At 39.3% G+C, this 288358-nt stretch overlaps 1 protein-coding gene across 1 annotated transcript; it reads left to right on the top strand.

The window, feature by feature from the left end:
* Nucleotides 1–90703: 90703 nt before the first annotated feature.
* RUNX2 (RUNX family transcription factor 2) lies at nt 90704–247653 on the top strand. Its single transcript, XM_086623880.1, is given in 9 exon segments — nt 90704–90761; nt 156009–156197; nt 156200–156291; nt 163521–163677; nt 169299–169340; nt 169343–169402; nt 209263–209436; nt 218811–218972; nt 247175–247653. Coding segments are annotated over 9 exon segments (1413 nt in total).
* Nucleotides 247654–288358: the final 40705 nt, after the last annotated feature.

The raw sequence follows: 288358 nt of genomic DNA, 5'->3' as shown, positions 1-288358 counted from the left end.
TAATACAATACTTTGGATGCAAAGCAACTCAGCTTGGTGTCATAAGAGGCTGAATGAAGACAAAGATGAAAATATTGAGATCTGGTTCCCTAGGTGACAGAAAATCAGAAAACTACAAGTTTCTTTCTGATGAGCATGAGAATGAGCCTGTCATTGCAACAGATGCCCTGGAGAAAATAAGGTAACGATAGTACCTTTGCCAAAATCTCAAAAGCTAAAGCTTGCTCTTCTCTCTCCGTTTTGTTCACCAGAGCTGTTGCTGAACAAATTAGGCAGAAGTAGAGTCTGAAAGTAAAACACTGCAGTTTTACACTATTAAGTTCTCTAAGATATGTCTCAGAAGAATACATACAAAAGCCTAAATTTCCTACAGTTGACCTACAGGAGTGCCTATGTTTCAGGCACTAAATTCAGCGCCTTAATTCCAGTCAAAATCGTGCATTTTTAATACCTTTGCCAGTGACTGAAATTGGTTCCAACTGCTAACCCTGCATGTATTTAAATAAGCATCACTGACTCAAGACTAAAACTTGCTTGTAAATATACAGCTGCACAGACTAGGCAATTTGTATATCAAAGTAGATATACAGGTAGGTATATAGGTAGGTATATAGCTAACTGACTATATAGTAGTCAGCTAACTGTATAACAGGTCTTAACGTTATTTTGCATATGAAGTTGTGTTAATCAGTATTGACTTCAAAGTCTCTTCCAGTATTGTTTCTTCTTCCAGCTCTCTTCTGTCCTTCTGTTCCATCCCATCCCATCCCATCCCATCCCATCCCATCCCATCCCATCCCCCCCATGTAGTGTTCCTGTATCTCTATAATGCTTCAAAGTGTTATTGATACCTTCTCTAACTCCTGAAGGGAGACCATGTGTTTTCTCTACTTAGACCGATACTTTGTTAGACAATTAGTCACATTTTCTTGTCTAATAACTGAGGAATGTATCTCACTGCCCTGATGATGTGAACAACAGTAACTCCCCGCTCTCCTATTTCTATGAAGTCAAGAGAAGCTATAGGAAGTTATGAAAATTAATTACCATCTACTTATTCAGCAAGTGGAGATGTCCTATTGACTTGTTTGAATACTATCATATTAGCTCTACGAATTTGATTACTAAATTATTGAATCTTTACTAAAAGGAACTCAGCTTAAAGAAAATGCTATATCCAAAATGTGTATTGCAGTGAGAACAGTAATACAGGGAGAAATGGAAATGTCAGCTACAAAATGTTGGAGGTTTTTTTCAGTATAACATTAAGCATTGATGATGTCTGCAGATATTGGAAGCGCATAAACAACAATAAAAGAAACATTACATAATACCATTTAATTATTCCAAAGTACATGTAGTGACAAGTAAAGGGAAAAAATTTAGAAAAGGAACATTCAGAACAAATTAAAAGAAAAACATCTGAAAGCAAAAGCTAAAACCTTCTAATCATCACAGAAGACATAGATGTTTCACTGCTGGAAACACTGAAAACGACGATTAACCAAGAACTGGGGGATCTTATGATGTTAGACGAGTACACAAAAAGAAATCTTGATTATGTGACTTAAAATACCTAAAAATGAGATATGATCACATTCTAAAATGATATTTCACCTCCAACTAACATATGGTTGTTGAAATTCTGTATTTGGAGTCTAAATTAAGTTTCACTTATAATTATTAAAATTCTTAAACCAGGAAGAGACTTCTTAATTAATAATTATTTTGAACTTATTGAAAACATATTAATGCTTACTGAATGGTCTTCACTACAGATACTGCCCAATTACTACGGTGGAAAACAACACCCAAAGGCATCAGTCAAGTTCATTGCCTCAGTGAGGTAAGATGTAGACAAGGCAAGACCTTTGTAAGAGCAACTTTGTTTACCTGAAAATGGAAGTAGCTTGTTTACACTGTGAGTTTTTAAATGGTAAGGTCTGCCAGACAGCAGGACTAGCAATGTATAACATCTTGCCAAAGCAAAAGTCTGATACTTCTCACGTAAAGATAAATTCTTTCTTGGTGATGCCACCACAAATCAAGAATAACACAAAATCCTCAGGGAATGAATTTTAGAGATGCTAAAGCTCCATGGGAGGTCACTCTGTCTTGATTCGATACAGTGTTTTGTTTAAGTATGAACCTTCTGAATCATGTTCTTAAGATGAGATTGAATTTTTTTTAATAACTTGTGGAAACCAAACAATATCCTATTTTTTCCCCTTTAAAAAGGGCAACTATTGTTAATGTTTCCTGAAATATATGCAGTATATATGCAGTAAGAATTTGTACCCAATTTTTGCCTTAATAAAGTCATACTTATACCTGGAAAATGACTGTGTTGCAGGACAGAAGGGAAAAAAAAAAAAAAAGGAGAAAAAACAAGACAACCATGTCCTATCTCCCTGTCCAAGGAAGTTTGCTAAGGGCTATATCCAGCTGGGTTTCAGTATCTCCAATGATGGATACTCCACAACTTCTCTGCATGGCCTCTTCCCATGTTTGACCATCCTCACTGTGAAAAAGTGTTTTCCTTATGTTTAAGTAAATTTCCTATATTTCAATCTGTGCCCACTACCGTTTGTCCTACTGGGCACCACTGAAAAAATCTGGCTCTGTTTTCTTTACTCCCCACCATTAGTTATTTACACACATTGGTAAGATCTCTCTGAGCTTTCTCTTCTTCAGGATGAACTGTCCCACCTATCTAATGCAGCACAGGATGCTACCACAAAAGCACATTGCTGGGACATGTAAAACCTGGTGTCCACCAGGCCCCTCCTCCAAATTATCTTCTTATCCCTAACAGGCTCAGAAATAGTTTCTAGGATGATCTGCCCAGGGATCAAGGTGAGGATGACTCATCTGTCATTCCCCAGATCCTCCTTCTTGTCCTTTTTGGAGACAGAAATGGCATTTGCTTTCTTCCACTCCTGAGGAAGGAAATTCCCTCGGTTGCCATGACTTCTCCTTATTAGCAATATCATACATAAAGTCAAAGCAGAATACTGTATGTTATGTTACTGGAAGAATAAATATGTAAATTTAAGTCTGATTTCAAGCAGAAAGTGTTGTAATATTATCCATACTTAAACTTTTACGAATACTTTTAAGATATGAAAAACGAATTCATATATATAAAACCACAACATAAAAAATGCATTTGAGTAAGCTATTATTAAAATATTTTTCCTCCTCCATGGTCTATTACTTTATGAACTGCCAATATGCAAAATGTTGTCAATTTGGATGCAAGATGCTACACAGGTCTAGTTCCAACAAACTATAGGTACACATCTTTCAGGGTGAAAATGTCTAAATTTCATCAAAATCTAATTTTCTAAGTTTTGCTAAAAGCTCTGCAGAATAATATTTCTACACACTGAAGTAACTTGCTTGCTCTTTGCAAACTGTTGTAAGTACAATATCGATGAGCTGAGAATGAGTGTGAGTTTGTAAAATAATAAATGCTAGAATATGGGCAGCTATGTTATACAGGTGTTTTTAAAAGCCCTGCTTATTATGGAAAACAATAGACTTCACCTTAGTTTGTTTGTTGAGGGTTTTTTTTTCTTATACAATTGCAAACACTTTCTAACTGCTGAAAATCAGCAGATTTAGCCCAACAAAAAGCTGTGTCAAGAACACTTTTCAGTATCATTGTGTATTAATCAGAATACACCAAACTCTAACAGTTAAGTGTCTTAAACATAAATTAATTTTACAAATCCCTATGCTTGGCAAAGGAAAAAGATATAATTTATTCCAGTTGTATAACATAATATGTTCCATTCGCTCATTCACAAAGGCTCTCGTTTTTTCAGGAAACAAATGAGACAATTGTCTTTCTAGACTACGCAGACTGGACTATGATCAGTCATTTCTGCTGTAGGAAAAAAGCTCATCTCAACAATATACCCAAGCACAAATGGAATTTAACAAAGGCAAGAGAGATGAATTTTCAGTCTGCTCTCCTGAGGACAGGGCGAAAAAGCGATGAGGAGAGCAGGAAGTCAAAACATCATTTCACTGTATGTATACATTAGAAGTGTTAACCAAATGTGGAAATCCCTAGCTATTTTAAATCTAGATTAAAACCACAAGACAATTTAAACTAATCCACAAGATACAGAATATAAACGAAGATGAATGCTTTATGCTAATTTTTAGAGAAATAATATTATTCTTTTCACGTTCTCCAAAATGTCACGACCGTTTTTCATTGTTTGAAAAATCCACATCACAACTTTATGAATGAGATTGCAGAGTGTTAAACGATGATAACGATAACCAATTCTCTAATAACACACTTCCTTATCAGATAATAACACGTTTTGTAACATCAGGGGTTTTTTTCTTTACTACCCTTCCTGAAGTGAATGCTTGGAGAAAGGAAGCAACTTGTCCACAGGTGGTCTGTGGCAGAAAAAGCAACAGTTATTCCCCTATGCCTCTCATTGCCGGGTGGTAACAAGTGCTCTACTGACAAATCAGGCTTTGCAAATTAGATTTATTTTAATAGTAAATTAGCAAATTAGATTTTATTTTAATAATAAAACAAAATGAAAAGTCCACCCATGCATATAGAGAGTCTGTGTTCATATTACTCATCTTTGCAGTACTTGTCAGACAGATGTTACAGTACTTGCTGTAATAATGGGGAGAAATATAAAGAGGCGTTGAAAAACATGACCTATCTCAAAAATATGGAAATATTTGAGACCAAAAGAGTGCTACAAATCTTAGCCTTTCTCACCAACACTGTAAAACCTAACTATGAAATTTAAATTTGTAGTATTTCTAGATTTTTTTAAAAGCTATTTTATCTATTAACAAAAGTGCTGTAAAATATTTGACTTTTGGTCATCAGGGGTCCACAGATCACAGTTTGGAAATCTGTGCTTTAAAGTACAGTTAACAACTCAGGGGCATGGCAGTTCACGCCTTCTACAACTAATGAAGCACCACAACCCTCCCAATTACCAAAAATCAAACACGCTCTGAACGCACAGTTGTTACTCTGACTTTGCCAGTGAAAAATAGAACTAGAAATTATTTCCTCACTACACAGATAAAATATATTCATTAAGAAGAAAAGACGCACAGCAATTAAAATACAAAATAATTCTTTCTTGTAGCTGGTTTAAATTTAGGTTTAACTTCAGAATGCACTGAGCACACCAATACTCTCATTTTTTCTGAAAGTAAAATCCTGCCATAAGATACATCAATTTCACTTAAAAAACAATGCTTTAAAAATGTATTTTATTTCAGAAATCAAACTATGCAGCCTTCTAAGAAATTGGAAGTTTTGTGATAAAATCTTTTCTGGAAAGTCAGTGCAATTTCATATCAATAGTGCGCTCTTTTTCCTGCTTTCAAATGGATTACTTAAATGTTTTAAAATGTTATAACCCACAATAATCTGTTCCAGGCACCAATGAAAAGGAAGAAAAAAATTGTAGAAGTCAAGATGTCGCCTGGAAGCACTTTATGGCAAACATTATAAAGATAACACAGAGCAGAGAAGCTCTGGTTCAATCCATTATAAATACCCCATTCTTCTTAAAATCACAAAAATGTATTTATAGTAAAGAACTCTTACAGACTTTTTCCTCAGAAGACTTCATTTAAGTACAATTTGGCAGAATTTTTGGAACAAGAAAAGAAGAGTTTTGTAAAATATTGATGTTTTACAGTCACCGAGTCTTGATCTACTTGCTACAAAAACAAAAGCGAGGACTTTGGAAGATGACCACATCCGTGCCTACTAAATACACTTTAGTTTTTCATTTTGTCCAAACTCTAGAAGTTAAACTGAGCATCGACACTAAATCATCAATTAAACAATTAATGCCTCATTAAAAACATAAGTAATTGTCCTCATTTTACTGCTGACATAATACGTTGTTTAAGGAAATATATGGGATTAAAAAAACCAAACAACAAACCACAAACAAAACACCATCTCAAAAAAAAAGAGTGAAAACACTGGAAAAAGATATCCCTGTATCCACAATCTATAGATCAAATCTCTATTTTGCCATATGTTTAAATTACAATTATAGATAGTTGCTCTCTCTTCTTTCACCCCACGTCTCTCCCAAGACTTAGGGATGGGGATGTACATAGAAGCTATGTACAATAGCTACATCGACCTCCTTGTGGGCTAAAAGTATTAAATAATCACTTTGAGTGCAGAGATCATCAAAAGGAAATAACAAACAGCTTTCTTAGATTTCTCAAAATAAATTGGTTGGTTTTTGGTTTGTTGTTTGTTTTTGTTTTTTTCAATGGAAAGTAGGAAACAGAAGATGTGAATATCTGGACTTCAGAAAGATTTTCTCATAAGGAAATTAAGGTTGAAGCATGAGCGCTTAAAATCTTTACTCAAAAATTTAATTTTCAAAAATAAGGAAAATATTTAGTTTACAAAGGAAAGAAGGGAAATCACAAGTACCAAAGATTCAGTGTCTGTTTAATAATATAATATAACAAGAATCCTAGAAAGAAGGATCCAAAGTTATAATGCAGCACGTACAATCTGTGAGTCAAGAATAACAGACAAAAAAAGGAGGACAAAAAAAGGACACTTTCTTAGGGCTCAACAGAACATCCATGAAAGAAATGCACGGTTAATTATTTGACTTTACTGATGGTAGTTCAAAAGGGGTCAATGTAAAGGATAACTTGGCATTCACTCAAATTTGACTTTTTTTTTAAAAAAAAAGATTGTATTTTCTGATCATTCTCAACAAAATACAGACAAACATGAGCTGTGCTCATTCAGGCAAAATGTGCATGACTATTGCTACTTATTGACAAGCAATTTGGAGAGAATTTACTGTAAAATTATGGTTGGATTAAATTAATATCTTAATATGAAATTATAATTTCAGGCTCCTCAAGTAGGAGCAAAATCAGTAATCAAATACAAGCATTAAAAAAGATTTTTTTTTTTAATACACAGTGCACTCAGCATTATGACAAGTACATGAATTAATAAAGAAAATCATTATCATGGATACTGTACTTTGCTTTCCTATCTATATCTGCAGAACATAATGTGAAATGTTATCAGGTAAAATCTTAATTCTTTTACTTATCAAAACAGATAAGCTAGACAAAACAAAAAAGCATACCAGAGAGTCCAAAAGTCATTCCAATGAACACTTCCAATCACTTATAGCACATTTCTATGATTGCAGAAGAAAAAATTCTTGAAGAAATTAAGCACGCATGCAGCATCCTAACCAATACTGACAGATTCTCAGTGGTGAGTAGTTTTTAAAAAGAACTAAACTTCCAAAATAAGAATTAATCTCTATAGATGAAAGTCAGGGATTGCCATGGTTGAGGGAACAGTATTCAGCACCCCATTGTTCCCTTTCTCTTCTTCCTTAGGTGCCAAGGAAGAAACAGTCAGTAAGGGAAAGACCAAATTCTCCAAGAAAAGCTGCAGTTTCCCTGAATCACAAACTAAAGAGGCAAAGCAAATGTAATTTTTGGTATTGAAAATTAAATGCAAGTAATGTCTCCCTTCATGCTGCAGTTATTGAACACTTCTCATTTCCTTCCTTTCAGTTTCAGAGCCGAAGGGAGAGCAAGAGACATGCTTCGGAGTACCCCAGGTGCCACGGAGGGAGCAGCCACAAAACGCTGAGGTATTCTTTTTTTTTTTTTTTTAAAAAAAAAAAAACCCACACCACACAAAAAGACCCCACCACCACTCTGACTGTGCTTCTGTATCCAGACACAGTCGTCGCTTCTCAGAGCTCCAGCTTGGCATCACTCAACGCACAAGCAATGGTGCTCATGGCTGAGATTTGTGTGGTCTCCAGTTAAGCTCTGCTTCCTCGAAAATGTGTGGCACCATACAGAGTTTATTTAGAACCCAAGTCTCTCGGGCACTATGTAAGTTTATTGTTTATCATTTGCTGAGGAAGTCTTCTGAGGTCAAGGTAAAAAGCAGGAGGTGATATTTGATGTAAATGTTCCAAAGCACGTTATGTGGTTGCATGGTTGCAGTGGCCCCCAGAGCACTTTGCTGGTGGTCCGTGGAGATCTGGCTGGTGGAAGGTGCTGGCTTTCCCTGTTTCCAGCTGCTATATCATATTTAATGTATTTTTAGCTTCACTTAATATTTTCCTAATATTCCTTTTCCATGTAAGCAATTAGTGTGGTTACCAGGGATGGCAAGAGAAGTGATATTCAGCTGCCAGTGGGAGAAGAGGTGGTCTTTACAGTCGGGTACAGGAGAAGATCCACAAGACAATCTCCTTATTAAGAGGTGGAGAGGAACCCACCTAAGAGCCACGGTTTTAACACCCCTATTTCTCCATTCACTGAAATGAATAATTTTTAATTTTTTTTTGTCTCATAAAATTCTGCTGACACATTTATTATTATCACTGAAGACAAAGGAACAAACAAAAAAGTTGCAGTTTATGGCCTTTTGCTATGAAATAAAAGCAGCAAGGAAAAAATCCCACAAAGTCACATATGCTTTCCTGATCATGTTTACAAAAAAGGCATAGATAAGCTATAAATGGGATTAAATAAATATGTGAAATTGCTGGCCTTAATTTTTGCAGGTTTATACATTTTTTAAACATTTTAGCTTTATAACGTAAATGGAAATTACTAGGAATAGTAGAAATGTCTGCAGAGTTAACTCAACAATCTAAAAAGTAGAAAAAATTCTTTTGAAAAACATTTGGCCACGACCCACCAGAATTGTGCTATTTTAACATTTGTTTTTGAAAAAAAAGAAAAGTTTCTAGGATTCAAATAAGTTTCCCAGTTAGCTTCCACTGTCTTAATTCATATTTACTTACTTTGATCTTGCCTTTGACTAAGGAAAAGAGACTCATCAGTTGGAGACAAATCAATTGGAGACAACTTAAAAAATATTACACAGACAAACTATAAAATGGGGAACATTTGCTGAGCAAAGAAAAGTATCTTTTTATACTTTTTTATTTTCATTCTTACTTAATTATCCATGAAACTACATTGACTTCAACTTGCTTGTGAAGGTCCAGCTGAGAGAAGTCAGTCTCTAACCATGCAAGTATGCTTTATGTTATCTTTAAGGAAAAACATACTAAATATTATAGAAGTTACGAATTAAAAGTATTCAGCTTCTGAATCCTGCTACTCACTCTAACAATGATGCTTATGTACGAGTGAGACTTATTTAGGAAAACAGTCTCTGGAGATGGGGATTTTATGTATTAGAGGGAGTCCTTGCCTCCCTCTGAAATGCAGCAGAGTTCAGGCTCCTAACATCTCCCTCCTCCTCCTCCAGATAAGAGAGAGGTATTTTTTACAATTCTCAAGAGCTTTTGCCTGATGCCTAGAAAACACCAAATCCCTATTGGCTTTAGACATCTGTAAGATTTCAGTAGAGCGGTCTCACTGAATCACTTTCCAAGACTTTGCAACTCAGGGCCTTCCTAAACCTCAGCTTAAGAAGGATTTAAGGAGACTAAATTTGCTCATCAATAGCTGACAGAGTAAAACACAAAATTGCACAAAGCTGGATGGTAAAATCACTTCCATGTATGAGGGTTTTCCTCCCTTTTTTCCCCCAGAAGCTTAATCATCATCTAATGGTTACTGTTCTTCCATCACTTTGACAGAGCGCAACAGGTAATGCTTAAAAATTAAGGAAGAAAAATAATACTAATAAGATAGGGTGTTAGGGTTTTTTTAAATAAAATAAAAATAACCCCACTGACTCATATATCCTGAGTCTGGCATCTGTCCGGACAGTTACAGAAAAGTAGGGAGTATAAATATGTTTTTAGAACTGCATAAACATTTTCTCTCTTTTTTCCCCCTCTCCTTTCCCACAAAGGCATTATCTACAAAGGTAGCTATGGTAATAACACTAGCCTTGAAACCCCAGTCCATCGAGATAGAAGGAAAGACAAACTGCAGGGAAATTTGTTTTCAGTGACATACTGTGGAATCATGAGCCTGTTTTGTATGGTCAGGAAATTCTCACGAGTTTTCTTAATGATGAAAAAAAAGTCATCACTAAAAAAAGATTTGCTGTAAATATCTCACAAGCTATGACAAAGTACCTTATAAAATCTAACTATTCATAAACAGTCTAGCCTCTGGAATTAAAACACTGACACTTTCTATTAAAAGGTGCTTAGTCACAGTTCACTAAATATTTACAACGAATCATTTATTCTCTAATTTCATTGACTTTACTGTCGTTAGCAAAAGTCAAGAAAACTTCCTGCGTGTGTGTGAATGGCTTGTGCATATAAACCGCAGCTCGCAAAGTCAATTTTATAGAGGCAGAAAGATTTTCATATTATACAAGTAGGTCCTCTTCTTCTGTAGGAAACTTCGCTTCAACTTCAATTGGATGCAAGTATTCAAATGAATTGGAATCAGAAGGCGCAAGAGTAAACTGAAATCATACCTTACAGGATAAAAGGAAAAATAAAAAAGAAATACAGTTTCCCACATTCCCTAGCTCCTAATTTCTATCGTTAAGTTTTGCAGGCAAATCATAGCATCCTTTCTCTGTTGTTCTCTCTAAAGTCGGCCACGGGTATAGAAGCTCAAGCAAGGAGAGGATGAATGAAAAGGGCATTATACAACATTACAGAACCCATGTTATCAGAAAGCAGCGTCAAGATTTGAGCTATTGGTGTTGACAGGCGTTTCACCAAATGAAAACAGAAGTTTTTCTGCTGTTGTTCCAGTGGGGTAGGAATGCGAGGTTTGGGGTTTCTCTTTAAAGAGCCTGATTGAGACGCTGTCCAAGCAAGGGAAGCTCAAATGGCTTTGTAGGGAAATGAGGTGCTTATAAAAATAAACAGGTCTCTGCCAAAAAATGCAGGCTTTAATACTATCAGAAAACAGACAACCTCTCACTCTCAGCACTGACAATAACATAATTCTTCTATGGGCTTGTCAAAGACAGAATACTGTAAAATGCTGTGGTTTTATGACACGCATATCTTTCCAGTGAGGCTTACATTGAAATCACCTAATGGATTTATATGAATACCTGTATCTGAATGCAGCTTCCACATGGAGGAGTGTTTTCTCATAACTCTCAAACCTTTCCATGGTTTGATATCATTAATTTGTACGGTACTAGCAAGGTTATTGCTATCCTCTTGTTGACATAATTTCTGCCTGTTTTCCGTGTTCTAACACTTGGTTCCCACTATCGTCGCTTTAAATTCCCCGACGCACTTGAAGACAAAAATAGGTTTCGGGTACACATCAAGATGACCACAATTCCTCAGATAGAGAGCTTGGATCACGAGTTGACTGGCCTCAGACTCTAACAAGGAGTATCTGTCCAGAGTTCTTTTACCAGGACCTGACAGCACAGTTGCCAAAAAATTACTATTGAAGATCTTGTAAGATAACAGCAAATCAACCATTAATCTATACATACTGAAACAGAAAAATAGCTGAAAATCGATGACACTTCCTAAATTTTTCAGTGGTAGTTTTATTCTAGAGATACCAATTCAGAGGAAGGGCTCGATGTTTATTAATTTATCTTATTTTTCAGAAGGTGAAATAAGGTTCACATCTAACCTTTTTGAAGATTCTGAGAATACATGCTATATTAAATGTGCCCATGTTGATTAGAATAAAATCCTCAACTCAAAAAATCCCCACAAACAAAACCCAAAGAAATTGTTGAAGACAAGAATTCTCCAATCTGTTACCAATAATTTCAGGAGTGACGAATGCAAAAGGCACTATTTCCACCACAACTTTCACTGTTATCTAGCTTGTCTTGTAAATGCCCAAGAGATCTTGGCTGCGGGAACCCAACTGGAAATCTTTTGGTGACCATGGCACATGCAGACTTTCCACAAGAATCCTGGAAACACAGTGTCTGAGTAGTACTAAGACAAATGGGACTCTTCCAAAACCTTTCCTCTGAAACCAAAAAAAACCCCACACCATAGATTTGTGGCCTTTATACTTACCCTTCCCCATTTTGAGGTAACAGTGGTAAGACAGAAAGACCAGAAAGCTTTCCTGAAAAATCAGGTACACCTCGAGCTGATAAAGGGAAAAGTTTCACAGGCGAATGGAAGTGAGTCAACTCATAGTCCCAAGTGTCATGTTCTTGAGCTCTGCTTTTTAAAGACTTATTCATATTTGATGACAAAGATTAGGCAGATGAGGAACCTTTGTTGCTGCTGCTTCCCTTTGTTGAACTCTTCCATCAACTATCTCACTGTTAAAAAGGTATTTTGGTTTTAGTATTAGTTTGCCTTGTTTCATTTTCCCATCAGTATCTATCATGCATGGGATATTCAATGCTCTGAAAATCATCAAGTGATTCAGTTGATACAGACACTGGAATCCAGACAGCAAGTCATAGCATCATAAAATCACAGAATGGTTAGAGTTGGAAGGGACCTCAAAGATCATCTAGTTCCAACCCCCTGCCATGGGCAGGGAAACCCTCCACTACACCAGGTTGCCCAAAGCCTCATCCAACCTGGCCTTGAACACCTCCAGGGATGGGGCAGCCACAGCTTCTCTGGGAAACCTGTTCCAGTGCCTCACCACCCTCAGAGTGAAAAATTTCTTCCTTATATCTAATCTAAATCTCCCCTCTTTCAGTTTAAAGCCATTGCCCCTTGTCCCATCACTACACGCCCTTGTAAAAAGTTCCTCCCCAGCTTTCCTGTAGGCTCCCTTTAGGTACTGGAAAGCTGCAATAAGATCACCCCGGAGCCTTCTCTTCTCCAGGCTGAACAGCCCCAACTCTCTCAGCCTGTCTTCAGAGGAGATGACCAAATGCAGGGTCAATGCTATCGTGATATGACTAGATCTCTAGGTTACACAAACTACAACAGGATTTTAGACTTCTATAGTATGTGAATTGAACACTGACTTTGATCACATTTTCTGTGAGATTACAGACCTTAACTTTCCATGTTAATAGTGACCAATCAACTTTTAACATTTTATTTCATAAAGTACACAGTGAGAGAATAAAAGAAACTATGCACGATTTGGAATCATTCCTGCCACTGTTTTCACAACACACCCCCGCCTATACCAAAATCCCAGATAGGAATATTCACATTAGAAACCAGATGGTTCACATGAGTGTACCTACCAAACAATCAAGATCTTCTACTATCCCTATCATTACCTTTGATTCAAAATAAATCTCATGTAATTAGTCTGATAGTTACACTTTGAGCTACTACACTCGACCAAAAAAAAAAAAAAAGTAAAAAAATTATAGCATACTAAAACATTAAATAGTTCAAGGATATTTCAAACAACATGATCTAATTAGTGAGACAGATTTTTAAATATTTGCATTTTGACAGCCATTTTAATCAATATGAATGACAAATATCATATAATAAATACCTAAGAAGTCAATTACAGACAATGTCACTAATATTGATCTTTTCATGTACACTAACCAAAACCAATAGACTTAATACATCTCAGATGTCCATAACCAGTAAAAGCCTGATAGTATCATTTAGGTCTTTTACATTTTTTTAGATTTCAAATTGACTTTGGATATTACTTTTATTTACCAAAAGTACGACACATTACAAACTGCATAGGCAATTATCTTACAATACTTCTGAAAGTACAAAGCTGTTTCTTCTAAACCACTGATAAATAACTTATCTGGAAAAAGAATTAGGTAGCAATGAGTTACATTACATATATGTTGTCATTTTATCTTTAACATAAATTACCCAAGCTTTAAATAACACACCCTACCTTATCCACAGTTTTACGGAAATAATTTTTTCATCATTACTTTCAAAGTCATAAGCAGGGCAAGTTACACATTTAGCCTTTACTGTCCTTACATGTGATTTTATTTTATTTTACAAATAAATTCAGAATTAAAGAGAGGTACTTTGCTTGGGAAAACACTAGATAGGAAATATGGTTAAATGACTTCAGATGTCTTTTCACCAACTAAAAAACGACACAAGCACTGCAAGAGAGAATTATTAATGTGCAAGCACCATTAACATGAAATCGCAACCTTACACATCTATCACATTCTTATATTCCAATTAATGAAACAGCAACAAAGATAAGAACTGAACCTCCAAAGAAAAGACTGGCATGGATTATCCCATTGAATGTGGGGGACCCATGAAATTTCCATTTTAGATGGAGTAGAAAAATGTTTTGAATCACCAGTTAGAGCTTTCGCAAATAAGGTTAGAAAAAAAAATCATAACAGATTATGCTTCTGGTAAGTAATTAAGCTGATTACACTGTTCTTTAGCTGGCATAGTAATAATTCTAACAAATTCTTGTACTTCCTATTTCTTCCAAACACAATATTCTTACATTTTTGAGTTCCCTTTCCTAAACTGCACCAGCTATTCTAAACATTGGTAATATTCCTTAAGTAAGCCACTTAAGATACAACTAATCTTAATACTTGCAACCTAAGATGGATGACTTTCTACAACTAGAAAAATATACCATGTTTGAAAATACTCCAACTCATGTTTTAAAGAATATAACTACCACTACAACTTTAGTCCATACATATATAAGTCAAGAGACACTGAAAAATGCATTAACTTGCTTTGGTCATACCTAGATGCTAGATGTTTGTATACAGCTTGGGGATATTGGAAGAGCGGCATTAGTCAAGATTTGTTCAAACGCTTTTAAAATAGACAAAACGTAGAATCATAGAAATCATCACTAGACAGATTGTTAAACAATATACTTTACTAAACTGAATACAGAGGAGGAGAAAAAAAATTGTCTCAACTAAGAAACTTTTGTAATTACTGTTGTGGTTTCTTGTGCTTATGAGGAGCGAAGCATGCATGAACTCCAAATATCTCAAAGACCTTTACAATTAGCAAAAAGAAATCAGGTTAGATGAGGATACAGGGAACTGTTTAGTTCCTCTCTTGACTTGGTTTTCATCCAGCTTATACACTCCAAAGGTGTCTAATCTCTTAACTACTGTTTTGTTAGCATCTCTGCAGCGATTGAGGGTGTTTAGAATATCTGGGAGGCTTTCACGTGCTAGAGTTGAAAAGCTTCATATAAGAAACGAACAAGCCCTAGCAAAGTAAGCCTTGGCACAGAATACTATATCATTTTAAGTTTATAATATATAAGCACCTTGTTCCCATGCCTAGCACTACAAAAAGTTGTAAAAAACTATCCTAACTCATTGACCAAAGCCAAAAAGACCAGATATTCAATAAAGAGTGTAAATGCCTATAATCACTTCACCAGAGGAAACACACTGTCAACCCACAGGCCCTGGTGGAGTACCAGGGAGGAACGGGCACAACTACAAAGCTTTACAGCAAATAAGATTCAGGGGAGACGTTAAAGTTCTTGTGAAACCTCTCTTAAAGTCCCCAGTGAATAATCCATTAAGCAAATATGCCCTGAAGACCATTTGTGTGTGCTTGGTCCTTACTCTGCACAGGAAGCTCTCCCTGTCCCTTTCAGCTTTCTTAAGGCTCCTAAGATTATTCAAAAAGTTTATTTCACTTTACAACATAACATTTGCAAAGGAAAATCCATGTGGAGTGACATCTGTTTGTTTGCAAAATTCTTGTCGCTAAACTAAACGAGTTTTAACAAGATTTTCAAGTGACGATATAACTAGGTGTAAGACGACAGTAGTTGGTGACGCACTCTCAGGAAATGCAGCAGAAAATTTATAGTTTGGAAAAGGAAGTGGGAAATGTCACTGGAAAGCCCTTTGTGTCCCAGCCAGAGCTACAGGCTGCAATCTTGTCACCAAAATACCCCCTTGCAATGCTGGGACTCAGACAAAGTTCTCAGAAGGCAATCAGACAGCAGTCTTCACATTGCCTCACATTGAGATTTTTCAAATATCAACTTCCAGGTAAAGCAAAAACCATCTTTTTCTTTTTTCCCTTCTTCTTTTCATATTTCAATCCACTTTTCCCTTTGCATCTTAAACAAGACCCAGAAATTAGATCATTTTCATCAGCATCTAGTTCACAGAAACCAATTACATGGCATACAGTGAAAACAATATGAAAATGCCACTACAAATGCTTGAAAACTTTATGATCATTAAGGGGGTTATATCCAGGACAAAGAGCAGCCTTTTCTTTACTACATTGAAATTCTTTCACTTCAAAACACTTAAGTAAAGAGTAACCAGAATAAAACTGCCGTCACATATCAAACTGCTTAAATGGCAAGTGATCAGATACCTACCAAAAATTTTGCCCTACAATGTCTAATATTCTGGAAAAATTTCACTAAAAAATTCACTAAATTTTTAGGCAAAGCTAGTTGAAGATGTTTGATAAGCCCACTCTATTTGTAATACAACTGTTACTACTGATTAAATACTTAGTTGAGACACAACTACCTCACACACAAAGGAAAATAAAATGCACAGCAAACCATTAAACAGAAGTTCGTACCCATAAGACAAAACCTTATGAAAGGCCTTTTGAAATGCTTCAAAACCAAGACTTTACACTTTCTCTTATAACCTGGTCTAGAGAATTCATTTTTGGCCATTAATATCACTGATATAGAGCCTGAAAACATTGAGTTGTCACATCAGAAGAAGACAAGCCACGGAGGTCACAGGTCCAAAATGTATGCAAGATCGTAGTGCAACTGCGGGCAGCTCCAAACCGCTGCCCATTTTGCATACCCTGCCTGCTTCCCCTGCCTCTGGATGTAGCCAGTCCAAGGAAACCCACATCCTAAGCCGCAGGCTGGCCAGCACCTGGGCTAACTCTTCACACAGGATGACAAAGGGCTTTAAATTTACCAATGTCAGGTGGATATCCTCAAAATTTGTATAGCGTTTTTAAATAACAAAATTACTACCTCCTTCCTGACCTTTCCTGCAACAGAGGTAATGCAAAAAAATTAGTGGCTCTTTCTCTAATCCTTACCCTCACATTTAAAAGAAAGGGACCGTCGAGGTGGGTAAAGCATGAGTTTTGCCTGCTCTTCTTCTTCATAGATTTAATGAAGACAAATGACCACTTCCCGATGTAACTTCTCAATACACCACATGTTCTTAAGACTCAATGTCACTCATCTTTTTATTCTCTTCATGCAACCTTGCTCACACAGCTGGGGAACTAGATGGCTTTGATCATGCGTGCACGTGAAAAGCAAGAGGATAAAGGAGGAAACATCAAAAAAATCTCCTCCCATGCTTTCACCCATCAGCAAAATGTACAATCAGGAGCTCTACGAAGGATTATAAATCATTCTTCACATCTAGCTTGAAAATGACACAACATTATCTTTTCTGGAAAGTTAAAAATGTCTGCTACTAAAGTGGCTGGTTTTTAACCGTTCTTTAACTTCTAAATTTACTGACTTGCTGCTGACAAGATACAAAAATTTAAAATCACCGACGTGAACATGTCACGGAAGGTATAGCATTATACCCTCCTTCAGTCTATAATGCACAGCCAAATATGTAGCACAAAACCTGCTTTTAATTGGCTTGATGGAAGAACTTTCGCAAATAAAGTATGTTATTAGTTCTTACTTCAAAGGCTATGAACAGAAGTTGCCAAAAATAGTTTTCATGGTGGCAAATTCTGTCAGCCCTCACACATTTTACTGAAAAATATATAGTATTTTGTTAACTTTCTTGCAAAAACAAAACACAGTGAAGTGTTATGCTTTGTCGTGCAGTCAAAGAATCAGATTCAAAACCATCCAGGAAATCAAAGAGAGGTTGAACTTTATTTTACTTCAGATCCTTTGGGTCAGAGAGCAAATAATAATTTAACAATAACAATTAAATGTATTGATTTGCTTCATGTTATCAAGTAACTTTCTTTCTTGGCCTGGATAGGTCCCTCATTTTTATATTTGCCTTCAGAGAAGCTATAAAAACTTTCAAGAATAAGATGACTGCTTGACAGAAGTACACACTATAGATGATATCTCTCACTTCCTATCTAGCTTAAATTTTAAAATATAGGCTGGGACATCTCATCTCTAAAATGAAGGTTTTGGAGCACAATAATTTCAGCTTGAAAATCAGAACTTACTAGGAATTGCAAATATTTGTAGAAATAAATTTGAAAGTTACACTTCAAAAAAAAATCTATTTGATGCTAAAAATGTAGCTAAACCCAAATAAAGATGACGATTTGGGATTTTTTAAAATAATAACCTGTACAGTCCTGTTAGTGGGGAAATGAATAAAACTGATCAGAGAGGTGTTGTGTTGTCTGGGTTTTTTTTGACCTAATTCAGTTTTCCAAATTTCCTTTCAACAAAGCTAAATCTGTGTAGCTTCTTCCTGCATGCATTTGGTAACTGAATTGATGATTACATATAGTACTACATAAGCTTTATTTCACGTTTACAATAAATAGCAGCATTTGCTAAGTATCTATTAATCCTTCTTTACATGCTTCAGTCACAGAGAATTGGTTAAAATAGATATTTATACTCTAATCAGAAAAAGAAATACCACCTGGAAATACACAGATAAGTTTCATTGGTCCAAACTCAGAAATAAATCTCTCTGCAATCATAAATATTTCATATTTGGGGAGAGTTGTCAGAAATAAAACAGCTGGAGAAGATTTTTTTGGTTTTGTTCTTCATTTCTAGTCATTCTCTGCCTGTAGCTTCCCCTAAGTCCTGCTCTTGTTACCACACTTTGTGGTACAGAAGTGTCTGATCAATGTCTCATCTCTATTTTCATAGATGTAACCTCAGAGATGCTTATTTTGAACTTCGTCTGTTAGACATTCCTAAGCATTGAGAAGTGTTCAGGATCATAGGAAGGAATTAATCACAAGAGTTGATGTTTCTTCAAAAAAATGCTGATGGATAATTTTATCTGGATAAAGTAATTACAAGATTATAAACTCATTGAACTATTACTTTAATGAAACCACACAGAGCAGTAACACAAACATTCCTTACACCTCTAAAATACAACCTGCATCTCAGCCACATCCTGGATCTAGATGGTGCAACATCACCATACAACTGTGTTATTTCCGCACTTTCTTCTTTTTAATATAACCTGCTGCTACTTCTTCACTTGTCTTTTGGAAAAGTTGCAGAGGAATAAACAATAGGGAAATTTCTAGCCCATTAACACTCAACATTAATTCCTTTGGCCTTTCTGGGAAGAATGTCCTCACCAAAGAGTAGCATTGGCCAATTTGTGCATTGAGAATTTACATGTTAATCTACTTCTTTATGAACTTTTTGCACAGATAAATCCAAAAGGTGTAAAACTTCTCCCCACTCCCCAAACATAACTCTCTAAGAAGGGCCAGAATTTGTCTATTTTACACTGGCAAGCCAAAAACTCCATAAGATCTTACTTGTTCGTAACTGAACATAAGGTCTGCAATTGAAAAACAAAAATCAATCTTAATTACAGGCTTTTTCCTAAACAATGGTCATAAGGAGTCTGAGCTGGACTAATCTTACCTCTGTCATGTATAAATATATATATATATATATGCATTTCTTAATAGTTTTATGACAACATTCACAATCTTCTTCTACTTTATGCTTAGGAATGCAAAATAATGAAAAAGAATGGTTAAAAAAAAAAAAAATCCCAAATTCCTGGCTGAGGTTTCCTAGCTCATGCGCTACCTGAACTCCATTCGGACAGGGCTGCTACCACCTTCCCATAAGACTCCCTATGTGCTGCATTTGAAATGTAAGTAATTAGGCAGGAAAGTGATGGAAACCAACACATCTCTGTGAAACCAAACCCCAGGCTTCCAATAGAGATATACATTTTAAAGCAAGAACACCAAATCCAACTACTTAAGCCCCCTTCTTTTTGTGTTCAGTGCAGAATGAAGATTGAATCCAGAGATAAAAATCACAGTGTGGATCTATCTTTTACACACAGGTTATTTGGTATTCTCTGACACTTCTATTAGCATGTACAGCTTCTAAACATCCTACATCCGTAAAAGAAAACAAAAGTTTCCTTCAGTTCCTTCAGTTAGTACTTTTCTGAACGGATTTAACACTTAATTTTAATCAACTGACCATTTATTAATTTTTGCCGTAAAATCCACTTTTTCCTTGAAGTCCACGGGTTTTTTCTCAATATTATGATGAAATTTAAGTGCAAAGAAAAAATTGGTAACATCCATCTTAATCAATCCAGTTCTAAGCTTTGCTTACCTTACCAGGAATAACCTGGTTAGCATAAACTCAGTTCTTAGTATCCTTATGATTTAATTCATTTTATATTTGTAGCATAGACCTAATGTTCTAAGCCAAATAAAAAAAAAAAAGAAAAAAAAACTCACGTATCCAAGTATGCACTTTCAATTTACTCTAAAATCAGATTTCTATAAACAAAAGTCTTGATGCAAAGCATTTCTATAAAAATGGACGAGAACAAAATTGGTGGTTTTTGCAGAGCATAGCAGAACTGGAAACTAAAAATATTATTTTAGGTGGTGAAAACAAAACTTTTTGCATATGTAAGTGAACTATGGTGGGTTTTCCTGTTGCCTGTAATTTAGCTTCAGTAATGAACAGCATTTTGGGTCTTTATGTGTCGTTTTTTTTTTTTTTTTCCCTGGGGAAGAGGGGATTTTAGCATTTCTTAGAAGTCAACTGAGAGGAATAGCATCTGAAAAAGATAAAAACAACTACTGATAAAATAATTAACAGTTTCAGCACAGAGGCTATGGAAATGCTGTTAGTGAAACCAAAGGCAAACGTGTCTTAATTATAAATACTAATCATTTAATTGTTCAGTTTCCACAAACTTCCAAAGTTTAAAGTACACTGTATGGAACTTTAAAAATTAATATAACTAAAACAGCTTATGATTGATTTCTACATTTTCTAAATGATGTTACAATTCACATTTTTACACTGCATGTTTGTCAATATAGAGGAATTTTTTTTTTTTAATCGCAACTTAGCAACTTACACTTTTTCAGCAAAACTTCGAGGCAGAGGATTGAGAGTTTTGCTTTAAGCAAAGAACAGGGACTAGATCCACAGAAACCTCTCAGGTGGAGATAACAGTTTCAAGGGAGGCTTCAAGAAATTTAGATTCACAGCAAATACAAGTTTGGGATTGAATCAGAGTTTGTGATGGAAAATTTATCAAGAGAACAGAATAGCTCATGAGACCATCTCAATAGCTTGGCTGATAGCTAGCAATAAAACTGCACACATTTTATTACTGACTCATGAGAACCACACCAGCGGTGACACCGGAGAATTTACTCTGTTCAACACAGTCATATCATATAAAATCCTCAAGTGCAAAGCTCCTACTGGTGCTTAATGAAGACATAAGTATGACAGGCTCAACAAATCAAAGCGAGAAGTTCTACACAACTTGCAAGATTTGAGTACCCTCGGTGGAAAAGTTTGTATATGAAGAGCAACAAAAAGGTTGACTGAAAGTCAAAATTCAATTTCCTTTTCTGATGAAGATACTATTTTACAGTACACAGAGAGCCATTAAGGTCCTATAAAATAATCAATAATCAATGCACCTTTTTGTAGACAGAGGAAATAAAAATAAATCATAATGGCTAGCAATGATATTGCAGAGATATATCAAAGGTCTGATTCACCACAAAGACGATGTTTTGGCGTACCTCAAAAATGCTTTGCCTCTACTAGCTTAAAGAGTTGATTTTTTTTTAAATTACATTTCCAGTAATTGCCTCATTTTTAGATCCATCGGCCCTGTCCATTTTTATCTCACAGTATATTGTTGAGAGTTGCTCAAATGTATTTAAAGTTTTTGTTTAAAGTGACACTTTCCTGTGTAAGTAAGTCTAAGTAAATCGTTCCACAGTGAACATGTCAGCATCCAAACCTATAGAGAGCTTGTACTCCCGATGATAACAGGTTGCCTAAAAATGAATCTGTGTATCCACAGCAGATGAGTGACCGTTCCAAACTTCTAAGTTGTAATGTTTTTGTATTGAAGTTTACCTGAGCAGTGAAATCCTTACAAAGCTTAAACTGTTAACTGCCCACAGGTTAGAGCTAATCTCCCTTTTCTTCCTCTGCACTGATGCATTTTAAAGCGACAGTTATTAAGGCTGCTGATTTCAGTGCAGTGAAGCACTGGATTATTTCAGAAATCATTGCAAGACTTCCAAAGAGTCATGTTTTGAAGGGCATCTTCCTAAAATCTCACAGCTGCTAGGAAGCATTAGCTAAATAATTTCCATCATTTTAAGAAAAGTAGAGGTATTATCAGGGAAAAAAAAAAAAAAAAGATACTGCCTGAGAGTACTTATCCTGACTGAATAGCCCATATTCATCAAAACACAAAATTTCCCAGTTTGTCCATGACCATCCTTACTGATTTTGATCGCTACAAGGGTGGCAACAAATGTTACAGGTCTTACACACTAGGTCGTTCAGATCTATTTCTATATCTGCAGCAAGTCATTGCTGTAAAAGCAAAACTCATGCAGAGCAGTGAAAGTAGCACAAATTACAACAGTGGTAGGGTAGGAAGTAAATCTGTGGTCTTAGGGGAAGGTCATAAAGAAAGTGCTAGTGAGCTGTTACAGGCATGCAGCCACAGCCAGAGCAGCACATGAGAGTCCGCTCTGTAAACTGCTGACTATCCGAAAGAGTTCGTGAGATTCAGAAGTTCAGAGATACAGATTTGGAGAAATTTTTCATTAATTGTATATGGTAACACTCGATTTCTAGACGGTCATATTGTTGTTGCGCATCCGTAAAGCTTGCTGCAGCTAGGAAGAATGAAAAATATCAAAGCATCGAAATCTTTGGAGTGAGAAAGGGAGGAAAGAAGAATAGAAATCTCAGGCTTGCATGCCTGATCCCAGACTGATAACAACCCAGAACAGTTCTTCCAGATCTTTATCCTCAGCCCATAATCTGCATCGCTCATCACACATCATCACCCAGAGAACAGCATGAAGTCCTGAAAAAGAGCTTAAGCACTCAAAAGCTTCTCACTTGTAACCAGCTGTCTCAGTTTATGTAATAAATGACCTCTCCCTACAAATCCTGCTTCACTTAAATCAATCTCTGTAGGCACTCAATGATCACTAAAGTCACCTAATTTATTTCAATCAAAGTTTTGGAAATAGGCCACGATTGTGACTAATTATTAATGATGGCAGAAAAATCAAATTCAGTATAAAATCACAAACAGTCTTAAGACTCCTTTTACATTACTGCTACGGAATCATTCTTTTTCTTTTGGTTGTTTTTTTTTCCCATCTCCAATAACTGGTTTAAACCATCACTGCAACAAAGCAGAGGAAATGGCTTCCCAGCTGGTCAGCTCTGCTGCCTGCCTCTTGCAGATGCAGTATCTTTGGCCAGAGAGGAGATCTTGAAGGAGATCCTGAGCAAGACAAGCTTGTTGGACCCTGTCTCCTTAGCACGATTCCATGAGCCCTTAGAAGCGATACAACAAGCATGAGCCATCCCCAACACATCACACTCATCACAGAAACACGTTGTAACTTTCTACTTTATGGTTGATACCTTTGTGAAACCAGTCTTCTGGGACAATATTTTAGATTACAGAATGATTAACTCATTGTCTCTAATAAACAAACTGCTCCCTGTCCATACTTTGTGCCTATGAGAAGGGAATTTCATATCTCTGATATCTTCATTGCTCAGCCAAACGTGTTTCAAATCTGCCAAAGATTTTAGTTGACACAAGCAAGACAGTGTAACTGCATAAACTCATCTCAGCATACCACACTAGAATGGAAATTCTTAGTTACAATTGTGAACAAAAGAGAATGTCAACACTCAGTATTAAAAATAAAAAATGTTGTCCTTAAATCACACTTTGATGTTATCTATAAGTAATAACTACCATCAGTAATAAACACCTTTCTAATTTGTATGCAATGCATTCCACATAAATATAGAGTTACTTTAGAGATACAGGCAAACTGTGATGAGCACAGCTGAAAGACTTGCTCAGGATTACAAATAATACCACCAGCAACACTGAAAAGACCAGGTGTCCACCCTCTTGACACCCAAGCCACCTCTCCAACCATATGGCATCTTGTCTCCTATGTAACAGTTTCCATTACTGGACCTCAAGGAGACTTTTTATGAGAAGCTGGCTGGACTCTAGGTACTTGCTTTAAAAAAAAGCTTCTATCTTCCCTTCTATACAGTCTTGCCCTTTGTCACTACCTAATTATCTCAGTGCATGAATTACCAGTTCTTTTAAGTCTGAAGCCTAATCAACATGGGAAGCTGGGTGCAGGATTAGGACTCTGCAAAAGTGCACGATTTCTGCTCCAGTACTCTACTACCAAACCGTGTGTTGTGCTCGAGGGTTTTTGCCCATGAGAAGTTTGGAGGGAGAGCTGAGTGGGGACATTGATCCATTTGTTTTTTTTGAATTGAGAAAGATACGATCATACCTCACCTAATCTAATCACAAATCACATCCCAATTTGGTTTCAAATGTTAAAACGAGGCTCAGATAAAACTATAGAAAGAAGGCTGTATTTTAAGCCACCTCTCATTTTTGCTGTTATCATACCAGGTATAAATTTAAGCAAAGAATTGCCAAACTACTGAAAATGATCCTAAAACTCTGATCTATGATCAAGTATCTGGCTAAAATGTGCAAGTAACTAAAAAGATGGGAATGGAAAAGAGATGTCTGTAGTTGCTATTTCTATGAAAAAAGTAAGGGCGAGGTCTTTTTTTTTTTTTTTTCCAAACCCTCAGGCATCAGACCACACAAAGACATTTTAACTGGTCAAAGCTCAGAAATTTAAAGAGGAAGTCCTCTGGACCAAAGAAAACAGCACTCTTTCCAGAAGAAACTATGGTGGGTCTAACTGAGGTCCTTAAAGCTGAGATCCTTTCTAAGATGCAAGACTAAACTGATTCTTAAATACCTTTCTGAATTTAGAGATAAGAAATTTATTGACTTTACAGAATGCTTTACACTTAGTGAGTAGGGGCCAACGTAATGCCCTTAAAAAAAACTAAAAAAATGACCTACAGATTAGTATTCATCAGATTGTGTCATGGTTTAAGACATTTCTGAACCCTACCGGTTTGAATATGACAAAAATCTTACCATAAATCACAAAACAAATGCAGAAACAAGGTCTACTTTGAAACCACCAAGATGTATAAGGTGTGCTAGATTCGGATTTAAGATTCCCTAAAAACTAAGCAATTAACTAGATGTTTTAGGTCAGAGACCAAGACTTTGGATAAAGTTTGTCTCAATATTTAAAACCATTTGAACATCACTGGGAAGAACCTAATCAATTTGCAATCACTCCAAAAATTCTTATCTTTACAAAAAGGGTAGAGAAAAGTAGTGGTCCACTGGTGCTTAAACTCAAAAGAGACCCATACCAAGGAGATTAGCTGAACTATAGGATCATAGTATCTCAGTGGCAATCACAGGCAGTCAAGCATTTTAACATAGAGTCCTGGTAGAGGGTCACTGTCAGGATCAGACACCTAGTACACTGCTAAATCTCTGCCTTATCTGTAACAGTGGGATAAAATCCATTTATCGTAAGCAATACATTGAACGATAGCTGATATTCATACATTAATCTAAAATACACACATTCTATTATGATACAAATTCTCAGTATCAGAAATCTAAATACCAGAAAACAGAAGAGCATGTAACAGAAAAGTTATTTCCATTCTATTTATCTCCCAATGTGCATTTAATATTTTTAAACTTTCTAAAGAGGGGCACATACCAATTTACTGAAAAATCCTGTTAGATTTATTATCTGTTAGAATTATTATCTGTTTTTTAAATCAATTAACAGCTATTGTTTTTGCACTGGAGGAGCACTGTGATTTTTAAATGACATGCTTTTAACCCAACATCCAACTTTAGTTGTCAGTTCACAGAATTCAAGAATGTCTGGATTTTGGTATTCAAGTCTGAGTAGAAACTTACATGATTAAAACAGTAGCTAAATACAGCTGTTCTGAAATGAATCTCCCCAAAGCTTGTTTTTTGTATTATTTATATTCTTTTATTTGACCACCTGAAAGGTCATAAAAATCATATTGACGCAACTTCCTGAAAATGCAGCAAAAATGTTCTGTCAGAAAAACCCTTCTAAAGCTGGTACACCAAATATCTACTTGATACTAAATATGGTTTCCATTTTTATGGAACTTATTTACATTAATTAATCTCAAGATAGTTTTATAGAGTCTTTTTATTATTTAATTTCAATCAGTGAATATTATCTTTTAATGAAAAAATCCCCTATGCTTTATTTCTAATGTATTGTTACACCACCTTTCAATCTGAAGTTATTAACATCTCAATTGCATAGATATACATGTATTTGTATACATAGACACACTTATATGTATATATATACTTATCACCGAGTAGTTTTTAAAGCTTGTGAGAAGTAACACGTTCTTTAAATACGGAAGGCTTTTAATTTTTAATATTTTGGATAAGACTGATAAGAACTTAATGAACTGGAGTTAGGATGCTCATTGACAAAGTGAGTTCAACACAAAACTGTCAAGCTTATTTCTACAATATTATTTTTGACAGTAGAGCTCTTTGATAGGCAGAAGACACAATGAATTACAAGTGCTGCCTGAAGAAGGACGCGTAGAAAGAAATACTATTTTATCATGGCTTAGTAGTGATGTGGGAGACCCTGACAGTAGTATGAGGCTACCTAACCCTTCTCACAGCTTAACACAATAATCCCGTTGTAGTTAACACACTTTTGAACATACACTTACAATTGTGCTATAACTCACGTAAGAACATGCTGCATTTCCCTCTACTTCTTAAAAATAAAAAATTACAACTCATCCTTTCATCTTGTACTGATAGCAAATATATTGAACACACAGTGTATTTCTTGGAACTGAGATAAATTGCCATTCATTGTCAGTATTTAAAACTAATATTAAATTGATCTCAACTTTTAAAGACTAAAAGGGCACATATATTTTTTTTAAAATTACAGTATTTTGTTACAGTAAGGTAATTCACTACCTCAAAAAGCAACTATCAGTGGTATGCTTTATTTTTACGCTTTGCTGAGTGTAATCATACACACAACCATTTCAACAAAACTGCTACTCCATATTTGGGTAATTAAACTTGAATAAAAACTACTACAGATAACATTTACCAGCAGATCTCAGAACAAACAGATTGTGTGTTCACGTCAATTATTTGAAAAAAACTCGCAACCAAAAATGGAAGCATGGTCACCTGAAATCAAAGCTGGAAGGCTGAATTCACAAATCAACAATTCTGCACAACTCAGGACTTGCAACAGAAAAGTAAATAACCCACTAGGCTGCAGGATCAGGGCAGAACGAGCTCCACATAGCCAGTACAGTAAGGCAAGAACAGAACCCAACAGCACTGGAAGTATAACTGTATTTCTCCCGTACATCGAAAAAAAAAATTTCAAAATTTGGAATGTTTTGGAGAATGGTTATCTAGTTGAGTTCTAGGAAGAGTTAACATTTTAAAACTTGATAAAAGTCAGAACTAACTTGATTTAAATTTTATACTAAGTAATTACAGTTAACATCCAAAAAGTAACATCAGATACTTGATAACCTCTAATCAGAATAGTATTACAACTAAAATCAAATGTAGCACTCAATTAAATTTTTGAACCATGGTACACATTGACTTAGCAAATTCATCAGCTTCCACAAAGGAAGTGTCACATTACAAAGATGAACTTATAAAGAGGGTTAAAGTATACTATTGTTTTCAACTTTCTAGGCTAAACTAATTATGTAATGTATTAATTACTTGGGTGCTTTTTTTTAAAAAAAAAAAAAAAAAAAAAAAAAAAGGAAAACTGGAATTGTTACTTGTTTTCAGAGCAATACAGCCAGAACATAATATGGTATTATCTGTGGCAGGACTATATTAAGCACTGAAGTGGCAAAGAAACCAAATATACCTATTTTAGCCAAATTATCTACTAGCAAAGTATTGAATGCTGCTATATCCAGAGAAAGAATTTGCTGTACAGGACAACTTTTAAGGGAGACAAATGTCAAAGTAGGTCAGAATTATAACATTGGATTTGTAGCCCATATCAACTTTTTATCCTCTCTATAAATAAGATTAATATTAATTATCTCTCTCATATGACATTTATAACAAATAGCTAAGCTACAGAGAAATGGATATACAGAATTTGATGCGACAAGTGTTTAAAGTAATTCAAATATCCCTACAGATAGCATGAAAATATAGGAGTGAAGGTATTCCTCCAAGCAGCTCTATTTGTCCCAGAGTTTGATTACCCCAGATAATACAGACGAAGGTGTGAAGACAACACAATTCTGATTTCGAAAACCCCTCTGCAGTGTTCCTGTGCAGAGAGACACAGTTACGAGTCTGTCTTCAGAAGGACTCCTACCATTCTAAAAATACTGTCCCACAGCTGTTTAAAATTTATTTTTTTAGACCATAGCACCACTGTTTGGTTGTTTCCAATTTCTGAAACCACAAATAGTAAAAGTGTACTCAGTCTACTGCAAACATAAATAGCAAATGCACGCTTCAGCACTTTTAAAAGGATATGGAAATTGGCAACAAAAACGCAGTTCATGTTGAAAATTTACGAGGGCCCTGCCATATTTCTTCAGAAATACAATCAGGTAAAAATTAGGAAGATCTCTACCAGCTGGGTGGCATTTTTGTGTTTTCTTTACTTATTTTTTTTTTTTTTTTAACTGAAAGACTTTCATTATGCAACTTCTGGCACTTGATAAAATAGAGCATGGTACCTTTGCTAAAACCACAGTTTCTTTGGTTATGTTTAGCATTACACAAACATCTTTCACCTTAGATATCCTCTTGCGTTAGTGTGTTCAATTTCAAATACTCTAAGGCACTTGACTTTTTCACAAAATTATTTTAAAGATGATCAGTAAACGAGATGTACAAATTATTCTTTCCCTTCCCTTCCCCAATTTCACAGGTCATTTAAAAATAATGCAACCCTTCACAATCATACTTCGGTATATTTGGAGCTTTATGGACCTATTTCTATTAAAAGCTAAACTAGTCCAATAATATAATATTTTTACACGAATTTATTTCAGGAAACACAGCACATAATGGCAAAGTATCTTCTAGGTAAAGGTAACAGGAGACACGTTAACAAATGTGATTACATTCTTTTGATGAACATCAAAAGTCTGAAAAACTGAAGGAAATGTCAATATTTTTTCGCCTGAAGTACACTTCTTGAAAGAAGTCCGGATCCCAAGGAAGTTGATGTGAGTTTAAAGTCAACGGGGCTGAGATTTCAGCCCTGGCATGTGTGAATTCAGTGAGCTCACTAAGAAAAATATCCATTTAGAGTGCTATTTGTGAACTATTTTATCCTGATATAAATGCCACTAAATGTAGAAACAGGTAATATTCCTTTTGATGGTTTCTACACATGTTGGTGGTTTCTATAGCAATAGACTGTTTCTATCAATGGCATACCACTAGAAACACTAACCTTTAAGGTGCAATAGTCCTTAAAAAAAGAAAAATAAAAATACAGTAAGCCACGAGTTCACACCAACAAAATCTTTTAAACTATATATTTTTTAAAGGATGGAGGAAAAAAAATATTATTCTTTTTTCCTCCCAGATCACTTGCAGCTAAAAGGATAAGCTAAAAATAAATACAGTGTTTTATAATTTAGGAGGAATTTCTTTTGGTACAGATATTAATTACTACAACCTTTACTAACCATGCAGTTTGGAGACGGCATGGGCATATATTTACGTTCTTAAAAACAATTCCATATAGTTCTGAATTTTTGCCTGAGCAGACATTTTGTGTATTCACAGAAACCAATTTCCTAGTAACCTTGAGGAAATTGCAGACATATAGGCAGGATTTTGCTATGTACGTTATATTAAAAAACAAACTGGAGAGAAGATGATCACAGTCAAGACTATGAAATAAAAAATTGTCCAACAGGCCATAACACATTCGATAAAAGCCACATATGTTAAATACTCTATTAGATGTATTTTTGCTGTTGACTTGGTAATTTCTTTCTTTCTGATTTACTAAATCTGAAATACTACATGTTTCTGATGGTAGGATATTGAGATTAAAAAAATCCCAGGATAAATTATGGGGTTTTTTTTCACACAAAAAAAATGGAAATCAATAATGTCCTGTTGTACTGAACATCCCATTGGTAATTGACTCAAATAAAGATTCCCAAGCTTGGAGTTGAAGCCTCAAGAGGAGACATGAGTCTAGAAATAACAATGAAATTGGTATCATGAGCCTGCAAATGATCCCGTCTGCAGACATGGGAACAGGTCACGACCTCAGGCTGGCAATCAGTGCCTGAAGAAGTGGCAGTGGGAATGGAGCATGACTGAATTTCCTTCATGTTTCTATATGCATGTTAAGATTTATTTTAGGAATTCACCACAGCAATTTTGTGCTCTGAGATTAGTTTATAATATATGAAAGAAAAAAACTCAATTTAAAATGAAATCACAAATTAGCATTTATCTGTGTTATTTAGCCTAACTTGGAGATCTTTTATAGAGAGTGTGTCTTACATTTTTTATTTTATTTTTTAATGTTGATATATAGAGCCTGTCTTTTTTAAAAGAAAGATCATAGTATTTTGGAATGAAAATTACGACCTGCAGAAATAAGGATTAAGAGAAAACACAAAATCTACTCTTAATTAACTAAGAATAGACTGATGTGCACATCACACTGTATTACTACAGAATTATTCATAGGATTGGGAATTTTTTTGGTTTGGGGGAGCAGAAGAGGCACTTAGTAATTGTTTTGCTTCAGAAACTTTGTGTTACATAGGTATTTTTCACTGGATATTATGCTTTGTGATGGAAAACCTTTCCGAACTGCTCATTAGAAGAAAAATATTAGTTTAAAATTTAAAATTATACTTTGCAAACAGTTTAACTAGGAAAATTCCTGTTGTAAATATAGAACTGAAATACTGTGATGTGGTTAACTGCACCTGCCACCCAAAAGGGTTTTGCAATATTATGCATAGACTTTAAAGCAAAAATGATTTGAGAGAAGCAAATAATGGCAAGAGTACTAATAAACGTTTGATTAAATTTATTTAAAGAAATAATTTAATTCCTTAAAAAAATACTCTATCCAGTTTACTAATATCTACACATTCAGAATTTAAGTACCTACTTTTGCACTTACATTAAGAATAATATTTAAATACATGATTTTCTTGAAGGTCGTCTTCATGGCTAAGGCACACAAAAAAACAGATTTAACATTGAATCAATGCTGTTTGCCCATCTGTTAATGTAGGCTTAAAGGATAAACTACATTTGCAAACCACAACCTAATATGCTATGAAAAAAAATAATAAATCTTTAAGATAGTAATAGTAGAAGATACAACCTAAGCCCACTGAACCCAGAGGAAGAAAAATTTGACGCTTCTAGCAATGATGTACTGCACTTTCACGTAAGAAAATGTTCCATTCTACAGGCTGTAGTTAAATAAATTATACACTCAACATGCACAGTTCAAAAAGTTATATGCCTCACACAAAACATATAGAGAAAAGCATAAAAGAATACTTAGAGAAGCAAAATGTAGCAACTGTCAAAACTTTACCTTAACTACAAAATACTCTTTAGAAAAAAATAACATAGTAGAAGAATTAAGAAGTAGAATGCGACTGGGAATATCACACAAAAAAAAAAGTTTCAAGTATCTCATTTCTTACTGGGAAGTAGGGGAGGAGGTATGGTATAGAACCAGTACAGTAGGAGAATAAGTGTAGATGCAAGTACAAGACGGCACAGGCAGATGGGAGACAGAGCAAACAGGAACATCATTGGCTTTTCCAGTCCATTTTCCAGGGGGCTTTCTCGATGGAAAACAAATTTTTTTAACTTACTGAATCTTGTTTGTTTTTTTTTTCTTTAAATAAGAAAAATATTTAATGCAATTATTTCCATCAAATCATCCTAAAGAATTTTTTTTTTAAAAAAGAGAAATCTTCATTCCATTCTTGTAGGAAGAGTCAGACATTTGGCTTCTAGAAATCTGCCTGCTTAAACCAAACAGGCAGCAACAGAAATTGGTCCTTTCTCTGGATACAATAAGTATCTGTCAGCAATATTTACAACTTAAGAAAATAAGTTATACGGTTTCCCTTGAATGCTTTTCAAAATTTCCTGAGCAGATTCTTGAGATGCAGCAGGACAGTACTGCAGCTAAATCTGAAAAAGCTGAATAAATGAAATTAATACGTTGGATTGAAGAGCGCTTTGGTGCTGAACATCGGCATAGCTTCTACATAATATATTATTTCCTTAATTGATGCACTTGAACACGCAACCCAATATTAGCAATATTCTACCCTCTGAAATGAAAGGAAATAGCATTCTAAAAACAGGCAGCAGACAAATACTTCCAAATTTTAACAGGACGTTATCCTAAAAATGAAAAAGGTCGCCTTCACTAGAAAACTTGAATGCGGAAGAATTTGGGTTCCAGTCCTTCAAAGACATACGTAGGTCTGTAACAGCAAATAATGAGAAGCCCTTTAGAATTTACTGGCACAGCTCCAAGTGTTGAAGTCCAACTTGCTCCTAAGGATAAAACTGTGCTAAGATGTACGAGTTTGCTTAACTTGAACCACGTAAGCGCATCCGTCGTCTTAAAAAGAAACTACTCTTGCGTGTAACATTTGGCACATGCTGAACCTTACGATCCAAACCTTCTGGAACAGGGTCTGTCTTCCTATCTGCATAAAGAAGCCATAATCATGACTGGGCTTTTTGAGCACTCCCACAACACAAACAAATAAAATTACACAGAAAAACTCTGCATTAAATGGCATTTATAGTTGTAAATGTTTGCATTCATAAATTGGGAAATGTCAGTCTTAAGATGGACTGCTTGTCTTAAGACAAGTATTTTTCCCTCTTGCGATTGGAAGAATGCCTGCCTCTATCCCAGCCCTGGTGTCATGCCATTATCTGTCCAGTCTCCAGTTTCTCATGTCCATTTTGTTCCACTCATCCAGCAAGGTGTGGTCTCCTCGCATCGCCAATCCATGGCTCATCTCTTCCAGGCACTCTCCAGCTTTCACAAATAATCGCTTACAGCAAAGAAACAAACTGAAATCCAGGGTTAAGCCAAAAACCTGAGTTCTTCCCTCACATCATGGAGGGAAGTATATATTTGCTGCAATTAATTTATTTTGGTCCAGTATCTTTGCTTAAGTGTGGTCCCATTCCTCACACAGCAGATGCCTGCTCACACTTGCTTTTAATAATTTCTTCATTTTTATCAACCTGACCATTGTAATCTCCCTCCCTGGTCCTGGGGCACCAAAAGAAGGTGTCATAGCCTCTCTGAGTTGCCAGGAAAAGCTTCAGCAACATCCCCACAGCCCTGAGCTCAAGTGTGCTCTGTAGGGATGCAACAGTGAGAGCATTTCACTGTCCAATGGAAAACCTTCTATTGATTACGTGCAGCCACGTTCTTGTCGGGACATCTTTCCACATGGGAGATTTCAATTCAAATGGTTAAAGTATGACAAAGCTTCTGAAACAGAGGAACCACAGCAGGTCAAGGAACCTTAGTTCAGGCAACGGTGCTGATCTGAGCCATGCTGACACCGCGGCTGTGTTATTTATAAGAACACATGTATGTATTTCTGTTCTGAGAATTACCACTCTTTCAGATCATCTCACAATAACCACAACAAATTCCCTAAGGTTGAATCCTGTATTTCATAGTTCAGTAAGAACATGCTGGACTATCCAATGTGAATGACAAGAAATATTTCACAGGATGAAGCAAAACTTATGGTTGGCTAATTTCCTTATTTTTTTAATCATATGCATCTTTCTACCATGCAGAGAAGCCTCCTGAAAGGAGTGCCACAGAGACACAGAATAAATGAAAAAGCAGAAATGCACTCAAATAAGTATCTTGTTAAAATGCTGGTAAGATCAGAAAATTGGGGGGGGGGGGGGGGTGGTTTGCTTCCTTGAGGGTAGTAGAAATTAGAGAACATATTAAACGTCTAATACAATGTGAAAGTACGGATCAGTTTTAATCAAGTATAAGTCAGCATCAAAAAAAAGAGAAGAGTGGTAAAGGTATGTAACAATTCAACTATTTTATTTCTGGCTATTTTTAAGAAACATCTTAAAAGAGGAATGCCTAGTTAAGATATGCAAATATTTTATATTTTTTAAAAATTACAATTTATTGTAGTATATGTTAAGTAAAATCTACTTTGGCTAAATACTAGGAACAATGTTTTCTGTGTGAAAATCTATGCTCTTAACCAATTCCCTCATACATTTACTCTTTTTTTATTTCTTCTCATTTATGCTACAGTTGTTCTTTCAATAATGAAGAAAGTAAGTAACACATCTCCCATTTCCCTCTCCCTGTTAGTCTTTTAAAATTCCATAAATAAAATACTTTCACCTATTTGGCATATAAGGCATATATAAATTAGAAATTCTGCAGAATAGAGCTTTCGAACTCTTATTTTCAAAGATCATTTAAGAAACATGTTCCTCTAAGACTAAAGTCTTATTTATATGAGTTTGTGGCTTAACTGACACGTATTTTTCTGTGACAAGTAAGGGCAGACAGTTTGTATATTAAATACCATAATCCAGTTTTCAACCCATGTAGATGTCTGGAAGGGAACCAGTCAGTAAAGTAAATTATATTATAACCCACTGACAGTTGAAATACAATCCATGAGATTCATTACTTCTACCAAAAACAAAAGAAAAATATGGGAGAGGCGTGGGAGGGTCAAAAATATTTGCAGCTCACAAGATTGCTCAATCAAAGCAAACAGACTTCTAATTTTAAAAATACAAATAGCAGTTAGTTCTTGGTTTAAATGCAAAAGTGGAATATAAGCAACAGTTCACTACATTTTTATGTGAGGCCATCGGCTAACTGTTTCTATTTTACAAGCTGCCAGGAGTTTGACCTCTTTAATTTGCTGGGAGACATGGAAACAGCACCTCGAAAATTATATTTCTTAGCTAGTATGAATATTTTCTCTCTGCATTTCTTTTACATTAGCTTATGCAGTATTTATTCACAAGAGATTTTCCAATTCTTAGATAGTGGTCTCTCACACATGACAGACTTCATTGATCTAGAAGCCAAGATGTACAGATAATTGCAGTCAAAGCTGCAATTTAGCCTTTTTAATTCAAAAGTAACATCTGAGAAGGAACATTTCTGCATGAATTAGAATCTGAAGCTAAATAGTACTTTCTTTTCTTTCAGTAACCTCTTCAGCTAACAGCCTAAACTGGACATGTACAAACTGGATTTCACCTTTACCTTAAGAGGTTCCATATGACTGAACACAAATTCAGATTTATTTATTTTTTTTGCAACAAGACTTACAGATATATTATAACTCAATCATTAGGTTATTCATAATGTATATATATTTAAAATCAAACTAATCTAAACTTTACATATACAGAATATTACTTATACTGTACAAGATGCAGTCTCTTCCCTCAGTTCCAAATGAGAAACCGAGCAAATGTTATTTTTGATTATAAAATTAGATTGAATTTCCACATAAAGGTCACATTATATTCTACAGAACAAAAAAATGAAAACGAGGCAGTAAATATGTAGCATTAATTTTTATCTTAATTGTACTCTGATTCTAGTCTAACTAACAGTATTGTATTGAAAGTTATTTGTGTTGCATTTTACAGAAATTACTAATAGTTCAGAAATTTTAGAAATAAATAATTTTTACTGAGCTCTACTTTGCCCCTGAAAATGCCCACACAGTCATCATTTCAGTTTGGTAACATTCACATAACTGCATCAATGGGAAAAAATTCCTTTGTTTTGACTGAAACTGGAAAGTGAGGAACTGGGTATAACTTTGGAGCTAGTAACTCCTTAGCAAACACTGTATGCATCGCAGCACTTTCAGCAGTTAAATTGAGATTTATTTCCATAACACACAAAAATGTTCCGTTTTTGTGAAAATAGGAGAAACCTCTTTATAAACTTGGTAGCTACAACTGTAAAAATATTTTAAGTTGATGCATAAGAGAACATGTTTTTATTCCGTAGGCTTGTATTATGGGAAGCTTAAATACAGATTATCTCATTCAGTAACTCCCCATTTTACAGTAGTAGCAATTCATTCTAATTGCTTGGGCAGCACACTCAGGAAAAAGAGTATTTTTCCTTTTCACTGAATAATGTTTCATGTTCGGTTAAATGCAGGAAGTTACACCACCATTGGAATGCGATTGTCTGCAACTGCAGGGTTACTTCTTATTCATAGGTTTGTGTTTAGCTAAATATTAAAACATTAGCCATTCAGCATTACTTCTCAAAATATCTTTAACTTCGAACTAGCTAAACTAAAAAGGAATCTATCCACTACAATCAAAATAATTTTAAACCATGCATAATCATTTTTCACAGAATTTTTATCCTCCTGTATGGAGCAGATTATGGTAAATGTAATTCACACATGCTGTTTCTTATTCAGAGGAAAACACAGAATAAGGATGTGGATAATTCTAGCCAAATATTCCTTCAGATCCAAGATCCACGGACGCCACTGTAATTGAGAGACATTCACAACCAGATAGCAGAGACTTCATTTTCGTTTAAAATAATACCTCTGCTACAAGAGTTCCAACTAAAACATTAATGTTATTTAACTTCTAGCAAGCTGCCTTGAGCTGAACTTACACAGATTACAGTTTCTTGTTTTAATTTCGTTCAAAGAAGGACATTGCTTAGAATTGTATACGTATATTCACATGTAGATTATGTAAACGTGCTGCTTCTGTTCAGACTACTATAAAATTATTGTAACTAATAATATTCTTCTTTCGGAATTTGACTTGCCTGGCAGTTGACAATGGAAAATGAACTATCCCTCCCATACCTCAATATATACACTTTACTAGGCAAGTTATTTGAGTTCATCATGCACAGCCTAAAAATGCCTACTCATAATGCCTTGCCTCTCTGAAATCTGAAATGGGTAATTAACCGTCAAAGAAGCAGTTCTATTGCTTTCAGATTTCAAATAAGTTGTGATTTAGTTCCACTGTTCCAACATTCTGCTTTGTATCAAAAATAACTATTTCAAAAGAAAAAAAACCCCGAGAAATATTAAAAGATGCTTAGCTGCACAGTGTTTTTTACTAGTGCTCCTCACCTAAATGACAGGCTTATTTTAATTTTAAAAACATCGATTTCATATTGTTTACATTTCTAGCCTACAGAGAAGAAAACCTGAATAAAGCACCAAAATAAGTTGATTTCCAAGGTGATCTTATTTTAAAATTAACACAGAGCAGCTTCCCCAGCTATTCCTTACATACTTATGTGCTGCTTCTCAGCTTCACCGAAGGACACTCCCCCAAACATCCACAGCTGCCCAAAGTCCCTTCAGTCCTTTGATTTCTGATTTGAAAAATTTATACAAGTATTTAGTCAGTTCAGTAACCTTACAATTTTAACAAACTTTCATTACTAAGTTATGACTGGGAAAATGCCCATAAAGACAATCACATTTTAAAATTCTTTCATCGCATTATCTTGTTTCTGATTATCCATGCATGGAACCTTTATAAAATTTTATTTGTTAAATTTAATTTAGCATTTCAGTTAACCATGCACCTTTTATATCGTTTTAAAGCAACATAACACACTTGAAACCAATGTTCAGACGCCAAAAGAAAGGGGTATCCTTTATGCAGTGACTTCAGTCTAGTTTTATTTGGCATAATATAAGGGATCATGCCTCCAGAATCCATAACAAAACTAGCCTAATACTTCAATGCAGTGGTTTCATATATTCAGCTTCATATATTCCCAGTAAAATAATATTTAGAATAAATACATTCATTCATAGAGAGAATCAACAAACAGCTTTTGACACACAGTATGCATACAATAGCAGTTAATATTTGGAGGTTTGTAAGAATAAGCTAAGGTGGCATCTATTTCCATGAGCAGAAAGGGTGGGAACTGGTGAATGATGCAAGGATCAGTGTGCCTACATCTCTGCCTCATAACACTTTTATAAAATGAAAAACAGGCTGCTTAAGTTTTCTTTTTCCCAAAATTATTTTCCTATTTTAATAAAAATTATGTAAAATTTTGTTGCATGATTTTAGAAGTATACCTAAGGTAGCAGTATCTGTTACTACACTATAAACTTGGCAAATGTTCCAGCACGTTTGAATTTGATTATTTTTATTTTTTTTAAATATATTTCATGCGTACTTGCTGAGATAAGTTTAATGAAGTAAAGTTATTATTGCAAGTGTATTGGAATATTTTGAAAGGAACTGTAAGGATAGAAAATGTTACAGACATTGAAGTTCTGAATTCACTGGCAAGACTATACAAATTGATGTGTGGTTTCCTTATGCTGAGAAATTAGTCCAGTTCTTCAGTAACCCAAACAGCACTACTAGAAAATTGTACATCACTGAAACACTGAAATGCCAAAAAGTTTTTCCAAAGGACAAGCATTTTTTTCCATAATTTTAAACTTCAACCACTTCCCCAGAATTTTGTAAATTATTGCATTTTAAAAATATATAAATTCACAGCCAAATAACATCTTGGAAAGCCAAGCTAAATCTTAACATTGTTTTTCTGTCTTGTAATAATCACTAGATAATTTTTTTCTCATTAGTAAGCTACAAACATAAGATTGCAACTAATGTATTTTTTTTATTTGGATCAATATGGACTCCGTTTCTAATCCATGTTATGTTATGAGACTAAAAAAAAAATCTTATTGTGAAGTCTCATTTAAATATATTTAAAATAAAAATACATGAAACTCAGAAGTAGCATTTCTGAGCAAAATATTACTATTTAAATGAATAGCAAAATACAAAATAGTACTTGAAAGCAAAGAATAAAACAGTACTTGAAAAAATCAGTTTCTTCTTTTGCACCTCTTAAAAGAGTTAAGCTGTAAAAATACCTATAGATATAATAAAAGAGCTAAAAATGTATTTAAAGTTATTTTCCACTGTGATCAGCGATTTTAAAAGTGAAAATACATGACATTATCACGTGACAGGCCAGCATGAGACACGTAGCTTTAATATCGATTTGAAATAGCCATTTTCAAGGAACAGTTGAAATAACAGGGGCTAAACGTTCAATGTTTGAAGTAAGTACTGCTAGAAATGGCAAAAAAGTGTCAATGGAAATTCAGTCACCACACAGACTCTTCATTTTCCAACATCAATATACTGAAGAGAAGGTCTCAACTTCAATACTCACATTCAAAAATTATGTTAACAGCACAGAAACCTATGCATTTTAAATTTCTGTATTTGTTAAATTTGTTTTACTTTCTCTGCAGTATATTGCCCAGGCAGGAAAATAAAATTGGTAACCTCTCAGTACTTTAATTTATGATGCCACAATTCAAATCATAGCAAGTAAGATTTCCCATAGTCAGCACTGAAGTAAGATCTGTAGACATGAAATGAAACACGTATTTAAATAGAAAAGGAAAAAAAGAGATAGCATGCAGAAGGTAAACTTTAAAATTTAATGAGAAACACATGCCATTATAAATAAGACTAGAAGTATTAATTACAGTACGCTTGACTGTTAAACACACTACCCAATGATTTTAAAATCACAGCATCTCAGAAGAAATTTGAGTTAACAACACAGAGTAATTTTTACAAGGAGTCATTGCTCTATAGAGAATTAAACTACAAAAAACTCTTTATTCTTTGTAGTAGCCTCTTATATTCCAGTGTCACATCTGCTCATTAAATTTATTCTATCTTTTCCTCTAATAATTTTCTGACCTCTGATGATTCCACACCAATAAGATAATACTGTTCCAAATTCATGACACCATAGATATGTAGGATATTCAGTGGAGAAATGGCACAAGCTAGTTCCAAACCACCCCCATACCACATAAAGTATATTGACCTGAAACCACAGTTAGATAAAATCTGCTCTATAAACAGGTATCACAACTCCAGCTTCCATAATTTCTCCATAAACGTACACATCACAAAGTGTCAGGTTCTCAATTTGGTACCTATGACCCCTGTTCCTGGTGGCATCTTGGTCCAGCTCAGTAGGATCAAAGCACAGAGCAACTATTAAGACCCTCTGGGGCCTGATACCCATTCTGTGGATGCAAGGTAAACTCCTAGGATGCAAGACCCATCCACCAGGCTACAAGTCCTTGCTACAACTCCTCCCAGATGCCATGAGAGTACTCTGAAAAAATACGCATTATTAACAATATAGTCCATACTACATTTAACTGCTATCTGGAATACAGGGGCAGGAGTGAAGTATCTGTCATCCTAAACCTGTTGTAGGTAAGAGACAGATGTCCACTTCCCCAGAACAGGCATTTTTGAGCACATGTTGAGGAAGTAAAGCTAAGTATGCTGTAAACTATCATACTAAATACAATTATAGAATAATTTAGGTTGGAAGGGATCTCTGATCAACATGCCGTTTAAACTCCCACTGAAAACACAGGAGGTAGTAAACTATGTAATTATGTAAAAGACTAGGTAGTCGTCAAAAGCTTATAGGACTTAACCGCTATCTGAGTCTTAGGTGGATTTCAGCATCCAAATCTTAACTCAGACCAATTAAATGTTGCCTAATACTGAGGTTAATTTTTCATTAATGCAATCCATAAGTTCACATATATTGAACTATTCTTCTGCCTCAAGCATTCTTTATGAATGCCATTAATGGAAACCTTCTTACTTGCATAGTCCAGTGTCTTGCCATTACAAATAAACATCAGCTATAACACCAGCTGCAATTTGAAATTATCTCCCTTCATTTCCAACAGAGCATAGTAACAATTTGTATATTCCAAAATCCATCTGTCTTTATCCCTACTAGCAAACCTCATGCAATTCATTTTCTACCTAAGCTCCTTAAACTGTGCTTCTGGCTTGTTCTCTTACTCAAAGTTTTCCAAGTGCTGATGAAACCATTGTACATTGGTATCTCTTCAACGCATCATACGTATTTCAACCTTTCAGAAAAAGATTTTCCAGTGCTTTACCCACAACTTCAAATTCAAACTTTCTTTGTTTATCTCACACACTGTAACTGTGCTCCTGCAAAAACTTGCAATTCATTTCCTCTTGCTCAACACCTTCTTCCTGTCCTATTCTTTCTCCAGTAGTAAACTTTTTATCACTTCCTTCCCCCGGCCATTCTGGACTCATAATTTCCATGAAGACTCCTACACAATACCCTTAGATCCAAACTATTTGTTCAGCCTACAAATACTTGAGAAGGGATGGTGGGGAGGTGGGGGAAGGGCTCTTTACATTAGTGATGGGTGACAGAACAAGAGGAAATGGGTATAAGCTTAGTCAAGGGAGATTCAGGTTGGATGTTAGGAAGTATTTCTTCTCTGAAAGGGTTGTCAGCCACTGGAATAGGCTGCCCAGGGAGGTGGTTGAGTCCCCATCCCTGGATGTGTTTAAGAATAGGGTGGATGATCTACTTAGGGATATGGATTAATGGGGATTAGGGACGGTTGGACTCGATGATCTCTGAGGTCTTTTCCAACCTAGAAATCTATGAATCTATGAAAATACACTTTATTTATTTCTATTTTGGAAGGTCATATACAGATGATACAGTAAGACTAAGAAATCGCCATCTTCTACCTCTGGATTGTTACACTTTCCATGTGACCGCGGTTTTTGCCTATTAGGTCAGTTTGGACAGTAAAATTTCCAAAACAAGGTACACCTTATTTTTTCTTCAAATGCCATAGACCATAGAGATATTCAATGGACAGCATTATGGTGACAAACAGTGAACAGGAAGAGAACAGTAAAAATCACCTAACACTTAGCATCTTTGAAGTATATTGTTGCTTATAGAGAATAATATAAACTCAACTATCCTTTGGGAAGCATACTTTTATCATGCTGAAAATTCAAATACCAGGTTTATCACCTGGTTTGGACAATTTTTACTAATTAACTAGTTAAAATGACTACGTGAATAACAGTAATAAATAATACAACAGCTGTATGAACAACATGCTTCACTAAAATGATGATGGGATATAAAGACTCTTTACTTTGTTTCTTTTTCAAATCTTCTGTGGCTCAAAACTAGTAAGAAATTACCATCCTTATTTTACCAAAGAGGTGTATATATATAAAAAATCAATATATGTTAAAGAAAGTCCTACATCATATTTATAAAGAATATTCTATCATAAATTTGAAAGTGTTCATAAAAGCCAGTACATCCACTTTTCAAAGAACAGGTAAGTCAGATAATAGACAAACAAGATGCCCCAGATCATCCACATCCATCCTAGTAGAAAACAGAGCATGCAGACAAGTCCATGTCTTTTCAACTTGGTTTTCAGGCTACAGATATACAGGCAGAATAAAAAGGATTTAAAATTTCAGTCTGATCTACTGCTATACTAAGTAATAGTGCAATATTTTTATGAACCCTCCTAATCACTTGAAATGTATGGCTGATGAAAAGATGCTGCAGAAAGATGAATGAAAACATATTGCCATACATACTGCTTAACATAATTTAAGTCAAATTTTGCTGTACCATAATAAATTTAAGGAAGCCAAGAGCATACTGTCAAAAACTTTATAAACCTGAAAATTAAACCTTTATAAACCAGAAAAATGTCAATATAATGAGAGCAATTAACTGCAGGAAGAGAGATTTTAAACACTAAAGCTATGTATAAATGAGCAGCATGGCTCATAGCAACAGTATCCAGCCATTCAATGACCACCCAAGTACAGAGAAGTTTAGAAACAAGTAACGTACTTCCTACAATAATCTCAAAACTTTCTGACCACACACAGGCTGCATGGCAAAAAAAAAAAAAAAAAAATAAGGAAAACAGTCTAACAATTTAAACAAACAGAAGTTTATAAATGTGTTTTATTAAAAAAAAAAAATCCTAACTGATAACATTCAAGAGCCTGAAACATGAGTAGAAAAAGTCAGCCATGAAAAACTGACAGCAACATGAGGGGACATGAACCATTTCTCACTTTTTTAACAAAATCTTCACTGAAAGGTTGAAATGTTATTCTGAAATTTAATTAGAAGTGACGTACAAATCTGTAGTTATTATATGCATTCTAACCGTGTGTCAGATCAGCCTCAAAATACATTGAAATAACTCTACATAAACAGAAGTACTGTATATAGAATATACAAGTTTGAAAACATATTAATCAAGATGCAAAAATAGCATCTCTAAGTATGATTTTTTTTTCATATTACAGTAATAACCTAAGGACTTAAAGAAATCAGAGAATGGTTTGGGTTGGAACAGACCTTTAAGGATCACCTAGTCCAACTCCCTCTGCCATGGACATCTTTTACTAGATTAGGTTGCTCAAAGCCCTGTCCAACCTGACCTTGAACACTTCCAGTGATAGGGCATCACAACTTCTCTGGGCAACTGGTTCCAGTATCTCACCCTCATCATCACAAAAAAGAATTCCACCTTATGTCTAATCTAAACCTACCATCTTTCAGTTTAAAACTGTTGCCCTTTATCCTATCACTACATGCCTTGGTAAGAAGTCTCTCTACATCTTTTTTACAAGTCCCCTTTAATTATTGAATAGCTGCAATAAAGTCTCTCCAGAGTCTTCTGTTCTCCAGGCTGAACAACCCCAACTCTCTCAGCCTTTCCTCACAGAGAAGGTGTTCCATCTCTCTGACCATTTTTATGGATGCCTCTGGACCCACTCTAACAGGTCCATGTCTGTCTTGTGCTGGGGACCCCGGAGCTAGATGCAGTACTGCAGATGGGGTCTCATGAGAGTGGAGTAGACCTGGAGAATCACCTCCTTTGACCTGCTGGCCACGCCTCTTGTTATGCAGCCCAGGAGACAACTGGTTTTCTGGGCTGAGGGGCCACTGTTGTAAGCGCAAGCAAGCAGAGAGGTACACCGTATATGGATAGCCCAAATGGCTCACAAAAGTTTAAGAAAATCATAATACAGAAAAAAAATATAAAAGAGAAAAAAAAATGGGTAGATGGAATTAGCCGGAAAACAAGCAGATTTGTTAATATCAAGGAGTAATCACACCTTGTTGCTTGCCTAATTACTATGAACGTTGGCCCCAGGCATTACAGCAAAGGCAATGAAAGAAAGTTTATAAGCTTAGTTCTTACAGTTTTCTTACATGGTCCTCACCCTGACCTTTTGCTGCCTTCTAGCACTTTAAATGCCATCCTTGCTTTTTCACTGCAAATCTTGGAAGATTTCTCTGTTTCACAATACACTCTTGTTCCTCCACGTAAATTTCCTTCATTATGTAGAAAAATGTTCTTGGAGAACCACAATTTCACTGACTGTTCTAGTTACACTTTATCTTCCCTCATCTGCGTGGGATGTCAAGCTCTTAATGGCCAATACTGTATGTCAACCTTTTCTCCAGTGTTGTTAAAATCTACTTATCACCTTAAATATAAACAATATCTATATGACAGTAGCAAACAAAATTTACCAGTAGCATAAAAATACTGTAGATAAATTTATCTTATAGATACTGTGAATAAACGACCTTTTTAGTAAGCTACAGTTCACATACAGTATAAATCCCTATTAGAATTTATAATCATATTCGTCATCTCTTTTTAATGCAAAAATTAAATACTTACATTTTGCTATAGATCTACATGGCACCATGGAACAAATTACATCCCTATTATACACAGGATACTATTTGTTTCCAAAGTACGGTACTATGCCTGCACAAAAACTAATTATGAAGTTTACTAATACTTTAACTCTACATATACACGACATGTTCTTTTTTTAAAAACAACTCATAATTTGAAAGTTAGGACTATATTTATTTTCTTCTCTAGATACCTATTAGTTAGTGTAATGTTATAAAAAATGAATGTAAGCAAAACATTTTTATATGTTTTTTAAGAAGCACCTAAGATTGTTTTTCTAGTTTACCATTGTTTTTCTAATACATGAAAATGCTTTCTATTACCTGCAGTTCACATTAAAATACACCAGTAACACAGTTCTGCTACTATAGATCACACACCATTTTCTTCATTGGTCAAGTCCCTCAGAAAGTATGTAAAGATACCCCTTTTCTGTCAGCATTGTCTGTATACTTATAAGTGTTAAAATAATTAAGCTACAATGAAATAACCCTCAGTTTTCCTTAATAAGAGAATCATAGAATCATTTAGATTGGAAGAGACCTTGAAGATCATCAAGTCCAACCGTCACCCTAGCACTGCCAAGTCCACCATTAAACCATGTCCCTAAGCACCACATCTACACTGCTTTTAAATCCCTCCAGGGATGATGACTCAACCACTTCCCTGAGCAGCCTGTTCCAATGCTTGACAACCCTTTTCGGTGAAGAAATTTTTCTTAATATCCAATATAAACCTTCTCTGGTGCAACTTGAGGCCATTTCCTCTCATCCCATTGCTTGCTACTTGGGAGAAGAGACCAATGCAGACCTTGCTACAACCTCCTTTCAGGTAGTTGTAGAGAGCAATAAAGTCTCCCCTCAGACTCCTTTTCTCCAAACAACCCTAGTTACCTCAGTTGCTCCTTGTAAGACTTGTGCTCCAGATCCTTCACCAGCCTTGTTGGCCTTCTCTGGACACACTCCAGCACCTCAATGACCTTCTTGTAGCAAGGGGCCCAAAACTGAACACAGTATTCAAGGTTTGGCCTCACCCGTGCTGAGTACAGGGGGACAATCACTTCCCTAGTCCTGTCACACCATTTCTGATACAAGCCAGAATGCTACTGGCCTTCTTGGTCACCTGGGCACACCGCTGGCTCATATTCATGTGGCTATCGCCCGATACCCTCAGGTCCTTTTCCGTCAGGCAGCTTTCCAGCTACTTTTCCCCAAGCCTGTAACCCAATACTTAGCTTTGTTGAACTTCGTACCATTAGCCTCGACCCATCGATCCAGCCTGTCCAGATCACTCTGTATAGCATTTCTACCCTCAAGTAGATCAACACTCCTGCCCAACTTGGTGTCATCAGCAAACCTGCCCTCAGTCCCCTTATGCAGATCATTGATAAAGGTATTACACAGAATTGGCCCTAATACTGAGCCCTGGGGAACACCACTTGTGACCGGCCGCCAACTGGATTGAACTCCATTCACCACAACCCTTTGGGCCTGGCCATCCAGGCAGTTTGTTACTCACCAAAGAGTACACCCATCCAAGTCATGAGCAGACAGTTTCTCCAGGAGAATGCTGTGGGAAGCAGTGTCAAAGGCTTTACTAAAGTCTAGGCAGACAACATCTAGTCTTTCGCTCATCCACTAAGCGGGCCACCTTGTCATAGAAGGAGATCAGGTTACTCAAGCAGGACCTGCCTTTCATAAACCCATGCTGACTGGGTCTGATCATCTGGTAGTCCTGTATGTGCTGTGTGACGGCACTCCGGATGATCTGCTCCATAACCTTCCCTGGCACTGAGGTCAGACTGACAGTCTTGTAGTTCCTCGGATCCTCTTTCCAGCTCTTCTTGTAGATGGGCATCATGTTTGCTCACTTCCAGTCAACTGGGACCTCCCCAGTTAGCCAGGACTGCTGATAAACGATGGAAAGTGGTTTGGTGAGCACTTCCATCAGCTCCCTCAGTACTCTTGGGTGGATCCCAGCCATCCCCAGAGACTTGTGTATGTCTAAGTGGTGTAGCAGGTCGCTAACCATTTCCCCTTGGATTTCAGGGGCTTCATTCTGCTCTCTGTCCCTGTACTCCAGCTCAGGAGCCTTGGAACCCTGAGAACAACTGGTCTTACTATTAAAGACTAAGGCAAAGGTGGCATTAAGTATCTCAGCCTTTTCCTCATCCTTTGTTACTATGTTTCCCCCCACATGCGATACAGGATGGAGATTCTCCTTAGCCCTCCTTTTGTTGCTAATATGTTTATAGCAACATTTTTTATTGTCTTTTACGGCAGTAGCCAGATTAAGTTCTAGTTGGGCTTTGACCCTTCTAAATTTCTCCCTGCATAACCTCATGACATCTTTGTAGCTCTCCTGAGTTGTCTGTCCCTTCTTCCAGACATTGTAAACTCTCCTTTTCCTCAGTTCCAGCCAAAGCTCTCTGTTTAGCCAGGTCAGTCTTCCTCCCTGACAGTTCATCTTTTGGCACATGGAGACTGCCTGCTCCAGTGCCTTCGGGATTTCCTTCTTGAAGAATGTTCAGCCTTCCTGGACTTCTTTGCCCATCAGGACTGCTTCTCAAAGGACTCTGTCAACCAGGCTCCTAAAACAGGCCAAAGTCTGCCCTGAGGAAGTCGAACATGGCAGTTCTGCTGACCTCTCTCCTTACCTCTCCAAGAATCGAAAACTCTATCAGAGATTCTGTGATCGCTATGCCCAAGATGGCCTCCAACCATCTCATCACCCCCAAGTCCTTCTCTGCTCGCAAGCAACAGGTCCAGTGAGGCGCCTTCCCTAGTTGGCTCACTCACCATCTGTGTCAAAGGATTCTCTCAATGAAAACATTAGGAATGCAGGTGTTGCAAAATATCCTCAAATCTTGAAAAATAGTAAGAGTATTTAATTTTCAGCCATGAAAGTGCACAAATGTATTGAAAATGACCAGTATTTAGTTTCTAGTGTTTTACAGAAAATGAACTTCTATAATTCATCTCTTGTAATTTCCCTAAGTCTCCCAATGCTGACTCATTTCATTGGCTATAAAAAGCAACAGTTTGAGACTATTAAGTAATGATTTTCATTCAAAGCAGGTATTTACGCTAATCTATATTCTGCAGTAAAGTTGCTGAAAATGAAAACTATCATTTCAGATCACTGAAATGAAATGTTTACTTAATTAAATATTTAATAAAAACGATCTCCAGTCTTCTTGAGTTGGCCATAGAACTTTTAACTCCTATATAATACTCTTTGCTCCAAACCATTTCTGTCACAAAGAGCAACACATTCAAAAGCAAATATCAACAAATAATTCATTAGCAAGATTGATTTCATGTTAAGGAAGAGGGCCTTTTGGGAAGAAAAATCTCCTCCTTTGGGATATCTTCTCTGTATTAAAATTCACCATATACACAACTTGATCAAAGAGATATTTCCATCAGCAATTGACCAACACACTCAACTATTCAGCGTCATAAGGGGAAAAACTAACAACCTGTGGTGTACTATTATCCACTTAAAATGAATTCCAGCCTTGAAACATGCAACAGCACCATAAAAATAAAAGTAGCACTCTTTATTATCTCAAACTACAAAAATGAACAGAAAGCTTGAAAGTGCTTAGAGGGTGGTTTCCAAATATCCTGATGGAGACTATTTACAGGTTAGTTAAGACTTTATTGAACGCCAAAATTTAAGGAATAAGGAAAATGTAAATAACTGAAATTTAGCAATGGTTTTCCAGATAATGATCCAAGAATGGAAATTCTGAATAAGCCTTTAAATACCAACTTGCTGATATGTATAAAATATAATGGTCTCTAACAGCCAGTACAAAAAGAATGGAAAAACATAATCAAGCTATGCTAAATAAAGCCTCTTGAGTTAGCAAAACAGATTTTACATAGCCTTCAAAGGGAAGCATTGCAAGAAAGGATCTTTTATTCAGTTTTTTTCAAATAAACTATGTCTGGTTAGAAAACAAATTCAATCCAGCTTAAAATAAAGTTTTGCTTAAACTTGTAGCGACTCCTCTACAGAATAACTGCGTAATAGAAACATTTCTAGACAGTACTTGAGAAGTGATGATTGCAAACATGAATTTTCATTCAAGTATTAAGAACACTAATAATTTATGACAAGATGACACCACATCCCTAGAGGATATTATCATGTATTGAAAGTACCTAGTTTACACAAATTTCAATTCTGCATCTTTACTCGTGCTTTTCAACTGATATAGAACATCCCATTATTTCTTTCATGTTTTTCTCCATCAGAAAGAATTAGGATTACGGATTTCAGTTAGCAGATAATTTAGGACAGGCTTTCCTGAACCAGTCTGTCCTTGCAAAGCAAGGAGTCTGCTGTTTTAGAAGAAGTTGCTGTAGTTATGCTTGATGACTACCTGGAGTCCACTGACAAGAAGAAAAAAAAACAACTAAGCATTACCAAGACTGGAATAGGAACTTGGATAATCAGTACCTCTGACATTGAAGACTGAAAGAGTAAAATGGCCAGTGGCAGATGTATCTGCACAAGTAGACTTACCAGAATTAAAGGTAGTTTTCTGAAGTTGAAAAGTGGAAGAGATGAAAAATGCACCCATGGTCAGATACAAGAAGGGTAGCATTGTTTCTTAAAAAAAAATCCTATTGTCATCATTGTTCTTAGTATCCATTTCTTGAAAAGTTCCATTTGGAGAACTAGAATAAATCCTTACTGTTTGCATGCTGTGAGATAATAAGAACAAGCGGATTTCACTGTTTGGCACAATATTTTTATTTAAGGTGCTAGATTTGGCATACTATATAAAACAACTCTAGTATCTGACTGTTTAAAGATAATTCACAAAATCCTTTGAGAGAGGAAAGCCACATATCAAGGTTATCAACAGTGCAACTGATACCATAAAATGGCTTCAGCAAAGACCTGACATCTGGTTAAGTCAATTAGTGAAACGGTATTACTCTACTGCTATGGAACTGCTGCAGCTTCCCAGGGCAGTATCATCACAAAATAGCAGTAACTAGCATCAGTTCATTTTTCACTGCACAAGAAGATAAATCAAAGTTACAGAGGTTAACTTTATTTTAGTACTTCCTAATTTTTAATGCTTTATTTTGCAACACTGATGTTCTTCTAACATAGTGCACAAAAAGTAATTTGCCATACTTTTTTTTCAAAATAACAATGACAATAAACAGGCACGTTAATCTCATGGCATACATTTAGAATCATTTTTGGTGGAAAAGACCTTTAAGATCATAGAGTCCAAAAGTCCATTTTCTGCATACATAGATCATGAGCAATTTTGGAATCTTTAGATTCAATAAATTATCACCTATCACTTGATTTAACGCAGCACCAGGTAAAACTGAAAGGTTATTTATTACCCTGAAGATTCTCCATGCCGATACTTGACTGGAAGGATCAACTACTGTTTAAAACAAAGCAAATAAATACTGAGACTCAGTATTTATTTCTTTCTAGCATTTACCCACAACATTTACCCCAGAATCCAGTCTCCTCTCTCTCCCTGCAACCACACACATCTCATTGCACCATGTCCCATGCTGAGATCCATCTGCCTTTGACTCCAGTTGCTCCTTTTAGGCATCAAAGTCTCACCCAGCTGTCACTTCAATGGTTCAGCACCACGGTGCTGGGAAAAAACATGCAAAGAAAACACGCAGCGATTTACTGCGATGATCCATGTACTTTAAGTACCATGACTACTGTCCAAGAATGAAGACTAAAACCCAAGAAAGCTTATAATGGTACAAAGCTTAGAAACCCATTGCTCATAACAGTACAAAGGTCTGAAGCTTATGGAATTGGCAGTATGTTGTTCTTCTGTTGTGCCTTTTATGACCCCATTCCCACTAAAAGACAATGCATTTCAAATTCTGTTTTCTCGTAAGGTTTTCTGGCCTCTACATTAAATACTCTGCTGAAAACAAAAATCCTCTTATTTCATTGAAAAACTAGTGTCATCCAACAGAGGACAGGTGATGAATGAAGGAAATTACTTTCCAGAATCTTTAAAATAAAAATTAAAACTTACATGAATAGATGAAGTTCATATCATAAGAGACCCTATTTCACCTCCTTAAAAATAAAAGTTGGACAAAATTAGCTTACATCACTCATTACAAGCAGAAACTTCTGCGGAGAAAAATCAAACTTTTATCTAAAACCTTCTGCTTATTGCAAATACTAAGCCTTTAATCTGGTCGATTAGAAAATTGCTTGATTTCAGTGTCTTCTAAACTAAAGTAGAATTCTGTACCATAAAGGTGATTAACTTTAATTTATTCAAAATTCGACCAAATACCATAAAGTGTATTGGTGATAAGACAGCATCTTGAGTTACATTTGGGAGATAAGGTGGGCACTGAACAACTTTACAAGGCATTGGTCAAAGGTTTTACTTTGCGGTTGCAGGTGCACTTTTTTGTATGCATATGGGGTTTAAGGAAAATGTTACAAAAGGTAAAATTTCTTATGCTAATTGCATTTTAAGAATAAATATTATCTTTAGAGTATTACAGATCTTTTAAGAGAATTTATACAATAAGAAGGCAAGTAGAATATATTCTAAGTGTAAAATATTAGGTTTTTATTCTTGGCTTACTGGCAGTGTCTTCCAATTTTTAATAATCTGAGTCTTAAGAGCTGATGTGACTTGTATAATTAAAAATATCTACAAGAAGACCCACAGACCAAGTGTAACAGTCACACTGTACTTTCTTCACACGGTCTAAAAAGCCTAAGAAGCTCTCAGAGCACTTTCATCCATAGTTGTCAGAGTATATTACTAAAGATTTAGAATATTAAATGTGACGTTTATGACCATTTCATTTTATAAAAGGAGAAATAAAGTCATGTCTACATTAAGAAGTGTAGGAAGTTTTGCATTTACTCTGCTCAAAGCCAGCTGGACATGTCTCAGTCCTGGATCAGAAAACACTCTCCTGCATTAACACTACTATGAGTCACTACTAGGATATAATGCCTCATAGAAAAATGACAACTTGATCAGGATTGTACACCTAATCAGCCACTGACAGCGGATAAAAAAAAAACAATCCATTTTTTTGGTCCCACTCTGAAGTTCTAGTTGCTTTGTTTATCATTCACCAAATAGACCAACTGTTGTTACTAGACTATCTTACAGAAATAACAGGTAAAACTCATTAACTTTTCCAACCACTCCTCCTACCCAAAGATTAGGGAATTTTTATAACTATCAGGAGTCATGCTGTATAAGCAGGAAGAGGAGACTTACAGAAATAAAGGACTTGCTGCGAGCTACTACTAAAAGTTTAGATAGGTTCAAATAGCAGCTGAATAAACTCATGGAAGAAACATTAATTGAGAGCTACTAAAAACAAAGACACCTCTAGCTCAGGATGTCTGAACTACACATAGCTAGAGGTTAGGAAAGCATCCCGTGGAAGTATCCCTATATGCTTACCCTTTTCTCATATTCTTTCCCTAAAATCCACTGTTGGCCAACAGTGGAGATGATATAACAGGTTAAATGAACCTCTGGTCTGATCCCAGTACAAAGTTTCACAGCCTTAGTCTGGATGCCTTGAGAATAAAGCTTTAAATTTCTAAAACTACTTTTGAAGGTAGGATTAAAACCTATTATTAAGCTATAATTTTTCTCACAAGGTATTCTTAATATAAGCTAGTTGATAGCCTATCCCATTCTTTTGTAATTGGTCACTACTTTTTATGCTATTTAGAGGTATTTCTAAACAAGATTAATTCAGTGTTTGATTTAGTTTAGTGTACTTAAATTCATGTATCCTTATGTTTTGTCTTTTTATTTCATGTTTCCCTTGTATTTATCAAATTTTTTAAACAAAAAAATTTCTTCAGGAAGAACTGAAGCCAAGTTTTAAACCTGAATTATGTACATTTTCCAAGTTTGTGGACTATGTACTGTCATTAATAGAGGTAAAATTTGGTGTCAGATTTGGATTTTGTCTTCTTCAAAAATATTTGGGTCTCGCAGTTTACCGTGGTTCACTATCCAAATAAACCAAGGCAAGAAAACTGCAACTCTGGTTAAGGTTCTCCTCCTGAATGCCTTAAAATACTGCAAGTTTTAAACTATGGCATTACACATCATGGCCAAACAATGTGTTTAAATCACAGCACAGAAACAGAGGCTTCTTTTGCCCAAACAAAATTTTTAATTTACATTCATCACTTTACCTAAATGCTTTACTGAGCATTTGAATGAAGAATCTAGTACACTATAGAAAGAAGAAAAATTGTTAAAGGTGTTCTGGAAGTAGACACAAAACTAATCAAAATCATAAACCAGCATCAAAAAACCTTTTCTATTGTAATCCTATTTATTAAAACGCTTTCGAACTCTCTATTTGCAACACACGACAGAATCTTCCATTTATTAAATACATAAAGATTTTTAAACATCATTATCAAAGTATATTACCAGCTTTATCTGACAAATCAATTTGATAGCAACAGCAGATTCAGCCCAGTTTCAACCCTAGGTATCGCGACACACAGTATTACTCAACTGAGATACGAGTGTCTTACAGATTCGAGTCGAAGGAATTGCTCATTTCTTCAGTGTGTTGTAGTGTTGAAAACTAAAAGTCTGTAGATCTAAGAAAACAGCCTTTGAGGATTACGGGTGCATCTGGTGGCTCAAAACTCCAAACTTAGGATGCTTACAGACACAATCTTCTTTCCTATGTACATGGGGAGAAAAAAAAAAAAAAACAACAAACAAAACACAACACCTCTCCTTGAAGTCTATAAAACATGTGTCAGCACATCACAACAGAGTTAGGGCTAGGACACCCACTCACTGAAGTCACGTGTATCTGACCACCAGGAAAGAATTGTGGTGTGATACTGATGACTGGAAAAGGTACCGAACTGATACCTTTCCTTCCGTGCACAATCCTATGCATCAGCCTGGGAGAAAGGGAGAAGCAACAGCACTACTCTCTGCAAGTGTCCAAGATGTCCATGGCAGGGCGGTTGGAACTAGATGACCTTTGAGGTCCCTTCCAACCCAAACCATTCTATGATTCTATCGACCTGGTAGGGATGAGAGAGTTAAAGGTAGGCTGAATGAGCATCGCATGGAGAGCATGACGCTTTGCAGGTCTGAAAACTGTTACAGAATTAAACCAAGTGAACAAATTCCAATGCCGACAGCTCACAGTATTTGCAGTTCAGCTTTGGAAAAAAGAGCTTAAACAGACGACTTCATATTAAATACCAGAATCCTTCCAGATATTAGAAAAAACTGTTAATAAAGGATAGGTTAGCACAGCATTGTTTCAATATGGGTTTTAAAAGTGAGAAATTAAAAAATAAACTACAATGTACATTTAATCTAGCTTAAACTATTTCTCCTTACTCTCCATACTTGTGGAGCGGCTTATGCCAACTACAGCAGGAACTTGAGTCAATGTAACTGACCTCGTTTAGCCTTCCACTTGTGCTTACATGAACCTGCAAAACAGCAGTCTCTCCTCTCACATGGCATCAACGTGTCTACAATCTTAAAATACTTTTAAAACAAGAAAAAATAATTGAGTCATGAGAAAGTGGCTGTTTCTGAGAGCACTGTTCTCTCCAAATGTTAAATTGAATTAACTCCTAGCAAAAATAACTAACGATATATATAAAGCTGATGAGAAAACACCACTAAAGGCAAAGAAAAACATTTTAAGCTTCAACACGTACTTGTGATCCACCACTCTAGAATACTTTCTTTCAAAGTACAATTTTTGGAGACAAATCACAAACCAAAGTTTTAGAGCTCACATATCAGTTTGAATATTCATGTGTAACTGAGATTTTCACATTACTTTAAAAACATTGAATAGCATAACACCACAAAAATGAAGATTAAAAAGACGATTACTTGTTACTAAATTTATTTTCACAAGAACATCACTTTCAGTTTATTAGCTGCTGTCTTCCCTTCCTGCTTATCTGCAAATCACTATTTTCCATCTCAGTATCCCTTCCTCAAATTCTTTCCAGAAATAGAGGGGATTCCCTTACCAAGAAGAAATTCTGTAACAATAAAAGGAATAAACATGAAATGCTTTACAGGAATTCATAAATAAAAGTCCTTCTGTTGCTCTTGGTAGGACTATAGCTACATGATTCCTTAGAAAATGCAAATGCTTGAAAAATAATAAAGGACTGTTTTCCATGGGACTGAAACTATTCCAGAACTAAGCTGACTCTAAATTGTTGAAGCTGTATGTTCACTAATTTACCTGTGCTCTTCTCATTCTTAACCACATTTCTTACCCTTAAGTTATCGTACAATGATTTTCAGATCTGATTTTACATATAGTACCACATTTTCTGGTGGTCTTCTGGATTCAAGTATTCTCCCCACTACTCTGAATCTCTAAGGAAGCTTGCAAGGATAATCCTAGCCATTAGAAACTTTTCTCACGTGTATTTCTGCATTGCTAGTTTCAACACTAAATTCTGCAACGAAGTGGGAAAATATATTCTTTGAATATCTTACAGCAACATAAGCAAGATGTTGGGCACTGCTCAAGTACACCAGTATACATATCATCACGATCAAGGTACCTACAGGAATAAGATCCAGTGGTGTTTGCAATTTAGCCAGAAGGAACTAAATAAAGACAAGAAAGTTGAAAACTAAATAAATAGGAGAACCAAAATGAAAGGAAAGATAAGCATATAAATGCTACTTAGTTTTGCTCCGAAGGTTTCTCTCAAATTATATGGTCCAAGTGACAATTTATTAGCATCCTAAGATTTTGGGCTTGTATTTATACAGATTCCCTTCTCCTTCTGAATACCTTCTCTCCTTCTCTAACACAAATATTTAATAATCCTTGCTTCAGTCAGAGAGGTATTTTAAATTGCTTTTACCACTAGCACTCACACGCTGGGAATGCTATTTCTTTCTTGGCCACAACCGTCTGAGATTATCACCTGCTTAGCCAGTAAGCACAGTACTGTGATTTAAATCTACTACTTATATGGAAATAAATATTGTCTTCCAAAAGATAATTTACCCCATCATAGTAATTACTAAGCTGTAAATGTCACTAAAGAAGTACATAAAAATTAAAAGTTATCAATGAAAATTGATAGATTATACATTACATACTAAGACTCAACAGCTTTCCTAACTAGTACTAATCCTACTGTTAATTTTCTATATTTTCAACATTTGAGTGCAAACGAAACCTCAAAATTTACAGCTTTCCAGCCATGTTCTCATCATAGATCATTACACAGAGTCACACCTGGGGAGAAGGGGAATACAAAAGAGGAACAACATCCAGCTTTGAGCCCCTGAAGTCAAGTTCTGTTGGACGGATGCATAAAAAACTTGGGTCACTTCTTAAACATAAGCAAAAACATTAAGCAATATAAGGCAATGAAAGTGTTAATGTTCATATAATCACCAATTCTATTCCTGAGTAGTTTCTTAATCAGAACTAACTTCCAATGCAACATACGTTGCCCTTCATTTATATTTGTTTATATGAATTAGTATTTCTAGAAGGAGTGGGAAAGGACTGCTTTCACATTAACAATAAAATTGCATAACACTCTCTTTACATTGTCTTCTTTCCAGTAACTAGGAAAAAATCTGGGAGTTTTCACCTGGCGGGATTTATTGTCAATTAAATCTCATCATAACTGCACAACCATAGAAAACAAAACTGCCAGTCAGGAGCATTACTTATAAGCATTTCAGCAATTATCTGTTTAATTTTTTATTTTAACTGTTCCACATCTAGGTACTAGACAGTGCCTGACCACAAAGCAGCCAAGTGGTGCAATTATTCATACTATTGGTAATAATCGTGTCTGCACAGTTGAAGCATAAACCTGTAATTACACAGGCAGGATATCCCCAAGGCTTGGGAAACAGCATTAGTTTTACAATATGAATTTAACAAGCCGAAACTTATCCATGATTGAAAAATGTTTCAAGGAAAGCTTAAACCTTGCCAATTATAACTGAAAAACTAAAAATACATTGGGGACAAAAACGAGAATGTGAAGACAATGCTCACAATCTTTTTTTCAAGGACACAGGGCTACAGAGGGATCCAATGGGATACAGATCTGGCGCGAAAAGGGATCCAGGAGAGCTGGCTGATTTTTGCAGATAATCTCATCCAAGTTCAAGAATGGTCCATCACAACCATCACAACAAGAAGGAAATCAAGCAAAGGATTCAGGAAGCCTGTTTGGATGAACAAGGAGCTCCTAACTGAACTCAAACATTAAAAGGAAGCATAGAAGAGGTGGAAGTAGGGACAGGTAACCCAGCAGGAGTAGAGAGACATTGTGCAAGACACAGAGTTAGGAAAGCCAAAGCCCACCTGGAGCCATCTGGTAACACAATGGGTATGGACTGAAACACACGAAATTTCACTTAAACATAAGGAAAACAAAAAAAGACCCTTTAACTCTGAGGGTGGTCAAACACTGAAACAGGTTGCTAAGAGGGGTTTTTGTAGCCTCCATCCTTGGAGATATTAAAAAACACAACTGGACACAGTTCTGAGCAACTTGCTTTAGCTGACTCAGTTTCGAAAAGGCTAGTTGGACTAGATGACCACTGGAGGTTCCTTCCAACTTCAACTTTTCTGTGATCCCACTTATACATGCGATAGAAATTGTGGATCTTTTTCCCCCCAAATAATCATTCATTGCTCTGTATATATCCTATATACTGGGCCACAATGATTCATTTTTCACAGTTCTCACAAATTAAGTAAGTAGTAGTCAGGCTGATAAATATCTTAATTTGTATCAACAAGTTCAAAAGTAGAATATACCCTTTACTTACTATACCCTCCAAAGCATGGAAATTTTGTAGGAAAAAACACGACAATAGAAGAATACAGTCCATTCAGGCTCCTACTAGGTACAGAAAGTTACATTAAAGAAAGTTTAAGAAAACAGACCAGACACCCCAACAGACACGACTGTTTGTGTATGCACAAATTGCTGGAACACAGTTTTTGCTTCAGGGATATTTTGAAAAGAGAAAAGAAGGCTTCATACATCTAGTAATGAAAGAAGTTTCAAGAATAAGGAATAATGGCACAAAAAAAGTCTAAAATAGGTAAGAAATAAAAAAGGGGGACAGGTGAGGGTGACTAACAATTAGGAGCTAAAAGGCATTGATGCATATTCTCTAGATTCCTTAATAATTTATGAAACACTGCTAAATACATTATTAACCTGAAGTCTGCAAGGGAAGAAAGATCAGATGGGACAGGCAAAGCCAGAGGCAGCAGCACTCACAAACCCTAGCTGACCAAACAGGGCAACAATTTTCTGATCTTTGTATGTACAAGCAGAAGATTGTTGAAGTTGATGAAGTATGGGCTGGATGAGTAGTGAGCTGGGTTGAAAATCAACTGAATTATTGGGCCCAGAGAGCAGTGACCAGTGGAATAAGGTCTAGTTGGAGGCCAGTAACTAGCTGTGTACCCCAGGGATCAATACCAGGTTTGACTCTGTTCAGCGTCTTCCTTAATGATCTGACAACAAAGGCAAGTGCTTATTACTCTGGTCCTTGGGTTATCCAACAGTGAAGCCTCTGAGGAGGCAGTAGGAAGTTGTCAGGCATTATGTTGCCTGTGGTCAAGCCCATAGTCCTCTTCCAGTTACAGAATCAGTGGTGGTAGCAAGAGAAAATAAAACCTGAAGCTGTGTTTGAAAGCATACTTCATGACTAAGTTTTCTTTGACTGACAGCAGTTTTCATTTTGTTCAGCTCAAACACATTTTTGTCCTTGACCAGTTAATGATCATTGCTCTGACTCAATGTGGTAAAATATATAATTAGGTGGATTCGCGATGCATATGAACATCAAAACAGCATTTGTTCACCCTGGTGGAATAAGAACTGAATCCAAGCAGCCCGTTTCAACAAGATGGAGATAAACAGATCATCAGATGACAGCAAAAAATTGCCCAGCCAATTCAAAGACGAAAAAAATTCAGCATCTTATCAACAAGACTTTCAATACCACATTTGTCCCCAAGAAAGGCCTAATAAGCCAAGTACTTGTATATACCTACAGTAAAAGTAATGTAATAAGAAATATACCTTTTACATATTGAAAATGTGCTGATTTTGCCTGATTTTTTCTTAATGCTGTAATTTCATCAGTTAGCATTGATATTTATCAACTACCTATGACACGAAGGGAGGAAAAAAATACAGCATATTTGGTGTTAGCTCATGTGAGAGCCAAAAAATCTAATATAATTTTACATAGCATTTCTGTTTTAATAGTATCCTCAAAAGTCACAAAGCAGAGATGAAAATAAAAACATAGGAATGTATCATTACCACTCTAAATAACTATTACATCTGACAGTACATAAAAGCTGTCTTTTTATCTTCATTGGGTTCTCCTCCAAAATTTGCAATAATTAAGTAACATTTAAGTTGATAAAAAAAAACATAGTTAATAAATTCACCATAATAACTGAAGTTTATTACATGCCCTCCAATTCCTTAAGTTCAGCAGGATCCTTTAAGAATGCTGGCATGGCTACATTGTGTTATATGTAGAAAAATACTTTAATATTTCAGGAAAAATACATGATAAAATACATTCCATCTTATCTAAGTTGAAACAATAGTAACGATCAGAGGATTGTGAGTTTACAAACAACTCACAACCCTACAGACTACTTCAGCAAAAACATGTCTCAGGGTTAACTCTTAGTTAATATGTCCAATATCACTTCAAGAGGTAGAAAGACAAAATTAACCTATGCATGATAATGTGTCTTGGGAATAAACTTTCTTTGAAAAAAAAAGGTATTTGATATAAGCCTTTTTTAGAAAAACGGCCACACAGAGTTAAGAGATGAAAAATGAGTTTGTTTCTGTTGTTTCCCCAAAATTCTTCCAGCAAACAGCATATAAAAGATCCTGAAACTCTGACCCTTAAATAAAAAATAAATCATAAAATTCCATGGAAAAATATAATGAAGTTAGGAAAGTAAACTATTTTAAACAATATTTGGTTCCTGAAACATACACACTGTGCTCAATTTTGCAATTTCTGCTTAGAGCTCAGGTATCCAGCTTACTATAAAACAGATGGCAAGTAAATCAACACACTAGAATATGTCTAAGCTGTGCGTGATAATACGGAGACTCACATCCCAGTTCACAGCTCCTTCAAAACCAGCTCCTGCTCAAGTCTTAAAGCAAGATGTATGGTTTGATTAGTGGTGTAACAGGACCGAGATCAGTTAACTTTAATACAAGGATACAAACGAAACATTGACAAATCGTACATACAGCCACGCTGAATTTACAGGAATGCATGATGCTGTACTTCACTACGGATTCGCAGATAAATTCACATGGAGGATCTGGGACAGTAATCAAACAATGCTTCAAAAACTAAAATGTTTCTGAAACTTTCAGGAGTGTTTCAGTACCACACATGTTGCATTCATACTTAACACCATTTATAAAACCAGATCAAAAACATTTCTAAAGGAAACCAACTTCTATAAAACAGATTTTACAAGAATTTCATTCTTGCAAAATTACATGTGTAACATACAAAAATCCTGCAAAAGAACAAATTGGTCTTAATAGACTCATTTTTGCTATATTTTTAAAATCACTATATTGATACATAAGTAGTTTCTGTCCATAGCCTGATGCTCTTCTATGCACTATAAAATGAAAACTGCTGAAAAAGAAACATCACTTGTGTGATTTTTTTTTCATATTAACCCCTCTGCTTTCTATCAAGAAGTCCTAACCACCTCAGAAATCTTTAGAGAGTATTGAGAGAGAAATTACTAATTAATTATATGAATTTAAAATATCTCCGATGTTGCTGGAAGTTAAGCACACAGCAGTCTCTATAATATTAGAAATACTAGTAGTTGTCTATGCCATTGAGTTTAAATTTTTGAAGCACTGAGGAGTTTTGAGATGTGACAGGTGCCAAAGGGACTACTGAGCTACAAAATTCTACCTGACTACTACTTCCAGCATTGAAACAACATCACAAAAACCATCCTTTTTATCACTTAAATCAATATGGAAATATTCAGGATAAAAAGATTATAAACACAAGAAACCATTAAATGACAACTACAACCTATAGAAAAAACCAACAATATTAAGCCTACAAATACAAGCTTCAAGATGCTATACTAACCATAAAGTAACAGGTTACACTGAACACAAATACATTTCAAAGCATTGCAGTAGTGATTCAGAAAATATTAAAGTAATGCACAGTTCCAGCTAGGTGATCTTTTTTCCTTATCTTCTCATTTTGTGAGATGCCTGAGTGACTGTGAACATAAAAAATACTCCAGGTAAATCACATGAACAAACCTAACCAATTGCAGTTTTTCTCTACTTCTAAGAAAACCTATTTTTCCTGAAGTTTCTACATTCAATTTTTAACTTCTCTTACAAATAACTACAGACTGCTTCACGTAGCTGCTCTGCAGAATCGCTGCTGCTACAGCTATGGTACAATGGCTTTTTATGGAACTGGGCACTGCCCAATTCCATAAAAACGTAGAAATAGTGGTTTAGTAGACATAAAGCCCTTCTTATTAAGATGGAAATAGTCAAACACAGTAGGCGTCTTGAAAAACTCTGTCCTAAACTCTAGAATGTGAATATTTCTCCCTTGGGAATTTTCAAGATTTAGGCATAAGGACAAAGAAATACTTTTTGATTTAAAAAAAAATAATAAAATCCCACTATAATTAACGAAAAAAACTCAGAGTAGATTTGAGAACACCAAGGACATCAAATAACACTGCAAATAAGGTGCCGATCCGCACCTTTTAAATACTTGTGAATATGAACTTTGACCACTAAAAACTTGAAGAAAATAAAATCAAGATTTCAAAGCAGATTTTCAGAGGGCCTTAGGGTCAATATTGAGTTTTTATGGGGCCACCAAGCTCTGCCTTTGCATGTATGTGTGTGGCATGGAGGAGGGCAATAGAGAGGAATCTGTGGAACTGAATAGATTTAAGATATCTTTAAATACTTATTTATGATCTCCAACTTCTAAGAAGCTGGGATTGTTGATACAGACTGGAGAAAAATGCTGGCTTCTGAGATGAAGTGGGATGGAGCTATGATCAAAAGCTCTTCAGGATAAAAATAAATATTTAATGCTGCCTTCCTTAAATTAGCAGTGACTATCACCATAAACTTTCTGAAAGTCGTAGGGCAACAGTTAATCCAAAAAGTTTCACCTATGAACACAGAAAACCAAAAGGAAAATATTAACATCAACTAATAGTACCAGATCAGGAGAAAATGCAAAGATACACTTGCTTGAAGGCAAAAGCATATGCCTTTTTCTGAGCCTGGAGGTCTTAAAATATCAAAGGTTAAAAAGTATTTCTTGGTATGTACGTAACTGTCAAACATAAATCTTGATAGTTTATACTGTTCTTTACATAAATGATGATTTTTTTCTTGCCAAATTCTGCATTCGAAGTCCACCGCATGGGCCAATAGGTGTACCTATGCTAAAATTACCAATCCATCTGTTGCTATTGATCCAAAGGTACAGATATCATGTGTACAAACTTTGTCATTTTTACTATGGAATCAGTATAGTTAACATTTTAGCAACATCCTAACAGTAACGAAAAAATTTGCGCCTGTGACTGTTTCATTATGAAAAAATATATATGCATGAAGGAAACGTAACGATGGAAAGGCAATTAGACACTCTTTGCTTCAGCTTGTTGAAAACTACATTTCTTCTTTCCAGATTTTCCTCCTTCCCTCAAGCATGTATTTTTCTATAATCAGTGTGTTACAAAGTTAGCGGTCAACAACCAGCATCCAAGGATTTGGCTCTCAATTAATCTGCACTTCACACAATATTACAGAATGCAAATTGCGTATAAATCCAACCATGTACCATTTACACTTTTGTTTAGGATTAAATCACTTCAAATCATCGGAAAATTGCAAAAATATTCCAAAAAAGAACACCTCCAGCAAGCTTTCTTCTATTTTCAAAGATAAAAGACTGTGTAGAGACTTTGTTTCAGTCCTTCATGGAAAATAAAGACTGGCTAGTCCTCGGTAAATAACGGAGTGAAGACTCAGCCATTATCCAGATACGTGTTCCAAGGAAACCAGACTGTTCCCTAAGTCAATGAACTTTTGAATACATTCATCAGGAACACAGAAGTACAAAAGTGTACAAATTAGAAGAGATAAAATGGTATTTACTGTGTAGAAATCATAGAAGGATGAGTATCACTTTCTCCTGGTCTGACTCTTACTTCTAAAATATCATAGGTCTTCATTCTGAAAAGTTGCAGATGCCCTTTTTCCTTCTTCTCTTCCATTTCACTTCCTTAAAATATCAAAAAAGTTATTCCATTTATTCACCTGAGGTGTTACCTGATTTTAATTCAAATCAACTGTTAAGAGATGTTTTGAGTATTAAATGCTACTACCAAAAGATACCATCATTACTGTTCCCTTAGTACTATTTATGGGCCAGTTCCTTAACAAGCATAAGGTCATTCACTGGCAAAAAAACTGAGGGACAGATGGACAACTCTGAAACTTTAAATCACAAAAAAATAGCAAATTTCTATCCATACATCAATTTAATTTAATTTTCTTTCAATCTCTTTATAATTAGTTTTCACACACTGAAAGACTACCACAGCAGCAAAGAGACTCTACCATAAAACAGTCTTGGTGTCAGCTGATCTTCGCAATGCTACAACAGTAACAAGCAGCCAAAATCTGCAAGGTAAACCATGTAAGTTAAAAAGCAGTGTGATGCACCAAGCAGTATCTCAGAATAAAAACTCAAATGAAGATAAGAACTCATATAAGATTAACTGAAGGACTGTATTTTCAGTGCAACATCTGTGGATGAAATTACATTCTGCTAGCACTAGCTACCCACACTGTTCTTAAAAGGGGGTGAACATCAGCTTCACAGCAAAATAGATCTCAACAAATTTTTAGTTTGTCATCAGTGAGAAATTAAGCTGTAACTCAAAGGCTACTCCAAATTGATTCTACTTCACAATCAGTTCCATTTATAGTTTGATGGTACTTAATCAATGCAGGTATCCACAGAAAAGCGTGTTTCAGGGATCATGCTGCTGGTCCCTGCATCAGATGAAGATGATTCTCTGTCTCCTTCCCCAAACTCTTCTGAGAATTTCTGACTATTTCACTATTGTTTCCAAAACTGTAGCTCTTTCCAGATTGCTCTACAACTTGTTCCTACATTCAGACTCAAGATTAGCAATGATCTACACCTTTAACATCTAAAGCCTAGTTTTCTAAGAAAACAGAGAATAAACATGTTTATATTATCATATGGTCTATCTGCCAGCCTCTCCTAAATGACTTGTGAACTGCAAGCTCATCACCATCTTATTCAAGAGCAAAAAGACTTAAATAAAATTAAGTCCTTCTATAGTTTAGGTTAAAATAAAAAATCAGTGGCTAGACAGAAAAGAGAGATCCAATAATGGAACTCCCAACACTATGGGAGGGGCAGGCATTAATCCATTTATTTAAATGCTTTGGTTCACTTGCACAAACTTTGGTAGATAAAAGTTAGATATCTGTATTTACATTAACATTCTCAACTGGACCTCCGCAGATGCAGAGGTATGGATTGTTTGTATTTGAGTTCCTTTATCTAGATCCACCTCTTTTACCTCATCTTTTAGATAGTAACAGGATGCATTTTTTTTTCTTCACAGATCCAAATAACTGTTCTAGTGCATAATCACAAATCCAAGGTGCTAGAATAAAACAAGGCCAGTGGTGTTAATACACAGAATCTATTTTTTAAAGCCAAGAATTATCCACTCTAGAAAACAAATGACAGAGAATGATTTATTTGTGGCATTATAGAGGAGTTTCAAAATGAGGAAAAAAAAAAAGCTGGCACTCAGAAGATATTGGACAAGGTGATGCTTGAAGATGATGTTACTCAGGAAGCATCAGAAAAGAGTATACTTTCCAGTCGCAGAGAGAAGAAAGCCATGTTTACAGTTCTGTTTTACCCTTAATGGGGTTTTTCTCTACACCATCACTGGCTCACAGCAAGAAGCCACCCCAAAAGGTCTTCTCTCTATAAGCTTGGTTTACACATGGTTTTTGTTCTCACATTCCATTAATGTTACAGTCATTACATGCCTTTACACAAAAATGTGAGCACATGTAACTGGATGTGTCATTCCAAAATTAATTTCTATGCTGACACAAATTCTTCCTATAGACACAACCTCTCATCATGTTAACAAAATATTTCAAAGAGCTAGGAACAAGGGTAGTCACCCCTAGACAATTTACAGTGTCTCATCCAGTTCAAATCAGCATCGGAATGCATCCTCTCGCTTGCATAAAATACGAATAGAATAATTTAAATCATGCTGTACACTATCTGAAATCTACTTTCTGGTCATCAAGAAACGCATTTGTTCACATGAAGAAAGAAAAGAAAAAAAAGATCGACCTTCTCTGGCAATCAGAAATGTGAAAATGTTTTCTTTTCCATAAAGAAAGTTTGATCGAGGCAGGTGGCCAGACTAACTTATAGTATTAGTGAATGCAGCTGTGATCAAAACTGTAAGTTTTATGGAAATTTAGAAGAGTTGAGTACAGACTTAACAGTGAATTTCATAGATACTTTAGTCACACTCTCTTTTTTGTTGCATTCCATTGCTGGGCCCTGGTTTAAAGTATGTGAAGATCCCTATAAAAGAAACATTACTTAGATTTAACTACATAAAATGGATCCAGAGAATGTAAACAAAGTTCCCTTTATTGTAACCACAATTTGATTCCATTAAGCCCAGAAGCTGTATGTATGGGCATACATCAGAATAATTTATTTTGCCTTTAGAATTCCTGCACCACCTTGACCCCAAGAACCTCTCATCCAGTTCTACCTCTGAGATAACTTAAACAACCAAGATTTTTTTTTTTAAATATCTCTGTTCACACTAGAGTTTCGAGGAATGCTGCAACTGAGACCTCCTCATAGTACTCTGGTCTTTTTTTCCTGAGGAATAAGGCAACTTTGGCTGTTCTTAGAGCTCCCTTTTCCATCTCTTCTTTACTTTCTCCTTTTCCCTTCACATTTTAAACACCTCTCTTCCATTCCACCCAGCCTTCCTTTCCATTCTTCAATTCTTCCATCAACTTCTCCTGTCCTATGTCCTCTCTCATCCTGTTTCATCTACGTAAGCCTATGTACCTGCCTCAACCTCTGCCAAGGGTTATAAGTTGAGAGACTAGAAAATCTGAAGAAAGATGTGTTAGGATGACCCCAGCCAGCAGCGAAGCACCCACTCACCCCCTCACCATCCCCCACTCACCCCCTCACCATCCCCCCAGCCCACACTGCCCCCACAACAGATCGCCATCCCAGCACCTTCCAGGACAAGGGAGTAAAGTCATTTAACATGATGTTGATTATCTAGTAAATTGGAGTCCATTCAAATAAAACACAATGTGATATAGATCTCAAAGTAAAGCTACCTATTTCAGAGAAAAATATAAGTCTTGCCTGCAAAATGTACAAGACTCTAGAAGACAACACTGCAAAGTTGTTAAGATTTAGAGCAGATATTCAGTTTAATAGGATCGCCCATACAATAAGTCAAAAAATGTTTAATGAGATCACCAGATGTAAGAGTGGAAAGTTATTTCACCTCTCTATGCCTCATTTGTGATACTGATACTAAAATCTCGTGCCCAGTTTTAAAAGAAGATATGAGAAACAGATAATTGACTAGAAAATATATTTCTAGCAAAAGACAGAGAGAATAAAACTTGTCTAGCTTAACAAAAAAAAAAAATCAAGAGGCAATTCAATATCCTAACAAAAGTGTATTTCCTGCAAGAAGATGCATGAAAGAGTGGAGACAGCCAAAATGACTAGAAATCAGCACTCAAATTTTATTTAATACAACTACTTCCTAATTAAGTGATTGATTAATCATCAAATAGAATATCAAGATACATGGTAGATGCACTATCTTTTCATGTTTTAATTCCAATCTGGACTACATTTTGAAAGAAAAGTTTTAGTCAAACATTCACTAACATTTTTGGTGAAAGTGCTTTTTAACAGGGAGAACTGATATAATACGTGAGGCCAGATAAGCTAAAATACTCTTTTACCTTTAAATGCATAAACTGAAGACATGTCCAAGACATGGCTGAGTTAGTGCATAAGGAAGCCTGAGAGACCCACGGATTAATTAGAAGACATTCAGAATTAATGCAATACTAAAATTCAGCGAAGTGAAATACAGTATCACTTGGGGAAATCAAGTTGTACAGAGGAAATAAGTAGGAAGAAGTATGTACTGGGTCATCTAGAACATGCAAAGGAGACTGAGAGGAAGCACCTCATAAACATGACAACTAAATGAAAAAGCAGTGGTAAGATATGCTTTCTGTGGAGATATAAAAAAGATGACGCAGACTGACTACAGAAGTGACACGAACTGCTAATGGGTAAAGGTACGCCTTGACTGTGGTCACTGTACTGGAAACAGAGAGTATTTGCAAACTGGAAACAGATTGCTTAGAAATAATTAAAAATTAGTAACCAATTTATTAGTATCTCTATTATTACATTATATAATTGATAACTGGCATATGTAATAATGTCAAGGAATAGCAATTTTTATGAATTATTTTTTCTTTAAAGAGTAAGATTAAAGAGTGTTCTCATATAAATTGAAGGAAGCGATTGTTTACTTAGTTTCAGTGTCAAGCAAAACAGCAAGCAAATTTAGTCAGAAAACATGTTAGTGATAAACAAAAATAAAGATTTCAAAAGTTTCCACTTAATTTAGTAGGAACTGGATCAGGCCCAAACTGAATCTAGCAAGAATTAAATCTAACAAATTAAACTATCTAAACCCATCAGCAATTATTCTTAACAAAGTAGTTATTCTCATTTGCGTATCTCTTAGCATCTTCAAATGTTTCTCATTTTTCAAATATTAATGTCCATATTTAGAAACCTAAATGGATCTGGACTCATTTGCAAAAGTGCTGAGCATTTGCAATTTGTCATGAGAACAACACAAAGTGCTAGAGCTCCACACCGATGAAAGTCTTACCACATTTCTCTATGTGTCCAAATACGGATTTATCTATTGAACTTCAGGCACCCACAACCAAAAAATGTGGCTTTCGTTTATAATTCTATTATTACATATTAATTTTTATTGCTTTGATACTGTAATTAAGTTAGTACTTCAGCATCTCTCCTACACTACACTATCCTGGGATAATCACTGGTTTCAATGTCAGTGGACCAAACTGTTTTCATTCATTCCATTATTTCTTTCACATGTTAATACTTCTGGAATTAAATCATTCCCCTTAAACTGACATCATAGATTTAACAGTTACTTCCTGATTAGAGAGGAGATGAAGATGAATAACTCAGAATTTTCAGATATGTATGAGAAATTTTTCAAAGTATACCTCTTGAACCCCCAAATCCCAACAGTTAAATAATTACAAACTAGATAGGTCTTTACACAGAAGTTTTATCGTATAATTATGATGCTGATCATTTAGAACTATCCAAAATGTCTCCAGCATTTTTAAACAGCTAAGCAAAGTTATTTTTAAAATCAAACATATGTGCTTTTTTCTGTTTATGTCTTCGGAAAGAACATTCTGTATAATGAAAAACATGACCAAGTTTTTCACAGTACATCACTATAAAACCCTATAATTGACTTTTTGGGTTGGTTTACTCTATATCTATTTTTGTCCATGTAGAAAACAGCAATGATGTGGCGAAAAGACCAAAACGTAGGTCCTGTTGCAGGATAAGGCTCCATCCTGATTAGTGAAGAAGTATCATGTTTTCCCTGGGAAATATGCCCATTTTGCAAAAGGGAATTCAGTCCACATGAACCTTCTCTTTAGGAAAAAAAATATATATTAAAAAAAAAAAAAATCAGTCCTTTTAAGTAGCACACACTCTAGTGATTGCTCTCAGCTTTGGCTGAGAATGACTCAACAGAGCCTTTCCATTAAATAGAATGCAACTTTGCTGATTAAGTTTATTATACATTGTTTCAATATAAATATCCTGCTTTTCAACAAAATTCTTCAAAGCTTAGAGCTAAGATTTGCTTGTATTACTATTTTACTTTCTAAAAGTAAAATTATTATTACTTTCTAAAAACAACACAAATACAAGTAAGATGGTGAGAATATATTTACTACTTCAATTGCTACCGAGATGACTATGCACATAATTCAATGTAAACGAAAGTCAGCTTGAAATAGTAAGTCAGAAAAAACACATACTTGCACTAAAAGAATTTCTCATTTTGAGGATTATTTGTCCACAAAAACGAATTTAGATTAGGTATTTTATTTTACATACTATTCTCACTCCTCTTTGAATGGCCTTTCAGCTCTATTATCAGATATTACTTACGTGCCCCCATCTCAGAGTACAAACAAACTGTGTAGACGCATTTACAAAGGAGTTCACATGCCAAGGAAAAAAAAAGATCTTCTTTCAAAGTTAATTAAAATAAATCACATTGCTTTAAACATTGACTTAAAAGTTTGAAGAAAATACTGTTATCTTGCAACTTGCGTAACAGCAAGATATGGCATAATTGCTCTGAGGTATATCTTAGAGAAATTGAAGATGACATTTAAATCACAAGCTTGGGAAACAGGGAATATTCTATCCACAGTCAGAGAGGACAGGTTTAAGAGGAATGGCAAGTTATTTCCTTTACCTCACAGACTAAGTTAAACTGCTGCTGCAGTCATTAATATTATCACTAATATTAGATCATCTCAAGATTTTGGGTCTGATCCCGAAATCAGAAGTTCCAATAAACCAGTTAAAAGTGCTGGAAGTCCGGTGCAGGTTCCCTTATTGAGGCAAGAGTCTCTTTAATGGACTGCTCTTACAAATATAATAACTACAGGAGATCATCCTACCCCAGCCAAGCCTCACTGAATTGTTTCCACAAGCAAAGATGCCGATTTACAAAAGTGAATGCAGGATCTGTTTCAAAGATGAAACGTGATAAATGTCATATAAGACCTTAGGATTGACTGATGGATTGGTTTTGTTTCTTAGGTTTTTTAATTACTGAAGGAAAAAGAAAGATGAGAAAGCTTGCCCTAACAAAAGTAAAAAATTCTTATCTATATTTAGTTGAGAAGTTTTAATGATACCAACATCATACAGAAATGTAACAAAGCATGCATTCAAATTCAACTAAAATATAATTAAGTGGTTGTACTCCAAGAAAAACAATGAAGTCAGCATGTTTAAAAGGAAAATAAAAAAACCCAAACATATCTGAGATTTAGGTCCAGCTAAGAAGAGAAACACCACTGTTTTACACCATTCACACTAAACAATATAAAAGTACTTTAAAGACCTGCCCCAGTGACATACTGCCACAAGTAGAGCAGCACACATTTCTTGCAAAAATTCTGACAGTAACATCAAAGTAACAGACTGCACCTCGTGGCTCTGTTCTCCATCAGTTTGAGTAAGAAATACTTACACTATAGATGAAGCATGATGTTTGTGACGGGACCAAATATCTGCGTCTAAGTGAGTCAGCCTACGCTTCCTTCAAAGGCAGCGGAGAGAAATGTGTTAGGATTCATCCAACTGATTTTAGACTCTTATTTTCAAGTGAATCACTAACTAAAATAGCTTATTTCTCTCTGCTTGCTATATAAAGGTAGGTGACAATGCAGACACGTGAAGCTAATGCAATGAATCTCTCTTGCAACAAGTATTTAGCCATAAATGAACAGGAAGAGAAGTTTCATGCCTGGTTAACAACAGAAGTGAAACGAAAATCTACTTGAGTTACAACAGAATTTTCTGCTACCAATGAGAGGTTTCACACTGAGAAGGAACACACACTTCAACAAGATCCATCCTCTATCTGGGGGATGCTCTAATGAGAACCAGCAAGGTTCAGACATACAGTTTTCTGGAACTTGAAGGCATTCAAAGCAGTTCTCACCAACAGACCCAACAGGTCTCGAAACTAGAACAGCCACGGTATTTTTAAAACTCTATCCAGCTCTATGAGGTTAAAATATTCTGAGTAACAGAAGGATTCGGAGGAGAAACACATTAAATCTTTCACTTCATTCAATGGAAAGATTGCACTCAGTCCTGCTCTTACACAGAAGGCATTTCTGTTGGAATTCACAACAAAATCTATTGATCTGTGGATATTTTAAATCACTGAAAACAGTACAGGCCTTTAAAGCAAATCTCTTGCTTATCAATACCAATGTGAAACAACAGAGAACATTCACCTGTGCGGTGGGTAAAATACAAAATCTTTCAATCAATATGAGATGCAAGTGCCTTACATCAACAGAAGGGTTACAGAACTATTGGCTCTGTCAGTGCAGAATCTTTTGATGACACTATCAAAACCATGAGATACCATATTGTCACACATCACCTGTATGTCATAGCCCTGATGGAAAGAAGAATGCCTTCATGGAGCCTCCAGACTCTCTCCATTGTCTTCCAAAGAACAGAAATTATCTTCTTCTACAATGTAGCCCAACTCTCAGATTATCCACTAATTGAAAGAAATAACGTTCCCACAGAGTGTACCTACATTGTATAACTCATTTGCAGTTGATGATGTTGAGGATAAGTTAGCAAGACAGAAAGATAAGCAAAGGGCAGCCTTAGAAAAGTCTAAATGAGAGACTCAAAATTTCCACTTATCTGCTTTACAAGTGTTAACATCGACCAAGAGTAAGTACAGTTGCTATTTAAAAAGGGAAAATGAACTCACCAATCTCTCAGTATCCCTCTCCAGCACTGCTTGCACTGTTAAGAAACCAGGCTTATGCAGTTGCACTTACAAGCCATATACCACCCCCTTCCCTCTTAATTTTGTCAAATTTTGCTGAAATGGGTCAATGAGCAAAGGGATAATAGCGATGCACTTGTTTTGTAAAAATAAATTATTGAGTAAAGAGCGAGCTTCAAATCTGCTGTGATCCAGTTCCCTTGGCAAATTAAAGCAGTAAAGACCAGATCTGGAGCTTCTGGACAAAACAAGAGTAGGACTCAAATATCAAGAAAAATAAGTTCAATGAATAACTTGTTCACTGGTTTTATAACTGAATGTTTACATGGACAGTAATTATACTTTAATACTCAAACATGTCTTGGATCCTTCATAGCTAGCATTCAAACATGCTTTGAAAGAAACACAAACCTCATGATCCAATGTTTAAAATTTTATGTTGGTATTAAGGATTGCCATGAGACCTTCCTGGAAAGCTGATTATCTCACGTATCTACTGCAAAGTCTATTTCATTTTTCTCTAAAACAAGTGGTGACGGCTATAATACAACACAATACCTCAAATTAAAGTTGAATTAAAGAATTCTTAAATTGCTGTTATATGTAATTTAACTTTAATGTGTGTGTATTTCAGAAACTTAAATCATTAACTGATGGTTGGGTGTTGGTTTTTTTTCCCCATATAAGCAGGCTATTCCATAGCTGTCCTCTTTCACAACTCTTATACTTTCTTCTTATGTAACCAATTCTGGCTGCTGCTATGGACAAAATACTGAAACACATGAATAAGAGACTCGATATGGGTTTGTTATAACAAGCCATAAATTCCTTCTGATTAAACACTTTGTTTACATTTTAAAAAAGCTATTTTCTTGCTACTTCTGAAAAAAAAAACAAACAAAAAAACCCTCAACTAAACAAACCGTATTTATATTTGCGTGATACTTATTTGAAACTGCTAATGATGACACACATATCCACATATTATGCTACTTGTCCTGCTCAACTCATATTCCAGTCTTTTCCTGAGAGTAGCAAATACATCTGGTTAGTGTTTTCAGTTTTACATGCTTTCACAATATTCACACTGCTACAATAATTAAGCAAACAAAAATATGTAACAGTGTTTTGGCAAAATAAAAATGAATTTGCTATTTAAGAGAGGGTTGTGTTTGTTATTAGTGTTATACTATCACAGCAACATCAAAAACATACAAGGTCCATAAAGTCTATGCATTTAAATAAATGTTATTTTCCTTTTAAACAAGCAAAAGATAATAATTTCATCTCAAGTGTCCTCAGTCACATTGTACTGCCAGTCCACTTTCGCCGAATATACAAATAAGAATGCATATACACTGTGTAGTCTATCCTTCAAAAGGCTGTCACACAACAAAAATCTCATCCTACAATCCAGCCTTGCAATGTAATTTCTCAAACTACATAAAATAAATTTGACAATTGCTGGTCTAAATCTTCAGTATCACTTGAGCAGGAGGGGAGAAAAAAAAAATAAATCAATGAACCACCTTAAAATGTTTTGGGGGGATTGGGGGCATTCACAGGCAGAAGGGGGAGGAAGAGAAGTCTACAGTTAATCATGTCTTACTACAGATACTCCATTTAAACCCATTTAAACCTAAGGAATATAGATAGGAAAAGCAGCTCAATTACCTTGTTAGCACAGTGATAGAGACGTAGGCTTTTAAATACTCACATGGCGATGCAGAAATCAACAGTCAAGCCACAAAACTGCTACCTCACAAAACTCTTTTAACAGATGAAAAAGAGGAACGGGATGTTAGAAATTTTTACCTACTACCTCTGGAAATAATCAGGATTCAGGGAATACAAGACTGAGTTTTATGCAGCCATTAAAGAACCACTTACAATATGTGTGGTCCTTCCGTAATCCAAAAACACGTTATGAACGCTTTTGAATAGAGTTCTGAATATACTTCGGATGTGATTAGATACATTTGCACCAATCAATCTTTCAAAAGGAAGTTTTGATTTACTAGTCTACTGTGCTGAAATGTTTGAAAAAGAAAGCATTAAGTGTTTGAATATAATCATCATAAATCTGTGACGATATAATGATAAATCAGTCCAGATGGTAGTGTGATAACATTTTGTGTTTCTAATCTATAAAAAGATGTATAAAAGTTCACCCTCTGGCATATATAAAAGCATGGCTGAAATCTAAGATCATAAATGCTAGATTCAAAACTGAAAATAAAAAAAAAAATCTCAAATAAGTGTTTAGTAACAGATACACACATTATGGTTTCAGTATATTTTGCCTGTCTATCATGTTAAGAGTTATTATACATTGTCATCTACAATGTTATATTTTGAAACTCTACTGGACCTTTTTTATTAATAAGCACACTTTAAGGCTTAATTTTGTTCTTACCTAAGGATGAAATGGAACCAAATTTCTGCCCAAAGGGTTTCATCAAAGCATACTTTTAGGATATAAAGTAAGATAATAGTAAATATACAAGTGAATCTCTCCCAAAAGTCAGTCATTTTAGACTAATTAATGGAATTTTATTAGCCTTAATACCATAGGTATTCACATAGCTTTCAAAGGGGCTATTTGCTTCAGAAGATTAAGGTGCAGATTATTAAAACCAGTATTTTCCAGACTTTAAGTGGTAATCCCTTTCCCATTCGAAGCCTCACTTTTATGATACATACAGCTATCGACGGTAGTCATACAGCTTTCAATAGGACAATTCTTCCAGAAAGATCAGGCAAAATCACTAAGAAGATCAACAACTGGAGCACAACATATCACCATTCAAAGAACCAGGCTTAAAAGTATTAACAAAATAAAGAATATATCTAAAAAGGGGTTGGGGGAGGGGAAATTTGAAAAATCTCATCTACATTGCATAAATTTGGTTCCATTTCATCCTTGGGTATGAACAAAATTAAGCCTTAAGATGTGCTTATTAATAAAAAAGGTCCAGTAAAGATTCAAAATATAACATTGTAGATGACTGACTATCCTGATAAAAGAAAATTGGAAAATACCTTATTGTTTTAAAAATTCACAGTGAAATATTAATGTTTGGATGACCAATAAATTACAAATCAAATTAATACAAAAATACTTTCACAGAAGTAGAAGTATATACTTCCCTTCATAAGTATAAGCAATTAAAGTTCTTATGTTTCTGCACAGATTTTACACAGGTTATTCATTTATACACCAATATAAAATCTTTGAAGATTTGGTGACATTTTTCCCCATAGTAATACAGTGTCACACAGTACGTAGCACTATAATCTAGATACTATTACTATAATCTAGATACTATTATCAGTCTATCTATACACAAAACTTTCAGAATAGGGATCTGTACAGAGATCAAGTACTCTCTATGAAGGCCAGTACTGAACTCTTAGCGAAAGCCCCTACTTGGTTTTCACTCGAACAGACCTGAAGTTTAGCCTAAGGTCATGACCAGACAACTGTGTTTTATAGCTATAGATAAACTTCACCTTCATGATCTTCTCTTATTGCTTTTTCAGCTACTATAAGTTTTGGCTTCTACAGTACCTTGTGGCAATGAATTTATGAATTCAACAATTTAATTACACACTGTTAAAAAAATTACTTCATTGTGTTCACTTTAAGCCTGCCATCTCATAATTTGATTAGCTGTCCCTACTTTTTTGTTATGAAAACGGGAAATAATTGTTCCCATTCACTTTCTCCACACTGCTCATAATTCTAGATTTCTATCATATTCCCCTCCCAGTTGTCTCTTTCCAGGCTTTAGCACCTGCCAATTTAGTTTCTCCTTGTACAGAATTCATTCAATTCTTTTCTAAGTCTAGAACATTGTTTTCATAATAGGGTAAGTGCAACAGCAGAACTACTAGTAACACTGTTTTCCTCATATACTCTCAAATCCATTAAAATCTAAGCAATTTTTGACAACTACTAAGCCTCAACTACTAAGCTTTGACAGCTATCCATTGTGAATCTCAAATCTTTTTTTCTATGAAAATAAACAGCACAGAGTTCATGCACATGACTTCACGTTTATCAGCAATGGATTTCACCAGTTTTATCACTCACTCAATTCTGTGAAATCCTTGGATGGATCCACACAATCAGCATTTCATTTCAGTACTCTAAATAACTTTGCCATTAGCAAGGATCTTCTCCAAGATCCTTGGTGGATCTCGCAAGTAACTTTGCTCTACTGCAAAAATGAACTATTCCTGTCCTTAATTTCTCATCTTTTGTTTAGCTAATGGCTTGTAAAAGGATCTTTTCTTTATATCCCACAACATTTTGTAAAGCTACTGAGACACTCAAACTACTAAAAATCCAGTAAGCAATTTACTGAAAAGATTTGTACTACTGGGGTTCTACCAAATTTCACACCAATGTTGCAATTACGTACCTCTTAGCAATAGTACAGAACCTGAAAACACGCAGTTTTGCAGCTCCTTTTTAGACAGGATGTTCAACTGAAGTTATAAATAATTTTGTGTTGAAACAATGTGCAGTATCAACATTTAATTGATAATCACTGATTTTAGACATTCATTCATTCTTCCAAGAAACCTTATTTTCAATCAATAGCTATAGTCATGAAATAAATCCTTATTTTGTGCTAAATGTGGAACAAAAGATAATAATCTACATTGACTACTGTTTGAATAAATTAAGTAGCAATACTTGAAAATAATAAACATGTCTGCTCTTTGCATCTTTTTATTCAAAGCACACAAAAAGGAGCTACATATCATGAATACAGGATACAAAAAGAGGGTAATCAACTCTCGCATGACAACTGAATTTTGTGTTAAGCCATGAATGATCTAAATTGAAGTTACACAAACAGAAAACTAATGCCACTGGCAAACAGCCCTGTTCTGTAACGTTCTATTTGAGAATCACTGGTTAAAGGAAAAGAGACGCTGAGCTTTGACAAAGAACGATATGGGAGATGACATCAACTTCTTTCGGCAAATGAGCTCAGCGTGCCAGCTAGCTGACAAATTAGCTTCTAAAAACCACTAACAGTAGCTTACAAAGTCACAGCTGTTACCCTGTTTTGAACAACAAAATGTTGATCTCAGTTGAAATGTCTAGTTTTACAGAAGATTTGAAAGTGGCCTGATTTTTTTTATTAAAAAAAAAAAAAACACAAAGCAGTAAGTTATACTGAGAAAAGCACAAGGGACAGGCAATGACTGTACTCTGATGACTCCATGGTGATGTTTAATAGACAGGATTAAGTATAACACTTGCTTATGTTCTGCACCCCCCTCAAATTTGAAAAAATCCCTAGAGCTACAGGCTCAGTAGCAACATAAATGTGCAAATATGAAAGCATCATAGTCACTAGCAATTCCTTTAGCTAATTCAAGCAGTTCCCAGGATATTAACTTTGATAGTGGGAAGAAACGCATCAGAAAACCTGGCATCAGAAAAATTGTAGGAGATTGCATTAAGGGAGTTAAATCAGTTGAAAGATGCCCTAAACAAATATTCTACAAAACTGACTGGTGGACAAAGTCGAAAACAATAATATTACTTAGCACTTCAACTATTTTAGTGTAAATCTTCACTTTTATGGTAAAATATCAGGCAGTCTTCTCTTTCTCAGTTACAGAGGACCTAAAACTCTATTAAGCACAACAGAGAAACTCAGTCTTAATGTTGATACTCCCATGACCATTATTGATCATCCATCAAACATTGAACATCCCTCAAATGACATAAATTAAATTTATTAAAGTTAAAAAAAAAAAAAACTATCATTCCCATTTTACAGATGATACAGTGAACACCAGAACAACTTACATAATTTCCTGAAGGTTCAAAGAGAAGTCTGTGGTTCAGCCCCATAGCTAAACTCACCTCTCAAGAACCAGCCCTTTGCCAGTATAACATGCTCTCTGCTTTTTTACAGCTCTTTTACCTCCATAAAATTGCAATAACTTCAGAATAATTACTCCTGATTTATGGTAAACAAAAGGAATAATCAAGCCATGACAGATGCATGCCAAGTTCAAGTGACTAGCCCAAAGCCAACCAAAAAAACACTGGTCCAAGCTTGGATTGAAACTTCTACAATCCTATGTTTAGGTATCGAAATACCTTCATTTAATAATGCTACATAAGGACTGTTTCTATCAACACATTTTCAGATTTTTTTATGTTTAAATAAAGTAGAGATAGTATGATACTGAACTAAATAAGACTGTAGGCATGTTAAGAACTGAACACAACCACATATTTTCAACAGTGAGTATTGGAACAGGTACTACCAATTCCCAAATTCAGACCTAGAATCTGTTTGTCTCCCTTACATACTTGTAAATCAGAAATTAACTTGTTTACCTCCTAAACAAGCATGAAGGAGGATAAAAGCAGCTAATAATATCTGAAATCATAAAACACAGTAACTTCCATTAACAAATACTCTGTTTTTTAAAGCAAAAAGCAGCAATACAGAAGAAACATTTTTCTCCTTGTTTTCTTGGTTCTCTCTCTGTCCACAGAAGTACAAGAATTCTGGAAAAGAATTCTACTGTGCGGACCTCTATACAGCCATCAAAAGAAAGGCAAAAAAGAAAAAAGTTGTATACAATATTTTAATCATCTTTCCACAGACTCACAGAACGAATGGCTTTTCTCTTTATAGAATTCTTTATCTCAATACTTTAGCCCTTCCCCACCCCAAATTCACAGATCAGTAACTTGCAAATGAAAAAAAATTTACATCAGACTCACTAAGAGGTATTTTAAATACTTCTCACTAAACCCACACTTTTGAGTTTGTCAATCAAACAGCTCAAAGTAAGACTATGGTAAAATGAATCCATGTCTCTTGACAGTAAATCAGTGTCCTAAACAATGAAGCATATTTTTGGTTCTTGATCTGCATACAGCTTAGTTCAAACACAGCTCCTGTGCATGAAATATGTCAAATAATCATCAAAATAATCATCAAAAGGTCAGTGTTGGCATGAAAGCTGTTAAAATAATCAAATCCTTTTTTTTTTTTTTTTTTTTTTTTTTTAAGCAAGGTACAAACTGTTGGGATGGTAGCACCATCTCAGTACCCATCAGCACACTTACCTCACTTACCCTGTTTTACATTGAAGTGGACCACAGGGAACATCGTCATCTCCTACCTGTGAGCCACCTGCAAGCTACTCAACAACGTACATGGCCAGCATGTCAGTAGTTTAGGCCATATGAAGATTCTAGTATTCAGATGAAGGAGACTTGTAGCCTCAATCTATTACTCCTACTATTGTGATGAAACCGTTTGGTCTCTATGAAGCTACCCACTTGGAACCTATGAAAAGTTGCATGGGTTCTTGATCATAAAAGCGGATCTGTTGAGTTCCAAATTGTTAATTTTATGTTTGGAAAACACATATAATGAAGCTTTTCTATGTACAAGAATACAGAAATGTCATGCTAGATCAGAACAACACTCCATCTAACCATGACCTCTTTCTCTGAAAATGGTCCAGGGACTTCAGAGAATCAATATGCCAAAACTTAATTATACAGTAACTAGTCAGTTATTATTCTTACTTTTATCACAAAAAGTTGTCTTACACAATATGCATAAGGATTAAAGACACAAGCCTAAAAAGAATTACCCTTTAATGTGTAACCCTAGAATTTTATATCTATACATGTAGTAATACTACTGAGTGTAAATTATCACAGAATTCCTGTCTTCTTCACTACAGAGGTAAGATTTGTTAGGAAGAAGGATGAAGGTCAGACAGTAAAGAAGGCTGTCTTCCAACTCGAGACTAAAACCTCTCATCATTTTTCTGGGAAAATGGATTCTGTTCTGCCTCTGAAATACTGAAAACAATTATTTTAGAAAGTGATCAATACTTATCCACTCCCTGTTTAAACCATAGTATTTGGTTTGTAAAAGTTCATACATTCATCATTGAAAAAATAAACTGTTAAAACTTACAATGACCCGTAGAGAAAGCTAAGCATTTTCACAAAAAGTACACCCTAGTTGTGTGCTGTAGAGTGACCAAGAAGTTTGGGGTTTAATTTGTCTTTTTTCTTTTTCTAATTTTCTCTCTGTACCTCCACCAAATTATATATCTGATATAAAGAATATTTCTCTGAAGAGTACTGTGAAGAAAAAAAAAATAATATTTGTTAAGTATTCTCATAGTATGACATGTGCCACAAAAGAGCACATGAACGTTAGTAATACTTCTTCATAGCACGGTTTGAATACCATGCAGGAAAGATGGCAGTCAGCCATACAGTGAGCAACGAATGATAAAAAGAAAATCACTGAATAATTAACTCTGAAGTGAGCAGTATTCATTTCATGCAAAGAATGAGTCAGGAGTTCTAGAGAGGAAAAAAAAAAATGCAATCAATTAACACTGTATTATAATGTACCACATTCCATGGGGCTGTACTAAAGATTACTGGAAACTTGATTTCTGTGATAGTTTCATCCACTTATTCTCTCACTGTAGAGTTTAGCTAAACTTACTTTTCTAGCACAGTAACACAGATTTATGATTTAATTTTAATTTTTTTTTCAACAAACAAACAAACAAAAAACCCCACACAAACCCCAAAACTATCAGTTAGGAATAGATCTATTTGCAAGTTCTTCAGATTTCAACTCTAAATTATTAGGCAATCTTGTAGCAAATCTTTACTATTTCAGTTGCATATCTGTCAGATGTCCCATCTAAGAATAGTTACTAATGACAGTTGAAAGGAAAGCACTCAAAGAATTAGCGTATTGTAAAACTCATGAATTCCAAAAATGTGTCTGGGCATAATAATGTCATGTAATGAGTGTCTGACTCAGTTTATTTCAGTTATTCAAAGGAAAAATAAGCTGGCATTACTGAAGCTCCTATACACAGATAAAACCGATATTTTCTGCCCACATCAGAAAATGAGAAGATTGAATTACATTCAGTTATGAATTGGATTTGTTCTTCAATTAAAAGAGAAGAAAAATAAATCATACTGAAGCTAAGTGACAAACCAAATGCTATTCCATTGTAATTTTGTCAAAAGACAACTAAATTTGTTATTTCTTCAACTCTTTGATCATTATGTTTTGCTTGTAAAGATGCCACTTACTACTGCAAATACTCCATTTCAGAAGAGATTGGTATCATTTTTCCTGAAACTGAAATATAAACATTTTGCTGCAGAGCTGCTTCAAATCCACACTGGGCAAAACTGGACTTAAAAAGCAAGAAAACATTTAGATTTTCACTAAAAAAAAAAAAAAAAAAAAAGAAAAGAGAGAGACACTGAAGAAAGGACAGCAATGACAAATTGTGCAGAACAGCAGGATAAAGATGGCAAAATAAAACTGCATATTCTGCCTCATTCTCAAAGCACAAGTTACTTTTCAAAATAATAAACATACGCTCCACCTATACAGATATAAAAATGCAAAACGTGAAAGATTTTATAGATAATTTTGTACTTTAAAGAATATATAGTTATTTCTGAAGGCCCCAACCTTAAAGCCCATGCCATGAGAACGAATCCTGGCTCATGAGAAGTGACGCTCCCTTCAGCCTTGGGGTTTTTGGCAAACCAGAAAACTGCCCAGAGCACAGCTTGATCTTACAAAAAGATCTGGTAGAGTCCATCTGTACATTCCCATGGGTTACCTAAATGTATGAATAAGCCTGGCTACAAGGACCTGCTCTGGAAGCATCATTACAGAGTATGAAATCCAAAGCAGATAAATGTCACAGCGAATGTAACTGTTATAAATTACCTCGTTTAATAGATTTTTGTACCAATTAAGTGTTATAGGAATTAATCTATAATGTAGATCCCACATCTCTAAAATACAGCTTTCTTTAAAATGTCAAGCTTATAAAGTACAAAGAAATTTTATTATTCCACGTAAACATTAACCAATCAACATGCTCTTTAATATGCAAGTACATGAAACAGATTTGTTTGATTCTTGAACTAATTTACTGACAGAGTGACAACCTTGAGTCCAAAGTCTTTTCAGGCCTAGAATAACTTAAAAAAAAAAAAAAAGACGCACCAGAAGCTGAATGCTCTCAGGCAAAGAATTTAGAAAACAGTAGAGAACACTGTTTTTCAGCCTGGATTAATTTGTGACTACACAGTTGAATCTTCCAACAAAACTAGCGTTTAGTGCTCTTGTTCCAACATTCTCGTATTCCAATCACTAACAAGGAATTTTTGGCCGTACAGTTCCAAAGTGATTCAGGTACTAAGTGCCCACTCATTGCTATAGTCTGTCCTCATACATGCTGTCATCAGTAGGTGCTACCCAACAGTTTCTATGCTGTCCACTACTATCTTTTTATGTCAAAATGCAGAATTTCATCTTGCTTAGCTCCTTTCACCCCTCACAGTACATTCTGCCAAGCAGCAAACCCAGAACCTGCTTTTGGTCTTGAAGTGGAAATGTAACGATTCACTTGGATTACAGGCTGGGTCTCCAACTTAAAAGCACCCTGTTCACCCAACTGGCAACACTCCGCAGAGCTCATCGGTGTTGGTGCCTACCAGACACTTCCCTCACGGAGCTAATGCAGGGGTGTATCTTCTTAAAACAAAGGATTATTTTTTTTTCATCTAAATAGAACAGAAAAAAAAATGGTTAAAGTAATAAAATATCTAAGTATTAAAAAATAAATAATACATACTCTGTCTTATCCACACAGAACATTTCCTCAAAGCTTGCATTATTTATTTTAGAAGTAACAGGTCTGGATTCTGGCAACCAAACCGCAGGGTCTCTCTAAAAAAACAGCCCTGCTTCCTCACTTTTGGGGTGGGAAGGTCAGAGAAGGAGGAGGTATGAGTGAAAGGAATGACTGTAATTCATCTTTTTTTTCTTCATTACCACCATTCAATTATTAAGCAGTCTGCTAGTCAGAGCAAGATCAAAAAAAAAAAAAATCTTAAAAAGAATTGGCACCTACTTATCTGAGCATTGGTGAACGGACTGCCTAGAAGTACTGCCTGGTTTCTCCTAGAGATGCAAAAAATCAGCCAGCCAACTCTCCAGTACAGAACAAATCATGTGTTGGAAATTTAATACCAATATCTCCCATACTCTTCCCAACCTCACTTAAGCTCAATTCTCTTCTATTTTTCTTTAGGCATATCTATACGGGCCATTTTACGTGCTATGCAGAGACAGTCCAATTCAATCCAAATGAGCTCAGCACCACACTGAACACAGCTGGACTGCTCCCAGTACCTGAAATGGCCATTTCAGAACCAACTGGGTTTCACATCACCTGGGAGATTGGAGGGCAATTTTCTCCTATGTATGCTGTCACCATGAAAGGGGTGTATGTTTCTGTTCTTTATCTTGTTTCAGTGTCTTCATTTCTCCTCACTTTCAGTATTCCTTCTCTACAAAATGAGAGCCGTACTGTTAAAAAAGAAACTCATTAGAAACAAAAAGAATTTCTTTCTAACTCTCCTCCTTCCAATTTTATTTCTTCCATTCCCTTCTCATCCTCTTTTTAACTCTCTTTCTCATGAATGATCTTCAGATCTCTTCTCCAACAAAAAACCACAATACATTTTTAATTACAAGGGAAAGCTCAGACTGTTGACAAGCTGTGGAAAAGAAGTAGATCCAGGTACTAAATACTTTTTAAAAAAAAGAGGACGCAGAGAGATCAACGGGAGAAAGGATGAAACTACTTTTTTTTTTTTTATATAAAAAACACTATTTGCAGGACTGAGGATCTCAAATTTATGTAAACATCACAAGCAGCACAGAAATATTTCAACTTACATTTACTGAATAAGGAAATGTTACGAGGTGAGGTTTTTTTTTTTCAAAAATTATAGAGAAGCATTTGTGATGACCAGGCATCATGTTCAAGTTCAAGCAGATAAGAAGACCAGACAATTGCACACAAAGAACTAACACTCTTCATATTAGAATATGTGGAGAACGTTAATAATAAAATTAAAACAAACTAGTCTCCCTTCGCCATGAAGTTCTTAAATCACTCATTTTTATTACAGTTCATTATATGAGGTTTTTCCCCTCCATCTTTTTCATACTTTTCTTAAATGGCTACCTGCATATATTTAATTGTATACTCCTCAGGGCAGTGACTATTTCCTTAATTGTCTGTAAAGTCCGCTGCTATAAACAACGGTACTATACAATGTTAAGTAATAAAAAATGAGTAATGTTTTGTTGAGAAAAAGTCATACATTAATTATGCAAGATAACCTGGAAAATACAGAAATAGAGAAAAAAACATGTCATTATGAATCCATAAATTTAAAGCATCGCTATCCAATGAACGGTTTATGATATTCCATTTCAGTATTGTATTTAATTTCTCTTGGGGTATTTAAAAAACATCTGTTCTGAAAGTTACCAAATGGGTATTGTTTACGCAGAAATTCTACAGGGTGTAACTCCCTTCTATACTGTCAGTTAAACATACAATATTTTAAATACATGCTATGGAGCCAACTGTTGAAGCAGGCACTTAGAATGCAAAGAATATTCTACACATTAAAATATACATGAAAAATACTGTCCAAGAGTTATAATATAAATCAAATACAGATTCTAAATTCAGTATTTAATAACTACACAATTTTTTAAAAAAACATTTCGTTTTTATTACTTACTGAACTAATTTCATGTCTTAAATCTACATTGCTGCAGACTTATACAAGCACAGAAGCTACTGAAACTGGTATAATTTTAAAACCAGAAGCAAATTTTTATTGCTGAACTATGCCCCTGAAAATGGGGTTTAATATGAAAACACTGACATCAAATCTGAAAAGCGTGAATACTCAGCTTTAATATTTTTTAAAATCTGTTCTCTAATCTTGACTGAGGTTTGAAAGTAGCAAGTCTGTATTTTTCCAGTGTAAATGTTGTGCAAAAGCTTTACAAACATCGGTCTAAATCTGCAATTGCCATTACTAAAATAAATGAAAAATCTATAAGCAGCAGTGAAACTGGCATGCAAATAAAAGAACTGTCAAGACATATATTGCCTAAAAATAAGCCTACAATAACTATTTTAAAGACTGTGTGTGGTCTTACCCATATACTTTGGCAAGATGCACTTTCTCCGACCACAGCTAGATTCATCCAAAAGCAGTGGCACTGGAGAGTCTCTGTCTCACCTGTCAAACTTGAAGAACGTTGTTCAGCAGACCACCATGAGTCCATGGATAGGATCCACAGCACTACAGCAGCTGTTCTTGATAAGTGTTCTCTAACTATAGAGGCAAACGCTTCAAAAATGTTCTGTAAGAGGATCACCCTTAATATACGTGCACTTAAAAAACAAACAGAAACCAAAATGTAACTAGAACGAGACTTTCAGGACATTTATGGCAGAGCAGCATCAGTGACTTCATACATCTCTCTGATAGTTGGAAACAATCATAGAAGATTCAATTTACTTAGAATTTAACTAAATTTTTTTAACTCACACAAATTATTACAGTCTTCAAATCACAGGCAATCAAATAAAACAACTAGAACCCTTAAATCTTCATGTAATCTAGGAAGATAAACTTTCTTCTTCTCAGTCCTTTCCCACATATGACATGGAAAATATTTTCACACCAATCTACGAAAAGATTAAGTCGGAAGAAGAGGTAAAAAGATGCTTGGCTACAGTAAAGGTAAGATTCAGTGGAAATGGGATGAAGCAAGTAAAGATGCCAGTTTTAAAACTCCATAAGAGGATATTTTGATGACCAGAAAAATTTAAGGAGAGAGCTTATCTGAATTCTGTCTATATAAAATAACTTTGACTGTTATTAAAAAGCATATAATCCTTACTTTCCAGAGCAATGTGAATATTTTCTACAAATAGGTCACTGCTTTTAACTACTGAGATCTGCTCTGGTTTAACTGCTGGTAGCATTGTATCCTAGAAGCAAGAAAGGCTCTAGAGAGATTACTTTCACTTTTCCCTAGATATATTTAGTGTACTAACTAGCATAGTTAGGATATTATTTTTCTTTGGTTTTGTCAGTAGCATGTTTGAAATAAATTTTATTAAGTGGTAGTGTATGTAACATTGCATTGTGGGTAGCAGTTTCCTGCCTTAACCTAGCCACATCCTCAGCTGTTATATGAGACAAGTTTCCCATATTTTCTGCAAGTTGACTTTAAAAAAAAAAAAAGTAAAAAAAACCAGACAGTAGAAAATAGCTAGAAGGTTAGGATGATCTTAAACACCATACATTGACTGTTTATAGATTGCATGCATCTAATCAAAAGGGCTTTTCTCTAAATTACTTTACAGTCTATAAAGTAAGTATCTGAGGAACATGAGAAAAGTAACACTTGTTAGAAAAAAATTACTGAGCAGCAAGAATCAAGATGAGACACATTTGACCATTAAGATGTAGCCCCTTATTCCAAGTCTGATCAGGGGTCAGATTATTTCACTGGAGAGTATCTTTTCTATTCTATGAAGAAATGAGAGTTGGCAACTCAGGATGAATGAAAACAATTTATTACTACTTGCTATTTTATGATGTTCTTACTGTTTAACAGAAGATGACCATCCTTTTATTTTAAATAACAGTTTGGTTTAAAATTTAATTTGATCTTCAGTAGTCTGATTCCACTGTACAGAAAACAGATAACATTTGTTTACACTAGAAATGTAACAGCATTTTTCCCCCTCTATATGCTTAGTGGTCCCAGGCACTGTCTACTTCAAATCATATCGTTATTTAGACAAAAGCTATAAGGCAGAGAACAGAAAGTCATCACAAAAAAGCAGTAGAAAAACTAAGATGTTCAATGCTACTCCTTGCAGACACCAATAAGTAGCTTTTTGAAATGAAGGACTGCTAAAACAACCTTGCTGTTACAATTTTTTTTTTAATCAACAGGAAATTTTAGCTTTTGCTTTAACAGATTAGTATATATGCGATATCAGCATACTTGAAGCTGTTGCAGAGAAGTTGGAAAAATGAAGTCTATAAGATATCCAAGTCTAGTAACAAAAGTTCCATAAAATGTGGAAATATTTTCTATCAAACAGTGCATTAAACATATCAGCTAAGAACCATCAGAAAACACAGTACTGTCCCTCTCAAAATTATGATTACTTCTAAGTTATGAAAACAGATCCAAGCAGAGAGGTTTCACTCCTTAAAAAAAAAAAAAAAAGTGTTGCTCTAGTATAAACAGCTACATTAACAACACCTACAATTAATACCTGCATTTGACAAAATCGCATTAGGATTTTCTGCATTATAAAAATCAACATCTTGTTATAGTATATATTGTAAAACTTATAAGTGCAATTTAACAAGTTTGTCATCATATTGCTTTAAGCAGAATATTTCAATCTCTCCAGTTGTAGCACAGAAACAAACATTTAAGTACAAATAAAACTTTCAGCAGGGTATCATACTGTTTGTGTGCTATATGAACTTTGAGTGACATAAGGCAAAATGTTTGGAGATAAAGCATGGCTGAAAAGTTTCAAAACACATTTCAAAAGAAGTGAAAGATGCAATTAGCTTTCAGTGTTGCATTACAATTGGCTTTAAATACGATTGAATTTGTTGTCAAAGATCAAGCTCATCGTTTACCAGAGAAATTCCTTAACATAATACTTCTTTTGTAAGGCTAATTGTGACTTAAAGCATCCCCTATGGAACAGTAAGTTAACTTCAATTTTTGTAGATCTGCCTCTTAAACAAAAGACTGTCAAACATAAGTCTGCAATCAAGACACTGGTTTATACACTGGATTTTCAGGATTCATGCAACTGCTTCGTTAGAAGTGCAAATTATACTGAAAGAAACCGTCAGTTTCACAGCTATTAGGACTGCACAAAGTTTAGCTTTATAATGTCTCTATACTAAAACCCCAGCATTTTTTCAGTGACAGCTTCTGCAAACTACATGTGAATTACTGTTAAACTATTTGTTTCCCTGCTTTTAATGGATTTTGCCTTACTAAAGGAAGACCTCCCTACACTGGTCTTGATCTTAATAGCACAGGTGAAAAAGTATGTGCAGTAAAAAAAGTCTTATAAAAGTATCATATTAAAAAACAGTAACAAAGTTGTAGAATAACTTTGCGTACACGAACGAAAGTATTAAAAATTCATTCCATAGAAAGCCTTAGCACAGTATTTCAGTGCAGTAACTTTTAAAATTCGTACCTCTCTAGAAAGTTCAATATTCTAATATCAGACGTGACTAAGAATAAATTCTGGAGTTTTAAAAACCAAACAACTGGATTCATATGAAAAGAAGTATTTAAGATCAAGACACGAGTTATCTACTATACAAAAATACTGAATTTACCTACTATCAAATAGAAGTTGATAAATATCTTCAATGCATAACTGTAGTTGAAGAAATATTGTGCTTACAATTGAGAGATTCACAAACAACGGAGGCAGCAGCCTCCAAAAGCTTTTGCTGCATCAAAAGTTGATTAAAACTGTAATGCATACAAACATATTTTGTTCCTATAAAAAAGATTGCTATTCTTTCCATTGTTTTTATACCTTTAATTTTTTTCCATTGATGTTCTTAACCATACCATGAAAACATAAAGAAATAAATGCAATTCATCATTAGGAGAACTAAATAGCACTCATACTTTTTCCTTTTTCATTTTAAGGTAGAATTCTATAAATTTGGCAATACCTAATAACTTTCAAATATTGAATTAAGAACAATGCCATTTACCTTACAACAAATACTATGAAAATAGTTTTTATGAACAGGGTTGTATGTTGCTTTGATAAATGCATTATAAAAAATCAAAACACAATCTGCAATTTTTACTGAAATCTCCTTTCCTATTTTTAATCCATCCCCACAAAACAGAGAACCTGCTCTCCACCCACACCTCCAGCTATTCATCTCACATCATTCCTGGCCAATTTCTTACTGGCAAAGCTGAGTACAAAGAGGAAAATAAAAAAGGAGGGATGGCAGCTTCAAATAGATGTATTTTATTTTACAAATAAAAGCTGAACAATATCTAGAAAGCTTTTTACACGATTCTTCTGCTCTCAAAAATATAGATGACAAAAAAGAAAAAAATTAAAAATCACTCAGCTAAAACTAAAAAATTCAGTGCATCTGTGATACAATCAGGCTAATAAGAAAAGTTCTAGGCATAACGTCCAAAGAGGCAAAAAATAAGATACTTTCTCAAAGATGTTTCCAATTTTGTTCTGAATCCGAGTGAGCAAATCAAGACTACTAATACACACTGTCTGTGCACATTATTCCTTACTACACACAGCATTTTGCAATTTATTTCAAAGCCTCTATTATAAACAAAAAAATACTGCTTTTGTTAACCCACTCTGTACTGGTACAGTAAAGGCTTATATTACACAATCAAAGTCAAAGTTACAATATGTTAAGTATATAAAAAAATATTATACACACATGCACACATATGCTATTAAGAATTTAAATCTTACATATGCATCAGATTTATGTTTCATTTTTAAACCAAGTGTTAACATTAACTGGTGAATAAAGTTATTTACAGTCTTCCAAAAAGTCTAAGACAGTTCTATTTCTCTTAAACACTGAAACTATAATAAGCAATTAATATAAGTGCAATCAAAACCTCCCAGCTCTCACAGTTTGTTCTGTTATGCAACGTCTACATTAAATCCTACCAATACTGGCATTCAAAAGCATCACTTAGGCTGCAGTACACAACTAGTTATGATATCCAAATGACATATTTTGCCCCAAATATAAAAGAAACATAATTGCCCTTAATTTGCATTACATAAAACTGCCAAGTAGTTTTGAAGACATGTAAAGCAAGGCAGACATGATTTAAGACTTGCAAAGGAATCCCCAGACTAACACTTCTGTGACAGCCAATTACAGTAAAAAACACAACCCCAACAAGCAGTCTGCTACTAGACCTTAGGAAAGGTAAAGTTTCTTACAATGAGTTACAGATTCACAAGTATAGAAAGACAAGGAGAAAAAGTAAAACAGAAGGAATCCAGCCACCCAGCAAATATGAAGCAGACCCAAGATCGTGATACAATCCAAAGAAGTAAATTATTGTAAATCATCACTGTTGTTCAGAATTTCACACAGCCACTTGTGCCAATTTTGCTCACTTTTCCACAGACACAATAATGAAGGAGGGAGAGGGAAGGGGAGGAAAAAGAAAGGAAAAAAAAAAAGGAGAGGGGAAGAAGAGTGGGGGGAACCTGAACTGACAGTACAAATAAAGTTCTGCTGTCCATATGCTTTAACTGTACAGAAGTTTGGGCTCTTACAGCATTTTGTACTCTCTCCAAATCCTCATGAGTCACAAAAAATTAAAAAGCTATATCCTTCTGGATGCCAGGAAGGGCCTTACCACGGGTCTTTTGTCAAAATATAAAAAAAAAAAAAAGAAAAAAAAAAGAAAAAAAAAAAGAAAAGGGTAAAAAAAAAAAGGGGAGAGAGAAAGAAAAAGCCACAGTGTAGGCAGTCCTACTTGGAGTCCTCTGATGTCACAGCCACATGACTCGCTCGCTCCAGTAACAGTGCTTGCAAAAAAAAGGAGTTTTAAAGCTTTTGCTTTTTTGGATTGTGTGAATGCTTCATTCGCCTCACAAACAACCACAGAACCACAAGTGCGGTGCAAACTTTCTCCAGGAGGACAGCACGGAAGGCTCTGGTTTTTAAATGGTTAATCTCCGCAGGTCACTACCAGCCACTGAGACCAACAGAGTCAGTAAGTGCTCTCTAACCACAGTCTATGCAGTAATAGTAGGTCCTTCAAATATTTGCTCATTCTCTTTTTTTTTGTTTTGTTTCCTTGCTTTTCACATGTTACCAGTGCTACACAATTTTTTGACAGGGAAAAAACCAACTATAGAGTCTATGCAATCCAGGAACACTGTAAAACTAAAACAAGGTCTGGCTATGGTTTGTGTTTTCAGTTTGAGGATCCAAGAAGTATTTACACCAGAAGGTGAAAGCTCTGCGTGATCCGAGAGGGACTATGGCATCAAACAGCCTGTTCAGTTCAGTGACACCATGTCAGCAAAACTTCTTTTGGGGTAAGTACTGCAATATTTGAGCTCCTGTTTTCCGTTGTCGGGAGTTTTCTTACTTTTAACAATGCTGGTTATAGCTATCTAAACAAAAACTTGCTGAATGGGATGTTAGGGTGTTAAAATAGCATCTCTGGTTTGGGGGGAGTGGGGGGGAAAGTCACCGTAAATAACTTCTGTAGATTTATGAACAAATTTGTTAGCTGACAAGCTGAGCAAAATGAAGTCAGTGGCTTAGTCCATGGTGTTTGACGGCAGGTGTGCTCAGCTGTCACCTGGTTCAAGGTGTAGCTACGCAAATTTGGAAGGATCTAATAAGATTTAGTATAATGTTTAATATTATCTTAGGGAAAAAAGATAAAGTATTTAGTGAGTTAACCAACAACAGCACAGAATGTCTTATGAAGAACTCCGGTACAAAGCATAACACTTTTAGATGTATCCACCATGATTGGTTAACGAAAGGTATTGTAAGAGACTTGAATTATATGATTTGACTGCTTATTCCCCATACCTGATGAAAAGGAGTAGCATTGTAGTATATAGCAGACTATCCTAACCATAACTGCCCTATCATTGTTCCAGACATCTTATTTTTAAGCATATATATCAGATGAAGTTATCAGCATAAATCTGCAGTTCTCTAGTCTTTTATTGCTCTCATTTCACAGCAAAGCATGTTTGATAATATATTCACTTGTAAAAGCAAATTCTTCTCATTATACTTATTATAAACAAGGCAAAACATTCATGCATAAAAATATTAAGGTATGAAATAAAAATATACATGATTTAACATGCTGATGAATTTAAGCTTAAATTGAAAGTGGGATTTAAAGAACTCTGTAGAAGAGCACTGCCAAATGCTTACTTCGATATTCTTCTGAACCATAAACACAGATTCCTTTAAGAAATCATATATCTATACTGAGGCAATTATTTATATACACAGCATACATACATCCCCATAAAAATCATAAATATGCTATAAAATTGGACTTCTATCATGGCTTACGTTGAAAAGCTTCTTCCTCTCAGATACAGTCTTAAAATCAGTACAGAGCACATCACTCACAAAATATTAAATAAAACTGAATATAGCTTTAAGTGATTTATCTGCAAGTAAAATAAAATGATATTTTAAAGCATGTTGGAAAATAATGTATTCTAAGTCATCCCTGACGAGTAGTAAGAAGTACATTGAAATTTTTTTTTCAAAGCATCTTTTACTGGGACAGATCAGGAAAACTAATCTAAAATTCTGAAAGATCAAGAAAAAAAATTCTGAAAACTTACAAGATTTTCTTAATGGTGTCCATCATGTTGAAACTATGTTAGGACCGTAGCTAAATCTATTTCTTTTCCTCTCCTGCCCCCCTTCTAAGAAAAACAATAATGCTAGAACCATTTTCAGTATGTGCATCCCAATTAAGCGTGTATTGTAATGAAATGATGACTGGGGTTCCTTTTACTCCTCCTACTTCACACGCTTTTGACTGGTTCCCAGTTAAGCACATGAATAAACTGCAAGATTGTGTGTAGGAAAAGAAATGAAGAATAGCTTCTTCCAGGAGAGAGACCAATTTAATTTATGATCTATAGATACCAGAAGAGATAACACAACCTATGGCTGGTCATGTAGCTATAACACACCGAACGCTGAGCTGAAATGCTAACGCAAAACTGGTAAGCAGCTTTTCTACTAAAACTGCTGTCTGAATGAAGCAGAGCAGAAGTGTAGCCAGACCACATTATCCCAGTGTTTACAACAGGAAATACAGTTTACATGTATAGGGACTTTCTTTTGCTTTTACTTCCAAAAGAGATTATAAGATATTTAGTTGGCTAAAATTATCAAAACACGGAGTGCTGACTGCTTAATTCATCTACTTTTGATCATTCCTAAAGCGAGTGAGGAGTACTGTAACATGAATAACACTTTTCCCCAAACATCACTAAATAGGGTTAGGTACACAAATTTCACTTTGGACACAAACAATGGATGCAAGGGACTACAAAATTTCATAAACTCTATCAATACATAAGCAATGTATCTTAAGCTAAAAACAAAATTAAAAAATCACCTTTATAAAAAGGAGACAGTATATATTAAAAAGAGTAAAAGCCAGAGGACCCAAGTAGCTCACGAATTTGCCATTTCCTACCCATGGTGCAGCAGTACGTCAGAATGCACAATCTGTTCTTCCTTTCTGTACTGTCTATATCTCCTACTCCCATGTCCACCTTATTCCTTTCAGGACTGTTGAAAGTAATTATATTTCTCTTCAAGAATTAACTGATGAAACATAATGACAAGTAATAATAGGGAAGGAAAATAATGATTAATAACTCACACGGTTGTTAATCTATGTCATTAGCCATATTTCTGAATATTCTTGTTTCAGTTATTTTTGTCTATGTATTTTTGACTTCATATGAAAGGGAACGCAAGAGTAGTGAAGAGGAATTAATGAGATACTCTGCTTCACATCCGGAGCATTTCTACCTTATGGTAGCTATATACAGGTTTTGACTGCATCATGTCTAGGTAAACCTTCTTCGGCTTTTAGATATAAGGGCATTCATTTCAACCACCAAAAGATCTTATATCCACATCCATGTTATTTGAAGAAAAAAATGCTCAAAATAAACACTATGCAAAAAAACAAACAGCATATTTTTTAGAAAATTTGGCAAACATTGTTTACGCAATTTTGAAATGCCTCCCACAATAGTTACCATTCTATTTTTTTTAAAAAAGGTGTTTTCACATATGTTCTGTGCCTCTTCATAGGAGGATTTCACCAAAGAAAGTAAATCAGATCAAAATTTGGCTGATAATTTAATCAATTATTTCACATGTGACTTCTGGAAGCTGATACCCACAGACAGACACGGTAAATCTAAATGAAAGTCTTCAAGTTGACAACAAAAAATTTACTTTGCTTATATTAAAGTACTCCTCAGTATCTGCTCATTTATTCTTAAAAAAATAAACCTTTTGTAAATTTCAATTCTCAACTGCTTTACTATTTGGTAAGGAATCTTAGCTTTTTATTTTAAATAAGATATTGATAAGACAAACAGACCCTTTTTGATTATCTTTGTATATAAAGCAGAAATTTTCCGCATGTTCCAGCTCTGTTTAACATATTCGTATTATTGTGAATCCTAAGCAAAAACTCAGGAATCACTACACTTTGCATAGAATATAATTGAAAATACCAGGACTTTAAAAAAATAATACTGAAAACTATGCAAGAATGACTATTCTCATGTGCATAGGAAAGCTGTAAGCTTCTCACTACGGCTTTTGGTATATGAAACCCCTAAACCACACAGAATTGCACTACACCCCTTACGGGATTCTTAGGCAGCAAAATGCACTGACCTGTTTAATTATCTGTCTCAAATGAACTATTAATAACCAATATTGTTTAAATCAACTACACTGATGTAAAATTCACTCAGATCAAAATGTTCCTGTTTGTTAGAATATCAAAATACCTGATGGCTAAATAAACCAGGGAGAGGAAAAAAAAAAAAACAACCCAACTCATTAGGGGCACTAAGATTTTATCAAACATACAGGATTAATCTCTATTGAATAGAACCATTCACAAATCAAAACTTACCCCACTTCAATACTTTCATGCAGTGCTAATCAATTACAACCTTTTCTAGTTATTCGCAATCCATGTGCTTTTAATTTTATTCACTGGTGGTCTAAAATATAATATTCAGGCCAAGCTAAGTCATTCTGTATTGCAACTTTGCTTTTTTTCAATAAATATTCATCTAGAGGTTTTCTTAGAGAGAACTGCTCATATGAAGACTGTGGTAATATTTTTATACTGTACCTCCTTGTTGAAGCAAAAGGTTAGGGGTTACCTAAATACCTCAACTGTATATACAAAAAAAGGAAAAGGTAAGTATTCACATGAAAAATCCAAAGGGACTATATTATTTATTTTTGCATTTCCTATGATTAATGATGCACCAGTGCATACTTGAAAACTGAAGTCAAAATAGGGTAACACCTCAAATTCCTTTACAAACTGTACAAATATCAAACTTCCATGCTGTATTAACTACTCTACCAGAAATATTTAAAGGCTCTGCCACCCCACATTAAGAGCAGAACAATAATACAGAAATTCCTCTCAAGCAGTGTGATTTCTTGGTCACGGTCAGACTAATATTAATCTTAAAATTGCACCTTATACCTTTATTTTTCCCGATTGCTTTTCAGAACACAGTTGTACTTTTTATGAATAACACAGAGCTCAGAGCAGTCTTAAGTAAATAATGAGCATTTAATACTGTATCCATTTAAGTACAGAGAGAAAAATAAAGCAGTAAATAATTCTTGCAAGAGATGCTAACTATGCAATGCAGACAGATAATAATTGTGTTCAAGGACGCGTCACACCTTGTGGCACGCACCCATCAACGGGATAGCATTAATAATAACTAAGGAGAAGTACTTTCTAAAACTGTAAGTTAACACAAGAGGCTGAAAATACAAGCAAAATTCAGCATTCTTTTATGCACAAGTCCAGCACACCCCGGTGGAAATTAAAGTAGAGAAGGAAAGGAGGAATTATCCTATGCTTGCCAAGCTGCAAAGGTGCTGAGCACCCGCATTTCTCCTGCTTGGATCCTACAGGAGCCAACGGCAGCTGTCAGTGCTGGGTACCTCTTGAAAATTAGACCATGCGTATGTTTTACTCTATGTACTTAATAAATATCAACATTGTGTGTTGTAGGTGATGGAGTTGGTTCTGAAAACTCATTAAATACACTCCATTAATAAGAATTACAATAAATGGCCATGTTTAATATGCCCTAGAGTATATAATATTTTAATTAAGGCAGCCTCAAGATAAATAGTGAGTTTAAGATGGTAAAACCTGAAGCATTTTAAGGTTTTAACTTCAGCACTGAAATAATCCAAGTTTCATTCAACCAGATAAGAAATTTCAAGAAGAAAATATCCAACCGTTATTTTTAATACTAAAAAAGTTAATTTGTCAAAAAGAAATAAATACATTTATTCCGATAAGTGTACTCAAAAATAAATTAGTAAACTGTGCACTATTTCGAAGAGATTTTCCTTGTAAATTTTGCCAGACTTAGGAATTAACCACAGATTTTCATCCGGAGACAGCAGACACCCACAATATGCAGAAAACATTTACCTCCTCCGCCACAGAATCCCCCACAAGAAACTACTGTTATCAACAAAATTAATTTTTGCTCATGTTATATACAATAGCTTTAGTTTCTATTGTATACGTTTCTTTCAAACAGCCTTATAAAGTCTTATGGGGAACAGACTAAGGGGTCTATCTTCTCCTCTCAGGTGTTTTTGTTTTTAAGTTAATAAAGCTTAAAACTAAGAGCACGTTTCCTTACATAAACATGCTCTCTTCTACAAATAAATATAAGACCTGCCACTTAACATACTGAAAAGCACACACTAAAGAGAATATTTAAAAGATGAGCACAAAGACAAAATAAACTCCAGTTACTGTATCGTAAAACAGTTTAACACTTCCAATAAAAAAATCCATTCTTCATGCATCTGTTTGCTGTATATATTTTTTTATTCTGCTTGTTAGCATACTGTGTACTGTTCTAGCCTTCCTCACGTAGCTATAAGTTTCTTATTTCATGTATGAACTTGCCCCAGGAGGGAAAAAAACACAGGTTTTCTACTGACTCACTTTAACTCCTGAAGTTATTTTATTCAGAGCAATTAAATTATTCTGCGCAACTTACTCCTCATTAAACATTTTTAGATATAAAAATTAATTTTAGCAGAGCAAAAGATTAAAGGGAAAAAGGTTACATTCTCCTTTAGATATACATGGTGCTTTAAAAAGTAAGGTATTTCCATATCATATTTACTGTATTCTTAACAGTTTTCTATAAGAATATTTTTTCATCTGTAATAAAACCACTTTTTTTTACAGCAAGGGCTAAAACCAGTTTCTTCTACTGTCTGCCTCTTTTTAAAAAACGTCATATTCATTAAGGTCAGGCAGTTCTGCAATTAACTATAGTTTTAACATATTATAGCTAAAAACCCCGTGGCAAAATTATTTTGACACTAATTCATTCAAATATGGCTACTATATTTCTGATGGACACTAACTTATTTCACATATCATATTTCATCAGAATTGCTAGCATTTCATAATGACTTAAAATTTATTATCATTCATTTTCTTGAATAAGGAAAGTTAAAAGCTGATGACCTTACATACGTCTATTTTCCCCAGAATTTATTTGAACCATAAGCGTGCCAAACCATTGTTTACTTATCTCTCATGGTCAGATAGCTTACATCTAAATCCACAGAAAGACAGAGCCACTGCTAGTTACATAAGATTTTATTGTTCAAAGGAAAATGACTTAGCCTTGACCACAATGAAAATTATATACAATACTAATAAGATGTGTTTGCACCTATATGCATGTACATGCATATAGATGCAAACACATCTTATTAGTATTGTATTTAATTTTCATTGTATATGTACATGCATATACCCCAACGACCATATGCTGGGTACAATTCTTCTGAAAGTGAGTCAGGTATAACAAGTCTCAGCAGGCTGACATTACAAGTCACTATTAATTGTTTAATTGAATTTCTTGATCAAACACATTTAATATATATGACCCTATGCACATAAGCAAAATAGAGAGTTGTTTTGCGGGTTTTTTTAAGGAAAAACAATATCGACAAATAATTATACCCAAGTATAGAGGCATATAATGCTCTCACTTCCAGAGAGCATTAACCTCCTAAAATATCTGTAATTCATTTAAATACAAATCAGAGAAGACAGAGTTAAAAAAGTATGATATTTTAATGCATCCATGTGTGGTATTAGAACAGGGTATTCTTTCTTTTAAGAAATGTTAATGAGCTGTGTATGTGCAAACATGCATAGGTATACAGTTTAAACCTCTAATTCCTACTAATCCATACTTCCCAAATTTTGAAATTCTTCAAGTAAAAAAAAAACCAACAAAATAGTAACAGTGTAAATTTAGAAATAACGTCTGTATTGGTACAATATTTTCTGCACTAATACTGAAGTTGTAAAAGAGAATATGCTATTGCATTCAGATTTGCCAGTAGTACAAATACCCAAAGAATGTTTACAACTCTTCACATATCTCTACTTACTCTGCTAATATGCAATGTAGGAACTTGCAGCAAGGATCCTGTACTACAATTTGTAAGGAATGTCTATTAAAGCTATTATGTGGAACACTATAAATGGTAAGCATTAGTGCTAGTAGTGAAATATTAGATGGTAGAAGTACTCATTTTTAGAATACTTGGCAATATTTCTGAGGAAATGGATGTTTGGAAGTAAGCTTCTTGGTATCTTCTTGTTTCTTCCCATAGTCCCATGAAGACAGAAACTGCTTTTATGGACATCAGACCAGCCAATCTTAACTCACCTCCACTTTCAAAATGAAAGTATACATTTTTGCCAAAGTAGTGTTATTTGTAGATCAGCTGCTGTTTGTGATACAGTGCAATATATTTCTTATGAAAGTGATCAAAAAAAAAAAAGACACCATATTTACGATGAAAGAATTCTGATGTGAAATGCAGATTTTTTTCTGCCAAGAACTGATATTACTTCACAATATTATTTTTGTATTAATACTATAATACATCAATAATTTACTAAAAATACCAACCTTCATGTAGAATCAGCAAGAGTAATTTTACACAGATTAAGTAGCCAGGATTCCACAGAACTTAAAAGGCATTGTAAGACATAACCAACAAAAAAAACTAATTCTGAAGACTGCGTCATAATTTGCTATTTTAGTTTATCGTGTCTCAAAAAGCCTTTTAGGTGAGCCATAATACTGAACTGTACCTTGCTGCATTTTCTGTATAAATTCCACGAGTAACTGCTTTCATTCAAATGCATCATCTATTCAACTGAGAATCCTCAACCTTTAAAGAGAAAATTTTAGGGGGCAGGGGGCAGGAAAAGTGTCACACTTGGTCTTTAACATTGAAAGGACACGTATGGTGTAGCTTCGTGACTCTCTATTAACAAGTGTTTGACGAATTAATGCTACTAGCTGTTGTATAATACTCAAACATAGGAGCAGCTTTGTAATAGAGTACTTAAAGTCTGCAGTATATTTACTTCCTAACACAATCTGCAAAACTTGTTTCCTCTAAGTAAAGACCATCAGTATAAATTCACATTAAGAGGGAGTTCATCATCTGTGTTTTTCCAATCAGTGGTATCAAAGTTTAACTCCGCTCTGTTTGGGTATTCGCGGAAGAATCAAGCCATAACAATGAATGGTTTATTTAAAACTGACAGGACCAGAAAGCAGCAACTAGTTACTTAGGCAGCGTACCTTAGTATACACCAGTAAAAATGTTCTCTTTTCCCAAAAGGATTTTCTGCATAAAGGGCATTCACTTTGCTTCCTTTCCACCCCTCTTACATCCAACTCTGTACATTCAAATCTAAGTGCTATATTTTTCTTGCTATTCAGTATATTTTTATTTCCCCTTTTCTGATTAAAAGGCATAAACAGAAACACTAAAACAAATTCAGAGGGCATACTCTTTATACTGACATTTTATTAAAGAAACTAACATTCAGACTAATGTCCAGTCATTTGTGAATAATAAAATAACACCATCTAGGTAGCAAAAAAAAAAATAAACTAATTTAGCATCGAATCGGAAATCTTTCAGAGGACGAATCATTTTCATACTGCAGCAAGAACAGTATCTTTCTAATGCAACACTGTGTATTGCATATGAAAACACTAGAACAACTTTTAAATTTACAGTATTTCAGGACGAGGACCTAAAATCATATTCTGTAATTCCATATAGCAATTAATTCAGTCATGAACTTGTAATAATTCGGGGTTCTAAACTCATTAAAGTAACATTTTAATAATACCTTTAAGAGCAAAATCAAAATCTTAATTACAGCTGAGCCATCTAAATATGTATTAATACATCTAAAAATAAATGAAGACTTGAGTTTGCCCAGATACAAAGACAAATTATCATAATGCTCATTAGGTACAAAACAAAGGCTTGAAAAAAGCATAATTTTGTGACTTTAAATTATAATATTAATTTACCAAGTAATTTCAAGGCACATGTGTAGTGCACATGTAGAAAATCTACTTGGTGCAGCCAGCTTACATATACACACACACAAGTTGGAATGTTCCAATTCTGATCAAAGATGTATGTAGCCGGATGTGCGGTTAATTCCCCGATCAAATTTTCACAACTGAAAAACATCTTGAAACATATCGTCCTAGTTACCAGTAGTGTGTGCTTTACTTTATTATCAGAATTGCTCTTCTTCATTTTACATTTTACGATGTGTCTTAAAAAAATATAACTTTTCTCACACTTTAAAAAAAGAAAAAAGGAAGAAACAAAGAAAAATAGAAAAAACGCACTGGTTTTCAGTTCCAGTATTCTTAAAGGGCACAGTAAGACTGAGTGAAATAAATTTAAAATACCCATACAATCTGAACTCTAATCTTAGTGACATGTTCTTACAGTAAGCTTGTGCTCCATAAAACCTATATAAAAATGTCAGGAGCGTAGATGCATAGCACATGCATGCAATGTAAGACACAAATCTGCCCTGTAACAATAATATACAGTAGCTCCTCAACGTGCATGAAGGATTTTAAAATGCACTTAAATCTATAAAAAGTCTACTGTCAGACTTCAACACTGTCTACTGAATGAACCAGATGTATTAAATAAACACTACTTAATGGCTACTAAATTTTATCAGCTATGTATAAAGTTAGAAGAATTTGAACTAACAATTGTTTGAAATCTTCTATCATCACATTTAATAATCCTACTTGCTTACTGAACTGGCTAAATGTAGTAAATATACATAATATAACGGCTATTCCACTTGATCAGATACACATAAAATAAGAATAATATAAACAAACTAATAAAGATACTGAGATGGGCAACAATTTTACTAGTCTCAACACTGATTTAAAAGATGTCTCCTTCTTCTTTACATACCTGGTTGTTATCAATTACTGATGTGTCTTCACCCCTTCTTGTTGCAAAACTTCCTTTAAAACTTACAGCACACACAGCACAACATTTGAGATCTATATACATAAAAATACTCTTTTTTTTCTGTAGCACAGAAAATCTGAAGGTTTTTTTAGGCTGACGATATCTTCACATAGAAACACAGAACGTCTGCAGACAGTAAGAAGCCTTTAGTAAGCCTTTTTGCTGCACCATAATAATCTGATCCAGAAATTCAAGGGTACCTTAAACAACGGGCTACCTGTTCTAGCCATGCTTAGGAATGTGGCCAAATCATTTTTATTGATTTAACCTTTATAGGAATGCTACATATCCTCAGAGCAAAACATTTCTAATGCATTTATAATATGATATACCTCTGAGAAGCTATAAGATTTTTTTTTTTCATGACAGATAGGCTAGCCCCCCTCCACTATTATGTTTTTTCTAATTTAGCGATTGATAAGCATTCAAGTATCAGAATATTTTCTGAGTTTGTATGTATTCATAGGATGGAGTCAGGAACTGTAACACTTACAGAGGACAAGACTAATATCTGACCTGTCTTTGTTTAAGGAATAAGAGCTGGTGAACTGATAGCCAAAGCTCTAAATACTCCTTTCATTCTAGAGTTACACATCAATCATGTTACCTGCAAACATATCAAGTTAAAACTTGCAGAATTTACAGTCCTTTTTGAATAAACTGAGCAGCATGCTAGTTATGTTCAGAGAGCTTACAGAAGGTGGTTTGTGTATCTCACCAGAATTCTTAAAGAAGTACCTCTCAAATTCTCTCTTCACCAGAAACCTATTTCATATGTATTTCAAATCAGCATTTCTTGATGTCAGATTCGTATTCTATTATTTTGAAACTCAAGTTCAAAAAAATAGTGTATTTTAGCATTTGTTGTTCTTTGGAATGTTACAAACCACACTTGAGCATTACCAGGACTCACTTGTTTTTCAGAAAGTAAACTGTTCTGAGCTGCTCATTATGGTAAACTTCTTTACACTATTAAGCAGAAGTGAATAAGGTGACTGAACACTTACGTTACAAATTAGATTAGTTATATTTCTTATAAAGAAAACTAGGGGACTAGAGGGGTATTTGTCAATCAAACATAAATGAAGAAAACTTGGTAATGAAAATTACTCTTACTCCTAACAGGTACTAGCATGAAATTCTCATCTGTTATTCTCTGCAACAGAAAGAAGTATAGCTAGGCACTCTTTAGGTGGGCAATTCATGAATCACTTATTTTAATAAGATTTATATCTACATTTTTTCTGAAGACAACAATATCTAGAAACCAGTGATATTAAGGCTTCTCTCAAAAACAAAGAAATATGTAGCAATCCTACAAAGAAAGTAAAATAGTAAAACAATTCATTAGTGAGCTATGCACCCATCTACACTTGTAATGTAGTCAAGTTAGTACACCAAAGCAATGAACTGTAGTCAGAATGTATGGCATATCAAAAAATACGTATCTGTAAATTCTCAGGCGGGTTGTTTTTTTTTTCCCTTGGTTCAGTAAGAGTTTGGCTTGTCTTCCAGAAAAATACACCACTAATTTTGTTTCTTCTTCTGCTTTTTCTAAGAAATATTCTAAAGATTAATCTATGCCCAAATATACAACATCCACACATAAAATACCCCTTGACACAAGCCTTACGCTTTGCTACACCATATGAAACTAAGATCTTAATTTGACATGCAGAAGTGATTTTTCTGAGGATAGCCTAGTTCTACCATCATTCATGCTGCACATCAAGGATCTGACCAGATCAGCACTTGCATTTATACAAACTCCGTTTGCTTTGTACTACAGTAGACGGAGCATTCAAACAAACAGTCACCACATGCCGGTCAGGGACAATACCCATGAATAAATAACTAGTAACTCCAAACAAGACCCTAGAAAGATCATTGAAGCATATCAGATCATACTTACTTGATATCAACTTTAGTAATTGTAGAAAAAAGTTAATGGAGGAAGAGAAAAACAAAACCACCCATAGATTTCAGAAAAACAAAATAAATCTTTTGGATGATACACGTTTGAAAGTCTTTTTAATTAACAGCCTGGTGCCGAGAGCTGTCTCTCTCTTCCACTGCTACATTACAGAACAGAACTTCTGTTGTCACTTGCTATTACAGCGCACCTTAAGGACCTAGGCAACACTGAAAAGTAGTGGAATATGTTAGAAATGCAAATTTTTATAGACAGTAATGACGGAAAAAGGCCTAGTTTAAATGCAGTTACACTAATAAAACACTTATAGCAGCACGCTTTTTTTTTTATGACATAATAGATACATTTGTACAAGAGGATTTATTAGCATAGTTATCCTGGCAAACAATAACATCTTTTGATGCTACAGAAAAGCTGCTCTGTGCTGGCGTGCGAGAAAGGTCAGATGGTGGAAAACTAACTTCATGCTCTTAACCTGTAAACTCTTTCCTTTCCTGACTACTAGCAAATGTCCTAGCAGGGGAGATCCACAGCCCTTCCAAGAACTCACGTAGGGAACCTTTTCCTCTGTTCCGATGGAACAGAACATGCGTACATTCACCTTCAAAGAGCGCTGGTCTCTGTGGCAGCTCTGAGTAAGTCTGTCTACACAGGTTGCCGCAGAAAAATTGTCTCCAGATTTTCAGTTCATAAAGATTTTATGTATACATATATTTATGTGCACATACATATATATCCATACATATATGACTGTACAAAGCAACGTACTTGACTACTCAAGTCTGCATACTATTAGAGGAGCAACTGTGACACTTCACGAACGCTAAAACTTGACTTCACTGTTTTGAATAAGGGAAGACAAAGTAAGGAGAAAGCAAACCCTGGGAACATATTTTGTGCGGCTGTTTTATAGCGACTGAAGCAGAAAAACTGTACAGATAAGGAAAAGCTATCTTTCTGACATGTGATTTGTATTATGCCCATGGCAGGGGGGTTGGAACTAGATGATCTTTGAGGTCCCTTCCAACCCTAACCATTCTATGATTATACAACAAAGAGGACGACCAAAAAATCCTTGTCCTTGGTGACATACACAGAGGCTTAAGGTGATGGGAGCATTACAGGTCAGGCAACGCACACATTTTGGCAACGTATAATTTGAGTAACACAGCTTGTTTTCATAGCAATTCTGATAATTCTTTCACATTCTCCAGAAGCTTAGTTTTTTGGTTTAATGATTCTCCCCATATTTTCTAATGGCAGAAGTACTAGTCAAATAGTTTAACAACTTGTCTCTCAGCACTTTACTACTCACCTCTCATACTTCTGACCTTCTCAGTCTCAGGTCTTGAAAGTAAGGAGTATAGCTCTGGCTCCATTTTCAAATGCCAATTCTTGGCCATTAGTCTTCTTTTTCAAAAGTGTTTCCAAGCGTATTCACACTTGTATACCATCCTGCTATCTCCTCTATTTTCTGATAGAACGGGGCATAGCTCCCACACGAAACTGATTCTAAACTTACCTGAATGTATTATGATCACAAATCATACTCTTCTACTTTCATAATCAGCAAAAAGAATACGACTATCTGAGTAAAGGTTTTTTTAATTGTCTTATTTTCACATGGCAATGGTTATCTGGTATGCCTTTTAGAAGTCTTGGTCCCAAGAAGTCAGAATCAGCTGGAAATTCTAGACACCTTAACAAAAGAAACTGGTATCCTTCATTGCTTTAACAGGCATTTTGAAGCTTATACTTTTGTTATACGTTTCTTCAATGCCTACTATAATAAATATACTGATCTGTAGGTATGACATAAATCAATAACAGAACTTTTTTAAACCGTATAATCAGTACAGCCTTGCTGAGCATCTGTTTGTTTTAGCCCGAAGTAAAGCTGTCTCCTTCAAGGTCAACTTATTTTAATGTATACTTGAGAAATCTGTTCTAAAAAAAAAAAAATAAAAAAGTTAAAAAAAGACATACTTATGACTCACATCATCAGGACTCGGTAATTTTTGTTTCTTGCTGGAAAAATGCTTAGCAAATATTGTCAGCAAAACGCTTCCATTTTGTTTGTGTAAGCATATTTTAAACCTGAAAATAGCAACGCTAACGATTGTGCCATCACCAAATATAGCTATTCCCTACTTTGGATAGGATCCTGAAGGTATTTTCAACTAGAAAACTAGTTTTGGCTGCAACTAGAAATTCAAAAATATCCAAAGCATTTATGATTTTGAAAACCTCACTGACCAGCTTGGTTGTGTCAACAGCACCACAAAGGGTTCTGATTAAAAAGAGTTGATTGTTGTGTTCTTTCTCAGTCAGTTTCCTAAAAGCACAGTTTACACTGTATACAAAGTATTATCCTGCATCTGGTCTTCATACTCTTCACTGAAACCACTGCCACACCTGAGATTCTGAACAAAGTGAAATAGTCAATCCAGAAATACTTGAAGAGCAGCAAGGTGAAAAGACAACCAAAATGGATTAATTAAGAACAAATCATTACATACCAACCTGATTAATTTCACAGAAAAACTGACTTTATCAGTAAAGATTAAGCAGCAGAATCAAAGCAATCTGGCTTCAAAAAAATCTGATGCTGCCTACATATTATCCAATGGAACTTGTAAACTTAGAAGAGAGTAAGTGTTGCAGTACAGAGAATTGTGAACTGCAGTTGATAACAATGACTCCCTAAGAAAACAGAAGATATTTTAAGAGTCCCACAGAGATATGCTATACCCATTTTTGTTTAGGTTAATATATTCAGCATAGGTGAGAGAAAAGGAACTGTATTTATATCGATTTACCAAGACATCAAGCTGGAGGACACTCAAACATTTGAAGAGAACATGATAGTCTTGATCAAATAGAGAAACCCCAAAACCAATAGGATTAAATTTAAGAGACAAATGTAAAAATGAAGACTTAGAGAATCAGCTGTTTAAGTAAAGGTGAAAAACTTTCTAAAGAATGGTATGCAAACTATACTGGTGGCAAGTGTTTAACTCGTTCTCTCTGATGCTGTCAGGCCTGCCACATATAGAAAAAAAAGGAGATGGCTTTTGTATGTCTCACTGATGAGAGGAGCTCAACAAGAAAACTTCCTTTTGGTTTTTTGTTTGTTTGTTTATTTGTTTGGTTTTTTCCCCTTTTAGACACCACTTTTTAAGAGAGGAGGGGGAAAAAAAATCTCAAAACACTGGTGGAAAATAAGATGTTAATAACAGTTTTAGAAACCATAATCAATGTGAAAAGGTAGAGCGACTAACCCAGTTCCTTTAAAGCAAGTGGTGATCAACTCTTCCTTCATCTTGTGGGGAAACTCAAAAAGAAATCAGAAGTAAAGGAGGTGTAAGAAGACATTTTGAACAATTCAGTATCCCATGGCTAAGTTGCAACGATGACATGGATACCACAATAGGACTTGCCAGTTTGGATTTTCTGGGCCTTTTTGGGCCTGCAAACCTATCTACACAGCTTCTAAATAAAGCCTGTTTGTGTCTTGAAGTATTTACTTATTTTTTAAACAATAAGAAAATTGATGAACTACATCCTCCACAGCATAATTTTCACATTATATCCAGTGTCACTAACACTGATCTGTTCCACTCTTTCTACAATCTTGTACAATAAAAAAAGTCAAGTTATCACAGCCATCATTTCCCTAAAGAAACAAGGGAGTAACTTTCAGAAAAGAAAATAAGTTCTGTGGAAACTGCCCAACGATCTCCTTCACTAGACAGTTTGGAGCAGATGGGACAGCAGGCTGTCAGGAATGTTTTGGTAATACAGAATCCTGCCTCAGTGACCTGAACTTAGTGGATTCTTTTAGTTCCCTCCCAACCCTATATCTCTTGAAATCAACAACTAACAAAAATCGATAAAGATAAGGGCTTTGATACATAATCAGTTTTCCGCAAGAAAAGGCAGGACAGAAACTTTGCAGTGACTAAGCTACTCTGAAGGATGTGCTAAGGTGCTCACATTTATTCTTCCATTGGTTATACCATCTCCGAAAGAAAGGGGAATTAACAACATTCTATCTCGTATAGGAAAAAGCATGTACACATGCAAGTACGAAAGAGTGTATAAGGCAGTACCAGTTCACACTCCAGTTTATCTATGGGAAATCTGTTTGCATGCCCAAAATCCAGTAATAATTTGTACCAGAGAGTATAATGAGTCTTGAGATCTCTAGATTTCAGTGAAAGATTTTATTTATTTATAAATAGACCTTACTCAGCAAAACACTTATGTACATGCACACCTATTTGTATCTCATTCCCAAAGTCAATGCTAATATCCTGCTCAAAATTTGAAATCATCCAGATAATCTGCTCACAGTATTCTCAACATGTAAAGTACATATAAAGCGTTTCCAGTTCCTACTACTGAATTTGATAAGTGATGCACAACTCAAAATTTAATTTCAAGTTACAACAAAATGTCAAATAAGAATAGGAATCACTTCCATAATTTTTTTCCCCCTGTTGAGAATAAGATTTAAATTTCTGCAAGACAACTTCAGGCAAGTTTTCAAGTGCCTGAATGTTGAATCAGCAAACAAAAAAGGGTAGGGGAGCAGGCAGAGGGAAGAGGTGCACATCTAATTTTAAGAACATACTGAACAGTGGAATTATTTTACATTATGCATTACTAAAAGAGAAAACTCAAAAACTCAACAAAAGGTAACTTGGTAGGCTTTGTCCTGTTTCAGTAACAGATAACAGCTGAACTGACAGCTTGACTAGATAGTGAAGTTATGTTTATAGCTGTTGTCTTCTGGGTTTTTGGGGGGGTTTGTTATTTTTTGTTTGTTTCTTTGTTTTGTTTTGTTTGTTTGTATTTTTGCTTTGATGGTTTGGTGTTTTGTTTGTGGTTTGTTTTTTTTAAAACTCAGCACAAATGGCTAGAAGACTCAGCTAACAGGCTTCACTAGAGTGGTGCTGGTTTGGTTGAGATTGTTTTTAAAACTCCTGCCAAAAAAAAAGTGTGTTTCATCTTCGATAAAGGACTATCCCTTGTAAATTTTAACAAAGTAGCACAGATTTCTGGAAACGGATAGCTTTGTAGATAAATTGTTTTCTAGCCTTTCAACTCTAAGTAGATTTGAATTTAGTCCACCTTACTCTGGCTTGTAAATGAAGTGGATTACTTTAAGATAGAGGTCCTGACCAAGACTTAGAAGACGTGACTCCAATTCTTAATCCAAGACCGACCATACCAAGCCCCAAGCTTAAGAAGACACAAAGACAATCATACAGATCCCTCTACCAATAGTCTCAAATGATCAGAACTGAGACATATTGACAAGATGAAAGGAAAGACTGCACCAGCTCATTGTTACCTCTTTCAGGAAAAAAAAAAAACACACTTGGCCTTTCCATTTGGGAAAAAAATAAGACACCCCTGACACATGTCATTGCATGAATTATAAGCAAGTGTATCAGAAAAGCCTCAGTAATCAAATTTAAACCATAACTACTGTACCATAAGTAAAAACTAAACGGAGTTTTAAAGTATGCTGACACTCGCTCATTCCTTCAGTCCAAAAAAAACCCTCTTATTTTGTTTTTTTAAGTTTAAAACTCCCTGAAAAATGTCTTCTCCAGCTTTGGCTGTAATAGGCAGACTGCTCTTTGAACATCTTAGCTGCATGAGTGATAGCTGTGTTCTTACAATCAGCACTAAAATATTCCCAATGCCCTTTTTTTCATCTACAAAAAGAAAGAATTTAGTCTTTCACCAACCACAAAAACACAGGAACACATAAATGTGACATCTCATGCAGTATTAAAGTAGCAGCAACTGTTCTTCATGTTTTTATCATCCCACATATAAGGCAACAAGAGACTACCAAAACAGCAACAGCAACGACAGCTATCATCAGCTGGAAAAGCTGTTAGCTTTCAAGCTTAGTCCATGTGAATTGTTAGTGATACTACCTACCAGCACTTGTCTTTAATAGTAGATGCTTATACAAGAAACATGTGGCACGCATGAAAAGCCACATGGCAAGCTTACACGTAGCAAATAATGATATAAAAAATCTAATTCATATTTTATGTGCATTAAGACAACTATCTTCACCTGTGTGCAAACAAAGAAAACTGTTGCCAACAGAAAAATCAGATGTCCTTACAGATATCAAACATGTTTCACTATATCACCTACAGATAGACTAGAGATACATATCAGACTAGAGAAAGTTTGATTAAAATGGCTAAGGAGAAGACAATTATCACCATTAAAATTAAATGGTGTCCAGGAGTTTCTGACTAGGTCCTCAATTTTCGATTGATAAAACAGTGTTATGACTTCCCTCTTTCAAAAGGATCATAATGACAAATCAATTAATATCTTTCCATTAAACCCTATGTTACTACATAGAGAAGTCTTTTTAAGAAAGAAATTAAATGTCCTACATATAGTTCCTCCATCAATGTTAAAATAAACAATTTTCAAAATTTTGGTCTATTTTTCTGGATTAATCTAAACATTAAAAAAGTAGCTGGTGGTTTGGGCTTTTGATTTTTATCTGTCTTAAGAATTCAAAGATAAATATTGCCATCCTAACTCCAGCTCTAGAAACATACTTGACTTTGATTACGCAAACACTGCAATGCTTTTTCAAAAACAATCCCATAACTCATTAGAAAGAAGCCCTCAACTTTCATCTCTCCTTCTATAAATTGATCACTTATCTATTCAGTCATCTGAACCACAGCAGGACCCAATAGATACTGAGTTGTCACTTTAAAGTCAGCACTGGGCACATAACTAGAGCAGTATGTGAGGGCTCCTACCTGGGCAGGCAGAGTGGAAGATTCTGCCAGTGCAAACTCACAGGCAGAGCTTGATTTAATGCATTTCTTTCCAAAAGAGTCTCATTCTTGAAGGAATAAAACTGGCATTTAATAGAGAAACAGAGAATACAGAAGTTTGCCAACTAGCTACAGAGCCTTTCTCTTGCAAGTCATCAGATATACATCTAGCCTTGTTTAACACATATTAAAACTGGTTCAGTTTAATGGATTTTCAGTATTCACTACATACGGCTACTTCCCTGCCATCTAGTTCAGAAGCCATAAACAGACCTAGAAGTGCTTAGTCCAGGATCAACGGCATTTCTGTAACTCTCATAATACATCCCATCCGGAGGCAATCAGCATTTATACCACTACAGTTTTTAAGGTTAATTTGCATACAGGTACATTTAATTACATGATTTGTATTAAGATGTTTCAGGGTTACAATTTGACTTCCACAACTGATCTGTCCACTATCAAAAGAAAAATTGGAACTACTGGGACATCAGCAGAGGCTTAGGAAGTTAAACAGATAACAATACTTTTGTGCACTAAAATCAAAGCAGAAGACTACTATGACCATCTTCGAAAAGTTTGCATTTCCTCCTAGAAGGTAACATAGAGAAAACTGGTTTCTCTTACATCAAAGCGTGCAATATGAAGTCATGCTCAATTCTGTGGTTCTTAGTAATACAATCTTTATAAAGATGATGCATTAAAGTCTTAATAATCACCCTCTTATACCAGCACATCACAACTAATAGATGATTTCTACTTCTCTAAATTCTGTAAACTCACACCCAAACATGTACACACTAAAAAATTAATTAAATAAATAAATAAACACTAACAACCCAAAAAATACCACACGATTTTATACTACCTAGTATACTACAGTGAAGTCCTCATCACTGAGACTGTAAATCAAGAGACAAAGTTAGCTGGCAGCCTTCACTGCTATCAACGGAACTACCTTAAATTACTAGATGAAATGTTACTGCAGAAGGGAGATCTGGCTGTAATAAATCTGCCAATTATACAGTTAAACATTCAATTTAAAGTTACACTAATTTAGGTAGCTTTTCTGAGGGGTGGAGGGATCTTAAGAAAATGCATTCTCACATATCTTTCTGCATGCTAACATTTTTATTCCCATGTTTCTTCCTAGATAGCTAGACAAACAGATTAACTGGAAGTTAGAAAAACATTACAGTTGTATACACGCTTATATGTACACATGCATACAAAGAAACAGACAATTTATTTTAATTAAAATATACATACTTTTTTTCTAAAAAGAGAGAGGAATAGAAGGGTAATTTTTCATCCTCTGCAAATGCTTCATCAAGTCTCCAGGTTTGCTCAAACTTCTTACTTAAAAAAAAAAAAAAAATCCTTCATAGCAACCTTCAGCACTGTAACAGCTATACAAAATAAACTCCAGTTTTAACGGTAACACAAAATCTTTTGTCATAACTGAGAAGCAGGTCTCTAAAATAGTAATTATTGATTTTTTTGTACAAGTGGTCCAAGAATTAGAAACCGATAGTAGTGTGTGTTTGGGTTTAGGGGAGGGGTTAACTTCAAATCATGTTTTTTCAGGGAACTATGTAGAATTACTGCAATGTCTACATTTTTAAAATACAGATTTGCAGTAGCTTTGCGGTCTAGAAGAAAAAGTAGTCATAGGTATGGAGTCACATATTAAACCACATTGATACATACCTTCCATAAGGACTATATATTTTCTTCTCTTAACTTGGCTAGTGAAAGGGACTTTCCAGAAAATCAAAATTAAATATTATTTAGTAATTTTAGATGCTGCTTAATATTAAGGTCTAGTCTACATTTAAAGGTTTTTCCAGAGTAATTACACTAGCTTAGCTATATTGGAAAAAACAGTTTACTACTGTAGGCTATAGCAATTAAACAAGGTAGACTATAAAATAAACACACATTTTTCTCATATAGTCGTGGAGCAACCTGATCTAAGGTCTGAAGCAGGTAGGTTGGACCAAATGACCTCCAGAAGTCCCTTTCCAACCTAAATTTTTCTATGACTCCATTCTATGGTATTATTATTTAACTGGTGCAAAAATACTGCCAACTGTTGAGAATGAGTGTGTCTGTGCATATGTGTGTGTATCCATTTAAATAAAAATCCATATAATATGAACACATAAAAAAAGCATGGGCCTACTGCTCAGGTTCTTGATTTCCTATGAATAACTCAAAATATAAAAATGACACAACAACTGAGAACTATAAGCTTGGTTTAGAGGGGAGCTACCTTATTTGTAGAATTAACAGGAACCTTTTCTAATACAAAAGTAATAACTTTTTTAATAGGAAAAAAATTAGTTTGTCATGAAATTCATGATTTGTCTTCTCCCATACTTAAAATGGCTACTCATATTTATTTATATATGTGGAATTCAAATTTATTACTGTAAGGTTCTCTTTTTTTTTTTTGATCAGTGTGTACACACTAGATGTTCATGCTATCTTGCTGTACTTCACCAAAAGCACAAATAACAGTACTTAGACTTGTACTAGATATACTGAAGACTTTACACACAAACAAGGAGTCAAATAGTCAATTATCCATAATGAGGTATTACTATAGTTTCAAAATGGATAGTCATGCTGTATTTCAGGACCAAAATATACTCCTTCAAGATATTTTATCCAAATGACTCTGAATCATGGTTAAAGGAAAACAACAGGACATCTGCTAGCACTATGACATTGGTACAAAATTAAATGAGTACTTAACACATTGTCCTTTCCAGGGTCACAGTGCAGTCTACTATGAGTCTATCGTATCGCATCTTTTTTTTTTAAGGAGTAAGACTGTGTCATAGCTGTTGCCTTTTTAAGTAAGAAAAAGACCCACTCATAAGCAAGCCAGTGCTTCTTCAGAAATACTCATTCAGTCTAGAAACGGAGGATGATTCAAAACCACAACTACTCAATTTTCTAAAGGTTGTACAAATCATGTTGGGGGAAAGGGGAGAAAAACAATCTGAGTTAAAAATAAGTAACAAAGAAACACTATCATTCAGAGAAGGGTACATTAGGTCAGAAGCTGCTGGTTTTTAACACCATAATGTACTTAAAGCTTTCTGTTGGAAAACTGAAGCAGGAAAAAACTATCATGAAATCAGGAGAGCAAATAAGCTGTTTGCTCAGCATTTTCTGTTTAAAAAAAAAACAAGCAGCAGCTTTAAGCACAAACTACATGTTCAGAGTAGTGTTGGGTTTTTTTAAAGCTACAAAAAGGTCATCATTGGTAACATATTAAGAAACTGCTGATATTATTTTGTAGAATAAACATAACACATGCCATTAGACTATTCTCCTAGTCCCTTCTCTACCCACCTCCCACTTGGCTATAAGTCTTATTGGCATTTCTGCCATCCAGTTATATCACAACTGCTAAATTATTATTTACCATTTCTACAGTCAAGCTAAAATAAACAGTATTCAGTTATTTCACAGCCACGGGAGGTATGGAGGGGAGGGTGGGTTGCCTTCTGATCATTGCAAGGCCTTAGCCCATCATTATAGAAGGTCCTACAGAAACACACAAAAAGAACAACCAGTGAGCTATGGGATTTAAAATCAACTTAATAAAGAGAGACAGTGAGGTTTAAAATGTAGTATACTACCTGCTTGCTATATATATCTCTGTTTTTTATAAATACATCTATCTATCTTTAGTCAAATGGAAGAGTAAATGGAGTAACCTGATGGAAATTAAGAGTACGATAAAGCCATTTACACAGTTATATTAAAAGAATTGATGGTGTTACTTGTTTATAAAGCACTAGAAACTATGCAAGAGGAGAACTTATTCCATCTATCATTATTTAGCTGGTTTATTGTAAGCCCCAGAGTCAGTGTGGGATTTGAGGATAAACTAATCATCTTACAGACCAATTTAGGGAGAACGTCATAATCTAAATTACTATGTTGAACTCTCAATGATAGAGAAAAACACACAAACATATTTCTCTAACTGCTATGGGCTATCTTGTACCTCTAAAGAGACAGCCATGTACCAGGCGAGGCAGACTTCAGCATCAGTCCAGCAAAACCTGGGAAGGATTATACAGCCTTTGTGCCTTAGGAAGAAAAAAAAAGATAAGTATTGCTCTCCAAAGCCACAGAGCAGATCGCTGAATGACCCAGAAGTAGCAACTAGATGAGAAAGTCACTCTGAGTTAACTACCTAGGATAGTGTAATCTGCAGTTTCCTTATGCTCCTTCTGACTCTGGTCACTTATGTACATTCTAACTACAAATCTTCAATAAATTATCTGATGGAATTGGAAATAATTTCATGGAGTGGCATGACTTCAGAAGAATGAAAAAGCCAATAGTAACTATAGTGTCTATCTCCTCACTGTTCTGTACGGATGAATAATGTTCTCTAACAACATTGCACACTGACATGTACAATCTGTACTGTCAAATTAAACGAGACTAAAACAAACAAACTGAGATTGCAACTTCTGCAAGCAGCTGCAGTTTAAAGACTTCAGCAGTTAAGAACAGACACATCTGCCAGTTATTGCCCTAGCTGTAGTTAAACTGGATTTTCAGGTTCAGTCTCGTAGAACTAATGTATTACAATTTATTACACTAGGGAAAAAAACTTGAATTTGCTGAACTTGATTAACGTATTAGTTTATGGTTACAATATATGTATGTCATCACTTCAGTAGGACAGATCATTTCCAAATTCTAAAATCTTTTCTTAGATGGTATCTTAAAGAAACTTGTCAAAACCTGAAACCAGAAAGTTTCGGGATTCTAAGCTTGGAATCCTGAAACCATACATCTTAAAATATTCCAATTCAAAACAAAATTTCAAACACAGGATCTACTTGAGAAGTTGGATGTAACTCAGAAGAAATTGAGCAGAACTGAATGTATTGTAACCTTAGAGGAAGTCTTCTCATACTTATCAAAATTGATTTCACAGATTAACTGCAAAACCTACATTAACTTTGAACTGGCAGGAGAAAAATATAGTACTAATAGAGCAGAAATACGAGATACACATAACCCAGGTTAATGCTAAACTCCAGTTAATTTTGTTTACAGTAAAAATTGTTGTTCAGATTAATCTCTCCAGCCTTTCCTCATAAAAATATCCTTCATGTGTTTCTTTAGCAAACTTTCAGAGTATGAAAGTAATTTTAAAATTAGTTACAAGAACGTTCCTTCATCAGTCCATAAAGGGACTGAGTGATTTATTTGCTCTACATAAAAGACTGCCCAGGTTCTACTCCATATGTTAATTAAGATCCTCTGTCACCTTTTACCTTTCCTAAGTAGAGACAGGATACACAAACAAAAAAAACAAACAAAAAAAAACCCAAACAAAAACAACACACAAAACAAAACAAAAGAGAGAAGCAAAAGATAAAACCTGTGTATTTCAGACATGATGTTTGACACTAATAAGGCCAAAGTTCAGGCTGTCTTTCAAGTGAGCTCTGCTACTAAAGGTAAAATGAAACTCCAGTATTACAAAAGGGAGGTCTAAAATAGCTACACTTTAAAATGTGGTACAGAAATGTGGTAGTCTGAAAGAATGAGTTTTCAAATAGCTTTTCCAAAGCTCACTCTATTTTCAGCTCTTGCATCTTTTATTACCAGTTGTGCAAACCCTATCAGGCCTCCTCAGCAAAATCCTGTTGTGCTAAGCGCTGTAGACAGAACAGACTGCCTTTAAAAGCTTAAATATATCACATCAGCAGCTGAAAGAGCTGTATTAATTTCTCTTTCCATAATGAATGTTCTTCCTGTACTCTGTCCTACCTATAAAAGGAAAACTCAGTTCTGCTCCTAATTCCCATCTCATACCATCTTTGCCTGATGTATTTAATGAGGCAGATGAAAAAAGCAACACACAATCTGATAAAAAAGTATCACATCTGCTGTCACTGCCCTTTCATTTTCTGTCTATGAAAGGGGGAAAAAAAGTCTTCTATGCATGTTTGCAGAAAAGGATTTCAGCTCAGTAGGCTAAACTGGTTATTTTTGAACGATGCAATCTCAGCACAATTCTGGGTTCAAATATGGTAAACAAGTATGGGACAGAATAGAGAAATTCTTTACAATCCCAAATTATAGTTTGGTTAACCAGAGTGCTCCCTCAGCCAGGTCATTACTGCTGTTTTCTTCCATTATCATTCCAAATGAACTATCCAAAGTCAGACGATTTTACTGATCAACTTCAAAGCAGAGAGGGATAAGCATACAACCAACTGAAGCCATAAGGTATCACTCATAACAGGGTTATGTGAGTACTACCATACCCCATCATACAGTAAGATAAAATAAATTATTATTAATATTCAACTCAAGCGCACGCACTCGTGTTGCATGCTATATAAATTCTGGACCATTTTATTAAAACCAATCATCTAGACTGTCTATTCAGCATAACTTCTTAGTCACTATAATAATTTACTTGTTTCAAGTAGAATCAGGGTCTGCATGTGCTCTGCATTCCAAGACATATGAAAGCCAACACTCTGAAAACTCTCTTCTTCCTGGGGAAGAACTGAACGTGGCATGAGGGGAAACCTCATGAGGAACCTGGCATGAGGGGGAACAGCAGCTCTCATATTTATGTTTGTATCTATCTCACAAGGGTGAGCCAAGGTTATACATTGAATAATATTTTTTTAAATTATCATAAAACCACAAAATAATCACGGCCATTTGTTTAACAACTTACCAGCAACAAAACCCATTATCAGAAAGCGACATAAAAACCCCATTTGTGTTTTGAAGACTAGGTTAATAAAATTAGATGTATATCAAAAACTAAGTCACGGACTGACTGTAACAGCTGAAAAGAATGATTTCTAGCTTTTGTCCAAAATCTCTGTCAGACAGAGAATGTCTTTTAAAAGTTATCTTACTAAAACATATAATAAAACACTTTAGGTAAAACATTCAACAGTAAATTATGTTTTGCAAATAGCACAAACATATATTGTGTTTGGTTTGGTTTTTTTGGTTAGCAAGCAATCTGAATGACTCAAAGTATTTAGATTATTATTATTATGATACTCAAAACTGAATTAACACACAAACACAAGCCAATCTGGCAAAGCACAGCTGTCTGAATCACAGTATTTCTTTAATGCTACATATGGTGTGCATTTCTTCAGCAGCAAGCGTCAAGTTCCCTGAACTTTCTAACTTGTAAGAAAACATTATTTTAGCATACATAAGCACTGTTATTATCAAACAGAATTTGCATTTCTGTATTTGAAAATAAATTTAACATCCAACACTAGAAGAAATCAGTGAGATTTTCCAGGGCATTCAGTGCTGAACTAATTGTAATCCAACTCAAGTCAGCACAGGTTATCCAAATACATTAGTGGGAGAAAAGATTAGTTCAGAGATCATACTTTCGATAAGTTCATTTCACACTTAAATTTAGAATGTTATTCCTCAAGATGATGTCATTTAAGAACAGATGAGAAATCTTAAATAAGTAGAAGAGAGTTCTAGGAACACTGATCCCTAAAAATAATTTGTTTGACTGGCAAGGTTGCAACAGACAATAAAAGTAGATTTTCTAAGATCACATTGTATTTAGAAAGAAAATAAACATTCATACCATGCAGTGTCTGAGAGTCTAAAATAAAAGTACACTCAACCTAGACAGGCCATCAGTTACCAGAGGTCTAGAACCACTCTCTACTAGCCAGTCTGAACTGCCAAATATTATTGAAAATATTATAACGGGAACGATCATGAAAGTTGGCTTCATTACACAGTGAAGCCTCAGTGCATAAGAAATTATCAAAGAAAGAGTATTCCAGTAGAAAGCAGTAAAGCCATCATGGTCAGCAACATACATGTTATTCTCCATAATGTTCCATTTCATATACCCAGAAGTATTTTGATGCAAAAGTAAAAAAGGAAATGAAAAGATCAGAAGACACGTATCATTGCATTAAGCCCTATAGTTTCTTGAACTCCATATACATACACACACGGTATTTTCTAGCCCTTTCCTGTAGGCAATTTGTGCAGCACAATCAGTAGCATTAGAAAGATCAAAAATACCAGGTCAATCTTATCTTGATGAAATAACTCTAGCAACGCAAAGACAAAGCCTAATTCACTTTCTCTCATTTTTCCTGAGTACAACTAAAGACACATCATGCCCTAGTAGAACTGGCAGTCACCAGTTATCAGCTTTACAAATTTCTAAAGGTATTTTATGTTAGTTTTTGCAGTATATTAATCTCTTTTAACAAATGGTGAGACAGAAAATGAAAAAAGGGGAAAAAAATAAGGAGATGGAATATACAAGCTTTGTATCCTCTATTACATCTTAATAACTGCCTGTAATTGTGATGCTTGTAAGCTGAAAATCAACAAAAGCAATAACAGAACTATGATTTTAAGTTAGAGAACTTTAAAGCACTGCAACTTCTCCACTAACAGCAATGTCACAGATCCACAAAGTCAGTCAAAACAAGTTTCTAACTTTATTCTTCAACTACTGCATAAATTATAGGTATTTATAAAGAGAACATAAGCAAATACAAGTGTTTTTTCCATGCTCTGATTATCTCTGAACTGAAACAAAACACTTGTTCAAATTTGCCTTTTAGCATAAACTAGTGAAGAAACTTTTTCGTCACCAGAATTGCTTTAGAGAGTTGTAAGTATCTGAAAAATAAACTTGAAAAATTGAATGCAAGTTACTCTTAACTCAAATCTACTGCCTATCCACACCCTACTACCTAGAAATGTTTAAGATGCTGCTAGTTAGCCATAGCACTCGTTATCCTTATAGCTATAAAGGTACCTTCACATGTACACATATGGATATATAGAAAAACATGACTGCATTATGACTTCTTCACTTGATGAAGCCTTCATTAAATTTAGAAAAGACCTTCTCTGAGGTTTTTTTAGACATTGAAAATATTCAGAGAGGAATTTCATCTCTGAAATGATTCTTCATCACTTTCCCAAAACGAACGCTCCAATGTTGGGTTCTTATTACCAAACTTCTTCCAACAACCAACATACTTGTGCTCAGTAGTAATTGCTTATTCTACCACTGTTTGCTGGAGAAAGAGACACTGAACAAACAGAAATGTCAGTAGATTGGTGATGGATCATACGTAATCTTTATCTTAATTAAATACTAATTCAACAGAACAAAACAGCCAGTGCATTAGCAAAACTGAAGGCCTTGGCTTAATTTTTACTTACTTGATTCTTGTGATATATAGATGAATAATGACAAAAAATGCACATACACACCAGTCTATAAAAAAATGGAGAAGTAAAGGACAGGAGAAAAATTATGAATATTGAGAAAGTATTCAAATACAGGGATCACGTAAACACCCCAAGAGTTGGGCAGACATGTCCAAGGACTCTTAATGAAATAAAGGTTTAAGAATTAGCCTAAATTCTTACCAAGTCTTTCTCATAATCTGCTACACACTAACACATCACTGGAGTATATTAGAGACAGATATAAGCTAGAAGTTGAACAAAGCTGAAATGAAGAACTATACTTGAAATAAGAACTGGACAGATCTTCAGTGTCTGGAAGGAAACAATCAACTAGTAGCAATACTAAATTTGATATTATATCAATGGACACTATTATTTTTTAATACCAACTACAGCAAAAATAATGAATAACCAGAAGGTTTTACATAAAACCAACTGAAACCTTGTTTTCTCCACTACCTCCATCATTAAATTTATCTTTATAACCTCGTAACAAAGGGAACAGGCCCCTTGTAACCTTAACATCTTTATCAATGATCTGGATGAGGGGATTGAGTGCACCCTCAGCAAGTTTGCAGATGACACTGAATTGGGAGGTAGTGTTTACCTGCCTGAGGGTCGGGAGGCTCTACAGAAGGACCTGGACAGACTGGATTGATGGGCTGAGGCCAACTGTATGAAATTCAACAAGACCAAGTGCCGGGTCCTGCACTTGGGCCACAACAACCCCCTGCAGTGTTACAGGCTTGGGGAAGTGTGGCTGGAAAGCTGCACAGCAGAGAAGGACCTGGGGGTGCTGGTCGACAGCCGATTGAACGTGAGCCAGCAGTGTGCCCAAGCAGCCAAGAAAGCCAACAGAATCCTGGCACGTATCAAAAACAGTGTGGCCAGCAGGAGCACGGAAATGATTGTCCCCCTGTACTCAGCACTGGTGAGGCCACACCTTGAGTACTGTGTCCAGTTTTGGGCCGCTCACTTCAAGGACATTGAGGTGCTGAAGCGGGTTCAGAGAAGGGCAACGAAACTAGTGAAGGGTTTAGAGAACTTGTCGTATGAGGAGCAGCTGAGGGAGCTGGGACTGTTTAGTCTGGAGAAGAAGAGGCTCAGGGGGGACCTTATCGCTCTCTACAATTACCTGAAAGGAAGTTGTAGGGAGATGGGGGTCAGTCTCTTCTCCCACGTTATGAATGACAGGATGAGAGGGAATGGTCTCAAACTGCGCCAGGGGAAATTTAGGTTAGATATCAGGAAAAATTTCTTTACAGAAAGGGTTGTGAAGTATTGGAACAGGCTGCCCAGGGAGGTGGTGGAGTCCTCATCCCTGGAGGTGTTTAAAAACCGTGTGGATTTGGTGTTGAGCAACATGGTTTAGGGACCCTGACAGTGCAGGGTGAATGGTTGGACTCGATGATCTTGAAGGTCTCTTCCAAGCAGACAATTCTATGATTCTATGATCAAATTTTCATTTTTGGTGCAAATTCTACATTAAGAGCTAATTATGAAATCAGCTTTAATTTCTATTATATATATTCAAGTTACATACAAAAGGGAGGAAAAAAGCAGCTTTTAATGCACTTAATTCAGAATGTCATCAAACACAATCTGGATATTGTGGCTGAATATAGTTCAGCCTTTTGATTCAGTTTAAGTAGTGTATTATCAAGAAGATACTTAAGGTTTTCTTCCTACAACTATGTCCTCACAGCTACTTCCTTGCACATCAAATGAATTCCAGTGACTTCAGAAAGGCTTGTACATGGCCCATTCATGCATCCACACTGACAGTCTTCAAGCAATGGGTTTCAGCCCATAGGAACAACAAAAGTAAATCAGTTCCTCACATATATGCATCTTGGTCTAAATTAAAACTAAGAGCATTTTCAACCCGCTGGCATTAGTGTGGTAATATAGCTTACCATTAGCAACGATGCTGCATGCTGAGGCAGAAAAGTGCAGTAGACGAAAAACCACACTGTTCAATATGGAAGTTTAACTAACACTTTATACGATATCATTCAAAGATTTATCAACTATTTGGATTAAGTTGTAGAGTGTAGGAAACTGAAGTATTTGGTTCATATTAGTTTTGAAAGTATGTTTGCAATAAGAAAATTTTAATTACATGATTTTTAAAATTATTCTTATTATTAACCTAAACTAATCTTGATCACAGCCTCTGTTCCCTCTGTATATGAGTTTGAGTGTTTTGAAGATCACGGTTTCCAGAATTTCACTCTAAGTAGTGCTTATATTACAAAATAGATTATTTCAAGTAAATCACAAATTTGAACAGCTGCTGTGAAATTATCATGACTGTGAATCTATTGGGCAGCACTATAATTTAAGTGCAACTGACCTAAGGTTAGCAGTTAGTCTGGAAACAGGTTGTAGAACAGCCAAACGAATCTTTGTAAAACAAACCTCAGCAAAATGCATTAGACACACTGAAAACTTTTTTTAAACTATTAATACCTATTGCTCTAAGTACTATGGTAAATAATAAAATATCCAAAGACAAATAAATGATGTGGGAGCCAAATCAGAATCTACATAGCATTATGCTCTTCTAAACGATTATACAATCATAGAATCATAGAATGGCATAGGCTAGGAGGGACCTTAGAGATGATCTAATCCAACCTCCCTGTCATGGGCAGGGACGCCTCTCAACTAGACCAGGCTACTCAAGGCTCCGTCCAATCTGGCCTTGAACACCTCCAGGGAAGGGGCACCCACAACCTCTCTGGGCAATAATTGCAAGGTCTTAAAAATTAAAAGCCAAATATATCTATGTAAATGGTAGTGCACCATAAACTGACATGTGTTTGGGCGGTCTGTGACAGTCTGATACTTTTAAATCTGTATTCCTCTTAAGGTAATCAGCATATTAAGTACTATCACGAGTTATAATTAATACCATTTATGCAGGCTTTAGACATCATACAGAACAGATTTTTTTTCTGAGAAACAAAAACTTCTTCAAATCCAAGTAAATATTTTAAATATTCTTAATCAGTGGAAATATAGAAAAATTTTATTCATAAAAAATATGTATGCGTACACTATGAAAAACTTTTACATATTTTAATACAGCTTTTCTACAGTATTTTGGGATTTCATTTCAGGACTCCTATATTTCTCCTGCCTTCTCAAATACATGAGAAAAATATTTGTGAGCTTATCTAAAAACACAATTCTACAAAAGGATTCAGCTCATTCCCCAATGCTGTGGTTCAAAAAGGTGTAGCATATGTAACAAACATAGCGTATGAACAACTTCCTCACCTTAAATGGGATGACTCATAAGCTTAACATTACATATAAATTTAAGCATTCCAGGGAATCAAACCCTGACTCAACACTTAAGTGCTGTAAATTATAAACTAATCAAAGATACCACCTTCAGACTGTGAGGCATAGTTATCCACAGACTTTCAGATCTCACAGGGTTGTAACGGGATTTGATATTCTATTTCAAAATATAGTTTCTCTACGTTCCTTCTGCCTTTTAAGTCCCTACAATCCAACAGCCCATTTTTTAACATGAGCACAAACTACCAAATGCCATTCTGGATTAGCACCTGTTGTCCCTATATGACTCATTTCTCACAAGTTCATCTACTTGCTGCACGCATTTTTTTGCTGAGAAAGGCAGGATGAGTTGAAGTTACTCTTCATAATACTCCATATCGATGACAATCCATAGGAAACAGAAGATCTTACTCAACTTCACAATAACAAACTACTCAGAGATAGTCTCTATTTTGTTTTCTTTAAGAAATTTGTTACCTTTTTTGCACTGTAATGCCGCAGCCTTTACTATTTTTCCCAGGATCTTAAGATGTCAGCATGAATTTGTTATAAATTGCTCAAATGGGAGAATCTGTAACTTCCTAAATTATGTAGTTTATAAAAAATGTCAGCTTCTGTCATAGCCTGCAAAGTTCTTTTAAAGTGGTAACTTCATTTTGTGGTCCTGGCCAAAAGAAACAGCTGTCTTTTTTTTTTTTCTCCACATGGTTCATCCCTGGCACTTCATCATTTCAAAAGTCTCCTTTTTTTTTCAGCAAACAAAAATGTAACTTTCAATCTGCTCATTACATTCAAAGAATTTCTTCAGTTCCTACTAGTTTAATGAAACTGTGAAACCTACTCTAAAGCACAGAAGATCTGTTTGCATAGATTTCAAAGTATAACTGCACCAGTTCTGAAGAAAAGGAAAATGTCTATTTCTTCCATTTATATGGCCAACAATAACTTCTACATTCTGACAGAATCATGTGTATACTGGCAGGGAGGGAAGTTTTAAAATACTTTATCAGGAAGTCCACAATTAAATAAAACACAGGCTCCCCAGATACTCATCAAAACTGATGCACAGGCTTCTTAGACTTCAAACTTCACGGCTGCTCTTTTGTTTTTTGAACACAGTTACAGTTATTTTCTCCACCAAGAACAACACTTAAACTTTCCAGTGTAGATGACTATAATAGATGTGAACAATAACTAAACAGAATTCTCTTGAAAGAGAGAACTAACATTTTTCTATCCAAAGAGAACTCAACACAGCAAACCACTGCATTTGTAACAATGTACTCATCCACTTTAGAAGATTAAACGCACAGGAAACGGTTCATTATCTCATTTACATTACACTGAAAAACACTCTAGTGGAATGTATCCCATGCTCCACTTAACAACAACCTAGTAGTCTCTTAAGGACATTTAATTGAAAACAAATTGCATCTTCTACTTTTGGACAGGGAACTCTTTGTAGAAATGAACAGAGGCACGTAATTCCTTTCATATCTACTACCCACATAGCAATTCAAATCAGAAAACGTTACATGACAGTGAAGGTGAATCGACAACATACGACAGAACAAGCAAGGCAGCATTCTTCTCACCACATTTTATCTGTGTAAAATCCTGTATCTCTTAAAAGTAGCAGTGACAAGCCAGAGGAGACTGTTAGGAATAGGTTGAGTGTGGGAGCACTGGGAAAGCAAGGGGACTTGCATTGCCATGTCCATGACTGACCAAAACAAAACAAAAAAAAAAAGGCAGTTTAAATGTAGCCTTAAGGGACTTAAAACACCTTTTCGTTCCTAAATGAACTCCTTCACAAGTATAAAAGAGTAAAAAACACAAAGCGTATCTAGCGTGATACAGCAATACTAAAATGTGAAATATTTCCATTACATTCAAAAGCTAAATGCAGATTTTTTGCAGGTAAACAATTATTACCTGTGGAGGCTTGAGATGCTTTAGCTTCTTTATGATTAAGGAAGGTAAACAGTTGAAAAAATATTTCTACATATTTATATGTTTTTATAAATATATAAATAAAAATAAAGCTTTAACTTTCTTCCTATCATAATCTTCAGCTCTAACACAATGGAGAGGGGAAGGAGGAGAGTATAACATTTCAGATAAGACTATCGAAAAATTTTAAATCACAATAATAAGGTAATATATTAAAAGCCATATGCAAACAAATTAATAGATATTCAGTAATTAATGACCTAAAGAGAAATGCTCAAAAGGATAGTATCATTGTAACAGTCATGATGCTTCCATAATTTTAATAAATAAAATTTCCCTGTCACTGAATTGTAGTTACCCATCTATAGGTCAGAAGGCAGATGCTGTAACTATTTCAATTTTTATATAGTTGATTGAAAATTATTTGAAAAACATGAAGCAGCAGTGTAAAAAGAAGCTCTCAAATACTGAGTGTTTTCAATAATCTTGCCAAAGTAAAGATCAGTAGCCCGAAATTAATTCTGTGTTAAGTTCATCCTAATTTACCTCATCCTATCTTAAAGGACAACCTGGACAGTCTTTCAGAGCTAAGACTAATGAAAAGAGTCAATGATTACCACTATCTTTTGAAAATATGGATTTATGTCTCAGTACTCCAGGACTAGCTTTCTTCGTTTCATTTTCAACTCTGACAAATGAACATAGGGAAAAATCCTGTAAGACGCTTTTGCAAGATTTCATAAACCAAAGCTCTCTTTCACGTGCAGCTGACCTCAGCAATTGCAAATGTGCATCCTGTCCCCTCCCCATAAGTAACATTCCTAATCATATATTTTTAAAAATGTATGATTTAGATATCAGCCACCACAGCTAAGCTATCTAACCTCTAAGGCTGCAGATATCTTTCAGGTCTAGGACTATTCTTTAAAGTGTTTGATAAATGAGGAGCATGAATCCACACAGAAACAAGCTTGTTACTTCTCCCTGCCCCCATCCTGACAGTACAGTGTCTTGGATACACATAGAAAGGGGAAGAAATGCCCTGTAGTGGCAGGTGAAACTTTGATGAATATGTTGCTTTCCATAAAATGAAGACTTGCAGTCAGCCCACTGTAGTAGGTTACCAGTTAAGATAAAGACTTCTTCTACAAAAGGAATCCTTCCGATTATGCAAATATCTTTAAGACTGACAAAACACACCTGTTTAAATAACATTTGAGGTTTTAGAAGTTGCAAACAACAAAATCATGTAATATCACAGCTTGGAGCTGGGTTTCTAATAGTCCACTGTTAATTTACAACAACAAATAACATCTTTTTAATAACTTTCTTTTCTATCTGTCAAAACTCAGTTATTTACATCTGTTCCGTATCTTAATTTCATCAGCAATATTATGATTTCAGCAGTCTATCTCTCTGTATTAGCACTGAAAGATGGCAATACAAAATATTTATTTAAATAAGCATACACGACAACAGGAAGTTTAGCTTTCTCTGATGAAGGACTAAGAAATATAAGTCTCTAATGACTTCTAAAGTAACATTAAAAATGCATTTCTTTACTCAGCTGGACTTTCTCTCCCTTCAATATAGCATGTGTTTTTTATTTATCTAACTCACCTCTGAATGTTTTACAAATCAGAAGTAAAATACTAATGGTTCTATCACTAATACCTGCTCTGCTTCCCCTTCCCCCCCCATCACCCTTATGCACATATTCTAAGAAAACAGCTAAAAGATGTATACAAAATGTAGATATTAACAGATATTTTGACTGATTACTTACATCATACTTTGCAATTCAGGCGTAAAGCTCATTGATTTTCTTCCACCACTTGAAGAGGCAATCGTTGACATTGGGCTAGCCACAGTGCTGCTCATCTGAGTAAACAAAGAAATAAGACACTTAAAATACTCATATTTTATTTTAAAGAGAGCATATGTAGACTTTATACTAGATATTCAAAAGCGAAGATAAGCTTTTTGGGGTAGACTTGAATGTAAAGACTCTGCATGCAAAAAGAAGCCTATCTTAGACACTGTAGAACATATAAGAGAGTTGATGTTTACTGTATTGGAAATGCATGCTATTTTTAAAAATATCATCTCAGCAACCTATTTAGGGGTATCCTAGGAGCACCAATGGAAAAGTATTAAGATAAAAACACTGCTATTCTGGAATACATGGTATTCACAGACACCAGTATCTTGATATCCAAAACATCCTTTTATATTCCTGCAGTAACCTAAACCCTAGTAAATCCCATCCATCTTTCTCCACTGAGACTAAGAGGAGTAAAACAGAATCTCAGTAAAAGTCAGATAAAACTTAATGAGCACCAAGATCACAAGATTCCTTTCTAAAACACCTGCTTTATGTACAGATAGAATCATAGAATGGTTTGAGTTGGAAGGGAGCTCGAAGATCATCTAGTTCCAACCCCCCTGCCATGGGCAGGGACACCTTCCACTAGATTACATTGCTCAAAGCCTCATCCAACCTGGCCTTGAACATCTCCAGGGATGGGGCAGCCACAGCTTCTCTGGGCAGCCTATTCCAGTGTTTCACCACCCTCATGGTAAAATATAAATGCATATAAACACACATTTTACTTAAGTCTTCAGAAAAGAAATGTGTTAGAAAGAGTGGGATCTGAACATCATCTAAATGCTTACATGAGTAAAGATATAATCTTCATACAAAATGTTTTATGGCTTTTCTATACAAATTTCTCATTAAAAACTCCCAATCAAACCAAGGACAGTTCTATTCTTATTCTATGAATTAACTAACATGCCTGCATTTTCCTCTTTAATAAAAGGCAAGTGAAATGCCTTTAAATAACTTCATTTTTAAAAATAAATTAATTTACTAAAACACTGACAAATGAAAATTTAATTATAGAAAACTCTACAAAAATAGAATAGGGAATTCTTTTTTCCCTTCAAGAAATTTTTTAACAAAGAACTGCACACACTGTGCAAGTCTCCTGATAAACAGAATATATTCCCACTACATTTCTTCCTCTGCTAGTTTACTGCACACTAGTAACAGTTGAGATGTACTGCTCACTTCTTGTACTATTAGCAGTAGTAAAGACAATGAAAATCATATGTTAATATAGTTTGTTTTGCTGTTAAGACTTCTAAAGAGATCCTACTTTTCTCCACTTTTTAATTTTACAGTTGATAGATTTATTTTCTAAAAAACAATCTAAAAGTACATGATCAGATTTATATTAAATGTCACTAAAAGCATAGCAATCAACCACAAACATTATGCTTTGATTTAAGAAAACTTGTAATACCCTAAATACAAAGCATAAGATACTTTCAAAAAGTAACTAAAGAATTAGTGTTTTGAAAGGCTAATGACATAACAGCATTTATGCATTTACATACACGTTTAGAAGAGAAGGCTCCGGAGTGATCTTATCGCAGCCTTCCAGTACGTAAAGGGGGCCTACAGGAAAGCTGGAGAGGGACTTTTTACAAGGTCATGTAGTGATAGGACAAGGGGCAATGGACTTAAACTGAAAGAGGGGAGATTTCGATGAGATCTAAGGAAGAAATTCCTCCCTCTGAGGGTGGTGAAGCACTGGAACAGGTTGCCCAGAGAAGCTGTAGATGCCCCATCCCTGGAAGTGTTCAAGGCCAGGTTGGATGAGGCTTTGGCCAACCTGGTATAGTGGAGGGTGTCCCTGCCCATGGCAGGGGGTTTGGAACTAGATGATCTTTGAGGTCCCTTCCAACCCAATCCATTCTATGATTCAATTACTTTTTTTATCAATGCTTTCAAGTAGATTTTCACAGACTTTTGTTCATCTTCAAGCAGATTCTAATTTGTCCCCATCCTGCAAGCACTTACACACATGCATAACTTTAATCATAAGTTTAGTCCCACTGAAGTCTGACCGTAATCACATGAGTAGCTACACACTAGGCTTAAGTGTTGGCAGGATCCTGCCACAATCAGCAGTTACCAGAGTCATATAATCTAAACAAAAAAAAAAAAAAAAAAAAAAAAATCTAACATGAAGGAAGGTGTCAGAGTATTTCTAGGAAAGTTTTATGTACACATGCAAGGGAGTGAAGAGGAAGCTGCAGTGGTTCTCAGGAACAGCCCAAAGATTTGGAAATTTATACATGATTTACTGTTTGTTGTTTGATTGGGGCTGATTAGGATTCATTTTAGTAGCTATATATTTATATCCAATATCACAGTATCGATATTCCTAAATATAAATATATATACTGAAAATTCTATATTTTACCCAGACTGTAGAGAAAGTAGTAAGGGCAACACCTCAGCTAATACTTTCTAGAACAGCTGTAGAAAAAAAATCCTGAAACATGCAAATCATAATGATTTTGGTTGAATGAGGCTTTGGACAACCTGGTGTAGTGGAGAGTTTCCCTGCCCATGGCAGGGGGGTTGGAACTAGATGATCTTTGAGGTCCCTTCCAACTCTAACCATTCTATGATTCTATGATTCTAAAAGTGCCTTAGAGTTTAAAAACTGAGTAACATACAACTTAACTTTTTTTTAACTAACTACATCATTTAAAGCATATGGCTTTTTTTAAAAAAAAAAAAAAAATCCAGATCAGACATTCTGCTTTATCCATGAAGTTCTGTTCTGATAATTGATGAAGCATTCTCCCAAAAAACATGGAACACAGTCCCACAGTTGCCTCCTCACAGCATAACATTAGTGATTCATGCGTGTCCTATTTTGGAGTAAATACTTTAAGGTTGCTGCCCTCCAAGTGGACAAGAACAGTTTAACTAAAAAAAGTTGGTAGGCTGTACATCTGTGAAAGTATCAGTAGGTCTGAGAGCTGAAAGCTTATCAGCTACTGCTTCACTAAAAACTTGGTCTTTCTATTGCAACCAAATGATTTAACTTTCAAATCAAGCAGGTGTACAGCATTTTCTTGACATAAAAAACCAACAGCTAGTCAAGCTTTGTCAGACCCTTTACAATAATTACTTCCACAGCCCACATTTTGTTTGATGGTTTAGATAATTAACTTCTTTACACATCAAAGTCCCATCATCTGTATGTTCTATTTCCTTTCTTCCGGACATTAAAAAAAAAAAAAAATAATTCAAAAGCAGAAGCACTCTCAAATCAATTTTCTTCAATACGTACAGCTAACACGGAACTGAAAAGCCTACTGTAATCTTCAATGGGTCAATATACTGTATTTGTTTTAGCTCTGAACTGAAATGCAGCTGTTTGCCATATTATACAAAATGAATTCAGATGTTCAGATTAGGTCACAGATTATTTCAACATGCCGTATTTTAATCATGAACTCTAGCAAGGAGAAGATATCTTCTGATTAACACTATTTGGACTAGTAATTATGAGTTTCTAGCCAAATAGGTCCAGCTTTTACAAATTCTTTTCCCATAAGTAAAATATTGCAATCAAATGTATAATAAAAACATACATTAATAGGTATATACAATCATTTAATATAAATATTTAAAAGTATCTACTGTAATCTCCATGTCTTCCACATTAAAGAGTCACAACAGAAAACAGTACTTATTCCATGTGAATCAGCAGAACAAAAGTGTTCTCCGTTGAGGGGTAATAAATTCTATGTCATTTCTCATCAAGTTTAGGCTCATCCTTCTCACTGAGGTAAAATACCTGGGCTCATAGCCATCCTTCATATCTATCCACTCTGGACAACTATCAATGTGAGTTAGTATTGTTCAGTAATTTCAGTCAATAAGCCATCTGCATATTCCATCTATTTTTTCAAGATCCAGTTGAGACACAGGTAAGAACTGAAATTCTACTGCTCCTACAGCTTGAATTTAATATACAGGCTACATGTTTAGCCCATAACTGTAGAGCATCTCCAAGCTATTTCATATTATTCAGGACATACATCAGCAGTTTTAAACATATATATACACATATACACACAGTCAACACCTCGACCCTTTGAAGTACTACTCAAACACTTTCTCCAACCACCATTGCCAAAACGTCACATGAGGATCTAAGGGTGCATCCAAATACTCACTACAGAACGGTCCTCAAATACACGTGTTCAGTAGTTGATCTAAACTCAATTAGAAAGAGTAAACATTAATATTACTAGAGCTTCCACTTCACAAAAAAAAAAAAAAAAAAGACATAAATCTAAACTGGGTCAGTTTAAAACAAAAGTAGAGTCTCTCAGATTTTATTTCATGTCACTGTTACAGGCTAAAGAAGGTGCAGAATTAACAAAAAAAGTAGTGTCCCTGCATAAATTTTTACATTAAATAACAAATTAGAGTATAATTTACTGTTATGATGACTTAATTAATCAAACATACATGTAATGTGGTTACTGTATCAGTCCTCTCTTCTTGCCTTTCATAATTATGTTTTGCATATAACCTGAAACCATGCAAAAATTTGAAGAGTGACATCTTTTCATTTATATGAACCCAAACAAAACAGGAAGGAAATAAAAGCCAAGATGACTATGAATTAACACAAAATTAAAGTTAATGCTTTTGTTTTCACACCCTCTACTTCAGAGTAATTAGATTAACTACTCTGTTACCACTATTTTACTGCACGCATGGCCTCCCGAGCAGACAAGAGAGCATAAAATAAGTCTTCTAGGATTGGAGATGTAAGAACTTAATTAATTACAGGAAATACAGATTTCTCTTAGTGCACTTTTAAAACACAAAAACACAACCATTAAGCCTGTTGAACACATGCAAGACTGTCTTTCTAAATGTATGCTCAAAATCATTTAAAAAAAAAAAAAAGTTAAAAAATCCAATAACCCGTAACCAAATACTGGAGTACATATGTTGTTTGGCTAATCACCTACTCTCCCAGTAGTATGGAATAATAACTGAAAATTAAAATGCTGGAGTATTAAGTCCTTAAGTTCTCCTGAGCTGTTCAAGCAGGCTGGAACTAGAAACACTCTAAAGGGTCCCAAATAAGCACTATGCACGGATGACCTAGATTTTTCAACAAATTAATAATTCAAAACATATAATAAACTCCTTTATCATTCTCTAACCTGTTCAGGTCCAAAAAATCAGGTTCTTGTGTAACAATTAAGAAGTGGCTTTGCTTATAGGTAATAAGAGATCGTCCATATTCCCTAAACATGGCCTCTTAAAAGCCAAGCAGATAAAGCAAAGTCACAAACTTTCAAGGAACAGCCAGACCAAATCCAGGATTAGAAGCAATCTGTGGGCAGGCAGAGACACATCTGCATCAGGTCTGCGCACAATAACACTGTTCAAAGCTGGGGATGCAATCTCAGCTTTCTTTCATTTTTTAATTAATTAATAAAGTATCACAAAGTGGAATGCATGCACTATTCATGCTGAGGATAACACTTTACATCTGCTACTGCTGCTTCCATTTATTACCTAACAGACTAGATGCTTATGATAGTTTTACTTTAAAGTGAACACCAGAAAGAAGTATTTATCTTATAGCTGTCAGTGTACAGCCCAGCTTTCAGCACCCAGACAAATAAGCATCTCATCTTTAACCCTGACACTCTTTCTTGGAATCAAACATGCTTGGAAAGCCCACACAAATATAAGAAATACAACTGAACATCATTTCCTTTTTCCATTTATAAGGCAACTCAGTCATTCATTTCCAGTTAGAAGTTACAGAAGAAACATGCATGTCTGATAACAACGGGTAAAACAAATTTTCAAATGCATGTAAGCATAGAGTTTGTTCCAACGAATAAAACATCTTATCGATTTTATCTTTAAAACTGTCCTGTTCCATATCCCTGAAGATAAAATAATCCTAAATGTTCATTCCCATGTCTCATAAGAAAGTATCTTTGTGCATTACTTTTACTGAAGACTTTAAGCGAAAGCAGTAAACAGGGAAACAGACTTTGCAGGGAAAGAAAAGTCACTAACCAACTACAGACTAAAGCATAACCTTCTGACTCTGTTCTGCGTAACAGCCACTGAGTTTTGCTTAGAATGACTCTGCATGCTCTCATATTTTAGGCTATTATTTGTCCATCCATGAGTTAGACATGACAGTTATTTAAGTCTCTTCTGAAACAGACCACGGAGTGGTCTGGACTGCTGAAAGAATATTAATACACAGATGTAACTATTTTATTTGAGATTGAGAAACATACAGCATAATCTTACCAGACGTATGCCTCCACATCTGGAGATGTTTACAAACACTTCTCATAGCTTCTAACTCGAGTCTAATCACAGCTCTGTCCTTCCCCAGAAATTATTTATTTATTTTTAACCAAGAAAATAAGGAAAACAAATCTAATGTATATGCCCACCTCCCTCTGAACTGAATGTGCAGCACTTTTTGTAGAACTCCATGCTACATTCAGTAGCTAATGGCACTCCAAATTAAGCACCAATGACTTTTTTCTTCCTTCCTAAAAATGCTTTAACAGAACAGTGTAAAGATGAGACAATCTGTAACTAACAGCAAAGTTTCCATAACTTCCAGAATCTGACTCCTGTTACCATAAATATGTTTAGAATAGCAATTATTTTTTCAAAATGCACTGTTTTAGTAGTATTCTGAATCTTCCATAACAATTATTTAATAATTATATAGACATGCAAATTAGGGACCATGACCTTCCTGCGGTAACCACTGACAATTTTCAGTGAAGGAAATATAAGGTGTGCTTGCAAGTCTTGTGATAAAAAACGGCTTCAAATCAATAGGAACTTACATACTTGACATCAGCATGCAAAGATGAACAGACCTCAAACTGTAACTTGCTCAGTATTTTCCTTTTACTGAAGAGTAAAACATATCTATATGAATATACAGAAGTCAGGTTAGTTCTGCCAGTGTGCTTTACTGCTCATTTGCCAACAAGCAAATCCATTAGTCATCATGGTTTCCATCTACCTTTAGTTCCATTTAAAAGTAACTTAAAATTTAATGTTTCACTAATGCAGTTGGATTCTCTGTAAAGCACAACTAAGCTTTACATTATGCTTCCCTGGGTATAATTTCTCTCTCTAGACCTTCACCTGCCTTTATCTGTTGAACTCCTTTCAAGATGGCATTATCTTCCCAATCTATCACATTGATTACATCACCCTAAGCTGTGTTTAGTTCACTATTTGAAATACAATTAAAAATCATTTCATAATATAGTTCCACCCTGACATTAACTGAACATTCTGGCCTATCAGGAATTTCATACTTTGCCCCATTGCTGCCCTCCAGTTAGGGCATCACTGTATGTATTAGAAATTCCTGATTAAGAATGACTATCCAAATACATAGCTGAGATTATAAGAATTTTCTCCAATTTTTACTGTTGAACCGTTCCTCTCCTTTCTGAAATCACCACTTGTCCATCGTAAGTCTTAATCCTCTAGAGCACTAAACGTGTACCTCTTTTGTTGCTTATTTGCACAACACCTAGCACAAGGAAAACTACAGGAAAAAGTCACAGCTTTAATATCAATTACAACCATGAAAATTAGCTCTTAAGAAGCAGGTCTAGCAGTAAGTGAGTAACATTTAGGATACCAACCTCTTTCAATAATCTCACAGTCACAGATGATGTCCAATAGGGTTCTGCTAAAATGTGTTTTTGTTTATTTGAAAATACCCATTTTTCTTCGCTACTTAAGCACATGATTTTTAAAAGCTCTTAACACTGGAGAGCTGTATTGATAATTCTTACGATTTACCTGAGAAATATGAGCAAAAGTCAGGTCAATACCCAGGTGCTTCAAATCTCCTCTTCCACAAAAGCTTTTGGCCTCTTTTTACCATTACTGTTACTTCTTCTGTGACAGTTTAAGGAGCTGCATGAACTAGAAACTTTGCAGTTGACTTTGTTAACGTTTGATTGTAATCAAACGTAATACTTCAAACGTATGCAAAATACAGGGGTAAAGAAAAGACAGAGATTATTTATAAATAGAAATTGATTCTGCACTAGCTTGCAAATGAACACGTGCCAAGATTACTTCAAATGATGATTACATATAGCTCTATGAATGCCAAGTATCTGAAACACAGATTACACATCTAATCAATATCATTTTCAGTATCTTTGACATGCAGTTTTCTGATCTGCTCCAGATAAGTTTGTAACTGAGTCACTACTGCCTGATTCCATGAGAACACAGGCCTAACTAGTTTTCTTTTTCTTTACGTACTTCGTATATCTACACATTTGGATATTTCACAATTGCAAGAAGAGCATCAACTCAATTAGTTTCTACAGTATAATTATACTGCTTGGGTTTGGCCTCGTGCTTTAAAAAAACCCTTGCAATAATGACCTAGAAAGTCACTGTCTAGCTGGTCTTGCTGCTTGAGGGCATCACATCAGAACAGCAACAACATGAACAACATTCAGTGTTACTCTAGGCTATTATATGTAAGTAATTCTTGAAACACTTGTAGCTTGCTAAATTACAGCTTGCTTATGCTGACAAGTTACTAATTGACTAATCAAATTTCAGACAGCTCCATTCTATGTTATTCAAAATTGAGCCCATGAGAGTAATTCAGTTGGTTATGACACTCAAAGGCTTAGCAAATAATCTAAAGACTACTGAATCCTGTTAAACTTTAAGCAATGTTTCCAAATCCATATACTTGACATTCACAAGTAAAATGTGAGTAAAGCACAGAAGGACTTCTTGTTTATTTCTCAGAGATGTCACTTTGAGTTTTTCCTCCTGCCTTTTTAGCATATTCTGGTTAGACCTCAAGCTTTTCTTCAGAACCATCATGGCTAAAAATTTCTTTATGTAAATGAAACCTAACATTTTCACACTGTCACAAGACTCAGAGATGAGGCTTTCCAAAAAGCCATAAATAATACTGTTACAGTTGGAAACACTACTTTTAAGATCAGCATTCCCATCTACACAGCAACAATGCACAGGACAAAAAGGAAGCAAAATAAAGTAAAATTTGATTTGCATACTAGTAACATGCAAATAGGAGCCCATGCAAAGTTCACCAAAGTTAACAGAAAGACTGGCACTGCCTTCCGTGCCACTTGGATCTGGTCAACAACAAAGAAAGATATGCAAAAAGGGAGCAAAGGAGGATGCACTGCACCCTGTCAAGTAAGTTAGTACTGCACAGGGTGCAGTGCCTTAAGCCAACAGGAAAGAGAGGCCTGTACCACGAAAGAGAATGATGTGGGAGTTAGATCAAAGACTTCAAAAGAAAATTTAAGCGTATCACCAACACGACTGCAAAGCTTGAAATGGATTTGCTCTTAGGAAACCAAATGTCTCACAATAAATCATTAACACTAATGCCGTTTGGTAAACTTGGTCATCCGCAATATCAGGTTCTTACCTCCTCTTCACATGCACAAGTATTTTGCATGTATATTGTGCTTTGCACTCATAGACTGCAGAGCATTCATTTGTGTAATTCCTAGGAACTTACGAGCAGTTGATTTGTACATAGAGCATATAAAAATATAGTTAGTAAGTGGCAAAACCACTTAAAGCCTACAGAGAGAAGCATTCTCCTCGACTTAGCTGTTATTTCTAGGTTTTTAGCATTAACCAGTGATTTCTGTAAGGACTAGTAATTTCTATAAGGAATATTACAGTATTCCTACTAATAAACCATCACACCTGTTTGTGCAAAATAAATAAAATCCACTTCCTCCAGAGAAAAATTTCAAACTATCGACACTTCACAGCATCAGAGCAACAAGAAGAGATCGGTCATACCCAACAGAGCATGGCATACTGCAGGCCAAAGCCTGGCCTCCGTTATATCATTTTAAGGCCATATTTTTATAATTTTTAATATATAAAAATATATAAATATATCATATATATTAATATATAAAATATATTTTTATATTTTTAAATAAAATATAAGAAAATTCTAGAAACACCTTTGAGGATTAGTGCCAAGACAACACAACAACAGGGCAGGGTCCAACGCGTGCAACAACCCCGCAGGCCAAGGGGAAAACCCCGACACAAGAGCGAAACATGGCACGAGTGGATCACTGCCACCTCCCAGCAGTGAGCAACCCCAGGTCCAGCGCTTCCACCCAAAATCCCATGGCCAGAAGCCCGCGCAGCCGGGAAGGAGCTGGCGGCTGGGTACCAGGCAGCATCGCTGCCTGGGTTGAAGGCAAGGCCGCTTCGCAGGACCTTGGCTTCCATACCGGAGCCGCTCGCCTGCGGCAACAGAGTCCCCTCGCCCGCGGAGCCCCTTTGCCAGCGGAGCCTCTCGCCAGCGGAGCCCCTCGCCGGCCTCCCCGGCCGCTCGCCCCCGCCGCGGCTGCGCTCCGCGCGCCGCCGCTGGCATCCGGCCGGCCGGCGCGACCGACGGGACGCAAACCCTCTCCCCGCGCCGCCCCTTCCCCGCCGCCCCCTCCCGCCAAGCAGCGCTGCACAGCTATCGCTGGCTGGAACCCGCGAGGTTAATGTCGCGGAAGGCCTCGGGAACGAGCAGCCTGGGTTAGTTAACAGCACCATAGCGGTGCCCTCGCTGGTGACTCACTCAAAGGCTCACCCCCGGGGAAGGATGGATGGATGAAGAGGCTCAGATGTGCAGGGGAGGAGGGAGGAAGGAAGGCAGGCAGGCAGGTAGGTAGGTAGGTAGGTAGGAGCAGCCTGGCTTGGCGGTGGCCGGTTCCCCCCCCCACCCCCGTGTGCGTTTATCCGAAAGGGGAAAGCAAGTGGCAGGAACTGAACCTCGTCCCTTCCCCTCCACGCGCTGCCTGGATCGAGGCAAGAACCGAGGGGGGCGAACAACGGCGGCCGCTCTCCCTCTCCCCCACCCTCGCCGCCACAGCAGCTGCGGCTCCGGCGCTGAGGCGCACACGCTACGAGGGGGGGGTAAGATGGCGCCGCCCGCGAGGAGGAGGGGCCGGTTCCGCCACACACCGGCCGCGGCGCGCCGCCGCCTCCATCTGCTGTGTGGCAGCCGCGGCCTCCCAGGGCGAGGGGCGGAGCCGGGGCAGGCGGGGCGCGCCGCCGCTTCCTCTCCGCCGCCGCAGCCTCCGCTCGCCGCAGCCCGCCGCGGGAACGCTCTCCCCGGCCCGCCTCCCGCAGGTGCTACCCGGCGGCTGAGGGAGGAGCAGGGCCGCCATGGCCGTCCCCCTTTCCCCTCAGCGCCGGGCATCCCTGGAGGGTTGGCGGTAAGAGGCTTCAGGGCTGCTCCGAGCGCTAAAAGCCGGGAAGGTTTTGGAGAGCGGAGGCTGGATCTCCCGTAGCAGGGCGGTGCGCGCGTTTACACGGGTGTCTGCCCTCGGTGCAGGTACCAGCGCTCCCCCATCTCCGCGGCTCCAGCGCCGTAGAGGTGTTTGGAAACGGTACAGTGTGTGCCGCTCACGGCGTAAAACAGCTGTCTGCGTACGGCTGTGCCCTTGGAAATACCAGTGGATCCTTACGGCAGCGCAGCAAGTTGTATTACTTCAACCATACCGAGGTGTTTGAATGCATCGAGGTGGTTAACACCTGCCATCTGTAAGCAGGCCCCATCTTTTCCCTCCGATTCCTGGCAATGCCGGCTTTCCTCTTCCTGCACCCTGTCAGCTCAACAGATCGATGGGCAAGAGCACGACTAGATGAGCTGGGGCATTTAAACTACCTTTCCTTTCTTCTTTTAACTTCCCTTTCTTCTTTTAAACTTTTCTTTCTCAGCATCTCTTAATTGTAGGTTTTTGTGAGTTCAGTTCAGTCATTCCCCTCATCTGCCAGTACACGTGCAGGTCTGTTAGGAGACAGGCTGATTGGTACCGTGGTACAAATTAGAATTAATGAATACAAACAACAGCAGTACGTGGAGTACCTGTTAGTGCTTTCTTCACCACATAAGCAGAAATCCTGCTTTTCTTGAAGGTTTGCTGGGTGTATAACTTGCAAAGTTATGATCTGTCTTTTGCTTTGCTCTTGTCAGTCCATTTTTAATTCAAATTCCTGCCTGCACACTGAACAGGATCCCTATTATTTCTACTGCGATTCATTCTAAGAAACGAAAAGCTTAGACACTTTGTAACTTCACATGCATTGTAGCATTTTACTTCTCTGTTTTGGAGGGACAAGAATGGGAGGAAGCTTTGGTAAACACTGCAATGATTGTAACGTTCTGTGGGCCATCTGAATTTTGGCTTATTTGAAAGTCATCTTATTTTCTGCCTTTTTCCCTTAGCTTCCTTATGTTACCCTTACTTACTTTTTTTTTTTTTTTTGGGTACCATTCACCCCCTGTCCTTACTGCTTCACATAAACACCCTATCAGTCCCCTCTGCGTGCCTCCTTCCCATTCTCACCTCCCACATCAGCTTTGGAAAGACGAGGTGATTCCATTGCTCGCTACTGAGTGCTGCCAGCCTCTCTCCCTTTTGCTGTTGCTTACGACTACGATAGTAAAGCCGATACCAGCCTAAGCACTGACAGCAACAGGGCAAAACACCAAGCAGCTAAGATAATCTCCTAGAGAATAGGGGGGCTTCGTGCTGCTAATTCTTGCACACACAGCAAAGTCTGGTTATTTCTGCGAGGAGGATGGCCTGATCTATTCCTTCCTATTACACATTTAAAAACACCTGGGCAATCCCAGGCAAAAGATGGTTATCGATAAGCGTTTTCCTGGTCGAAAGGAGAATCAAAGCATTCTGTCAAGTTATGAGAAGTACTGCAGTCTTCCTTGAGGGTGACTCAAGTTTTAAGCCAAATTCTGTGATTTGCCAAAACCTTACATTACACTGAGGAACCAAGGCAGCGTATTGCTGACATTTCTATGATACGTACATATATCAGAATTGGTAGGACAGAGTAATAGGAAAACATAGGAAATAGAGAAATTACTATGCCCATTCCATGTGGTAATTTTAATAAAGGAATTACTGGGATAATATGGTTGAGCATGTCGAATGTGAATTACATAATTTCCAGGAGCTTGAATAGAGGCAGCGTGACTTGGTGAGGTCCCTGACAAAGCACTGATGGTACATTTTCTGACAAATTTTGTTGCTGTGCAAAACCTTTTTGCCCACAGTGAGAGGTTACCAGTTCAGAAGTGCTTGAAGTTAGTGGCCGATGATGAGCTGGGCTGATGAAAGACCCTTCCCTCTTCTGCCACTTCCATCGGTGATAACTCCTGGCAGAATAATTAAGCAAGACAGATGCTTAGTGACTATGGAATCTTAAATCTATACCAAAAAAAAATCACTAGAAGACAAGGAAAGAGGACAGGAGGACAATGTCTCTTCTAGTATTGTGCATTGTTGTTGGTAAAAGTGCAGTGGCTGCTCCCTACTCAAGTCTGAATTCTTACTATACTTCACAGAGAGGAAAAAAATAAACAATTGAGAAAGTTTTTGTTACGCGTTATACAGAACCAAAAAGGGCACATACAAAATTATTTTCCCTTTTCAGGCCACCTTTAAGATCGCAAGATCATTAAAAACTGTCTCAGCACTTTTACAAACTGGAGTCTGCTCAAACCATAATGCTTACAAAGTTTGACTTTGAATAGGCCTGATTTTCCCTGTCATTTGTTTTCACTTTTTATTTCTCTGCAGAACATAAAAAGTCAGAAAAAGATTTTATTTTCCTCTACATAGCATATAATTTACATCAATCATCCCAGGAGGTCAGTACCACTGGGGTGTCATTTAAATACAATGAATATAAAGTAATGAAGCTCTTGCTGGAGTGGAGGGCCACAATTCTCAGAGTAAGAGAGAGAGTTTCCAAAGCATATGGAGAAAACGCAACGGGAGACCGAGTGAATTCATCACACCACAAAAATGTCTCCATCCTGTCGACAAAGTCATTAAAGGAAAATGAACCATTGTTACTCTAGATGCTTGCATTCCTTTGGCATAATAACCTCAGTATAGAAGCATTGGTGCAAAGAGAATTTGCACACCCAAGAGAAAAAAAAATTAATACTTTCTTTCTTAAAAAAAGTAAGTATCCAGATTATGTAATGAAAGAAATCCTCCACGCTCCAAAGAAGATGGAGCCTCTGCAGAAGCCACAACTAATAAGGAACCGTATGCGGTGCTACAGGGTGGTTTCTTTTCCTCCTGCCAACAAGTCAAAATAAACGCCAACATGGACGATTCTTTTCAGATAACCCACAAATTATGTTCTCCTTTAATTACACAAATGTTTTTACCCTTTGCTGATCCATAGCCATCTTGGGTTATAAGATCCCTTGTTGAGATTTCCTCAGTACCATTTCCCTTTTCATATTAATTTGCTCCAATAATTTTTCAGTCCCATTAAAGCAATCCGTGAGGAATGCAGGAATTAGAAAGGTTTGCTGTGTTCAATTTCATTTAATTATTTGGCAAAGAGTGTCCAAATAAGAGAAAGTGTCGCGTGCCTACAGTAAATCATAGCACATACCAGTTTCAGAAAATAGATTGTACTTCTTTGACTCTTCCTCAAGGAAATACCACTTTAAAGCAAACCACCATGCAACCCGTGATAAAAAAGGTAGCATTAGAAAGCTGCAGCAGTAATCACTCCTTTTATTATAAATTATTCCATGGTATGGCAAAGTCCTGTTTGCTATACTAATTAAACCAGAACATGCTAATTAATTATCACCTTTATTGTCAAAACTGTATAGGAATATAATACATAGAAATACATAGATTACATTAATTATTTTTTAATACAAAAGCACTACCTAAATTTAAGCAAATACTGAAAGAGAAATCTGTCCTATATTCATTTTTAAGCAACTGCACTGGAACTGGGAGCCTGCTCAAAAATGAGCAGAGTGCTACTGAGGATACACATGCCAGCGAACACCAAATCATACCTGTTAATTACAACTAATACGCTTGCAGACAGCAGCGAGCATGTTATTTATTCGTCATTTACAGCCACTGAAGTGTAGGGAAGTGAATTGGTTTGCTGGCGAATGTCCCAATTAATTGGGCGTGCTATTTATTAAGGTGCTGATTAAAGTGTACTCTGCAATGTAATAGTTGAGTATGAAGTTGCCAACTCTTATCACTGCTGGCTCATATGGATGAAAGCAAGAGAGCAGACTAGCACAATATGAAAATAATGATGTATTCTGTGCCAAAAACGGATTTAAGGCAATTCCAATGCCTCAAATTAAAGACCTGGAGAAACAGAATTAGGTAGCATCGTGATCTTGAAGATGGAAGTTTGTGTTGTGTAATCGAGTTGTGACCAAGAGCTTCAATCTGTAATAGTCAGCTTGCACGTCTATTAGCACTCCTCTCGGAAGCCACCGCCATAGGCACACCCTTAAGTAAACAGCGTAGGAATGCAATAGGAAATACGATAAAAGCAGAGTTTTGTTCCTGGCTGATGAGAGTCAATTCACTTGAAGAAAAACTACTTACAGGGGTCCTCTTCCCAGCCACCTGCTCCTTCAGCCTCTCCAATCAACTCTCGTAACTGAGAATATAGCTTAAATAAGGCTAGTTTGTTAAACCATGGCTTCCACAAATGAGGTTGGGAGTTTCCACACACAATCAAGGAAACTTATGCTAATAATTGTATATATTATCTGAAGTAACGCTTGAGGTTTGATCTCAACCAAGATAACCACCAGTGCAAACCAAAATCATGATTTGTATCAGCAAAGAATTTCTTGGTCCTGAATCATTCTTAACTTGCCTTGTTAGCACTGATGCAAGACCTGGATAGAAGGTTCCAGCTGGCCATGGTTATTAATGAACTTACAAATCCGCACATGCTTTTGTTCCTTCCTACTTCCTACAATGGTCAGAGCATTTTGGCATCAGGCTGCATTGTGCCTCTATGGCCAGAGATATTCAAGGGTGACCTCTATGATTAGAGAGCTTCAGCCAAAAGGCTCTAACAACAGAAATTAAGTCTCGGTGCAGAGTCTTTTTCACAAAACGACTGTGCCCAAAAGTAAGCAGCTCTGAAAAGAGCACCCTGGCAGTATGCTAGATGTTCTGGTCACCTAAAAAAGAGGAGGCAAAGCTCCAATTCTCCCAAGGAAGGGAAAGAGCCAACACTAGTAGCCAGAGACTCCTCTAGCTAGGGAGCAGGTAGCAGCTTTAGCTAAACGTTGTCCATCTGGATCTCAAGGAACTCACTGAAGCAGAACATCAAGAGAGATTCATCATTCATGTAATCACACTTGCCCATTACGCTCACTCTCCTGCCTGCCACCATTTAACTGAAATCACCGTACTACACAACATGTACTACCAAACCTGGCTGAACCAAAAGCATTGTGATTATTCTAGTAACAGTATCTGTTCTGGCAACTATGATATCAGAGTAGGTTTCAATTTCAGGTGCAGTCACCTAAAATTAGGTATCTACATGTGGGCTGTATTTAGGCTCTCATTATAGTCGATGGAAACCCTGTCAACATGCTCAGTGCAGGCAAAAGAGTAATTCAGTTCATCGAAAAGTAGACACCTATGTTTGGTCATCAGACTTGCTCCCTAGAAGTCACAGACTGCATTTACTAGGGCTGAGCTTAGTTATCTATGTCAAGTACTCTGGGCTAGGCTGCCTGGCCTGCATCTGCCCTTCCAAAGAGTAATGGGCCTCACTCAGGGTCCTGACTCATGTGTGCCAGCCCCATGGCAATTTCTTAGGTAGCCCAAGGCATCCGTAATGGTGCTAGAGACTTAATTTTAGGCCAGTGAATTGGGCCTTAGATCGCTATTGGGTATAATGGGAGCTTAAACAGCTAGCTTAAATATAAACCCTTACATTGTAGACAACCAAATTTAGGTGTCTGAACCTGGAGCTCAGCTCTCCTCCAGCTGTCATTTATGCAAGGAAAATAACATATCCATATACAGTTATTGTGTACTTATATTAGATGTACAAATTGGAGTATTATCATAGAATCGTCTGGTTGGAAGAGACCTTCAAGACCGTCGAGTCCAACCGTAACATATTATGTTGCTTGCAGAAAATTTGCAGGTCTCTGGATTGTTGTATCCTTAACAAAAATATATCTGAGGTCATTTTGCCACAGAGAGCAGGTGAGATCCTCAGGTTAACCATTCCCAAATGACATCTTTAGGTTATTATGGACTCTTGTTGTAAGCCTTTGAAAGATAAGTGAGAATTAGCCAGAACATTGAGCTCTCCTCTGCAGAGGAAATATGAGCAGAGGGCTTTAGTACTTTTTTGGATTGCATATTAATAATAATGAAAGTTTCTAGAATCAGTACATTCAAACAGTAGTTTCTTGAAATATAGGAATAGTGCCAGGAATTTACATCAAATTACTCCTGGACTGCAGAATAAATAACATTACCCACAGATTGCTAAGGATTTAATTTCCTCAATGTCCTGAAACAAATTCACATTATTTGACCGTGCAGAGCAGGTAGAAAGCTGAGTTTATGGTTCCCCAAAACTTTTAATCCTTTAACCTGTATGCTCAGTGGTGAGTGATAATCTATGTATGTTAGATATGAGATACAAATGTATCAGAGAAGCTTTTTTTCTCTGAATAAATGTTTAAATATTTAGGGCCAGGTTCCATTGCTAAACATGAACACAGCTCTCTTGAGTTCATTGCAGTTGTGCGTGTGTATCTAAGAGCAGAACTTGGCCCTTATGTTTCAGATGTTAGCACTAAGCTTCCAGTGTAAAATAAAGTGTGATCTGTAACACACAGGGAAGTGGTAAGACTTAGTTTTAAAGGAAGGGTATGATTACATGTTTCTGCCTTTCTTTTGGATAAGAAGCACTGCTTTCAGCAGAGCTCCTGAGAATATTCTTGCCTCTTTTCTAGACAGTCTTCCTTTTGTATAGGTGATCCTCTGGAAGCTTTGATAACTTCTGCAGATGGGAAACAGAGTTAAATACTTTTTTATTTCTTTGCTACTTCTCTCCAATTTCCATTCTGCCAGTTTTGACCTAGCATCGTGATGGAAGATGCAGAAGCATTTTAAAATACTCTTAGACTAATGAATTAGATGCATTTTTTAAATTATGAAAAAGTTAAAGTGTTGATTTTAAATTATAGGCAATGTGTTCAGATCAGCCAAATGACATATCCAGTCACCTGTTCTAATGAAGCAGTAATTCAACTGGGATCAGCTAAAGCATTTTTACTGGGAATTGCTACAGAGCTAGCTCCAAAACAGGACTCTTGAATCTGAAGAGACTCTTTCCCTATTCTTGTTATCTTTTTTATCCCTCTGTTACAAAGTATTTGTAAAGTATCTAGATTCTTGAGTGCTCATTTATTCGTAATGCTTACGTTCACGTAACATTCAGGACCAGGAAAGACAAAGAATGACTGGGTGGTACTTGTGCAATCTTGTGTGAATGCCATAGGACACACAGTCTGATAGAAACCTGTACCAATGCCAAAAAAAATAGAAATTAAAAAATCCCCTAAATGCATAGATTGACGACTTTGAAATTTCTCCAGGTTTTCAAAATTCCTCAAAAATTACTTTCTCTCATCTAATATAGCTCTGGATTTTCTTCTTATCAAAAAATACTCTGACTTATCAACTCTGTGAGCATACTGAACAGCTCATATATTTTAGTGGGCTTTGTGAAAGTCAGGTTCGTGTTGGGGATTAAAGTTTTTGAGGGATGGAAAACTTGTGGAAGATGTCTTATAAAGTTCACTGTCTACTTTAGATTCTTTTTCTGTGGTAATATGCTAATGCTAATGGCATCCAGCACAGTAGAGAAAGAGCTTGCAAAGTTTTAAAGTTTTGCAGATGGAATTGTAAGTGAGAGTGAGCTGCTAGCTTACTTCAGTCTTTTTAAAAATCCTGCACAGATAGATAGATAGACAGACAGATAGATTAAACATTAATCCTTCTAAAGATGTCATTCCATTTGTGGCCAAAATAATATTTTATGGCATTCATTGCAAAGGTCAACTAGAAGTTCTTCCATGCAAAATAGCACCTTTTTTTCTCAGTCTGAAAATAACTTCTGGTTCAGTTCCCTTCCTCATATACTGGCTTATTCTTTGCATAATCGCAAAAATAAATATCATAGAAGAGAAAACTTCTATTACAATCCACTCCTTTCATGATCCTTCCATGGAGCTAGTCAATTATTAACAAACATCTAAGAAGTAGAGATACCTGTAGAGGTCCTGTCTGCTTTGGCAATATAGTTTCTTATGCTTTTTCACGTAAGAGCACAGAGGACCACATGACATATGAAGGGGCTACAAGATTCAGCGTTATGCATTGTGTCATCAGCTTCATGTGATGAGAATATTGATCACTTGCTTGTAACATGGATATTTTATTCCACTAACTGTTCTATCAAAGTCAACTTTTCTTTAAATTAGACTGCATAATATTAAAAACCATCCAGGTTTGACAACTGGCTTGTGGCCTCACATACCATATTTATGTAGATGTTAAGTGGCAGTGTATTGAAAATCCTGTTCATCATCTGACATCCTGCAAGTGTGCATCTGCACAGAAAGTCACAGTCCATTTCGACGCTGCAGACTTTGCACTATCCCAGGTTTACTGAATTGTGCCTTTTATAGTGGTTGATATTTCAGTAGGTATGCACCTACCTAGACAGACGATGTGTTTTTGACAACTGTTGTTGAAATGCCCCGCCTACTCTCCGCACATCTTGGAGTACGCTTGAAAACAACTGCTCTTACAGCATGGACAGAGTCGATCAAGTTCAACGCCTATTGTAACAAATTCTTCTACACACTCTGAGGCAAATCCTGTTTGACTTATTCGGGCAAGTTGTCCCATGAGCCCTCAACAAAGCATGATTTGCTATGGTAAGCAATGAACTTACCTGACCTTGTCCACACCAGTGGGGCAACCGTTTCTACTACTACTTGAGTGGATCTGAGAGTGGAAAACTATTTTTGACACCCCTCATCAAAAACAGATCATTTTTCTGGAGAAGGCAAAGCCCTATGGCATTATGTAGCGTATGTGCTGAAGTACAATGGGATGAGTTAAGGACATCGGATCATCACTCAAAAAGGCACTTACTTGTTTTAAATTCAGAATACTCCCATAGGTAGAATAGTATTTACTAAAGGTTGTATTGATGATTTCACATATGATAGTCTAAAGAAAATAAACACATATGTTGCATGCATCTATTAACTGAGATAGACTTAATGGCAGCCCAGTTGTCCTCTCACACCACTGTAAATAAGCATGGGGTACCACTGCAAGCAAATGAGTTACTTGTGCGTAAGAAACACTTTAATATGTCTAAAAACATGGTATACCAACAGTTATTAGAGTTCCTTCTTCTCACTTAATTTCATGATTGCCTTAAACAGTTTTGTCTCTGTTGGATCCAGAGCATGAAATGGGAAGGAGAAGGGGAGCAGGGAAGGAGCATAATGGTAGGAGTACAGGATGGGCAACCAGGAGAAGAAAATTGCCTGTCCCATTCTCATTTACTGTGAGATACAGAACAAACAGCTTTCAGACTTACTAAACATTTTGAAGATACTGAGAGCTCTCTGTTTATTTCAGATGTGTAAAATGCTGCAAGTTGCCAGTAACGTAGCTAGGCATGCAAGTGTGTGCATGAAGAGAACATATTAGTTACAAGACTTGTAATTGTCCTATCATTATCTTTTCTTTCTTTCCTGAATCAGAGAGAATGTGCCATAATCTAGCAAGAATCTCATGATAAGTAATGTCAGAAATGGCTTTTCTTTTTTTTTTTTTTTCCAGAGCTGCCAACTGTCTATTTTAGACATAACATCACCCTTTACTGTAGCCTTCCACATAAAAGCAACATGAACAGTAAGGTCTCTAGCAAGCATGAATGATTGGCTTGCAGATTCTTTACCAAAAGGGAGTTTATTTACTCCACACAGGTCATAAATTTCCTTAGAAAAACTATCAGTGGCAATCTACATGTGGTGTTTAGTAAATACAGCTTTCCTCTGATTCCCTCAGTCCATGTTCTTCAATTGTCAGAAACAGTGGAAGATGGTTTTCTTGTGCCTAAAAATATGAAATATTCTAGCTCTTTACGATGGAGTGGAAATGAGGAGCTGAAAGACTTTACATATTCTTCAGCATGATGGGCATTTAGACATGGAAATGGGAAAGAATAAGGAGGGTAACCCAAGTAGCAAGTTACCTAAAAGCTTGCCTCTGCTTCTCTTATGTGAAGCAGCACCTTATTCTGTGAAGACTCCCATTGAAATCAGTGAAGCTCCAGACAGAATAAGGCTTTTCTTGGTAAAACCAAGGGGATTAAAAAAAAAAAAAAAAAGTGGGATGAGATCTGCCTTTTCATTTAATGGGCTTTTATCTGCTCAAAAATCACGCTAACCTCAGGGTGCCAGGCACAGTATGTTTGAAAGCATTCCAAGGATGGGAAGAGCTGCTCTATCTTCTCCACTACAAAGGGAAGCTTGGTAGTTATGAGAGCTGCTGTGGTCTTCCAAGAAAGGTTTTGCATCTGCTTTGCCCCCTCTGAGGACCTCTTGCTTGCTCCTCCTGGATACTTCCAGGTTACGTCTTTCCTTCTTATGCTTAAATTAGGAAAACATTTATATGATTGACTTCACAATGGGTTTTGTCATGAAAGTATAGAAGATTTCTCCCTTTTCAGTATGAGTGCATTTAATAAATTAGCTAAATATTTATAAGACAAACTAGAATACAGGTTTTGCTATTACATCACATAAGCTCCTAGTATCATAATACTCCTAATATCCCAAGGTCAGAGAATCTTATTCACATTTGAAAGTCTAGTGTTAATGGTGAAGATTTTAATTACTTGCGTTCCTTCTAGGGCCTGACCAGCACTTGAAACAAATAGTTTAAAACTTATCATACTTATCACAACTGAATTATGAAGTGCTTTATGAAAAAAAATGTCCAGAATTTGTATATGACTATTTTTTTCTTTTCTGTCACTTCAAAACAGACTATTTAAAAAAAAATCCATCGAGAATTTTGACTTCTGAACTGAGAGTATAAGCCAGATTTCAGCCTGGAAGGAATTTTTATGGTTGAATTATAGACTTCTAAAAGACACAATTTAAAACTGAACTGCTGACAGTCATTCTGATCATATTTTATAAGCTACTATTAACTAGGATGAGACCTTAAAGAAGGATAGATCCCATATCTATCTGCTGACTCTAGGGTTTCTTATCCTTTCCTCTAAAACATCTAGTGCAGCCTACTGTCAGAGTAGACTGACTACAGATCCAATCCAGTCCAGGAAGCCAATGCTGCTGTGGAGGCTTTGCCAGCTTCAGCTGCCAACTACTCCCATCTGTACTGAGCACGCGCAAGAAAAACCTCAACAATTTCGGCAACTTCTAACCCAGCCAAGTTCGGGTGGATCCTTTTGGTCGAGGGCAACAAAAGGAACTTATCTGATTTTTCCTCTGTTTTCTTCTCCTACTTAGTAAAACTTCCCATCTCAGCTCTGAAATAGATACTGGGATGATCTAAGAAATTTTAAACTGTTGTGAAACAATGTTTTCACTTAATGCCGATCTTAGAAGCAACAGAAGTATTTCTGCTGGAAGTTTCCAAAAAACTCAGCTTGAGGCAGGCTCAGGATTGAAAAGCTCATCCTGAACAGCTAGAAGTTGGCAACGTTACGTGAGTGAAAACAAGGTCTTATACTGGAAAGTGGTAGACAAGCTTAACTGCAGATACTGCTGGCAGCTTCTCCTATAATATTTTTTCTGCCAGAGCTTTGTCTTTTATTACTGGAGAGAATCATTCCTGTGAAGGCTAATATTTTGTCATCGGCTCTTACGGCTTGTTTCTGGACTGATCGTGTTCTCTCCTGTCACTTGGCTGCCGATTCCACACCAGTTGACTAAGGGATTGATCCTGTGTTATGCCCCACACACCCAAGGTCTTAAGACCACACCTAATTTGAGGCATGCTTATATTATGCTAAATGTGACAGGATGCTCAGCATTTTCAGGATTACATTATGTCATACTGTGAATACGATTATGTTCTTGATCATCTGGTCTGGCCTGACCATGCTTAGTTTATCATTTGAGTGAATTTTCAGAAAAGAAAGGGCCAAAATAGACTAATATTTATAGTTCTTTAAAGAGTTGGTTTGCTGTGTCCATTATGCTACTCTACATTTGCCATTACCATATGCGTTCTTCTGATATGCTCCTTGTAGACTGGCACCACCTCTTTCAATGTTGTATGTTTCATTCTTTTAGAACAAGTCTTGCACTATTTGGTGTTTCTCTACTGCTGCAGCTTCAAGACTCATCTTATAAACAAAGAATCTGCCTAAAAATTATTTCTGACATTCCTGCTATTGAGAATTGATTTACAATGGAAATCCTTACCATTGCAACGCACAGAAAGTAAGAATCTGGTGGTGTGCTTGTGGTTGGGAGCATTAAAAAACAGCGCTCCGACTCGAGACTGCTTATATCTTGTAGGATCTTCTGTGTGAGCTTTATGAGCTTGTATCTGGCCATAGTGCACTTCATTAGTCTCTTAAAAAACAGCATGCAAAATTTAGGGACTCTGCAAGGTTTCCAGATGTATAAACCTTTTTAATTACAAACAGTTATACCACCCACTTTCCCCGACAGTTAGTCAAGGGAACCAGTTTTCATTGTGGTCACAGAAAAAGTAACGGTGAAGTTTCTGGCTCGTGCTGCTTTTATATATGCTGAAAGAAAGGGGGGGGGGGGGGGGGGGGGGGGGGGGGGGGGGTGTGGGGGGGGGTGGGGGGGGGGGGGGGGGGGGGGGGGGGGGGGGGGGGGGGGGGGGGGGGGGGGGGGGGTGGGGGGGGGGGGGCGGGGGGGAAGGAAGAAAAGAAAATTTAAGCTCTCATTTTTTGACTTTTCATACGTCTAAAACATGTGCTGATTTTGTCTGAAATCATTCAAGGACAAAATATTACTTTTCCCTCATTCTGAAATTAGTTACACAGAAGTTGGAAGGAGGATTAATGGAAAGGGACAAAGTCAATCTTACCATAAAGAAAAACAGTTTGTCTCTAACTATGAGGACTCTAGCAAACTTTCTGCAGTTAATTTTTAGTTTGCATGTGCAAGCAAAAAAACAATTTAATTTACTTGAAAAAAACAGGCCAAACATTCTTCTAATCGTACTACGCATTAAGGTATTTACTGCCTGAAAACACAGGCCGTACTTTCTCTTCAAACACTGTTATAAGATGACAAGTAGCCTCACATTTCTTTCCTTCACGATGGCGACATGGTCATTTAATGCTTTAAACCTCATTGAAATACATGTAATTCCAATGGTGCATAAGAGGTGCAGACAGGGAGGGAAATGGAGAACCCTACGGCAGGACCGAGACCTCGGCTTGCAGTCCATCCTTATTAGAGAAGCAGAAAATAAATCATTTAGGAAAAAAAATCAGAAGCCGTAACTATTTACTTTGTTGTTTGTATAATGTGCGTTCCCCTGCGTGCCATGGAAAAAAAAAACGACAATTTTTCAGTAGGCTGGCTTCTTACCAGCTTTTTGAATTTTTCTCCCTGGTATTATTGGTATGCTTTACAGATGCAGAGCCCTGCAAATCTTTGGAGTTTTAATTTAACACGTATTTTTATATGTCAAAAGGTATACGGTAATAGTGCTCCATTTTATACTGAAGGAAACTTGCTAAGAGGCTTGTTCGAGGCCACAGAGCAAGTCAGCATCAAATCCTGAGACAGAAAGCAAGAGTCTCAGCTCTCGGTCCTCCCTTGGTACTGAAAATACTGTGGGAAAAAGTAATATTCTCAAGACTGATTTTTAATGTAACTATTTTCTACCCTGTCTTTCCAAACCTTTATGCTGGTGTTTGTATCAGGGACTATAAACGCTGAAGACCAGTGCGCAGTGCTGAATATCGAATGCTTTCGACTAATTTCAGGACACAAAGAATCGTCTTTTACCTGGGCTGTAAATCAATGGGCAGGGACGTGGCAGCTAAAACAAAACCGTAGTAGTCCATGGTGTGGCTACGAACGCCGCAGTTACAGTAAACCATTACCACATTGCCTGCTTAGCAGACCAAATACGTGCAAATCTAGAGTTACTATTGCATACTTAAGAAACAAGCAAAGAATAGCTGGGCAAACAGTCAATTTACAACGAAAGTGAAAGTAGAAAAGCGCTGCCAAGAGGCACTGGAGCTTATCTTGCCCCTGCTGAAATGAATGGAAGTTTGGGCAAAACCTTCTCTAGCGTTGAGCTTACTTAAGCTGGCTTGATTGCACGTTTTCACCAGTGAATAAAAAACTGGGGAAGGTAGATGTTGGAAAGAGAATATTGGCAAGTTTCTTAACTATAGTAATAATTGCTGATGTTGCTGTAGTCTCTCTGACTAAAAATATCCAACACAATAACAACCCGTTGAACCCACTCATTTATTCCGTTTCACAAAGGCTATTTACACATACAGAGAAGCTCAAAATAAATTCTGTATTCATCGTATTTACAAGCACATTCCAGCCAACAAACTGGCGTCGAAACTATTTACTTAGGGAGTATCATCCAGGTTAGAATCTTTCAAATTCGACAATTATTTTTCATCTTGAGCATACAGTGCTTGCAACAGGAGCGTGCTGGGCCCATGTTTATTAAATGTAATGGTAAACAAACTCACTGCTCTTTAAAACATTACCTTTTTGCCCAAAAGCAATCTATTATGGCTGTATTCATAACACAGTGCAAGTGAAAAGCTAAAAAGACAATAGAATTGCAGCAAATGTAGCCATACTAATGAAATCCTATTTTATAAAATGGATCCGAAGGTGTTTGTAAGACATAATTTGCAGTGCAAGCACATTTTTTCACTAACCTCCTACAATTCTCTAACATCTTAAAATATGACCCATTTTGCAACCAGTGCTAAAATTCCAAGAAGTTCTGAATAAAACCCGAGGAAAGCTGAGCAGCAGGATTGCTCTCCATTTCAGCCAAATCCAAGCCAACCTTCCAGATTATATATATCATAATATATATTACTATTTCTGAAAAATCCCATCCAGCTTTTTACAGGTCCATAACATTACTGGTACTTTTATTAATTGTCCATAACCATTTAAATAAAATCTAGTGCTCCAAGCTGTGATCTGTTCCAGGCTGTAGTAGGTTCCTGTTAAATCTGTAAATGTTCAGCAGGAAGATATTTTTGCACGGAGACTGAAAACAGCTGTGCCAGATACCTGAAACTTTGTTAGGGCGTTCAGTGGAAAATGTTATTTCGGCATTATAAAATAACCATGGACTATTTTAAGTGACCTTAGACTGGTAGCTTCCAATAACTTCTTTAGTTTATCCTAATCAACTTTTATTTTAGTAGGAAGGGAAAGAGAGCGTAAAACTTTTAGTGTGACTAATAAAGGGGAAATGTATCGTCTTGTTTGAGATGAAGTAAATACATGATTGTCAGGTTTATATAGTATTTGGATATTAGACAACCTCTTGCCTTCTTTCTAGCACCTTTGGAATGGCTCTAAGGGAATGTATTTGCCCTCCAGTTTAAAGCGGGAGGGAAAAGCCAGAAGAACCTATGGTCATAAACCTTTTACCAAAATAATTATGAAAAAATATATTTTCTGTATTGCAACTATAGCGAAGCAGAGCTTATGCATATACTAGTCCTTATAGGCGATGCGTACGAGTCCTTTGGCAATGCCTGTGGCCGCTTTTGGGGAAAAGCAGACCCTCCGGCTGTCGGGGGAGCGGGGCGAGCTCGGGAGGGGTTTGCGGCGTTATCGCAGAGACTGCATTTTCCAGCGGGATAGAAAAGTACCACAGCCCTGCCAGCGTTGAGCAAGGAAAGGAAAAAAAAAAAAAAAAAAAGAAAAGAAAAAGAAAATGAAAGGAGGGGAAAATAAAAAAAAAAAGAGGACATACATCTCTGCGAGCAGTGGTTCAGGGGCTGTTACTCCCCATTTTAACCGTGGGAAAGAGAGAGGAGCGGCGGAATAACGGCGGAAAGCAGCGCCCGCCGCGCCGGGCGGGTCGGGTCGTGTCGGGTCGGGCGCGGAGCGGAGCGGAGGCGGCAGCCGCGGTGCGCGGAGCGAGAGCTCTCCCCTGTGACCGAACATCAGATCTTTTCTTTTCTTCTTTCAAACCAAAACGGAAGGAGCCGCGCTGCAGCCCGGCTGCTGCCTTCGCACGCACCTTCCCCCCGGAGCGGAGCGGAGCGGAGCCGGGGGGTTCGCTCGGATGGGGGGGGGGGGGAGTGTGGGGGGCAGGAGGCGGCCCGGGGGTGCGCCGTGGGTAGCGCTGCCAGGAGGGCGCGGAGGCTCCGCGAGGCGCGGAAACCTGCTCCAGGGTTGTCTTTTCACTACATTCCCTCCTTCCCCTTCACAACACCCCCCCTCCCACTCCCCCCCCACCACCCCCACCCCCCGTTCCCGTGTACGTGGGGCCGCCGGGCTTTTCGCGGAGGGGCCGGCGGGACAAACGCGGCTTTGCTGCTGGATTAGGGTTGCAAAGGCTGCGGAAAAGGACACATTCCCCCCCCCATCCCCCCCCCGCTCCCCCACCACCGACAGACAGACAGACAGACGCACACCGCCCCGGTCACACACAGGCGGCGAGCAAGGAGCACACGACGCAGCGCCGACTTTTTACAAGAAGGTGGAAGTAGCAAGTCGGAGTAAAGCCTTAGAAATTAGAGGGAGAGTTGTGATAGGTTGTTACTGCGCTGGGAGGCGTTTACACTTTTTTACTATTGGGTATGTAAATTGTTTTGGTAAGATCTGCCCTTCTTTTTTTTTTTTTTTTTTTTTTAAGGGAGAAAACAAACCAGACTCCCTTTACCTTAATAGTCTGAGTGGGGTTTTATTAGCTTTCATTCATTCAAGGAAATAGTTTAGGCTTTAGACTATCGGAGATTTAGCGAAAATAAAAACCCCAAAAAAACCCAAAAACAATCCTTTGGCACCAGATTATCTTACTATTATTTTTCTTTTTGAAAACAAGATTTTTCATGCGTTTTTTTTTTTAGAAAAAAAACAAGCTCGAAAGTGTTAATGGAAAAAACCCGGAGAGAAATAGAGATCGGAGACCGTCTTCTGCTCCCCCCCCTTCCCCGTCCCCGTCCCCCTCCCCGTGGGTGAGAGCGATTTAAAGCAAAGTTTCTCCTCCTGTGGGTGGATGCACATTGTTTTATTTATTTGAAGGCTGCAGAAGTCTGAGGACTGAAGCACCACGTGCTGCTGACTTCATCAGCATAATGATCGCCTTAGCCAGAGAGTCTGTATATATAAACACACAAAAACCCTAATCATTAGAAATCCCAGCCTCCAAAAAACCACATTCAGGACAAAAAACTGTGGCGGTTGTTTGGGTTTGGTGTTGTTTTTTTTTTTCGGCTCCTTCATACTTCCCCGACCTCAACTTCTTGGGACCCTAAAGAAGTTTGTTGGTTTTGGTAGTTTTTTGTTGCTTTTTTTTTTTTTTAAAAAAGATTTTTCAGAAAGAAAAATAGCTCCAAACAAACCGACATTTTAAATGATTTTTTGCTGCTGTTGTTCATCAAGGGTGGAAAAAAAAAAAGATTTTTGTTAGCCTGTTCAAACTCAGCGGACTTGGACCCAGCAGCGACTTAATTACAAGGACCGAACTGCACCGAGGCTGCCTTTTCCCAGAATTTACTTGGTCATATTTTAGAAATCAGCCTAAGGAGGGGTGTTTGGGGTGGTGGGGTGATTTTTTTCCCCGACTATGCTCCCCGATTTTTTTTCCCTGGGAATCCGAAAGTTCAACTTTTCTTAAGTCTTCATCCTCCCAAGGAACCGGCCTTAAGTCTCGCTTTTAATTATTAGTCCTGTGACTTTCCTCCTCACCCCAACAACCCCAGCAACTTTCTTTCCACGCCGAAATCACTTCGGGAGCGCCTTTTTTTTTTTTTTTTTTCCTTCTCTTTGGTGAAGCCACTTTTCCCAAACCCCTTCCCGAGCTCCCGCTTCCAGAAGCCAAAGGCAATAAGCGGGGGAGCCCAGCGCTCCTCGCCTCTGTCCCAGCGAGCTTTTTTTGTTTGCTCCGTTTCTTTTTCTTTCTTTTTCTTTTTTTTTTCTTTTTTTTTTTTTTTTTTTTTTTATCCGGAGGAGGAAGATTTCTTCGGAGGAAATCAGGACATTCCCCTGAACACCCCCCTCCTCGGGTTTGAGAGTTAACGCTCCTCTTCTGGCGGCCGCCAACAGCAGCAGCCCAGGAAGCTGAACCAGCAGCGAGTTTTAACTTCTCCCAGACAACCTTTTGAAAAGCCGAAAGGAAAAGAGGACGGGGAGGGAGGGGAAGAAAAAGGAAAGAAATTCAAGCACTTAGGGAAGAAGCGGTGGCTAGAAGGAGGGAAAAGAGCAGAGAGACTGTGCAAGAAGGAAGGAAGGAAGGAGGAGGAGAAGCAGCAGCATCAGCGTTTTGCAGCTGGGCAGAAGCCGGGACCATGCAGTTTCCAGCCGGGCTTTGCTAAGAGGGGCAGCCCCGGACCCCACAGCCAGACTCTTCGCTGCCCCAGGCTGCAGGCGCCCTATGACTGGCATCGCCCCCCGCCCCGTCCATCTTTCTTTTAAAAAAATCCAAACACAAACAGACTGAGATTTTTTTTTTTCTCGTGCGTTTAATCCGCTCCTGGTTTTTTTTCCGTTTTGTTTTGTTTTTGTTTTTTTCCTGATTTGCTTTTTTTGCCCCTTATCCTCACCCGTCCACTTTTTCATTCACCCCTTTTTTTCGCTATTTTTTTTTTACAACCCCCACCCCCCACTACACGCCTCCTCGAGCGATCCCCCTACCGCTCCCCCCCCCCCCCCCGCCCCCCCCAATTCGCTAACTTGTGGCTGTTGTGATGCGTATTCCCGTAGATCCCAGCACCAGCCGGAGGTTCAGCCCCCCCTCCAGCAGCCTGCAGCCCGGCAAGAGAGCGAAAGTCAGCCCGGTCGTAGTAGCCCAACAGCAGCAGCAGCAGCAGCAGCAGCAAGAAGCGGCGGCCGCCGTGCCCAGGCTGCGCCCCCACGACAACCGCACCATGGTGGAGATCATCGCTGACCACCCCCCGAGCTGGTCCGCACCGACAGCCCCAACTTCCTCTGCTCCGTCCTGCCCTCGCACTGGCGCTGCAACAAGACCTCCCGGTTGGCATTCAAGGTGAGACACCTCGCCGCGCCCGCCGCGGCGGGGCTGCCTCCCCCCGCGCCGCGCCGCGCCGCGCTTCCTCCCGCAGAGCCGCCTCAGCCCCCCCGGCCCGCAGGGGCTTCTCTGCCCACACCCCCCCCCCCCCCGCCACCTCCCCGGCCCGCAATGCCTCCTCTGCCCCCTGTGTCCTGCAATGCCTCCTGTGCCCCCCCCGGCCCGCAGGGGCTTCTCTGCCTACCCCCTCCCTCCTCCCCCCCCCACCCCCCGCCCCCGGCCTTGCAATGCCTCCTGTGCCCTCTGTGTCCTGCAGGGGCTTCTGTGTCCCGTCCTCCCCGCTCCTCGTCCTGCAGAGGCTTCTGTGTTCCCAGTCCTGCAGTGCCTCCTCTGCCTCTCCTGCTTGCAGGGGCTTCTGTGTCCCCCCCGCCGTGCTGCAATGTCTCGGTGCACCCCCCGTCCCGCAGAGGCTGTCTGTATCCCATCCTGCATGCAGTGCCTCCTGTGCCCCCCTCCTCCGGCCTGCAGGGGCTTCTATGTCCCCCCGGCCTGCAGAGGCTTCTGTACCCTTTCCCCCCCCGCCAAGTCTTGCAGGAGTTTCTGTATCCCGTCCCCGTCCTGCAGTGCCTCCTGTGACCCCCCGTCCTGCAATGTCTCACTGGTCCCCCCGACCTGCAATGCCTCCTGTGCCCCCTCTATCCTGCGAAGCGTCCTCGCCCCCCCTCCAGCCACTCCGGTGCCTCTTCTGCACCCCCCGCAGTGCCTCCCATACGCCCCCCCCCCCCCCAGTGGCTCCTGTGCCCCTGCCCTGCAAAGCGTCTTGTGCTCCCCCCGTCCCGGCAGCGTCCCCTGTGCCCCCTCCCCCGCCCCTGTTATGCTTTCTGTGCCCCCCGTAACGCCTGCTCTGCCCCCTCACCCTTGCAGCAGCTCCTGTGCCCCCCCCTTGCAGTGCACCCCTTGCCCTCTCCCGCCCGCCATCCCGGGAGCCATCCCGTTATCTCCATCCCCGCCGGCAGTGCCGGCGTGCCCCCTCCCTCCCCAACTCCTGAGCACCCTGTGCCCCACCAACAGCACCCCCAGAGACATCTCCCACCCCCCTGACCCCTCGCTTGGGCTTTACTTTTTCTTAAATACCCCTACTTTTCCTCCCTGAGGAAGGGGGGATTCACCCATCAGCCGGAGCTCAGAGTGGGGTGCAAAGTGGGTACCCCCCCGCCTCTCCCACTGAGAATCCCAGTGGGCACCCTTGGGGGTGCCCCTGCCTCCCTCCCCGCTCCCGAGGGGTAGACTAAGGAATTTGGGGTGGCTTTGAAGCGTGCTGGGGGGGCTGGGTCCGAGGGCGCTGGGTGTGGGAGAGGTAGGGGCTGAGGCTTTGACCCCCTGCCCCAAAGGCAACCTGGGCTGAGATGGGACTGGGAAGAGGGTGACGGAGCCACTTCGCTCTCCTGGTGGACAAGGAGGAAGTGTCCTGGCCAGAAGTCGCTCTCCCTGGCAGGGCTCAAACATTTAAATGCTAAATCCCGCTCTGCACCAGGGATGCTGCTTTTAATTTCTGTCTACATTCCCATGGCGCGCTAATGAGAGGAAATTTTTTTTTTTAAACTGTAATAATAACAACAATAATTGCCTGCTTTAAAGCAAACTTTTCCTCCTCTAGCAACATTTGAAAGCGTTCCCCCTGGATTTTTCTCTCCCGTGGCCTTAGGTAGGGGAGAGACCGATGGCTTGGTGTCTCAGACCACCTGCCTGAACGGGGCACGCGGTTGGAGCCGGGATGGGGTGGCCCCGCGAGGGGCTCATCTCACTCCCACATCCGCTATGTGAAAAATAACATGCCTGAAAATTGCTCAAAATGTAAACCAGTTTGGAAATTGTGTCGCCCAGCACTTTTCAGAATGTTGCCTTGTTCTTGTGGTTTCCTGATTGCTGGCCGTGTTACCATGACCATTTTATCCGGGAAAAATTGGTTAGAGCGGTTTAAACGAGCTGGACTTTGAAGTAATGGTGATAAAATAAACTCTACTTCGAAAATGTGATAGGGGTGCGGATGAGAGTTGAGTAAGCGCTCTTGCGTGCAGGAGGCAGCCTGGAGAGCCTGGGGTTGCAGAGGAATCCTTTGCACGGGGCCTGCTTGTGTGGGTCACAGTGGTGGAGCTAAGAGAAAACAGGAGAAAATGAGGTGTCTTCTGTTTTCGTGACTCGCGTAGCCCGCAAAGGCTCTCTAGGTGTGGGTCACAGCGGTTCTGATCCACAGGGGTTGTGGGGTAGGGAGGAGGAGCTTTCGGAGGAATTGTGATTATAGTTTAATTGAGCATTAGGATTAAGTTGGTATTATAGTTACTCTTTATAGTAGGGATGCAAGAGCTCTTACGGTATTGTCCTCGCATTGCAGTTTTCATCTGAAATGTCTGAGCTCACTCCTACCTTACAGCAATTCAAAGGATGCAGTCGCCATTGATTAGAAAAGGGAAAGATCTAAACAAAATATTAATTTAGAGTATTATTACCATGAGAATGCTGACGTGATAAAAGGATTAGAGGATTTCCCAATCTTTTTGTGTTCATACATATATATATTTATACATGTCCATGTATTTGGGTCCTGTGTTCGAGTGCTGGCAGGGAGTACAGATATGACCATTTACTGATGCAATCAGGAGAGCGTATTGCCCACTGCACCCTTCAGGTGTGAGTGTGTCTGTGTTTCCGCATGCAGTATGCGATACGTACTTTTTAAGATAGATACGCCCTTATTTACTGGTAAATTAATTTGAAACTCAGCTGATTGATAGTAATTTTGACCATTTAAAAAAAAGTATTTAATTTTTCAAATGTAACTTGTATGCAGCTCTCCAGTGCTTTTCGACCAAAGAAGCTGCATGTATCGGTACCAGCGAAACACTTGACTGTGCTATAACAGAATGGGAATTATCTCTGAAAAAGAAAAAAAAGACAGATTTGGGCTATAGAAATCTCACTGGAACAGTAACTTGAAAGTAAAATAGCTCACAGACACACACTTTTGAAGTTTTAATTGGCATAAATAAGTATGTTGATGATACTGTTTTGAGGGTGTGTTAAGTGTGTCATAATTCTCTCGCAGAGATCTCTAGTTAAAAAGTACTCTGGATATAGCACTGTTTTAATTTAAAAAAAAGATATAATCATATGCAGGAGAGGAAGTATGTTATAAACAGTGCTGGGTTTGATTATCATTTTTTGAAATAATGTTCACTTAGTATTAGATTAGAATTTTAAGTATTAATATTTACACGCACTGGGGAAGGAGTCCCTGTTGAGTGTACTAATATGATGTTAATGCAAACTCGTTTTGTGGGAAGAGTATTAGACATATACCTATTAATATAGCTATAACTGTCTAGTGATATTCCGGCATATAACAAATAGATTTTGTGCATCTGAGTCCAAATCATACTCACTTCTTAATCGTCACAGCCAGAGGTACTTTATTTGAGTAGAGTCATCAGAGTTTGGCCCTCGTTTTATGTGTCTGCCTGGAGGTTTTTTGCTGAGAGTCATAAAGACCCAAACTGCCACGTTATTTGTTATTAGTGGCTTCTGTATGATGCTGATAGTAGCAAAGAGCCTTAGTGGACCTAAGGCAGGGGAAAAAAAAAGACACGTGAAGTCTAAAACCTCTCCCCAGTAGCACCACAGTAGTTAAGGGTCTGTCGCATTTCCACTGCAAACCCCAATTTCAGAGTTTATAACTCAGCGGTTTAAATAGCTTCAAGCTGAAACCTGCTGTATAAATTGTCAGCCCAGATGTATATTTTGAAACAAAAAGTAGTGCAAATCAGTTATTCTGTTTTAAGTTACAGAACATTAAAATATTTTTAATAGTATCAGATGCTCTTCTGGCAGTCTCTGGAAAAGACATTCTCAATACGGAAGATTTTACATTCAGAAGCTGTTTGACTTCAGGGTTTTGCAAGAAAAGTGTTGAGAGTAGATATCAATGTTTGAGAGGAACTATTTAGCATGTACACTAGGTCTTTTTTCGAACAAGCCATTTCACTCTGCTGGAAAGTCTTAGTACCTGCTCTTGTATAGTAGTTTGCTTTGTGCTTAATAACTTCTGTCTTTAGGGTACATGCTTTGGCCAGTTCAAATCCCACTGGACCGAAACTGGGCAAACTGGTTGCCTAACCAGATGAGAATTGTGTTATGCAAAAAATACCTAGTTATTTTCAACTTGTAAGAATAGATTCGGTTTTATTTTCTGGCTTCATCTGACTTGATCTATCTTTTTGAGCTTTAGTTAAAGAAAGCAAAAGCAAAATCTACTTTAAGCACCAAAATGTGTAGGTAGTTTAATATGGAAAATAAAGATTTGAAATATTAGAGATATTTATGTTTGAAGAACAGGTAAAGAACATGCACTGCGGCTACTTTTAATCTTTGATTTTTTACTCGGTCCTTATTTATTTCACAGTGCACTTACAATCCTCTTTCTAAGAATATGTTAAATAATTTTGATTGATACATAGTGTAAAACTACCAAATCGAGGTTTATGCCAACAAGTCTTTCAATATGTAAAGTTCCTTTTTGAAATTCTCAAAACGATGTATATTTCTCCAGGTTGCAAACTTGTTTTGTAAAGCTTTTTTCTAGCCAGTGCTATTACTGTGCCGATACGTGTATTCTGGTATTTCATGGAAAAAAAGTACGAAATTTTGAAAAGAATAAGCATTTTATTCCTGCTGCATTGCAGGGGACCTTTCCCTGTAATAGGACTTTTCTTCTATTAGCTAAAGTTTTTTTTTTTCACCTCTGATTTCAGTATGTCTTTTCCTTCGGTCTCCTCCTCATGAGGAGGAGATGAAGCCGGATGATACTGAATCATCCTGCAGCAAAGAGCCGGTGCAGTTCAGTAATGTGGATGCTGCTCTTGATGAGGCGCGATCAGCCCGGTGACGCTGGCAGTGGCACGTGCAGTTTTAGGCTGATGAAGTCTGAGCTGACAGATTGAACTGAGGTGGAAAGGGTAGGGAGGAAAGAGACAGGGGACGGGGGGGCCTTTTAAGAGGTTTTGCTCCCTCCTGCCCGGGTGTTGCCAGCTGTACCCGTGTTCAGGAGCCTGGGTTGAGACGGAGATGTGATGCCACCGCTCACTCCGTGCTCTGGTAACCTCGAGAGAAGGAGGTGAGCTGAGGCTGCAGTTATTTCACTCCCTCTTCCGAGGCCCCTGGCAGACTCGCACTTCCTCTCTGCTCTCGACTTCTTTGCGTTTCTGGAGTTAATGTGATTTTATTATTATTTTTTTGCTGTTGTTTTGTGAGATGTAAAAAGCATAGGTTGCAACTCCCCTGGATGCTAACGTGCATGACAAGGCTGTCCAGAGATAACGTGGTCTATCACAAACTGGGAAGGGAGTGTTCTATGTTGTCTCAAGCCCCATGCTTTAGAGTCTAAGCCAATATCCATTTATTCAGGATTAGAGTCAGCTCTGTAATCTGTTCAGCAGATTATTATTTATTATTTGATTATTATTTATTATTCCTTACACCTTGCTTTGAAGCCGTCAGACCAGGTTGCTGCCAGACTCAAGGCAGTGGGACCTCAGATCTTATCCGCAACGGTGGTTCCTGTGTTTTTATGTTCAAGGACGTTTGTAGCACTTGAAAGTAAAATTTTTGCTTGCCACAGTAGTTTGTGGCAAAATTCAGTTTTCAGTTTTGGGTGGTATTGCCTGGTATTTTATGGAAGAACAGAAAAGCATCAGGGTAGATTCTTTTTATACAGCATTTCAGCTTTGCTTTCTTCTTTCTCTTCAATATGTCTTTTAAATAAGACGAGCTATAATTTTCAGTAATATAGCCTATTTTAAATATTTTTGTATTTTGTATACCTTTGTCATTAGTTTTTATTGTTTTAGAGAAACATTGTACAGTGCACTGGGCCACATAATGCTCTCCCTGTATATTCGGAATTTCTCATTCTTTCCACTTAATTAATATTACAGGGCAACCTGCAATTATTAGTTTCAGACAGAATTGTTTATGGCAAAGACATTTCAAGCAAGGCTTAAGACAAAATGAATATGTTTCAGGAGACAGAATAAATTACTCTAAATAATATAAAAAGTCATATCTGACCATGTAAACTGGTAAAAACTGCAAGGGGACAGACTTTGTATCTCAAGATATTTTTTTTTTTCCAAGTTTGAGCTCAGCCGTGCAATATTTCTAAATCTTTTTGCCATAAATTTATTTCCAGCAGCAAAAGGAAATTATTCTCTTGATACTTTTGTGGACTTTCTTGCCCCACGTGAAGAAATGTGTGTATTTTCTTCCTAGTAACTTAGTAGTCCCGTTTAACTGTATTTTTACTTTAAAAAGTCACAGTGCGGTAACACTGTAGATGTCCCTGGTGTTTTCAAGTTAGAAGACAGTAGCTGTCTGCTCTGTAGCATTTATCAGATGTTGGAGCACTACAGGACCGCCGAAGCATAAAAGTGAGGCTGTCAGCTAGCTGAAATGTAAGCAGAAATACTTCGGTATCTTCTGTTCACCCATCCTGGAATTTGAGGGAGATATCAACCCTAACCACATGCGACTCTTGCGAGCGCTATGAAAATTTACATGCCTGCAAGGAAACACAGCCTTTGTTTTATATTGCAGCTGAAGAGTTTGAATTCCAGCTATAAAATGCTCCATCGCAGCAGCGTGTTGGGTGGAGAACTTTGTCTGCTAATGCCCCTGGTGCCACTTCAGGGATGGGTGGATGGGGGTTTTATCTCTAGCTTGAAGTCTGAGGAGCTCTGAGGTCAGGGTGATGAGTGCAACCAGCAGAGAAGTAGAAGCAAATCTGGGTGATAAGGCTGCAAATACTAATTTCTAACTTTCCATTTCACATGCATTCTCATGTATCATTTATTTATACGAGCCCTGCCTCATGTTTTCTCGCTGCTCACTGCTTGCTAAGAACAAAGTTGGCCTTCAGGAAGCATTAAGCCATACACTCTGCATCAGGACGCTGAATGTTTCTGAAGAAATGTAAACTCCCTATTAGACTATGAGAAAGGGAGACAATACAGAATATTTCTTTGTTTGATGTGGCACTTTTTTTCTGTGCTCGGCTAATACACGACTCTTCACTGCAGCGGCCTGGAGGAGCTGCCACAGAGCTTCGTAATGAGCATGGCAGCCCACAAAGCTGGGATGGAGACACGCATTTTCAAAGTGTTGCTTCACGAGTTGTGGTTGTCTTCCTGTTTTAACAGGTGGTGGCCTTAGGAGAAGTGCCCGATGGGACAGTGGTCACCGTCATGGCTGGGAATGATGAGAACTACTCTGCAGAGCTGCGAAACGCATCTGCCGTGATGAAGAACCAGGTGGCCAGATTTAATGACTTACGATTTGTGGGCAGAAGTGGAAGAGGTAGGCCACTGCCTTTTATGTGTCCATAATGAAGGAAAAACAATTTCTAGATGTCAAGTTTGCTTTGCAACAAAATACTGATCTGTCTGTAAATAAATGGTCCTCAGCCTTTTGTTTGGAGTGATGAATTCATGTTTTTAGTTGCAAACTTCAGCGCTTGTGCAAACCAAGTTAAGAGTTTCTCTTTCTTGCAAAGTCTTTCTGAGTCCTTACGTCTCTGTATGTTTTTTGAGACATAGGTTTTGAAAAAATGATTCACGGAGTACCTGCTTCCCTATTTTAATCACGCAGCAAAGGTAGAAGGAAGTAGGGGCATTTGTGATCTGAGCTGTGTGGAGTCAGAGAGTGTATCTCAGGCCACGGAAGTGAGAGATTGAGAATTCCCTTTCAGCAGTAGAGCTGCTTCTGAAGTTGTTGTAGAAGACCTGTAATTGAGAGGATTTTGCATATCACATGTCCTATAGGTTATATTCTTTAAGGGCTTACATCTTGCAGGGTTTACAGCTATTGGTGGAAAGCTTTCTAGTGACTTCCCTGCCCTTTACAATCAGACTGCATATGACTTGCAAAAATAAGCTGCACTTTTTTTTCAGTTGACTTTTTGTGTATTGCTGGTAAGCTTAGGCTTGAACTAGATTTAACCTTTAGTTTAAATGACAGGGTAACTTTCAAATTTTAATTTTTTATTAATTGAAGATGTAGAGTGCTGTCATTGTCTTCCAGCTGTTTAGGAGCTTCCTATAATCTGTAAACTGCACTGCACTCATAGAAAGCCTTTGTAATCATTGCAAGTTTGCAAGAATTTATCTTTGAGAGACTTGTAGCTGCTTTCAAATTTCAGGTAATGATTGAAAGGATAGCTAGAAGGAAGCTGGCACTTCAGTTTGTGCTGCAGGAGTCTTCAGAGGGCTTTGTTGTATCCGTCGTCGATTCAACCTACATATTTTTTCCTTTATGTATTTGAAGTAATTATTCATTTCTTTTAAACTAGCTCTGCACAAGGCAAAACAAAGCAATAGATGCTGAACAATTGTGCTGAGAAATTAATAATAAAGCTAATTTTACAGTAACATTCTTTAGAAAGCAGTTGAAATTCATCCTAAGGAAGGAAAAGTTTATTTGTTAAAAAAAAAAGAAGCATATGATAGAGGCCTAGATAGTTTAGATCAGTTGGCACGCTTTTACAAGTGCTTTGTGAAAGTGATTCGATAAGCGTGGTGTACAGTGGCAATTTTTTATTTTACTGACCTGGCCAACAATTCCCTTTATCATTTTACAACTCGAAAAGTATCAACCATAAAGAATAACTTGAAATACAGAATAACTATCATGAAAGTAATGTGATACGAAGTTCATTTCCCTTTTGGATAAGGTGTTACCTTTCTCTTCCATTTGTCTTGCTTTCTTTAAAAAAAACAAAACCAGTCTGCTTTGTTATTCTGCTGATGGATTAGGTTTGAAAGTTCTCTGGCTGCATCACTGCTGCTGCCTTACAGTAAAAAGTTCAGTGATGTATCAGTAGTCCTGAAAAAGAGCTGAAATGTGATGTACTACCTCTGATCTGTGGATTTCATTTGAAACCTATGATATATACTTTTTATTAAAGCATAGGAAATGAAATAGAGGGCCTAAAGCCTCAGTAGATATGGCTACAGATACACACAAACACAAACCTCCTAAAATTTGATTCCAGTGGTTTAATTTCTATTTGTATCTTGCAGACTTGGAATAGACGTTTTCTCTGATCAATCTGGGTAGAATCTATGGAAAAGCAATAGTGTACTTTTCAAACCCTCAACATATTTATTTAAGAGACTTCAAAGAAAAACAAAGGGTGTGCACTGTTTTACTATATTGGCTTTCTGAGTTTTGGCTAGTTTCCCAAATAGCAATTTTTATATTTAAAAAAAAAGGAAAAAAGACAGACTTAACTGCTTGCAGACTTTTCACGCATGGAAGATGAAGAAAGCTTCTTTTGATGAAGTGTAATTATGTCCAAACAGAGCTGACCCCCTCCCCCTATTTCTTATGATCTTAACGGAAGAAAGTAGGGCTTTTCCTTTGAAGCAGCCGGGACTCGGTGGAGGATCTGAAATGCTGCATTCTGCTGCCAGAGGCAGGATGGAGAAATTGGTCCAGACTTGTCTTCCAGACTTAAAAGAGAAGGGGGGGAGAGAGAGAGAGGGAGAGAAGGAGAAAGAGTTATCATTAATGATAGATTTTTAGAACTCCGCTTAAAATAGCAGGGAAAGAAAGCAGTAGTTGCAAACAGAAGTGAGAAAGCTCCTTACGTAGACAAATATCAGTAGATACAGGTCTTGAAGTAGAACAGGAAAAATACAGTAACAAAGAAATCATTTTTCGGTGGCAAGAAACTAATCCACACCTGTTCCTGACTTCAGATTTACATCTTTCTAAACAGCTCGCTCTTTGATCTCTGTATCTCTAAATTTGATTGTGAAGTCTGAATCATCAGCTTACCACTTCACCTCCTCTCCCACGTTTTCTCTTGCTTCCCATGGCTCAATGGAGGAACTTGATTTCTATACATATTAATGTTGCTTGCCTGACAGAAGCTTCACATTCTTGTTTGTATAATTTCTCTTAAACACCTTTTCTGGCTTCATAAGAATAAGTAACTGGGGCGCTTTATGTGAATGCAGAAGTTGTTTGTATGTGGTTTTGAGGCAGTAGCTCACTTTTACAAGCCTGATTCACAGTGCAGAGAAGAAAGAATTCCTGTCTTCAATAAGCAAAGGATCATAACCTTAATTTTGTCGTGTCCTGATACTTTAATCACATTAGCATGTAACTGAAAAAATATGCAACACGCACAAGCTGCTGAGTCTCCTTTCAAGAAAATTTCTGGGGTTTGCCTTGTGCTTCAGCATATGTCCATCTCGTCCTCCTGTGTCAGCTCGGCTCACATGTGTGAATAACAAAGAATGCACAGTTTAGACACACTGAAGCAATAGTGCCAGATGACTGCTTGGCTGGGGAATTTAATAAAGGCAAAGTACAATTAGTCTTTAGCCTCTAAAAGTGAATAGTTGAAATGACTAAGGGCAGTAAGGAAAGGTGATAAAAAGTGCATTAAAGGATTTCGTAGCTGAGGAGGGATATCTGGGGAAGGCATAAATATCACTGAAACAGGGGACCTTAAAAATTTATTTTGTTCTTAATCCTGTAATATGTAAATCATCTCTTGAAAGCTCTGGAACCTGAGTGCGCTGGCAGGGCCGCGCAGCTCCCCGTGATGAAGTGATGTGTTGTTTACTGAGTGCGAGGGGGCTCCGTCAATTCATTAATGTTTTGATTTGTTAGAATACCAAGTAGGGGACAAAAACAGTTTCCGTTTCAAATTAGATGCTTACCCTTTCAGCTTAGGCTGGCTGAGAGGTGATAATTTAGAAGTGCTCACAGGCGAGGTCAAAATGCAGATACGTGAAGAAGCGCATGTTTTCTGGCCACTGTATCCTGTTGAGATACATTTAGTGTAGAAATCATGCAGAAGTGATTTTACAGGGTCTTAGAAACAGCATATTTTGTCAGATTAATTTTCAGTTGTGATGATAGACTTTTAGATTGATTTGGCATATAAATAAAACGGTAGCATTGGAAGGCCAAATTCTTCACTCAAAGGTATATGGAAAATCCCTTTAGTATCTTTGTTACCATAATATTCTACTGATTTTATATAGGTATCTGTGATCTGAATGTTATCATCATACGATATAGTTGTCAGAAGTTTTTGGCATGATAAGCTGGCACCAAAGGAGGCCGTGAACCTGTCCCTGGCAAATTATATATATCCAAGTACCAGGCTGAATTCCTACTTGGAGAGGGATAAAAGGCACAGACACTTTTCAGCCCTAAAGAAGCAGGCATGGAGGCACTGTGTGCTTCATTAGGGCTGTTGCTGTACATCTGAAGGCTGCCTATGCACACGCTGTGCACTGGCGGGACACCCGGGTTACCTCTGGGGACGGTGGATGGCAGGACTGGACAAAGACTGTATGTCTTACATACACCTAACCATTCTCAAATTCAAAGATTTGAGAAATAATCCATTTCCCAATGAAACTCGGGAAAGCCACCTTTAGCTGTGCATCTCCACTTGGGCAGAATTCAGCCTCCTGAGATTTTTGCACCTTTGCCAACGTCTTGACCTCCCCTCTAACCTGCATCTTTCAGAGAGGTGGGCACAGCTGGAGAGTAGCTACACCTGGAAAACCATTTCACTCTAAATGACAGTTATATTTCCATAAAAAAAAAAAAAAAATCCATGTCACATACTAGTTCTTGAAAAATATAGGACAGTTTGAAGTTGCACTCCTGATAATAAATGATGCGTGTCCCAGACAGGTTTGGAGAATAGATGACTTGGACCAGAAAAAAAGACCAATTACTAGATTTGACAGCCAAAGCTCTGTTCTATATTATGCTTTATATATAAGCTGTTCTATATTAGGCTCGAAAAAAACGCATTAAGTTTGCGCTGTTACATACCGTTTAAGATTTTTGTCTTGACTGAATGCCTTCAGAGTTTAGCAAGAGGAAGAGCCCTAGCAACAAAAATGCACGTATACACACAGGGAGAGGGGTGAGGGGAGGAAAAAGAGAGTTTTCAGTGTCTGGTAAAGTAGCAGCTTAAATGAGCGTGAAGGCCGAAGATTGCTGTTTTATTGAGTCACTGTTGTACGCCCACCTTTTCCTGTCTTGAAACAGTTTTCAGTTTTGACTATCTGACATGACTAACCGTCGCATATCTAACAGATTACAACTGTCAGTGAGTCTCCCGAACGGGGGGCCAGCGCCGTGTGAGAATGTGCGCTCAGACGCAGGCAGCTCCCTTTATTTATTTCTCTTTAACGTTTTCATTCAGCTGAAGGGCTGCGGATGATCTTGTGCAATCTCTGAGTGAATTCTGGCTTTGAAAATTAAAAAACAAAACAAAACAAAACCTACCCAGGCTTACGATAGCGACGTGCTTGCACACAGCAGTTTCTCACCCTCGCGGGAAAGTTGGAGGCTTTCTTAGTGTTTCATAGATGGAATATATGTAGGGGGAAAAAATGTGTTCCAGTAATAATGATATCATCATATTACCCCTGGCGTATGAAGGACAGGAGACACTGATTCCCTGTTAAAATAACTCCCGAGAGGAAAATATATTCTTTCCTCATCTTATTGTAGTCAAGTCAAACAAATGAAATGATAAAACTGTGTGAAGTAAATAACATGTGGCCACATTCTGCTCTCTGTCACACAGCTGCAAAACTGGAGTAAATTTTAAAATGATCTGACTTGCTTTGGATTTACACCACTTTCAATACAGCAAAGAATTTGGCGTGTCCTCAGCAGTGAATCACTTTTGTTCTGTCATTGTATGATGACCCATTATTAAATAAGAAACATTTAGATTGTCAACACATGGACATATTCTTGACATAGAGTAAAACTGAAGGGGAGGAAAACTCCTATGGTCAGTTATGTTTTAATTTTCACGATTGTGGTAACGACAGGGAATAATTTTAAACGTCTCTGATTCTTTACTGAACATGCATGTGACTGTTTTCATGTTGTAATCACTCATTCCTGTTGTTTTTTTCCCTTTGTAGGGAAGAGCTTTACTTTGACAATAACTGTCCTAACAAATCCCCCCAAGTCGCTACATACCACAGAGCCATAAAGGTTACAGTGGATGGGCCAAGGGAGCCAAGAAGTGAGTATATTCTTATTTTTGCACTTATGCCTGCTTAATTTTGTTTAACAGAGACCCGTAAATGAAATATATTTCTTTGTCAAACCCTGGTTCTTGCTCAGCAAAATATGTAAACGCATGCTTAATTTGGAGTCTATTGGACCACACACATACTCGCATTAAACACACACTTAAGTGCTTGGCTGAATTTGGGCAATCACGAACCTGATTCTCATTCACATCAAGGTCTTGATACATTATCTGCCAGTATAAATGAGAACTAAACCCACTGGATTTATATAATCTGATTCAGGCATAATAGATACAATCCTGCAACACGCTGAATTCCCTAAACTCCTGTAAGCTTCCAACTGAAGATGTTTAGGACGAAATAGGAGACAGATCTTTCAGGATCAGTCCTAGTGCAGAGAGAAAATATATAATATAGTGCCTTTTTGTTTGTCCTTAAATTCTTTTGCCATCAGATAATTAATGCACCTGGTTAATCTCATCATACCTGAAATTGGTTTGCAGCTATGGACTTATCATAGACCCCTGGGGGCCAAAGAAAGATAAAAACTAGTATATCAACAGCATGGTCTTTGTTTCTTATTTGTGAACAGAAAGTTTATTTTATTTAAATATAGTCTAGCAGATTTTCTCTCAGCACATCTATTTCATAGCAGTGCACTTTCCTAACAGTATTACTAAGAATCTGTTTGCAATGATCACTGGCTATATTTTATGACGATTGTGATTTGTCATGTTCTAGCATTTTTATGGGTAGCACTTATTTTTAGATACAGTCAAGTCTGGTTAATCCATCACGATTTACATGGCTGTCTCTCTGTCTAGCACATCTAGCTGGTAACCAGTCTCACATCATATGGGTATCACTGCTGAGCCAGTTCTGGAGTTTTTTCTTGATCTAACTAGAACGATTCTTTCTAAATTGATTGGGTTAATCAAGTATAGCTGTATTTAAATTACATTTAGAGATTAAGAATTATTTGATGAATAACCACATTAAAAAAATGGAAGCATCTCAAGTAATTATTTTGCCTTTGATCTCCACATTCAAATGAGACCTTTAAGGAGTTTTCTTGGAGTTTTATTTAAAATACCACAAAGATAGAAGAAGTAAAGACATAGGCAGAATTCATGCAGTTAAGTGTTTCTCGTGCTAATACATGCTGCGGTGTCACCTCCTCATACACTGAGAGATGGGAACTGAAATGCCTTCTGTAAGAACTGTCCAGGCTGTAGAGTTTCACCTTGAATAACAGATCAGAAAACACAAGTAGCTATGAATAAACTTCATTACGTAGATACTTGCACTTCTACTTGCTCGCAGCTGAGGTGTCCGTCTGTCACAGCGAGGGGACTTTTGTTCTGTCTTCCTCCCGAGCTGAATCAGTTCCCATTTTTCAATTTTCACCTGCGACTGGTGCTCTATGTAGCTTACTTGAAAACGCTGGGCAAATTGCATTTATGGAGTAAAAACTAGGGAGTAAGTTACATATAATTTAGCCATTCCTAGTTGGAGGCTGCTTCCATGTATGTATTGAGGCATTCACAAAAAAAAGAAATCTCCCAGGAAAGGACACAGCTACTGTGAAAGAGCAGAGCGGTTTGAAAATGATGCGGAGAATAGTGTGGACTAACCTGTGTAGCACAGAAAGGGAATCTGCTTGCATTGGTACTAACCATTTTGGTGATCAGTGGATTAAAAGTGAAGCTGTGTTCATATAAATAAAGAAGATTTCCAAGTTCTGCTGAAGTTTTTCAGTTTAGACCTGAAAGGCCTCTGAACGTGATACCTGTCAGCTGCTTTCATTGAATAGCTGAACCTAAGAACACGCACTGACTTAGTTCTTATAGCCTAGATGCAGTTATTTTGTCTGTCTTCATCTTTTTTTGTTTGTTTGTTTTAAAGAAAGCCAAGCTTGAGCTTGAATGTCCATTTGAATTTTAATATTTTGTCTAAACACTTAGGGAAGCTCTGTTCCGGGGTCAATTTGGTTCTGCAAGTTCTATTATTGCAGGCTGATACTTTCAAGGCTATGACACCTCCAGAATGACTAGTTATTAAATTTGAATTTCCAGGGAAAGAGTAGCTCCAGTGAGATGTGAGGGTTTCACTGAAGTTCTGCTTCCTTCTGAGAGCTCCTGCACTCATGTAGATTTATTATTGTTTGGTAGCAATCGTTCAAGAAGTATATCTGGCATTTACATTGCATGAGGAAAATTAGGTGGTTGGGGGCAATAATGAATTCAAGTCAATGAGCAGCTCTGATAGCAAATGTGTTTTTTGTAACAAATTATGTATCGGTAAATAGTGCCCCTCTCTGCCAGGATTTGTATTTCACTTCAACATCTCGAGGATGTTATCCTAGTTTTCCTCTCTCTGGCAGCTCAATCAGAGCTGTCACATCACAAACAACTTTTTTCTTAATATACACATCTGGCATTGGCAGTTGGACCAACTTCATAAGAGCACATGATCATCATTCATTACAAGATTAAAAAGTACCCCATGGCATCATTGATGTTTTTTAACTTTGATCTTTTGCAGTTGTGATTCATCTCAGTTATAAAACTTCCCTTTAAAGGAACACAACCGATGACTTATTAGAACCTTCATTCTAAGTAGCGTAAACATAAAATTATGCACATCTTTACAAAATGTCATTTACTTTGTTGCCAGCTTATCATTTTAAGACATGACATCATGCTTTAGATCGTGAATTTGTAAGGCTTGTTTATAGGCAAGGCACTCTGACCTTCCGTTGGCAAGTTGACTCGAGCGAACGAATGCTGTGTGCTTTCCAGCAGCAGTAGGAGCAGCAGCAATACCACGACAGATATCACAATCATTTAGAGCCTGACTTTAAGAGTGCTGAACAGTCATGGCATGCAGTGACTCCAGTTGGTGTTTGGGATGCTCAGCACTTCAGAAAGTCAAGTTATTAAACGTAGGTGCCATTTAGTATTAAACATATGCTTGTAGAAGCTTGCTGCCTTGCCTCTTTGTTGCTATTTTAAAATATTTTAACACAGACGGTGATGTCAGGTTGCTCTGTTAGGAAAACCTGCCCATTTCTATATGAGCAAAGGTCTTCTGATGATTTTTCCTTGGAAAAGATTTATTTATTTTTAATTACCTATTTCAGTCTATCTATATTACCATCCAGGGCCATCTACTGTGTTGCACGGTGTTTGTGCTGGATTGAGACAGCGCATTGCACTGAGTGAGGGAGTCAGAAATGGGGTTGTATAAGATCTTTGAGAATCATTGGGAAATCCTGCAGATATTTTTCTCTTCTCATATCCAGGATAAAACCTCTGCCATATGCACATCTTAGCCAGCAGAGCTGCCTTCCAGCTGGGAGAGCTGAAAGAAGTTTTCCGGAGAAATAAGTTGTTATGAGGTCATAACTGACCGACAGATAGTAAGATATCACTGTAAAGGAATTAAAAGAAAGAAAGAAAGAAACAAACAAACAAAAAACTCCAAACCTTTACCTAAGCCCCCCTTTAATGCCTTTGCCTTATGTCGTTACAAATACAGAATTAATGATTTGCCTTTCCATAGCAGGACCTGTAGAATAAGACACATGTCCTTTCTGGCTACTTTTGATAGAAACCCACTCAGGAGGGAAATCATGAGGAAGGAGGGAGGAAAAGTCTATGTATTTTCATTTTGCCTGGCTTCCAAAGACTTTAGTTCATCTCTAACTAAAGGTAATCTCCAAAGTCACTGACCACAATTTTCTTTATCAGCTTGAATGGAAAAGTGGTTCTGAGCTTTGAATTGAAGCATTTAGGTAGGAGAAAACTGCTGTGTTCATTCAGCTCCTGAATATTTCTCTGCCGCCGCAGCTTGCAAGGTGCACACGTGATGAAAGGTATGAGCAAACATCACCTTTTTGTCTGTGCACGCTGCAGAAGCCAGTGAAAGCCAGCGAAGAGGTTCTGCTCAGCCTTTGTATTAACTGCTTCGCCAACCCGGCTTATAAAACGCAGATAAGTGATTGAGATTTTTGAGATTCCTCGACTTAAAACCATAACAGTTTTTCGGAAGTTCTCCCTCTTTTCTTTCAAAGGCAGAGGGTGGAGGGATAAGTCTGGGGCTAGTGGAATGTGCTTTGGAGTAGAACAGCTTTAAATCTTTCAGGTTTTATTTTTTGTTATATTTTTTTTCTTTTCTTTTTTTTTTCTCTTTTTTTGTTGACTGCCTGTCAGGAGCTGGGCTGGTGGCCAAGCAGGAAATGACACATCGAGAGGCATTTGTGTTGTGCAACATTTTGTGGAACTGATGCAAGGATACATTGTCTGTTTACGCATTCCTCTGCTAACAGCCTGCATGGCAGTAATTTTATTCAGGGACACATGGCATGCTACAGCAAGGAGCTAGATCCTTAACATCTCTTTATGCAGAATTACCACAGCAGTTAAAACACGCTGTGTGTCCTCCCCGTTTAGAATATTCTCTGGCTTGCCTTCAAAACCACTCTACCAGCCCCTTCCTTCCCAAGAATATATTGATTTGACTGTGAGGGGTTTTTTGCACTACGGTAAATCGAGGTGCAAGAAAAGAGAGTTTGCAGAACAAGAGGAAATTTTACAGGCAGGTCCTACTTTGTGCATCTACCTCAGACTGTAAATGCAGCGTCGCGGGTTTTTCGAGCGATGCCTTGCAGACGCTGAACGGGGAAGTTTGCATCTGCACGCGTTTTGGCCCAGGGAGGAGGTTTTTAATTAAAGTCGATGCCAAATACCCTGAGATACGATGAACGAGTCCTGGGTTTTCATCCAAACCAAAGTTAGAAAATCTGTGACTTGTGCTGGTGTCTTTCAGAGTGACAAATCTCTGCTGAGATCGGCTGGGTTATTCCGGATTTCTCCCAGTGTAAGTGGGAGCAGAGGAAGGCAGAGTGGGCGGTCTGATGGTTTGCAAGATGCTCTAAATGGCTTTGTAAAGCTTAATGTTTGTGTTATAATGCTTCTTTGTAAGAAATGAGGCAAAATGTGATTATACAGTCAAACAAATGTTCAGCGTGGCTCTGCTATGGGGTTTAGGTTTTTTTGTGACTATCGTTAGCATATTTGAGCATGACCACAGTCCACTTACAGGCTGGGACCTGATCTCCTGTGCTCAGGTCCCCAGTAAGGAGTTGTAATGTTTCTGATTTCGGTAATACACCACCAGGTCCTTTTCCCGGTGTAAAATGTAAGACATCATAGTTTCACTCACTCATCGTTCGCTGCTTGTTGATTTTTTGCAAATGTGTAATATCACAAAACCATACTAGTTGGGGACTGGAGCTCCTGGGCGTTCCCAGAGGCTGTAAGAAACTGGTGGGACAAGGAACAAGTGTTCCTTGTCAAAGGTGGCAGACATTATATATGCCAGTGGTTTAGGTTTACATTTGAGATGGGTGTATAACCCACAGAGCAGGGCTTCTTACAACTACCTGGACCATGATGCACGCCTCTGGAACAAGGTGACCAGGAGGCTGTCGGAGTTGATGGCTGCATCCTAAGGACCAGTCAGTTGTCTTTTTTTTTCTACTCTAGCTAGTGAATGAAAACTCATGTTTGAGGAACAGACTATGAGAGTAAAAATGATTTCTTTCCCAGTAATCATAACTTTTATCTGCTGGTGTAGTGCATAGTGTAAGATGAAAGTGAAACCTGCTTAGTTCACTCATGGCTTGAATTCATATGCTGCAGTTCTGTAATCTCAGTGACTATGTGACACTGGCTGGCTCTCTCTGTAGAAGGATATTGCTGACCAGGGAGATGGCAGAGTGACCATATATTCACTGTTACAGTGAGAGGGAAAAGGCCTTGAGAAGATTATGTAAAACAAATGGGCAAGCCTGCACGTAAAACCATCCCCTAACATGTCCTCATCAATAGTAATGCCGTCTCGTTTTGTATTTGTCAACAAAACAGATTGTTTCCATCCCATTGTAGAGGGAACGCTGCTTCCAAACAGTCTATTCCTAGTATGTTTGGCATGTAAGATGACCATCACAGTGTTTTTTGATATTGCTGCTATTGCTGTTTGTATTGAAAATACCTTTCCAAGCCACAAATAAATCAATGGCCTCTCTGCATAGTTGTGCAGAGTTGTATTCGTACGATACGAGAGTTTTGCCCTGAATAGCTTGCAGTCGCCATTAAAAATGCAGATGGGAAATAGGGTTATAACTAAACAAATGAAGTCAACGGTGGAAGTGAGTTAATTCTGTATCTCCATAGGGCACGACTACAAGGCAAGGAGAAGTGAAAGCCATTTTATAAATCTGTGACTCTATTCCATGTAGGTACTGTGGAGGAAGATGGTTACAAAAACAGACATTGCAATAGCTTTTCCCAGACTGTTTTGTTCCATGCTTTCCTCCCAAGAGAACTCTTTCACATCTTCACTTTTGAAATGCATTTAGCTTGTTGCTACTAATACTAGCTTTTTTTTCTCATGCTTCAGTGTAACACCTCTTATACCTCTCCTCCACTTGCCAAAGTGGGTTGGGAAGTAGGGAACAGGGCTAATATGTTTCGGAGTTGCAGCATCAGAGTAGTGTAAGTAGAGTACTTATGTAGTTCTTCCTTGCTGGCAATCCTCAATTTCTTTATAATGTTTTTATAAAATTTATTTTTATTCTCCATATAAACTTCATTCTCCACTGAAACATGGTCGTCCCAGACGTGAAACACAGATGCTGATTTAACCAGACAAGGAATGCAGAAGAGGAAATGAGGAAGAATATCATACTTAATTGAAACTTCAGGGGAAGAAACTTAGTAATGATCTCATGCTGCAGTATGTTTGGGACACCGGAAACCTTATTCTTATGAAGAACTGAGTTCCTTAATGTGTGCGTCTCCCCAGATCCTCTGTTACATATTTTATCTACAGTAGACCAGTTTACTCAGCGCAATAGTGGTTCACTGACGACTGAGGCTGTCTTTCAGCTCTCCAAAAACATGGCATGTGGGGTAGGTTTCCTCTGAAGTGAATGAAGAGGCACGGGCAGTTGCAGAGAGTGATTCGTCCCACCTATCTTAATGCCAATTTTAGAATGCAATTAACTGCCCTGTAGAACTGTCCATCCCTTTCCATTGATTATAAATGGAGGCTAGATGACCAGCCTAGACCAGGCACCCTGTTTTGAGACGGCTGAAATCAGATGAGATTATGAGATATTGTAGTCCAAAGGTGTGCCTAATTACTGCTGTGAAATTCAGGCAACCTGAGTTAGCTCTAAAGCAGATAGCTCACCTAGTGGCAGCAGTACAGGCCCAGACGACACGGAGCTCAGCACAGGATAACCAGCTGCTCACCCAGCTTCTTGGGTGGGTTGCCTTGTCTTTGGCTGGACTGTGAACAGTCCATGCTACATTTCTGACAGTGTAAGGAATTGTGTAAAGCTGACTTCGAAGTGTCTGTACAGCTGCCGTAATGAATGTAATACGCACGTGCTCTCTACTAAGGCGTCATTATCACCTCTTGCAGGATTTCGGTAGTCAAGTACTGCTCAGGTCCTACTCAGCTTGGCTTGTGTGAACCGTTGAGATTCAAACTTCGGTTATTTAGCTGTAGGCATAGTACTCAATAAGATTCTCACACTAATATTTCAGCTGCATAAGAAACAATATAAAGGTGATAATACACTTTATAGGTGTTACCTAAAGGTGAAGAATATTGGGGGACACATTTAAAGATTTTTTTAACACTGGGAAATACTCCATGTTCCCAATGTTCCTGCTTCACATCAGAACATATTAATTGTTCCTTCCTTATCCAAACTTAACATGCTGCCCGTTCTCCTTTGGTTCTGAGATGTAATCTTTCCCACAGCACAGGAAGGCAAACCCTTTTACCTGATTATTGCTGGCATAAATGCTTGTTGCTTCCATCACTCTTCAAACTCTCGTACTTGCATTTTGTGAACTTTACTCCCACTTCATAATACTCTGCTTCTTTAGCAGCCCTGCTAATTTACATTCAGGATGCCAAACAGGCATTAAGCAGGGTGCTTACAAGTGTAGAATCTGCTTCCTGTCTGTAATCCATGTGAGTAATGCCAATTAGTTGTCTGCTTCCTTAAGTCTTCGTACGCTTTCTCATTCTTGCATTCCCGCAGTAGCAGGCATGGTCTTATATGTCACGTGCAGTCAGAGAGGCACTTGGCGAGTTTTGTTTCATTGATCTTAGAGCTCAACAGGAAAATTATCACCCCCACAAGCACCCCAGAAGTGTGCTGTGGAAGAAGTGGATAAGTCCAGTAGTTTCATTTGTAGTTTAATTTGCTAGAAATGAGATTTCTAGCTTGTTACATGTATTGCTTCACACGTCGTGAGTCAGGTAGACAATATATACAACAGTTTCATATTGGTGCAGCATCTTCTTGGAAAGGAGTAGGCATTTGCAGGCACTGGTGTAGTACCAGGTATATGTTTGTTTACGTATGGTAAACCCTTGATTAGATTTGCAAAAGAAGCTCAATTTTACCTGGTTGTATTTAAAGGGATCAGAAATCCAGAGGTTACCTGTCCAAAAAAGGATGGTGCTCACAATTATTGTTTTGTATTTTGAACATTCAGATGTGTGTTGCTCAGTAGTATAGAAACTGGAAAAGATTAGAGACTTGGAAATGCAATACACAGTTGCTGTGTGGTACAAACCACTGGTTAGGAGTACAGAGGGTATTATACATGGAATACTTTTTTTTTTTTTTTGCATGGTACATGCATTATCAAGGACCTAGATTCAGATTCTTAGACAACAATATGCTTCGATTAATTCAATTTATCTGGTGAATTTATCAGGCACTGTAGACATATGAAGTGCAATAGAGTTGGTTTCAGGTTTCTAGGATACTGATTAAACTAAGAATAATTTGATTTTTCATTCCTTGAGTATCTTATTGCCATAAACTCTGGATTTGTAGAACATACATTTGCTTTCAAACTGGAGACTCTGGCTTTGATGATCTGGGCTATGGTCCGCTCCCACTTTTGGTACTTTTCGATGTCTTTGAACAATTGTTTGTAACCAATGCTATGATAAAATTACCACCTCTGTAGACAGAAGTGTTGACTACAGGCGAGGGCTCAGCGATAGAGCTGTGAATGTAAATTATTCAGTGTTTTTAATTCCATCAGCTAAGCAGTCAAAATGAAAATCCTTTTTGTAAAGGGCATATGCATAAATGTTTCAGAGATGCAGGGTGGATTGACCTCCTTAACTGTAGTTGCCTAAAAGCTAAATATGGTGTCTCAGCGAGTCATCTCTGGCCCATTGCGGTCGAGAGATATATGTATGTGTATATCCACCCTAAGTATCTACAAACGTGAGCGTGCAGATCTCTGGAGGTGAGTGGGCGGTAGAGCAGCGTGGACCACAGTGCCAATGCTCAGTGCCTTGCAGATACCTGCATGGGCTTTAAACAAGCTTCCTGGCTTACTGGCAACTGCAAGGCAGCACACGGCTTTGAAATGCTTCTTTGTACTCCTTTTTATAGTTCTTTAAACCTTTAAAGGAAACTTTAGCACCTGCTTTTTCAAAAGCCACAATGAAGGGCTGCTCTGTGAAGTTTGTCACAATTTAGGATGTTGGTGACCCCTCTTTGTTAGAGATATGTAGCCAGTATGTGATCTTTATGTTTCCTCCTCCGTGCAAGGCTTAGTTGAAACTCTCAGGAACTCAGTGCAGAAATGTCCATCCTGGTTTAAAATGTCTTTCTCTGTGCTGATGTGCTTGTTGCTGTTCCTCTCGCAAAGGCTGCGGCCCCTACAGCTCGGCAATAGTCTTCCTTTTATATGTGATCCTTATGAACTTCAAGGCAAAGGTCAGACAGTTTAATTAGCTTTATCTTTTGCATTGGAAGAGTGAGCCCAGGATATATCTGTTAGTGCCTTGAAGAGGTCTCATGCAGCAGTATTCATTGCCTGCGGTATGACACAGTCATAAGCATCCTGAGAATTAGGACAGCAGAATTACAGCGCATGAGGGATACTCAGCCTTAGTAGTTAGGTGAGGATTTGTGCTTTGCATGTATATAGACGTACGTTATTAGTTTCAGGTCTTCTTGATGTTTGCTATTTCTGAAAGATGGCAGCGAAAGAGAAACCTGACAGCAGCTGGCTTGTACAGGTTTGTCTTTATTATAGACACGCGGAAGAGACTAGTAGGACTTGGTGCTCGCAAAATCCACATAACAGTGACTGTTCCTTAGACCCAGCTCAAGGATGAAGGAAGCTCTCTGGGAGGCGTGTTTACTGCTGTGTGGGATGCAAAGTGAACACCTCACTACCTGTATAAGCTGTGCAACATTAGGGAATTGAAATGAGAACTATTTTTCTCTGGTGACTTAGTGTAAAAGAGAATAAACAGCAGATTTAAGGTATGTAACAAGGAAATACTTACATATCAGATAAATAATAACTTGTTGACATAAAAGAAATAGATCTTTTTTGATTAGAGGGCACATACCTCTAGCTCTAAGTCTTACTTTATATATATACTGCAGAGAAAAACTAGAGTAGGAAAAGTCCATGTCTTAGCACTCAGAATTGGGACATGCCAGATTGCAGTTATCAGTGCAGCTTTATTCGTGCCTGTTGTGTGTGTGACAAAACGGTCCTTCACTGTAAGAGCATGTGCTGGTTTATCCATAGGACAGCTTTTATTTTTTAGTGATCTAACAATATATAGTGCTTCAAAGTGCTGCTCTCAGATTGAGTTAGTAGTGAACGGTCTGTGCTTCTGAAGAATAAATCTGAAGGCCTCATATCACGCACTGGGAAAAGTATGAACACACAGTGAATATGATCTGTGAACACTTTTTTTAAGCAACTTAACTATTGTCACAACAAAATGGTGTGACTGGAGCATAAAAATCTGTGGGACAGCAATCAGCTACCTCTGCCAAGCTGTAATCAAAGCTTTTGGTGGATAAAATCTAAGGAAATTTCATTCTATGAAATTTTATTTTTCAAAGTTTTATAATTTTACCAAATCTGGATGGATTACCGAGGAGATTCTGGAAAAAAAAATAAAAAGAGCCAATCTACTGAGGCCAAGTTTCAAATCTCCTCCGCTCCAAAATACAGCGGCAAAAAATGCTCCTTCAAGAAAAGATTGCCAAAAATGTTTTTCGAGGTGCTACGTTTTCCCTGAGCTAACTCATTTCCAGGAACGTCTGAGCCATTTTGGTTGAAATTGAAGAAATGTGTTCCTTACTCATGCAAGAAAATGGAATGCAAACAGTCAAAGTTGGTAAAGCTGCAAAGCAACCGAAAATAACGTCTTATAATGGGAAACATTGGGCAACTTTAAACAATAGCAGTCCTACCAGCCCCACCTCTACATATTTAATCTGCAGTTGTATTAATTTGCGCTGGAAAATAATCCATTAGCTTCGTGGAAATCCAGCATAGAAAATTAACTCAGCAGTTGGCAGGATCTCCTCATGGGATGCCACAGCTCTGGCATCGACTTCAACAGGTCAGGTCCTTGGCTGGTGACCAACAGACGACACGCGAGGTGCCACCTCCAGCAGCACTGGAGAGCACGATGTGACTCCTACCTATGTGCCGGGGACATGTTGGAGAAGGCAACAACCTTTGTTTAAGATGAAACAAGGGCCATGGCAGCCTGCAGAGCCTCTGGAGGCGTTGCAGGTTAGAAGGCAGCGTGCCTCCAGGCGCTGGTGTTTGGCAGGGCTCTCCTTCCCCACCCTTAGCCTCTTCAGAGGGGTAATTTGGTGTGAGTACACTTCAACTGAATTGGCAGAGTCCATGCAGACATTGCAGGCTGTAACACACATGGAGCGCGAGCCGAGAGAGATTGGACTGCAAATCGGGACTCCTCCAACGCGCCCGAGTGCGGAGCTGTGCAAAATCCAGGGCAAACGACCAGCCTTTCTGCAGAAACAAGCTGGGTGATCGGTGCATCCAGTGGCACGGTCTGTGGTGGTTTGGATACTCTGATGTCAGCCAGTGAAAAAAACACTTACTTGTTGTTACTTTCTCCTCTTTTTACGTGACTCAGAGCTGCTGAAATGTTGGGCCCGTTTAAAACCAGCGGCGAGAGTTGTTTTAACAGGTTGGTAAATTGGAGGAGGTGGTCAGAAGCAGACAGCATTGCAAGTTTTACTGCAGATTTGCTCCTGCATAGAAATCTTTCCCTCCTGCTGTGTAAGAGACACACTCTCTGCCTTGGAGCTGCCTCAAGAAATGTCGCTGCAGGGAGGGTGCTCCTTGTTGAATTATTTGCCATTCACTGGAATGGGGCTCAGGGATGAGCAGCTGCTGCGTGGTTTTTATTTTAAGCAAAACCAAACCGTTTTTGGAGAAAGATTTCAGTGCTGGGCAGAAGACGACTTCAGACAGCTTTATTCCCCTGATTACCACAACTTTGTTTAAGCTTTTCCCCCATGCCTTTTGCTATCATGGTGTTCCCACCCTTGGGAGCCAAGCAGCTTGAGAGCTGAAAGAGAAATGCTGTCAGGAGAGTGATTAAAATAGGGATTGATGCAGCTGGGAGCCAGGGTTCAGCCACCTCTCTGGGCCTCTGCATTAGTGTTATGTCAGACACAGTAGCTTTACCATGAGCGGGCGAGTTTATGTGTTTTTTATTGTCTGTCGTTGCCAGAAAACGCTGACCCCGGAGTAGCCGCACTGTGTAAGGAGTCAGCGGTGGAGGCGGCACGCCCTGCAAACCGTTTATGTTCCCTCTTTAATTGTCACTTATGGGTCATATCTTTTTACATTTACATTTTTAAATGAGTTCAGTGTGCCATGAGCTTCGGTTCCAGAATCCATGCTGAAAAACTTCCCAACTTTATGAGTTATTAAAAAATTTCCCAAACCCCCTCACTTAATTTACGTTCGGTATGCAGAACGACTAGAAGTTATGAGAAGCCTTCACATATTTATAAGGACACAAGTTTGGGGAGAGATTAGATTTAGGGCTCATATGCAATATGGAAACAATTGTGTGTACTTGGTCATCACTTCAAAGAGGATACTGTCAAGTGAAATTTGGGCCCGAAATTTAAAAGAAAAAAAAAGAAAGTTTTGGCATAAAACCCAATCTGGTCAAATAAAATGGTTTTTCCAACATGAATTACGTTAAAAGTAAAGCCAGACTCAGCAAATGCTTGAGATCTCCCATATGGACTGAAGAATAGTTTTACATTGGAGCACAATGCGTTTTTTTGGAGTGCATTTGAGACTGCTCCTGTTTTGGAAGCCTGCTTATTGCCTGCTCAAACAGTGTCTTGTTTGGATGACGATTTAGAGTGTATACAGCAAAAAACAATGTTAGCATATCTGGAACATCAGTACAAAGGCTGTCTGTTAGAAGAAATGTTCTTTTTAAAGAGAACAAAACACTCCTACCCTATGTCATTTTCCTTTTCTTTTTTTGATTCTTATGTTAGGAAGTTTTGTAGACCTGCTCTCTGCGGCCAGATGGGTAAGACAGGGATGTAGGAGGATGGTTCAGTGCTGATGCGTTTGAATGTGGGTCCTCCAGGTCTGTCATCTGCCTCTGATGTCTTTATGACATCCGTACATTTGAAAATCCCTCTAAGCCGATGTCCAAACTTACTGATATCGATGGAAACTGGGTACCTCTTTCTCTCCGCCTCCATTCCCCTTGTGTGAAGCGTGAATAGTGGCACTACCCTACCCCAGGGATGACATGGATATAGGAAAATAGTGAAAATAAAGATGTTTGTTTACTAGGGTTGTGTTTATAAGGCATATTGCTGCCCGAGGTATATCCCAACATGAGTCAGAAAGTCTCAGTTTCCCATAATAAATGGAAATATCTTAATATTTTTTTAATTTTATTTCACATTAGTCCATCCTCAAGATGGGAAGAAGTGGGCTTTTTTTTTTTCTATACTGTTAGCTTTGAGCTCCATATATTGCTGCTCCTTATTTGTAGTTGTAGTACGTGTATGTATTTGTTGCAGACCTCAGGTCCTTCAAGTCCTTGAAGACATTGCAGTAGGTAAAGGTGGTTTGTAGGAGTGAGCCTCTCAATGAGATCAGCCCTTACTCAGAGTTAAATACTCGGTGCTGCTTTCAGGGAATGGCAAGTACCAGGCTCTTCTAGTCCCTGCTTAGGAGCTTTACTCTAGTACAGCCTGGAGAGACAAAATCCAGACAAAATAGAAAGTCTGAAAAGATGAAACTCTTGGATGAATAGATATTCTTTCCACGTTTCTTTATACCACTGACTCTTGAATGATCGTAATTCATACGCTTTATCAACCATACATTTTCTGACTTCGGGGAGTGAATTGGCCATTTTTGTGCAGCCGAGGGGAGGAAGCTTTACAGCCGGTGTGGTTGCCTCCGTGCGCGTGTGTGTCTGGAGGGGTGGAGAAGGCAGGCATCCTTAACCAAACATTTGCAACCTGCTGTTTTAGCTGGAATAGGAAAACCAGCTTGACAAGAATGAACGGCTTCGCCAAGCGACATTCAGGGGAGGCTGGTGGGATTTTAAACAAATCTCCTTAAGCAAGCATGAAAACAAGCTATTTAGCGCTCATTAATGTCTCAGGTTAAACTCTTGAATAATTTGTCATGGTTAGGCTCTTTGGTTTCATTGGTGTTTTTCTAGTGACTAATGAGATGACAGCTACACATGCTCCTCGGTATGCCACTGTTCACAATAGGGTTTAAAGTTGTGTATTTGTTATTGATGTCATTAAAGTGATGGATTTGAGCTTGGTTTCTGAGGCAGCCGACTGGGTGGTTAAGACTAATTTCTAGCAATGGTTTTGGAGGTTGAAACCAAAGTGTGTATAAAAGGAAATGTTTCTTCTTTTAAGCAAATAATTTGAACCCAGATGAATGAAATTTAAGCAAGTGGGCATCAACTTTGAGTTAATTTTGACATAGTTGTCTGGAAATCATCACCAATTAAAATATTTTTATGAGCTCAAATGTAGTATTGTCTTTCGGTGCTTATGTAAGAGAGGAACAAACTGCTTGTTTAACCCCAGCCTTGAGACTGCTGGCCAGAATATATGACTGAAGTCGTAGCCATCTGGAGCTGCAGGGAGGGCATGGGCCTTGGCAAGCCTCACCTTGTAGGGGCAAGGTGATTTCCCTGTCTGAACTAAAAAATGTGTAAATTCGAGCAGATCGCTTGCACTCAACAGGATGTGCAGCTCATTTGAAAAATTAATCTCACCAAATACATTTGACCTTATCTAGTGGAAGGTGTCCCTGCCCGTGGCAGAGGGGTTGAAACTAAATGATCTTTAAGGTCTCTTCCAACCCAAACCATTCTATGATTCTATGACATTTTTAGACAACAATTGCTAATAGAAAAGACAGACATAGCTGTTTGTATCCGTCTCTGTAGTAAGGGAACATTTCTCTAGCACGGTGACTCCTGTAAAACTTCTGTAGAAGTCAATGTGGGTCTTGGATGTGCAAAGAGGTCAGGAGCAGCTCTGGAGCCTGGCAATCCTGGATCAGAGTAAAAATGAATCCCTTGGCTTGTTATAATTAGGTTCTTTCATGTGCTCCTCCAGACTGAATAGCTAGCGAGATAGTTCCTTAATTTGTACACACACCTTTCACACCTGCACATAAAGAAAACCTTTGATGCCGAGTACTTGATGGAACAACAAGATGAGTATGTGCAGAATTAAAAGGATACACACCATGCTCAAATATTTTTATAGCTTTTTAGACTCTGCACATTTAAAATAATAATGAGTAAGTAAGTGCCCTGCCCTGATGGGGAGGAGCAGTCTTTGCATTGTGAATTTGGCCTTTTCATGAGAACACCATTGTTTTTCGTTGCTTTTACATTGCAAAGAGAATGAAATGTTCAAGACTTGAGCATAAAGGTCTGTTGCTGTGTTCCTAACCACAGTCTCACTTATTCAATGAGATGGACTTTTAACATTTAAATTTTTCTTAGTGGTGCTTATTGAGATTTTTGCATTTTCTTTTATTATGTTATATGCCTACATATGCATATATGTACATAATAGAAGGGCATGCTTATGAAACAGTCTATCATGAGTTTTAGTTTTCCATTACATAATTATCATCATTTGATTCGTGTACAGTAGTGTACTTCTATTATTTGGGCTCCCACCACTGTAGACAGATGTTCAAATATTTCAACACAAACAAAACTGTTTATATTTAACTTACAGAATCACTATAGCTTTGGTATGTATGCATGGAATTTGCCCTACTGTGAAGTGTTAACACTAGCCCTGTGCACCACTTCACTCTGAAAGAAGGTAGACCTGAAATTGCACTTAATTTCAGCCTCCAGTTGACCAAGAAAATTTTAGGGCTTAGACGCGTGATCAATTTACAGGGGATATCTGTGTTTCCACATGTCAGCTGAGCCATAGCAGCTGCCCCGTAGGTGTTCTTGGTCCCCCATAAATGTAAGTTGATTTGATTTAGCTTAGACCTCAATAAAAGAGGCTTAAGATAAGTAGAATCGCTGCACACTTGCCACAGGCAGAGAGCACATGCGCAGATGGTTACCATCCAGGTCTGGGATAGGGTAACCCATTCCACCCAAGGAATTGACTTTCTGTATGTATGGCCCTGTACTGGCAATAGTCAAGCCAATTTTCAGATCAGCATTTACGTTCTCTTTTAAAAATTATTTGTTAAATCCCTTAACATAGCTGGGTTTCTTAGCTTGCATAATAGTAGTTTGCCAGTTCTTCTTTCTCAGCCCCACAAGCACTATTGCTCACGAGACAACGGCAGTGGAAATTGTGTTAGTGTTGTTTTGAGGGACTCATTCAAAACAGAAATTATTTAATTTCTCAGCCTAGTTGGGAGACACTTTTTTAGAGAGAGACTTTGACAGGTATTTTAGGCCCTAAATTTTACCAGTCTTGACTTTTCATATATATGCAAGGAAAAATACCTTGCGTTTGTTTACCTTGAACTCTTTAATTCCCACAGTCTATAATATTTAGTATATAGCAGCCAAGAGCTGATTTAAGAAATTTGCTTTTGAAATCCCCTGTGGCCTCCTTTGCTTGCCGAGTAGGGCGAAGTTGCAACACTTCTCCGGGACATAGGCAACGAGCATGATCGTGAGCTCCGTGTGAGAAAGTGAGACTGCACCAAGAGTGTGGGCAGACTATCAGCCTGGCTCAGTAAGTCACAGCTTAGCATTACTTTTGACTTTCGGTGTGAATGATAACTCATTTAGTCATTTCAACTCAAAGTGATCTAAGCTTGTAATACTGGATGTGTAACAACATATCCTTAATCTGCTTTTCCTTAACATGTTATGACCCTCCTTAGAGAAGGGATTTGAGAAAGCAGTGGGTTTTGGTTTTCCACTTTCTGTAGCCCCTTTGAACAGGCAGGATTTCCAGTTCCTTAACTCGCAGTCCTCTGGGTTGTTCCTCTACTCTGTGTCTGCAATGGTCTAGCAAGTGGTGTCTATCCCTGTACTAATCTTTTGGTGTCCCTCACATCATTTGGTTCTTATTATATTTAAGTACAGGAGGTCCATGGATGTTCATAAACATGCATGTCCATGGGCAAGATCATATATTTTTCCTGTGGGTTAAGATAAAATTTTTGTAAGAGAGGAAAAGAGAAGAAGGTAGGTCAGCTCCTTTATGAGGTGAAATGGACTTTGCATCCAACATTTCTCATGGCCATGTCTAGTGAGGTAAGCTGATAGCAGAATCTACTGCAAATACAGTAGGAAGGGCAGAAGGTGCCAGGGTGGAAGCATCTGCCATAAGTGCCTTAGCCTCCCTGCAGGTCCCCAGGGAGACTGGGCAATTTGTGAGCCCTGTACACTGTCATGACAATAAATCCATGCCAGGGCAAGGCACATCGCTTTGCCTTGGACATCCTCTGTAGTAGGAGGAATCCCAGGGGCTGGGAGACCTGAGGGCTCCTTGGGTGTCCTCTTCCAGCCACAGCTATGCTGTCTAGGGAGGACACTGTTCCCCAGTGCTCCTGTAATCAGCATCAGTCAAATGAGTTGGCTTAGCAGAGTCCTGCTCCAAATCAGCGGTAGCTGCGGTGGAAGATGAGTGATTAATAGCACAGAAAGGCCAGGCACGATAACCTCATCAGCTGACATAGCTGCAAGCTGAAGAGGTGGCATCAATACAGCTCTGATGGTGTCAGGTTTGGTTACCCTCCATGCTGACGGCACGTCCTGGCTTTGTGATAAATAGCAGAGGTTGCAACAGGAACAGTGACCAGGTTTCCATTAAACATCTCACAGAGATCAGTTTCTGCTTTAAGAATGGAAAGTGAACTCCAAAAAAGTTGGTTCCCATTAGCTAAGCACCTAAGCAAGGTTTATTTTTTAAAGTGTTATTTAAAAATTTCTAGTTTGTTAGGCAAAGAATACATTAGTCTGAGTGAGCTCTACAACAGTGTCAGAAAACCATGAAAACAGGCTTCTCCTGGAAATGTTGACAGTGTACTAGCCATTAACCTGCTGCTGCAAGACCTAGTTGGTCATTTCTCTCATAAGGGGGAAAAATAATTGAGATCTATTAGAGGGGAGAAAGCCTCCAGGCTGTTTAATCTGGAATTCTGCAGCCTGACATTAATGAGACTTTTTTTTCCTTTTTTTTTTCCCAATTCATTTCTACATTATGGACAGTAAGAAATTGTCAAGTTGTTTGTGAAGTTTGGCTCAATGTGTTTCTAAATGCAAGGTACTAAAGCAGTCACTGGGAAATCCCATTTCACTTTGGTTCAGAGCATTGCAATGACCTTTTTTGTTGTCTTTTGTAATTAATAACTTACTGTTCTGTCGCTTCTCCATGCTGCCCGTATAAATATTTCTGAAATGGAGCCTCTTATATTTGCTGACCTCATCTTTCGTTAATGACAGTGAACACATGGGAGCAATTTGGGATGCCAGGTGTGTTCCTCTCTGTGTTACTGTCCATCATGTCCCTCCCATTTGTTGGAGTGATGGAGCAGAAAATCTCAGGTAGGAAAGAAAACCTGTGGAAATGATGAATTCTCTCTTGTTGCTATTGTGTTATTTGTAACTGTGCTGGCAGAAGTAGCCCATGCTTTTGCTGCTCCACTCATGTCGGCCAGGGTGTAATCATACAGTAAAGGGTAGTTGGTACAGCTAAGATGTAAATAACTTCTCCAGTAGCATATCCATCTTTGAAGGCTTACATTTCGCAGAGAAGCAGAACAGATTGCTAAAATTGTGATTTCTGAGAAAGTAGACTTAAATGTCTAGTGCTATTTTAGCTAGAGCAATGAAAGGTTAGTGAATGAAAGGAGGGAAAAGCACCCAAAAATACATATAGAGCAAATACTAAGAGAAAGAGGAGAAATAAGATGAATAGGAGACATCGAAGAGGACATGTTTCAGTGCTGGGTCCAGTTCTGTTCAGTGCTGGGTCCAGTTCTGTTTAACATCTTTATCAATGACCTGGATGAGGGGATTGAATGTACCCTCAGTAAATTTGCGGACGACACCAAGCTGGGAGGCTGTGTCGATCTGCTCGAGGGTAGGGAGGCCCTTCAGAGGGATTTGAACAGACTGGATCGTTGGGCTGAGGCCAATGGCATGAGCTTTAATAAGGCCAAGTGCAGAGTCCTTCACTTGGGGTGTAAAAACCCCAAGCATCGCTATAGGCTCGGGGAAGAGTGGCTGGAGAGCTGCCTGGCGGAGAAGGACCTGGGAGTGTTGGTTGATTACTGTCTTGATATGAGCCAGCAGTGTGCCCAGGTGGCCAAAAAGGCCAATGGGATACTGGCGTGTATTAAGAATAGTGTGACCAGCAGGAATAGGGAAGTGATCCTGCCCCTGTACTCGGCACTGGTGAGGCCGCACCTGGAATATTGTGTCCAGTTTTGGGCCCCTCGCTTTAAGAGAGATATTGAGCTCCTGGAGCGAGTCCAAAGAAGGGCGACTAAACTGGTCAAGGGGCTGGAAAATAAAACTTATGAAGAGTGGCTAAGTGAGTTAGGGCTGTTTAGCCTGGAGAAGAGGAGGCTGAGGGGAGACCTGATTACAGCCTACAAATACTTGAGAAAAGATGGTGGGGAGGTAGGGGAAGGGCTCTTTACATTAGTGATGGGTGATAGAACAAGAGGAAATGGGTATAAGCTTAGTCAGGGGAGATTCAGGTTGGATGTTAGGAAGTATTTCTTCTCTGAAAGGGTTGTCAGCCACTGGAATAGGCTGCCCAGGGAGGTGGTTGAGTCTCCATCCCTAGATGTGTTTAAGAATAGGGTGGATGATCTACTTAGGGATATGGTTTAATGGGGATTAGGGACGGTTGGACTCGATGATCTCTAAGGTCTTTTCCAACCTAGAAATCTATGAATCTATGTTTGCTGGTCTCTGTTTGTTTTCTGGAGGAAGCCACCAGAAAATATAAAAAAAGAGGACAGGAAAATGGATTACATTTGTAAGGAATCAAACGTGGAAAAAGGCAGGGAATGAGACAGATGAACACTATTTATTTGTGCTGCTGGCTGATAAACTGTTTCCCTCTTAGTTGCAGCATTAAAAGCCAAACAGCCAGCATGTTTCGAATTATCATATTAATAAAATTGATTTAAGTTTAGCAATTTCTGAGGCATGGGAGAGAACATGATCTAGAATACTCCAGAACCTGCTAATAAACTGAGCAGTGCTGATGGGAAGGGAATGATTTCTAACAAGCCCATAATTTTGAGATTAATTGATGAGATGTCCCATTAATTTTTTTTTTTTTTCAGTGTGGGCAATTTCTTGTAGACCTCAGCACAGGGCAGGTAGACTCCTTTCCCTCCTTGAGAGGATTTTGGCTCTCCCAGAGTATTACCCATTAATTTTAGAGTATTATGAGTCATGTGTTTAACACAATTTCTCCCCAGTCTGACATGGACAAGTGAGTCCAAGCCTGCATATAGTAGTCAGGTAAACAGGCAGCCAGTATGTTCAGGTACAGGGAAGAAAACTTTAGAGGTTCCATTTTAAAGAATTATGATGAATGGAAATCCCCCTCAAGATAAGAACCAACAGTCCGTGCCATTTCTGAAAAGACCAAGGGAACAATGGTGTTTCCCAAAGTTTTGCCTTCAGGGTGCGGCGTAAAACTAAGGTTGTTATCATTTGTGGTCAGAGTTCTCATTGTACTTTCACCAGCACATTAATGTTGGCCCATGAGTGCCAGCTGTTATAACCATACGCGTAGGAGTTTTCACTGCTGCTTCATGTCATTAGCACATTTTTGTATGACTGCCGAGTTCCTAACTTTTGTGCAAAGTCCCCAAATTACCTGATGTTATTCATTGGAGAGGATGCCAATTCTTGCCGGTCTTTTGTAAAGCACTGGAGTTTGTTTTTATTGCTAAGCTAAGATTGACTTCTTATACATAGTCACGGTCCAGCCTTTTGAGCAGATCTCTATGCAGATTTGGTCTCACTTGTCCATGTCGGACATGGCAAGTTAAATACATGGCTCATAGTACTCCAAAATTAATGGATAATACTTTTGGAGAGCCAAAATCTTTCCAGGAAGGTGACATTTTTGCTAAATGATTTCAAAGAGGGATTACATCTTGATAAACCAGGTGGCCTCTTTGAACTTTCAGTTCAACTGTCAGAAAGTTAAATCAATTTATAGAGTGAATCAGTGTTCGAGTGCAGTTTTCCTGTCCTTTTTTTTTTTTCTTAGTCCTTATTTAAAACCTCAAAACCACTATGGGTAATTTCCCCAAGATCCACTTTAGACGTTTGTGGCACGTAGTGTGAAGAGAAGGTGCAGCTGGCCAAACCCCAGCACTCTTATCCTTTTGCGTGTTTTCCTCCTGTTTCGGTGAATAACATAAGAAAAGCTGCCGCCTCTCTCCCCACAAAACCAAATGCTCACTGGAATAGCTATATCGGCCCAAATCTCACTTTGCTTGAAGTAAGTGGGAGTTTTGCCATGAACTCAGAGGAGAACGGAATCCATCCATTTCTGCTGGGTTTAACCTCTATCTCCATTTGCCACACCTCAGTTGACAAGCAATTCTTCTGCTCAGAGACCTTATCAAGCATGCAAAACTCACAAATGTTGTTTAACCACAACAATCACCACAGGAAACATTGGCTCGAAATTTAGGTTTTGTTTTGAAAACAGAAGGTTTAGGGGGAGAGAGAGCATTGTTCAATCCAGCTTGGACAAAAATACGCTCGTAGCTTTTTTTAGAGTGTCGCAGAAACAATACCACTGCTAACGTCTTCAGTATTTCTTCACTGTGTTGAAAGGCTCAGTCCGAGCACATTGCTCGGGCATGGGACCGAGAAGGTACTGTTGACTTAACAAACCAACTTTATTTGGTTGTATTAGTAAGGGTAGCTTTGATAACGGTCAATATACTTTTACAATTTTATCAGAGGTGCAGTTGCTTTGTAGTAAGACATATCGACGCCACAGCTGGGAGGGGAATCTTTTGGTGCCGTGCTCCTTGGACTTGAAATGGGAGAAAATTCTCCAGAGCTTACGACGCAAAGGGATGAAACATGGGAGGGAAAGCAGAGAGGAGACTGCTTTGCATATGGCACCATCAGGAGTTGAGCACAAAACCTCCACCCTGTAGCAGAGCATCCTGTGCCCGTCTCGCCTGCAGAAATCAAAGCTGGTGGCAGATGCAGAGCTGAAGAATTGAGAACTGGATTTTACTATTTACATTACCACAATTTATCTGTAGCATAATGTTGAAATTGCCGCTAGAAAAAGATTAGAAACATGTTTCCTGCTCAGTTTCCTCACCGCTCAGGCCACACATGCAGAGTACACCATTAACCATTGCAGAGCTCCCATGCCCAGTGGAGGAAGGTGCTTGTTCAGTAGCCTCAAACTGTGCCAAAATTTGCAAACCATGAAGAAAACAACCCTGTGCACCATTGGGTTGTGCCCTGTGGTTTGCTGCTGGTATATACCTGATTTTTGATCTGATCTCACAGTCCCCATTGCTTTTTGTCTTTAAATTTACATTTTTGATCTCAAGAAATTAGCAGTTTACACTACGAAAAATCCCTGGATCCTGTGGCAAACCTTCTCCTTCCCTCATCCCTTTGCTACCGGGAATTATGTCTTTTTAATACCATAGGCAGATTGACACACTAAAAGTATGTGTATGCTTTCTTCTGATTTAATTGGATTTGCTAGTCTGAAATGTAGTATGTTTGCTAATTCCATAAACTAGCTACTGTAACTAAAATCAGACACAGTTACCAAAAAAATGCCAGATTGCATTTTAGTCCAAAGAGGATAATTCCATGGTTTAAGGGTGGTCTCTATTCTCCCTTTAAAATATCCTTTAATCACTGTGTGTCTTGGTTAACATCCTTGTTTTTACAGGATTCCTACCATTTACATTCGAAGGTGGATAGGTGATGTTTTAATACGAGCTTTATTTTTTTCGAGTCAAAGAGCCTGGATTTTTACCCATTGTTGATTGAAAGATTGGAAGTTTTATACTGCAATCATCTAGTTGAGGGAAAAGATCAGCAGCCCAGGGGGGCTCTGAAAAAAGCTCTCAACCAACTCTTTGCATCGTGTTTGTAGCATAGCCCAACGCTGAAATTTAAGACTATATTTCAATTTCCTTGTACTTAATGTGGGGCACCCATGTGTACTTACTCCTGTGCTATTCCAGGGTCAAATGTGGGAGGTAAAATAATTGTGTAGGAAACCTCAGCAAGGGGAGAAGTTTCCCTTTGTAGAGATATGGTTGATGCTTCGCTGCTTCTTATTCTGGAGGCTTCAATCGCAGTTTTGCGTGTGACCGAAGGGAATTAGTGCAGCAGTCAGAGGCAAGCTTTATGTAATGCGACAGGTGCTAATCTTCCAGGAAATTCATCCTACATCCCACCCATTAAGGGAATTTTATGTAAAAATGGTTTAATGTCTCTTTAAAGGTGTCAGCAAGCATGTGAGGACCACACAGCTTGGGTTCCACTGAAAGTAATGGAGTGAAATTGTCTGCATAATTATTTTAGTTGGATTGAGAATCTGCAGTCCTCTCTTGCTTCAGGAAATAAACCTCTGTTAAAACCATATGGCAGTATTCTCAGAAGAGACGTGATTACAGGGCCACTTCTCTTTCACATCTCCAGGCTGAGTTAGAGAAAGTTGTTCTGTTTGTGCATAATTTATCCTTCGTTTTCCTTGTGAGCAGACACAAAAATGTCATTTTTTAGCATGTGTGAGGGTGCTGGTGTGTTTGTTTGCATACACACCTAAGCTCGCTTTTCAGTGGACTGAAGCAGTAATAAATGGCACTGCCTCTGAACAAAATTAGAGACTCAGAAGGAATGTACCGTCATGTGTACATGCCAAAACTGAATAACAGAGAAACCCCATCAGAATGAGGTGTACTCCATTTTAGGATAAGCAACGGTACTTTGAGAAACTGCAGCCGGTGGAAATGATGTTTCCTTCCTTTGAACGAGGCCGCTTAACTCACACGCACATGTGAAATAAAATACAAAGGGCAGGTTTTGATTATGATGTGCCTCATCCTTCTGCCTGGCGTATCACCTCCTGCCACTTTTACAGGTGACAATAGGGTTATTCTGGTCTGATGTGATGGGGGATGTGACATTTTCTGATGCTGCTGTGTTGCAGGACCATGGTCCTGCACCTGGGCTGGTGTGAGCAGAGCCTGGCTCCTTGCGCTCAGGATACTCCCAGCAGCCATCAGGAGCTGGGTACACATCCCTGCCTGGCAGGAGCTGCTCCTTACAGGAGAAGTCCTTTGATCAGTTTTTCATGTCACTGTTTTTGTGAAAGCAGAGGAGGAAACATCCAAACACTAAATATGAAGGTGTGAAAACCACAGAGCTTGGTAGAGGTACAATTCTCTTAACTGTCAAGCGAGCAAGCCTTGACTTTCAGTTTAAATTCAGTGGCCACAATTTGCCCTTGTATCAGTTTTATACCAGTGTACATCCGTTTATTTTTGTGAAGATTTATGCCACATTCAACAAGAAAGCAAGACACATTATCAAAACATTATCAAATGGTAATATCAGCCATTCTCAAACGCTATCAAGAAACTTTATCAAAGAAAAGCAAAACCAGAAGAACACTTTTCACTCTCAAATCTGTAATGTGCAGGAAATAAATTACTGCCACACCTGGTGAGAGAGTGAGTGTTGGAGATAGATGTTGTGTTCAAATGATGCAGTGAAATATTGGTATCATGGAGAAGGGAGCCTATTTTCCCTACTCTATACAAGACAGATAATTTTAAACCAATTGTCTTGTCAGAAATGCTGCTAGATGCTGAGGGGTAGACGTGACAGCAGATCACCCCTCGCAGTAGTTTGGCCATCTAAATCAATCAGGGATTAGAAACTGGGTTCAGTCCTAGTCTAATGTTGGTCCTTAGAAGAAGGGAAATCGTTAAGGCACAGAGTCTTTTGTCAGGGGAGGAATAACTTGTTTGTGCATTAAAACTGTCCAATGATGGGGATGCTGACAGCCAAACTCCTTTTCTGATGCCAAAAGGAGAATAATCCCACGGGACCTGTGTGAAGCTGGAGCGAAGAGACAAGGAATGATCCATCCTACCTGGACAAGAGTTAAAAACCAAATTTCTTCCTTTGTCATAGTGCTGAGGTCTCTGTAGACTTCTACCAAAAAAATCACTTTTTTTTTTTTAAGTTTTGACTTCCTCACAGTTTGTGTTGAAGCTGGAAAAAGTTTTCCATCCTACTCTTCTGTTGTTGCCTTTTTACTTCATTTAAATTGGTTAAGACAGATGAGTTTTACTTGTAAAAAAACCCAAGGCAACACACAACTAAAAGATATTCCGTTTCTTCATCATCACCAGCATTGCTCGCTTTACGTTTCTTGGACAAAAGGGGAAGAGCACTTTGCATTCTATTTTCCATCGTTCTTTGGTGGAATTAAATCGCGGTTGTGCTTAAAGAAAAAGGAAACGCTCGTATGTGTGTGTTGTCCTCTAATAAATGATGCCAATGGCTTGAGCGTGCCTTGTTTTCTCCATGGAAAAAAAGCAAGCTGTAGGGCTAAAAGGTAGACTACACGGTGTGTATCTAAAATTACATAAATGAGGGATCAAGTTTTGGCCTCGCAGAGACATAACTGTAACCATTACAGCGGAAGCTGCTATATTATTCCTTAAAATGAGTCATATGACATTAAAAACAAAGCAAATAATAAAATGCAAATTTGTGCAAGCTGTAAAGACTTCAGGGCCAGGCTGTCTCCCACTGAAGATGGTGGCAAAGCCTCTGTTCATGGCTCTGGCAGATGGCTTGGGCCCCATACCGTCCCATTTTTCCAACTGTAGGTTCGTACTTTTTTATCCTGCAAATTAAGTGAGGATTTGCCACCCGCAAAATAAAACCCAAAGAAAGACACTTGCTTTAAATAGAACCGAGCTATTGAGGTGATATTAATAGCGTGGGGATGATGAGTATTTCCAGAATTTAAGTACTTTAGTGTTATTTCTGCCCGTTTTAAGAGAGCAGAATAAAATATCCTTGCCACTCTTGCATTGCAGGGATGTTTTCCACTGGTGTGCTGTAGTGGGCATCCAAACGTAATGACTCACCAAAATAATCAATAAAATAGTTAGAGATTACTTGAAGCACCTGGCAGTGATGATCCAACACGTTCTAACGTCTTTCCATGCTTGAAGCATATACTTATATAGGTAGTGCTGTATGTATGTGCTTGTGTACATCTTTGAAAGCTATCAACTTCACAGCTGCCTCTTTGAATGACTTGTGATTTTTATAACTTGACATTTACAGCTTCTGTTTCTTTGATTTTCCTTTTCTAGTGGATTTCACCCACACTGTAATGCCCAAGTGGATTTCTGTTTAGCAGTGAAATAATGGACTAGTTACAGCAGAGCGAAAGCAAAGCCTGTGAGCTATAATATTCTTTAAAAAATCAACTTGGGGGTGGATTTCGCATCTTAGGGGACTGGTGATAAGACAGAGGTTTCCCTGTTTCGTATGCTACATCCTGTCCAGTGACCAAAAATTAATGCCCTCTGAGCTCCTCTGGCATATGGGTGAGAGAGGCTCATAAATTCAGAAATAAAAGTCAGGTCCTGTTTTGACTGATCTTCTCCGACATGCCTTGAGGGGAAGCCCCCCACTTTCTACTAAAAGAGCTGAAGAGCTCCTTGCAGAAGCAGCTGGAGCAGTTGTAGGGGACATCTTGCCTGTGGTAGCCCCAGCCTTTCCCAGGCTTTCCCTGGGTCTTCATCAGCACAGTTTGCCGCGCCGTGAATGGCATCGCCCGCTGCTCATGTTGGCCACCCTCCAGCTCCATCTTGCAGGCTCATCCCCCCCACCGCCCGCATTCCTGGGGATGTGTTACCTTCTGGTAGCCAAACGCACAGGCGACTGGGGCAGGGAGGAAGATTTATTCTCCAGGACTCTGTTTTCCTATTGTTTTTAAGTTCACGGGAGGCTCCCCGTTACTAAACAAACTTTACAGCTGTCAGCAAAAGGGTCAGCTCCCCCTGCCAGAGCCCTTCGAAAAATCGTTGCATTCCTTGCAGCCAAATGCAGCTGTGTCACTCACTTCCCTTCTCTCTGTCTTTCCTGGGGCTTTCTGTACAGGCATCGCCCCTCAGCAGGTTAAACACCTGGCTTAGGCACTGAACTAGTGACCTGCAAAGGCCGTAAGGACAGGCTTAACTTTGTCCAACGATTTGCATCTCATGTGCTTGCAGTGCTTTGCTGAGTTTTGGGCATGATGTTATTAACAGCCGGTGCGGGGTAGAGGCAGTCAGCCTTAGGGCTTGGGGTATTTAATGTGAGATGAATATATGTAGGGTTGGAGTTTCTGTAGCAAGGACAGGATTTGTGTTTGTGTAGCTCACAGCAGAAAGTAGCTTTGCTTTTCTTTTCTGTCAAAGGAAAAAAAAATCCAGTGAAGATAATTATGAAGGAAGCACTTCCAGGAGCAAATAATGCAAATAATGAGGCTGTCTTGTCGGAAAATCCCAGGATTTTATAATCTCTCACTGCATTGAGGAGTTCCCTACACTCTCATAGAAGACATAGGTTGTCCAAAACATTTGCTTCTGGGCTTAGTAGGTTTTTTTTTTCCCCAAGAAGTTTGTTATTTAGATGTCCCTTGTTCTTCATACTGGCATGGAGAGGAGCACACAGGCTTTAGCAGACATGGATGGCCGGGGCTGCTCTGCGTGAGACCATCTCTCTTCAAGCAACCAGCAGACACGCAAATAAGAAAGCAACAACCAAAAGCAGTCACGAACTAGTAATATGTTAATGGTCTTCTGGACCTTCGTCTGCTTCATCTGGGAATGCAGGAATGCTCCCAAGCATTGGACGTAAAATTCTAGTTTTGCTTCATTGTGTCTCCCCCGAAAACTAGTGGAAACTCAGAGTCATGCTTGCTAAATTAATGGTGAAATCAATCTTGTAATACCTGCTCTGAGGCAAAGAAATGACAGTTATTCTGAAGTTAGAGCCATAGAAAACTCTGGAATAGAGGGGTTAAGACCCGCGTTTCCAAACTCAGGTTCCTTGTGGTCTGGAATACCGAAACAGACGCAGCCTGCATTTCATCGTGCCCTTTCATGGCTGCTGGAGATGCTGAACTCTTTGCAGCATCAGGCCCACAGTTAGCGTGAGCTGCCTGACTTGATGTACTCATGTTAAAAGTATTGTGTACGTGACTTAACCAAGAACAGACAATCACTCAGTCCTAGAACAGTAGGGCTAAAAGAAACCTCAGGCGACCTAGTCCATTTTTCCTCAGAGGAAGTATTATATATACTTAGATCATCACTGACATCTGTCCAAATTCTTAAATCTTCCAGTACTGTGCTTTCCACTTACTTACCAAGTCTGGTTTTTGTGGTTCTTTTTCTTTTATACTTAAAAAGGAGTTTGCTAATATCATACATTAATCTCTTAAATCTCCTCTACCTCGAGTGAAGCCAGCTTTTTCTTGTTCTGTTCTCGGCTGACATAGAGATCAATTGATTGCCATTTTCTTTAGAAAACATTTTACTCTTATCATGTCCTTTCCTGCTCTTCTGTTTTCTAGACTAAACAAATGTATTTCCTTCAACTTTTCCATGTAGGTCATGCTTTCTAAATCTCTTATCGCTCTTGTTGCTCTTCTCTGGATTCTCTCTTGTCTGTATCTTTCTAAGAGGGTGGTGTCCCCAACTGGATAAAGCAGACCAGCTGATGTCTCACCACTTCTGAGCAGGGTGTAATAGTTACCTTCTATGTCTTCTATGCAACTTAACCATTAATCTTTCCCAGAACTGCATTTACTTCTTTTTTTTTAAAAAAAATAAAGACAGAATCCTATTATTGACTCACATTCAACTTGCAACTCCCTGCTGCCCCCAGATCTTTCTCCGCAGTGCTGCTGGTTAATAGGTTTGTCATTGTGGTTCATTTGAACCTTTGATTTCTTGCTCTAATGTGTAGTACAGTGCATTTAACTTTTACTGCATGCCATGTTACTAATGACATGTCAAACATCATTTCTCCAATTTGCTAAGATGGTTTTGAATTCTGATCCATTTCTCCAAAGTCCGAAGGACTCCTCCCTACCGTTTGTCATCTCCAGATTTTATAATTGTGTTTTGTATTGCATCATAGAATCATAGAATGGTTTGGGTTGGAAGGGACCTCAAAGATCATCTAGTTCCAACCCCCCTGCCATGGACAGGGACACCTTTCACTAGACCAGGTTGCCCAAAGCCTCATCCAACCTGGAAAAATATAAAATAATAAATATTAATTGGCCGAAGATGCATAAAATGCCTTCCATTTCAGTATCAGTAGTGATAGTCAGCGAGCAACCTTGTGACACTGAACTCTCATCCATGCATCCCCTACAGCTGTGTTTTAGCCTTTAAATGACACTTTCTTTCCCTCGAAGACTTGAAAGCAGAGGTTAATCCATCCCAGCTTGCACCTGAGACAGGAATGCCCCTGCTGGCATTGGCAGGTAGAGGTGGAGCATAACAAGGAGATTAAAACTGCGACTCACCTCCAGGATTGTTGATCTTCAGGCCAACATTTCTTCTCTTAAGCCCAGCTGCATAATTTATGTGCCGCTTAAGGCTGTCCATCTTCAAAACTTGCGCATTGTGCAGGTGCTTGTGCAAGTGCTCTGGTTACACAGAAAGTGTAATACCTTCCGAACGTGAAAGGTGCCCCAATAAACCCCCTCGTTGCCAGCAGCATGAGGCTTTTTTACACACTAGAGGTATAAATAAGAGCGAAGAACGGTGTTAAGCCTAATTTTTACTGGAGGAACCACCAATTCTTTATACCTTTCAGGAGGAAGAAAGGGAGACATCCATCAAACTGTCATTACAAATTTGCTGCCACGAACCTAAGCTCGTGGAGCCGCCAGGAATCTGTAAACCTTTTAAGGGATACGCCTGTTTTTGACATTCAAAATAAAAAATCTTTATAGATTTTTGTGGAAAACACTGATGGGCCAGCAGCTGAATGACATTTCTCAACAGTCAGACAGACTCCACACAAGCTGAATAGACGTCCAGTTTTAGCAGGACAGGTTAATTACTTTCTGTGCTATGCCCGGGAACAAATAATACTTGGCCTGTTTGACTTACTGAGCAGGAAAAGATGTTTGAGGGTGGTGGTTGTATTTTTTTTCTTTTCTTAAAGGCTGCTGCGTCCTGGCTTCTGCCTCCGTATACCCTGAGTGTAGGTGCCCTTTGTATAACAATAACTTGATACTACTCAAAATACTTGGCGCTGCAAGCAGGGAAGTGGAATGCAATAAGAACACTTTAGCAGGTCTGAGGGCGAGTAAACACCAGTAGTTTTGGAAGGAGAGGGTAGGGTTTTCAGTGTACGTCTCTCCCTTACTTGGCATTCGCAGACAATAAGAATACAGGGATTAACATAGTAGACTCCGTTTATTACACTTGGGTGGATAAAGCAATTATCTGTCTATCACGGCTGTAGTAAATTGTGCAACAGCATTAACATGGGTGGATACGTGGATAAATGCTACTCTGCCACAGAGGGTGCTGATACACAAGATAATCCTTCAAGTCGAACTTGTAAAGACTGTTTTCTTTTGGAGTTTATATCATGTTACTCCCGCCAGTGTAGACTGAAATGGCATCTTTTTTATTTTTAACCACATTTTCAGGTTTTTTTAGCCATCTGAATTTTATTAGTAAAGTTACTTTAGAAATATCCCACTTTAATCAAGTTTAAACAATCTGCTTAAAACCTGCTGCATGGATATAAACACAGTAGTCCTCTAATGCAGCAAAACAATCTGTTGAAAGATAGAGTGCAAACACGCACACATCCATCTATTATTGCTTAACTGTTGTTTCTTCCATGCCTGAATTCCCGTTGTAACCGCAGCGTTCAGCCTGAAATACGCTCCTGCTTTTGGGGGTGTAAAACAAAACCAAAGATGAAAATGCACCTTATTGATGTCTAGAGAGCAGAGCAGTGCAGCATTGGAGAGCTCTCAGACTAGATTTAAACGAAGCGCCTTAAATCTGGTTTAATGGCTGCATTTACATCGCGCATTCCCCCCTCCCCTTTTCGTTCTTTTAAAGTAATCAAGTTTCGCAAGCATTAAGAAAAGCATTCCTTCTTGCCAGCTGGAGGGAGGCCAGTTCAAGGAGATTGATTTTTTTTCCTCCCCCCCCCCCCTCCTTTTGCTATGATCTTTACTGCTGGTCACTGCAGCCAGCAACAGAAGTTGGCCGGCTCTTTATGGGATAGCTACCTTTGGCCAGGAGGTGAAACCTCAAAGATATCGCTGGATCAGGATGAGGATGATAAAATCAGAATGAGGAGCTCTTGCGCTTTGGCAGAACAGCCCTCATTCTCCCTCTTTGCCCCTTCTGCTAAAAAAAAGGGAGAGGAGAAGGGGGAGAGCATAACTGATACCAGCATGCAAAGAGAGTTAAGGCAGGGATCAAGACTTGCGTGACAGTCTCTGTTTATATGAGTTGTCTTTAATGTCTCCGAGCGGTGATGTCAGCAATGTTTAGCTGATTTCCTGGCACACGTGCACACAGATTCCTTTATGTTCATGAAGGATGGATAAAGGTGAAAGCAGAGCATCGTGGTGCAAGGAGTCTCACCTGCTCCCTTCCCGACCCAGCCGGTTTGTGCTGATGTTCATAGGGGGTGTTGCTCAGTTTCACAGAATGAGCTTCAAGAGCCAAATCAGAATTCAAGAACTTCTCAAAAAGAAAGGAGAAAGAAAGGACAAGACACTACAGCAAGGGGAGACCTTGCTCGTTTCCTGGCAAGCCAAGGCTGTACCGCAGCAGAGGGGCAGAGCAGAAGGCAGCATGGATCCTACAACGCTGGGATAAGTTGAAGTGTGGGAGGGAACCCATGCAAAAGCAATCCCACTTGAGCCTCTTCCTGCTCTGCTTGTCCTTTCTCTCAAAGCACCTTTTCCGGTTTCATTCATCAAATCTTCCAGTTTTGCTGTTTTAACACAGCTTTCCCTGTGCAGACTTCCTAGGCAGCTCAGCCACTGCCACATGCCCCCCATCATCCCTTGTCTGCCAAAGTTGCAGCCTGAAGCCCTGCTCTGAGCAGGCATTTTTCACCTCTCTACGTAGAGAAATTTTGGGAGCCAGAGGCTCCTTTGCAGCTGTTGCAGTTTGCTGAAAAACCCCGACCTCTGGGTCTGCCTTTCAGCTGGATGGATGCTTTTCAAAGACCCCAGCTGAATTTTAAAAAGCACTAATAACATTTTGTATCCTCAAAGGCTTTGCAATGGTTGAGTTAGAGTCATTCCTGTGGGCACAAAGGAACACAGGTTACACACACATGGGATCATTTCACCTCAACCTTCCTGCCCCTTCCTCCCTTCAATCTCCTGGAAGCTCTGACTTTGACCTGTGCTGGGCGGGCTGCCTGCAAGATGAGCTGAGTCCACATTTGCTTCTGCTCCCAGTAAGTCAGTGGGGAGACGACCATTGACACCAAAGATGCTCTATGGGCTTGACCTCTACACTGAGGTTCAAACCTGCCCCTGCCTCTGTTCACCCTGGGTTGGGACCACAGCTCCGGGAAGACAGTAGCATAACTGGTTCCCCTGGGAGCTGGATCTGGCCCTTTTGGAGCCGTACCAGTAGTCTGCAGACCCTGGGGAGAGCAGGGGTCAGGGAGGAGGAGCTCAGTGGGATTTCGGCAATGGGCCATGGTAGTTCTGTTGTGTAGGAACTGAGCCCATCCACAGCGGATGTTCCTCTGCCTTCATTTATTTCCACTTTTATGCAGTAGTTTCAGGTGCAGGCCTTACCTGCTTCGGGTGAAAAATATGTCTTTTTTAAGAACAAAAAGAGACAGAGTCTTGTTTTCCGCCTGCATCTGGGTGGCTCCTGCGGACACTAATAGGGCTCTGTGTACAGTCAGGAGAATAAGCTCTCCAGTCTAATGCAAACTGGTGCTCTCAGCTATTTAAAAAATAAACTTTTTTTTCTTCGTTGAGTGAATTAACTGTAGTTACTGCACCTATGTAGCTCCTTGTTTTATGAACTATAAGAACCTTTCCTACACACAGCCTATGGCCTAATTATGTAATTATGTCTCTTGGGTGGATTATATTTTTCTTCTCATAATTGTGTCTTTACCCAAGAGACTGGAAGGGTTCCAAGCTTTTCCCTTTCCTGGGTAAAAATTGTTTGGCTCCTTTGTGTTTTGGGGTTTTTGTCACAAACTTTGGATTGGGTGCATTCGGTAGGACTGGGCAGAGGGAAGCCAGCCCAGGGGTGACAGTTTGTCACAAGACAAGGGACACAAGAGGGACCCTTGTGACTTGCTTCGGAGATTTTCCCTCGCAAAGAGCTGACGTGCGTCTTCTGGGCTTTTGCTGATTTATAGTTCTCTTTTTTTTACCTCCAGAGCGTAGATTGACACTGCTTTGGAGTGACATCTTGCTGCAATGATGTATTGTCTGAAATTTGTAACAGAACAATGAATATTTTTGCTTTGTGCTGAATGCTCAGTGTTATTCAGTTCCTGCACAACAGCTGTTAAGAAGCCTTAAGCTCAGGTCTTGACTCCTTTAGCGTGACATAAATGTGGCTCCCTTGACTTCAGCTTTATAAGCCTGTAGCTGAATTCACAGTCAAGCCCGTATCGATACCGTGCAGTTACATCTGATCCATAGGACCAATTGAGATGAAATGCAGGAAGACATCTAAAGAGAATTTAAGGAAGATTTGTGATGAAATTCAGAGGACATGTAACCTATCTTTCTTGTGGCGTGAAATTGTTTTGTACAGGGTGTAGACAGAATTTTGTCACTAGTGCCCTAGTGTTAAAAGAGACATAATCAGAGCACTTGTTTCAGAGACATACAATGTTAGTAGGAAAAAATACATCTATTCTTTACCTTTTCAAAGCACTTCACCTTTGGAGAACAGCGGGAATAATCAAAATTTGGGGGTTTTGGGCTCTGATGTGCTTCTCTTGAAGTTGGGGAAAGCTTGGGGTGTACAGGCTATAAATTCATAGCTTGTAAACTAGGTGATTCTTCTTCTTTCTGCCACACCTTAGCCTGAAGAAAAGTCCCTTTTCCATTAAAGTTTTCTTTTTAAATCTCAGCACTGAACCCAGAGCCATAGAAAGCCTCAGTTACTGGCCCCAGCATTCAAAGGATTTGTGTTTTGTTTGCCCTTTCCAGCTCTAGTCACTCCATGGAGTGACTCCCCAAACTTAACCAGCTGATGCTGAGCACACTGCTGACATATAGCAAGCACAAACCGTGGTGATATTTAATGTTGGGTCATCACCCTCCATTCCACTTGGGATGTCCCAGCGAATGTGTCCCCAGCAGGTGAGAGCCCAGGTTCTTACTTTCATGACCTTTCTGCCTTCCCTTGACTCTTTTACAGAGACACCTGACTCCCATGATACTTGTTGTTAAGGCAAAAGCAAATAAGATAGAACTGGGCGATGACTGAAAATAGCTAACCCACTTGAGAGTGATAAAAGCGTCTGTTGAAAATCTGGTAACCAGATCTCCTTGGTACCAGAAAAAAAAAAACACACACACACACAAAAACTGGTGGGTGGTGTACACGGTACAAAGAAAGGGAGTCCCTGAGTGTCAGCATCTGGCGAGGCCACGTGTAGCATAATCTGATTAGTTTTCAGTTCCACACCCACAAGCTGAAAGATAAAAACGCACACCCCTCCTCCCCGAGGAGGTAAAAATCTTCAAGCATCAACACCACATTTACTTTCTGCAAGTCAGCCTCTTCCATGGCTCAATTTACATCTTGACTTCTCCAGCAGAGCGGTGGAAGTTCAGTGATGAGAGACGAGCTCACGTCCCTTTCCAGTTACCACATCCAGCAGACTCAAGATTGCCTTGCTTTGATCTGGAAGACATTCCTTCGTTTCGTTTAAACTGAAACGATTAAGCTGGAGATGAAACCTCCTCACATCTTCTGCCATGCCTGGGATGTGATAATTGAACATGAGCTTCTACGGGCCATTTTCACATGTTCTGAGGCCGTCCCGGGCTGGCGAGCTGAAGTAGCAGCACAAGCACCGTCTGGCTGGCTGCAGTTTGCGCTGATTTTATCGCACTCCCTCAGTACTGTTTTCTGGTTCAGTTCATGTAAAATGGCCAAAAGCGGTACTGAGGTGGGTTAATGGGGATGTTTTCTGTCTCAGAAACTAATACTCAGGTTGATGTTTGGCTTGAAATAGCTGAGTAGTGGTGAGAGACCAGAATATTGCTCGTCATTTGGAAGAAAACAATGGATTTCTAGTATTTAACATGTTTTGTACTGTGACCACAGACAAATCAGAACACCTTGTATAACTTTTTTCTATGAACTCTCAATTTTTCTTGTCTCTTTCACATCTCCTTGCCTGTGCCCTGATCTATTCCAGTGGCCGCTGGGTCTCATCCTTATTCACTGCCTCATGGGACAGCCTCTATCTTTTTCACTGCATTTTGTGTCCAAGGCTGCCTGTGTCCTTAACCGTTTTATCCCTCTCCAAGCCCAATCCATTCCACAAAATAGTCTTTGTAACAGAGCAACCAGGACTAAATGCAGTGCTTCAGGCATTGGGATAGCTGCAACATTATTTTATTCTCTTCTTTATGTAACATTTATATTGCTTTTTAATGTACTGACTGCTGCAGCAGATCACAGATTCTCCCTGAGCTATCCACACTCGCTACCCTAATCTTTTTTCCTGAAATAAAATTACACCTCATGACTGAGACCAAGGAATATGGCTTTTCTTAGCACAATCCCCTGGGATCAGGAATTTCTCTGTCAACGGACACATATATCAATGAGAGATGAAAAGCAGCTTGTGGAATGAGTTTTAAACGTGTATCACATATTTCATTGCTGCTGCTTATGTGCTACTAAAAAGGCCTTTTTAGAGTGTTTTCAGCCCATACCTCATAGCTTCTCTGTACTTAATAGGATTTTCTTTTTTTTTCTTCTGCACAGGAATCAGGGCAAGAGAGTTATTTAAGTTGCCTACACTTCTTTGTGAGCACCTCCTGAATATGAAGTTTTTTGTTGAGTTTCCTGTTCACTTTCATTGTGAGCACGTCTTAGCTTTTATCAAAGCACAGTAACCCATAATGTGTGAAGCTGTAACGTAATCTCATCTCACTGGGATGTTTCACTGGGGGAGTGTGGCTCCTTCTGTGGATCTCTTTGTCACAACATGACTCCGTGTTACAACCCTAAATTTTAAATGTCCAGAAGGGGAAGGCAAGTATGCCTTCGGCCCCTTGCTGGTTTCTGGGGACTTGCAGTTCCATTGATGCCTGGGGTCTTCCAGATGTGCATAGAGCTCTCTTTTCCATACTTTTTTTTCGGGGGGGGGGGGGGGGGGGGGGGGGGGGGGGAGGGGCGGGGCAGGAGGTGGGAACACCCAAACGCACATATCTCTAGATCATTTCAATTCAACCAGATGTGAGAATCTTTCTTCTTATTTTTTTCCCTCTTCTTTTTTTTTTTTTTCCTCTTTTTTTCTTCTTTTTTTCCCCCTTGCCTACACTGAAGTGCATTGCTATCCTTCTGAATTTTGTCTTTCTGTGATAGACCTAGTTCAGTATAATAAGACTACATGTATGTAATGTAAAGTCTTTTCTAGCAAAGCTATGGATGGGCAAACAGAGCTTGATGAAAACAAAGCTGGGGGTTATCGGGCACAGGTTGGTGCAGGAGAGGTGACCTATATCGCAAGTGTTCATTGAATTATCTGAAGACAGTTAAAATAGCTTGTGCACTGGTTTGTTAGTGAGTCTTTAGCAAAAAGGGCACAGTATGAGCGTAGCATAGGATTTTTCTACAAAAATTCAAAATAAAATTCACTTTGGGATGGATTCATTCCCAGATAAAATCAGCCCTGGCATGTGAAGCAGAGATCAGCTAATCATGTTTGCCTTAGTTTGAGCCCTCTTGAATTTGCTGAAATATGATTAGGAATGAGTAAAAGACAAAAATGGAGGGAAGGAGATGCCTTTAAAAAACAGAGTGGAAAATATGACTGGCAAAGGGAAAAGCAAATATAAAAACTGTGGAGGAAAAAAGATGGAAGAGGAGAAATCTCAAGAGAATACTGACTGCGTGCATGGGTGAAAGTTGTTTCTTCAGATTTAGCAGCACCGAGCTTGTACAAGTCGTAATTTAAATAGATTGAAAAGATAATACTAAAGACTACCAGGTTAGATGTTATCCGGTTAATTAAGTTGCCATTCCAGAGTTGTTACAAGCCCACCAAAAATCATTCCCCATTTAAAGTGTTTGTTACCTCCTGAGAAGAGGAGTAGCCACCCATGTCAGCTCTAACATAGAGCAGCACCTTCTCCTTAAGAAGAAAACTCCCGCCTGTCCCGTGCTTTTAGACTGAGTCATCCTGAGGAAGAAAAATGATACTTCAAAGTACAAAATAATGGGTCAGCTAATTAATTTTTTTTAATTGCTAAAGAAGTTTCTCCAGTATTAAATTCCATCTAGTTTCTTTTCATCTCCCAACCTGAATCCTTCAATTCTCTATCTAGAACCATGATTTCTCTGAATCTAATTTGGATTTAGCTGTTCAGTACTGACATCACTTTGCCTATATGTCACGTAGGCACCATGGTCCTAGTTAGATGATGTGGACCCATGTACTTCAGTACTGTGGTGAGAGGTACCATTAGAAGGCATTATTTTTAAGAGTGATAGTGTGATAGTTTAAGCTCAAGATTCAATGGCCTCATTTATGCTTTTAAGTAAATCATCCTGTGCCAGAATTGGTTCTCTGGCCATAAGACCAATGGGACAATATGACCATGCCTACAAACCTCCAGACAGATGGCTACGTCCACACTGCTGAGGGACGACATGGATTATCTCAAGCCACTGGGAATCATCTGGAAGGGTTCAAGCCCAAGCCTTACCAGAGCCCCTTCTTATTATTAAAAGCATAAAAATATCCTACTCAGTTTTTGATTGTGTCTGTGCCCTGGCACTGCTTAACAGAGATGGAGGCAGATGTGGTTCTGGGCTGCAATCAGGGGGTCTGGGCCCCAGTTTCAGCTCTGCTGGCGGCTTTTTGTGTGACCTTGGTCAATAACTTAGAGTAAGATTCATTCCATTTAATGTTGACTAATGGTGAGAGTGTCTAATTAAACTAGTTATGTGTTCTCCCTCTCTGAACAGAGGAGGAAGAGAAGGCAAATTCAGAAGGTGAATCATGCCGTTTTGAGACTGGTGTCAGAGACAAATGAGATTAATTGCCCTCTGGAAGTAGCTATTTCTTTCCATTAACTGTAGAGGAAGTCTACATTAGAAGAGTTTAGACTAGATGCCTGATTTATGAATGGCTCAAGTTAAGTAACATTAGTCCTGACCTGAATCTCTATGCATGCCTGTTTCTCCATACGTTGAATGACAGAAATAACACCTTCCACCTCACATTCAAAGGTGCCATTGGGCAAGGAGTATCTTATAACTACTTTGGAAAGAAATCAAACCTAGGAGCAAAAATGCAACAATTAGAGAAGTAAAGCCTTTACTCTTGAAACATCTCAATGACAATGTGAGCACTGCCAGTTTGGGCATCCTGTTGGTTATGTTGTTTTTCCCCTTTACATTTTGAACAACTGAGCACCCATAAATGACTTTTCCCAATGTGGCCATACGGCACGAGGGCAGTTAGCCTGTTTTGGGGGAGACAAGTGGGAACACGGAGGAAAGCTGACCATGTAAAAGAGTGTAGGACTCAGTCTTGGCCAGCAGCTTTGAAGATTTTCCTTGCAATACTGCTTTTCGCAAATGACAGTGACTATTTACTTTTTGGAAAATCTCCCAGAGGTATGAAAGCTAATGACTAACTGTGACAGAGTTAAAGAAAAAAAACAAGGGGAGAAGAAAAGCTTGCATTTTCTTAGCAAAAATCCACAACATATAAATCAGGCATGGAATAATTGTGCCACTTGATAACTTCTACTTAAATATGAGTCTTGCTTTTGGAAAAAAAGTTTGCTCCATTAAATACCCAGTGTAGTTAAAGCAGAAAAAAAAAAAAAAAAAAGATAAAAAAGACCTTGTGTGGGTTATCCTCATAAGTGCTTATTTTTATCCAAATTGCAACATGTGACACATCTGTATGGGCACAGTTGTGCTCAATAAGGTTTTCACCGGCACAGCATGTCCAAAACACAAATCCCCCAACTGATGCTGCTGTGTTATTGGGAGTAGCTGAGATACCTATAAGTCCATTAAATCTAATAACAGGTCCTTAGAGGCCATTTTGGGGTTTTTTTTTGGTGTGTTAAATTACTAAATCTTGTTATTAACGCTTTTATTTTATGATTTGCTGTTTCCAGGGCACAGACAGAAGCTTGATGACTCTAAACCTAGTTTGTTCTCTGAACGCCTCAGTGATTTAGGGCGCATTCCTCATCCCAGTATGAGAGTAGGGGTCCCGACCCAGAGCCCACGGCCCTCTCTGAACTCTGCACCAAGTCCTTTTAATCCACAAGGACAGAGTCAGATTACAGGTAAGAGACAGAACCATAGGTTTGACTTGCACAGGCAATGGTAGTAATTGCTTACGGATATTTGTGTCTCAACTGCAGTAAAAGGGGCTGTTACAGAGTGAGAGATGTGTTCCAAGCAAAGCTAGGTGGGAAGTGGATTTTTCTATAGTGTTTGAAGCTGAAAATGTCTTTCTTATTTTAAAATATCTTTTTGCCATAAATCCAACATAATCCAAAATATTCAATCCGAGTAAATTGAGTAGGAATCGGTGAAGTTCTAACTGCTGCTTTGCTCTGCCTTCTCCTCTGTGTCTGCAATAGTACATATTAGCGTATAATAGAATGAACATTTTTATTCAGCCTTTTAATTTGGCACTGGTGTTGAGGGAAGCAGCCAACATCTAATGGTCTTTTTATCAGAGTAACAATACGATCTTCTTACGTGGCGGTTTCCTCCTAGCACCGGCGCTGACCACTGTTAGAATAAATGAACTGGGTTACGGAGAAATCTCCAAAGGTTGTTTGTGAGGGTTGTATGCAACATTTATGATTGCATGCTGAGAGACAGATTTCATTGTGCTGAGAGAAATCATAAACTACCATGTGTCACAGATTATAAGACTGAAATAAGATGTTTAACTGCAGCTATGCCAGAAGTTTGCAACAAAACCGTAAAGCCTACAGAATAAGTTGATTTTGCCATTTTTCTAAGTTAAGTTCAGAGCTGACTGATTTTTTTAAAGGGTGTCAAAACAACCTCTACCTGATTTTGTCCATTTCAACACTCAAAACTTGTGCTGACATATTTATGTTTATCCAGGATATGAAGAGGTGTTGCCCTTGACCAGTTCACTTGCTAGAACTGTTGGAGAACTTCACCTAGATGCAAGTCTGTGAATTTACTGGACCGATTTAAAACTCAGTTTTGCTGCTATAGTTCCATCTACACCAGGAGTCCTTTGCCAATGTTATATGCCAGTATTCCTTTACCAGTAAAGCACTCCTAGTATAGACGTAGTCTTTGAGTCAACCTAGGAAAATTTCTGGTTTCATGTTTCAAGTGGTTTTGACATGATACCAGCTGAAACTTAGTGGTTTTAACAAAGTGTTGTGGCTTTCTTCTTCTTTCTTTTTCTTCTTTTTTAAGTTCAACCGGTTTATTAATTTGCAGTAAGAAAGAGAAGTTAAGTGGGTTAATTTGAACCCAAAGCACTGAAACAATTGAAATGAAAAAATTGTTCCCATGAGCTGTGGCATAGTTCTCCCAGATCTAGAAGTCTAGCTTTAACTAGTGTAAAATATTCATAATATATTAAATATGTTGATAGTACCCATTACACGGTACCTGCTGCCCACCAGCTTCCCAGAGCAGATTTTTTGACCAGGCTTAGTGTTTCTTTCGTTGGACATGTGAAGTCAGGGCTCTTCTGCATATTATTTTCTGGGTAAGAATTGCCAAACTAAAGCCCAATATTTTTTTCTAACCTGCTGTCTTCTGTCTGTCAGTGTTTCAGGACATAATTCCTGAGAAAGCAGGGGAAAAATTCAGGGCTATAATCAGCTTTTTTCCTTCTTCTTTGTGCCTCCATAGTTTACCTATTGTGCAACACTATATCTAGGAACGAAGGAGGATGGAATTCTTCCTGACCCCATCTGGTGATCAGCTTATGCCCTGAAGCACAAGAACTGAGATCCCCTTGTAATTTTCTTCCTAGCTAAGTGTAACCTCATATGCTGCTCTCATTCACATAAATGCCTCCTGTAGAAAATGTTCTGCTGGGTTTGATTAATAGAGTACTTCTCTGCCTCGTTATGAAACAGCAGCATTTACAGATCCGGGAGGTGAAAACTTCAGATGAGCTTTACATAAGCCTGACTGCAAACAAACCTATGTGGCATTCTCTGTCTTCTCTGCAAATTTAAGAGTCAGCAATTCAAAGTACCAGCTGAGACTTCATGGAGAGAGGGAAGATGCGGTGCTGGTAGGGCAGAGGGAGGTGAGCTGAACTGAGGAAGGCAGGCTGACTTTCCCATCTATCATGGATTATGTGCTTTTCTTGCCAGATAAACTCACAGTCGTGGGATACTTTAGCATCTCAAATTGCTCTAATTTCCCCCCAAACAGCGAGGACTCAGCTGCTTCTTAAACTTTGCAGTGAATAAGTGGTCTGATACAGTCTTTGCCATGTTATTCCCTACCCTTTCCTCCTCCTCAGTTTAGAAAAGCCAGATACTCAGCCCTCAAAGGCTACTCATTAGCTTTCTGGTAGCCCTCCCATTTAATAAGGCGATTAGCATGAGCATGTTACATCGATGCGAGCTCTGTGATTTGCTCTGACCTCCCCACAAGGCATTTTGGTGCTCTTCAGGACGGTGATTGTAATCTGTAAAGCTCTACAAGCTTTGATGTTCCACCAAAGTGCTGGTATGCTTTTTGCGGACAGTCCCTCCGAGTTCTTCTGGGACGAACGGGCACTCATTGCCACGCAAACCATGCCAACGAGAGATAAAGTGGATGCTGCAGACGAGGCGCCTCTTTGATCGGTGTTAGGTGACCATGGAAAATTACTAAACGTCCACCTGTTTGGTGTGGTAGTAGGGAGTGAGCTGTTTGAGCTGTCCATCTCCACCAGTTTCCTTGTTGTGGTGCGATATTCAGTGGGAATTGCCCACTGACTTTTTAACATGGTCACTGGGCTGGTATGGCTTCGGTATGTATTAAAAGGAAAATAGACCCTTGTCTGAAAAACAAGGATTTTTTTAATGCCTTTATTGGAATTAACCAAACATTCCTTTAGAAATACTTTTGTTTCTTCATCTTTTTACCTAGCAATTTAGGGAAAATAATTAATTCCTAATAACTTTAACAGTAAATACTGGTTTCCTAAGACAAAATCCATACTATTGCTAGTAAGCACATAAACTGTTTTTGTTTCGTTCAGGTCTTGCACAGCTATTGCTTGATTAAACAGAAATAATATTTAAAGCCTGACTGGCCCACACCTGAGTCTGAAAGAACTCAGCACTTTGGGGTTCACTCTTATATTTCTTTTCTCTGTCTGGGTTGTGTTTATTTTCCTAGAATATCAGAGTACAAGTTTTACAAATCATGGCACAGTCCTAAACCTACCACAGGAGCAGGCTGTGGCAGTATGAGGCACAGAGTTGCCCTTATTCAACATGGCATTTTAACTAGGATTCTGCAAAAGCAACATCGAAGGGTCATTAAAAAACAAATCGTTCAATAAGCAGATGTCTTTGCTGAGGCAATGCAGACCCAATTTGAACCCTGCTTGCTGCCTGTAAATCAGGAATCCTGTCTGTTCACATTTGGATACCAGTATATTTGCTTTTTTATTTTTTTTTCCCTTTCCTTAACGGCACTCGCACAACTCGCTCACGGATCCAATTACGTTCTCATTCAGACACAGAGCTGTTGCATCAGTGGTTCAGTATGAAAGGAGGAAAGCTGTTGTTTTTCTAAAATGCAACTGGTAAGGATTAGCTTCTATCAGCTGGGAAAAGCCACGGGTGTAACAGCAGGAATGTGGTCAGTGCGAGGACCCCGGTGACAGCGCTGCAGGGACCACGAAGTGGGAGTTAAGTGAGGTTTCATGCTCCATCACCACTGTGGCACCATCTGATCTATAGGCAACCTGTGACTTTCATCACTGAAATAACAGCGCTCAAAAGCAGGTCCTGTGAAATCTTTTTCTTTTTTTTCGTTTTCCTCTTCCTCATAAATTGCTTCAGCAATGTTATGCTTTAGTTTCTCCTCGTTTTTAGGGTTGTAGGAAGCAGATTCAAAGGCTTCAGAGGTGCCTTACCTGAAAGTTAGAAGGGGAACCCATCTTCACTGGCAGGCAGGGACTGGTGTCAGGGGCAGTGTAAACTGAGGCTGATGGGGAGCCCATGGGCAGAAAACACCTTTGGCTCTCAGATGGAGGATGAGTATGGTACCAGCTGTGCCCTCCTTAATTCCCCCGTTCAGGACTTGCAGGCAATGCACTGGATGCTGCCCTGCCAGGGTCTGGCTGTGTTTTACCTGAAACCAGCAGCACTCTGAAGCATGAACCAGTTTGTAGCTGATGCACATCAGTCTGAGGGCGCATCAGGCAAAGTATATGGCCGCCTGAAACAGATAATTTAGAAATAGCCCGAGAAATAGGCTTATGGAGTGAATTATGCCTCCAGATCACTGTAACGTGGAATAAAAGCTACAAGACTCAGTGGATGAGGTGGTGGTGTTGGGATTTCTGCTGCCAGGAGCACAAGGGTGGCTGCAGTCTGCTGTATATATACAAACCGATCTCATCGTCCAGATGACTGATGAGTTGACATTGTGAACCTCCATTTGGTAAAGCTTGTGACCCTCCTATTAAAGCATTCTTTTAGCTTCCCCCCTCTTTACAATTTAGTTGCGTTTCTGGCATGACTTGCTCAGTTTTGGTGGTGGTTTTCTTTTCTTTTAGAAATGTGAGTCTCGAGGGGTGAGAGGAGAAATGGTCTTAGAGGTTCTTCGTGCCAAAATCTGGTCTCAATTATGCTTGTGTCCATGGAGGTGTAACTGTTGGATTTGACTTCATTGATCACATCTTTAAAGATGCCTAAGAAATAGTCAAAGAAGAGAAGGAGGTTGCATTTTTGTTGTTGTTGTTTTGCTGGGGCGGGGTGGTGTTACAACAATAGTTGGGTTACTCATGCAGAAAGTCATCTTGGCTTCATTAAGATCAGAAGCGAGGATATTTGCTTTAAGTGTTTACCAAAGATAGCTCCAGACAGCTTGTTTTTTAGTGTCGGCAGTAGCACTAATACAATCAGCAGCAGCCAGTGTTGGAGCTGGAGGCTGGATTTAAATGAGTGGTTTTACAAAGAGTCTGCACGCATGTGACTTTGGGGTGTTATGGGCAGCACGCTGAGGAGCTTTGGGCCTGTGATCATGCTCTGATCATGTAACTCATTTTGGGAAATGGGAAATTGTTTTTTTTTTTTTATAGAAAATCTGTGTGCTTCATAATCCAGTGCCAATGCAGTGGAAAAGCTCGTTCTTTAGGGCTTTTTATGGGTTTTTTCTTCTCTCCATTGACACTTCATAATATTTCCATTGAAGGAAGAGAAGTCACATTTCTGGAGAGCCAATGTCAGCAGTGGTAGAGCAGGTCACTGGGTTGTTTTTTTTTTTTTGGTTCTTTCTTTTCTTTTTGACTTTTATACAGTGCATCTGATCTTAGACTGATTTTTAAAGCTGCTTGTTGTCCACTAAGCATCAATGTCCATTGTCCATTGATGCAGGCAGTCACAGACCACACATATATCCTACTGACTGTAAATGTGGCAGTACAACCTGGATACAAAATAATTTGCAATACTCAATATTTCCTGCTTCAGCGAGGTTTACCTGGAAGTGCAAACAGGATGGAGCTGTTTGTGCATTAGTTTAGATCTCACCCCACTGACTTGTTTCAGCTCAGCTGTGCCCAGGGTTTCTTAGCATATGCACGATATGCCGCATTGTGAACGAATATGCTGAAAGCTGCACTTCTTCACACCCACGCAGGTGTAACAGAAGTGTTTACAAAAGGAGGGCTGCTCTTAGGAATCACTCCAAAATTTTCAAGTGCAAATGCCAACTCAAAGTGGCCTTCTGCCTCCTTTGCTGTAGTTGAACACTCTGCTAGCCCTTCCACATAGTTGCTGTATGGGAAGATGGGAGGCTTTCTCCCAAGCTGTAACTATGTTTTTCTGTTAGTGTAGTGTTTTTCCTTGTTTTGGAGGGATTCCTTTAGGGAGGAATCCACATTCACTCTGCATCAGAGCTCTAAAGTTTCTCATCTGTTCTGGGTTTTTCACAATTGGGAAGATGTGCTGTGCCTGCAGAGCACATGGTGGGTAGCGGCGCAAAGACCCTGGCTCGCAGGGACCCAGCGGACATGTGTGAGCCTGCCAGCCAGAGCGCATGAGGAAGCTGGTCTCTGGTGTAGGAGGCCAATGAAAACCTCTCACAAATCCCCTGAAAGCTGCTTCTCTGCTGGTACGTGCTAAATAGCCACTCCACTCCTTCTGGGACATCTTTCTGTTTCCCACAGAAGCATCTGCATGGATCTGCCCTGGAAGTGCTTCTGGCAGCTGGCACCTTCCCTTGTTGGCCCCAGCACCCTCCTTCCTCCCAGGAGGTTTGGTTTGGTGGCATGTGGGACCTGAAGAGATGGGCTGGTTGAGCCTCAGTTGCCAAAGTCTCTGCTCCAGCAGTGTTGCAAGGAACATCTGCTGGTAGGTCCAAAGGGTGCCATGTGAGACTCAGCTGCACATCCACCTTCGAAGAACTTATGGGGCAGCTTTGGATTCTGCCTCGCGACATTCGACTCTGGGGATTGGGCAATGCTGCTGAGCAGTAACGTTTACCCTGCGGGCTAGCAGATCACCTTTGACAAGGCGAGGGTGTTTCACTGCTCTCTTCTCTCGTGTCCATGCAAACCTTGACTGCTATCAGTCAGCAGAGGCTGGTTTTAGGGCATTTACTCTGGGATCTGGTGAAACTTGTATCTTTACTTTCCAGTTTCCTAACGGGCCAAAGATAACTCTTGAAGCCAGTCAGCCCCAGGGCAAAATTCCCTACCCTGCCTGACTATGACCTCACCCATGCCTTGGTGTGGTGGAATCACAGTAACCCTCCAGCCTGGTGTATTGTGTCCTTCTCCTCAGTCATTGAGCTCTGATGCGTCATCTGATGGTCGATTTGGTTGAGGATTTTCCTCTTTATTATTTCCTATTCCCTGAGAAGACATGATCTCATTTCCCTGAAGCTAACTTCCTTACAATCTAGTTTCAGAGGGACTGAAGTTTGCACCTGAATATCTGGGTTGAAAGATTCCATCCAAGAAAAGCACCCAATTTTGTGAGTGAAGTACTCAAAGAATGCCCGCACCTTAAAGAGGTGACCAACTATATGTGCAATATATCATTATTGTCCTTAACTTTAGGGAGAATTGCATCAAATGGAGATTGGGTGAGTTGCCCAAGTCCAACACAAGATCTGCTTCAGGGCCATAAGCAGTTAAGTCTCAGCACAGTGTCTTCACTAACAGTCCATCCTCTTTTTTCTCTTTTTCTAAAATACTTTGCAGTTTAAAATCTCCCAGTATAGGACTCCAGAAGAACTGAAATCAAATATATATATCTAAAAAAGAAATGCGGTCTTGCAGCTCTGAGGTTGAAATGAGCTGTAGAAGCCATGTATAAATTTAAGCTAGATGTTGTAAGAATATATGATATGTTTTTGGGTCAACTGATGGTCCATCCAGCTCTGTATTCTGCCTTTGACAGTGCAGCGTGAGATATTGTTTTGAAAGACCACATGAGCCTTTGAAAGACCACTTTTTTTGCCATTCGTCCTTCTTGTGTGCACACAGGCATTCACAGTTGTTGGATTAAGGATTTTAGGTGTAAACCCAAGTCCAGCATGGGTGTTCAAAGTGGTGAGGGTGCCAAAGATGCTCAAGATCTTCTCATGCCATGAGAATTACACTACCAGAAGCGGCATGAACCTCCAGAAGGCAGCTCCTTTCCTGAGGTTTTCACCATCTTAGACCAAAATCCTGTAAAAACATCCTCTACCGTGATTTCTTTTTTTTTTCAGCCTTTACCTGCTATGTAATTTCCTTCCAGCATTGGAGCTGACCTAAAATCAAAACTTTACGGGACTCTGTTTTAGATTCGGAAGCAGAGATTGAAAAGCTCTTGGAGTTTGAAGGAGCTTGGATTTGAGATTGTGCTCCTGACACATCATTAATTTTAAGATTGTTTTCCCAGCAAGCCTAGGCTTTCCGTTCCCAGTTGAAGATCATTTACCATCGACTGAATGGTGAATTATAGTAGTGGAATGAGGCGGAGAAATATGTCGATATCAGATATAACAACGAGCAGTCAGTCAGATTTGAACCTGCGCCAATCTATACAACCCTAGCCTTGAAATTGTTAAAACAAAGAAGTTCATTACATTTAATGATCAAGTGTCCTTTGGATTTCTGAGGAGTTTATATTAACCATTTATATTACTCGGCTCTAATATAAATAGCAAACTCCAGAAAAATCCTCTTAAAATTAAATTGGAAAGTTGGGGTGTTTTTTTATATATATCTATATAGTTATTTTGCTTCAAGGAAGTATCTGCTTTCCAGACATCTCTTCAAACAAATCGTGTCTGAACAGAAAAAATAAACAAGGAATAGCCAAAACGACAAGGTTTTGCTGTGTGGAAGAGCAGGGAGAGGAGTTAAAAAAAAGAAAAAAAAAGTTGAATTTCCTGAAAAAGTGCCTTTGCTCATGCCATGTGGCTATCACATTGCTGTCTACAAAGTAGGGCCTTAGCACAGTGCTCTGACACAGCAGGTTCTCCAAATTGAGTGGACCTGATATACTTCACTGAAAATATTGGGGCAGATTTGAAAGAATGTGCTACAAATTCTATGAGGCGGTTCAGAGACAGTTTTCTGTTTATCATGCAGTGCCCAAAGCAAACCTTGGAGTTAAAAGTGCTTTGTTTTTATCAAGGTAAAGAAATAAAAATAATAATTTATGAGGCATTCAGTGCTATCTTTATCACCAGATATTAACGGAGGAAATGGTTTGTAAATCCAAACAGCAGTGAGTAAAACTAGGTCTGCCTCTCTCTCACTCAGTACAATCCACCAGTGCTTCAGCAAAAAATAAACTGTATTTATCCTTAAAATCATTTGCTCCATAGTGAGCTGTAGTAAGTACATCAAAAGGCATCATTAACTTCCGGTGGTTATGCCAAACCATTTGGTTTCATATTGTTGTAATTGAGGAGACTGTAGGTAATTGGGCCAGCATCCAAATGTGACATTTTTGGACGGATGCTGATAAGATTAATGACATTTTCCTTCTTGGATAGTATTTTCAGCTCTGAAAACATGACTGTGTAATGTTTGAACTGGATAACAACTTGACAGGCATGCCAAGTGCTGACTGTAGAGTCTCCCCACCTCTGAAGTCCACTTCCTAAGCTCAGACCTGGGTCTCGTACTTGCTGTCTGCTTATCTGTCTGAATCCTGGAGGACTGGCGAGTCCTGCTATAACATGCTGTTAGACCTGGCTGAGAGACACCAGGAATTTGCAGCACAGCTGCTAGATCTTTTAAAACTCTGCTCACTGCTCTGTTCATTTCTCAAAAATTGTTACGGGGAGGGAAAAGCACAGAGTGAGACTTGAAGGGGTTGAGTCCTAGAGGAGCCGGTCATGTTTCATTGCATTCTCATTCCTTGTAGCCCTGATGTGTGTATGTTCAATAATCCCACCTGTTTCAATTAGGCTGTTGATGCTCTAAAATTTTTCTTCCCTTTTAAAAATTTACTCTTCTTGCTTTTTTCCCTAGATCCCAGGCAGGCGCAGTCATCCCCACCATGGTCCTATGACCAGTCTTACCCATCCTACTTGAGCCAGATGACTTCACCGTCCATTCACTCCACAACCCCCCTGTCCTCCACTCGAGGCACAGGACTTCCAGCCATCACCGATGTGCCCAGACGCCTCTCAGGTAAAGACTGTGTTTTGCTTAAAACAATTATGCAGATAGGAACAGGACTGGCAGAGGCCACCTCTGTGGCCTCAGACAAACCTTAACAGGAGCAAAGCTCTGCCGGTGATAACAGGGTTACTGCATGGTGGGCGGGGGTCAAAGTCCCTTTTTTTCCAAAGTGGAAGAGCTGCTGTGTTGCTCTGAGCATGTATCATTTGAATGTCTCTAGGTCCATTTCAGATCAGGCTGTTTTTCAATTGTGAACTTGATTCTATGAACAAATTCTCTTTTTTTTTTTGTCCTACAAGAGGATGTTTACTTGCATGTTTTAAAAGAATTGTGATACTCTCTGTTTTTTGGTGGTGAGTGTGATGTTAGGCATCCTGACAGATAGATGCCTTTATTTCTTCAATAGTTATGGCTAAGGTTCATTCTCCCGCATTTCAATCCAGTAGCTCGAGAATGCCTATTTCCTTAGTTAATGTGTACTTAAGATGCCTATCAGAAACTAGCTGAGTCACTTTAGGGTAAAGATTGGACAAATTGTACTTTGGAATGATCCGGGAGAGAGGAAATACATTTAGGAACATAAGACAAGACAGCAGTGAGCAACTGAGACTTTTTTTTTTAAATCAAACAAGTGTACATTTACATACTATGCAATTCATCTTTAATGGTCTCAGTGATAAAACCATCTGTGTGAAGTAATCTGATTGCCCCAAAGTAAGAGAGAGCCTGTCATGGCACACAGTCACCTTGTATATCTTGCCAAAAATGAGGAACCTTAGGGGAGGGAGGCTCAGTATTAAAACTCCAGCCTTGCAAGTGTGGAAATATTAGCAGCGTATGCCAAAAAAGCATGTGTAATGTAAAGAAAGCCTTTATGATTCATTAATGAAAACCAAAGAATCAGTCTTATTACATCTATTTTTTGCATGTTTGCAAGATATTATTATAATCTTGGATGCTGCTGCCATACACCTGTTTGACTCGTAGCCAGGTGAATTTCTTGCTGTCGTGTTTTCCCCTTCCACCAAGCTCATGGCGCTGGTAATGTTGATCACTCCACTGAGCTGCATCACTGACAAGCTGAACTTCAGCCAGCAGACATGTAGGATTTGATTAGCATAGACTCCTTGATTACTTTCATCTTGGAGGAGGGAAACTTTGTTTCTCAAACAAACAGCTTCAAAAACCTCCGCGGTCCTAGTGTGCTCTGCCTTCACAGAGAGGCCGAACGTCTCCATGTGGGCCGAGGGTTGGAGGGTAGTGGAGCAGGTTCCTGCGGGCTCTCCGGGCAATGCGCTGACTTCGTTCAAAAACCTTGACGGGCTTGATGCTGAGGAAATGCTTTGTTTGGCCCGAAACAGGTTCCCTTTGAGTCGGAGCCTCCTGACGGTCTGTGTTGTCGAATGGGTTATTTTTGCAATTGTGCCCCCGGCAATACCTCTGGGAGAGGCTCGGCTGGGACCTCGGCAGCGGTACCGCCGAGTAGATGCCCTGCAGCCCTTGCTTGTCTGTGTGTACTCAGACGTGAGTGCCTGGCATGTGAGCACAGGCAGAATGACTAAAAGACCTGGCTGTGTACATTACGTGGCCGCGGACTGAACTTTTCTGCTGTACTCCACAGTCGGTTGCCTTCACGCTTCTTGCCCTTCATCTTTTGGGGGCTCGACGAACACCTCTGCAATGCTCTTACCTTTTCCCAGCATGAGAATCTTGCTTCCAGTTAGATTCAAGACTGAAAAAGGGGACTTTGATCTTCCACAAGTGCCAGAGGTTGTCTGCAGTGTTTGCTGACGTTCAGAAATACAGAACAGTGTTCCTGGGTGGAGGACAAGCTCTGATGCTCAGGCTGCAAAGAGGCATGTTGCAGCTCCAGCTACAAACCCTGCAGTTCCTCTCAAGGGTTTGTTCCTAACAGTGCTGCACTCCGTGTGTATAAAGTAGAGAGAGAAACACGAGTTTAAAACTGCCCAATACAGCAACCAGTTTATCCCTCGCACACGGAGAAATGTGAATCTCCGCTCTCCGCTCAGTTACTTGATACATCATTCAGAGGAGAACAGAGCTTTGATGGGGGGGGAGAAATGGCTACTAAGAAACACTAAAAACATTAGAAAACTTTAGGCACCTCCCGTGCATGAGGGAGAAATTAGAGTTTTACAAGGCCTTGAATAAAACCAAACTTTCCTTCCCAATACAGTGGCAGAAACCTGATGATCAAGGCTGTTAAAAGTATACAAGGTAATTTTAATGAATGCCATATTTACTGCCTGTTGCTTAACATCGTGCAGGAGGAAAACTGGGTAAAACTTCCCCCTTAGGCCTTGGATGTCACACCTACAGGCACAGGACTTCCTACCTGCCACAATTTCACTTTTCACAGGCGTCCATGGCTCTGCCTACACCACTGCTTAAGTTGTGCTCACCCAGACGTTGAAAATCTACCATCTAATAAAGCAATGTGTCTTTCAAAAGAGTAGTTTCTGGTTGTATTGCCAGTGGCAGCCCTCAAGAGATATTTTTGATGGTACTCCCATGACCAGAAACACATCCATGGCCAAAACGATGGTGCTCCTCCCCATCCTGAATGAGGATGCATATGCTTCCATCACAGATTAGACTGACCATCAGAAGAGGTTTGGAGCTGTAGGAAAGGAGGTGATGAGGGACTGCCACAGCAGTTCATGCAGCTGTCTGTCCCATGGGAGAGGGGAAAAGGGCAGCAGGCTGCAACCCTGAGGAGTTATTGGGGCAGGCTGGTGTAATGTGGCTGAACTGGTTGTGTCAGTGTCTAGACTGATTTTTTTGCACAACTCAAACGTTTGCATGCATGCTGCAGGCACGTGCAAATGAGTGTCCACGGCTGTCAAACTTCAAGTATTCATCTTGTATTCTCCAAGTGGGGACCGGTGCTGTATTTGCAGTGTTGTACCAACTAATTAATGATGTGTCACACATATTTGGGCAGTATTCAGCAGCAATAGCTGAAAAGCAAAGCAAAAAAAGAGATTATCTGGCATCACTCATACAACTTTTGAACGAGTGATCTCTCTGGTGCATAAGTCTCATCTTCATATCAAGAATAAACAGATAGCTCACAAGGCTATGTGATTGATTTATTTTGTTGCACCAACTCAGTCATAAAAAGAGCAGGATTCCCCATATTTTATTAAAATATCTGTCTCCTCTGACTTCCCCAGAAGTCAGTGAAAGTTGGTGGTCTAGCAGATTAATATTCTTAATTAAATAATATTGTAGTGGAAACCATGGGAATATATGAACATGGTCATTTTAGAGAGAGTTTTGCCTGAGGGATGTAGTCTTATTGCATGATTCATAGTGAATGCACTCAATCTTAGTGTCCTATGCATAACCAAAGTGCATATTGGGGAGCATGGGTGTCTATTATGTAATTAATGTATATGATTCATATAAATACACATCACAGCCGTTTTACATAAAGTTTTGGGACTGATCCAGCAACACCTAAGCACATGCAAGGTTCACAACAGGGAGTACAGGTTGGCTTCTTCCTGCAGTCACAAGAGGGCTGCTCTGCAGCAGGTGAAGGAGGTATGGATATAGATGTCCTCAGGGTAGACATCCATATCTGAGACAGTCACTCCCAGCTCTCTTTTGAGTCAGTGGGGACAAACTGGCATTTGCAGGACTTGATCAGTCTGCGGATGAGCTGTACTGATCCCTGGCTGTGCCTTGGAAGAGTCTGTTTGTCTCCACAGGCTCCGTAGTGAGCCTAGGTGAGTAGGTCAGGTACAGGCATGTCTGATCTGATAGTCTGCCTTTTATGAGGTGATTTAAGAGATGATTTAGCTGTCCCATAAACATATCCATAGCATAGACTTGTTACACTTCAGTCCTGGTTTAACCCTGCTGTGATCTGCCTCACCGTGTGCTGGGTTTGTGTGAAGGGGTTCTGGTGGCGGGACAGGGTAAGGCATAGGGCGTTTACTACCATCCATGAGTTGGTGTAGAGATAGAGCACTGGCTACTTTTCTTGTTCAGCACTCTGACCTCTACCTGCTTTTCCTGGACCTACCCGTCCTTCTGCCTAAATGCTAGTCTCTTGCATTTTGCTTCACCTTTGAGAGAGACTTACAGAGTCAAGGTCATAAGATGCTGGAGGACCAGCTCTGCAAGTATAACATGAATGCAGGCAGTGCCAGCTATGGAAAAGCCTGTCCTACGCGACTGTGCTTCACAAAAGCCCATATTGTCGAGTCCTAGAATCATAGAATGGTTTGGGTTAGAAGGGACCTTTAAAGGTCATCTAGTCCAACCCACCTGCAGTGAGCAAGGACACCTTCAACTAGATGAGATTGCTCAGAGCCTCGTCCAACCTGATCTTGAATGTTTCTGGGACTGGAGCATCTACCACCTCTCTGGGCCATCTGTATTTCACCATCCTAATTGTAAACAATTTCTTCCTTATATCTAGTCTAAATCTACCCACCTTCTTTTAGTTTAAAACCATTACCCCTTGTCCTATCACAACAGGTCCTTCTAAAATGTTTGTCCCCATCTTTCTTATAAGCCCGCTTTTAGGTACTGAAAGGCTGCAAAAAGGTCTCTTCAGAGCCTTTCTTCTCTAGGTTGAACAATCCCAACTCTCTCAGACTTTCTTCATAGGAGAGGTGCTCCATCACTCTGATCATTTTTGTGGCCTCCTCTGGACCCGCTCCAACAAGTCCATGTCTTTCCTGTGCTGAGAACTCCAGAACTGAATGCAGCACTGCAGGTGGGAGTCTCACCAGAGTGGAGTAGTGGAGCAGAATCTACTCCCTTAACCTGCTGGCCATGCTGCTTTTTATGCAGCCCTGGATGTGGTTGGCTTTCTGGGCTGTGAGTGCACATTACCAGGTCACGTCCATCTTTTCATCTACCAGTACCCCCAAGTCGTTCTTGGCAGGGCTGCTCTCAATCTGTTCTCTGCCCAGCCTGTATTGATACTGGGGGTTGCCCTGGCCCAGGTGCAGGACGTTGCACTTGGCTTTGTTGAACCTCATGAGGTTCACATGGGCCCACTCTTCAAGCTTGTCCAGGTTCCTCTGGATGGCATCCCATCACTCAAGTCAACCTCACCATTCAGCTTGGTGTTGTCTGCAAACTTGCTGAGGGTGCATTGGATCCCACTGTCTATGTCACTGATGAAGATATTAAACAGTACTGGTCTCAATATGGACCCCTGAGGGACACCACTTGTCACTGATCTCCATCTGGACATTGAGCCATTGACCACTACCATCTGGATGTGACTATCTGACCAATTCCTCATCCACCAAACAGTCCACTCATCAAATCCATATCTCTCCAATTTAGAGAGAAGGATGTTGTGAGGGACCATGTCAAAGGTCTTACAGAAGTCCAGATAGATGACATCTGTAGCTCTTCCTTTGTTCACTGATGTAGTCACTCCATCATAGAAGGTCACTCGGTTGGTCAGGCAGGACCTGCCCTTGGTGAAGCTGTGCTGGCTGTCTTGAATCACTTTCCTATTTTCCATGTGCCTGAGCATAGATTCAAGGAAGATCTATTCCATGATCTTCCCAGGCACAGAGGTGAGGCTGACGGGTTGGTAGTTCCCAGGATCCTCTTTTCTACCCTTTCTAAAAATGGGTGCAATGTTTCCTTTCTTCCAGTCACCAGGGATTTCACCTGACTGCCATGACTTTTCAGATATCATGGAGAGTGGCTTGGCAACTACATCAGCCAGTTCCCCCAGGACTCTGGGATGCATCTCGTCAGGTCCCATAGACTTATGCATATTCAAGTTCTTCAGGTGTTCACAAACCTGATCTTCTCTTACAGTGGGAGGGACTTTGCTCCCCTCGTCCCTGCCTTGCAGTCCATCCACTCGAGAGGTGTGGGAAAAGAGGTTGCCAGTGGAGACTGAGGCAAAAAAGTTGTTGAGTACCTCAGCCTTCTCTTCATCTGTTGTTACCAGTCTTGCTCATCAGGGAGGGTACACTTTCTTTGACCTTTCTTTTCTGGCTGACATACCTATAGAAGCCCTTATTATTATTCTTTGCATCGCTTGCCAAGTTCAGCTCCATCTGCACCTTGGCCTTCCTGACCCCATCCTTACACAGCTGGGCAATGTCCCTATACTCTTCCCAGGATACTTGTTCCTGCTTCCGCTGCCTGTCCATTTCTTTCTTGCCCTTTAGTTTGACCAGCAGGTCTCAACTCAGCCATGCCAGTCTCTTGCCTTCCTTGCCTGATATCTTACACTTGGGGATCAAGAGTTCTTGTGCTCTGTGCAAAGCATGCTTAAAGATCTGCCAGCTCTCTTCTGCTCCCTTGTCCCTGAGGGCAGTTTCCCAGGGGATCCTATCGACTAATTCAAACTGCACGTGCACAGACCTGGAATTTTGCTTTCTTAAAATTCAGGATTCTGACTTTACTCTTTGCCTGAACCATATCCCTCAGGACTGCAAAATCCACCAGTGCATGGTTGCTGCAGGCTAGGCTGTCTCCAATCTTGACATCACCGATTAACTTATTTGTGTTGATGACCATCAGGTCCAGTATCACAACCCCTCTGGTAGGGCTGTCTATTATCTGGCTTAAGAAGTTAGCCTCAATGCACTCCAGGAGTCTCCTGGATTGCCGACAGCTCACCATGCTACTTTTCCAGCAGATGTTGGGTGGTTGAAGTCCTCCAGCAGGACAAGAGCCTGCAAGCATGATGCCTCCTGTAGCTGGAATAAGAAAACTTCATCAATAGGCTCCCCTTGATCAGGTGGCCTGGAGTAGACACCAACCACAAGGTTCTCTTTGTTTCCTCAGTCTCTAATTCTTGCCCGTAAGCTTTCAACCCGCTCATGGCTATTCTTCAGAGACAACTCTTCGTACTCTATCCATTTCTTGATGTAGATGCCAACACCTCCTTCCTCACCCATCCCTTCTGAACAGCCTGTAGCCATCGATAGCCGCACTCCAGTCATGGGATTTGTCCCACCAAGTTTCAGTAATGACAACTAGGTTGTAGCTTTCTAGTAGCATGATGGCTTCCAACTCTTGTTTGTTTCCCATGCTGTGCCCATATGACAAAGGAGAAAATTAAAACTGAATCTAAATAGCAGGACAAATCACCAAACCTACCTTTTCCAGCCCTGGGTTTGCACTCTTTGCAGATAGTTGTCTGTTGGGAGTGTTGGTCTCATGCCAACATGCCCAAACTCTCCCATCCCATGTGCTGGAGTCCCTGCAGCATGCAGGGTGGATTTTGCTGTCTTCATATTAACTGTGTCATTGAATAGAGACATGCTGGGATGGATGAGAGATGTGCTGAGGCACATGAGGGACATACTGGACTCAGCCTCTAAACAAAAGAAGTTTGCAGACACATCCCTCTGAACTAAAATGTCCAGAAAGTAGTATCTTTACCAATAAATTACACAGTGGTAGGACCTGGGCTGTTAAATACCGATAGTGTTAAATTGTCAGCGAGGTTGGTTTTGAGCAAGGTTGGCTAGCATGGTGGCAAACACATCCCAGCAGTGGTTTGGAAATGAGCAGAGTCCTGAACCCGTTCCCATGGGCAGCTCATAGGCAGCTACCCCATTGTGGAGGCTAAAAGGATTTCATATTACAGCTGTGGCCAGACCATCCTGACTAGATTTAGAGCCAGAGAATGGGCCCTAACCCTGGGCTGTTTGCTAGTTCGAGTGTAGCCAAACTTACCTATTAATTCGTCTCATTCTGTAGATATCACCACATCATTTTGGACCATCCTGGACCTTCCTCAGATACTGAATTTAAGAAACATTCCTGTTCTCCCAGCTCACCGTGGGCTGGCAAGTTTAAATGCAACCTTGCGAATGCCAGCCGAGCCCTATTCAGTGACAATACTATTCCTTTACACAATTTAATTTTCATCCTTATAAGCCTACAAATCTTAAAATAAAATCCCACATATAATGGAGCAGCTCCAGCTGAACCTCTGGATTTAGTGTTTATATGTTAATGATAAAGTGGCTCACAGCGATGGGCTGGATATTCTTGAGGTCCTGTACTGGTTGTCATCTTGGGTTTCTAACCCTGAATGTGAGTTACCTTGAATTTTGCTTAATGCCACATACACACATGATCTTTGTAATAAGGATTTTCCCTTTTGGAGAGGATTTGGTCTTTGAAAAATATTAACTTTAAGAAAGAAAAGTTGTTTATCTTCTTTCAAGGAGCTCAGAAAACTTTACAGCAACTAAGTAAAAACTGTGGTCAATATGAAGTAGCTATTCTTGCATACCTTAATTCCTACTAACTTGATTCAATATTGTGGGTAATAAACGTATTTCAGGATGAGACTCTTAATAAGAGAGGGTATTAAGGAGGGCTTATCTGAGGGCTGGAGCACCTCTCCTATGAAGACAGGCTGAGAGAGTTGGGGCTGTTCATCCTGGAGAAGAGAAGGCTCCGGGATAATCTTATTGCAGCCTTCCAGTACTTAAAGGGGGCCTACAGGAAAGCTGGAGAGGGACTTTTTACAAGGGCGTGTAGTGATAGGACAAGGGGAAGTGGCTTTAAACTGAAAGAGGGGAGATTTAGATTAGATATAAGGAAGAAATTCTTCACTCCGAGGGTGGTGAGGCACTGAAACAGGCTGCCCAGAGAAGTTGTAGATGTCCCATCCCTGGAAGTGTTCAAGGCCAGGTTGGATGAGGCTTTGAGCAACCTGGTGTAGTGGAGGGTTTCTCTGCCCATGGCAGGGGGGTTGGAACTAGATGAGGTCCCTTCCAGCCCAAACCATTCTATGATTCTATGATTCTATGATTCTATGATTCTATGATACTGTCTCCAAAATACCATTCTTTCCCTCTCTACGTGCTAAGAAGCAGACAAATGGTTAATACTGTGGCTATTGCCAACAGCGGTCTTGGTGTTAGCAGCTCCTGAAATGAATGAGCAGTTCATGCTTCAGCAATATTGTTTCAGGCTCTTGGCAAACCCAAGAAGCCAACTCTGTTTCTGGTGCGCTCGCTACGCTGTGATGTTTTTCTTGGTGACTGTAACAATTTTCACTCTGTCTTCTTTTTTTTTTTTAAATGGAAGCTGAAGGACTCAAGGTTGTCTCTGTCTCCATTTCTCCTAACTAATTTTCAATCCTTTCCCTGCAAGGTGACAGTGAGCTAAGGCAAAGTAAAGAACTTGGGGGAGCTCAGGTCTTCAGCAACAAGCCGCTCATTTTGCTACCCTCCCTAAACTTGCAGCTTGTCTTTTTTCTTTTTTTTTTTTCATTATTTTTCAGTGGTTCTATTTATTTTGTTTACCGCAAGTTTTCCATTTTTAGTCTCCTGCCCACTTGGTGCCACCTGGGAATCTCAGCACCTTGGCACTCATCTGTGGGGTTTCAATAGTAGCCTCTTTGCTGGGTAGAATCTCTCATTGGAGTAGTTGTCCAGAAGATGCGTTGCATGATCCCTACCTCAAGGACGAAGGCCAAATTTTTCTAGCGTGGGTGGCCTCAAATTAGGCACCTATACCCATATTTAGGTGGTAAAAAAAGAGCTGATTTTCAGATGTTTGAATATTATAATGTGTGTCTTTTTCATTGACTTAAAACGGCTGTTGGGAGAGGAAATAAACAGGAAAAATGAAGGCAGAGGGAAAGAGTTTTATTCCTGAAATAAAGGATTTAAAGAATACCAAAAAGAAACAAGTGGAATGTTTTCAAGTGGAATAAATTTGTTGCTGATACAGGCAGGAAATAGCACACTCAAATATATGTGGATGTATAGATATATTTTTATCTGAGCTTTTTTTTGCAATGTGTTTTATATTTAGGACACATATCAAGATTTGCATCTGTTTCCAGAACTTGCTGCTAACAGTTAGTAATGATGCCAAAACATACTTTAGTTCCAGCTTGAGACCAAATGATATTCAGGGCTTTTTTTTATTACTAATTTAGGGTCTGATATTAATTAAGGAAATTTTCCATAAGTGCCAGGCCTTTTTCTGAAGAACTCATTAAAATTATATTAACTTAAACCGGAATCACAGTCTGAGCATGTTTTGTAATGATTATTCTTACTGACTCTGCTGGGTTTTGTAAACAGAATCCTAATTGTTAATGGGGTAACCGGGTGCTCAACTCCAGATTTTCAAAGGGCCAGATCCTGAGCCATTACCTAGATGTGTGCTCCCAAAAAAGTCAATAAGCTCCTAATAGGAAGGCTGTGGGACCGAGCTCTTTGTGCAAAGGCATAGGATGATTTCTCCATTTCCTTCGTGGAATCACCGTTGATTTTCTACCTAGGATGGAGTCAGCAGGAGACCACACATGTCCTGATACGGAGAGGGAATCTAACTCCATACGTAAAGCTCTCTGGTACATATAGTGTGATCAGGATCAGTTATTTTGCCCTTAAGTCTCTGTGGCCTCTCTTTGTTGCATTGAATTTGCATTGATTAATTGCACAAGTCGAATTTATGAAATGATTCCATAAAATGAGGGCGAGGGATAGTTTGGGCCTTCTCACTCTGTGACTGTGTTTCACATAAGATAGGTAGAAAAGAATCTTATGCCTTCTGGAAGTTGTATGGTTTAAAAGGCCAAATTTTGTGAATCTTCCATGAAAAAGTAAAACTCGAGGCGAAAACTGCTGCTGGTAGAAACAGCTGGAGCTGCCTTGACTTCTAGTGAAATTTCCTTGCATTTCTGGCCATGCAAAATTTGTTGAGGAAGGGAGTGTTAGAGCCTAGCAGAGCTTCACAATACCTTTTTGAAGTGGTTTTGTAATGGTTGTTGGCCCCATTTTACAGATGCTCAAAACTCCTCCCCTCTCGATGGATGTTTTAGCAGAAGAGGATCTGGTGTCATGCCAGTTTGGTTGTCAGATTTAAAAGAGCATTGATATTGGTGATACTGGGCTGATACTGGTGACCGAAGGAGAAGGTAAGAACCATGCAGCAGTTCAGGCTTTCTGTTGTTGCACGAAAGTAAACAATGTAGGCAGTGAAGGAGAGGAAGATGAACGAGATAAAATGAAGGTACGCACCTTCACGTGACTTATAAAGGATGTTATTAAGAGAGAAGGAACTATTTCATATGCATAAAGGGAGGGTATTTGTGGACGCTAATCTGGAAATCTCTGAATATTTGCTTTCAGACTGACTCAAAAAGAGTGAGGGAAGGGATCAAAGCAGGAGATGCCTTCCTGAGTTTGGGACAGGTTCCCCCTGTCCGCAAGACCAGTGTGCAGGTGGTGCAGGGTCTCCTCGGGGGAAATCTGGCCCTGCACCCACGTGGTGCTTGATGGTGCTTCTGTGTCCAAGGAGATTTTGTGGACAGCGAGGATTTTTAGCAATGGTGGAGCTTTGTCTATAAAGCTCAGGGGAGAATATTTTGATATAAACAGCTTTCCACAGATATATAGATTCATAGGTTATCATTGAATTATCATTATTATCATTCATAGGTTATTGTCAGTGAAGCCCATGTGATTATCTGCTTTGAACCCAGCTGAAAGCTTTCCCCAAATCAGCTCTCATTTGAACTTGAGGATAACCTTTGAGGAAAAAAAAAAAAAAGAAATCGCAGTTGGTCTTCATTTAAAAATTTCCAGGGAGGCAAAATCCACCACAACCTTCGGTTACAGATGCTAATTAAGCTCGCTTTGGAAATGTGGGTCTTATTACTAGTCTGAATTTGTCTAACTTTACTTTCCACTCATTTGAACTTGCTATAACTTCGTCTGCCAGATTGCAGCACTGGTTTTTAGTCCTGTGGCTCAAGTGGGTTCCTGTAAGTTTTGTTCTGGTGGTGACAGATACAAGACGGAGGAGGTCAACAAAGGAGGTTCCTGTGGTGGTTCTCAGGGAGATGGCAGAAGCCACAGGGAACTGGACTTTGAGGGATGCAGAACTGGTTTGACTTGCAAGGAGGCTGGAGGGGCACCGTGCAAAAATATTTTGGTCATTTGAGTTTGCTGTGGGTTCACTACGATCTATCAAATAGTGGAAGTTCCCTAATCAACCAAACTCCTTCAGTATCCACTGAAAAGGAGTTATTTTTGGTTAAATTGCTAGTGGGGCTCTACTTTTCCAACCCTCCTGAAAAATCGCACTGAGAAAGCATTTTTCACTGACTTTGTGGGCTTCTGCAATTCCTTTAGGAATTTTTCTGCTTTTATACTTGCTCAGTTTTAAAGTCGCTCCCATTTTTGCGAACAAAATGAATTTAATTCCTCACCCACTACTCTAGATGGAGATACAGGAATAGGACAGCAAGATACTTATTCTGCCTTAGTTTTCATACATTCTTTAACCTTTCGTTTTAAGAAATGCAGCTATAGTCATGGGGTCTTTTTGCCCAGGTTTAGTTAGCATTTGCTCTGTCAAAAGCAAAGAGAAGCCTGCAGCTCAGAGGTCAGGCTGTGGCCTGGGTTGGGTAGTAGACATCCAGCTAGAGCAGCCTCTTTGCTCTCTACGTTCATAATTATTCCACGGGCTAATTTACAAATAGAGAGTTGAAACCTTTGGGATTACCTGGACCTAGCAATGCTCTTGTTGCATGAAGAAGCTTAGTTCTGGCAAAAGAGAGTGTTAATGCACAGGGTTTTGTGGAGTTTTAAAGGTGCTTGTGGAGAAGGAGTGGAGTCAGCGTGCTGTGTCTTCAGGCCTGTCTGGACCATGTCACCTCCAAGCTTCCCGGTTGTTTTTCCCAAAGGTCTCTCTAACCACCCACTTGACCTTTTTATCCTGTGGTAGCTATGGATGTTAGACATAATATGGTATTTTATAATATAGAAGTGCCGAGTGTAGGCGGCTGCAGAAGGCCTCCTTGGGCTCTTGTGAGAAAGAGCAACAACCACGCTGAGAAAAGGGGAGTGCCACTGGAGAAAAACAGCCTGCGGGGATTTAAGACAAGGGTCAATTCCAAAGGCAAATGTAGAGGTAGGCTTCTCACGTCGATCTTTCTGCCTCTGAACATCACATTTCTTTGGTGGTAAGTGCAGAGTGCTATGCTTGGATTAGGAGTGATACCCACAAAGCCTCTTTCATGTAGCTGAGATGAAAAGTCCCTATAGAAGCTCTAGTGATGCAACGTGTGGTTTCTACTCATTATTTTTAATGGTTGACTAGGCTATCGCTGTCTGATCCATAGGCATCTGTGGTTTTTTATGTCCTTTTCTATTAAACAAGCACTGTCTAGAATTGACAGAGTATTATGAAGCTGACAGCTAAAGGTATGTCCATTTTATTTTAGTTTATATAATTAGGCTGCGCAATGAGCTTGCTTGGAAAACAGAATTGCAGCACAGGTACAGGACCAGATATATAAGGCACATCATTTTGAGGTGATAGATATCTGTAAAAACGCAGCTTGCTGTATTTAATTCTGTGCTGAAATTATGTTCTGTGTTGTTTTGAAAGCTGAACGTGAGATTGAAAGATTTCCACGAACTGGAGATCAGTCCCCTTGTCAGTCCCCTTGACAAGGCTTCGCGTGAGGTTTTGACTTCAGCTGGGGCACCCAAGTTCGGCTACTGCAAGTGACGCGGTTCAGTGATCAAAGTACTGGTTGTATTTGTGAGTAGCTAACGGGCCTTTGTTGGAAGCTGACCATGCAATAGGCAGCAGCTGCTCATACTGTTTGTATTGTGATACACAATACAATACTGGAAGTCTGATCCTATTGTGCTAAGGACTATATAGTTAAAGAAGAGGAGGAAAAAGAAGAGAAATGAATTTACTCTCTCGAATACAGTACGACTGATTGTAAGATGTACAACAGGATACAAGAGGGAATTGAGGAAACATGAAGAGAGCCAGCAAGGTGAGAGCACTGGCTGCAGCCTTGCTGGAGCCGGATGGTGATGAGCATGGGTCAGATAGGAATGCAAGGGTGAGGTTTGGAGGAGAGTACTGAGATAGCTTCGTGGCTCTTCACCTCCTCCCAGGCTTCAGGGACAGCAGGAAAGAAAGCACAAAGCTGCTTACTGCAGCTTGTAATAAGAGGCAAGCAGTGTTGGTCAGCATCATTACTGAAAAAGCTGAGTGAGGCAGAAGATCAGCCCCATCAGGTTAGACCAAGGCTCCATTCAGGACACATCGCCTTCTCAGCATGGCCATCAGTGGTCATTCGGTTCCCATGGAGTGCAAAAGCAGAATATTTATTCCCAAGCTGTAGGATTTACCAAAGCTGGAGATTTATAGCTGGAAAATTGTATTTAATAGCTGTTGATAGACGTCTGTGAATCTACTTACCCCTAGGTAGGTGGGAATAACCCTAAAGGAGCTGCTAGATCAATTCTTCTATTTGCTATAGGTCTGTAGTATCATAGTCATATAGGACTGACGAGGACCTCATGAGATTATATGATCTGTGTCCCTCTGCGCAGAAATAGGATCGAACATCTGCAGGTCATTCCTGTTAAGTGTAGCCAACTCGTTATGTGTATTGGTGCCATTGAAAACAAAAATAAAACCATGTCCCAAAGAAGGAAAAATCCCAGCCAAAAAACTTCATTAAGGTTGAAATGGATTGTTTTGGTGCAGTTAAAAGATTTTTAGAAAATAAACTTCAAAACAAAGGAAGTCAAAGCTAACATTATAAAAGAACGTATGAATAAATGCTTGAGAAGTGATGGGAACTTTATGAATACATTTGAAATACCCCTGATCTTCTGAACTAGACTGCTGGCCACAAAGTGGGAGTCTTCACTGCAGCAGTTTCTGACTGATGAATGGACCTAGAGCTGCATAGGGTTTGTCAGCATCGACAGAGGGAAGGTATAGAGTAGAAACCTCTGTGAGAAAGAGCATAAACATTTAAATGTTTAAATAGCCTGTAGGGCGCAGATTGCAAAGGCTGGGATCAGGACTAGGGACCAAGGACTGAGAATTAGATCTTCTGCAAAGGTGACTGGTTTACCAAATAGGAAGGGAAGCAAGTACCTCAAAAACACCAGGACGGCTGCTGGCCCAAAATCTCTGCAACATAAGCCTGAGATGAAATGGCTCATTGGAAGAGGCGTCTTGCAGAAACTCCACGGAGGAAGTTCTCAGGAACTGTGATGTGGATGCTGGCATGGCCGGAGGAGCCACAGAGGAATTCTGGCAATGGGAAAAAGGCACCTTTCTTCCCCCATTCTTCCCTCTTCCTCTCTCAAATATCTCCCTCTAAAGGGATTTTTCATTTGTTTTTGTTTTCATTTTGATTCCTGCTAAAAGCCAACCAGTGTTATTTTTTTTATGGGTGAAAGGAGCGCAGGGGAGGATCTAAGTATCACCAGAGCCTAATTAGGAGCCATCGTATTAGATTCCAAAATTAGATAGGAAGCTGGGTTTAAGGATAGTCCAAACCCAACCAGTTCCTAGTTTGCCCTGGCCCACGTAGGTGGGCCAGCCTGGTTTGGAGCTGTTTTAAGGACAGGCTGCTTGCCCATGGAGGAAACCATTCCAGCCGCAGTGGAACTGGAGCCCGGCGCCTGGTCCTCAGCCGGGCCAGCTTCTGGTCTCACTGATCTGCTCTGCAGATGAGCTGGAGGGGCATTTAGTTTAAAGCAATTCTAGCTGTTGCTTTCTCAAGCAGATGAAGGCAACCAGAGGTGATAATTCAGGCTGACTTTGTGTTCCTCCTTTTTATTTCAAATATCGGGACTGCATGTGAAAGTTTACTGTGTCTGACTTCCACCTTTTCTGTCTTCACCTGTTGAAGAGCTTACAAAAAATCTCTGATGGGTTTTGCCTTTAATCTTTTTACCTGTACAGTATGTTCCAACAAAGGATTTCATAGTATTTTCCAAACTGTGCTACTGACCTTTGTCATTTGGCTAATACGAAGTATTAAAATATCCACCTCATAGCAAGCAAAATTTAGCCAGGAAAATCAACTTATATGCCCAAAGTCGCAAAACAAATCAGTAGCAAGAGCCAGACAGCAATGCATCACATTTCTCCTTTTAAGAGCTTTAATAGGTAAGTGAGCTTTCTAAACTTGAATATAATGTGTGCTTTTTTTTTGCCAATATGCAATTATCCTGTGCAATATCTCCATGATACATTTATTTTTCGCCAACCTAGTTAGAAGTTGTCCAAGCTCTCTTTTGGAATCAAGCAAATTCAGAGACTAGTCAGGTTATCCTGACTTAACTACAGGCTTAGTTAGACTTTGGTAGGAGTGTGCGTTTCTGCAGCCTATGGCAAGAACAAGGTGGTGAGTCTTAACCGTCTGCTACAGAACTATAGTATCTTACATTTACCATGAGCTGTGGCCATTTGTGTGACTGTTACTGTGGTTTATGTGAGACATGGTAACTTGGATTTTAAGTTTAGACCATCAATAGTGATTTGAGCTGCTAGTGGAATAACCCAAGTTGCCATACAGCAGACAGCCTAAAGCATGTTTGTGATGTGAGCTATTACAGACCAAAGTCTGTTTCTCTTTCTCATCACCAGTTTCCTGGGAGGATAAAAACCGTATTCAGTCTTTACACTGTGGAGAAGAAGCATTTATTTAGAGGTGTTCGAAGTTGGGCTGGTTTAAGCTTCAGCTCAGCTGCTGAATGGAGATGCTGTGTGGACAAGCTTATCATGGATTGAAACTGAGCTTACAGTAGTTTACCTTAACTTAGTGAGAAACTCAGGTTGGGTCTGAAATGAATGAAAAAATATACAGAGGGCTTTACATTGCTTTACACTGCTTTTATTAAATGAGATTGAAAATCATATATTGTTAAAGCGGTGCAATGCTGAATATAAAAAGCAATACAGTGCCTCTAGCCCTGTTATACAACCATCTTCAGCAATCTGTGACCTGCTGAATTTGATGGCAGTTTGGTATCTACTCGGGCACTGAGTGCCTAAATGCATGGATTGGAACCTCAGTTGGTCTTTGCACTGGTCAGAATTTGTAACCCTTAGATAAGAGCAGCAGCTCTGGCTAAAACAGCCTGGCAGTCACGTGCAGAGATTTCCTCCGTCTCCCTGAAACTCGTGGCTCGGGGCACATCTGCATGGCACAGCAGCGTGTCCTGCTCTGCGGCTTGTCGAGAGCCACAGCTTTGCTCCTGCGATACTGAGGGTCCATGACGTCCCTGGGCTGCTCTTGCTCTGCCCCAGGAGATGGACGCAGCATTTCAGCTCGGTGTTGGCCCGTGAATCTCCCCGCAGGGCTCCTTTGCACCCTGAGCCTCCTGAAATTTAACCGGTGGGTCTTGAGTCACGCTGACGTGTTTTGGTATTTTATCACGGCCTGACGTTACCGCTATTCGTGTTACTTGGGGGAAATATTATGTTCTCGCTGCAAGGGGAAAAAACTCTGGCCGTCGCTGCGTGAGTTATTTTCCACTGTTTTCACTCCAACAGCGTTATTTCGCCTGCTGCTAAAATCCTTAACCTAAGATGGAAATGTCTCCCTGGTATCTCCCCTCTCATTTCTCCAGTACCCAGAGGCTGTCCGTGGGCTAAGTGCCCTCATCGCCTTCGAAGCGGCTGCTTTTGTGGGCTCTCGTGCAGCTCCCGCTCCAAACACAAGCAGCCGCTTTCATCTGCCTTCCTGCAGGACAAGGTCTGCAGGACAAAGCTGTCTGTTTACCCTCTGGGGACACAGGACTTCATGCCGAGGAGTCAAAAAAACCAACATCACGGCCCTGCATGTGGACAGGGACCGAGGCTGAAAATGTCCGTTGAAGGGAGAAGTTATTTGGGAGGGGGAAAGTGTGTTTTAATTGTTTAGATGAGGGGGTTTCATGTTTTATGGATGTCTGGGGGCTGGGGAGGTGCCTTTTCTTCCTCTGTGTATGACATTGTTCAGGGGGAAAAAAAATTGGACTATCTAAATTTGTGAATTTAAGTTTTTTGGCCAGAAGCATAACAATTTGCAGGGTTTGATTTTTCTCTGGGAAAAAAAAAAAAAGCATTTTGAGAACAAGGCCCGAGTAACCAAAATATGTTTGTTTTTGTTTAAATTGCTCAGCAGAGAAATCGTCTCTTGTCTATTGTTAAGAGAGAGATTTAAATCAAAGGCAAATTCTACATATTCTAAAATATACAGGCAACTCTTTGAAAGCAAAGCCAAGCAAAACTTTAAAAGAGACCATCTCCTTGATGCAGAAGTTTTCAGTTAGTTTACTGTGCCACGGCTCGAGTGGAAAGAAACAGCCTGAGAAATAAATCGCAAATCCCCGTTTCGGAGGCGGAAGTCGGGGAGAGCGTCGTATTAATAGCACACGAGACCTTTCCACAGAGCTTCTCGTCCAGGGCTTTTCCAGCAGCAGCAGCAGGGAAAAACCTTTGGAGTACGTGGGGATTTTTGTGTTCGGCTTTGGCTGTGGAAGGTTTAAGGGAGCTGCAGAACGAGGGAACAAAGGGCCTGATCCTCTCATGTTGGGTGGTCCCTCCTACCGCAAATAACCCTATTGAAAACAGAGGGACTATTGTGGAGTCGTTTGTTTGTCAGGAAAAGTAGGGTTTGTAGGATACGGCCCCAATTAGCAGCCAAATTCTTGGTTCTTTTCTCGTGATAAAAACACGGCTAGCATCTCTTTGGTTCCCGTTTGAACTCCTTCCACTTGCTCCATGTTTCTTTCCGCTTCCTTGGCCATGCAAAAATAATTCCAGCACTGCGCTAGCTTGGATGAGCTGGCTGCTTCCCTCCTGCCCGGGGCTGACGTGGCCTCTGGCCCTTTGCCATGCCATTTGGGATCGGCAGGGCTCGGGCTGTGGGCTCCCCAGCTCCTGTTCGCTGGTACCCATCAGCGAGGGCACCTGAGTGTTGCTCTTGACCTTCAGCTCCTGCCTGCTGGAGCACATGAAGTGGACGATATCGACCCTCTATGTGACATCGGTGCCTAACACCCAACACATCATCCCCACCATAAATCCTGCTTTTAATATGACCCAGGTATGGTAAACCTCATCCAAAGAACATCGCTCCTGAATCCAGCCTTTCTCGGGAGATTTACTTAACGAACAGTTTATCAACGAGCTACAGTGTTTGGAAACGCTCTTAGTTGCCCGCACATGTTATCAGAGGGTGGGCGCCCTGCCTGACCCATGGCTCTGCCAGCCCCATTCGAGCTCAGCACTCTGGTGGGTTCCAGGAGGGCTTTCTGGGAGCTGCGGGAGCACTGATGATAGCAGCACCGTTATTTGGGGGAGGGAGAAGTGCTGTCGTTAGTTCTCATTAGTTGTATTTTTTTATGGTTCCCTGCTTTGGTAGCCATAAGCCATTAGTGGTTTTTAATTATTATTTTTTCTTGTTTTCCACCCCTGAAACTGAAATAAGGGCTGAAAGGGTAGATTTGGCCTTCTTTTTTTCCTTTTTTTTCTCTAGTTTTTCCTTTTTTTTTTTTTATTTTGGCTAATCTGAGGCACGCTGCCACATCTGAAGCCACTTGGCTCATTATGGATTTCATGGAAACTGATTCCCTGAAAGTGTTTCCATATGTGTGTTCCCAATATATCCCATCCTTTTCTAAATGGGAGTACAAACTCGCACACGAGCTGGAAATGGCTTCAGGATGTGACAAAGAAGTCATATGACTGGAGTGGCACTGTGTGTGGCCCTCTCTGAAAGACACGGTGTCCTGTGTGCTGGCTCCCATCCTACAGTAGATCCAGTTTCAAAGAATATCTTCCTTCCCGGCTTCTTAAAAAAACTCTTAATCAAGAACCAGCAAGGAAGTCTCTGTCCTCGGGAGGGACGTGTATTAGTTGAATGAGATTCGAAAGGAAAATTTGGATGGGGAGGCAAAAAGAGGGGTTTAAAGGGTGCAATTACAGAGCAATGCCAAGGGCTTCCCCCCCCTCCCCGCCCCTTGAAAACAGTTTCTTTGTGTCTGCTTGAGGATCAGATGGTATTTCTGAGTTGCTAGCATGCAGTGGAAAAGTACAATTCATGACAACATTGGAAACAAATATTTATACTGGATAGTTAAGGCACATTTTTCAGCAAAAGAAAAAAAAAGTAATAAAGTAGACTGTTAGCCCCAATGTATATTATCTTCCCATTCACTGGGTTTAAACAGGGTTCTTGTACTGACACTCGCCGTTGCCGTGCACGCGTTGCAGCTCCCAGCCCTGTGGTTTCACTCCCTTGCTGTATACAACGCCGCTGAGACTGCTATCCAAGAAAAGCCTCAAACGTTCCTTCTGATGCCTTTCGGCTGGGACTGGCGAAAAAAAATATCAGCGGCTGAAATTCAGGCAGGAAAAATTGGGGAAAACTGAACTGAGAGCGATACGCGCATGTGTGCATTTGTGCCATGCGGTGTTGCAGAGCTGCTAGACATTTTGTGGAGATGTTCTTTACTTTGTGCTTCCAATGTAGTGCGTAGATGGCCTGAGACTTTAAACAAGCAGGAGGCTTTTGATATGCTACCAATTCCTTTCCACCTGATCACCCGCCACAGCTCCAGACTGAAGTCGCTGAGATGAAATAGCAAAGACCAAGAAGTTCAGAGGCTCCCCGTCACACCAGCTCAACGGGTATCCCACCAGGTCAATGGACGTCCATGAGTGGCAGGTCACAAATGCATGCCAAGGACGTTATTTCTGTAATGTGGCCATTTGTCCCCCTCCTGTGGATCTCGTTAGAAAGATTTATGAGTCCTCTGTAAGTGAAGCTTCCCAAGAGGCAATGTCTATAAACGAGACAGTGATGTCTGATTCTTTTTTTATCTCCATTTCAGCTCCTAGCAATCCATCTAGGATGGGTTTGTTCTTGCATTTTTCCACATGGGAGAAATTTCTACCCATTTATGTTCCTAAATTTAAGATGAGCAACTCTAGAGGTGCAGCCAGCAGCCACCTGCATTTATATGCATAGTGTCACCCAACAAGACTTAGGTGCCTAAAGAAAATCACCTCCTTCCAGCGCAGTTCATCCAGCAGAAAAGTCCTGTTGAGGCAGCAGGGCAGGTAATGATGGAGTCCAGCCTGGAGAGGTGCAAAGAAACCCCAGTTTTGCCGTTAAGCAACGTAACAGCTCTGCTTGGGAAACACTCTCCTTTATTTGCATGAGTGGTACTTTAATGATCGCTGCTAATTATGTTATTTATGGGGTGTTTCTCCCAGCAAAGGGCCTAGGTGCTGTGCCATAAATTCAGTGAAAACATCTATCTGCAAATTAATCTGCGATGTTTTAGGTGCTAAAGTCCTGTTACCTAAATACCAGAAGGTAGAACCTTCTACTGGGGTGCCAAGGGATGGCGAGAAGAGATGCACTAGAATTAGGTCCTTGCATCTTGTGCATCAGGCTCTGAAGGGGTTAAAGTGTTCCTTCCTCCCTCGACTTTTGTGAGACTGCTGTGCTTAATAATGTTGCAGTTTAAATGGTCCCAACTAGGCCTTGAAGTTAACACCTTGTCGAGGTGAAGGAAAGAGGAGGGGGTGCCAGTTCACACCTTTTCTGCCGCTATTGTTTGCCAGGAGACCTGCTTGGGGTAACCTGGGGAAAAAAAATTGCAAAATAAAAAATGTAAAATGCGTTTTTTCCTTTTTTCCTCCTGATTTTTCTTTCTTTTTTTTTTTTTTTTTTTTTTTTCCTGAATTAAAGGGAGGGAAAGAGTATTTGAAAACATACAATTTTCCATGATAAGTGTTTGCAAGTATCCAGATGACACACGCTCATCCCAAAAGTGAATCTGGGAGGGAGAAGCCCTGTGGGTTATTTGTGTGGCACTGCAGGACCTTCGTCCTCGCAGCATATAGACATATGCTCAGTGGTATATGTGTAGGAGGAATGTCCCTGAGCTCCAGCATGAAGCTAAGCACCAGCATAGGTTTGGGGGATCAGGACCTAACAGCCACAGCAAGGAACAGATCCATGAGGAGGTGGTTTTAGATCCTTGGGAATTGCAGTCCCAGACTCCATCCCACAGCAGCATGTAGAGGGAAGGTGGTATGGCATCTTTGGAGAATGAAAGTCTTGTCTGGAAGGAGGCAGCAGAAGGATTGTGCTGTGTGTGATTCACTAAACACTTATTAGCAGAGGCAAGTGACAGGAATTTAACAAAACGAAGAGCAAAATAACACTCTTGCCCTGATACAGAAGGATGCTTGGGGAAAACAGAGATCCAGCTCACAAATGATCACTCCCCTCCATCCGAACACATTGCAAAGAATCCTTAAGATTGCAAAACTAGGTACTCAGAAATTGGGAAATCTCAGTACTTATGTTGCCTGTGCAACTTTAAATCAGCCTCATTCTGCTTATGCATTATATTACAGATTTTAATTACAGGATCACATGATACTTTTCCCACGGGATTTCTGTCTCATTCAATGCACAGGATGGACAGTGCTAACTTAATGAGCAGCTCTTCAATATTTTGTTTTCTTCTTGTTCTTTGCATTTCCCCAGGCTTTGCTTATTGCAGAGCATTAAATTCAGCTCTGAAGAAGGAATTCTTAATTTCTTGATGGGTTTTGCTGTAATAGTTCTGCCGTAGCATTTGTACACAGTTTCTTGCAGTGCAGTATTCCCAAGAAAGGAAGAACTTGCTTTAAAAAGAGTACTGAGATTGACTCCAAGGTGTTGTGTAATTCAGTGGACTTTCTGTGTGTCACCTACATCATGATTTTTTTTCTGTGTTCAGCTTTATGCTCAGACCTATGATCCTGTTGGCTTCAGCTGCAGCTATGAATATTTAGTGCACGTGCAAATCTGAAGCCAACGTCTTTCCTGGGCACAGAAAATGAGAGAAGCAAAAATGTGATTTGGAGACATTTCAACTGAGTCACGTAGGAGCCGTGTGGCAGAAACACGTGTAAAGTCCATTTTGCTCGGGAAAATAATCGGGTCTCCCTCTTTTGTTCACTTCACCCCTTCTGATTTCTACCAGCGATGGATTTGAGGGATATATAGACAATGATCTTCTCTGTCCCTCAACTCTGATACATCTCCAGAGGAGGTCAGCTTCTGTGCTGTCTGCAGGAGGGTTTGTGTAAAAGGAATAGCATCTTCTCCTGTAATTGAATGCTGTATGGTAGTGGGTATGGAGAAGTAACTTGAATGCAGTTATTTCCTAACTTTCTCCCTCTTCACATGGTAACCTTAATAATATCCTTTTGTTTCTCTCTAGTTGTGTTTATAGTTTCTCAGATTTCTAAAAAAAAGCAAACCCCAAATAACCCTGCCTTCCCAAATTTTTCTTTGCAATATTGTACAAATATCCATGTGGACCATCATTTAGCTCCTTTTATGCAGGCTTCTGCCATTCCAGTGAATGGAGCCCAGCCAATGGACCGATTCTTGATCAGGACTGGCGCGGGGACGGGTGGGGATGTCCCCGTGTTTCAGCACTATTTGCACACATTTCAAAAAATGCTGGGACTTGGGACTCCTGGATTTCATTCCAGTCTCTGGACAAGTGTCTTTCTAGGGGCACAGACTCTTCTGTCCATTTTTAGGCAGAATGCTTAGGATTTGTTCATATTTGGCTGGATTTTCATGGCAACATCTCTCACACAAAAGCCACTCCTATTCCAAAGTTCAAGTCCTCACTTCAAAGCGTGGAACTGGTACAGCTTTTCAAAGGAAGGCTCCTCAGCGTTTAAGATTAGTAAAACAATGTATTTTTCCCTGCAGAAGAGTTTCAGCTGAAATTTTAAAAACAAATACATGCATAAATCACAATTTAGCCTGAGACAGACGCCCAGCATGGACAATTTCAGCCAGAACATTTAAAGTTTGGCAAAGCTGTAAGAGACTGAAAATCGTCTCATCATGTGAACTGTGTGGCATACTTCATGCGAGGCGATATTATCAGCTGTAAGTAATCCAAGCTGCACATGTAATTCATAGACATAGATGTTTGGGAAGGAAAAAACAACTTTAATAGATCAATTAGTGCTACGTCCCAGCCTGATCTGAACTATTGAATAGAAAACCACAAAATCTGGTATCTGCTTCAGCAAAGGACTTAACACTGAAGTTCCCCAAAATGCAAGTGAATCATTTAGCTACTGGCAAATATATTTAACTATATGTAGCTGAATTTCCTTGAGACAGACTATTCAGTGACTTTTCAATACAGCACCACTCTACTTTCTTGCATCCAATGATTATGCATTGACTTGATGTGCTAGAAATTTCCCTATCGGACATATGCAAGAAACCAGGGAGACCTTTTGTTTGGTAGTGACCTTATAGCATAAAATTACAAAGTAAATTGCAGTATTTTTTATAAGGTATGAAATTATCCTTTAACCCTTTAAAGCAGATGTTAGCTTGCTATACCAACAAGGAGTTAGTCTATCCACGGTACATTATTATCTTTAATAATTGGAAGCGATTGGCCAAAGTGCTGTAAACCTGGCAGAAATTTGTTGCCTTGTTTTCTGCAAACCACAAGCGCAGCTTATTAATTAAGAAAAGAACATTAACTGGCATTAGCTGGCATCTGTAAACTGAAAAAGAGAAATGACCATGGTACGCATTCAGCTGTAAACGGTAGAGCTGCAAAGCTTCTACAGGTAAAATCGGTTTTTAAGTGCAAATGCAAAGCCATTTTAGTCAGCTGCTGGCAAATGCCCAAGTCTAGTGTTTTAATGAGGCTTCTGCATCAAAATAAGTGAAACCACATGGAATTTTAATTGTTCTTACTCTAAATATGAAACACACTGGAGCAGTATTCTTGAATCTAGGATGTTAGCATATATATTGGCATATTAACATTACCCCTTTTCTATTCTAAACGTATAGCTCTCAGAAAACTTCAGTGCCCAGTTACGTTAGGGAGGAATCAGCTTGGAAGATTTAAAAACAGTTTAACCTGGGCTCCTTCAGATGTAAAGGCAGGGTTTTTTTTAAATATATGCTGGGTTTTTTTTTGGTATTGTCAAATGCGGTGAGTTGATCAGACTGTGCAGGGAAAAAAGATGACTTGCTGTGCTGGTTGCCGTGTTTCTTTTTCTGGTGGCACAAAAGAAAGTCTCTTCTTTATACAGAAGCGTGGTTTTGCAATCATGCGGCCACGATGTGGGGTGGAGGATCTGTGCTTCACCCGTTTAATACAAGCTATCACGAGAGTGGGAATTCACAGATGCAAATGGTTTTCTTGCTCTGACGGAGGAAAAATTAGCATAAATCTTTAATCCTGCTGGGAGAGGAATAAATAAATTATTTACTTGCACTGTCATGTTACTATATTGCTGATTGACATCGCTGTTTGTGCTCAACTAGATATACAAAGATGGGTGCCATACCCAGAAAAGCTGTTTATGTTCCCAGTCCAATAAAGAGCTAAATACATATAAATGAATATGCATCTGGTGTTTGCAAGCTAGAACCAAAATCAACCTTAACACAAGGAGGTAACGCAGAGAGAGGAGGAGGAGGAGGAGGAGAAGGATGAAAATGCATCAGTGAGATTGCATAGCAATGAGGACGGCAAGAAGCTGAGTTTTAGAGGTGACTTCAAAAGTTCCTAGACTCATTTAGAAAAAAGACTTTAGAACATAATTTTTTCTGATCTCCACAAATATCTTTACACAACAGAGATACAGAAGATTGGGAACATATCACAGTCTAGTGCAGGGAGTTAGGGAGACAGCAAAAGGAATTTGGGCAAAAGAGGGGTTGAAAAAGTGGGTGTGCGGGAGCCGTGCAGACACGTCCATGAGTGAGATAAGAGAAAGGGTTATGGTTATTTAGCTTTTGGGTAAATAGGATTGTGCTTTACAAGCCACAGTAAAAACAAACAAGTGTGGATTTACTAGGGTATGTAAGGAGGTCTGTAGCCCCATATTAGAAATGCCTACATGTTTTGTGCACATTCCCAGTCATTCGACACACACGTGATCTCTCGACACCTGTACAGATAATATTTGGATCCAGCCCTGAGAAGGAGATTGCCTTTTAATGTGTAGAAATGTGTTTTGTTATTTAAAAAAAAAAAGTATTGGTTGCAAAGAAACTGAAAACACTGATGTTCTTCTACACCCTTACACTCAGACCAATTCTACTTTGATTATAAAAGTCTTGTTTAGCTTCTATCAGGGTAAACTAAGACCAACTCTGTTCATGTTGGGAGAGTTGGAATAACAATAACAAAAAAAAAAAAAAAGAGAGTATAAGCAGTAGCAGATTGAAACTCAGTATTTTGAGCAGCTGGGGAAATTATGTTCTAACCTTATATTTCCAGATACGTATCAGACCTGTTCACAATATAAAGGATAGTGTTCCAAAATTACAGCTTTGAATCTGGGTGGTATCGCCTCTGGCTATTGTTTGCAGTTGGGAACGAAAGATGTTGCATCAAGTAGTAGAGTGTTTGCTGTAAAGGTACAAGTTATATTACATTCCACGGTGCTGTGGTTGGAGGGGTTGATGATGGAGACAGACCCATTCACCCGTAGGTCACTGATTCGGTTCCAGATAAAGACAATAGTAATCACATTGTCAGCAGAGTTAAAAATGGGCTTTTACAGCCCATTTAAAGCTCTGTACTCTGTATCTTTTGAGACGATGGGTTACAGTCCCCAGGTTTCAGGCTGTGTGATTTTGACGCTTGGCTGGCTGTGTCCCAGGTCCTTCAGCTGAACCCAAGCTGTGCCTGAGCTTTGCCCTCCTGCCACTTTTAGATATCATTGAAAGCGTGGGTTAAATGAACTGGTGGAGCAGGAGAGAATAGTGATCTGAATCACAAAATGTGCCACACAAGGTGACAGGGTCTGTTGGGTCTGTGGCTTATGGTAGCGACCACCATTGTGGGTGCTATAGGAGGCCAAGCGCAGAAGGGCTGGAGGGACCTTCCTTCTACAAAGCAGCATCAGCAAGTCAGATCTGAAGACTATCTGCAAGAAAAAGCATTTCTTCACCTTATATTGAGGATACCCAGAGTGTTTCAGTCTTTAGCACGTCAGTCTGGCATCTAGAAGATGTCGTATTTTACTTTTAGGTAAATCAGATCCAGTAGATTGACAGAGATGAGTGAACCTTTGGATCTAGAGGACCATAAAGCTGTAGAAGTGTTGACTGGGAAGTGCAGGCAGAGCCCATTTGACTTCATGATTTTTCCCCTTTATTTATACCCCACTCTTTTCATCTTTCTTGCTATAAAAATGTATATATATATCTACTGCATACTGGCCTATGCATTTCTCTTGCACTGTACTCCTGCATTAGGTTTTTTCTCTTTCCCCCTGTCCTTTTTCCCACATCCTTCTTATTTTCCACTTTTCTGTCTCTCAATGCAAGCTTTCACCGTCTTTTTCTTCTGCTCCTGTCCATCCCACAGTCTCCTAAGCAGATCACCAAGCTACTAACATTTGCTTTCCAGTTCTGCTCTGAAACTTTGGGTATTTGATGTGGGATTAGAAATTAGGCAAAATGAGTTTAGCCGTCCCTGTTTTGCGTTAGACTCCAATTCACAGCGTTACCATCCAGACGTTCACAGTAGCCATAAACTCTGTGGTCTTTTTTCAACCAGACTGCACAGGCTACATATAAAAACAACTTTTTTCAATGGCAAAGAGTGTTGGGCTGGTAATTTTCCATTGACTGCACTGAAAAGTAAAATTTGAATCTTTGCTATCAGCTCAGTGGCTTTGCCCATCTTTCAGATGCAGCAAATAATATTTTTTGGCCATAGGAAGTAGCTGAGCAGAAACTTACCTAAATAAATTGATTTAAGGCAAGAAGTGGGGCTTATTCATCCCCGGTGTAACTCCTCTGGTGTCAGTGGTGCAACTAACTCGGTGTTGCCAACTCTTGTGGTTTTATTACGAGTTGGACGGTAATTTCTGCTTTTCTTGAAACATGAGTTTTCGACGGTGTGTGCTGAGGTGGGAATCTCAGCTTTTGTGTGCAATCAGACCTGAGTTTCTCGAGAGGCTATAGCAGAAACCCAGAGACACGTAACCCTCAAAGCTCAGAAACCAGAAGGCAAATCAACTCCAAATCCACCTTTCTATTTTTGGCTCTTTTTCAATAATCTCTTGATTTTTGAGATTATTTTTTTCCCCGACCTGACTTGTGACTTTTGTACACTTCGGGTTGGCAATGCTGCTCCCTCCATTGGCATCGATGGAGTTAGACCAGGGATGAGTTTGGCCCAGCGCTTGTAGAAGACAAGTGTATGACTCTGTTCCTTGCAATGTATTATTTGATATGATCTGCTGTTCTCTTGGGGGCCAAAAGAAGTGGGTTTTCTTAGAAAAATAAAATTCTATCATCACTTGATAACAAAAAATGGTATTTACAGAATTGTTTTCCCCCGTCTTTTGTTATAATTTTTTAGGTGCTTCCGAGCTGGGCCCATTTTCAGATCCCAGGCAGTTCACAAGCATTTCATCCCTCACTGAGAGCCGCTTCTCCAACCCACGAATGCACTATCCAGCCACCTTTACCTATACACCGCCAGTCACCTCAGGCATGTCACTGGGTATGTCCGCAACCACTCACTACCACACCTACCTACCACCACCCTACCCCGGCTCTTCCCAAAACCAAAGTGGACCTTTCCAGACCAGCAGCACTCCATATCTCTACTATGGCACTTCATCAGGATCATACCAGTTCCCCATGGTGCCAGGAGGGGACCGCTCCCCTTCCAGGATGCTTCCTCCATGCACCACCACGTCCAACGGCAGCACGCTGTTAAACCCTAACTTGCCCAACCAGAGTGATGGTGTGGAGGCAGATGGCAGCCACAGCAGCTCCCCAACCGTCCTGAATTCTAGTGGCAGAATGGATGAGTCCGTTTGGAGGCCGTACTGAGATTTCTTCTGTAGCCGGCCTGACCTCCGCGAGCCAAAAAAAAAAAAACCAAAACCAAAACCAAACAAACGGTCGACTAACTACGAAGTGCCTGTTTTTTGTGTTAAAAAAAAAAACAAAACAACATAGATTTTACCGATATGTGCAACTGTGTAGATGGGATGATAATGGCCATAAATAACACCACAACCCATGTTTCAGCTTATGTGGATCAAAGCACATATTTTTTATTTTTTTTTCCTTGGAACCATTTTACCTTGTTTTATATTTAAAATGTACTTTTTACACACACAAAAAAACCCACCCCCTCCTTTTTTTTTCTTTTTTGTTTTTAAAAATTTGTTTGTTTGTTTGTTTGTTTTGGTCTAGAGTATTGTAATAACTAGTGAGTACTTTTGCCAATGAGGAGAGAACAGACTCCCCGGCTATCAGGAGAAACATGGTGATGCAAGGCAAAGGCTGCATTCCCTTTTATTTTTTAAAAAAGACAAACAATCTAACCATGAACTCCAGGTACAGTTGCAATCATACAGTGTATGGGACCCTTGTCACACTCGTAGTGCAATTCAATGGCTTGTATTGGTGCACATAAAAAGGAAAGCGAAGATCAAGTTGCTTCCGTTTTGCCATGATACATTCAGATGAAAATAGCCGTCCCAAAAAACTCTGTCTGAGCCTTGCTGCAGATAACAGTCAGAACTTCTCTGTGTTCATTGCTTTTTTGGTTTGTTTTTGGGTACTTAAAGAGAACAAGTCTTCAAGTTAGGCTAGACAACCCTGGGGTTTCCTTTTTGCTTTTGTATCCATTCATTTTGCCTTCGATTAGCCAAAAACCAAAAATAACAACCAAAACCTTTAAAAACAAAAAGTAAAATATAATTACTTATGCAAAATATGAAAATGGCAATATATATTACTAGAGCCAAAACGGTATACATAGTATTCGTGTTCGTTTGGCTATGTTCTTTTTTTTTCTTTTTAAATTATAAATGTGTAAAATTTGAGGTTGTTTGCTAACATGAATCATCATATAACTTTAAAAGAATATTTATAATTATTTAATGACATTTGGACCCTTTAAACGTTTCTTAATGTAATGATATATTGACTTCGGTCTCTAAAAGTGTTTTTGTTTTTGGTTTGTTTTTTTTTTTCACTTGTTACGTTTCTGCAATGGTGTAAACCTCAAACCTTTACCCAACTCTGAAAAGCAGTTCCAGTGTGAACCAGTTTACAATGTGACTTAAAAACGACAAACCCAACCCAAATGCATCCACATCAAATGATTTTGGATGTAGGATCTTTTTATATAACTTATGAAGGAAATATTGTGTTTAAAATATTTTTATTAGCTCTCTGGTTGCCTTCAACACAGTCTTGCCTTTTAATCAGTAGTTTTGGAGACACTGGAAAAAGAGTAGGAAGGATGAAATATTTTCCACCCTTCCCCTGATTTCTTCTTCTCCCAGGAGTTTTCTCAGAACTCCAAAATTTGAAAATATTCATATTTAAATTGTTCTGTTTTGACAGCATGATTTAGATTTCAACTGTTTGTTGTTTTTTTTTTTCTCCAAAGAAAAATCAAAATAGTGTCAAAGCCCGTATTTTACAAGTAATGAATTGTTAAATATCTCAGAAACAGGATTAAGGGAGAATTGGTGAAACTTTTTCGCCTCCCCTTGCAATTTCAGCCCACTCGATGGAATAAAAAGATTCAAAACTTGAGACAGAAACTGCCTGGCAGCGCATCACCGCCCGTCAGCATTAAATGCTGGAGCCATAAGGGCGCTGTGTTGGCTTTGGAGCCGGTGGGGCTGTTGCCGTATTAGAGAGACAAGCCCAAGGGCAGCGATACTCACCTCTGCAAATGCTGAAGATAAAAAGTCACCTTAAAAGCCACCCCGGGGCTCCCAGGCACAATACAGGGAGAGCAAATTGCACCCAAAACCCTTAACCAACCTGTCTGCCGCCAGACTTTCCAGCCGAGGGGCCGGAATTTTGCCCAACCCAGGGCTGCTACGGCAAACGGGGAGGTGATGCAGCATCGACTGGATACGGTGGGAGCTGAACGGCTCTCCCGGCGCTATCCCCAAGCAGGTGATGTTCAGCCTGGTTTAGTGGGATGTTCAGCACGTGCTAATGGAGTTTGCCGGCGCTCCCTCCTTCCCCTGCCTTAGCCATCGCCGTCCGCAGCCTCCTTGGGGGGCTGCCGGCCACCACGCTGCTCCTTGGCTGTACTTTAGATACCTCCAAAGTATCGCAATAAATCAACGGTGGGCATAGCCATACGGAGATGGACAACACCCTCACCGCTCGTTAATAGCGAAGCTGTTAAACGAGTTGACATTAGCATGGTACATCCCTCCGATTTGTGTGATGACGTGCTCTTAAAAAAAAATAATTAATAAAGTCTTTGCCTTCTAAAGGTTGTGTACCAAGTATGCTTAAAATATAAGTAAGACACTTTTTTTTTTTCTTCTAATACTTAGTTTTCCTTCAAAGATGGAAGCTGTAATTGATTCTATTTATTGTTGGTTTGTGGTAGCTTGAAGCATACCACTGTCCATTTATTTGTAACTGTAAAATACGTTTGTTAGTCTCAGCAGCACTTAAAAAGCCAGTGTCTGGTTACACATTTCAGTTTTGTTTTTTGTTTAGTAAGCAAGAGAAAAAGATGTACTGCCAGTGCAAGCTGTTTCCTATTTAATAAAAGGTACTATATTTGTACATTATTTGTTATTGCTGAGAAGGGCTTTTTAAGGTTTACTGTATGCATATTAAGTAATTTTTAGGGTGCTTTTGTGTTGAAATGTTGTTAAGAGTGGCTGCAGGCAGCAACCCAGATTTTTTTCTCGTTTTTTTTTTTTCTTGTATTTTTTTTTTTAAGACTTTGTTGTAAAATTCAAGCACTTGGTTTTTGTTTCTGGATAAATCCAGCACAGACCAGACTTTTGTTTTGCTCAGTACCGACAGGACTCTCTTTGTGTCCCTGCGGTTTTTCAACTGGACCATTAGGGACAGACATGAAAACAGTTTCTCTGCCCGGTCGAGGCACGCGTGCCTGTTCTGTGCCCTCGGCTTCCCCGGCTGTGCAGGCAGGAGTCTGGCTCTGCCTGCTTCAGACAGGAAGGAAAGGATTTTCTAAGTACCTATGGACGGAGGAGCACGAGCCCCTTGACTTTCGGTAGACCCCTGTGCTCTTGAACCCTCCTGGTGCCTTTGGCAAATCTCTCCTGATACGCCAGGCTGGTCACGGAGGGAGTTGTACAGGCTGAGGCAGAGACACTCATCAAAGCTTTCGAAAAATGCTTCTGAGTTCACTTGGAAATGCTCTTGAATCAGGATTTCAGACCAAAAAATCCCCAACTGACACTATGTGGTTTATCATGCCAGATTATTTGACCTGTTGCAAGATACTTAGCATCAACAGAAAGGAGTTTTCTCAAAGGTACGACAGCCCTTCCCTTTGATGAGTGGCAATCTTTTACACTGGTCATAGATTTAAAGATGGAAGAATGGCCTTTTTTCACTTTCCAGCTCTCATATCCTACCAAAGATTTACTTCCAGCACAACAGGCACAATGTCCCTTCTGCCGAACGGAGCATTAAATCCTCCTCTCCCTCCTCCTAAGAGTAACCAGATTGGGGTCAGTGGGTTGGGACAGATGAGTAAAGCAAATTATTTAACCCACAGCATCATTTGCGTGGCGTTTATCATTTCTTTTAAAAGACCTGCTGCTGTGTCTTTCTTAGCGCTGAACTTTTTTGCCAGCAGTCCCCCAAGCAAAGATTTACCCAGGTGCCATCTTGAGTGGGGAAAATTTTGCACTTTCACACTTAGCAAAGCAAAGCCCGGCCCCGCTCCGGGCTGCGTGCGGCCAACAAGCCATGAGCAAAAGCAATAATTAAAGCCTGGATCAGCCATGAGCTCAAAGAAGCCCCATTCTCTGAACCCCTGAATTTTTCTTGTCGTTTTTAAATAGAATGCATTTCATTTTAACATTTTCTGAGAACTTTTTTAGATGTTTGTTTACTTCCATGTTTACAGATAACTCTTTGCTTTTTTTTTTTTTTTTTTAATGCAATACTTTTAAGTATATCAGCCAAAACCATACTTTTACAGTAACTTTTGTTTTAGGTAATACGAGTGACATTCCAATTTTTTTGTTGTTGTTAAATATGCTTTACCAGTCTTGAATTTCCGCTGGAACAAAGTATTTGTAGCATTTTGTGTAAATACAAGCTTTAATTTTTTTATTTTTTTTTTAAATGCTGTCACCCAAGATTTGCTTTTCATGCACATATTGTACAAACACACTCTGCTTTATGCCACAGCCGATGATTGTGGATCAGTTTACTTCAACTTCAAAGGGACTATTTGTATTGTATGTTGCAACTGTAAATTGAATTGTTTGGCATTTTCTCATGATTGTAATATTAATTTGAAGTTTGAATTTCATTTTCAATAAAATGGCTTTTTTTTGTTAATGTTCTTCTATGCTTCTTTTTCTTCTGCTGTCTCCTCTTAGCACTAGGCGGGGTAAAGTAAGTACGTGGTAGGACACAGTACCATCCCTTCCGTGGTGGCCCCATCCATTTCTGCAGTACTTAAATTTCCTATTAAATAGGAAAAGCAAGTTTCCAGGCCTATGGGTGGTAAAAGACACCTTCTAAATCTGATCTCAAACGTTGCTTCTTTTCCTGAGTCTGCAAACTATCAAAACCTCTGTTTCTTAGAGGAGTACAAACTGCTCCATTCATCTTGCTAGATCATCAACTCTGAAACCTAACAACTGACATAAGTGAGGACATTCTGTACTAGGATGCTGTGAGCAGAGCTTGAAGTATAGGAAAAGCTGGGATAGATTTCCCAGTCAGGGCAGGGGAGGGATTGGGATTTATGGCGCTTTTCCAGGAGGGGGATTGCGCTGTCCCCACGTCTTCCTGGTGAGACCTGAGGAATGCGGTTACAGATAATCTTGTGATTTGAATGGCCTGAGGCAAGAATGGTTTCCAAGCTGAAAAAGATATATGGATAAGGAAGAGACTGGAGGAGGAGGCTATTTTTTCTCCAGCCTAGTGTCAGAGGTAGGAGGAGATGCAGCTACTGAAGGTGAGGTTAAGGTCACCCAAGGCTGTCTGCAGGAGGAAAGGAGAAGACAGGAGTTGTTTGCAAGCTTGCGCCTGGTTCCATAGTAAGTTCTTACGTTTTTAGCTATTTCTTGACTCTGCAAAAGAGAAATAGTAGCACAGAGAGGCATGAGGCTCTGATAATTTCAAGCAATCTTTTTTAAATGTCATTAATACTCATTTTGTCAGCTCTGTTGGCTTTACTATGGACCTACACATTTCTTGCGTGGTGGTTGAAGATTGAGATAATGTTTGGGGGTTGTCAAGGGTGCTTTAATTCCAGCCCATAATCTGAGTCCTGATTTTGGGGAAGCTTTATCTGAGAGTAAGAAACCAAGCAAACCAATCAATATGGTGTAATTGCTATATAAATCATTGTGGGGGGGATTTGTGCTACATACATTAGTGCTAAGACTTTCTGCTGCCCTCTGGTACACAGATTAACCCATCTCAGCTAGTAGAGCACAGTTCGTTGTATTCTTGCTTTCATGGTCACTTAATTCAGATGCTCATAAAGGGAAATAAACTATTTTTCATCATTTTCTGCGGTTGAGTGGTGGAAGAGGGGCCTAGACAGGTTGTGCCACTTCTATTCTTGGAGGTTTACAGGACCCAACTGGGTAAAGTATGGAGCAACTTGGTTTAACCCTGGAACAGGCTGCCCGAGCAGAAGGTTGGGCTGGAGACCTCCCATGGTCCTGTGAGGCTAGGAGCTATCTGCTACAGGTCACTGTCTAAGCTAAAAACTGCTCATGTGACTGTTCAGATAACACATATTCAGCTGAAAACAATTTGAATAAAGAGGTTTGACAGGATGAAATTCTTACACAGGCAGGTTATTGAGGTGTTACAGTAATCTGCCTATCTTTTGTTGGTATCTGGCACATTTCTCTATCTATGGCGGACATGGTTAGCACAAGGGTTGGAAGAGCCAAACCATCACTCTGATCCAGTGCAGCAATTCCCATCGTACATCATGATGAGGATGTTGCTTTCGATTTTTTGATTCAATTACCCTTTTGCAGCTTGAGAACGTGCCTCACGTTCTCTTGCCTTAGCCAGAAACCAACCACTCTCGAGGCAAAATGACCACCACTTGTCATGTGGAGGACTGCCTGATACGGAAACATGTGGAGCTATGGGGAGAGATCAAACTCAAAGCACTTTTAGGAGATACAATTTAAAAACGCTTCCTACAAGAGGTGGAGACTGTTATCTTTCCCATCTTTTTGTGTCAGTAAATAGCTTCTTGCTTTTAGATTGTGAGGGTTGAACGTCAACTCTAGAGTGTTGGAGTCAGACCTTTGCCGGTCCCACACAGCGTGCATACGGCAGGCAGCATCTCACATCGCCTCTCCCTGTTGGCCTTGGTTTTTACTTTTTAATTTCCTGTGGCTGTGAGCAACACTTGAGGGACTCAGAGCAGCCATGTGTTGGCAGCCACAGGCCTAAATCAGCCTTTCTTGTGCCTAAAACAAGCTCTTGGGGAGAGGTAGGGGAGTGAAGGAGCAAGGTCTGACTTTATGGTTCAGCACCAAGCCCTGTGCTGGCACCAAATAAAAATTCATCAAGCTGTTTAGTGGGGAAAAGGAGGAAATAACCTCAGTTACATATTGAAGGATTGACATGTACCGTCTAGATACCTTCTGCACGGTCAGGAGGAAATTAATCAGTATTTTAGGGTGAAATCGGTCCTCTGGGCAGCCGCTTGCAGATGACCAATGCTCTGCATAAGTTGCAGCAGTGCTCTGCAGCACTTGTGGAGGTCACACTAGATGATATATTTGGGTAGAAGAGGGTATGGTGCGGTGTGGGTGACCAGCTTTCCAGCTCAGGCGCTCTTCGCTTGGCTGAACGCTTGCAGAGAACAGCCCAAGAGTGTTATTCACCAGAAAGATTTGTTGGATGGGTTAAAATAATAAGCAAATCCACAGGAAACCCACAATCTTTGGATAAGTGATGGGGATGACTGTGGCGGATAAAATACTGGGAGCAGGTTGAGCGTTTGGTTGGACGAGGCCCTGAGCAACCTGATCTAGTTGGAGATATCCCTGTTCCTTGCAGGGGGGTTGGACTAGATGACCTTTGAAGGTCCCTTCCACCCCTAACCATTCTATGATTCTATGATTCTAATTACCAGGAAAAAACCTCTTGAAAAAAAGGTTTTAGCACAAGCTTAAAGTAAAAAATGAAATATTTCACATTCAAAAGAGCTGTCTTTGGCCTTCTGTTAATTATAATCTTTTCCCTGTAGATCTACTGGTACGATATTAGTCTGGAATGTATGGAGCTGTTCCTATGGGGTCTTTTTGTGATACTTCTATGGCCTTGGAAGTCGATATCTGCCCCTCTGAGAACAGGAAGCTGTTGGCCCCATCAACAGATAAGGTTCTGAGCTACAAAGAGAACAAAGCATAAAATTCCAAAAGCATCTGGTGATCCGATGAGTGCAGACAAAGTAACTTGGGACCTATAACATAATTTAAAATTGAAGTTCTTAGCGTTGCCCTGCTACTCTCATGCAGATTAATTGCATATATTTTTTAGACTAGATGCAACCTGTGTTTTTAATGTTGACTGTGTTACCTGAATAACAAGTGGACTTGAGTTTCCATCATTGGGAATTCAAGTGGACTTGAATTTCTCTACTGCAGTTCAAGTGAGAGGATAAAATAAAATCCCTGTAGTTATATTTTTAAGAACTTGTAAAGATGAGACAAATTAGCTTTTATTCTGTAGCGGGGTAATTTCGGCTTTGTCTGTGATTCTCCAGTCAGCTTCGGACTCCTCTTTTTATGCCTCCATTTCCCTAAATATAGAATATGGAATTTACTATTTCCCTACTTTGTCAGGGAGTCCCATGGACTCAGTGTTTATAGAGAGCTTTGATCTTTTTTGTTGTTGTTGTTTAGCTCTTTTTACTACAAATCCAATGTTTGGTCTCACACCATTGGATAGTGTCCTTTGAAACAGCACATTTCTAAACCACATGTTTAGAAAAATTGACCCAGTTTCCAGACTGCTGATCTGGTCAAAAAACAATGTGGAGTTAAGGCCAAGTTGTGCTGTCTCAACAGATTTACTTGGGATTTGCGGTGGGGTAGGAAGAAAAGCAGAAATCGTTGCAATCCGTGGAGGCAGCCCTTGGCCGCTCCCTCCCGGCAGCTCACTTGGGATGAGCAGCTGGAGCTTGCGGGATGTCCCAACACTTAGAGAAAAGCAAACAACCCATGTTAAAGTTGATACACCACAGCAACTTGCCAGTGATTAATGTTCAACATGAGGCCAAATTCAGATGGTGATTACACCAGTAGAGATCAGCTGAAGTCCCTCTATTAATAGCCCTGCGTTTTTGGATGCCAGCATTTTGCATCCCGTAAATGTGGGTGTTATCAATGGTCACTGGTTGAAAGGGGTTTCCTTGGGTCTCCTGGTCCAAGGGAGGCTTGACGCAGGACCACCACCACCAGATCAGCTCAATACAGTTGTGTCCAGCAAGTCCTTGTATCTTCCAAGTGTGGAGATGGAGCCAGGGCTTCAGTAGGACATCCCATCCCTGCACTTCTCCTAATGTCCACCCCAAACGTCCTAAAGTGCAATTGGTGACTTTTCCCCCAGCCTCTGGGTTTGGTTTTGGGTTTGGTTTTGAGTTTGAGCTTGGGTTTGTTTTTTTCCCGGCCCCTAGATTTGGACATACAGGGTAGAGTAAGAGTTTAAACCCTTGTTGCATGCCTAGTCCAGTGCTTCATGACCTCTCCTTTCCACCCGTTCCTTTGTATTCCTCCAGTCTGGGACTTCAGAGCACTATTAAAAATAAAGCCAGAGCCTAAACACCGAGGCAGCCCCTCACCCCCCAGCTTGTTTACTTTTTCATTTCCGCAGTTGGAAAAAGAAGTCCTCAGCAGCTGAAAATGATGCTGAGGCATCCGAATGCTGTGAGATAGCTTATCCCCGGAAAAGTGTAGTTTTTAGCCCTGTTTTGAGGTATGTGAGGCAGGTTAGCAAACGTCAAGAAATAGGAAGAAAAGGCCATGGAAGAAAGGAAGGAAAAAAACCCCAGATTATCCAGACAGATCTTGGTAAACCTGGATGAGAAGGATCTTTGGCCTTTTATTGCCGGTAGTGGTGTTCTCCTAACAGAGCAGGATGTTCTCATCTTTTAATAATAGCCAGACCAGATGCTAAAGTCTCTTCTGCAAACACTGTATAAGCGAGAAGGAGAACAGCTGATTTCTGTTAAGATGAATACACCAGGAAAATAAGCCAAAAAAAAGTATGAGAAATCTCCAGAGGTCTTTCTCTGAAACGCCGTTTGGCAGCTAGATCTCAAAGTCGGGACTGAAAATCCAGTCTTTGCCTCTGTCCCTTTGCCGATCGGTCGCCGCGTGTTGAGTGGTGATTCCTGCACCGCTCAGGGGTTTGGAGCAGCGCTGGCCGGGGTTTCCCCACTGTACTTTAAAGAGCCGCAAAATCCACAGCCTTTGGCTTTCGTGGAGCTGTAGAAAGTACCCGTTGATGAGGAATTTGTTTGACTTGCTCCTTGCCATAGAAAATGGTCCCATGCTGAGTTGGGGCCAGTGATTTAAAATGGCATCTTTGTTCCGTCTCTTTTTGTACTTTCTCCTTTGCCCTGTGTTTTTTGTTTTTTTCTTAGTCTATTTTATTTGTCTGGAAGAGATTAATTCGAACTACTAGATAGAGACATGATTGTTGTTTTATAAGACATTGTATTGGACATTAGGAAACACACTTCTTACTCTCTTCATGCTACCCCTTCAATCATCTTTTCCTTATGTTCAGCACAGAAACTGCATTTCCCTCCAGGCAGAAATCTTTGAAATCACAGTAAAATCACTCATGTTTGTAATGTGCTTATAGGTATTGGATGGAAAGTCTTAGAGAAAAGTAGGGTGCCTGGTGATGTGATATTCTGTATTTCTGTAATAGGGCAGTGTCCAGGAGAAAAAAGTACTGACTGTGTATCATGTTCATACATTTTTCTCGTATGCTGAACGACAGTCCTCGAAAACAGTTCCTAGAAACCAGAAAAAAAAACTCATTGTGAAACGATGGGGAGAACTCATCCAATGTTTAGAATTGCCGGCTAATCACTGCAGATAAAGATGTTTACGGAGAACTTATGCAACAGTTTTCCTTGCCAGCAAGGGAAGGTTTTGTACGTGCCATTTCAAACCTCCCTGTCTCTGCCTGACCAAGAGGATCCCCCCTCATTGCAATTTTCATAAGTTTCCAATTAGAAACTCGTTTTGGTTGCTCCGTTGAACAGGACACAAGGACATTTTTTTATTTTTCTTCTCTGCACTGCATTTATTTATAAAAGATGCTTTTAAAAGATAACATGGTCGTGTTAAGACTGGCATGTTGTTTATTCTTGGCATCTGCCCTGGAGCAGATCACCAGCTCCTCCAGGACAGAAAATACCAACAGATAACGTGCTAATGAACTGTTACCTGTTATCGTCTCCTGGATTTACTGATCCAGGTGTGCGGCACAGAGGGACAGACCCTGCACCTGCTCTGTGTCAGCAGCAGCTATGATGAAGAATAGAAAGAAGATGTTCTTCTCATGGCTGAGGATGTGTGCTCCGTGCCGGGGCAGTCGGCTGCTTGGATGTACCTGCCTGTATCAGACCTCACAATCTGGAGAAAAGAAGAAAATATAGAGAGATAATTTAGGTCATCTGCAGCATGACAGCCTAGAGGCAGGAAAGCAAAAACCACTGGTACTTGAACGGACTGCAGTTCAGAGGAGATGGCACCTCTCGGAGTCCGTTCAAGTCCAGTTGATCGGGGTTTGCACCCATCCCAGTGGGGCTGAGAGATGAAACCTTGATGAAGTTGGATAAATGAATGCATATCATAAGCAAAAGTCCTCCCTGAGGCAAATCTTCAAGTTCAAATCCTGGCTTTCCTCTGGAAGCAATAGGGTCCTAAAGGCACCCTCTATTCCAGCTGCCCCAGAAGGTTTTGGCCATCTAAGATCAGTGTCTAGGTCTTGCATTTGGCTCTTTCTTTCTGTCAAAAAGCAACACTAAAGTCGGATCTAGTTTGTGCTTTGGAAAATGTAACCTTGCTAAGTCACTGTCAGATTTAATGTCACTATTGACCCTTTAGCATTTCAGTTACTGCCATGTTAAAGCATTTTAATTATCAGTCCTTCCTGACCCATGAGAGCCAATATGACCTGAACGAAGGGATCCGTTCCTTCCCTAGGTGTGTAGCCCAAGCCCATCACTGCTGGACACAGGGCTTCTCCTGTCCCGTTCTGTCCCTTTGGCCCCACGCTGGTGGCGTGAACCAAAATGAGGGGAAATTACAGCAGTCTGGCTAGTGCCCTTTTGTCTTCAAGACCCAGGAAAATGTGCATCTAACAGACAAAAGGCTAATACTGAATTTGCAAAGGTCTCCTGCTAGAGATGAGAATGACCACAGACCTCAAGCCTTGTGAATGAAATGTCAAAGTAATTTCTTCAGTGCTTCTTTGCCTCAACTGCAAATAAGAAGTTGAACCTCAAAGACAGAAGATGTGAAGCTCAGAAACACCCACACCCACATGCAATACGAGAAAGGAGGAAATCAAATTTTCAGCTGCCTCCCAGAATGAGAAGTAGTTCTCTTTGAAAATGTTTTCTTAAGCTCACTCTCTTCTCAAGTGCCCAGAAGTGATGACTACTCAATAAAAGTTGTGTAATGCTTTAGATAGGTACTGGTGAAAATATATGACATGAATATGAATTGGCCCCTCTATTTACCACCTTGTTAAGTCAAGGATGGGTTTTGAAATGTTCTCAGAAGTGGGTAAAACTATATATGGAGCTGTTCTTACTGTGAATCCTGCAGTTCTTGGTTTATTTGGGAAAAGTGATTGTTATTTAGTTACTTCTTTTAGCTTAAGATGCAGTTTCTGTTTTTCTTCCAAGGATTTTTTGGCTGCTTCACAGCTGTTGTTAAGAAATCAGTATTTCTTAGCAGAATGTGTATGCACTTGCTAATATTTGTGACAAGGCAAATTTCAAAGAATTGAAAGGCTGTGACACTATTTTTCTGGAAAAGGCAGATACCTTGTCAGTAAGCTCATTTCTCCTTAATTGGTCGATGCCAATCCCAATACCAAAAAGAAAAGAGGAGTTGGAGTTTTGGGAATTTTTTTCTACCACAGATGCTATAGTTGTTCATTCTACTTTACTGTCTTCGGGTTCACAATAAAAGTTTAAAAACATCATTAACAAGATACACAAAGGAAATAATCAGGTAATAATTGGTAGAATTGAATGCTGCTGGTTTTCCTTTTGTAGCCAGTAAAAGTCATTTGAATTTCTATGTTCAGAAATTCTGTTTTCTGCAAAGATAACAGTAGGAAGCAGAGCCTTGAATGTCATTGCATGCTAGCTCACGACTTCTCACCTGCCAGATGACCCTTCACATCTCCCAGCAAGTTCAGGGCTGGGGACAATCATTAACTCATTCCTAAAGCAGGAACTTAATCCCAAAATTGCCCTAAATAGATTTCACAGTCTATAGCAGAAGCATTATACAGACTTTTAATTCAGAAACCAAAGCTAGATGCCAGAATGGATATCCTCCACCATGCAGATGACCAAGAGAAAAGAATTTGGCCCAAGATGTGTTCAAAGATGGTCTCTTTAAGTGAAGTGCTAATTTGCTGAGATTTAAGGATTAGGGCCAATAGTTTATAGATTATTTTTTCCCTATAAATGCATTTATGCATTATTGTAGTACTTATGTGATAAGTGATATCACTTAAGTGACACTTAAATATTTTAAAATGGAATGTAAGAAAACTCCAGCTTCCTTGTTGGGAGAAGCACCCTAAAATACATCTTTAGGCTTTGGGGTTTTTGCTTTCTGTCTTTGTGAGTGGATCAGCAGCTTGTACCTGTTTGTGGATCTGTGTGTGTGAGCCAAGGCAAGTTTGCCCTCCCAAGGAAAACAGAAGGTGAGAGGGTGCTGCTGCTGAGGTGGGATTTGCCTCTGGTTCTTTTTGCAGAAAGGATTTCTATTTCCTATGGAAAAGAAGAATTTTAGCCTCCAGTTACACAGATTTGAAAGTCCTGTGGATAATTAAGTAGTAATGATGAAAGCTGTTAATGTTATACTCTTCATCGCTGCAGTGCTTTGGGATGCCCCTATGTGCAGAACCCCAGCTAGACCATGCACCCTGAGCCCAAAATTGTATATGTGATTGGACTGAAGGTTTCCAGACAGTTTTGAATACTTCAGAAGATGGAAGAAGACTTCTTTTCCTTTGGTTAGTGGTTTGGTCATTCAAGCTATAATGTATCCCACCACTCCTCTGTAAACTCCAGTGTCTGATACTGCTGGTGTTGGAGATCAATTCACTGAATATCAGTGAGATAAAACAGTATATTTGGTAGTCCAACCAACACACCTGGAAAAAATGACAAGGCATTTTTAAGACTCTGAACAAAAAAAGAAACTGGAGAAACTGGGAAAAATTGCTCTGAGTTTACTGTAATTTTATAGATTATCTGAGACATAAAAGTAGAGCAGAGAGGGACCTTGCAGTGGGAGAGATGAGGGAAAAGATTGTCATAAAAGCAGTGTATCTATTGTATCCATAATGGTTAGTATCTAATACAATTATGAATTTCAGTTCTCAGATTCATCTTGCAGATTCATCTTGCATTGATCTTATTCTTAGAGGACTAAAAGGTCATACATAGTTCTTTCTTTTTTTTCCCTTGTAGCCTTTAGCAGTTGCTTTTGGGAACTCACAGTTCATCGGTTGGTCTGATCCACTGACTTAAAAAGCCCTCCCTCCCCAAGCCTGCTTGTTTCTCTTTCAACAAGTTTACATCCTCAGACTCCAGCAGCTTGACTTCTAAGTACATGAGACCATGTACTTATTTCTCAGTACGAAGCCTGGGCATTGAGCCCCATATTGTACTAGCAAGAACATGGTAAACTGCATGGTCAGTGGGTTGCTTGTAGAGATGGCAGATCTTTCACAGAGATCTTTTCCACCTGCAGCAGATAAGTCAGGGATAACTACTGCATTGACCGTTATTGACAAGTTTTTGCATATGTTTCCTGGAGTGGAAGAAATGGTATATAGTCTTTTGCTCATTGCAGAAAAGCAGAACGCCCAGGAAAAATGAGGTGTCCCAGGCTTTGAATCATGCTAAAGCATGTGATGTGTTGTTGTGCGGATGCCTCCCCGTCACAGCCAGCACCCCTCAGTCTGACCTGAGCAAAGTTTAGCCACTCTGTGGGTTGTGCTAAGCCATGAGAAAGCTCTGAGATGTTGCTTTTCATCTTCGATACAAAGGAAACAACCTCTGTTACCTCTGTTTTCTTGACATTTTGACCCACTGTTTTCTTAACAGTGTCACAAAGATGCTGAAGATAGGAGTGGAAAAGGGCTGAACCACATGAATCTAGTTTCGGTATTTGCATTTTATTTGCTCTAACTTTGTCTGGGCTGTCACATCCTGACTGTGTAGAAGCAACTTCTATGAATAGCTGCTGCTGCTTTGAGCTGTTCCATAAATAAAAAGGGAGCTCTATGAACACAAAGTCCAGGTAGACAAAGTGAGTGATTTTGTGAAGAAATATGTTCTCCTTTCAGTTTACAGGTTTAACCTGGACTCTTCGGGGGTTTTAACTTAAATTTTCAGCCCTATTCAGAAGGAGATAGAACTACTGAGATTGCACTGTGTGTGGTCACAAGGGTGTTGTCTACCTGTCCCCCTGCCTGTAGCTTTTCAATCCCATGGTCAGTCCCAGTTCAGTGAAACTCAGCTATTTCAGAACTCTAATTCAAACCAATTTCATTATGTGGTCTCCCCAGATAGCAGAGATGTTCTGTCCAAGTATAGACTTGAATGAAACCTTTACTGTACAGCAAAGACAACCAAGATAGCAGAGATGTTCTGTCCAAGTATAGACTTGAATGAAACCTTTACTGTACAGCAAAGACAACCAAGACATGCTGTGCCACAGAAGAGCAAGCTCCTGCATCCTTCAACAAGGCTGGTTTGCTCTTCATGAAATTACTTATCTTCAAATTTGTTGAAGTGTTTTTATTCTTTTCATATTTTTACAGACCCTAAATTTTAAGCCTAGGCTAAGGAGACTCAGACACCTCCTCGCAAGTTTGTCCCACCCATTCTCTTGAAATATCTCATTGTTTCAAACTGAACCACTGCCTACAACTGCCACTGAACTTTGCGGCTTGTTACAGTAATAGGAAGGGATTTAATCATGTCTACAGAATAACTTCATCCCAGGATCCAAGTGTACAATGTCTTTTCCAAAATATCCTGAAGTCTGAATTGGCTAATTGATTTCTAAAGGATAATACAGCCATAGCGCCTGGGTGTGCCTGTGTGTATGCATATGTGTATGTGTTTGTGTTGAAAATAATTTCAGGAGCCTTCTGAGCTCATAGTGTGATGGTTAAGTATAGTGAGGTCTGGAGCAGCTCTTCAGTGTTCAAGGACAAGTTTTTTTCATAGCTGGATTATAGGAAAGACTGAATCTATAGTAGGCAATAGAAGTGCTCCATAATGCCATTATCCTCTCCAATCATCAAAATATTTGTGGCTTGAGTGCACTGTTGCCATATCCCAACATTCTTCCTGGGAGAACACTGGATCTTGAACCATTTACCTCTGAATCTGTATGTCCTTCAAAGAAAATACAGGCTGGACAGCCTCCAAACTGGCAGACCAGTACTGCCCAGCCCTGGTTTATAGGCTCAGCTATAGACATGGCATGTTCGCTTCTTCTGAATACTGCAAGAAATTCTCTTGCATAGAAAAATAAAAGCACATGAAAAAGCTCTCAAAAACTGAAATAATGCAACTGAAATAGTGACTGTTGGCAAATGTGAGATAAAATACATTTGCTGAAAACCCAATAAAAGAGGTTTCAAGCTAATGCATTCACCCTCACCCTTGCGGCTCAGCGTGCACGGCCCATTGGTGCGGTGAAGCTGATGTGGTGTCACTCATTGAGCTGCAATGACTCGATTGTGTGCCTGAGCCCTCTGCTTCTGCAGAGCAAAGAATAAAATGTTTATCAGATTTGACCTAGATTTGGCCTTGATTTTTAAAGGCAGGCTTGCTGCTCTATGAATAAACTCAGGATGTCAAACATAAACATCTAAAAAATAGGAGAGGATGACTCTTCTCACTCAAACCCTAGAAACCAGAAAAAGAGAGAACTAAGATTTTGAAGGAAAAGTCCCAGCAGCGTGGAAGCAAGATGGGAAGATGCTCCATTTAAATCAATTTGAGTTTCCACTTTCCAAATCCACGGGAACGTGAGGACCAGTGACGGCTGCATTGTACATCCATGCACACCTTGCCCTACTCCTGGGATTGTTCCTCAGATCTTCTGCAGGCTTGACCTAAAACTAAAGTCACATGCCAGCCTGAGCCCTCAACAAGAGGCAGCCACTGTAGAAACCAAAGACTTCAGCCTCTTCCAGGAACCCTGGGTGGGGTTTTCAGAAAAAAGGTCGAGCTCTCTCTTCCGTCCATGAAAAACAACTAACTGTTAAACTAGACTTGACTACTTTCTAAATATCTTTGCTGTAGCCCAAACTTGTAGGCAGGAAAACAATACAGAATGAGAGTAGATCTTTCCTCCTGGATCTGCTAATTGTCTGCACAAGGTTTATTCCTTATTAGAATTGCTTAATTGCTTGTCTGAGTGCTACTTGTTTGCACACTCTGGGCTTCTTTTGGCCTGTCCTTTGCACTCCTGACATCTGCCTGGACCCCCATCCTGGTGCACTGACCTCCTAACACACAGAGTTCATTTGCCTTAGCCAAGCTGAGCTTGTAGAAATCTCATTTTTCCCTTCTGGCTGAGCAAAGTCAACAGTTGGAGCATTCACACCTCCTGACGTTGGGCTGTGGTGTGGAAAGGAAAGCGAGATTTATGAAGCCTGGGAGAAAATAAAGTGGAAAGAGAGCAGGTGTACCAACAGTGATGTTCTCTTGGGAGGAGGCAGGAGTGTATTTTCATCTTGGTGTTGCCAGGTGTGAATCTTTCCAAGACGTGTATCACTGGCTAATTAATCCTTACATATAGCAACCATGTCTCCATATCTCAGCCCAAGGTGGTGGTGAGCTGTTAGGGAAATAACTGCTGCAAATGGACCAGTGCTGGAGCCCAAAGAGGCAGGACAAGGGTTATCTCACCAAAATCAGGACAAAATTCCACATCTGGGCTAGTTACCCTACATTTGCTACCTTTATAGTCAATAGAGGGAAGGTGGCACTTTGCTTTGAACCAGTTTAGTTGCTCACTTTAGGATGAGATGTTCTAGAAGCATGTTTCTACCTCCTGACTGCAAAGGAAGCCCAGAGGCATCTGCGCTGGCATCTGGGTCACGAGGAGGTGCAAAAAACTGTGGCCCTGGAGCCGATCTACCCATAGATTTCGTGTACCTCATGGCTGGAAAATAGTTCTAGGTGTTGAAGTCCAAGTTATTTTTCAATCCTTTAAACTGATCGTTGTCCACAAAAATAGAGAGACATATTTTTGAAAGAAAAAGAGGGGCTTTTTTGTAAAAAATTGTCAGCTCCACACACTGTCTCAGCAGATATTATCTAGTGAGAGCCTTTGAATTGGTCTTGGTGAGTGACAGGAATGAGCAACATCTGAGGCCCAAACCATTAGCTACTGGGATTTGGGTTGAGTTTTCTAGTTTTCCTCTCAGTGGCAAACAGAAAACTGCTCCAGGAATCAAATGAGAGAGATGCACAAGGACAGTTTCTCCTGCGTTTGGAATGGGCGATAATCTTGCTTCTCTGGTACATAAATCAGCTGCAAATTCACTAACATTAAGTAACTGCACAAACGGTGACTGAGCTGGGGAGACCATCTGACCTCAAAAAAGCTTCAAGGCTCCTTCAGACAAACAGCCATAAACTTGGATGCTTTCCCAAAGTGTAGCTAAACATTTTGCATTTGCAAAAAAAAAGAAAAAACAAAAACAAAACAAAACAAGTTGGAAACCTCCCAGAAGGCTTTTCCTAAGAGGTGTCTGAACCTTCCTGCTCTGTTGGGGCTAAAATCTCTCTGGGACAACTCTCACTCATGGCGGTGATGCTGGAAGGGCTATATCTCTGGGTCTGGGGAACCAGAGATCCCTCACAGCTGGCGCTGTGTCCAGGCTGCCCTTGCATTTGCTCCTGCCTCCAAATGCTGTGGCCATTGATTCTCAGGCAGTCCCGAGCAAAGATTAGCTTTGTTGTACTTCCACAGTTTTTTGGATAGTGTTGCCCTGAATCCTCTCTGGGCTAAGACCTCAGCAGTGGACACCAAGGCTCTGGCTTTCCTCTCCCATTGCACACTGAGCAGTTCTCCCCTGTGGAAGCAAGTTGGACTCTGGGGGGTAGATTTCTCCAGGCCCCTTGCTGTGAGGTGCTGAGGCTTCATTAGGCACTTCTTTGCCAAATAAAACCGTCATCCAAGTGGCTCACACAGTGTTTGGTCCCTATTGTGATTGTAGAAATCAGGTGGCAGGTAGAAGAACGACATCTGCAAAACGTCCTTGCCCATGACCATAGTAGGCTTGATCCCTGCAGCTTCGTGAACCAAACAGTGCCTGGGCTCCGGCTCTGATCCTGAAGCCACTTGGCCACTTGGCTTTTTTTTTGTTCAGATCCATAATGCTGAATAACCTTAAACCCTAGAAGAGAACGACCTATTCAAGAGTGGTCCTTGGCTTTGCTAAGGTATGTTCTATGCCTGGAAATGGCTTGGGAGAGTGTTACTTGACTGTGCCCATGCTAAAAATTTTGCAGTAGGGATGTGTTCTTGTGCCCATGCCCTCATGCCAGGCCTGTTTAATTTACTATATGTAGTCATAGCATATGTGTACTTGAATATATTCTCTCTACAGCCTGGTTCAGTGTAGAGGTTTCATGTAGCATACACTATAAAAAGTTTCTTTTTCAGATTTTCATCTTGACATGAAAGTGCATTACAACATTTGCCATCAATAAAACACAATTCTTTCCATGTGAAAAGCATTACAGCCACAGTATGGTTATTGAGTGATGATACCTGGATGACGGAAATACACGAACAGGAAAGTGTACATAGGGAAACTTCAGAAACGATGCCAAGTTTTTTTTAAAAAAACAACGTTTGATAGCAACACGGACGGGTTTGGAGAATTTAGTTCATTCGTAATCAAAAAAAAAAAAAAAGAAAGGAATGAGAAAGTGACTGAGCTGAAAGAGAAATAAAAACAATAAAAACAAGGCAGGGGAAGGCTGCACAATTGAGGAGGCTGGCAACCCAGTGAAGATACGTGTGAAGAACAGATTTCTTGCCTCTTGCTCTGTGGTTCAATCTTGGGCCAAGCCAGTCATGACCAGGTGGCAGGCTTTTCAGGAGCTCCTTCTGTTCTCAGCCTGTCACTCGTGCCCAGAGCTGCGTCCAGTGCTGCGATGCCAGGGACTGAAGATATTATTACCATTATCCTTGACTTGGATTCCTAGAAATCGGTCCTTCAGGTCAGGCTTGAGGACTCTGGGGACCTTAAGCAAGAGATCGCCCTCTCTTATACAGCCTACACCTAAATGAGCAGCTGACTCCAAACGTGCTGAAACAGAGGGGAAAGCTCCTGTGACTTCGTAAAGAGCTTTGAATCAAGCCCTTCTCCTGAAATATGCCAAACCAGGATTCTTCTACTGGCTTTAAATTTGTTTTTTATGAAAATGCTCCTGTTAGCACCAAAATAAATGCTAGCTGTGTTTTGATTTTAGCAAAAGTCTAGCTTCAAGAAAAAAACATGCTAATTAACTTGTTAACAGAACCCATTAAATATACGTCTCCGAATCTTCCTGAAAGTAGCGTAAATCACCAGTGCGGGGTTCCCAAGATGCAAGGCAAGTTGCTCGACTTTGGAATGCATAAACATTTAGTGGAAGAAATTGACTTCAGAGAAAGTACAAACAAAGCAGCTTGTTTGTTTGTGCGGCTGCTTTCTCGCAGGAGAGCAACCAAGAAGCATGGAAAACTTCGATGTCCTCCATGGTTCGCGTTCGTAGCTGTGATACAAAGCGGACAGAACAAAGACTTTCCTATTTATAGCCAAGCGAATGAAAGCAGAAGCTCTCGAGTGGTGAAAAGACACAGTCTACCATTGTCGAGATTTCTGAAAAGAACACAAACCGTGGTTTATCAAAGAGCAGTAACAAAAAGGATTTGGCTGGGTGGAAAACGATGTTTTTCCAAAGAATCCACCATCCCACATAATAATTTTTTTCTGGATTGGTCACACTTCATCAGAGCAGTGATTACAGATCGGGGGGGAGGTAGGAGGAGAAACACGTGTCTACGTATGTGTGGAGGAAGTGCTCGGCAAAACCCACCATCTTATTATTTCCATTTTGCAGGAAATGCCAATACTGCGTGTCAGAGTCAAACTGTTATATGACATCACCGAAAGGGTAGATTTTGATTTAAGGACTAAGATAAGCTCTGCTGTTTGTGCTAACAGCTGCTTTTAATGTTTATTTTTAAAAAACTGAAATTATATACAATAAATAAACAAGCCGTTTCATCTACTATGCCAGGTCTTATTCAACGTCTTGCCACAGTATCAAATGACTTCGTCTCTCTGCTGTGTTATATTTACACTACTACTGAGGCATTAGGAAATCAGTTACCTAAATATATTATACAGAAAAGAGCAGTTGTAGTGTGCCACAAAAATACTTTTTTTTTTTTTCCTTCTGAAACTGAGCTTTTCTGAAAGAAATTCTTCTGTTTCAGGGAAGCGTCTTTTTTCATCAAAGTCTTTTTGTTAGGGAGGGAAAAAAACATGGAAGCTTATTTGAATCACACTTTCTGATAGGAAGCCATTTGCATGGGATTTTTTTTCCAGTTCTAGCTTTGCTTCTTCCTTGGGGCTTCCTGGTACTAAAACAAAACTGCTGACCAACATTGCCCCATCCCAGAAATCAAGTCATAACACTTCAAAATCCAATATTTATACCAAAGTAACTGGAACAAATAAAGTCTGACCAGGACTTAGCTTATAGTGACTCAATTTGTATGTATCAGTGTTGCAACCTGCTGTGGGAATGTATTTGCTCCATCTCACCACCACCTCCTTGACACAACATCTCCGTTAACTAGCCTACATTGGTTTCTGGCCTCATGGAAGGATTGTCTTGGGCATGTTACTGGGTTGTCTTTCTGGGAGCACTGGAGAAGCCAGAACTACCATTGGTGATGTTGGTTTCAGTCTGCAGGCTGGGACTTGGATGGAAGGAGAGGCTGTGTCTGGAATGGGAGCAGAAAGGCAGCAAAAGAGCCCTGCAATGATGGGACCTGGGCAGGAAAGAGCTGAAAAGCTTGAAATGTCCTGTTCATCGATGACCTACCTCAGTGGGGCTAGGCCCACCTAACCCATTTGTGAATTTGACTTTTCAACTGGAAGATGGGACCTGCCACAGTCGCTAGAGATGAGGACATGCTGCCATTGCCAACTTGGGGAGAAAAGTCAAGGATGGGATGGGATGTTTTGGAAAATTCCAGCCAGACATCTCTGGGTGGACAATTTAGCTGAGATTGTCCTAAAGGGTTGTTTACATTTGTGCATTTGAATATAAAATAAAGGTAAGCAACTTTCAGGGAGGGAGGGAGGAGCTGTGTAAATATATGTATAAATTCCCGTGAAAGAGGCAGGCATGCAACCTGCACAGTGGCCAGTGCTCGCTCCGCTTGTGCAGCTCCCAAGGCACTCTTGCAAAAGCCAGTTTTAAGAGGAAATATAGGTACGGAGTAAAGGTTTTGCTAAGATGAAAAAAAAACATCTAACGCAGGGCATGTTAAAGGAACTCAATGCATTTACATGCAATAAGTGAACCATTTTAAGAGAAAATTAAGAGAAAACAGAATTCAAGCTCTCAACTTGATTTACCCTTCCTGCAATTTCATGAAAATTGGAGCAAATTAGTTTAAAATTTACCTTGTCCCTCCTTTAGCCATTTGTGCATCTGGGATTTGTAAGAATGATGTGGATGGGATGAGTGTGAAGGATCTGGCTTGTTCTGGACCTGGGCGTGAGCTGGCTTGGTGCTAAGACTCCCAAAATCAGATGGGCATGGTTAAGCTCTGCACCACTGCCAAGGACCACAGTGGCACGGACTTCAAAAAACACTTGCTAATTCCCTCAAAGGTGACCTCAATTCTTCTGATTTTACACCCACTTAGTGTCGGTATCAGTATCGGTGATCAGGTATACCTGAGCATGGGAGCAGAAGAGAAGGTCTCAGATCCTCTAATGAAAATCACTTTTGTTTTCCTTAGATTAGGGAATGAGATGGGGAGAAGGGCAAAAGACATGGTCCATCTGGGAGAGAAGGCAGAGATTATATTAAATAATTGATGCCATATGAGAACAAAGTTGCATTTTCTTGCAAATGTCCACAGCACAGAACCATGATGGGCAATGAAAAGATGACAATAAAGATGGTTATCCAAAGAAAAGGCATTTAAATGGTGAAAGCCAGTCTGAAAGGGAACATTTATCCTGAAATTAAACAGTTCAATGGAGACATGGACTGTCTGTTATTAGAGTGGACTTGCCCTAACAGAGAGGGTTAGGAGAGGCCTGAGCAAGCTTTTGGCCTGGGCTCTCCCATACAATGCCTGGCACAGCTCAGGACCCAGCACAGGCCAAGGACCATTCCCAGTAAGCAGTTTGGATATGACCACCCTGATCTGGAGGCTAAACTGAATATCGTGGACATGGCCAAGCCATGCCTGTTGGCCTTCTGTCCAAAGAATGGGCCCTGGTCCTTTTATTTTTTTGATGTGGCCAAGCTTATTCATTTTGTTATCTTTCCAGAGCATTTAGCTGCACCCTACCATCATCATGTCTGCGTGCTTCCCAATCCATGATGTATTTTATCTTTGCAATTCATCTGGTAGGTAGGAGAGAGCTATTAACCTTATTGAAGCGAGGGGAATGGAGGTGGAGGGAAGTCTGTCTGTACACCAACGCACAGCGGTGCAGTCGGACGAAACTGCCTCCGGGCAAGTTAACAAGGTTAAACACTGTAAAGAGGTAGCGTGGACCTCAAAAATGTAATGTAAGTCTGTTTCTTGAATCAGCTCATCGCTTCTCAGTGTGGAAGCTGTGGTGTCACGTCTTCACTGTGGGTTTGACCCATGCTGAGCAATGGGGATGCACCCGCCACACCGGTGTTCGTCTGGGAGTGTGGGCACACAAACAAGTTGCTGCAGGGTAAACAAGGGTGTGAGCTTTCTCCTTGACCTCTGTACCTGTGGGTGCTTGTTACCCTGAGGAACCGACGGTGAGCGTCGGGTACCGGGCACCCATCCCCTCTGCTACAGAAGAGCAACCTGCTCCCAGGGCATCAGCGGGTGAAGAAACGCACTTGTGATGGTGGAGATGACTCAGTTGGAGGTCTCACTGCAGCTCACCCTGTGGGAACTTGTTTATACGCTCGTACAAAGCAACTTACCCCCAGATCACTCCAGAAGTCTGCGGTGGAGGCAAGAGTGGAACCGGTCTCTACCGAACCGCCTGCCTTAACCGCTGAACTGCCCTTTCAAGCTCATCAGTTATTAACGAGCATATTTCTTAAGCACTGGTGGTGTGTTCATAGCTATTAAAAATATAAAGGAGCTCTAAGCTTTGACCTGCCCTCTGTTCCACCCGTGTCAGATGATAGCCACTGAAATGAAGAGGTGTTTATTTGCCTGGAAGTGTGGAGTCTTATGTCAGCTCCCAGTTTAGGAAGTAATTTTGCTGGGGGTCTGATCCTGCCACGGAGGAAAGGGCTGGTGCTTTTGTTTCTGTTTCCCTCCGAGCATGGTTCCTGCGCTCTCAGCATACCTGGAAAATTATCCTGCTTCTCAGCCACCACCGGTTCCTGGCCACCCCTGCTACATGCCAGGCTAAATTGGGAAACTAAACTCCTTTTTTTTTTTTTTTCCCCGGTGTATGGCTGGCCTCCCCACCTTGCCGCTCATGAATGCCTTGCTGAGTTAGCTGTGATTTGGAAAATTAATTGACTCGGAGCCTACTGCTGAAGCAGCCTCAAACGCAGAACACCCAAGACGCAGCGGTAGCAAGGTCAGAGGAGGTGGGAAATTTTGTGAGAGAGGTAGCAGGCAATAAGCAGAGCAGAATATGGGCACCAGTGGGGAAATGTAAAAGGAAACCATTCAGATCAGAGACAGCCATGGGAGACGAGGCAAATGGGACCTTGGGAGGCTTTGGTATTTATTGGGGGAGCTGGCAGTGCCTGTGGTGCGGAATGCCCCTGGCTCTCTGTGGGAGGTGGAGGTCTCCAGAGACCTCTTGCCTCTAGCCAGGACATGCAAAGAGCACCCTAAAGACCATCTCCTGTGAGTGCAGAGAGCAGCGTCTTTGCAGTGTAAAGAGATCTTAAATTATGCAGTTTATCTCAGGCATGCCATCTGCTTGGGAGTCAGCCTCTCAAGAGAAAAAAGGAACATGGGCCAGGTACAACTCCATAAGCACTTTTCACGTATAACTTCAATGCTTTTACTCTCATTTTATGAATCTTCATAGAAGAAAAGAGTTCTCAGAGCTCATCTGTTGTCTGTGACACAGAGGGTATGCCAAAACTTTGTCTTGCCCTGATATACTGGGGTTAAGCTCTTTGAAAGTAGGCGGGGACTGACATCCCATGGAAATCCCTTAGTTACCAAAATGCCTTTGTGAAGCTGCTCTTCAGGGCCTGTCTGTGTGTAACCCCGAACAGCTCATGCAAAAGGGACGATTCAGACATGCAATCGAGTGCTGGCAGTGTAACCCTCCCCGTTCCTGGCTGGCTGATGGATGGGGATGATCTGCGAGCGTGCTTTCATCCCCCTTGGCTTGTGAGGCAAAGTGACGGAGCCTAAACCCTGGTGAACGCCTGCTCAGCTAAACCACATCCATTCCCATTTGAGGTGGCCCAAGGGCATGTGCGCAGACAGTTATGGAGGCTCAGCTGAGAGAGAGGTGATTTGTTAAGCCGCTGTCGCTCCCGTGCGCGTTTGAACTTCCCCTGCCGGCACGGCAAGGAGGATGCTGAGATTTGTGAGCAGCGCAGCGCTAAGGAAAGGCACTTCCAGAGGTCGAGTAGCTGATACGTGTGAACGGGGGCGCTTGTCTTGGTTAGCCCATGCAGCAGGCACTAGGACAAGCGGAAAAGCACATGATATGCAAAAGCTGGTGTCTTATCCTCAATATCTTTGGGACCAGGAGCTGGAGTTGCTATCTCAGGAGCAGTGAAGTAGGATGGTGCAGGCTAACGTTGAGGCTGGGGAAGGGATGCTTGTCCAATGGGAAAAGAAAAGGTCCAATAGATGTGATTAAATTACAGTTTTGTATGGCTTTGTCACCAAGCAAGCCTCAACTAGCTTGTCTTCACAACACCTCACCACGGTGAATGACACAACTCTCCCTCCAGGGCAGGAATACTGAACTAACCTTCTTCGGATAATCCTGGGAATATGTGACAAAGATGGAAACAGACCTCTGCTCTCTCCAGGTCAGAGGGTCAGAGCCAGAAGGTGGTCTGGGATGGGAGCAGTGGGCAAAAGCAACATTTCCACCCGCCGTCACTTTGGCTGGGTCAAGTCTTCTCCTCATTTCTCAGGTGCGGGGGAAACTGAGGCACAGGACACATGACTGTGTCTCAGCTGGCAATTTCTGCTGATGTTCAGCTTGCCTCTACCTGGAAGCTTTGTGGCGTGTTTTAAAGTTAAATTGTGCAAATGAGTTTGGTTGTTATTACCATGCAAAAAAAAAAGACCATTTGTATACAGCTACTGGCTTGCTGCATCCTGGCAGTGCAAGGTCGCAGAGCAAGCCTGTGACAATGCTGGCAATCACGCCTCGCTCCTAGACTCCCCACCTAGTTGCTATTCATTGCTTGTTTAGGGTAATGAAGAGCAGACTGAGGGAGTTGGGATTGTTTGCTTCAAGAAGCTGTTATTAAAAAAACCCACACCCTACCACAATCTCATTCTGGCCTGGGCAGTGAAGAGCAAGTTTCCTGAGCATCTTCGTCTTGCAAACTTCCCCAAATCCACAATGTTCTACAGGTTCCTATTTTACATCTGATTTTTAAAGTGATTAATATCAAGCAAATGACCATTTGATACATTTTTCCCTAGCTGTTGTGCCTGTGATATCCACAGCAGATCTCTGCCTGGTGAATTCGAAGGGGCAGACTGGGACAAATACCCCTCAAATGCTCGGGAGCATCATCCTCTTCACTTTCCCAATTGATTTCCTCATAAACAGCCTATGCCAAAGCCCTTATGAAATTCAAATCTGGCTTCACATTTCATTGAAAAACCTTTAAGAAAAGCCATTTTTCATACTTAAGACTTTTTCAAATCTCCTCTAACCAGTTACATTCTGCATTGTATCTTTTGAATCTGGCCATTGTCCAACGACAATCCTTAAAATCCCTTTACAGTTTTAAAGGAAAATACAAGCCCTCATTTACCACTGGATCCAGCCTGAAAATAAAAGCTTAATGCCTTGACAGGCCTGGATATTTTTTTGGGTCCTAAGTCTGATTTATGGTGGTAGCCAGCAAACCAGGCTGGTGAAATATTTGCTGCTGCTCGCAGGGATCTGGAAAAATGAAGTGTGAAGTTCTGAAGAGAGCAGGCAACAGTTCTCCAGTCACTAAACACTTCCAACGAGTTGGCAGCGGAACAGAGCTGTGGTCTGAAAGATGAACCTCAAAGGAATAGGGGAGGGGAGCGGTACTGCGCGCAGTGTCAAAATACTGCTGCAGCCTAAAGCTTTCCATACATTCCTGACATCGAGAGGGAAAGAGAAACATTTTCTTCATTATTTATTTATTCTGTCTCTTTTTTTTTTTTTTTCCCCTCTCTTTTCCCCTGCAGGGGTTTCACCCTGAGCAGGGAAAAAATTAAAAGCAACAACAGAAGCATAGGAAGCTGCTTAAGCCCATCGTAAAAATGCGCCAGTTAAAAAAAAAATATATGATCTGGTTAGGAGAAAGCAATTGCTTGGGCTTCGCTTGTCGCAGAGCGCTCTCAATGCACAAGGCTGTGGCGAAGCATCTCTAACTTTTCAAAGTGCCAAAGCCCTGCAATCTGTGGGCGTGGGAGCTGCGATTTTCATTCCCATGAAAAGGGAATTTCCTAGAGGTAAAAGTGAGGTGGGGATTTTTCAGAGTGTTCTTGGAATGAATCACCCCTGCATACGTTTGCCAGGTAAAACATGTGGCTGCTTCGCTTTATTTTCTTCAAAGGAAGTTAATATTCATCCCTATCGTGTAGATCACAGGGAGACAGAGATAGGCTGATAAATGAGGTGGATTTCAGTTTTCAGGGTTTCACGATCTGTATTAGCCCCGATGAATTACCTCAGGTTCCTGTGTTCACGCTGAATAAAACGGCCAGCACTGTGAGAGGCTTTTGGGGTGGTGAAATGGGGATGAGCCATCCCTGAAAATCTTGCTTTGCCCGCCTGCCGCTCAGAAGAGTTGTTGCTCTCCTTTTTATCCATGTCTTAATCCCATCCCAACAGCTGGGCACACCATGAAAGAAAAGATCCCCTCCCATCCCCTGTGCCCAGCAAAGCCCACAGAGGTTTTATTGCCCCCAGGCTCAGGAGAGATGAGGTCGACTTCATCCAGCCCTAGAGCTGATGCACATCCAACGTAACCTCTTGGCTTTGGCGATTACTTGAAAATGACAGCGGCAAAAGTGGGGAAAGTTTATTCTTCTTCACATTCATGGAAACGACAACAGGATTATTTTTGTTTGGTTGTTGTTGGTTTTTTTCTTTAAAAAAAAAAAGAAAAAAAAAGGCACACTAATCACTTTGGTTTAAAACTGTCCGAGGTCAGAAGCTGGATGATATAACAAAGCGTTGCTTCTTTCCAAATGCAAACTTTTGATTTGAGGAGGAACAGCTGCATGTTCCAATCGTCTTTATAGTTGGGAAATGTCCCGCCTCTGCCGCGGCACGGACTGGGTTGGGTTGCGTTGGGGAGCTGCCCGGGTACCAGCCTGCAGCCTCCCGCCCCAACAGACAACGTGTAGTAGTAGTATTATTATTTTTTTTTCCCTCATCGTTATAAAACAGCTCAAGCGTTCCCTTTAACAGTAGAAGCATTTACGGGACATGCTCACAGATGAACTTGTCCGCACCGCAGCGGCGCGGCCCCAAACCCACACCGTCTGTCACACACAGGCTCTCTGCGCCACCCACGCTCCGGCACAGCCGCTCCGCACGCGGGGCTCGACGCTCACACAAGCTCACGAAAACCGAAACCGACAGTCACTGCCGTACGCCCACGCGGACGTAACCAAAACAGCCCCTTTGAGTCTCACACCTCCTTCCCCCCGACTCCGTCACCTGCCAGCGTCCTGGCATCAAAGGGGTGAAAAATACAACCTGAGCTGCTCCGGGTTTTGCAGTGCTTGTCTCGTCCAGGGGCTGCTGGACAAGCCTGGGTCAGCTTTTACAGCCGTGTCCAAGGATCAATTGCTTTATGTCACAAGAACTCAGCAAAATGCTGAATAAATTCTACTCTTCAAAGAATGGGATCTTCTGGGCCTCTTACCCTCCATCAACTCCTTGTTTTGCAGGACTATTAAAATCCCGGTGGTCACCCTTTACTATTTTAGCAGCAGGAGAAAGGGGCTGCTTTTAAAGTCATCCTTAGAAACATGACTCATGGCAATAAAAATCTCCCCTGCTTGTTTTGTGGGGAGAGCCAATGAACTTTGTACTGGGGAATGCTCATAACAGATTCTGCAGGGCATGAGGGTAGACGAGGGATGGGGTGCGGCAATGCTTTCCTGTCTGGTGGCCACACTGGCCTTTCCTCATGATATCCCAATCCTTTTCCAAGCTCTTGGCTCAGAAAGCAGTTGTTGGTGCCGATGAGCAGCAGAGCACTGCAGTGCTGCACTGTACACGCTGCTGTGGTGTCTTTGAGGGAGCACCCCAAGATGTGGCATGGGGTCTGTGGACCCCTTTGGATTCATCCCTACTGCCACCTCTCCCAAGGAGACACATGGGGCACGGCACTACCATGGCCACAGGAGCACCCCAAGGCTGTAGGGTGTGCCCACCCCACCAGCACCGCCTGTCTGAGGGGTTTCTCAGGAGACTTCCTCGCTTACCTGTACCCAACCCCAAGCCTCTCATGCACACTGGGGAGTTTTGCTTTTCTCTCTTCTCCCCCATTCCCAGGGCTTTGGGGCCCCTTTCCCTCCTCCATTTCCAGCTTCTGAACTGTAACACGGTGGTTCCTGGCTCTGGGAGGGCCCCAGCAGACAGTTCGCCTTGTGGTTAGTGAGCTCCCCTCAGCACCGGGAACAGGAACCCACTTCCCTTGAGGTGGCCTCGAGACTCAGTGTTGATGGAGGTAGGGCACTACCCCAAGTGGCATTAAGGGTGGCCAATAAAGTAAAGTAAAGCAGCAATAGGAGCTGAAAGGGTGCAGTGAGCACCCAGGAGGCTGCACAGTGCCTTGGTGTGCAAGGAATGGGGGGGGACATCCATTCCTGAACCAGAGGGGATTCAACCCCGAGCCATCCACCTCCCACACCATCATGTTCCTGCAAAGCGTTTCTGGGCTACTTTGTGGGCACCAAACACATGGCAGTAACAGCCCTCTACTGCAATGCACTGTTCCTCAAATTCACATCCCAAATGGAAAAAAAAACACACAAATTTGCTCACATCTGCTTTGATTATCTCTCTCCATTGACACTATCCCAAAGTGCCTTATAAGTTTTACAAATCACGTTTCATTTATTTTTCCTGTTGCAAACAAGTTGCCATCACGGAGGCAGAAAGTGACTAAAACTGGTGAGCACTTAATGACATTACTCAAGTGTTCTTGAGAGGAAGCAAAGCCTCCTGCGTCAAATTAAACCCAGGTGGATAATTCAGATATGAAGATTAGTGACTGCATAGTTCAGCCTCGTATCTCTGAATTGAATTTTGGACTGGGCTGGTTTGGATTTTTATTTTAGTCGCTTTAAATGTCGCAGTGGCTCTTTGCCTGCTTTGGTAGAGTTAACCTGAATTTAAATTCAGCTGCAGGGGTGCTATGTTGATAACACCTGATGATATGATATGATATGATATGATATGATATGATATGATATGATATGATATGATATGATATGATATGATATGAGTTGGCAGTGCATTCTTGCAGTCCAGAGAGCCAGCTGTATCCTGGGCTACATCACAAGAAATGTGGCCAGCAGGTCAAAGGAGGTGCTCTGCTCTCATGAGACCCCACCTGAAGTACTACGTTCAGCTCTGGAGTCTCCAGCACAAAAAAAACCATGGAGCTGTTGGAGCAGGTCCAGAGGAGGGCCGTGAAGATGATCAGAGAGATGGAGCACCTCTTCTGCAAGGAAAGGCTGAGAGAGTTGAGATTGTTCAGCCTGGAGAAGAGAAGGCTCTGGAAAGATCTTATTGCAGATCTTATTGTTCAATATATTAAGGGGGCTTATAACAAAACTGAAGAGAGACTTTTTACTAGGGTCTGTCGTGCCAGGATGAGAGGCAGTGTTTTTAAACTGAAATAGGGTAAGTTTAGACTGGACATAAGGAAGAATTTTTTTTACGATGAGGGTGGTGAGGCACTGGAACAGGTTGCCCAGAGAAGTTGTGGATGCCCCATCCCTGGAAGTGTTCAAGGCCAGGTTGGATGAGGCTTTGAGCAACCTGGTGTAGTGGAGGGTGTCTCTGCCCATGGCAGGGGAGTTGGAACTAGATGATCTTTGAAGTCCCTTCCAACCCAAACCTTTCAGTGACTCTGTGATTCTACATCAGCTCATATCCTACCTGGGTGACGAAAATGGAACCTGCTGGTTTTTAGTAGAATCACTCAATTTTAATTCAGTGATTAATGGTTTAACTATCAGCAGGGTTGGAAGAACTGCTTTGCTCTGTGTCTACCCACACACACTGTCACTGCATGCATGGTAACCTTAGTAAGCTGCTCAACTTTGAACATGGAGGAACAGCAAATAACATTTTTGTCATAGAGCCCTTGGGGCCGGCAGGCATACCCAGAGCTACCTGGCTTTAAGTGGATGGGATATCAAATGCTGTGCTTGGGTTTGAGATTTTCAGAGATGCTTGAAGGGAAGTTTTTTCTCCTGAAAAAGTTGGGAAAGGTCTTTTTCCTATAAACAATTTCCAGTGGAAACTCTCGCTCCTGGCCTCCCTTCATTGGGACGTCCATCCTGAGCCTCACTCCAAAGAAAGACCCTTTTGTTGAGCAGAATAATGCGGCCGCGTGGGCAAGTGGGATCAGGTCCCACTCGCAGGATAGGGTTTCTCTCACCTAACTTTAGCTGTCTAACACCTAGGTGTCCAGGCTAAACCCGTCATTCGGCTTTCCACTAACAACCACAGGGAGATGGAGGCACCTTCTTGGGGCTGTTCACTCCGTCTTTGAGCAAAACAAATCACTCTTGGGAGGTGGCCGCTTCTCCCATGGCTGGGGGGGGAGGCCGTGAGATGGACTCTGCTCAGACTGCTGGCATGGTGATGGCTAATTAGGTGAGATGAATCCCACCCCAAGGAAATTGAGGTAGCTAATGAGTTGCTAGAGTATGAGTTTGTGGAGAGCTTGGCCGCGCAAAGCATGGCTGGACTGGGGGCTTTTTGGGTAGCTGTAAAAGATGAAGACTGAAAAGCTGAGCGTTGCAAGTCAGTCTTTCAGTATTAGTATTAGAATTAGTACTAGTACTATTATTATAGCCATTTGCTGATGATCATCCACTGAATCAGTTTATTGCGTCTTATTTTACACCTAAATGGTAAGATATTGGTGAACTTTAAGATATGTGAGAAATCAACTTGTTGCTCTAACTTGTTTTTTTAGCGATCACTATGATAAAAATTAAGCAAGAACCCTGTTTTCTTCTGAATTCCTACAGAGAGCAGAATTCAGTATCTAATCCCAAGTAAAATCCTGAAGTTTTGCCAATGGCATCAATAGGACAAAACCTCGTTGCGAGTACGAAATTACTTGGTTGTTGGCTTTTTGTAAATTTGCCTCTAAAATCACATAATCCTGCTACTTCTTGTTGAAACAGAGTTAGAGCACTTTAGCAGAGACCTTTTGTTGTTGTTGTGGGTTTTTTTCCCTTTCCTCCACAAGTGCATGTTAATCTGATCTGATCAAACACGCTGGCCTGGGACGGACGTGTCTGCTTTCAGCACTTCGGGAGCCCTGATTTAACAAGCAGCTTGTCGAGCATTTGTTAGTTCTTCTAAAAGGTGATTATTGCCAAATGTGCATTCTCGATGGCTCATTAAATGCTTTCACGTGACAAATCCGTGCAGCGTGTTGCGGGTACAAACGCCAGGCTGTCACCGTTCAGAACAAAATGCTAAATATTTACTGGCAAGGCAAGCTACGAGTGTAAATATTTAGACCAAGGTACAGTAAAAAAGTACCATAAAACTGATATGTTATAAAGAATTTATGTGTCGAAACGACTGAGGCCGTTACAAAAGATGTGCTATTTCATGATTATATTATGTGCAGAGATCACAGTGTTTAGGTGTTTAATTTACTGCTATCTGGCCTTCGCCTTTCGACTCATTAATCTGTCAAGTGAAGGAGTCCTAATTATATTTCTTGTAACCTGGCAAACTACAGAGAATCCTGCTCATATGGGGAATAGATCCTGAAGATTTAGTGGTCTGTTGGTAATGGTCCCACAGGGCTCGAAAATGGAAAAAGTATACACGAGAGCAGAAAATGTTTATAAGGGGAACCTGTCTTCCTAATTATTGCACTGAATGTATTCTATTGTGCTGAGATAAGAGGTGCATAAGCAACAGTTTATATAAAGCTATTCACAGGACACTTTTTAGGCAGTAATTACTTTGACTTTGTGCATGAGACTGCACACATCCTGAAATTCAATGTCCAATGGAGGGGCCAAGGAGCCTGTCTCGTCCTGCTGCTGTCCCCTGATCTGCCATTGTTCTCACCCACCTGCTGCCAGGTCCCAGCAAGCACATTCAGCAGGATGAGTTCATGGTCGTATAGCAGTGGTCCCTTTTTTCTAACTTGTACAACTGTTAGCATTGCCACAATGCTAAAGGTTGATGGGGAAGTCTTAAAAATACTCCCTGTACAAATGAGTTGGTAGACATCAGAAGTGGTTAGCTCAGGGTTAAATAGTAACCTGGCATCAAGGGGAGCAATCCAAATTTTGCTGTTCCTGGCTTATATGGACTCTCATAGTTCACATCTGCCCTTACAATAAAATGTCCCAACCCACCAGTCCTGAGCTGCTGGATCCTGGGGAAATATCAGTGCAATTGCCTTTTCTTATGCCAGGCATTCACTGCTGGTCACTATCAGAGGCAAGATATTGGAGCAGATGGATCTTAGACATGAGTCAGTTATTTATATATAAGCCCTATATATAAAAGTCATCTCCCCAGGTGAGGTACTCATGGACAACGTCTGCTGCAAGTTCAATAGCAAAGCACAGGACTTATAAAAAGAGGCAAAGAGAGGGAAGGGAAAGAAGTCAGAATCAGGACAAAATTTGGACTTCTGGATTGTCACTTGTGATCTTGGACTATAAATTGTCCTTTCTCTCGCTTTTTTTTTTAAATATATTGCTTGACACTGCAAACACATGGGGTCTGTCTGTGGGATTATGGTTTTATAGATAACAAGCATTAGCAGGCACGTAGATCCCTGGTTGAGGAGATGGCATGAAAGTAAGCACAACTGCAAAAACTGTTCCTACCTATTGTAGGTACCTTGGGCTCCATATATCTCTTCTTCTCTTCTTGTTGTTGTGTTGCTCTTGTGGTCTTTATTCTATATTTTAGGCTTTGAGGAAGTGCCCTGTGACCTGGGACATCCAGAGCAGTGGGAACAGCTGCTGGGTGAACACAAGTGCTTGTGAGCTGGTGAGACTGGCAAAATTTCAGGTGATCCTAGAAGTCGACCATGCCACTTAGCACAAAAGAATATAAAAAAAAGCCCCAACATTGAGAATTCTGGGAAATTTCTTCCTGGCCACAGCTCTGACGTGCAGTTTCGCTCTGAGGAGCTCAGAGTCGTGTTTTTATGGTCAGCGACGAGCACATCGTGCTGAGAGCACAATGGAAAACAGGTGCAGGGACTCGTGCCTTCAGCAAGAGTGACCCTTTTGGGGGTGGGAAAACCTATTTCTCCCTCAATATATGGAAGTTATATATTCACACAGCCTGTTGTAGACAGCTGTGGAAATCCCTGCCTCAGAGAACCTGCTGTCTAAATCTTTTACTATAATGTGAATAGGAAAGTGAAAATACATAGTGGCTAATACACAGATTTGTTCAAAAGAGCTGTCGGTGTAAATCCTGTGGACTAGACGTTCAGCCAATATAAACTGAGGTAGAGATACTGAATTATTCTGTTTTACACCCGTGAAGGGTCTGACTCTATTCTCTATAAGAGTTTGATCAATGTTTTCCTCTGGCTCAGCATTTGATTAATATCAGAGACTGGCCCATAAAGCAGACTTTGGAAACTGCAAGATGTGATCCGTTTAATCAGTTTGTCAGTTTTATTTTGGAGCTTTAACGGAAAACCAAAACCCTCTGCATAGCTCTTGATTTAATATGCTTTCCCTTATATTCCCATGAAGGCAAATGAATAATATTTCTGATGCATAAAGTGCTGGAAGAGCTTTATCGCTACATTCGGGAACAATTCATGTGGGAGGACTGTAATGTGGACTATCAGTATGCTGTTAAGTCCTCTCGAATGCTAGCAATGAAATAGATACTAAAATAACACTAATATGAAAACAAATGCAGAAACATATGCTTACATTTACACAAACATACCTCTGGGAGCCTTTCGCATCGTGTTCATTTTCGGAGCTATTTAAAGATACTGTTGTTCCTCCAAAACCAGTTTTTCTATCTTGGGCTGATATGAAACTGGAAATGTTAGGTTGAGGCTTATCTAAAGAAGTGTCTAGTTGGGCCCAGGTGCTTTCAATGGTTTTAGAGGAGAAGCAAGTGAACCTCCAAGGCAGCAGAGAAAAGCTCTGCTAACCCAATTCAGAAGCAGACACAGCATTCCCATGAAAATGGGAAAGCTTTAAACACACAGATGTATGGAATAGCCATATCGATTTAAAGGCTGAGCTGAACTCAAGTCTGGATGCCTTTGGTGAGATTCACCTCATCAGCTTTAGCTACTGTAGACATCTATATTTCTGCCACACCTGAGACAGTCCCCGCAGAGAAACTGAGGCTGCAGGCTTGAATCAAGTGCTGTTTTTTTTTAAGTGAGATGAATTATGCTGCTGACGTGTCTATTCTTCTCCCAGGGCGGACAGAGAGCGCAGGAAGTGCCTATCTCAAGTCTGATGTTTGTATTTGATCAGAGAGTGTTGCTCCTTCTAGAGGGAGGGATATGAAGAAATAAATCAAAGGGACAAAAATGGATGAAATCAGTTGGCAAGGTACAGTGGTACCAACACTAAAAAAACCCATACTTTTTAAAAAATTGAGCTGTGGGTGTTTCTTACAGTTTATTCTACCTTACTTAAGAGATACTTAGATTTTTAGATTTACATTACAAAAATGGATTTATAATTCCTTTTGGCATAATCCTATTAGCCTACATAAACGCAAATAAGAATTTCCATTTGGCTTCACACTGGTTTAATGAAGGTATTAAAAGAATGAAACTTCTGATGGAAATTCCTCATGCAAAACAATTCCTCATGCAAAACAACATTGCACAAGCGTAAAATTTTTGTTGATTACTGAAGATAAGCCCAGAAAGTTCTGCTTAAATATTGGTTCCCTTTTGTCCCGTAGCTTAATTTATTGCCTCTGTTGTCTCCGAACTGTGTTCCACTAGCAGGTCCTCCAGACCTCCCCCATGAAACTCCTCTTAATTTATGGGCACCTACCAAAGCCCAGGGCAGCACTACTGAGAGCGAGGAAGACAGCAGCAGTGAAGAGGCTACGTGGAGTTAGTAATGCTAATTTTAGATGTCTGCAAGGTGGGCACAGCTGAGCTGGTGAATCCAGGTGGGCTATATAGTCAGTGAAAAAAAGCAATCACTTCTGGAAGGAACTTTCTACCTAATTTAGGTATTTGCTTTAGGATAAGGTAAATTGGGCATTGCCAGCTTCTCTCCACTATCTGAAAAAATGGGGGAAAGATTGCACTGTAATGAGATAACATTAACACTACCATTTGTTACTATGGAATTAATAATACTACTGTTAAGGCTTATACCTTAGTAGCATCCAGGCATTGAGCTCCAGTGATATCAGCTGGGATCTAAATAGAAATGAGATGCCCACATAATTCTGGATCTGGTCCTGTGTAGCTTATAAAACATCAAAGACAGTATAACTTAAGATTAGAAATTATAATGTATATTTGTAAATAACCTTGTGCAACTCTTCTGGAGCATGCTGGAGCAAACACCATACATATTGATAGCCAGATCTTGCATCTTATGCATCATTAATTTATTTTCCTCAGTAGTTACTCTGAATCTAATATGAATTGTGCAAATGAGCATTTCTATGCACACTAATGCAAGTCAGCTGCAGCTAAACAGTTGCTCAAGACAGTGTAAGGTTTTGATGTGTCTCAGTTTATAATCTTAACCCTGCCTTTTGCCAAAAAGTGTCAGGAATCAAGAAAAAAACAGGAAATTCTATATTAGACTGTGAGTTCACACCCTTCCTTACATTTCCGAACAGTAAGAAGAGGTCCACACAGCTTTCTGCATTTAAAAAATCCAGCTTCCTTTGGTTGCACTGCTGATTGAACGGAATGCAATCTTGCTGGCTGAACAACCTTTTCATTTTGGATGGGTAGGGTGTGCCTGGCTCCCCTGCCAGTGACAAGGACCCACTTGTCGGAGAACAGCACTGGGTTTGTTCTGCCTTTGAGAAGTGCTATTTTACTCTTGCTCCTCTTCACACAACTTCACGGGCCCCTTCACACCTGTATCCCACTTCACATGATCTGAATGAAGAAGTGGGCTCATACCATGATTCCCCGCACAAAGTGTCTGCTTTCTGCAAATTCTTTTGGATGGAAGAATATCAGATCCCTGGTAGATGGGCGGCAGGAAGCACTTCCTTTTTGCCAGTGACTAAAACGCTGCTGTTTGTTACACCTGCACGCTGGTTTCTTTAAATAGAGAAAAACACCAGAAAATACAGAAAACACTTACTTGTTTTGCCCTGCCTGCCCAACTCTGGTGTCTATCCTAATGCAAGCAAATACTTTTGCATCTAAATTCCACAGTGGTTTCACTTCTGAAGAGCTGTTGTTGTCTCCATCACCAATAGCAGCACCAAGAAGCCATAGTCACGACCTCGTGGTATGCAAAAATGAGACAAAAGATTTCTCTCTGCTCTTGGCGCTTGAAGTTTCAGCGTCCCAGGGCAGGCTAAGCAAGCAGCTCACTATCTCAGCACATTTAATCATCAGTGAATTGTAAACAGTTGTTGGGCAGATGGAGCGGCCTCCGTTGGCAGCAAAGTTGGAGACTGGAGTTGTTGTGCGGTGTCACAGAGAATAAACCTCGTCCATAAGTGTTTCAAAGTCCAGACATTTATAGGAAGAGGAGCAAATTCTTCCCCTCTAATGGCGTTACTCCCTTGTTTGGCTTAAGTTAGAAATAAAGCACCAAAACACACTGCATGTTGTTCCGCCAAGTGGAAGAAGATAATGTTCATCGTTGTGTTTGGTTAGACAGGGAAGATGTGCTTAAACCTGCAGTGACTCAAGTGTTTTCGCTGCTGACATTTAGTACCCTCCAAAATACTTATTGCTGTCAGCACCTTTCACTGGAGCAGGTTTTTTTATCGTTGTGATGCCACATTGCAAGGAAATTCAATGTTTTCCTAGCATGACATCATCGTGGGCGTCATGGCTGTCATTACGTGTGACGTGATGGCAGCAGGAAGGGGAGGTGGAACACGAGGACGATTTGTGCTCGGGACAGGATGGGGTAAATCAGAAGGATCACTTCCCCTGAGTCCTGGGCAGTGAACAGCTATTTAATACATGAAAGTAATGCTGCCATAGTTTAGGACAGAAAGTGAAATTTATTGCCCTATTAGATTAAATAACATAGGAATATAAAGTAATCCAAATGTAAGCAGACAACTGGAATTTGGGCAGCACATCAAACAACACTCTTGCCTCCTGATCAGGTTCAATATGTAAAATTATAAAAGAAAAATAATTGCTTCTTCTTTTTAATTGTTGCTTAGCACTGTGAGCAAAGGAAATATTTGAAGATAAAAATTATTATTTGATTATTAAGCAATCATGCCCAATCTGACAGCGTTGAGCCATCAGATACACCATTCTGGGGTGCACAAAAGCTCCATTCAGATTCCGGAGGATGAATGCCACTTCATACCTATACGGGATAAAAATTTCTGGTGAAATGTTAGTAGTGTGGCACACCCATGAACAGCTAGTTTTATGGAACCTGATATGACCACAGCACATAATCTGCAAACAGACAGATCACCCGAGCACCATGGAGGAAACAAGGGCTGGTTCAAGCAGTGCGTGTGTGGATTCAGGAGTCTGGTCCACTGCAGGGAACCTTCATGATAAATTATCTATTTATTTGAAATTGTTGTGCTAAAATTCATTATCTTCACTCTAGTCTCTGTAGCTCTGTACTCAGCAATTTTGAAGTTTTAGTTAAGAAATTGTCTCTGTTCTTGTTTTTCTGAAATCATATTCTCTATTGCTCATATTTTTATCCTTTTTTCAACCTTATGCTCTGCTACCTTCTTGCTCTTTCACTTTTCTGTTCATAGATTCATAGATTTCTAGGTTGGAAAAGATCTTAGAGATTATCCAGTCCAACTGTCCCTAATCTCCCATTAAACCGTATCCTTAAGTAGTTCATCCACTCTTTTCTTAAACATATCCAGGGATGGGGATTCAACCACCTCCCTGGGCAGCCTAACAGCCAACTTGCTACAATAAACAAGTTTAGACTTGTTTATTATAACCTTAATTATAATATCTGAGCAGTGAAATGTAAATTGACTACATTACTCAAACTGCTACCTTTAATTAAAAATACACAATAATTTCAATATTTTTTCCTCCTATTTCCTTCCATGTATGGCGTGTATCTGTATCTTTTATTTCCTGTAGCTGTTTAAAACTGAACAGCCAGTGCCTTGGTAAACTACTGGACCAATTCCTTTAACTTTTTTTCAGTGTATTCAGCTTAGAACTAAAGGTATGTGTACACTCAAGAAATATTTATACTTAGTATTCTCTTAAAGTGCTTTTTGCTACCAGCTGTCCAGACAAACTCTACCTCCATAGTTCTGATTCTACTTAATTCCATGTTTCTTTATTTCACTCGCATTTCTTAAAGGATTTCTTGAGTATAAACAGGGGCTTTTTGGGCACAGAAATTGCTACATGAGCAAGTTTGGATATTTCAGAGCAAAACAGCTGCTTGCTTTCCTTTGTTTCTATGCATTCAGAGAAACAGAATTTTGTGGGCATATTCCTTAGTTGAACAGGATTACACGCTAGAAACAGAAAAGTTTCTTCTAATAGAAACAGATCTGCAGAATTCCAGATATTAACTAACTAGGCAGGTCAGAGCAGCCATCCTAATTTACATATATTGTCTTAGGATGTGATTTTCTCACTTAACACCTGTAGTTCCCACTGAATTTGTCTGGACTTCTGGAGACTCATTATCCTACAGATGAGGTTGGGACATTTCTGTGATTTGCCAATGAATCCACAGTTCTCACAGCTGTATCGAACAGTTTGGAAAATTATTATACTTTATGCTTCAGGGATTAAAATAGTCTCTTGTTCTTGAAGCCTTGGTAGTAACCCCTAGAGGGAGGACAGAGGTTGTGCCAGCTTTGCATGCTTTGGGACACCTACACCTCTCCCAGAGGTGCATGATGCTGACCACTGTCTAAGGCAGTTCCTACGTTCCTGACACCAGTCTGTAAATGCCACACGTCTAGGCAAGTACATGGGGAATATGTTGCTTTCCTAAAGAGGAAGCCTGGATGGAAAGAACCTCTCCTGCTCTTCTGCCAACCCCTCTCTCAGAGTAGGTGCCCAGAAATGATAGAAGTCCCCAGATAATTGCCCGTTCCAGTCTGGGATTTTTTGATATTCAGTTTTACCAGCATCCCTTGTTGCAGATCCCAGCAGCAAGCAGAGTGGCAACGTGCCCACTTCGAATTTCTCCTTCTGTGGTTTTAGTTCATGTCCGAATAGATGATTATTTCTTACCAGAAATAATTATGTGGGAATAAAGAGTATCTATCTTGAGCAGGGGACTGCTATTCCTGTTGTCCATTGGCTGGTGGAGCAACTGTTAAGAGAATGATCTAGATGATCTTTAAGGCCCCTTCCAACCCAAAGCGTTCTATGATTCTGTGATTCTAGAAAATATAGTTCCTCCCTCACGTATGTGGTCCTTGGTAGCGCCAGACCAGAGTG

Source organism: Tauraco erythrolophus, chromosome 2, assembly GCF_009769465.1.
Source record: "Tauraco erythrolophus isolate bTauEry1 chromosome 2, bTauEry1.pri, whole genome shotgun sequence".
NCBI classification, from domain to species: Eukaryota; Metazoa; Chordata; class Aves; order Musophagiformes; family Musophagidae; genus Tauraco; species Tauraco erythrolophus.
The sequence above is the reverse complement of the archived record's forward strand: the minus strand, read 5'-3'. Positions and strand labels throughout refer to the sequence as shown.